General features: G+C 36.9%; 17 protein-coding genes across 27 annotated transcripts; 11 read left to right on the top strand and 6 right to left on the bottom strand.

Moving 5' to 3' along the window:
* Positions 1–58,112: 58,112 nt before the first annotated feature.
* On the bottom strand, positions 58,113–60,318 carry LOC138938297 (uncharacterized). Its single transcript, XM_070305162.1, has 2 exons — positions 60,280–60,318; positions 58,113–59,874 (listed from the first exon to the last, which is right to left on the bottom strand). Exons 1-2 carry the CDS (start codon positions 60,316–60,318, stop codon positions 58,123–58,125), a joined length of 1,791 nt encoding a protein of 596 aa, XP_070161263.1. The 3' UTR covers positions 58,113–58,122.
* Positions 60,319–61,785: 1,467 nt separating this feature from the next.
* On the top strand, positions 61,786–66,160 carry LOC138938299 (glutamine-rich protein 2-like). The gene is made up of 15 exons (XM_070305166.1): positions 61,786–61,875; positions 61,948–62,061; positions 62,159–62,282; positions 62,382–62,542; positions 62,637–62,798; positions 62,925–63,303; positions 63,462–63,545; positions 63,706–64,031; positions 64,188–64,292; positions 64,368–64,633; positions 64,703–64,951; positions 65,214–65,451; positions 65,536–65,614; positions 65,818–65,879; positions 65,972–66,160. Exons 1-15 carry the CDS (start codon positions 61,786–61,788, stop codon positions 66,095–66,097), a joined length of 2,565 nt encoding a protein of 854 aa, XP_070161267.1. The 3' UTR covers positions 66,098–66,160.
* Hwt (heavyweight) lies at positions 65,222–180,334 on the bottom strand. 2 transcript variants are annotated; one of them, XM_070305164.1, is made up of 9 exons: positions 179,997–180,334; positions 177,465–178,026; positions 95,361–95,480; positions 90,904–91,039; positions 80,325–81,247; positions 78,487–80,086; positions 69,694–69,895; positions 69,320–69,439; positions 65,222–69,226 (listed from the first exon to the last, which is right to left on the bottom strand). In XM_070305164.1, exons 1-9 carry the CDS (start codon positions 180,332–180,334, stop codon positions 69,037–69,039), a joined length of 4,191 nt encoding a protein of 1,396 aa, XP_070161265.1. In that variant the 3' UTR covers positions 65,222–69,036. The 2 variants fall into 2 exon arrangements, with proteins under 2 accessions (XP_070161265.1, XP_070161266.1); XM_070305165.1 differs by lacking the exons at positions 177,465–178,026; positions 179,997–180,334 and adding an exon at positions 134,593–134,702 and having other exon boundaries at positions 65,224–69,226.
* On the top strand, positions 139,146–143,522 carry LOC138938300 (uncharacterized). 2 transcript variants are annotated; one of them, XM_070305168.1, is made up of 3 exons: positions 139,146–139,310; positions 139,969–140,393; positions 140,457–143,522. In XM_070305168.1, exons 2-3 carry the CDS (start codon positions 139,972–139,974, stop codon positions 141,043–141,045), a joined length of 1,011 nt encoding a protein of 336 aa, XP_070161269.1. In that variant the 5' UTR covers positions 139,146–139,310; positions 139,969–139,971; the 3' UTR covers positions 141,046–143,522. The 2 variants fall into 2 exon arrangements, with proteins under 2 accessions (XP_070161269.1, XP_070161268.1); XM_070305167.1 differs by having other exon boundaries at positions 139,769–140,393.
* On the top strand, positions 158,216–160,509 carry LOC138938303 (chymotrypsin-2-like). Its single transcript, XM_070305171.1, has 6 exons — positions 158,216–158,305; positions 158,553–158,647; positions 158,720–158,861; positions 158,974–159,087; positions 159,497–159,649; positions 160,366–160,509. The coding sequence occupies exons 1-6, from the start codon at positions 158,225–158,227 to the stop codon at positions 160,507–160,509; spliced, it is 729 nt and encodes a 242-aa protein (XP_070161272.1). The 5' UTR covers positions 158,216–158,224.
* Positions 164,750–167,272, top strand: LOC138938302 (chymotrypsin-2-like). Its single transcript, XM_070305170.1, has 7 exons — positions 164,750–164,856; positions 165,368–165,438; positions 165,655–165,746; positions 165,859–166,000; positions 166,078–166,191; positions 166,328–166,480; positions 166,777–167,272. The coding sequence occupies exons 1-7, from the start codon at positions 164,808–164,810 to the stop codon at positions 166,918–166,920; spliced, it is 765 nt and encodes a 254-aa protein (XP_070161271.1). The 5' UTR covers positions 164,750–164,807; the 3' UTR covers positions 166,921–167,272.
* LOC138938301 (chymotrypsin-2) lies at positions 171,294–173,987 on the top strand. The gene is made up of 7 exons (XM_070305169.1): positions 171,294–171,403; positions 171,843–171,919; positions 172,070–172,164; positions 172,385–172,526; positions 172,635–172,748; positions 172,934–173,086; positions 173,288–173,987. The coding sequence occupies exons 1-7, from the start codon at positions 171,355–171,357 to the stop codon at positions 173,429–173,431; spliced, it is 774 nt and encodes a 257-aa protein (XP_070161270.1). The 5' UTR covers positions 171,294–171,354; the 3' UTR covers positions 173,432–173,987.
* Positions 180,335–180,917: 583 nt separating the features above from the next.
* On the bottom strand, positions 180,918–194,316 carry C12.2 (von Willebrand factor A domain-containing protein c12.2). 2 transcript variants are annotated; one of them, XM_070305416.1, is made up of 20 exons: positions 194,294–194,316; positions 193,425–193,597; positions 193,266–193,346; positions 192,725–193,134; positions 192,445–192,609; positions 187,244–187,402; positions 186,932–187,162; positions 186,628–186,837; positions 186,296–186,456; positions 185,932–186,214; positions 185,155–185,856; positions 184,691–185,071; positions 184,474–184,625; positions 183,783–184,212; positions 182,941–183,695; positions 182,414–182,724; positions 182,039–182,290; positions 181,565–181,959; positions 181,244–181,482; positions 180,918–181,158 (listed from the first exon to the last, which is right to left on the bottom strand). In XM_070305416.1, exons 2-20 carry the CDS (start codon positions 193,537–193,539, stop codon positions 181,044–181,046), a joined length of 5,547 nt encoding a protein of 1,848 aa, XP_070161517.1. In that variant the 5' UTR covers positions 193,540–193,597; positions 194,294–194,316; the 3' UTR covers positions 180,918–181,043. The 2 variants fall into 2 exon arrangements, with proteins under 2 accessions (XP_070161517.1, XP_070161516.1); XM_070305415.1 differs by lacking the exon at positions 194,294–194,316 and adding an exon at positions 193,700–194,064.
* On the bottom strand, positions 188,779–192,426 carry LOC138938452 (uncharacterized). The gene is made up of 3 exons (XM_070305422.1): positions 191,524–192,426; positions 189,870–191,309; positions 188,779–189,539 (listed from the first exon to the last, which is right to left on the bottom strand). The coding sequence occupies exon 2, from the start codon at positions 191,192–191,194 to the stop codon at positions 190,172–190,174; it is 1,023 nt and encodes a 340-aa protein (XP_070161523.1). The 5' UTR covers positions 191,195–191,309; positions 191,524–192,426; the 3' UTR covers positions 188,779–189,539; positions 189,870–190,171.
* A 144-nt stretch (positions 194,317–194,460) lies between the features above and the next one.
* Positions 194,461–200,432, bottom strand: LOC138938451 (3'-5' RNA helicase YTHDC2). 4 transcript variants are annotated; one of them, XM_070305417.1, is made up of 8 exons: positions 200,124–200,431; positions 199,621–199,832; positions 199,319–199,512; positions 197,048–199,133; positions 196,575–196,961; positions 196,245–196,495; positions 195,830–196,167; positions 194,461–195,742 (listed from the first exon to the last, which is right to left on the bottom strand). In XM_070305417.1, the coding sequence occupies exons 2-8, from the start codon at positions 199,812–199,814 to the stop codon at positions 195,731–195,733; spliced, it is 3,462 nt and encodes a 1,153-aa protein (XP_070161518.1). In that variant the 5' UTR covers positions 199,815–199,832; positions 200,124–200,431; the 3' UTR covers positions 194,461–195,730. The 4 variants fall into 4 exon arrangements, with proteins under 4 accessions (XP_070161518.1, XP_070161519.1, XP_070161520.1 ...); XM_070305418.1 differs by having other exon boundaries at positions 200,283–200,431; XM_070305419.1 differs by lacking the exon at positions 200,124–200,431 and adding an exon at positions 199,925–200,057.
* A 547-nt stretch (positions 200,433–200,979) lies between these two features.
* On the top strand, positions 200,980–206,836 carry LOC138938017 (protein O-mannosyl-transferase Tmtc3). Its single transcript, XM_070304704.1, has 13 exons — positions 200,980–201,686; positions 202,702–202,838; positions 202,992–203,073; positions 203,168–203,267; positions 203,341–203,456; positions 203,538–203,710; positions 203,779–204,034; positions 204,229–204,377; positions 204,498–204,810; positions 204,900–205,190; positions 205,307–205,489; positions 205,574–205,858; positions 205,999–206,836. The coding sequence occupies exons 1-13, from the start codon at positions 201,495–201,497 to the stop codon at positions 206,674–206,676; spliced, it is 2,955 nt and encodes a 984-aa protein (XP_070160805.1). The 5' UTR covers positions 200,980–201,494; the 3' UTR covers positions 206,677–206,836.
* A 6,076-nt stretch (positions 206,837–212,912) lies between these two features.
* Positions 212,913–225,809, top strand: LOC138938019 (insulin-like peptide 2). The gene is given in 5 exon segments (XM_070304708.1): positions 212,913–213,797; positions 213,799–213,834; positions 219,332–219,551; positions 221,507–221,566; positions 221,793–225,809. Coding segments are annotated over 5 exon segments (639 nt in total). The 5' UTR covers positions 212,913–213,662; the 3' UTR covers positions 221,981–225,809.
* On the top strand, positions 221,909–233,195 carry Ir76b (Ionotropic receptor 76b). Of its 3 annotated transcripts, none has more exons than XM_070304706.1 (9): positions 221,909–221,998; positions 227,604–227,677; positions 230,264–230,440; positions 230,602–230,828; positions 230,907–231,016; positions 231,340–231,533; positions 231,725–231,830; positions 231,953–232,142; positions 232,296–233,195. In XM_070304706.1, the coding sequence occupies exons 2-9, from the start codon at positions 227,633–227,635 to the stop codon at positions 232,801–232,803; spliced, it is 1,557 nt and encodes a 518-aa protein (XP_070160807.1). In that variant the 5' UTR covers positions 221,909–221,998; positions 227,604–227,632; the 3' UTR covers positions 232,804–233,195. The 3 variants fall into 3 exon arrangements, with proteins under 3 accessions (XP_070160807.1, XP_070160806.1, XP_070160808.1); XM_070304705.1 differs by lacking the exon at positions 221,909–221,998 and adding an exon at positions 226,950–227,171; XM_070304707.1 differs by lacking the exons at positions 221,909–221,998; positions 232,296–233,195 and adding an exon at positions 226,950–227,171 and having other exon boundaries at positions 231,957–232,075.
* A 3,753-nt stretch (positions 233,196–236,948) lies between these two features.
* Yl (Putative vitellogenin receptor yl) lies at positions 236,949–248,437 on the bottom strand. Its single transcript, XM_070304847.1, has 32 exons — positions 248,398–248,437; positions 247,494–247,563; positions 247,155–247,297; positions 246,406–246,546; positions 246,192–246,300; positions 245,954–246,091; positions 245,692–245,805; positions 245,493–245,618; positions 245,191–245,406; positions 244,623–244,791; positions 244,282–244,483; positions 243,993–244,184; positions 243,784–243,904; positions 243,524–243,664; positions 243,168–243,420; positions 242,845–243,065; positions 242,487–242,633; positions 242,253–242,383; positions 241,960–242,084; positions 241,474–241,667; positions 241,153–241,337; positions 240,648–240,880; positions 240,115–240,422; positions 239,525–239,764; positions 239,301–239,453; positions 238,969–239,114; positions 238,803–238,894; positions 238,385–238,622; positions 238,045–238,222; positions 237,655–237,949; positions 237,413–237,539; positions 236,949–237,175 (listed from the first exon to the last, which is right to left on the bottom strand). The coding sequence occupies exons 2-32, from the start codon at positions 247,561–247,563 to the stop codon at positions 237,065–237,067; spliced, it is 5,259 nt and encodes a 1,752-aa protein (XP_070160948.1). The 5' UTR covers positions 248,398–248,437; the 3' UTR covers positions 236,949–237,064.
* An 800-nt stretch (positions 248,438–249,237) lies between these two features.
* On the top strand, positions 249,238–251,113 carry LOC138938096 (zinc finger and BTB domain-containing protein 41). The gene is made up of 3 exons (XM_070304848.1): positions 249,238–249,298; positions 249,981–250,605; positions 250,948–251,113. Exons 1-3 carry the CDS (start codon positions 249,238–249,240, stop codon positions 251,111–251,113), a joined length of 852 nt encoding a protein of 283 aa, XP_070160949.1.
* Positions 251,114–251,751: 638 nt separating this feature from the next.
* On the top strand, positions 251,752–262,012 carry Me31b (ATP-dependent RNA helicase me31b). The gene is made up of 8 exons (XM_070304801.1): positions 251,752–252,143; positions 253,397–253,562; positions 253,745–253,951; positions 254,066–254,237; positions 254,320–254,470; positions 254,991–255,186; positions 255,270–255,440; positions 255,655–262,012. Exons 2-8 carry the CDS (start codon positions 253,422–253,424, stop codon positions 255,949–255,951), a joined length of 1,335 nt encoding a protein of 444 aa, XP_070160902.1. The 5' UTR covers positions 251,752–252,143; positions 253,397–253,421; the 3' UTR covers positions 255,952–262,012.
* A 4,084-nt stretch (positions 262,013–266,096) lies between these two features.
* On the top strand, positions 266,097–286,563 carry LOC138938202 (immunoglobulin superfamily containing leucine-rich repeat protein). 3 transcript variants are annotated; one of them, XM_070305027.1, is made up of 3 exons: positions 266,097–269,958; positions 285,148–285,333; positions 286,112–286,563. In XM_070305027.1, exon 1 carries the CDS (start codon positions 267,639–267,641, stop codon positions 269,544–269,546), a length of 1,908 nt encoding a protein of 635 aa, XP_070161128.1. In that variant the 5' UTR covers positions 266,097–267,638; the 3' UTR covers positions 269,547–269,958; positions 285,148–285,333; positions 286,112–286,563. The 3 variants fall into 3 exon arrangements, with proteins under 3 accessions (XP_070161128.1, XP_070161126.1, XP_070161127.1); XM_070305025.1 differs by lacking the exon at positions 286,112–286,563 and having other exon boundaries at positions 285,086–285,161; XM_070305026.1 differs by lacking the exons at positions 285,148–285,333; positions 286,112–286,563 and adding an exon at positions 279,767–281,233.
* Positions 286,564–288,358: the final 1,795 nt, after the last annotated feature.

The raw sequence follows: 288,358 nt of genomic DNA, 5'->3' as shown, positions 1-288,358 counted from the left end.
CGATCGAGGATTACCGAGGGGTTATACCGAGCAATTTCTCGAAATGGATGATGGGATGTATATAGGTAATGCCCGCTTAAGCAGCATCGCAAATAACGAATATACAACGAGCATCCCAGCGTCGGTTTCGCGTGCTCGATTTTGCTGGCAATACGGGAGCCTTGCCCGCGGCGACGCTCGCGAATCGGTCGCCTGATATTCGCTGACGAAACGAATTGCTCTCGCTCGTCTCTTTAACCAGTTTCTCGCAGTCCCGTCACGACTGAAATCGAGTCACGAGTGGAACGAGTACGCGGCTCTCTCGATTTAAGGAGCGCTGCTGTAAACGCGGCCGACTGGAAGATTTCTAGCGCGACAAGTCGTGGTCCCTCGTCGCAAAAATCTCATACGAACCGACATTCGTTTCTCTTATTGCGAAACGTGCTCCATCCGAAAGGATGGATATTGAAATATATTTAATTTTAATTTATCTGTCATCCTCCTTTTCCCATCCCCCTCATCGAGCTATGATAATTTACTATCTAATTCATTATTCAAATATTAATGCAAATGATGAAATTATTCAAAAATTAATGCAAATGATTTATAATCCAAATTAATTAATACAAGGATTATCGAAATATTCCAGAGATTTAATAAAGTGAACTGTTTTGACGGACAGAGATAAAATTACCGCATCATTGTCAATAAAGGCAACCAATTGCAGAATACGTGCAATAAATCCTTTTGAGCGACGACGAGTGGGAGACGACGCTGGGAAATCTTTTCTGCTTACGGGAGAGATGAGATAAAAACTTCTCTCGTAGAATTCAACCGTCGATTTACGTGCGGATATATTCGAATGAGCGCAAACACAGTCTAGCAATAACTTTGGATGTAAAATTGATATCCGTTATCAATCCGTGCCGTGAACGCGACAGACGGATGCGCGGGCGATAGATAGAGAAAGATAAAACGCAAAAGTTTCATAAAGCGGCGTTTATCGCGGATCGGCTGTTCGTGTTGGATGAGAACGAAGCCTACGAACTCAAGGCAGCAGTTCGTAAAATCGTCAAAATCGCTACTTCCGCTACTTGATACGCCGTTATTTTTTTATCCCTCTCCCTTTCACCGACGACATTCCTTTACTCATCGAAGAAAAACGAGCGATTCGAGACTTTTCTGCGAAAAGAACGGCAAACGGACAGGAAGATAGAGAGTGTATAAGGTGGAGACAATCGATGAAAAGAAACTGTCCATTTCCTGTCCTTCTGGCTACGCGAAACGTTGAGGAAGCAGTTCCCGGAATTGCGAGGAATATATAATCGCGCTGTACATAATCTGGTAATGACTTTTGATAGTTGCGATTGCTCCGATAATTATACCGGCAATCGTTTATTGCGAAAAATTCGAGTTACTAAAGACAATTGCAACGTCAGGGGACATTCTGAAATGTCTGCACTAATAAGTGAAAAATCCGATATATACCTGGTACTTAAACATTTCCCCTTTGTTATCGAAACGAATAATTCGAGAACAGACTTTTTCCATCATATATATGCTCATAAATTTATCATTGAATTTTCTAATTTTATTCAAATATTTTAACTTTAATTATTTGACGAATCGATTAAAACAATATAATAATTTTAAATTATGATTCAAAAATTGTGATTTTAAATTATGATTTAAAAATTATGATGTATAAAATTGTATAAATATATTAAACATATTTATTTTTAACAATATATTATACGTTTTTATTTTTTTATTTTCATAAATATTTTATAACATCCTGTCTAAAAGAGAAATAATGATGTTGGACAGAAACTATTTATATTTTAATCGCAACTGCAATAAAAAATGGTAAAATCAGTAATGTTGCCGCATTGGTAATCGATGCGGCAACACATTCAGTTAAAACGCTTCGTTCCGCTCGACATTGAATTTCGTAGCTCAATTTCACGGTACGTTTCTCGTCAAAAAAATAGCGAACGGCGCGACGCACAACCATCGGGCTTCGTGGTTGCCGAAGTAATCGGCATAGGCGCGGCGCGTCCGGCGAGATGTGAATCCTCCTGAAATTCTCAAGTTGCGTAACCGTGGCAATTTCGCCGCGCGTGACGTAATTTTGAATGGAGATTATTCAAATGCGAATGTGCGCGCGGATTCGCCGGAGTTCGCCGTGATTCTCTACACGCGAATAGTCCGCGGTATTCGGTATATATAGCAGGTAGGTATGTTTGGTGGCGAGCTTTGTGTCAGTCTAGTAGACTACCTGTCAAACTAAACGAGCGCTATAGTAGATTATAGCGGTTATACGAGGGATTCTAACTAGTAGAAGTAAGAAGGACTGGCAGAGAATGCCAGTGGTGCAGAGTAAAAGAGAGAAATGTATATTCTAAACTCGAATTGAAATTTGGAGCATTCATCGAATAAAAATATCAAAAATATGCTAATATTCAATACTTGCAGAGATAGTTACATATCTGTAAATGTGTCGAATGACAATTTAAAACACAAACTTGCAGTCTATATAAATGACAAAGAAGCTAAAAAACATAAAAATCCAAAATTTTTCATGAAAAGTCAGATTTATGTGTCAAAATTAATGTCAAATGGATTACCACCGAGGAAATAAACAAACAATTCAATTCACGCAAATAATATAATATAATAATTCAATATAATATAATAAATTAGATAATAATAAATAATAAATTAAATAAGTTATAAATTGCTTACCCCTCGTGATTGCTCTGCCATCTCTCTGAAGTCTCTTCCTTCTCTCTTGTCCATTGTCCTTGTTGCTTTTTCAAAGCACTCACTCACAAAACACTGTTAATCCCGATCGCGTTTGTAGTAATTAGCAAAATCGTGCGATATTTTGCAAAGCATTTCCGATATTAATCATCTGCGACACGCATTTTATTATATGAAATGAAATGAAATGTAATAAAATAACAGAAAATTACACGCAAATTTATTTGCACGAAGCTACGATCAATTCAGTACTTGAAAATCACCCGGTCAAATTTACGTGTATTTGCCACGACAAACAATATTATTTTTCTTGTTAATAAATAGCATATAGAATTGCATTAAATCGCAAAAAAAAGTAATTAATTTTACATATTTAAATTAAAAATAAATATTTGTATATATGTAATGTACAATATTCGAAGATATTTTTTTATTTTGTCAGTAATACGAGTAAAAACACATTTAATGGGTATGAGTTTAAAAATTATCAATGTACAAAGTTTTGCCATGTGATTTTTAAATATTAAAATAAATACTCAAATATTATGCATAGCCTAGTATTATTATACGTAATACCGTACGTATTAATTAGATGCGTCACTTGATTCGGAGTCGATCCGTTCTATACTTAAGACACTTTATTAATGTCCATAAAATTTTGACATAACAATGATAAATTTACTTTAATATTCGATAATGGTATCCAAACTAATGATTGGTTAAGACGCCATAGAAATCGTCGGAAAAACGAGCGTCGAACATCGTATTATTACAATCAATTCTTTGCCACAAAATATTTAACGCAAGAAATTAGTCAAAATAATTAATATATGAGTATAATAATTTGCGCGATTTGGTAATTACTAATTTTAATACTCGTAAGAATCGATAAGTATCTCCTAGTACTTGCTGTGATCGTGGCTCACGAAAGAATGCGAGATGTAGCGACGCGTGTCGCGATGTATATCGTGTTACTATTTACATGACATTGTTGTCAAGGTGAGTGACGGTAAGACTCAAGCCGATAGACTGCGACATTGTATCATTATATTATCTCGTGAATTACAATCGTGGTAAATACCGTGATGTTAAAAATAATTGATCGCGACGCGACGGTTATGTATATAACCATGGACGCGAGACGCGTCGCTATTTTTTTTTTATATTTGATTACACATATCTTGCGACAGTCTATCATGTCTTAATTAGACATTAATAAACTAAATTACACATATGTATGAATAATACAATATATTTTTGGCGCGTTGGCTCTTATTTACTCATCTCATTTTATTCGTTTGTGAATATTTATTATTTAGAGCCTAATATACTAAGTTATTTTTACAATTATTTTTGTTATATTTTATTTAAAAAATTATATTAAAAAACATTTTTTCTCAAGATAAGGGAATCGTATATCAGAATTATCGTGAATACTATATATTAATGTTCCTTGTTTCTACACAAAACGTCAATCTATCATCTGACTTATCACATGATTTACTATTAAATTTCAACCGTTGTACGAATTGCATGTTAAAAAAAAAAATCGTCCGATTATTGCATCAATATCGCGAGTGATAGCGCAAGAAAATTAATGGATCGTAAAGAAGCGAGGGTAATTTATAACAATGGCAATTAAAACAATTGAGCATTTTGCGCAAATGCTCGTCTTGAAAATGAAAATTTAAGCGATAAACTTGGGCTTTAAAATGGAACTTTGCGTTTTAAGTAGCTTTTTGCACGGACGGAATAAGAAGTATAATATAAGCGTCAAAGAATAAGAAGTATAATATAATTTCGTGGCATTGCGGATTTCTTTACGACTTTTGGACTTAAATGTGGTATAATGACAATGCCGTGGTACAGAATAAAGATAAAGACCCTCGTTTTACAGAGGCGTCTTTAGAGAACGTGACCATTAAAACGTCTCGATCGATTCGATTTATACTTTTTAGAATATCCGCTTAGGTATTTATTAAGAATCACAAATAATTTCAGTTACATGGTAATAGCGAGTGTTTTCCTTCTTCACACACTTGTATATCTAAATACCAGCAGGAATCAAACAGTCGACGGGCTATCGCGTACATTTTATTCAGAGAGATTTGAGTAGGGCGATGCGAACCCAACCTTATGCGAGCGATCCAATCGTAAAAACTTTTCCAATAGGGTTCTTTAACCAAAGTACGTGGAGGGCGAGACTCGGGGGCGCCCAGAATCGAGGAGATACTGGACGTAGGGTCTTTTAGCGAGTTTTGTCAGTATGCTTCGTAAAATCCGGGATTTTGCTCCGATTTCCCGCGATTCGGAGATTTCATCCGCACGCTCACATCCTCGAGCAATTTCAAGGACCCGCGGGACTTTAAGTGATTCTCTCGCACTGCTCCTTCACGTATCTTTCAACTATATCGTCGCGTCGCAATGTAATAAACCTCGCCTTCTGGAATAGCTCAACCACTATTTCTTATGTGTGAGAAATGTTTTATTAAATATATAAAAAGTTTTTAATTAAAGAGACTTTGGTGTGCTGATTGCATAAAAATTTGAAATCATTTGAATCATTTTTTATATCGCTCATAATATTAATTTCGATAAAATAGGAGAACGCATATTAATTCAAAATATTTATTACTTGATATAATCTTGTTATTGAAATATTGTTTTAGAAAGTTTAAGGATTTATTTTATTGTCGCATGGTAATTACATAAGACGAATATACGTTAATCAACATCGCGATTAACAAGTTTATAATTAAGATTCCTATTAGGTACGCTCATTGGAATTCTGCAACTCGAAAAGATGTTAAACGCTAGATCTTATGGAAGGATATATACGAGACGAGAAATTAGCACGACCTCACTCGCGAATAAGTTGCCGCTACGTTGTAGAATATATGGTGGCTTAAGTAGAACTTAATTAGAGACTTCGAAGCGAGGGAGTATTTTTTCTCGAGTAAAGGAGGACACGGTTCTCGCGTCGCAACAAAATGCAAGCAGCAACTGAGAGCGCTGCGTATCGTGGTTTAATTGGGGCGGAATTAATGTTCGCGCGGCTAAATGTAAATGGAACGAACAGGGAACGAAATCGTCTTTAATTTATCTTCTCTGATGCAACCGTGAAAATAGATGCGCTATCATTGTCTAACGATATACATATCTTGCGACGCTTTTCCCATCCACCGTGAATTGCACTTTTGTAACAGTCACCCCGTGTATTTTCTCAAAAGAGTAAGAATCCGTATATATATACCTATCTGCAACGAGAGTCAATCGGCGTCGAGTTATAAAGGCGCAGCGATAAAGTGCCCTTTTTTATGAGTGGAAACACTTTTACCCCCGGCTCAATAAATTTGATCAAGCCCAAGTATTACGCAGTCCGGCGCTGCCAATTTACTCGCGCGCATTAATCCATTTTCATTTCTCTACGCGCGAGGAAACGGCCGAGAGAGTATCTTTATCGCTCAGAATTTATTTTGCCAGCGATCTATATAACACCGTCGGATGATTTAAATAATAATCCGATTCGATCCGACGTCGTCGCGCTTCGCAAGTTTACGTTTCGCCTCCGTGCCTGCTTCGCCGGGACAAAGCAAATTTGCGAGATTGCGTTTCCACGAACCCGTGGGATGAGAGGTCGGGATGTACGCGGAGGAATAGGAACGGGATTAGAGGACAAGGCAGTTTGTACAGCGCGCGACAATAATGACCTACGACAAGTGATTCTTAGCTCGATTCAATGATTCCTTCAGCATAAAAATCTGCATCGATGCGATAATTTGATCAGCGCAATAACTTTCACATTCAAATAGTTTAGGAAATATAGGTAATATATTTTTACGAGATTTTATATTTATTTATCATTTATAGATTCAACGAATTAAATTCAAAGATTTCACAAAATATAGATATAGATTCTTTTTAATAAAGAAATCATCTGATATGTGCTGTCGTAAACATTACGCAGCGTATAGTAATAATTAAAAAGATGATTCGCGAGACTGATAATATTGTAATACACTGTAGAAAGAATAGAAATAGAAAGAAGAGTAAGGGAGAATATAGGAAGGAGGAGCAGATCGAGCGGAGGATAGTGAACGGTAAAGCGACAAGTTCCATTCGCGGGTCACGGGATGGATGGGCCGAAGTTTTAAATGACTTTGGTATTAAAACTTTGATGGCATTTGTCAGTTTCCCGAGGCTTCGAGAATTGTTTTGCAACTTTTAAGCCATTTTAAAGCGTCATTATTGACTCATCGTTCCTCGCACGGCCGCGTTCTAAGGGACACAGCCTGCTTTCTCGCTCAAACAGCAGTCGCTATCCTCGCGATATTGGAGCGTCCTTCGAAACGATCGGCGGTAACGCTCGCGAAAATTCGGAAGAACATCCTAGAATGTTTGCAGCTGTGAGAGATAAGGCAAACTTTGCGACTTAGTTCCGCAATGTTTATTCTGCGTTAATTATGTTACGCGGATGTCTAATTTACAATTTTCATCTTGCTGTGTAAATTCTTACTACGTGGAGCGTAAAAGAGAGCCTAGAAATGTAATAAAGTAACGGCTTTTGCGAATGTGTGGGGTCCACCGTAGCCGTTGCTTCCGCATGTCCACCGCGTCCTTGCAATCACTACAGCGGTATTCATTATGGAAGTACTCAGTAAATTGCTGGTGCAACTGAATTTCATCAAAAACAGCACTCCGTGGTATCTACTCCGACTTCAACTGTATTTTAACATGGTTTTCCTTCGCGTCTCTCTTCGCTATTCCGTCTCTCTACGGTTATGCTATTAGAAATGAATTTCACCGTTGCTGCCATAAATTTTATCTTCTCGTTGAGATACTTCTTATATTCGCTTATACTAAAAGTTCTTTCATAATTCATTGAGAAAATTGAATCGTATTGTTTCACGTTGATTCAAAGAGCTTGTTGATTGCAATCATTAAGTAAATTTATATAAAATATATTTTGTATAATAATTTTTGTTTCTCCCGCATTACGTATAACTTCCAAAGTTTCTACTTACATTATAATAGCTTTTATAATAATATAAAGCTTTTTTGAATCCGATTTTACTTTAATTTAAATTTTTGTCCATATAAATCGCTTAATTGTAAATGAAAAGAGAAGTATGATAAAAAGCTATTTTAAAACATCTTTATTTACGCGCGATTTCAACCTCGCTCTCGGACTGTGCCTTTCGCTTGTATGGAAGCGTCCGCGACATTCGTGGTGGCAATTCTGCTAAGTAGTCTCTCCGTTTGAGCGACCCGACGCAGAATGGTGGGAAGAACCTACTCGTGAGCTTTGAACGGCGACGAGACAGGACATTAGCGCTAATTACCGGTTAACGCAAACTCACTCTATCTTGTCGTGGGCGTAGCTCGTCTCTTAGGATTGTCTTAAGGGAGATAGATAAAGAAAATTCGAATAGACGACTCAGTGGAGAATCGAAAGAAGGCCTCGCGTCTGTCTCAACCAAACGAACATTGAAGCGCATCTGCCGTGTCAACTGTAAAATTATGCGTCTACCGTAAAATGCGTCTTCCGATAAAAAAAAAAAAAAATCATATTTTATGAAGGTCAGTTTTCTGAATATCGTAATTAAAATATAAAGAAAATTATTTCAGATAATGCAAATGACGAAACACGAAAGAAAAAATTGACATTACTCCCCTTATTATAGACGGGCTATTTTTCCAATCGAAGAATCAATTATTGAAAGCTTCTAACTCAATCTATTTTCTTTTTCTTTTCGCGGAAAGAATTCTTTCTCGCGAAACGATGTTTAAGAATATGCGAAATACGCAGGCGAAATGAAATAAAGAAATATGGTAAAGTGGTACGCGTAGCGGCTGGAGAGGAAGATTTGCGGGGAAGGCGCAGAGAATTAATCCGTAAGATTTACAGCGTGGCTGAGCCATTATCGCGTTTCGTCGAGTGGATAAGAGAGGCTTGCCCTCCGGGCTTTTAATTCCGCCGTGGCGCGTGTTTCGCTCGAGCTTCTTTCTTCCGGCTTCTTTTCACGACGAGCGCCGACCGCAGCCTTAACCCCTTAACCGCCTTATCGTCCGCGCGGTTGTGTGTCATCTCCACTCGGTGCGTCTGACACTTAATTAGAGCCGCTGTACTCGAAAACGCTCGGTGCGCTTCGTGCAACGCGTCCGCCGGGGACGTGCGAATCCCTCCCTGAAAACCGCATGAAAGTTCGCTCTGCGCTGCCGCCAGCGTTAAACTTTAACATACAATACGAGTGTCGCAATTAGGGTGGAAAATGCAGGAACTGTTTGATCTTTCGTGTTATCTTCTCGATTACTTTTATCTATGCTTCCAGAATTGCCGCGCACGAATGATTATTGGATAAATGTAGGAGAAATCAGGTATGTATATATTTATCAAAGAACAATTACTGCAAACAAATCTCAGAAGGATAACAGAAAAACAAAAGCGCAATAAAAAAACACTTCATATGGAAAATATGCCATTATAAGCTTATACAAAATTATGATATTTGTGGACATGACTGATATATACGCAAAATTTGAATCGGCTGTATTCGAGAAATGCGTGACGTTAATACTTTTTGACTGCGCGGGCAAACGCGCGTGTATATTTAACATCTTTTATTTATTAACATAATCGCGCGGAGATACGCAAAACATGCACGCGATTGTAAAATTGCAGCGTATATTTGCATATAGGGACGTTAGTCACGAGCGAATTAAACGGCTTAAAACGGCGCTTTAAGCGGATTTCGACCTGTAAAGGCGTAAACACGATGCTTAGTATGAGTTTACGCGTAAGCAAGCGTTTCCACGAGCGCTCCAATAAATCGCCGCATCAAACCCATAAAGTACAGGTAAATATTCGTAATAAAAAGAACGACGAAACGCTACGATCGGTACACGATGTAGATGTATCAGACAATCGTAAATCTCGTAGTAAATCATCATCAGAATATACTCTCTTCAACTGATATTATTACATCTTTCCACGAAGCAATAATAAATCGCGAAGCAAGCCGAAAGCAGCGGTTATATCAAAGGATGATATTAATATCGAAGAAGAAGACACTGCTCAGCTACCTTGGACCGTCGGCTTATCCGCTAGCTGGAATTTTATTTTAATTAATTTGGCGGAATAATTAATTGCTTTTCCCCAATTAAAAGTTTTGTAATTTGTTTTGAGAAACGCTTTTAACGCGGGAACAGTAATGCGGGGCAACGTCCGATCCCATTTTGCCAATAACGCTTGCTTATGTCCTCGATCTGAACGGTCCTCGTTTTGATAAGCGGTATGCGAACGTTAACGATCTTCGAGATTCGTTCACCGTCAATTAGAACAAGTAGCTCGCGCGCGGGCGCGTTTATTACGAGTTTATTAGAAAGCTGTCGAATTACCAATTATCTGTCTGTAATTTTATTCGGATAATATTAAATATCGGTTGACAGCTGAACGAAGAATCGCATTCAATCGATTCACCGTGTGTTAGCGAAAGAGTTAATATTAGATGATCGCGAAAGTTAACAGACAGGCGCAAGACACATTTCGCGAGATCTAGACGCGAATTGCAGGATTTGCGAATTCATATACTAAGAATAGATTACATCATACTATTAGAAGTAACACCGTTGCTGTCACTCATTTATGTCACAGCAAGTTCATACGACACATCGTCAATTATATCAATCACGATAACCGCGATGATAATCGAGAACGAGATAATTCCCAAAATAGTTAATGTTTCTAAAATGTTTGACGTATTTCGATAAAATTCTGTCGCAATTATTCAGGCATGAATGTCTTTCACTACATTTCTACTGCAAAAATGCACACGTATTCTTAACGTTTCGGATTCATTATACTCGTTGATACATATTTCATCCACGCTCAGTATTGGCAAAACTGCAAAAATTCCATATTGACTAGTTTATATATTCAGTAGCCGGGTAACTCAGATTTCTCATCGCTGCGCTCATTGAACGATAGGCTGAGAGAGAAAAGGAAATCTGGGATACATCGTCGATCATAGTTGTTCGATTTAAATCCCGTTGGTATATCTTTCGCGAATTAATTCGCGCTACGAACATGCGCGGTTGGTGCGCTCCTGAAAGGTAATCTGAATTCTAACTGAGTGGTCGACGTATACATCTGCGAGCAAACTCTCACAAAGCGTCGGCAGGAATTTGAGCGGAGAGGTATCGCGATGAAAAAGCGCGGCAAAAGAAAACGCGTAGAGAGAGCGGAGGAGGAGAAAAATCGAGGAACAATACCGTCGAGAGACGGCGCCGGCGGGATTAGACTTACAGCTACAAATACGACGAAATATGGAACGATGGATAATTCTCGTTCGCGGCTCTCGTGACCCGATTTCGAAGGCTATTGAGGTGCAGAAATATCAAAAACGTGTGGGTTACGTTTACCTCGGGCTTTCGGAATTTCGCAAGCGTTCGATTTACGATCCGTATATATGTGTGTGTCTATTTACCCTTATTATAAGGTCACAAGATTGAGCATTACTAAAGTGAAAGTTATATTATTTCGATAGGCGTTCGCTTTGCTGGAGAAAATTTCTTTTTACGCCTTTTTATTTCTGTGACGTAAGAACATTAACTCTGTAGCTATTGGTACAAATGGCATCTTGCAAACTGTATTAAATGATTTGCACCTTTACCAAAGTTACTAAGATCAAAACATGAAAATAATATATAAATTTTATAATTTACTAGACCAACACAACGCTTTTATTTGTGGACGTCTCCTAATTTTTTTAATTTTTTATTCCTAACTTTAACTTTTTCTTTCACAAATTGTCAAACTGTCAAAATACGCATGATTTGACAGTTGCGAATAACACGAATGAAGCAAGTCGCAACGCAATAAACAAGCGAAACAGTCAATCAGCATCGTAGAAAAGAGATCTCAACGCTTCGATTTATTCGAGTTTGAGATTTCATGCCTTTTTTAGAAAGGGATTTGTAAAAATTAATACGTGATTTTTAGAATTTATTTGTGTTTCAGTAATATACGATGAAGAAAAATAAATTTATCAATTTTACTTGTTAAATATTTCAAATATATTGCTATACCATGTCTGACCTATTTTGTGTTTTATCTACTTTCAAGAATAACTCCTGAAGGTAATACGTATATTCATATTCATGTATTAAATATATAGATCGACATTTATATTGCGTTAAATCCTTTAAAAGCTCATCGATATACGCTTCATAATCGTATATGAGTATCAAATCATGAAACTATCATAAATCCTGAAAATATCGTCATAAAAATTTGATTTTAAAGCTTCCATTTCCTCGCGATACTGTTTCAATTTTGCAGTTATATTTTTGATGCAATTGACACTTTGACATTACAAATAGTGCATTCGTTTTAGCTTTACTTTATATCAATTAATATAGAGCAATTAATTCATTTTAACCATTACCAAAATACTCAACGTACTTTTAGATTGCCATTAAAACTAGCGCTAGAAATCACATTTATAATGAACTGAAAAATCCAAGGTTATGAGCAAGATTTAAGTTACGTTGCCGGTGTTGGACAAAGTTGAAAATTAGTTTGGGACTAGAGTTCTAGGCTATCTAAAATGCCTTTTACAAAAGTTTGGCAACTTTCGGATTATATCTGCTTCGGGCTTTCGACTAGAACTAATTTTCGTTCTACGGAACCGCCGTTAGCTTTTCCAGAGAAATACAACTTTTTTACTTACGCGAAAAGAAACATATTTGCGACAAGAAATGTATAAAGATACATTTCTCGAAACAATCAAAGTTTTCAGTTTCACGATTTAAGATTAGTATCAAGTTTAGCATAAAGAGTTCAACGCAAATCTCTTAAGTAAATCGACGACGGATACTGCGCTTACATAATATAAAAATATTCTAAAGACATCTCTCTTACAAAGACATGAGGGAAATATTACGGCACGCGGAGGAGAACGGACAAAGATAACTCGATGTGTTGGGGAGGATCAAGGCTTACGAAACAAAGAAACTCCATCGCCAAATTAATGATTTAATTATAAGGGAAACTTTTGCGGCCGACCGCTATCGCGGGTGCACTCCTTGGGGAAACGACGGTAGCTATCCCCATGGATAATTGAGGACGCTAAGGCTGAGTCTTATGGGTAGTCGGCAGACAACCATGGGGATCGGAGACTAACCATGATCTATGAGCAGCCTGCATATGAGTGACCTTTGTCCGCCACTGATCCCCTCGGGAATCGAAAGGGTCGGGGCGCGCACGAGGTACCGTCGGCTTGTACCAGACGTAAATGGAGAAAAACTTGCCTTCTCTCTTCCTCTCTCTTTCTTTCTTTCTCGTCGTCCGGACAATGCGCGGGCTAAGTTGATTTTCACCATCCGACAATCGATTATCGATAACGGACAGATTAGCGGCGTTAAAATGTGTCCCGTCGGTTACCGCTCGACAGTTTTTGCAGTACATTTCACGGATTGCGTATTTTTTTCGCGACCTCGTCACGTTTCTCACAATGCTGTTTCAATTCGAGCGGCGTTCTCGATTTGAAAGCAAAGCGGAAGGATATTTTCTATTATGGTTCCAAAGAGAATAGTATGACGATCGAATGAATACTCGAACCCGTCATAACATGGCCTCTTTTCCCTTTTATCTCTCTTCGATTTATTTCCGATTTATTTTAAATCGATGTTTTTATTCTTTCGAAAATGGTAATTTTCATATTTCCTTTGTAACAATATTATAAAAAGTTATAATAATAAATTGCATTAAATTGGATAAATTGCAAATCGAAAATGTAATATAAATGCGAACATTTTTTACATTTTCATACTTTTGTGTTTCTTTTACAATAAAAACCCTCAAATTATCAGTGATTTCTCTCTCTCTCTCTCTCTCTCTCTCTCTCTCTTATAACGTCATAGTCGAGGTCCGATTACTAGATATGAGAAACAATGATGTTCCGCTCGCGCTTAATTAACGTCACAGCGCACCCCTCGGATTTTTAAAGAAATTTCTGAGAGTGAAGGAGACCAGAAAGGTTTCAATGATTTATTGTCATAATGCGGTATTAGGACCTCGATGTCTCGGAGATAATATCCCCTTCAAACGAGCGCGAAACGTCGTGGTGAAGGGGACGGGTTGAGTGACAGGGCGCGGGCTGCCGGAAAATCTTATTCTTCTATGAAAAGAGAGGAAGAGAAAAAAATGACAGTGATGTAAAGGAGGATGACGTTTTGCCCCCTAGCTTCGGAATATTTAAATCATTGTTGAATGTCGGGACCATCTCGCTCGCACCACGGCATCTGCCAGACGATAAATCATGTCTCCTCGCGCATGATTTCCGTAACGATAAATATTTGTCCTCTGTCGACAATGGAATGTGTATTTGATTGAAACTTTGTTCACTTCGACACACAACGTTTCGTTATCTCAAACATCAATCGCAAAGGTTACAGAATAAAATTTGTAAGGAAGAGTAAAATATAACGTCATATTTGCGTTGTATATCGTTTCTTGAATAAGCGAACTTTTTCATCTAGGAAATGAAATTTCTAACATTTTCTACTTAAGAAGAGCTTGTCACCTGTCTACGTAGACGGTATCGTGTTTACTTCGTATATAAGCACGCGTATGTGCATTCCAGTAACAATATTCCATACTTGTATTTTACGCAGCATCACATTTCGATAAGATACACATACTGCACGATAGGCGAGAAACAACAGCCCCAGCGGATAACGCGATTATGGCGTAGATAGGGGTAGTCGTTATTCCTCTTTTTCTCTTTACGGTAGTGCATTTTCAAAATACATTCCGTATTATTTCTAGCTTCTAGAAGAAATGAATGTAAGACGGAGTTTCCGCGATATCTCACACTATTTTCAATGCGCGCAACTATCTTGTATTTTTGTTTTCCACCCTTCTCAACCTTCATATATATAACAGATGATGCAACGTCAGTCGGATGAAGATGGATAGAAATCTGTTTCCGAGATAATGCGCCGAGCACCCAGTGATTTCACGCTCGTCGTTTCATGATCGAAAAGTTCGAGCTGAGGTGTCGTGCGCGCGTTTATTTCACCGCCGAAATTTCGAGATTACTCGAGCATCGAAATTGGCTCCGCAGAGCATTCACGTTCTTTTATCCATTTTGCGCTGATAATATTTCAAGATTAACGGAATGTTTCTTCCGTGTATATACACCATCGCCTCGATTATCCGTAGGATCGGCGGGATTAAATGCCGACGCGGCACTTTCCCACTGGATTAGACACGTCGCAGACCCCGTTTGGGTTTAGTACATTCAACAGTAAAAGGTAAAATGGAAGCACGATGGAATCGAGTTTGGTTATTAAGAAATATCAATATTTATGTGAAAATATATGAAGAGATTCACGCGCGAAGAAAGAGAGATAAAATAAATATATCAGTAGCTTTTTCAGTTATTCACGATAAAAAACTGAAAAGATGGAAGCTTACTCAATAATCTGACGATCTTAATGAAAGTTTTTCTTTCTTGGCAGAATTCTTGTTTGACTCTTGAGAAGTTAGTTCTTTTAATAAATGAAGGAAGATCCAGTCTGTAAAAGTGCTTGTAATTTTTTCTCGAGACTGCGGCGAAACAGGTGTAATTGATTAAGAACAAATTGGGTTTCTGCGAGAACTGTAAAAACTGTCTCTATTAAGACTTTCTTCGCCTTCGCAAAATGCAGATTCGCAAGGCGCACAAGTTTCTATAAAAGAATGAGAAAAAAGTACAAGTCGCTATTTTAGGCAATAAATTTTCTTTCGGACACGAGACGTATCGTTTTGCGTTAATATCGCATCGCGATATTTACAATATTTAATGCCGCGCTTTCGCGGTATAATGAACCATTGAATGTTTGATACGTTGTGGATTAGATGAACATGCAAATTAGTGGTACATTACCATAAAATAGCTCTAATACTGTCCCCGCAAAATATTAGCAGATGACTCGATCTAATATCGCATAGCTTCGCGTACAATTACATTAATTCATAATAAAGTCAAACCTAGTTACTGGAATTTCGCTTTAATAGCAAACGCATCGCTTTATCAGCTCAATACGTTATTAATATGCGTAATAGGAATGCTTGAAACAAAGTAAATTTAATCATTAATATCTAATGCAACTTTTATTTCTTTGTTATATTGTAATTTTTCAATTCTGATTTGTGTGTATCCGTCTTTCGGATATGTAGATGTGTAGATTTCGTGCTTAATATTTTTTCGTATTTAACTTATTATACTTCTCTGTATTGTACTTCTCGCACGCAAATGCAAAATTTCCAAAAGTTCGGCAAAATATATCTCATACAGATGCGCGTAATCATCTAGCAATGTGCCTTCAAATTCTTCCCCCCGACAATCATATTACACATAGTGGAAGGAAAGTGAGGGGGGGAAAGGAATTAGTACAAAATTCGTTTCCTTGTTTCACGAGTCGCCGCGATTCTAACTCACGAAAGAGGATGAGAGAGAAAGGGTGAGAAAGGAAGGGGAGAAGGGAGAAGAACGTTCATGCCGAAGAATAGGATAGACCGAAAGAGAATGGTAGCACGGCAACTCAACGGGATTGGGATCACGATCGGACGGAGACGAGGGTGAGGTTGAGGGAAAGGTGGGGGTGACGGGGGAGAATAATCCACGCGGTCGTATTTAAACGAGTGGTTCGGGCACGCAATGCCACGTGCCCGAAGATCATTTTCTTGCGTCTACGGCGCGCAGACTATCCGGATTACAGACCAATTTCATATTAATTTCCGGCCGTGAGGGAGGCTGAAGAAGAGGAAAGGGAGAGGGGATGGTGGGGTCGCGAAAACGGGACAGGGCGACTGCGCGAGGCTCACCACCAGCTCGTATCCTGGAATCGTAGCACGGGACACGAGCGTGCAACGGTATTTGTTAACGTTACCACGAAATTGTCCGCGGTTCCGAGACTTACACGGCATTCGCTCAAATTTCACCGCGAAATTGCTGCTCAGGCGAGGAGAGTAACGGGGGTGGGAGAAAGTGGTAAGAGTGAGTTCAGCCACTTTATCCATTGCGCGTGCCCGACGTTTGATAACGCGCGGCTGGTCAGGCGACACGAAAGCGATCCGCGGCGACCACTATTTCTCTCTCTCTCTTTTTCTAATAAAAAAAAATCAGAACTTTGATTTTCTTTATATTTTCCAATAAAAAGAGAATTAGAACCAAAACTCTTTAATAGAAACTTTCTAATAAAAAGATTAGGTTGCTGAAGGTCTTTTTGTATCGCCACAATGTAGGACTGAATTATTTAAATGATTTTTCGAAAGCTAAGTCGTTTAAGATTACGCACATGTAAGAATTCTTCTAACAATGAATCTATCTAATTATTCTTTATTAAAATTAAAAAATTCTTTGTTAAAATTTTATTAAAGATATACGTTAACCCCTTTGTCTAGCATTGTGATTGCGGAACATGGACAAATTTGTATCATTATTTGCTGTTAACAAAGGAATTTATTAATAATATTATGAATTATTTATTCTTTCTGAACTTGCGTTCAATGCGTTTAAATTTCATCAAAGATAAATTTTATTTGTTAAATTTTTTTCTTGAGAAAAGGAGAAAGAAAAGGAAAAAGAGAGAAAAACAATTGTGATACTGAAAAGAATTCGAGCATTGGTTCATTGTGCGTGCTGGAGGTTTGATAATTTATGAAAGGTCAGGCGAGACAAAATCGATCCGCGGTGATGATGGCGGTGGTCCGACGAAGCGAAAAGTCTTTCATTTTTCGAATTCCGCTCGCGCTCTCTTTCCGGCCATCTCGAGGAAATTTCATCCGTTCTCGCGTCCGGGACATTTCTTGAAAACGCGAGGCGCGAGGTGAACCGTACCGAAAACCCGTTCGCAATTTTGTCCATTTCACTTATCGCGATAAAAGTAATGTCCTATACGAAATAGATTCTCCCCATAAAATTGTATCGAGTCCCTTTTGTGGTCCGGATAGCGCGAAGCGTATATCGTCCTCGGAAGCGCGAAACAAATGACCGTTGCCGCCTTTATTCCGCGCGACATTATTGCCCCGTCAATATCACAAAGTGCGATTAGATTTATGCAATATATATATATATATATATATATATATATATATATATATATGTATATATATAATTATCGAAAATAATTATAAATATATAATATACATCATAGATTCTTATCTCTCGGATGGTAGACGGTATGATAGCTATGCAAGACCTCGAGTCATGATAAAATTTTATTTTATTTACATTAATAATAAATTCTTAAGCTGGATCTTAAATAATTTATTATATTTATAAATATTTTTTAAATACTGCTTACAAATTTTTAAATATTTTCCACATATTACTTGCAAATAATGATTAAAAAGTATTTTTAAAATAAAAATCAAAGTCGATGATACTTATTGCAATTCCGTGCATACAACATGAGTATTTGTCTCGATTATCCTATGAATTAATCCTATGAATATTTTGTAAAATAATGTTAACGATAAGATACAAATCATAAGTGACTCGACAATTCGTCGAGAATTAGCGGAGAATTAAAATGGGCTAAAATATTATAGCTTGATTATATGCAATCGTTAAAAAAAGATGCAATTGCACTTTTCCAATATAGTATTGCATTTAAGAAATAAATTGAAATCGATATTATACTATTTTATTTTTTTATTAATATTATACTATTATTTCTATTATTTGTTTCTATTATCTCAACTATTCTACATATATTTATATATAATATACATATAATATTATATATAATATATTCTATATTGGTGTATAAATATATTTTATATTATAAATATATATATACATACATACATATATACATTGTATATGTATATATGGTATATTGTGTGCATACATATTTCTTTCTCTCTTCGTATAAGTGCGCAAATATTCGTAGCCGCGATTATTGGAAATCAATGTGACTTAATCCCGTGGCGATAAAATTGTGAACTAGTACTATCTTCAAAAGTTAAACCTACATATTCCAATGTAGATTGCAATTGTCGTTATCTCACGTAAAATATAGGAATATCGGCATTCGTATTAAGAACCAATGCGACCTAATTCGATATCAGTAAAAGCAAAATAAAATGAGTTCTCTTGAAAAAACAGTTTAAATAAAAGATAAAATGTAAATTAGACATTATTTAAATCACACGCTCGTTTAATAAGAATTAGACGAATAAATATCAGAATTATTGTGAAACTATGGAATTATCGTTTATTCGAAGATTTCTCGTATCTGGAGCAAGTATTTCCCCGATGGAGAAGCAAGACATAAAGCCACGTCTCGTATTGGAACATTTCTATTGAAGGGAAAACAGAGAACACGTTCTATTGAATCGGTCGTGCAGGCTCTTTCCTAGTTGGATATGGATGTGATTCGAACTGCATTCGGAATTACACGAGAGATTTTGAGAATATGTTTAAATGTAACCGACGGATAAAGCCAATCGGAAAAAAAGAAGCGATTTTGCGATGCATATCGGAATAATATCGTTTATGGATCACAACGGCAATCGAAATCCCCACGATATCAGAATATGGTGAGAATCGTAGTACGTCGTATTCTTGCAGAATATCGATAGTTATCGCGGAATATCCTCCTTTCCTAGTCCAGGCTAGAAGTCTCACTAGAAAGTGGACGACATTCATCGAATCGAACTGGGCCGTGCTACTGCAAGGAGCAACAGTTGGTTTTTATGCAGACTAATATTCGGCAAGCGTGACAGGGGACGATTTAACTCAAAATTGCTCGTTTACAATGACATTGCCGTGCACGGAGATATTTCCGTTTCCCTCGTCATTCCTATGTTTGTTGTTTTTTCGTTATCACCAAAAACCGCTTACGTATTTATTGTTTTGTTGATATGAAAGCACCGATATAATAGCTCTTACTGGTAAAAAGCTAACGAATCTTAAAATCCGAATGATATTCTAAACAGTTTAAGAACTTCTCTTTTAAGCTCTTTCCAAAAATTATAAAATATGAATTATATTAAGTACAACGCGTGTTAATCAGACCCCCTATCAGAGGAACGAGCACAAAGGATCAATTAAAGAGAAATGGGATATGCCGTTTCGTACAAGATTATTGTCGATCTAGGAAATTAGGGGATTAAATCGACCCGTTCTTGCACCTGACGTATTTCAAATACGGGCGCTTGGTGAACGCGAGAGGGGATCTGAATCGGGGGAAGTTTGCGAACACATACAGCTTATTCCCCGCTAAGAGGAGTGCGTAGTTGTTCCTTCGGATCGGCAGCATTATTGACAGGGGTACAGGTCGAGTGTGTAACTTTGTTAGGCCGCCGAGACTGAGGAAGCAACCTGAATTCGCGTCCTGAATTCGCAATGCGCTGTCCCACCAGATTCCGCATACTGATAGAATATAATTTTTAAACTTTTATAAAAAAGAGAGAAAGAAAGAAAGACAAGCGATAGGATACACACGAAACGCGTGGTTGGTTTGGAAAAAGTATGGAGATACGAGAAAGGTAAATGTAATGTTTTGACACACACACATAACTTGATTCTACACACAAGACAGACTTAAAAAGTGCTTCCTTTAAATACTGACTCATGTCTCCTCTATTCTATTAAAATCTTTATATATATATATTATTTTTCACATTTTTTACGATAAATTCAGCAAAAGCATATATTGTATAATTACTTCTACTAGTTTCAAGATTATGAAAATTTGACAGTAAACTTTAAATTGTAATATGTTGCAGATAATTTCGATGAAAGTATTATTGTGTTTGAACAATTTGCGCTTTTATATTATAAATTTGTATATATAAATGTTCTGGCCCATATAAGATAATATATGTATAATCAATACAATAATTTATAAATATCTCAATAATTTAAATTTGTTCTAAATGCAATTGACAAACTAGCGACATCATATATATAACTCTGTGTGGCAAAACAAATACAATATATCGTACACGATTTAGCAGGTGAAACTTTCACGTCTAGACAGTTAAAGTATATATGTCGCGAGAAATTTACACATATCTTCAGTAAAACTTACATATGATGACAGCGCTGGTCGTCGACATTAGAATGATATATAGACTATCCCGCAAATTTTTATGTTCCATGAAAGTCTCGCCGCATATCGTCGTACCTAGTGAATCCTAAGCCGTTATAAATGTTTAAAAATGAAATGTACATAGTCAGAAAGAATTTGTAGCTGCGTTAAAAACAAAAATTTGTCACAGACTTATATGATATTAAATATCTTTTCTTTTTTCAAGAAAAAAATTAGATTTCTTTTATGCTAAAATGTTTATGATATTAATATATTTGTTTAATAATCGCAATGATAGACATCTATTAAGCATCCTAAATAATTATAATAATCGTATTTTTATTTTGTGTAAGAATCACGACGTAACAAATTAGTGTCGCGATATCGCCATAAGCCGTCTATTACGCGCCGCAGTTTGGTCTATTGACAGGAGCAAGTCATGCAGGAACAATTACGAAGGAATCTGAACGCGTTCGTTCGCACACTTTACGAGCAGCAAAGGGGGAGGGTTATGCGCTGCAGGCGAGAATGGTCTTCAGGATATTAGCACGTTATTGCCAGGGCTTATTGGTTTTATCGATTTTCTCGTTGTTGTACCCCGACGGCTCTGTCTACCGTGAAAACGAATTAACATCCCGCTATTTGTGAAGCGCGAGATGCGAATCGACGGCCATCGGAATCTTGTTAATGGCCGTGTGTCATATTCGGAACTCTGTTTTCGACGAATTCCGTGTAAATTATTTCAAATTTCGTGATCCACACACCGTTTCATTTATTACATTCGTTTTGTTCGATTCTCTTGAAAGTTTGATACATTTACAAAAATAGCTTTATAAAAAAAAGTTGATTATGCTTGACACTAGTTTGTATTGAAAATAATACACCGCGTACGGAGGGGAGGGAAACACGTTCACGTGCGTATCCCAAATATGTCCTTACATGCAATGATAGACATGATTTTAATTGCGACATAAATAATGCGTAAATACCACATAAAGGGTTGACCAGATAGCAAATGCGCCGAGATATTTGCATTGATCGCGTGGCGGTGATGCTGCGTGCGTTGAAATCGATTATTATACACGTGGCCGCGTGTCGGCGCACAGACAAAGAGTAATGGGAGCCCATTATCGTAAAAATATAGTATCTCCGCGCGGGACGGCCAGAGAAATTATGGAAATAATTTACGCAATCGTGAAAAGTACCGGGGTACAGCAATCCCCGACTAAACGCTGCCTGCCTGACAATCGATTTGTACACGACGCATGAAAATATGCACCGAAAATACGCACGCCCGCTCGCTATTTCATGGAATTTTTCACATTATTGAAATATCAGAAATCATTTCATATGTTTGCTCGCGAATCAATGAAAACGTTTATTATTTTCAAAAGCAGGATTGGAATATGTCAAACATATTTCTACCCAATCCTGGGTAACGAACATAATAATGGAATATGAGAGTGTATATGCGTGTGTGTGTGTGAGAATTAGCAAAAAGCCATTTGCAACATTTATATCCCGTGGAGTGTAAACGTTATACAAGGTGTTTCTCGAACTGTTTGAAGCTTGATTATTTAATGTTGGAAGATAACACAAAACGCGAAGAATCTCGCAAAGAGAGAATTGAGAAAAGTACCCCAGTCTTATAATTTCATTTGTATTCTTAATTGTGCGTTGTTAGCTAATGTTCAAAGAGAAACGTTTATAGCGACGGAATTGCGACAAGATAACAATAGATACTTCGCTTGCTAAAGGAACAAGCGCTTAAGTAACGAGTCAAGCAGGAATTGTAGAGATGCCTGTAAACAAGTATCAAACTCTCGTTGCACGTCGAGTTTTCACACCCTGTCTCGTTTACATTCGTTTGTCGCCGACGTTGCGCACATCCGTGCCGTTGCTTGTCTTTCATTGCTTTATTTGATGACACGTAGCTACATTGATGAAACTTTTAATCCAGTTTTTCTCGAGAATAAACGGAAATCTCTAGTCGAGAATGACCAAACATTATCTATTAACATTTACTCTAGATTAACAATAAGATTCACGAATCTCTACCGATTGTTTTTTTTTTAATAAAACAAAATAAATTTTAAAATTTATTCTTTTGTTCGAATATTGAGATTGAAGGGTAGCAATCATATTTCATCATATGTGCATGTTATTCAAATTACAAGATTCTGGTTGAATCGCACTGGGATCTTGTCTTGATCGATCATCGCTAATGTCCGAGTACATCTGTACGCAAAATGTACAGCCACGGATCTCTAATTCATTCCCTCGCGTGGAAGCCCATAGATATGCATTGAATTCTGCGGATTCTTCGCGAAATTGCTCGCCGTTTCCAGCTCCATCGGCGAGAATCGGCGCGGCGGTCGCATAGAAATGGCCAATTGGATCCGTCTGCTCCGCACCGAAATACGAAAAATTCTTATCGCGAATAATATTCGTCAATCGAGCTGAAGGAGCATCGACCTTGGAAGCGAGAAGGAGATGAATGCGGGAAGAGAGAGAAAGGGAGATGTGGAATTTTTCGGTGGGTCATTACCGGAACGCGAGATGTCGATGGCTGGCCAATTCTCACCCTCACTTGCGTCTCCTCTTCTCTCCATCGGTTGCTTATTTTCACAGCCTTTCATCCCTCCGATCGTCTTTTTTCCCGCGGAAATGGATATGTTTTTCTCTGACCAAATGCCTCGTTCTCGTATTCCGCCCTCAGGTCGAGCGAATGAGTCGACCAGATATTACTATGCCGCCGCTGACCCGTGAAAACAATGACGTCGTGAAAAGTATCCCTATACGGTAAACGGGATGAAAAATATGTGGTTTGGTTTTTTATCCGTCTGCTATTCTGCCATAAGTCGATTGGACGAGCCGATGGAATTCCAAGCTGGACATGCACGCGCAGCTCGTCGGCGAAATGATGCACTATTACGATAGAGAGAATTTTTTTGCTAAAGGACTCGTAAAAATTATGATATACTTTCTTGATTAAGACGCTGCTAAATAGACGGATAAGTCTGTGTTGTAAAATTATTTTGTGTCAATCGAGGTTGGTTAATAAGATGAATATTCAACTGCTTGAAAGTAATATCTGTAATTATGAGAAGCTTGTTCATATTGCGTGCACTCGGAAAAAACGAATTCCATTTGTGAATACATTTCTGCTTTGAGGATTATTCTGGATGTAACAAAAAAGTTAACATGGAGAAAATTCGCTCCGTCGACCATAAGTATAATCCATGTTATAATCCACTAAACGTGAAATGTATTCTATTATATTATACTTTTTCTTTCGCTTAATAGCAAAATCTCTACTTTGATCAGAATTACAGGTAAAAATATAAATCCTTGCCACTTTCTATCTTTTTCTCTCGTGTGTTTTTTCTCGTTGATCAACACCCATATTACATCCGCCGCGGGTTACGTCGGCCGCGTATATCCCTTCATTACTGTACTCGAGGACAGCAGTGATCTACGATCGCGATGTGGACAAAGGGATCTGTTTCGCGACTTTTATAAAAGCCCCTTTCGCGCTAAAGCCGTCACTTTTCCAATCGCAGCTGCTCACCCTTTTTGCGCTCCGTACTGCCCCGTCCCGCTCGATTAATTAGGCGCGGAGTGAGACCCTACGGTGACGAGTTTCGAAATTTTTTGCATAAATCCGCTTCAGGGACGGAGACTAGGGGGGACTGCTGATTCAGGCCTCGCGTGGCGATAGAGAGAGAAAGACAGAGAGACGAGTGGGGAAGGAAAGAGAGGGCAACGTGCGAGCAGGGGTGGACAGCGTGAAACATTGTTTTAGGACTATAAATAATCGTTATTGCCGCGTTAATCATGGATAGTCGAGAGGCTCCATTATTCCTAGTGCTGCAGGGGCAACTCACGGTATGTTATTGCCCCCTTCAACCGTGGGGTCGGCATAGCGCCAACCCTTACGGGTTTCGGTGCGGCTGGTATTGCTGCTCGGTTCTGAGCATGCCGCGAATTGTTGAGAACGAGCCCATCGAATCGCGCACGTCGGATGCTTACGATCCAGTTTGGCAAGAGAGAGAGAGAGAGAGAGAGAGAGAGAAAGAGAGAGAAAGGGAGGGAAACGGAGAGACAGAGAATTCTCCTTTATTGATATCTACATACCCGATGAGTTTTCGAGGCGCCTATTGCCTCTCGAATAGCTGCACCTCGAGGATTCCCGGTCGGAACTTCATCGGTGGCATGGGCGCGATTATTCCTACCTCGTGTTAACTTAACGCGCAGATCGCATAGATCCCGGATAACGAGATTTATCATAAGGGCCGATTCAGCGCACGCGTACTAATTTCGGATACGACAGATATGCAAATTAATCTAAATCCAGTGTGTTTGTTAAAATAAACAAAACACATTCACAAGACTTGTTACAAATCAAATATAATGAATTTTTATACACAAAACAACACCACAAAATCATTACAATGCTTATGCATTATTCGATAAAATATGTATACACATTTAATCGTATATCGAACATTGGAATTGAGCTTAATATTCAATTTAATTATAACCGCGCAAAACATATTATAAACATTACCAATTAAATTATTCAAATTATTGAATTGTAAAATTTTCATTGTGAGAGAAGTGTATTAACACGGACGTAATGCAAACACATAAATATTTATTTCGCAGAAAGAATCTTATTAATATAAATATTGATTTACAGTCCCGATTTGTCTACTCGCTTCTTGAATATTATAATATTTATTACCTTTGTATTTATTACCTTTGCTGCTTTTTTTAATAAATAAGAGCAGAATTATATGTATAGAAAATTTGAAAACTCGGTTACCAACCCTGCGTTTTACAATATTATTTTAATAAAAGATTAGATAATATATACATATATATATATATATATATATATCATATGTAGCTAGTGTAGCTGGATATTATAAAATATTCTAGGTATTATTAAACATTTAAAGATTTAAATATAAAGATCGATGTTAATAATAAATGAAAGATTGCAATATAATTTATTAATTCATTTTCGAGAACCATTTATAATTTTATCATTCTGCTACATCCATTTAAACACGTAAAAAATATCAAGAATGTGACAAAAGTTAGCGATTCATTCGGTAAACACATAAATCTAATGTGGCCGAATGTGTTCTGTCTTTTTTTATTCTTCGTATCGTTGTATCGCCGATGCGTAGGTAAACTTCAGGAACATTGAAAGGCAGGCAAACAGTCACATTCGAAATTCGATACGGTCCATTGGACGGGGTTGACCGACGTTCTAATAAATCAAAGAGCAATGTCACGAGTGTCACGAGCATGCGGAGGAGCAGACAGCCGAGATTAACTTATCGAGCCGAGAGTAAAGCCAGCTACTACGGATGACTTTTGGTCGGATCGCTCTAGGCAGGATCGGATTAAGGTTGATGCAATCGACCGAGATTTTGTAATGCCAGAATAACAATATTATTCTTGTTTTATTAATTATTTCAAAATATATTTTGGTACAATCATTTATATATCACTGATTAATCTCAAAAATAGTATCTAATCGTTTTAAAAAAATACATATTTTTCTTCGAAAATAGTCAAAATATAGTATAATAGACTTAAATATATAATAAGGGAGCCGAATTCAGAAATTGGACACTCGCAAAAATCGATATACGGATAACGATATAGTTATTCATATCTTCTTGAATTTGTGCTTGTCTACTCGTCTATTCAAATTGAATTGCGCGGAGCCACGGCGTGTTACTCCCGCGGAATCGGTTGTTTCACGTTTCTGCCACGAGTCCGCATACGCATCAGTTCGGTTATTTTAGGAGCGGATCCTTCATGAGGACGTTAATTATGGAAAACCAGAACACCGCACCATTCGGTCTACCGTGCCCGTAATCCTACGTCATCCGCCACCATCCCCGATCGGACGTCGCATCCATCGAGCGAGACAAAGAGAGCGAGTAGAACCGGCAGGTGGAAGGACGACCGATGCGACCTACTGGTTATCAGATTAGTTCGGTCCCACCGACCGTACCGAATATCGTTAACTGCTGTCGTAATCTCATTCCGAGATCCGGTGCCGTGATGTAACGTCGAGGAATTTGCAGTCGAGACGCCTCGCAAACTTCGTCGACGGAAATACAGTCGCAAACTGCCGATTATTCTTTTTGTCTTCAGACCTATTGAGAGATTCAGCGACCCTATACGATTTGTTGATTAATGAACGGCGCGACGAATGGCTTTGGAAATCGGTTTTTTTTGCAGACGGTCGTTTAGTCGGTTGTTGCATTCGTATCGAGAATTCGTATTGGAAAAGCAATGAAAATCGTCGCGTGATGGACGCGTCAACGGTGTGTCGATGTGATTCGATTAAAAATCAAAGCGTTCCCCAAATATTGTCTTGATTAAAGCAGCTAATATATCTCTGTATCTTTCTTAAATTTCCCTTCGTCCGTGAACAATCGCGTTGCGTCCATTCTTAACAGAGCGATTGATTAAACCCTCGTGTCCTCTAGTGCTCCAACTGGTGCTACAGGAGGCTGATCGATGTGCCGATAATTGCGCTAATCGCGGAATGGGAACGGAGATATACAGAGGCAGAGGGGAACTAGACGAGAGAGCGCATGCAACCCCGCACATACTCGAGGCTGACCCCCATAGTCATCGTCCGCGGGTGCGCGCTCACGGATAATACGCGCCGGATAATATTCCTACGTATGTAGCTGCGTATTATTACGCGTTATTACGCGCGTACCACGGACGCGAACGCCCGAGCACGCGAGGGGGCATCGATTTCTCGCCATTATTGTCGCTTCGAATCCCCGTAGATCGGGGACGCGTGCATCAGGACTGCCACGATGAATGCCGCGCCTATCTCTTCCGCGTCTCATGGGGGCACGACGATAATTGCATTTTCCTAGGTGCATATGTATAGGCACGTCCGGGAAACTGTTAGGGCCTGTATGCGCGAGAACGAGATATAAAAACGCGCGTTACGTAATGTCATTTCGGAAATTCTCATACATACACTTTCCTGATAATGCTATGTATATGGATAAAAAACATAAATAAGATAATTATATAATATAATAATATATATAATTATAATATATATTTTATATGAGAAAATAATTTATTATCACATACATCGATATGCGATGAAATAGACAAGAGCTTCTGTTTTTTTTTCGAACAAATCAGATATACAGTATACACTTCACGAATCAATAGTCTCAGCGATGATGCGATCGTTGTTCATATTCCTACCGATTGCCAAGAATAACATTAAAACCCCATGGCTGGCAAAGTACTCGATGAAAATCGTCAATTACGCGTTTCTGCTATTTCGCAATCGTTAATTACTCGCGAAACTTTCCCCGTTATCCGCGCGCGATTTTATCATAAATATTGTTACAGGCAATTTTCTCTTGGAAACGTAGTCGTTACCCCGTAGTCGTTGGAAAAGAAACAACTTTTCAAGTTTTACAATTATTTCTTGCTTTACGACTCCTCGACGGATGTGAAATCTGCGGCGAACTAATCGCGATAGCGTGCGAATCATCGGGTAAAAATTAGAAACGCGCGATATGTATACATTTTTACGTAACTTCTTTTCCATAAGATGTGTGTTAAGTTCTTTATGATAATTCCTCATTTTCAATATTTTATGTTTAAGAGAGCGAGTTGACCTCGTTTCCAAGTTTCATTCGAGTTTGAGGAACGTGCTAAGTTCATCTCAACGAATGAGTATCTAGAGTGATATTACCCGAGTACAATCTAGTAAATCTGCCAAACAGCTCCTTCGAGTCCCCGCGTGCTACATATTATACAAAATTAATCCTTATTGAGCGATGTATAAAAGTTGCCATGTTTGAGATATTTATTGCAACCATATAATTTTATTATTGTTTCTCTTGTCACAAGTATATCTTAAATAATTTGTAATAATTTAAATAATTTAAGAGAGACAAAAGTATCAGCGTTACAATTAAAATATATAATTAAAAAATTTACATACCTACAACCAGGAGCATAAATTACCGGTGAACACCGTCTATATATTATTCTTTATTGTTCATTTCCGGAAGTACAAATCCGTTAAATCGTATGGAAAATTTTTGGTTACGCTGGCACGCCGACAATGCGCATTAATAAACCGACAGAAGGGAACGAATCATGGGGAAGAGGGAAGGGTTGACCAAAAGGGACGCAGTCATTTCGGTATCGTCGCGCCGTCGAGTTTCCTCTGCGAGAACGAAGCTTTTTAATTGCATCGACCATCACCGTATAGCGGATTCGTTAATGCGTAGGATGCGAGTTTCGCGAAGGGATCTGGGATATATAATATAATGTCGTAGGTAGACCTGGAATTGTTGTTCGTTAGGACGTGTCTAACGTGGCAAACATTTTTCACTTTCATAATACGTCGACGAAACATAAAGTATCGTTCATATAAAATTCAATGCCATCGTTATACAATGTTGTGCTGTATTTATATTTCAATGCGGTTTTGTATTTTATTATAAATTAATAATTTATATAAAGATTTATTATTATCATGCTAGAGTGTAGTAACTTTTCGTTGAATGTCAAATATATTGTGACAACGATACCAATTCTCGTATGGACGATACTTAAAAGTCAAAATTCACCAGGGATACGTCCGACTTACATAATTCATTGCGTTAACAGATTTGTTTATAACGCGACAAAACGCGCGTGAAATCGTGTTCGTAAATCCTCATTACACTCCTGTCCAACCCGATACGACTTTTGGCCTCCCCCTTAATTTCCTTCTGTGGAAGGATTTTACGTATTTCTCCCCTTTTCTCTCTCACGACTGTGTAATTCGCGAGAAGCGTAATTGTTTGCCCGGAGATGGAGAAAAATCGCGGGGCAGCTGCGCCCGCCGCAGAACGGGAAACGGAAAGAGTTTTCGCCCTCTGCTCGTATATCTCACGAGTCGGAATATTTCTGAATTTTTAATCTCGTGAATTTTCACGCTGTCATAAGAGACGCACCGAAGGCCATTGTACGTTTATTAAACGCATATCCCGGTACCCCATCTTTCTCCCTTCTTAGACCAACTCTCGGAGATATATGGAGCGATTCGTTCTTACTCCGTGCCGTCGTGATTCTATCCAAACGTAAAAAAAGATTCTTGGCGCTAATTAACCGAGAAGTTTATAGCCTTGAAGAATACTTAGGTATTTTAGAAGAATACCAAGGTATTTGCTTATCGAATGTAAGTATTTGTAATGCGAATTACAAAGTGTTTCTGAAACAGATTAAAAGTATATTTTGTAAAAATATATATGCAATCAAGACAACAGAAATTGCATACAATTGATAATACATATAATACAGTTTGTTATAACAAAGTTTCTGTGTATCCTATTTTTTTAATTTTTTTTTGCTGCTATTATTTTCCCGTCACACACTAGTGTCAGACAATGCTACAAATGCAACAAGAGCTAATAACTACTTGCGCCGTATCTCTTCCTGTACTTCATACACATACACACACATACGTGCGTATAAAAAATAATCTACAGAGATATAGAAATTCGATGGTATCAAATGTGTCATTCGTATGAAAAGGATATGAAACGAAGTGAAATTGAAATATAAAAAATATAGGATTTTTGGGGGAGGAAAAAAATCATTGACGGAAATTCAAAGCGCCCGTCGACAGACGCGACCGCAAGGGTGCTTTAGGGAAACCCCATTTTCCATACGAACGTAGAGATCGTGGACCGCGATCCGTGTTGTCTGCGGAAGGAACGACACGCGGCCGCCACGTCGTAAAAGTGTGACGGCTCGATATTTCGACCGTAGCCACTCTCGCGGGTCGTTCCTGCTAGCGATTGATTCCAATCAGCGACGTCCGGAACGCTTTGTTGGGAATGACGGACGATGTAGGAGAGGCGAGAGGGACCTTTACTAGCTCCCTCCCTCCCTTCCCACTTTATCGATACGCCGTCGAGCCATTACTTGGTCCACTGTTAACGTTAAGTGCATCGCCTATAGTACGCGGTGTCAGGACACCGAGGTAATAACGCCCTACACTCGACCGTATGGCTATAGGGTATTGCGTGGCTGTGAGTGAGAACCGATTACCTCAAATTCTGCTATGCCATGAGCAAAATCTCCTCTTCACGGTATCGTAGTCACGGGACTATCTCACATTCGCCGGTTGCATCGAATTCGAATTTGTCTAATCGTTGTTCTTGTTTAGTAATAGCATCTGAGCCGTCTCGTAACACACACGATTATTTTCTTAGTAATATCTGAGAAGACGTTGAATGAGATATAATTTAATAAAAAATTAAAAAAAAAAAGACAGGTTGATTTTAATTATTATTCCGTAATATCTTAGAAATCTCCTGATCTTTGTAAAAGATTCGTTATCCGTTTTAACCTTTCTTAGTTAAAATATCTCGCCAATGCTTTGGAAAGCATTCACTGCAGACCTTCGTAAAAGGACACTGTAATCCGGCAGTGATTCATAAGGCTATTCGCGTTAAGTGGGTCAGCGTCTTCTGAGTGAAAGATTAAAAAAGGAGATTAAGCGCCGGTCATCCCTTTATATTCCGTAATACGTTAAAACGCTCGGAAGATTGCCATTTAATGAAGCTTGTCTACGATCCGCTGTCTCGACCGAATTTCTCGAAGTAACGAAAAGTATCTGCGGTTGTGGATATTGAAGCTCTTGTTTTTATTACATTAGAACACTATAAGCGCGCGCCATTTATTTTGTGTGTATGTGTATATATAATTATTTACACATATTAACTCTAGTTCTCCATTTTTTTTTTCAAAATAAATTAAATAAAAACTTACGCAAACTTAATATTTCAAATGTCAAATGCGTTGCTCAGTTATGACAGGCTTTTATTAATATAACGTAAGAATGCATAGCGCAGCGTCGATATAATCAATCAGCATCGTTACAAGTATCGTTTTAACACACCTTTATAAAAGTGGATATCTTAATGAGAGCTGTTAACATCATATAAAATATCATATGTGTGTGTGTGTTATATATAAAATATTATAAAATGCGCCATTTAGTTTTTATAAATAATAATAGACAAAAATGATTTAAAAATCACGATATCTCTTGCAATATTGGAGCGTAAGAATGTTAAGAAAGTTTTTTTTTTATATCTTGTGGGATGCGCTACCACATACGTACCACGATTTTGTTATCATTCGCGCGACACACTCAATTAGTCGTGCGAGACGCTCCGTCGAATTTCTTTTCTAAATGCGACCGCGATCAATATCGGGAGAGAGAAATTATTTATTATAATACAATTAATAATTAATTGAAATTTATACATAATATATATGTAATTACATATATATATATATATATATATATATATATATATATATATATATCGCGATGATAGATCTTGAATTATATATTTTGTAATTTATTAATTTAATCAAATAAGAATTAAAGTAATAAAAAAGCAAATTATAAATTATTATTTTGTTGCGATCTTTACGAACAATAATTATTTCTTTAAAAACATAAAGTCAAATATATTTTGACGATGCTGTATCATTTGACTTGTCGACGATCTAAATATAATTTGGATTAAGAACGTACTGTAAAACGATGGAATCGCAAAATTGAATAATTAATATAATGATAAATTCCGTGATACATTACTCGTTTAATAAATAATTGATCTATAATTACTTATAAATACTTATATAATTTAATATTTCGCATATATATTTTATAGCACATAAAATATTTTGACAGCAAATTAGAACATGATAATTGGCCTTGGCGGCGTAAACATTGGCGCGCGTAAACATTGTTTATGTATCACGGCCTTGTTATCATTTATATAAAGATACTTGAATAGAACTGTAGTGGGGCGAGACGCTCAAATTCCTTTCTTACGTGTTATCATTCGCGCGGCGATACTCGAGGAATAAAGTAGCAGTGCGTCGTCGGTGCCGTCATCGTGTCGCGGACGGTTTTCGCGTGTTTCGCGTCGCGTGTCGACACAGCATTGCCACGAGTCGTACAATGGCTCATATGTGGCACGCGCATTTGTGCGTTGAACGCACATCAGTGCGTCGTCGTTGCCGTCATCGTGCCGTACGAGCAACGATGCGTCGCGTTGTCGCGATATCGCGTTTTCGCGTCGTCGCGTCTTCGCGTTGGACTTGTATCTCGTTTTCACGATTGTCATCGAGGATCATACTTCGTTGCCGACTAAATGGGATGTCTCTCAGCATTGCAATCTTTAATATATTAATACCTATTAATATAATTAATTTTATATTAATATCAATTAATATTAATACTATATTAATATTATATATTATATAAATATTTATGTATTAATAAATTTAATATATTAATGCAGGCGCAATGTTAAAACGCCTCAGTATCGCGGCTGAGGTGAATGCCGGCCGCGTAGCAACGTATGTTCGTGCATAGTATAGATGCATGTTCGCGCGGTTAATCTTGAACTTCGGTTCGAGAATCGGCTGTTGAGGGCACGTTCTGCTCCGACGAACGGTTCGGCTCGAATCGGTTAGAGTTCGGTCGATTGTTTTGGAATCGTCGTTCATGGGTCCCTTCTCTTGTACCGTCTAACAGCACATTGTAGAAATACTAACATGTTTGGCATTTGAGGAGTCGGCTGTATTAATTAGGTTCGATTTTCGCTCGCTAGAGAAGTTGATCTCCCGCTTTCGAAGTGATCTAGATTGTTAGCACGTAGGAGGTGGGTATCTTCATTCTCGACCCGTCTATCAGCCTTACGATAAACCCGGCTCAGTCTGTATGATAGAGACTTGGTGGTTCGTATGAAATCGTTCCTAACGAAGTTCTAGTCGGCCCTCGATGGGAGCAGGCGCGGACCAAGAGTCGAGCGAACCCCATTCGCGTCGATTCCATCAATCGATTTCGTCTTCTTCCGCTTCCGCTTAACCTTTGCTCGAAGTAATCGGTGAATTTCCGACTTGTCGACTCGAAGTGTGATTCTCATGTGAAGCGGGGTTCGATCGTGCCGAAATTCGAAAGTGCGGGAGTGTCGTTCAAAATATCGGGCGTACAAGTGCGAAGGTAATATCTTTTAATAAAAGTGCGTGTGATTCAACCTGAGAGGAGGAGAAGGCCTAGGAGAGGCATCGGGCACCGGTGGAACAATCCTGTGGTAAATAATTAGTTATTTGTATATTAATTATTTATTAATTGCGTACAATTTATGTACAATTTAATTTAAACAATTAATCGCGTAATTTCGCTTTTTATTTATATGATTTAGACAAAAGAAAATTAGAGAAAAAGATTTTTATATGAAAGCTATAATCTTGTAAAAGTTTCTCCATTCTGATTATAGCTTTTATGGAATTATTAAGATTATCAGTAGCATTTTTTTCAAAATTTATAAAATTATTTTATTAATCTGTTTATTATTACATGCATCGAATATAAAATATTCAATGCGTATAATACCTTTTTTAAATATTAATTATTTTGAGCAGTTCTAATTTGGATTTTTTATTTATATGTTATAGATCAACGTAACAACCCTGATATCCTGAGAGGAGGAGGAGGCCTAGGACAGGCATCCTGCACCGGCGGAGCAACCCTAGGGTATTTATTATTTCTATATCAATCAAAAATCTTGTACGCGTATTAATCCGATCTGTTTATTTAAATGAATAAAACAAGAGAAAATTTTTAAAAAAGATTATTTACATATATTCTATAAAAGTTTCCATGCAAAAAAAATTTTTTTATAATTTATAGAATTGTTTCATATTTATATAGAGCTTTTTACTATTGTACGTATCGGATATAAAATATTTTGCACGAAATATTAATTATATTTTGGATGCTGCTATAATTTGAATTTTATATTTGTATGTTACAGACAACGCAGCCTCAAGACCAACAACTCCGCTGTTGCGCGTCAGTGCCGGTGAGTAATGAATTTTATTTTATTTTGAGGTAACGGATTCGTAGATTTGTAGATTGTAGATGCAAATGTAGATTGTAGATTGTAGATAGATCCGTTGCCTCAAAATGAATGGGCTGGAATAGATTAAATAAAAGAACTTTCGATAGATTTTTTCAATAGATTTTTTTAATTAAAATATATTACAGGGGTACAATTTAAGATGTAAATAAAAATAAAAATTTGAAAAGAATATAATAAATATTTTTTTCGATTGATAAATTTTTAGTTAATTTGTTTAATGAAGAAGATATTAATTTTATTAATTGTACAAAATAGTAAAAACTTATTTTCAAGTTGCGTAGATTTTTCATAGCCCATTCATCTATATTATCATATCAATTAAAGTTTTGCTTTAATTGATATAAAGCCAGATTATTGATGTATTAAAGTATATAAAATATAAATGTTTTATTAATTTTATTTTAACATAAATTATATATTATTATAAATAATATTATATGATTATACAATATAAGAATTCAATCAATTAATTTTGATATTATTTTAAGAATTCATTGAATTAATTTTGATTAATAATTTGGCATTATATTAATTGAAGTAAAGTTATATTAAAACGATGGATGCATGACAAACGGTCGTAACGTTTCACGACCGTAAACGAGCGTAAAATTATGCTCTTTCACCGGCGATAACAATTAGCCGACAACGGAAGGAATTTTTTTCCTTCATTGCTCTCTGATAGAGGTCGAAGCTACATCTCTGACTTGATGTAGCCAGAATGAATATGGCCAGGATCAACGAAAGGTAGGTGCAACTGGCCCAACGGAAGTAACATACGGTGCATTCTATTAGGGCACGCGAAGTAGGACACGCGAGTAGGGCACGCGAATAGGACGTGCGAGTAGAATATGCGAGTAGGGCACACGAATCTTAATATAAGAATGTTATACTTTGGTTTTCATAAATTTTACAAAGTAACACCGCATCGCAGCACTTTTCCGATTCGTCGCATCGCGTTCTTTATTCACACATCGCCCGATAGAAATGTGTAAATATGATTTTATTATCGTTCAATGTTTTATCGATAGATACGATAAAAATGATAAATTGATCAGTTATTCTCCTGAAGATGAATGTTTTGAAAAAGAGCACATCTAAAACACAGAGATTGATATGATTCCTTATTCAATAAGATATCATGTGCAAATATAGATGCACACATATACGTCATGCAGCAACGCAGTTTCGTGAAGATTATTTAAGCGTTCACCGATATTATTCTCTCCTTTGCACAAAACTTGCGACCTGAAATAGTCATGCGGGACACGATATCAGTAATCATAACTTCCTTTTGAGCGACATCGACGATCACGACTTTGATGGAAGAAGAAATACCTCACTGGTGACTTTTCCTCGCGAGATCGAAACTTCTACGAGCGGCAAGAAAATTACTTTCCACCGAGCTACGTGTATCGTTTCGGGGGTTTATGGTCGTGGAACAGCGAACGACATTCGCGACGGGAGACGAAAGGAGATGGCTTGGACGATTCAGCACATTTTCGGTTCTTTCGGTGTTTCATTCGGTGTTTCGAGACGCGCGCGTGTCATCGCCGTGCCATTGAATGGAACGCGAGAGATACGTTGATTCTGGGTGCAGATTGCGTGAGATAATTAATTTTTAAGTTTTCTCTTCAAAACTTCTCAACTATTTTGACTTCTGTGTATTTAATCTTTAATGTAAATCTTAACGCGATAAATTCTGAACAATTTATAATTATTTTTTTTACACAAAATATCTGATGAATATCTTCTCAAAATTATTAAAAATGCAAAGTTTCTCGCAAATTAAACTTTTATTAAATGATTCTATTAAAAATAGACAGCGTCACATGTACTATTGACAATCAACACTAAAGTGTCATCTCTCTTTGGCGTTTATTCAATTGTACGTCAGCAGTCTTGTCGAACTTGCGCGAATCCGCATTGGATGCAAAGCAGTTAGAAGTTTTTGAATTCGACGCGGGATTATAGGACCTGTAATTAAATATTTCCGCGCGACGCGACGTGGTAGATAAGTTTGTTAAGCGGATTCCGACCATTCTGGCACAGCTTAAGATCGACTATTTATGCTAAAGATAATTGTTTATAACGCGAATATCAATCGTGAACACCTCGCTGCATCTGTTTGCGATATAACTGCAAATCTAACAAATTGTATTAAAATTGAAAGCAATTGATGTTTTATCAATGTTATCAATAGTATTTATAATACTATTTTGAAGAAAGCTAAACGACCAAAATCCGAATGCAATGCATTGCTTCGAATAGTAAGCATTAATGCAATTTGTTTCATCTCGGGCTTAGAAACCTCCGTCTCCCCCACGCTGTATTTCCGGATTACGACAGCGTGTACGCGGCCATACCGAACGAGCCCAGCTAATTAAGGCGTTCCCGTTCGACCCTATGGATTATTTAAATCAATGTCACGCTGCCGGTCCTCGAGAGGCTCGTTAGAAATGGGCCAATTACCATTAAGAGGTCGACGGAGCGACTCTCCTTTCCCGAAGGAGCAAAAGAGTCCAAAATTACGCACTCGTGTCGTCCTTTTATCCCCTGCAATAAACTCGAAAATCTTGTAATAAGCCGCCCCTTCCGAAGAGAAAAAGACAAAGAGAGAACTGTCGCTTCGCGTTTGTTGTATGTACACGCATATGACGTAATGGCGCGATTTGTATGTATGAGAGGGTACTCCTCGCAGAGTCACCGACGACGGTTCTCCGCTACCGGAGTAAGCTGCCATCCCGCAATATCTGACGGAATTAGTTGTCGCCCGGGTTCCGGGGTTAAAGGGGTTGCTAGACAACTGGTTAAAAGGATTATCCGTGCTTACGTTACTCGGCCCGGGCTAATGCCCCGCGCATTATTAAATCATTCCTGGAACCGCCGTGAAACACAGGCCGCTGCCGGATGCCGTAAGACATGAGTCCTGTTCTCATCCCGTCGGCGTTGGTGAGTAACAACCGCGAAAACACGAAGTCGCCTCTCTTAGAGGGCCCTTCAACAGAATTCCTACCCCGCCGCGCCGTCACTCCCCTAGTACTCGATCACAAGTTCAAAGAAGTTGCCTTTGCCAAAGGGTGCTGGTGCATGGAAGTTTCACAAGTGTCAACGTGTTCCGTAAAGTTTTCTCAATATTTGTCGTTTAATAGATATTTGATGAAACTATTTTCAGCATTTACTCCGATTTGAATCAGAATGGAATTGGAATGATTTATACAAATCTGTTTCTTTTCGTATAGAAGAATATTATTATCCGTTTTTGCGCGAAGAAAAAAGATTAAATTCTATTTTCCCATATAAGATTCCGATTAAGTTTCCATAAATTGAATCATAAACAGATCTTTGGAAGATAGATACACTCGCGAAAGATAAAGTCAACCTTAAAAGTAACTGCAGAAGTTTTCATTTTAGCGGTACATTCTCTGAATGAACAATAAACTTTCTCCGCGCCAAATGGGACCGAAGAATTCGCGATTACACAAATCTACTATAATTCACACGAGCATCGCAGAGGTTACACGACTGCTTATCATATTGAAAGTTCCTTAATCCGAACGGATCCGAACGCTACCAACTGCATTGGGCCGCGACGCGCCCAAGAAACTCAGTTTGAAGCGTGTAGCGTTCAGTAGCGCAGCTGCCGTAGTTTCTTCCTCGTCTCGCTCTCTTCGTCTTTTTTCCCTTTTCTTTTCCTCCGTTTCGTCCTCCTTGTTCTCTTCCACTTTCTTTCTTGGGCGAGCGTCTTGGTCGAATAGCTTTCCATTTAAAGTTATGGACACTGAAATCCTCCCAGAACTGTCCGCGTAAAGATGAAGCGAACAACGAAGTCGTTGTTCCGCAGGTAGAGTCGTTCATTTGCCGTTCGGATACGCCCGGTAGCAGCCCGGTGGCGAATGCACCTGTTCGCAGTAGCCTCATGCGATCCTTTTACGTCCTTCGAGTTTATGAGCGCAGCCATCGTGTCCACGTTTGCTTCGGGCTTTACCATAGAAGTGTGATACGATTCTGGCAATCGGTGATTCTGTCTGTACCCTCTTCTCTCTATCTCTCTCTCTCTCTCTCTCTCTCTCGCTCTTTCTATATTCTCGAAAATTCGCGAGAAGTGGAAACTTTATCCTGGATTGTCAGCAATTAACATCGTATGTCATCGTATGAGGCGAGCGGTATGTTGAGAAATAAAATGCATAAATATAAAGAATTTAAGATTGAGGAACAAGGATAGGAACAACCCCGACCGGAAGCAGTCGGGCAACGTGGTAACAATCTCCCAAGGATTAGTGTGGATCGAGACTTCGAGAAATGATTCGTGTCGTAATCACGAGCTTCGTCTTAATGAAAATTTCGTGGTCTTTGCGTGATAGAACATTTTCGGAAAATAGAACGCGAATAAACATTTCTGAAAATTAGTCTTTTGATAATAAATACAACGTTACTCTAGTTAGAGCAAAGATTATTTTTCAAGAATAGCGAACATTATACTCTCTTTGTATTTGCATTAAAAATTATTAATTATTATTGAAAAATATTAGATAAATATTATTGTATTGAAATAATCATAAGCAAAGAATGAAGATTGATGTTATAATGGAGAAAATATTAAAATCGCATTAAATTTTAAAATATAGTAATTTATTTATTTATATATATGAGAAAAATTTTAATTCCACATTGTGTTTTGGAAAGCTTTATTTTTGCCGTGTATATAGCTTGATTGAAAATATTGACAGGTTCCAAGCAATGTGATTGCTCGAAAACGTTATTAAAAGTTAACAACTATTGCGACTAATGTAACGGTATTTTGCGTTGCTGAAAATATGAATCATGCATTGCGCGCTGTAATTAAAAGTTGATAATTAATTAAATGTCGATGTATCAATCGACAAAGTTCATCCAGTCGACGTTTTAGATCGCTGTAATTACAACACGCAAGCAATTATGGGTTACGACCAACTTAACTTATCGAATTCGACTGTAGCTGGATGTAGGCACATTCAATTGCGCAAATATTTTGTACGGTATTTTTCAGCAAGTTTATGAAAACGCATCGGCTTGATGTAAAAATTTCGAAGCAACCGAAATCGTACTTACATGTCACACGTACAATATCGCGGATGTTCAAAATTGATTCCTCGAAACACATCAAATGTCACTTCGATTGCGAGAATGCGCGCGAAAATGCATCGATCGGGCGAATCGCAGTGGAACAAAAGCGTTCCAAAGACATAGACTATTCTCGCGGGGGGAGAAATATATTTTTTACAACGGCTTAATCTGAATATAATTCGACTTTATGGTGACATTTAACCGCGCGGCAGCGGCCACGAGGGAATATAAGCATACGTGCAGCTTCCGTCCCGCCCCAAGTACGTGGTTAATTGTTAGGCGTGTGTGCGCAGGTCCAATTAAACCATTCCGCGCGAGGAACGTGAAACGCGGGAGAGTAACAGAAATATAAAATTTCAGCAGAGTGCAATAATTCACTGGCGTTTTCGCGTCGAGTTTCGTTTACCTCGGCATTTTAACTGGTTTTTATAGTTTCTCGCGTCTCTCGTGCGGCTCGTTACAGCCCGGGATTTTGTATTCGCCGCGACTGCCTTACTGGCCTGTAACACGGTCGTTAAACACCAACCAACCCCGGGATTCGCGTGAGAAGGGAACGGGGAAAAAGAATGAGGGACAAAAGGAATATTCCATATGCCCGGCTGTGCGACTCATCTCGCAAAATTTAGGACGATTTGGCGCGGCGAAAACGGTTAATCGCTATTATTTTCAAAATTCGTAAGCAACGGTACGAACGATGTATCGTTGACGAGATTTTCCGTCGAGTATGAACGTTGCGGGATTAAAAACGTTTCAGAATTTTTTCACGATTTTATTTTTCGCCACGCTGATACCGGATCGGCGTATAGTGGAGACGCGCGATGACGAAGGAAACGCGAAAATCACGAGCACGTGTAAACACGTCGATGAGAGGAGGGAGGATGGGGAGAGCCGGTGCGGCAGAGTCGGCCGGGAATAAGTTATGAACTCTATGCATTTTAAATGACTAAATCTCTGGGCCGTACGTACTCTTTGGTGAATTTTTCCGGGCGAGAAATGCATTATTGGACCGGCAATCTCCCTAGACGCCGCGTCTGCGTGATGTCGCTCGACGTGTCGTGTACATGCGATGTTATCGCGATGTTACATCCGCTTGTTGTTGTGTTTCGAAAAAGAACGCGACTACGTGCCACTCCGTTAGCTCTTCTTATTTCGCTTCCCTCCCTGCTTCTGTACCCTTCTCGTTCTCCGGCAGTCGAGTCGTTGCGCTTACGTTGCTCGCGGCGCTCCGGAAAGGAACATGTCCGGGGATACCGTCGCACGTGCGTAAAGTCACCGGGCGCCTGTTGTTTCTGCAGACGACAACGTCTCTGTCACAGAGTACGAGTGCAAGAAATCTTAATGGCGAGATTCGTTCACGAGGGGATACTCCTGAGAGAAATCGAGGAGAGAAACTAAATATGCAATAAAACAGTCTGACTATAAAGAACAGTTTCTACTTACTTTTGTAAATCATAAGATAGAAGACAAAACGAATTAATATTAGATAACGTTGCAATAAATGAGCTCATACCGAGTCATCTGCTTGAATTATAGAATCTCCAGATCACTCGAAATTTATATTTCTGTCAATCTTGACTATCAAACGTAATCGTCGTAGACGAAAGAGGTCAACGAAATAACGGTCTCGAGAATAAGTCACGGATGAATGGGTTGCTTCAATATTTACGCGGCCACACGACACGCTATTACGTAAACGGATGAAATTTTATCGTCGCTCGCGCATATGCAAATCGCAAAGGAAAATAAAATTTGCATCACGCCCTTTTTCCGCGCCGCTCTTTTAGAACTTCGGAATCGAATTCGGCGACGCGCACTCTCAAATTCAATATGGTGCTGCGATGCGCATATGGCGGTGTATATCTCGGCGGGATCATAAATATAATGGGGCTAAAGGGACACGATGGAGAGATATATGTAACGTACCGTATATATAATATTAAAAAAAATCTCGCAAACAATAGTCTTTTATGAAATTTATTTCAAAAATTGATCATTGAATCTATGACCGACAGGTGATTTTGCGACAGCATGTCGAACGTAATCTGCGTTATCGTGATTAAAATCTTGACGGATTCGTTTTATATATCGGCTGTTTATATGTAAATTTATTAAAAAGATGTCGGTGTTGGAATACAATTGCACCACGGGACATTCCACCGTGGTAAATTAGATTACTACTTACTCATCAATTCCTTTCTCTTCTGCTCGATCGCGTTATCTGAAGAATTAATAAAGGCCGGACTCGGCGGAAAGGCATGAAGGGACGGGGAATACCACGAGAGCACCACTTTCAATTCCGCATTTGCATAAAATAATCCATAGCAACCGGACTCCAGTGAGAAATTACATCGTGCCGTGGACGATCTCGAGTACTCAGCCGGGGGCGCCGGTCGAATATGGAGGTATTTATTATAGGAAATCGATTTCAAACGAAGGAACGCGTACGGAATTCAGGTGATAAGAAATCAGAGCCGGCTTCTTATTTTGCGCGCTATTGTCGCCGCGGAATCGACCGATAATTTTTCCAATTATTAAAAGGATCGAAAGAGAGAGAGAGAGAGAGAGAGAGAGAGAGAGAGAGAGAAAAAGAGAAAAATAATAAAGTACTGTCATTTTGCTGGCCTGAGAAGCTTCAACGCGCGACACACAGTATTGCAAAGTACCGCGCGTTGAAAAAGCACTATTTTTGAAAGCGTCGGATTTTGTGTGTGCGCGCGAGCTTTTAACAAAAAAAATACGTAACCGTCACGTTAAAAGCCGGCAATCGGTGAGGCGCGGAACGCGCGAAATTATATCACGCGGCAGATTTTAGCCATCGCACGCGGAAATCATCAAGAGAGAGAGAGAGAGAGAGAGAGAGAGAGAGAGAGAGGGGTTTGCCTTTTAGACGCGTATAATAGCATTTGCGTGCGCTGTTTTAGCTAAAAGGCCGACTGTGCGTGCAACATTTATTAACGTTTCCTCTCCATAACGAGAAAGATTCGAAGCACGCCATATGTTAGGTGCATTCGGATATCTCTTTAAAGCCACGATGCGCTTTATTCCCATTAAACACGCGGAGTGCCAATTTTTTCTCGTCTCTTCCGACGGTCGTGAAATCTTAAAATCAGCTTTACGAGCGACATCTTGGGCTCGCGGGAGCGATGCGAATGACACGCAGACGAGGGTGCGGATACAAGCGCTTTGCAGTATTGATGCGTTCTTGGTACGCGCCAAAGAAGGGGTCGAGGTCTCTCGGAGGTCACGTCATTTTGTGTTATTAAATTTATATAGACGGCACGGACCTCTCTCTGATCCTGGCGACGTAGATTTGTCAGGAGGGAGAACGGTGACCCCGCGGGCCTTGCGGGAATTCAATATTGCACTTTCCCGTGTCTCTCCCTCCTCTTTCCCGCGCCGTCCGGAACTCCGTTCTTCTACCCTCTTGGGGGAGGCGCAGCCGGCAAATGTTTGTGAAACTAATGCAACCGTTCTGAGATTTGATGACATAAAGAGCGAGAGGAGCAAGGAAAGAGAGAAAGAGAGAAAGAGAGAGGGAAGACGAGATGAGTAGCACGAGGTACGAGCGACAGTTGATCTTTCGCTCAAGAGTGATGACATTTTTGGTCGGCAACGGTAACGTCGGTAGCGGAATATTTAAGTAGGCAACTTGGGAGTGAAAAGAAACATGCAATAATAAAATAAAGAGTAAGCGACGTTTTAATAAACACAAAGTGTGTAAATGTTCTAAAGAACGACATCAATGAGAATTCTATGTAAAAAATATATTCTACTTATCAAAAGGATTTAAAAAGAATAAGATGGAAAGATAATATCATGAGGGTATATATAGTTTTATAAGAAGCCTGGATTTTGAAAATGGAAGTCTTTAAAAACAGCGAATCTCGGGGAAAGTATGCTCGATTCAGATAAAAAGTTTTCCAAAGTAATTACAAAGTTCTACGACAAGAATTTAACGATCAGCTTGCAACGAGCGCGCGCAGAAATTAGATAAGTATTTATATATATATACTACGAATTTCAACTTTTCGAAAACCTCATTTTACAAAGATGATATTCTACTTGTTCTTGTTCGTAAAGAAATGAAAAAGTTTGATCTATAAAAACTATTAATGCGTCACAATAAAGAGTCTTATAACTATTGCTAAAGTCGATTGATTAAATACGCAAAATTTCCTTTATTAACATTTCTCTCATGCCCTTTAATATAATTAATATTTATGGTTTATTATTAGTATAGAAAGAAGTCTATAAGAAACAAGTTAGTTGAAAGAATACACTATTGCGAGTTTTCAAATGTAGACTAATATATCATTGCTATTTGAAAGCTTCTATTTTAAGCTGCTGATACATAAGCTTTTAATTAATTAATTAATATCAGATTACTAACGCATATATCTATTATTTAGATTTCAGATTATAGACTACACATAACGTCGGGCTTCGTGTTTATGCAAAGTATATAACAATGTTTGAATAGACATGGCCAATATTCTAATCAGGCAATAGTATTTATTAATATTGTATTTATTGATATAATATTTATCAATTATTAAATATTAGAAAAAAACAGATTTTATCATTTTTTTTATTTATAATACAAGGCTAAACACATTGCATCTATTCGTTTTTCACATATATTTGTAAGATGATTTCTGAGAAATTAAATATTTTAGAATTACACACGCACTCACATACACAATACATATAAATTAAATATTATTTTTCTGCTCTTTAATTTTCTTTTTTCTTTTCCTCTTTGCTTTTTTTTCGCCGAAAGAGGCAATTATAAAAATTATTGACTCCACTCAAGAATTCGATCAAGACGCGATGTTTAAAGAACATGGTAAAAGGAGACGCGATTAATGGGAGAATCCGATCAGAAGATTAAAACCGTTCCTATTCTTCGTGGGGTACTTTCGATGACCGGCATTCTTTTTTTTTAAATCGCCTGCGTGATATTCCGCGCGTGTACGCGAGTCGTATGTTTACCTCGCGGTAATGGGCACTACTGCGTGACGCGGTTTCTTAATTTCGTCGGTTTCAACCCCTCGGACCGGATGTGGAAGAGCGAAAGAACCGTTACGAGGACGGAACACCGTACTTTGCGAATCCGACTAGAAAAACGAGGTGGAACGATAGGCGAGGGGCGAAGCGAAATAGGGATAGAAAAAAATAAGGTAGGGTAGACGAGGACGCGAGAGGCATGCCAAACAGGTGCTCGAAAGGATGTATCGCTCTTCTATTTTTCTTCGGCCCCTCTTCGTCTACCTTGCCTTTTAATGATGATACTGACTCACTGCTCGCGGTCCATGATCTCGGCGGAACTGCGGTTACACACGTAATGCGTGCACCTATTTTCTTCTCGTACTTTTTCTTCCTCCATGATGATAAAATAGAATCGCGGCAATAGATGAGATACTTTATATATAACAGCTGAAGAAGATTCATTAACATAAACTTTTCTAGAGAATTATTCGATTTTAAAATTGTACCGTGAAAGAGAGATATTAAAGAAAAATATTAATAATCTTGCAATTTAAAAATACGAGAAAATTAATAATGCTTTCTATATATATAAAGTTATTTAATCTTATATATTATACTCTGCTGGATACGACTATAAAATAACATTGTGAATTTTTCTCTTAGAATTTTTTTCTGTGATAAATGGTCGCTCGAAGAATGTGCTTTAGTTTTTGACAGCGCCAGATGATATTTGTTTCACACTTGAAATGTACTTCTTATTCCATTGAAAAGAGTCACATCGGCAACGTTTGGCCATATATTTCACTTTTGTCTTCCACGAGAAAAGAGAAATATATAAAAAAAGAGAATAAAAGAAAAATGGACAGCATGTTAATATATCTCTACTTTGTCTTTATTCTAAGAGAATCATTACGTAGGATTATACTTAAATCTTAATATTCCCTTATGCTAGTACATTCTATTCACGGTTGCCTCTATCAATCTTATAATGTCGTCGTTCACAGCGAGGGGGAAACTCAATATCGATATTTCGTAAAATGTAATTTTAGTTTGACGAACTTTTGTAACGCGAGGGATCATACACGCTCGATATTCGTGCAACTTTAATTCCACTTTTGCAGCCGCTCTGATACGAGGAGTGCTCTATGTATCTTGGATTTTTGTATACATCCATCGCGGCCACCTCGAAGCATCGCGAAGTACGAAGATCGAATCTTTCTTCCTCGGCGTCACGCAAGCGCGATAATTGCATTTTAACGAGTCTACCGTCGCCGAACGACGAACGCTAATTATCCAACAATCTGTCAGCAAGATACAATTAAACCGACATTATAAAGTCTCGAGTCGACGTCAGAGACGGAGGGGAGACCGAGTTGAATTTTCCAGACTGCGTACTTCCGCCCCCGTGAGAGGCCAGTCTTAAGGGAGGATCCTTTAAATTCGCATAAGCGCGAGGAAACTATCCCCCGCTGAATACCCGTGTACAATATCGCGACGAGACTTCGCTTCTTTCGTTGCTCTAGCGCACTCCCGATTTCTTCCTTGTTCCCTCCATCTTGTCGTCCGCTCCCCCGACACAATTCACTCCCGCTCAAAGTTAAATACTCGACGCGAAACTTCCGCCTTCCTCCCGGTGCCTTCTTAATCATTGACACTAACTCACGCCCGCTTGGAATGTATAAATAACTAATTAGACGGCTGACGCGAGCCGAGAGAGCGCGAATGCATAATTTAAGTGTCCATTAACGCGCACGCCATAGTTTCGCCGTTAATACGCGCGAGAGAACCGCGTGCCTTAATTCGTCCCGTGGGAATTCGATAGAGTACCGAATCTTACTCTGGTACGATTTCCACATGACATACTATTCTCGAGAGCGCGAGATGTCATCTTTAATATTTACAACGGATCGTTTACAATACCGCAATATTTTGAAATCGCTTTATTTTATATTTGCACACATACTGGAAGAATAAAGAAAATATTTCTTCCGATAACTAAATTTAACATTATAGGATACGCATGATTACAATTACAATATTTATTGTGTGCATAATTTTCCGTGTGTAATATTTCCGTAAAGAACAGTATTTATTTCCCTCACGTCATATAGTCGCGGAAATCGAACAGATCTGACAATTTTGAAAATGGGGCTGCAACGTATGACTGGCGTAACATTTTTGTGAGTGTAACGACGACGTGTTCCGGCGCGAGAAGCTTCCAATACCGTGATTGCTAGCGAACAGTGGGAGTGAATGTAACATACGTGTACCCAGAGATACACTCCATCATCGTCGATATGTGCGACGAGAACAGCGAAACGGCAGCTCGGAGGGACAAAGAGGGTAGCTCGGGACGCCTCTGTCTCGCTCCGACTTGATGGCACCGAGAGTTGACAGATTGGAAACTACCCGAGACTTTTATGGCAACTGTTTCCCGCGCGACTATAAATCCTTTATCTCGATTGTTTATCGTGCAGCGAGAGAGAAAGAAAGAGAGCATTTCTCATTTGCGTTAAAATCGCTCCACGCGGGATTATCGTATACACGTCGTCTCCTCCGCCAAAAACCCCTTAGTCGCATTCTCTCTCATCGCTCTTTCCCCTTCGCGAGAGTTCTGTATATATTCCTTTCAACCCCTCCCGATGTCCATTCCGTTCTTTCCCTGACAGGGAAAGCGCGCGTGCATTCGGCTGGATGCAACCGCACCTGAATGCGCATATTTATATAGGAGAAATGTTCGATTTTATGGATCATTTCGCGGAGCTTTATGTTGACCGAGCTAGAACTGCTCGACGAAAAAATTTTGACGACGTAGAATCTCAATATTCCGCCGCGGTTCTCGTTTTACGAACGAAAACGGGAGAAACGTGGTATTCGGTGAAATTAAGAAACAGCTAGTCTCATGCTATTATTCGCCTGTTCCTCGCTTCCCCACCCCACCCCCCTCCCTCCTTTCTCCTTCTCCTTCTCTGCTCGAGTCTTCTCGGGGTTCGGCGATGGAATTTAGTAGAAACGAGGATGACGAGCTTCGAAGTCCCGGGATAATGGCGCGTTCCATACCGACAAGAATGCCTAAGGTAGATGATGGTGGTTTGGGGCAAAATTTCGCGCATGTCGAATAAAATTAGTCGTTCGCGCGATTAAAAGTATGGAACGGAGTGGAGTCATTTGCTCGACGGTAACATTGTCGGACAATCCGTTAACGTTGCTCGGCTAGCGCGCTATTACTTTGATCCAAACAAGGGGTTCAAATTCATATGAATTGGTAAAAATATATATTTGCACCTAGATATCCTCGCCGCGCTCCCTCCTACAAATCGATCGTGCACAATGCGCTCACGTCGCAATAAAAACAGTACGGGCGCGCTTCGGGAAATGTTACAGTCACGTCGCGGTGGATTTTCAGTTTTACGTTTTACGGAGGGGAAGAGGAACACGCACGGGAGGCGGATGCACGTAGGTGGAATAACATTTGGCCTTTCGCAGTGCCGTCGATTTTCATCAAGTGATCCAACTTTGTTGCGTTGTGTTTACGCTCATCCCGTTACACCTGGCGCAGCTCAACGGCAGTCGTGTATTATCCAAATTGCATTATCGCTCTCTGTTTGCGCGGTTATAACGTCAGCCAATGTATTTGTCACGGAGCACCTCGCCTCGCCTCGCCTCGCCCCGTGCATGGTTGGTCAAATGGCTTAATTGCTTTGTCCACGCAATTACGAAATTGCTTACAATTTACAATCAGCCCGACCGGATTCTCTCGCGCACGCCGATCAATTTTACGAACGTGTACACGCGCCGTCCTTTTTCGAGCTGTTTGTCGCGGTGCATAAATCAGTTTGCGCAATAAATGCATATTGATATATAAAAGCGGCGCGCTCTCGCAATTAACTCTGATTGTTACCTTTGACCGATTATTCTCGCTGTAAAAATTTTGCAGTATTATTACAGAGCTTATTCTCCGCGTTTCCTTGCACGTGCTCTTTCGGAGGCATCTCTTTCGGATTGCCTATCGTTCGTTTCATCCGCGACGCATCAAGATCAGTCGACCCCGATCACGATCATCGTTTGCTATGTATATTTTTTTTTTTAATCCCCCAGCGCGCATTCTCGAATTTCGTATCGCTCGTATTTCACAAATATCGGATCGCACGCGGGTCGTAAAGTATTCCCAAAATTCTCTCTCTCTCTCTCTCTCTCTCTCTGTCTCTCTCCGGGCGTTTAAACGGCCACGCGCGGGCGTTTTGCAAAATTTATTTTCGCGAGAATGGACGGGCGGTGGAGACGGCGGCGGCGACATCCGTTCGCGAAGCACGATTCGCAGCCGATCCGCGCGCGATTGGCAACGGAACGGCACCGATGGACCACGAGTAATCGATTTTTCGCGTTCGATGGGGCAGTGTAGCAACTACACCGTATATAATCGCGAAACTGCAGAATAATTTAATAATGCCGTGGACCGAGCGGCCGAATTTAACCGCGATCGCTCGCACACAGTTGACTATATGCCGATGTACAAAACGCACGCGGGCATTTAATGGAATTGAAACGGATAATCCTCGATGCTATTGCCGCTTGTATGTCTCTTGCCTCGCCGCGATTTACTCTTTCTTGCCGGCCGTATGTTTTGCGGGGCATTCGACGGATCGTTCGTTGACTCGATGCAAAAATAGTCGGCTTCGCGTTAACCCGCTTCGCTCTCTTCCAGAGCTCTCTTGGTAAAAGTCGAAAATGCATATGCCACTGCGAGCTCTTGTCCTCGAATCGGCTGGTGCGATAACTAAAATTCGAAATTGCTCCGTGAAAATAAATGCGCGAACAGTTAAAATAAACAGAAACAGGGGGAGAAGTCGGCGAGGGACGCGAGCGCATATTTTTATACGCCCGGGGAAAATATCGGGGTGTGAACGGCGGACCATTTTCTGGCCATTTTTCTGAGGTGTACGATGTGGCGAGTCGTGCTGTATTTGTTTTTCGCGCGTAACGAGTTTCGTATATAGACGAGATCGTTATTTGCACGCACGATTCGTTACATACTAATTTTAAAGTGCGAACTATACAAAACGACGTATGTTTTATACAAGCGATTTTATCGAAATAAAACAATAGCTTTTGTAATAGTCAATTGGATGACAGAATTTCAACGAATTTAAATGGATAATACAGGAGAAAAATATATCCGAAAGACTTTATTTTTTGAATATATTATATATTTTTTGTACTTTTTTAGTGTTATTCGTGAAACGTTCCATCTAGCAATATCGTCAATTTCGGAATGGAATGCTTGGATTTTATGTCTATAAAGAATCTCTCTCTTTCTCTTTTTCTTTCTAACATAGTTTCAGAAGTTTACGAACCAATATTACTTCGTACACATTTGATGTACAGCGAAATTGATAGCCAATCGAGCGAATGAACAAGGGAATACATGTAAAAAGTTGGAAAGGTTTATATCCCCTTAGTCAGATGAAATGCTAATCGCAAGCACACGAGGAGGATGAGGCAAGGGAAGGAGCGACACTCACGCGCAATCCGATGAAATCGAACGCGAAGGATATCCGATTCGGGAGAGCGTCAGCTCGCCTGTCTCGCACGATTTCATCCGCGTAGAAATAGCCGCGTCCGTCTGCAAATCGAACTATATGGGCTGGCATCATGGAATTCCTAAACGTGAGCCAATAAGAACTTTTCCAATTGACTTCCCTCGCGGCTTAATTCACCAAACGTAAGTAGCGAGGCGGATTGTATGGCGAGCAGAAGGTTACTCAACGATGACGTCGACGACGACGACGACGACGACGCCGACGACTAGAAAGAGGAAGAACGAAGGAAAGAGGGGAATTGAGTTGGTACGACCGCCTCGGAAGGGTGAGCGAGGATTGTCCGGAAGGAGTGTGATCCAAAATTCACATCCGCCTGCGTGCGATCGCGAGTGGCTCTGATTTCAATTTAGATCGTCTGCGGGATCCGCGCGACCTGATTTCTTTCAACAATCTTCCCTCTCCCCTCCATTCCATCTCGCAGCCCGGTTTTATTAGCGTCATTCAATGGAATACTTTGTATACAGTGGTGCGGCGAAGCCCAGCCACGAAGTCGGTCGTAGTCGATCGAATTGCGAGACCAGCTGTGAGGAATATGGATGAGATCCGGAAAACTCGGACTGCCCCCGGATCTTTTAAAAGGACGATAAATGTAATAGTAAGTGCCGGTTAGAAGATTTATTTTCAACGATGAGATGTATGTGTATACGTTGAAAATTGTTTTTCTTCATCGCGAGGCGACAATATTTTTCAAGTAAAGACTTGTTAGCGTTGTGCGAACTCTGTAAAACATAATATTAAAGATATATATTCTTCCTCGAAATAAAGAAATAAGTCATTAAAGTATAAATCGATGACGTAGAAGGCGAAAGCGATAAAGAAGAAGAGGAACGCCTGGGGAAAAAAATACTGCTACTGGGATGCGATTTATCGGTGGGGCCCGAAAAGGGAAAAAGTCTTTGTAGGATTGATAGTGACGAGGGTTCGATGTCGAGGCGGGGAGCAGATTGAAGGGAGAAAGAAGGGCGAAACGAGCGAGGGAGAAGGAAGGTGGATAAATGGGAGAGAGAGGAAGGGAAAATGGTCGGATATCGACGTAGTTTCGTAAAGTTTCGATAAGTCGGTCCCGAAGCGTTTACTTCCTAGTGAGCACGACTGCCGAGCCGTAGGATGGAAGACTGAAGGAAGTCTAGACTTCGGAAGATCAAAAGGTACCGTCGGCCTGGAAATAACGCGGCTCTGGGTGTCTGACTTCGCAGTCGTTGAGTTTTTGGAGAATCCTCCTCTTGCGCCGTCTTTCGCCTCTTCCTCTTCTCCATCGAGTTTTACCTTCTTTCCTGCTCCCCCGCTTCTACTCTTTTTGCCCCTCAGAGCGACGTGATCGTCTTTCTTCTTGTGCCGTAAGCAGGTCACTTCTATGGGTCACACGATTTCGTTTCGAAACGCGGTTGAATCCCCGAATTTGGTATTCAGCTACGGCTATCACCCGACATAACAATGGCACTGTTAATTTTTCTGCCCTGCAAAGCGTCTCTATAATTGCCGCTTTATAATTAAAGCGCAAATTTCCAAAGAAGGAGTAAACCCGCAATAATCCATTAATTCAGTACAGTAATATCAGACGACTATTTCACATAGACTGTGATATCCTAGCAGGAAACGCAATCCTAGGAAGAGAATCGCGCGCCCGCAACATGAATGAACCGGCCTACCTTTTCATTTTTGCTTCGTTTCTTCGTTGCGGAAGATCTTCCGCGAGATCAAAGCACACGATTGAAAGTTTGATGCGATTATATGTCCGCGTGTAAGAACCAATTGCATCTTTTTCTTGATGGAGAAACCGAATAAAGCCGCGATCCTGCTTATCCGTGAAGAGGTGAACAAAACGCTTCGACGCTCGGCCCCTTCGTATTAGGATTCTATTAACCTATTTTCCCGACTATCGCACGCGCGGGTCAAGCCACAAAAGAGAACTCTAATGACATTTCTTTTTAACGGTCGAGAGGCGGTGGTGCCGCACGCGCGCCTGGTATCGGAAAAATAGCTTTGTTTCGCCGCGAGGTAAGACAGGTAGATTGCATTCCTCGCGAAGCGAAGAAAGTATACAAGTGCGGAAGTGCCGATTGTTTCTTTACGGCGAGATGTTGAGTATTCGCGGGGAAAACTTCCCCCGCAACTCTCTTCCGTTCGCTACCGATCGCGTTCGAGAAACTCGTTGGCGAATACGTATACAAGCGAAATTTCATTGCAAATCCGATAATTGTTCCGATTCGCGCTGTGTCATAAGTGCACCTCGACAATTGCCTCATTCCTTGTACAATTTCAACGTCAGCGAGGGGATACGGTACGTTCTTCAAAGCCGTAGAAATTCTTTCATCTCGTACAAGGCGTTTTATTTTCAAAGAATATATTCATGATTTTATTTTTATTACTGCGTTTCACCTAATGTTTTTTATAACATGTTCTTTGCTGTTTCGATCTACAGTTTTTACAATTGCTGGATTTGATTTATATTGCACGCTTTATCATTTGATTATTTTCTTTTCTATTTTTTTTTTTTTTTTGATCGAATAAATGATTAATCGTTTTCTTAAAATACAAATTTTGTAGATTTTATTACATAAATAATATCACGCTCGTATAAATGTCTGCGGTATTGCCTTTATTAATAGGAACCGCCTGGAATCGCCATAGTTATTATCGCGTCGATTTAATATCGTAATAGCGATTTCATACTCACGCATAGTTACGCGCGGAATCGCATTTATATGCATCGATATCAAACATTACCGCGGAGAGTGCACGACCGATTATATAATTACTACTCGTGGATACGCATCACGATGATATTTGGCTCTTGCCCGATTTAATCGGATGATGCGATCGTAAAATTTTCATTTCCAATCTGGCAAGTTGGATAGCAGCAAGTTCATGGAACGAAATAATTCCGCGTTCTCATTTCTTCACGATCGATATCTCTGGCCATTTTTGGTTGGCTCATCTTTACGATGAATCCATAAAAAGGCAAAGCGGTATATTCCGAGAAAGAGCCTAGAAAGTCAGAATGGTTTCGGAATGGGAGAAGACAAGGCATAGAGTGGGAGGAAAATGGTTTTCAATATCCCGGAAAAGGAATCGCAAAAATTCGGATATTAGCTCGCTTCACATCGATGGTAATCATATGTGAGGAGTCGTCGGTCTACGAGAGAGCGGCAAGGGTAGCCTAGAGGAGAGAGAAAGAAAGAAAGAGAAAAAGAGACGGTGGGCGAGAAAAGAGCGAACGCGAACTCGACTCGCCTTTGAGGTTCTGCCAAAGAACATTCCGTACGAAAAATAAAGCAAATAAATCGCGTGCTTCAAACGTTTTATGTAATGGGAAACGAAATAGGATGTTGATACGACGAGTTGTTTCGCGCGCGGCACCGGCTGCCGATTTGGTTGTTGCGAATTGTGTATCATCTTCTGCATCGCGCAGCCTGTATCCGCCATCCGTATGGTATGCGTGTGCGAATTCGGGAAGACGCGAAACGCAAAGCCGACCTCTAGTCGCGTTTCTGCGTTGGGCCGCCTAGTACAGCGAGGAAAAAGCCAAGTGATCTACGAGGAAAAATATCCAATCTACTCCTGTCGGTCAAAGGGAAAGTATCTCGAAGCAAAAAAACCGACAGAATGACGTGAAGGCGGCAACGTCGAAGTAGACGAACCCCAGCCAGAGGTGGTAGAGAGAAGGAGTTTCGCATCGGCGCGCCGAAGTTACTCTAAAAACGTCTCTTAGTCTCGTTTTCTTTGGCCACCTTGTAGTTCAGTTTGTTGCACGTAATTTATTGCGTGGTCTATATTTGAACGAATACTTCATCGAGTATAGATAAGAGATCGATGAATCAGTATTACCATCGGTTATCGGTTTTCGCTATCGAATTTAATTGACGTCAGAATAACGAAAATCAATTTTATTTTATAAAACTCGCTTTATATAGACAATTTATATGTTGCAATACAAAATCTGGGTCAGAGAATTCCATTTAGAAATTTTATATGACATGTAATACAGAAAACATTTAAACACGTTAAATATGTATACAAATCAAAATATATATCGGAATACGCAACATCGAGACATGTGATTTATAAAATTACTCGTAGAAATAAAATTCTATCTTGGATATATTATCGTAAATTATAATCTGAAGAGAAACAGTTTATATATATAAAGTTTTATATATATATATATATGCTCTTTATTAATTATTACAGTTTTATAGCAATTTTAAAATATAAAGTGAAGAGCATTATTTTATGAACTCTTATAATACGAAACTCTGCTTCGTCATAATTTTATTCACTCCGCTATGATAGAAGCACGGATATACTGATGAATATTCATTCCCGGATATTTTCGCCACGTTGTACATTTAATGACAAATGCGATCAATAAAAAAACCTTAAGTACTCTCTCGAGCGTATCGTGGGGTGCATTTTAGGCGGCAATTTTTTCTCGTTGTTCCACACGGATAGCACCTGCGTGCGCAGATCGTTACGAAATTGCATGCTACGCTCTCATGCAGGTTTAAAAGCTCAAGCGTCGTTGTGCGGCCCAGACTTGTTTCTTGATACCCGCAGATGCTTTTCGGTGGATTTACAGCCGACAGTACGTATGTAGGCAAGTGCTCCCGGTGCCACGATGGGCGAGGAAGGCTTTGCCCGGATGGGGGTTTACAGAACGGAGTCTATGGGAGAAGGAACAGGGAGAGAGAAAGAAAGAGAGTCCTCCTGGAGGCAGGAGGTAGCGATAAAACCAGCACCACGGAGGCGCGTCGGCCGGGATGTTTTTAAAACTTACTCCTCCATCCGCGCCGACACACCCACACCATTAAAAAGTACATACCGGGAAGATCCTCTCTTCCTCCGCAATTTCTCTATCGCTCTCTTTCTCTCTTTCTCTTTCTTCCCCGGTGTTCCTTACCCCTTCCTCCCTCTCTCGCTCACGTCGTCTTCTTTTTCCTCTCCAACAAGCGGCCTGTAAAGTTTGCTGTATGCTACGTCTTTCGGCTTCACCCTGACAAGAATACACGTCACGCTCGAACAACTCACTCCGCAATCTTCCTATCTTTCTCACCGTTTCGCTACTCCTTCCTACCATTTCCCGTACCGCGTTCCATCCGTTCTCGTTCGAGCCAGAACCAGAAACCAGACAGGAGCGGATTCGCTGCGTCTTGCAACCTCTTGCTCGCAAGATTTCGGATCACGGGGGTAGGGAGGAGGAGAGATTGGTGATTCGCGAGCGGAACCCTCGTTCGCGCGGATTTAAATATCTGAAAACGGACGAGAGAAAACGCCCTTTCCGCCACGCGTTTAGTAAGCCCTGTTTCCCTTTTCTTTTTTCACGCGCTAGAGCGTCAATCTCGTATCAGACGGGTGCCGGTCTCCACCGTCTTCCTGTTAAAAGCCGGGCTTCTCTTTTCTACTCCCAATCTCGTCTCCGCTTCCTCCACTTTTTGCCGTCTGAAAGCTCGATAGACTTACGGCACTGGCTGTGCGCTTATCTCCGAGTTACGTGCGAATATATCCGCGAGGGTGCTTACTGGTATAAAATAGGTTGAATTTAAGCGACTAAATTCGATAGAAGACAATTTATTCGGTATTTTGCTGTATTATTTTTACTATAATAAATATTTTGCATTGCCGTAATGCGAACGTTTTCATTTGGAAGTTTCGAACGCGGTGGTTTTTATTGAAATTTAATTTAACATGACATAATGCACAATGATATTGATCTACTTCGTACAGCAACAAAGAAAAATTTTTGGCATAGCGCATAAATATTGCAAATAATGGATGATTTTTTAAACGGCGAGGATTACACTATGTTCGATTAAATAGAGACAAATATTTTGCAAGACATTTTAGAACGTCGTATATTTTCCATCTAAAATATTCGTGAAATGCATGTTTCGTCGCAAAATGTCGGGTTCTTAACTAAAATTTGATCGGTCGCGTATTTACTCGCGCCATAGTGGCAACGCGGCCCAACTTTCGCGAGAATCTCCTTAAGCTACGTACACACAGTTAATAGATCAGACCGTGCGATAATCGGATCCGCGCCGCGTCGGTGCGGCAATAACGCCCTTCTCCCCAATCCGGGGGAGCTCTCATTTTTCGGCGGGCGTCTTTAATTAAGATCTTCCGTAGAAATTTCCCTAGCGTATTCTGTCAGGGGAGAAGGAGACTCGGAGGAAGAAGCTCACCGAAAGCGTCCGCAATTCCTCGATAAACCGCGTTGAAAGGAAACTCGTTAAAACCAATCTGCCAGGGATCGAGTCGATCGTTTTGTACCATTCGACTGTGGCAAGCAAGGGAGGGAACGAAGGGCGACCAAGATCACGTGGAGAGCCGTTGAAGGACAAGCGAGAAACAGCTCGAGCGCGGGCGACGAAGAAAGGCGATTGGAAAGAGTCTAAAAAAACGAGAAATTTTCCATGTCGTTCATGCAGACACCGGTGCTTAGGGCGGCGAATTTTATCCCTGATCACATCAACATTGTTGATTGCCGAGAAAGGAAGAAACGGCGATCTAATTAAAAACTTTGGGGAGCTCGATCCTTACAGCCATTTGCAATCGACACGTTCATTGGCGTAGACAAGCAGACGAGTTAAAATCGAGGATACATGGAGAGGAAAATAGTTGAACAAGATTGTCTATCTTTTTTGGTCTTTGCTGGGATACTACAAATACCATATAATCTATGAGATACTAGATATAAAAAAAAACAGGATAGATATAAAAATATATTTAAAAAGACAAATAGAGATATAGAAAAAGAGAAGAAGGAAAAAGAAATGAAGATGGAAGAAAGTGAATTGCCCAAAAGCAGCAACTATAATATATAAAAAGTGAACATGGCAGGTCGACTAGGACAAGAGGGTAGATAATTAGACAAGAAACACAGGCCTCGCTCCAACTTCAACCAGCTACCTGCCTCATCCGATTTTCTCTCCACGCTCGAGCCCGTATTCTCTTTAATTAAATATAAGCGTCAGGCCTATCTCTGTTTCTCAAATCCCGCCCGCCTTCTTGTCCCGCATGCATCCTTCGATACTTTCGCATTGAGTTCCAGACATACATATCTATGTTTATATAATAAAGGCGCATATGTTCTAGAACATATATTGCAATTAACATTATTGCCGATTAATAATTTTCATTACATATTACAAATTATTCTTAACACTGTAATATCTGATTCACAAAAAATGCTTATTAAATATCATATTTTATTAATTACTTTTAATATATAAGCTCTCTTTCTCTTCATCTATTATACATATCTTTCTTTTCTAATATACATATAATTTTTCACATCGTACGTTATGTGTATCGTACACTTTCAGTCAAGTCTTGATGAAGAAATTGAATTACCATTAATCAAAACGCTTTTAAATATCTTGATACATTTTATTAATTAATTTAATATTTATGTTAATTTAATATTTAATATTAATATTACATTTTAGATAAACGCGCTAGTTTCTGCATTGTAATAATATGTCGTTATATATAACATTAGTATAATAATATTATAATAATATCGCAATTAAAATAATATTCATCTTTGCTGCCATTATTTTTTTTTTTTTTAACTACGGATTATCAGCAAATGTCTTTGAAGTATTTATTTGTAATGCTGCAGTACGATTTAGAGTTTTGTGTCCTTTTTGAATCACCGGCGATTCGGTAATAATTAGCCTGAAAGCATGGTGCGAAGTTTTGAATTCTCGATTAGCATCGCCACTTGTCAACTTCTCCGAGTCGAATACTCGTTCATTCTCGCGTTTTATTATTATTGAGCTCGACTCTATGAAATCGTTATTTGCCTTATCAATGAATGTTTCATTAGGATCAATTTGCTTCGCGGAGTTTATAACAAAGTCATTATTAAAATCAGATTTCGGAATATCTATTAAAGAACTATCCGAACTTTGTAATAAAATCGATGAATTTATGTGTGAGATATTTTTAGTATTAATTGAATACGGCCTGACGCGTGTTTTTCGCCGTTCTCTGTTGAAATCAAAATTTATTGGCAACTGACCACGCGATATCCTAGTTTGATTTCTATTTGCGTAATAATTATTAACGTCCGGCTTTATGTGCTGGTAATCATAATTGTTTTTATGTTGTTGATATTTTTCTATTTCATCATTATCTTTCACATAAAGAGGTGATAAGAGCGTCTCATTAAGGCGCAACGGTTCGAAATTAGTACTTGTGTGATTTACATCGCGATTATGCCAGGGAAATCCAGCAATATCCATATCGTTCATGGAGGAAGCTATTCGCTGTTCACTTACATTGTTCGGTGACTTGAGGAAACTCTCGATTGATTGCCTGTGCGTATTCAAGGAATCGAAAACTCGCCGAAATATCCGCTGATAAGTTTGTTTTTCGTGCTTAGGAATGGTATTATTCAAACGTGTTGCTTCGCTTTCTACGAAATGCGACGATATCGAATGATTCGGAGCGAGCAAATTTGCGAAATGCGCGGTGTTCATCGGCGGATGATCCGCCGGCACTACGTGAATCAAATGCTTTTGACCCCGTTGATCAGTACCCAGGATCAACTTGGGCGCCAATTGATTCGCTTCTTTCACGGTTTTCTCCATGGGCCGAGGTCGATGTCTCATATTTCTAAATCGGTGCTTCTGTTCGAGCGGCTTGTCGGTGCTCGCGTTCCCCTGAATATGATTCTCTTCTTGCGAGATCGAATCCCGTTCCGTCAACTGCCAGAGATCCTTCGATCGATGATGCTGTTGGGCAAAATTGTTTTCGAGATTAGGTAGAGAATTTTCTGAGCCGTTGTTATGCTGCGTTCTGGTAACCAAGATTGAGCTCTGTTCCGTCCCGGATATTACGTAATTATAGTTATTGGGCCAGAAGTTGCTCGTGCGGAAGTGATCGTTCATTTGTGAGATTATAGTCAGCTGGAAATCATGTCGCAACGGGTCGGAATCTGATGGCCGCTTGACGCTCTGCAGGATCCACTTGAATAAGGGATTTCCCTGTGTTGCACACGGATCGCAATCGACGCATCCGTCCTCGCATAGCATCCAATGACCGTTGAGCAGACGATAGACATTACCGTGCGATAGAACACCGTCGCTCGAATACATCGCAGCGATCGGACTACCGTAGAACGAAGCGTCCAACGGGCGCTTTTGGATTGCCTTGATATCAAACGATGGCGGGATGATCGACTTGAGAATAATATCATGGAGGACGATCTCTTGAGTTGATGCGAGATACCACGGAAGTGACGGTATCGTGGGATTGTATCGCTGATGATGCTCCGCGTGTCTGAAGAGATCGCCATGAGTCCGAGTAAATAGAAGAAGCTGAAAGAAGACTCAGATTACATCGTCGCCGAATATTTACCTGGTGTGTATTTATAGTACAGCGCATCGGAGTTTATTCGAACTAGACGACATTTCCGGAATTGCCCTCAGGGCTGTAGTGGTGAATATAAAATTATCGTTCGATGCATTTTATATGCGCGTGTTCCGTGCCGAAACAATCGGCAAACTATCATGGAATCCAATCGAATCGGATCGGATTCCGCGCGAAAATATGTAAATAAATCATTCGTTGAAATTTTTAACCCGGGCGATATGTCGAGAAACTCCGCGACGCTAATTATAAGAAGACGGAAGCCGAAATTAATTCTGTCGCCAACCGAGATAGAGACGAGATTTAAAAAGTCAGAAATAAAAGATATTTTAAAACTGATCGTTTGCACTCACCGTCATCACCGCGTAGCTCCCCTTTAACGTATACATCATTTCGTAGCCGCGGCCGCCACCGCACTGACCGCACACGGAAAAATCGCGAAAGAAGACAGAAAGAGGCTGTCTCTCACCTGACGGATGAGTAAATCATACGGACGCCGTAACACCGCCGTGCTATCGAATGTCGAGGCGTTCGACTAGATATCGGCCAGAATGCTGACATTACTCACAGCTAAACATTCGCCCGGTGATCAAACAACGTAACTCAAACATCGCCAATGTCGGCTTTATCATGGGTAATTCGAGAACGCAGCTATATAGATGTACCACCACTGAATCATTCATACTCGAAACGTTACTCGAGTCTCTCCAGATTTTCTTATGATGATGGAATTTAAAGAAGAAACATTTTCTTAAAAGATTTCTTCCAAGAAATTTCGATATTTAATTTAATTATTTGAAGAACATTTTTGTAAAATAGATCGTAAAAAGCTGAAAAATTCTTTATTTAAAGAAATTAATCAAAATTATAAAGACATAATTTCACTGGTTTTCGAATTTTTAATCTTCAGAAAATATGACTTATTCGTATTATCTCTAATTCATATATAATCCGGTTAGGAAATACGGAGATTTTAATTCGTCCCCGGCTTCACGATACAGGAGAATTCATCATCGTCGCGGAATGGATATGCAAGCGATATAAATACACGATCGAGCTGACGTCGATCGTATCTGTCAAACGGAAACGCTCGAGAATATCATATCCGGAGACTCGATAAAATATATATGGTTTGATGTAATCTGCTGTAGTGCAGATAGCCCGATTCTCCATTTCATGTTTTGGTCTACCGGACACGTGCAGTCAGATAAACCAAACTTGTTTGTAGAGGAATGACACGCAGCGAATTATTGTTTCATTAACGCACCACATTCATGATACTTGATTTAACAATAGAAAAGATTGAAAACTACTACACTGCAAATTGCAGTGCAGAATCTTTATAATTTGTATGGCACTTTTGAGATATAACACATAAATGTTATAGGAAAATATTTTTTCTATTATTAAAGTGCAATATGCACGAGAATTCAAAAAGCTATTATATATATATATAATATCCCAAGGTACATCAAAATTAATGATTACGACATGAAAAACGATTATGTGAATATTAATTTCTTAAACGATATAATTACTACTAAGCATATCATTTTATTCATAATAAAAATTAATTTCTTATCAAGGCTTTTTTAATGACATGTTCTATAATACAAATACTTTCCAAAGGGGCACGCTACTTGTCAGGCATATTCGTGGCGCCAACTATGAATATAGAGGCGAAACTTTATTTCCTTAATCTGCTGGATAAGGGATGAATGTAGGAACAAAAGGCAATTGATTTTCAAAATTGACAATTTAGTCAATATCTTTCATAATAATCGTACTCGTATTCGAAAAGTCGAACATAATTATGTTCCTTACGTGATTCCTGAGAAATTAATTATTCGTGTAGAAAAATGGCGGCGGAAGCACCCACAGTGACTAACGTTGTCAGCCTGCAAATTTCTCTTCCTCAAATGCTCGATCTTGCTCTCGGAACGCCGGAGGTAAAGCGATCACGAGACACACAGATCATGCACGTAATAAATAAAACTGACTGACAGAGTCATCGATTTTAGGTTGGCGTAGTTAACTTTAACATTCTTCATAATTTCCTCCATGTCTTGTTGCAACAAATAAATTTACAAGCTACCAAAGTAGAATACCGTGACGAAAACGCTGATCGTATTAAAGTGAGAAAATTAATACAAGAAATAATTGAATAAAAAAAGTGATACAAAAAAAATCTTGTTTTCCCGTATATACATATTTATGCAAAGACTCTTATAGACGATGGTCCAGTCCTTGAAGCAGGGACCTACTCTTTATCTTCAGGAATACAACATTACCAATGGTACTGGTAAAGTATCGCAACGAATTCGAGAAGATACGGACGTTACAATATTTACGGAAGGTACAAATCTTTGGCTTTCCGCGTTTTATATTCTCATGTATTTATTTAATCTATCTTAAGTTGCGATACGTATAATAAAGCAGATGCAACTTGACTCAGATATCCAACCCTCTGCGGAGGAAGATTTAAAAGTGACGAAAGGGGTAAAGCAAGAAATAGGTCCTGAAAAGGAAAGCGAACCTCAGACGGTCATTTTCGTGGAACCTGTCGTAAATGGTTCTCCTCCTACAGCTTTAGCATTTAAGGAACTCCAACAATCTGTGCGTAGAAAAAATTATTTTTTAAATAAACGTTACTATATACGTAGACGTGATAGAATCGAAAGATATAATTAAATTAATAAATCAACAATAGGTGAAACAGTTACAACAGCAGTTTCAAGCTCTGGAGGACTTATCTACGACTCCGGAAATAGTCGAACGTTTAAATGGCAGAAACGGAGGTCCTGTCGCAGATGTGTGGCAATTCATAAATATCAATAAGAGATTAGATGCGAGCGAACAAGGTATCGAGAAGGTATACTACTTGCTAATCTCGTAAACCTTTTCGACCGATAATATTTATGCAAAATTTTAATTAAAAAAAAAAATAAAAAACAAATGGAAAGAGAATACTTAAAACTTACTGAAAACATTATTATAGCTCACGACAATGGTACAAGATGTGATTAAAGGCGATATTGGTGTAATTGCAACCGCAGACATGTCGTTAATTAACACAAGATTGGGTGAACTCGAAGAGAAAGTTGCAAAGATGGAGCAGAAGCTCACCGATTTGCAAACGATTACCAATATTTTACTTGAAGATATATCACCAACTGCCGATAATCATGTAACAGCAGCAGCAGAAACCACAGAAACAGCAACAGAAGCTACAGAAGCCGCAGCAGCAGCAGAGATCGTAAACGATAAAGACACCGTACTATTCCCTGTAAAAGAAGAAACGGCAAAGGAAATTTCTAAACCAGCAGCTGACAAAATTACGACAATCGGCAAAATTGCTGCTCGATTGACGATTCCGGGTAATAAGCGCTTAACAATTTTATATAAAATTTAATTTAATGTAAAAGATATGCTTATTTGATTTATAAATTTTTAATATAGTAGCTATTGTGCAGTTTTTGAAATGTATATCAAAAATAGTTTACTAAATAGAAAATGTATTTAGATGACATAGCAGAAATACGCCAAGATGTCGCTACATTGAAAGTGGATGTAGCTAAGATACAACAGGAGCTACAAGATCTTAACGAAAAAGTTGCACGTGCGTCTATTAATAACTTTGCATTTTTTTTAATATTTATTATTTATTTAATTTTATTATTTACATATTATCCTTGAAACTATATATATAGAAAGCGAAGTACTCACAAAGACAATGGTTGTTGATGCGCTAACGGTGCAAGAAAAGCCTGCTGTTACAGAAATAGCTAAAGATAAAGAGAGAATAGTTGAAGTGAGTGATGCTGCGAAATTAGAGCAGTGCCTAGAAGCTGTGAAAAACGTGGAGACGACGCATGGCAAAATCATGAACGATATTACTCAACGGGTGATTGCATTGGAGAAAGAAATCGAGCATTTGTCAGAAAAAGTGAACGTTATGCAAGCAACGGATAAAACAGATGACATTGATATCGATATTAATGAACTTGTTACAAAAATACAAGGAATAGAAGCGGATATGGAAAGAATCGGAGAAACGATAGACAAACTGTTCGATGATAAAGCGAAAAAAGAAACGCGCATTAATGTACGAGCTTCTAGTAAAAATCAATTAATTAAAATATTTTTTATTTTTACATTAAAAATCAATCAACTCTAAATTAATTTGTAAAAATTGCTTCTTTGTCTTTTATATAATTTATTCAAGTGACTGTATTTATGATGATTGCTTTTACGCTAATAGACGTTGCTGGAACAAATAGAACTTCTAAAAACTGTTAAAGCAGACAAGGAAGATCTCGAAGATGCTTTAGCTGATAAAGCGGATACTCAAACCGTTAACAGAAAAGTATAAAGAAATATCACACAAACTTGCTGATTCTTATTTTTTATATAGATTAAAATACCACAAAGATCGCTGTAGGTATCACACGATCAATTCGACGCTGCCTGTGACGATCTCTCGCGTGGTCTCGAAGAGGCGATTGATAAACTGACTAAGCAGGAATCGATTTGGCAACAAGCGCTTGACGAAGTGCAGAACGAAATTGCGGCCAAGGTGGATAAAATCGAGATGACGCCTTTAAAGGACTTTATGAATAAGAAATTGAAGTCGCTTCAAGAAAAGCTAAAGATCATGGCCGAGGCGAGGCGCGAGATCGAGGCGGCTGGAACAAAGAAGCTGCTCAGGTGAATATTTTAGGCTTGCGGATGAAATTTTAACGCGTCCGCAATATCGATCTCTTCTTCTTCGTTTAGAGATGTTCAGTGTATATCCTGCGACAAAGACGTTGTGATGAAAACAGAGGAAACCGGCAGATTTCGTGCCGAAGCGTTGCCTTGTACCGTCAGTATGAAGCCTTATCTTACATACCAATTGGACCAAGTTAGGAAGCAGCAGAGAAAATTGCCACACAGCAGAAATATGATCCAATTTGAGGCGGCAATGCAGGAGGAGGCCAAGAAAATAAAAGCAGCAAAGGAAGAGATGCTCGCAAGAACACCCCGGTAACTAATAGCATTTTATTCGATCTCGAAAAAATATTACGTGCTACATATCAGAAAATAAATAATATAAATTAAAAATATAACACATAAACTAAAAATATAGACTAAAAAATAAATAATATGAACGGTTGATGAATATATTATAATTTAAAATATTGAGATCTTTTTTTTTAATTTTTTATACGAATGTACTCCTTTCTCGTTACAACTGTAAATTTAATGAATCTTATTACCTTAAATTTTATATGTTTAATGTATTCAGAGATCATTTCTGCAACCGATATTGCGGCGGGAGTCACACGATCATGACTCCTCATCAAAAGGTTATGCGGGTAGAACATTTTTTGAGCCAATGGGGACCCCAGACAGTACAATTAACAGACGGTTTAATAAAGGGGAAAGACGGTAAGATGTATCGTAGTCGCTTATTGCCGGATAAGCTGGACGTCTGCGGACCGGCTTGCTGGGAGAGTCAAATTAGCGAGGAAACTCGATCCTCAGTGAGCTTTAATATAGGAAATCTCATCATAAGCGATTCAAATATTTATTTCGCCCATGACATGTATATTATTCCACCTTTATAGGTTTCTCAGGAACATGCGCCACCTACTTCGACGTCATTTCGTAAGTCTTCGCCGATTCAACGAAATAACACTGGAAATGGTGAGCGAATAATACAATATCTTGCATTCAGAGAATCAGTCATTATTTGGCAGGAAAAAAACTGTCGTATAATTAAATAAAATCAAATGTCAAAAATGTACTTATATATATAATTATTACAATTATTATTGTTATGCGACACGTGTGATAATTATTAAATTGCATAAAATATTTTCCATATTTTTTGTTGTTGTAAATTGTAGAGAGGTATAATGCAAGAAAACCATTGAAGGAACCGAGGATGTTTGAACTGGCGGAAAAACCGGTATGCCATACCCATTTAAATTACTGAAAATATCGAAATATAAGCTCTCCATATACATTTACGCTCCCGTAATTACGTTTAAATTGGCACAGATTATAGAAGCGAGCCAAATGACACTGTCACAAAAAATTGTCGACGAACGCCCGTTATTTATCCCAGCTGGACTTCAAGATGAGATCGTGCTATACGAAACTAACAAAGTGATAGAGGGAAAATAAATGATAGAATAGATAGAACTTAGTAAAAGGAAAATTATGATCGAAATTCATTTATATATTAATAATTTTAGATGCTTTTTTTGAAATGATACGGATTGTAGAATTTTGTAAAAATTTCACACAAAATTTTTCGATTCCCTCATGTAAAAAGATTATTTTTTCTAGAATCATGTAACAGCGCGAAATAGTAAAACCTTTACAAAAATAGAAACAAATGACATGTGTAATGCCAAATTGGAGTTATTAAACATTTTATTATTAATTAAGAGAAATTTTCAGAGTACACAAGACTATCTAATAAAATCGATTTGGAACATTCGTGGTCTGCTTGCTGGAACAAAAATATTGGCTCGTACTTTACGAATGCACAGTTCTGCGAGATCGCTTAAGAATATTGCACATCGCCGTCTGAGATCCGTTTACGTTAAAGGGCGTAAACAGCGCTCAAAGGTATTCATTGGACTCACTCCGCATTGCTCGATTTTAATATTATATACCCTACAAACGCGATACTATATGCTAGTATTTTATTTATAATAATATAAATATATATATTTATATATATTTATATATTATATATGTATACGGTATTATCTAAATGCTACTTCATACAAATTTCAAGGTACAGGAAGTATCTACAAGTTAGTATCTACCATATAATTTACGTACTACCTCTCGATAAGTAATATTAATCTACGTTTACGGAATCTCTAGAATTACAATATCATAGAATTACAGCTCTATGATTTTGCGATTAAATCGACGGCGTACAGAAATCTCATCGTTATCTCATACCCAATGCAATAAATATAATATGAAATAAATATATAGATTATAGTTTCAATGTATCAATCGCGCGGGACTATGGGGACAATATAATGTCTTAAACGTTAATATGGATATGCATTATCGATTACAGTTAATAATACTGGCAGCTTAAAATACGTACCAATTACACTCAACCTAATCAGACGCGAAAGTAGAGAGTGCCACGTGCATAATTCATATATATATATTTCGATTAAATTTAAAATATTGCTTTAATTAGGAAACTAATAATCGTTTATACCGATATCGAGAATTGTCAAACAATTGAAAAAGAGACTCTATCAATTATTCTTACACGATGCTGGCACTCGCTACCGATCGTCGTACAAGTTCCCTACGTTACTATTCAATATTAAGCAAAACTCTTGTTTTCGCGATAGCTAACGTAAATTCGTTCACAACCATTGCGAATCGAATTCCTAATCCAAAAAATTATTGTGACATCACGGACGTCTCATCATCGCGCCTGACCAACGCATCGTTGCTGACTACGTAATAATACAATAGCAAGATTAATTATCTATTATCGTTGTCGCGCGCGCCCGCGCGACACGAACAAGGGAAATTAAGTAACAGATCACAGGTGAAACTAGGCTATCTCTGTAACAAATTAATATCACATGAAAAAATATGTATCGGTTGCATTCTATCGCAAAACTTTTCCGCAAATGTGTCGCTAAGGACTGTCGGACGGATGACTCGGATGACGAGCCACCGATGATTCAGATTGACTTCAATCATCTTTCCTCTTCTATTCTTTAGTTGTGTTCATTATCGTCACTCGCATCTCTCTGCAGAAAAGCACGTTATCATCTACGACTCGTGATTTTTTTTTTTTTACGAGTTTACACAGAACCTTCGCCAAAACAGCGATTGTCTCATCCAATACTTGTAATCGATGCCGATTCAATTTATTATTGTAAATTACTTACCCTCGCTTATTGATCTAAACCTAATTAATTACTTATCAATGACGACGGACAACTAAACCCTGACTAAATGATTACGATTAGAAGTAAAATTTGGCATTTTTCTCGCGCTCACTGCGCTTTTTATATTTTCTCTCCTTCGAGTGGATATTAGGATTATATTTATTGTAGCTTCCAGCTCACATCATGTCGGGCCGTTTCTATTCTCGTTACACTCTCCGTTAAACCTAAGTACGTACATTACTTCCTGCTTCCTTTCTTATTTAAATAACCGTTTCGTAAAGCAGCGTTTCTGATCCCATCTAAATAGTTTCTTTCGTAGAATCCACATGACCGCGGACTTGAGGAACAACCTTTTGAAATAAGTTGACAAAATCAACCGAGTAAGGCGTTCTCGCGTATACTTTTTCGAATCGTTGATCTCGAATTCATTATCTCTCGTGAATCTTATTACCATTGGCGCCAAATTGATATTTGTACCAGATAATATCGCATCTCGAGACTTTTTATTACGATGCTTTTAAAGTCGCAAAGTCCGTATGTCGTCCGTATATCGTGCCGCATGTATCTACTTATGAGGTAGGTTTGCGCGATGTTTTCGAGGAAGACGAAGCATGTTCACCGATCTTTACGTTTGCAAACTCGGATACGTAATCGTCTCTATCGATTCTATTGTGAAACGGAAGCTTGGACTCGAGTATAGACATGCAAAATTAAATCGTTATGGAAAAGACAGACGACGGTGAAACATTATGAAAAAGTTTTCCTTCATTCGGAGCGAACCTGAGATTCTTCATGCATACTTTAACACCGACTTCTCTCACAAATTGCACGAATCCGGACGTCCTCGCCTAATCGATCGACTTGTGCACCGTTAAGTAACTTTCTTCAGTCACTGTTTATACTTTTGTACTGTATTCGTACTTTCCCCTGTAACATTTTACGATGAAAGCGGTTTATCCCGTCGATGCCATTATTGTCCATTATCTCTGGCTCTCTTCGTGCGGAATTCGATTCGCTCAACCGAAATACGAATTGATACGGAGAATCTCGGAGGAGATTCATTCAACATTCCGTTTACCGTATCAAAACTCATTCATTGCCAAACCGCGCGCTTCGGCGGGAAAAAAAGCAGATTATCAAAAGAGGTACAGCACCTTAAATGGCGCTACGATAGATGCGCTACAAAAGCTGAACTATAACTGGATGCAGGAGACACATGTGCTCGGCACCGCGTATCGGAAGACGATTCACGCTGAAATGACGGACCATTTCCGGTATATTCTCGAACGGCTTGCTGAACTGTCCCAAGATGTAAGCGTTTAACTCTTCATTCTTTTGGATTCGCATATGCATGAAACCCCGAGCGCTCCTGAAAAAGATCAGAATAAAATAATTATAATGCTCATCAAAGAAAAGTTCGCCAATCATCAAATATAAAAACATTAATTTACGTGACACTTACTTTAAAGACAGAGAATAATCCTGTTTGGTCGATTCGCTGTTTCTCACCAAATAGCTTCCTTCTTGATGAACTCGCAAGAGACCTTCCGCCTCGATGCGCGTGATGGAACCGTGATACCACCTAGATAACAAATCTCTAATCAAGTATCGCTCTCGTAAGTTAATCTGCCCGCGGGATTTTACAGTCGCAAAAACATTTCGCGAGAAATGCTTTCATGAAATTCCAAGAAAAATATGGGAACATATACAAGAGAAGACAAAAGCGCGTAACCTTATATGAGAGTAGCTTGATTCTCGAGTCAAGATAATTTTACCGCCGTGTCAAGACTCGAAAAATTACGACGAAAAGCGTCCGACTAGTCTCGGTATACTCACCCTTGTCTCTCCAAAGGAAGCTCCACGTCAACCAGATCAGCCGATATCCGAGCGGTACTAATCTCCAGTGGTAAACCGAGACTCAAGCCACCAGGTTTTTTCGGCGCCAATAAACCACCGCACGGAATTCCGCAGCTCGTCCCCGCCGCGTTTCCACCAGCATCCAGATTCAGAGTCATCTTCGGGCGCGACAGACCGCCGCCTGAAATGAGTCATCCGACAGTCAGACGCATCGTGGTGCTCCCACCAGTAAACACAGATGATATACCGACATGTATAGAGTTCCCAGCAATCTCTCTCTCTCTCTCTCTCTCTCTCTCTCTCTCTCTCTCTCTCTTGCGACGGGGGTTTACTATCCCTTAATAATTGCTACAAATCAGAACTTGGATACGCTGAATAACAGGCAGATTAAGCTGCGTCATCTATAGGAAATTGTTATGGCATTGTTGACGTAGTTTTGTTATCACTCTTATCTACCCTTGCCTGGTGTGAGGGATTGAGATTAGAATTTAGAATACAATACAATACTGTTATTCAGCATCAAATAATAATTGATATCATATATATAAATAATGATAAACGATAAATGCTTCTAATATTCTGAAGATAATATATCGTGGCAGATCGTTGTTAAATTAACACTAGAATTAAATAGAGTGGTAGCGTATAATAATTTGCATAACATAATATGTTTTGAAAAAATTAATATTAAAAATTGCTTTTCCTAAAACAATTTTGACGTATATTTTTCGAAAATTGTGGGCTATTCTGTCACACGCGCATAAAGCGTTTATTTTAATACAATTTTTTATAGTTGTAACTTTTTAATTTTATACAGTTGTACACTTTTGCTGTTATAACATCAATGTGACGAAAGTTCTCCGCAGACAACAATGATCAACGAAGGACACTTTGTGTCCTTGGAAGCGTCCCTGAATACGGCAGTGTAGGGCGCTAATTTCATTTGTTGGCGCAATCTCTTAGCGGTTGACTTCTCGGACGCGTACATGATGCAGGTACAATAAAATTGCTCTGACAGGTGTAACGTTGAGTTAGTCTCTTTTGTGGCTTAATGTGCTCGGAGGGCACGCCAAAGTGGTCTCTTCTGACGAATATGCAGATGCCTCAGCAGAGCCGGATAAATTAAAAATGAAATATCTAGAGTTACGGAATTATTCGGCATTAAAAAGTTTCAACGAATTTTGTGTCTAAAAATGTATGTTGAAAAAAAAATATGTATGTATGTATGTATGTATGTATAATTTTAATTAACACACACAATTTTATTTTTATAAAAATTTTATTTAAATCTTATAAAATTATAGATTATAATATTTAATATAAGAAATTAAATGCATCTGCCAAGCAATTATCTTTATTAAACTTTTAGCTGAGAAAAAATTTTTCTCAGCTCACTTGAAAAGTTTTTCAAATATATAACTTAGAATAGAAAAAATATTTCTCGAGCATCCTGTACACGCGCATCAAATTACGGCGAAAGGAAGACCGACAAGATCATGGCTATCTCTCACGCGCCATTTCTATTCAATCCCTTTTTGCGAAACACAGGTTTCGGGAATGGTTAAACATTAACGGCGGCGAACGGCTAGCGTTACTCGACAAGATTGCGTGGGTCTGTATTATTAAATTCAATCTGGCGATCGGCCGAGCAGATTTATGTTTCTTTCCTTTTCCCTGGAACAACGGTGTAAACGGTTCCTCCTCTCGTCTTCTTTGTCTTTGCCAAAATCTACCTCCAGCCTGTTCTTTGTACATCGCCCAACCCACGGGTAATCTCTCGTTCTGACACTCGTATCCTTATTCTCTCCCCCAGACTGTTTTAATATCCGTCTCTGACGGAAATACGTCTCAATCAATTTCTTCGCGGACTTTCCGACCGTCGCGCATTCCCGCGGGAAATGGGGAGACGTCGAGACATCTCTATACCGGATCGTACAGAGGCACGAGTCGAGAACACGAGTAAACTCCTCCGTCGTGTTCATCATATGTGAATTCGTAGTAACGCTTGTTTGCATTAAGACCTTGCTTACTCCCTTGTGTGCGAGCTTTGGAGAGAGATGTTTTGAAGCGCCGTGCAAAGAAAACAGAGCGATAGTTATGCGTGCGACGATAGAGAGTCAGAGAAGAGAAATAGCGTGTGGACCGAAAGAAGACGAAAAATATTCCTTCGACACGGGACACGCAAGAGGCGTCACCGTAGACACGTCTCCGGGGAAATTCGTGGTCACGAACGAAGCTCTGAACTGAAGGGGGACGGGGGACGCACGGGAAATCTCGCAGGTTTCCGCCACGATGCGCGGATCGTCGTATCGTCATGGATGGCGAACGGAACTTTTAATTCCCCGCAAAAATCAGGACGTATTGACGACGACGTTCCGCCGGATGTCGAAGAGTCGGGACGGTTCCTCGAGATAACCCCGGGAAGTCGAGCAATCCCCGCGCCAGCGATTCGTATTTATTGCCAGGCAAAGGAGATGGAGGGTGGAACCCGCCGTAGAGATTTACGACACCGGTGAATTTACGGCCTCGGGGAGCCGGCATGTCAAACGCGCTTGGAAAGGAGTCAATGGCGATTCCATTGAGTGGCAAGACGCTATTAGATAGAGGATGACACCTTATGATGGAGCGGCCAGTGTTGCCGATGCAAACAATGTGGCTTTCACGAGGAGAACTTTGCGAACTTAGAACGAGCGAAAAGAGACGTATTGATCGGAATAAGATTTGTGATTTTGACGAATCGTCGAAATCGATCGCGTTCACGTTACAATCCGCGGCACCTTCATCTTATAAGCGTAAAAATATTCGCGTCGAAACCCTAAAACTTTCAGAAACTCTCGCGCATGAATTGACCGCAGATGGAGGAGATCTCGAGAGCTGCCGAGTCACGATGATTTCGCAATCTTGAAGACTCGCTACGTCTTTGGCTTATATCGCATCGTTACGAGGCAGCTCTGTTCTCCCCCAAAGAAATTTCGCAATGGTGCCGAAATACCCGAACAACAGATGTGAGATGCCGTTGTCTGGATAGGCCTCGAAGATATCCGCCGACAGATGTTGCAGTTACACGCCCTTGAGCTCTTCTATCCCTCCGTTGACGGGCCCTTATCGACGCGGTAGCAAACACTTCGAACCTGCTCGGAATAGTTGATACGTTCGCGATCCTCATGAAATATGAAGTACAATAGACGTATATCAGACGTTTCCATCAGACGATTCCGATGGTTCTTTTCGTACAATTTGTCCAAAGATCACCGACATTTCGGTCTATGTTACTGACTGTAACATTCATTATTTACGAAATAACTTGCTCTGGGACGTTCATTTTTTATCTACGTACATTAGAACATTAGGAAACAAGTTATTAACAAACCAGCTAACAGTGGTTGAGTTCATATTTATGATACTAAAACAGCTCATAAATTATTTAATACTAATTAATTTGAATTATTATTTCACTGATATTTAGAGAAGATTTATTGCGCAAAATTAAAATAATTAAATTCCTGATTACGTATGTAAATTAAATGCGCATGTAAAATAGTTTAATTTGATTATCATTTTTAATTAATTTAATCAGTCTTTCGTCGAGCATAATCATTAAGATGTATCGATGTAATGCGCTAGTAGAAAATCCTAGAAATGGTCAAACGAATATCGGTTTGCATCACAGTGACATTTTGGGTCGGTACCAAATGGATAATAGCAGACAGTCGCGAAGTGTCGCTACGGTGACATCAGGCAAACGGTACGTGGCTAGATTTTTCAAGGATTCAGGATAAAACTGCGTTTACTTCGTAGTCGAGACTTCATATGAAATTCCGTGTATACTATGAGCGTTATCGCCTACATCCATGACAAAATCCTCTTACTCACCGAGAATTGAGAAACAGAACGCACAGTGGTACATATGCAATTTGCAAGCTTTTCTAAAATTCACAAACTGTAAAAATTCGTCGAGAACACAGATATGATTTTTAAACAGCTGTATTCGGAAAAAGCTAGGAAAATTAAAATTTGTTGAGCTTCTACGATGTTTTAATTTTGCTTCGTTAGCGAGCACAGAGCACGCTGCAACCGAAATAATTTGCAGTTATTCAATTTTATATAATTACGTAAATATGACAATATATAATAACAATTCAAGCATATAGTGTCCCTTTATTGTTTAACGAACTATAAAAATTCTAATTACATCGCGTTACGTCCACAAGACTAATTCGAATCTACTTCTGGAACCTGACATAACAGCTTTAAAGCAAAATATTGAAACGCAACCATTCGTGTAATAATTTGGCCAACTACCAAATGACCGAGTGCGCGATGTTGACTAAAGTGTACGTGATTTGTATCTATGAAGAGGTACATATGTGTGTATAACGAAATTGAGGATGCTTCTATGCCGGGGACAAAATAAACAGGACAGTTTGCGACGAACGAATTTAGGGGCCACCGCAAATTCTCGAAATGTAATGAAAACATGCAACGGCGGAATCATAGATATCTGCTTTATAACTCACATATTGCTAATTTGATAGAATCAAACGTATTCTACGATAACTACAAAAAAATATGTATATATATATATATTGAAAGTATATTTTTTGCTATGAAAAGAGATAATATCTACTTTTAAGAATACAATTTCAAAAATACGTTTTATAATTCAAGTTTATATGAGTAAATCAGATATACTCGTATATTTTCTTTCTGAGATAACATTTTTTTTCTTCTTTATTTCTTTTCTTTCTAAACACATTTATCTTTAAATGACAAAAATAAACTGTCTTTAACAAATACATATGCATTTTTGTGATGTAATAATAAAACTTTTTGAAAAGAGATTGCAGTAGGTAGAAAATGCAATGCGGAAAAACAGAAATTCTGATGCAAGTTACACTCGGCAACCTCAATTGTAAACAACTAGAAAGAATTGTTTTATCTTGTGTTTTGTGTACTTTTCTTCTCTGGTTAGTCAAATCTTTCTTATAGCCACCGAAGTGAACCGAGCCAGATATCACCGCGTCGATGTACTTTTTTGCCTCCTCCCTTTTCTGCAGCTCGTTAACGATCGCCATCAGCTAGGAGAGAGTTCGCGTTGTCGGCTTCTAAATGGCCTATGCGCGAGATAAATCTCGTCCTCGCGATTGCGAGTGTAAATTTTTTCGACGTCGAGAATCGCAAACGTCCTAACGTAATATCCTCACGTGATTCGTATGAACGTTGAATATATTCATCGAGACACGTGAGCAAGAACCACGATGCAGCTATCTCATTTTTGCACGATTTTTCACAAGACAATATCTACCTTCTTTACATTCGATTTGTATTTCAGCAGATTTGATAATGTAGCTTTACGAAAGATTCGTTTTGACGATGACGTTTAAAAGAGATGATCGAAAAAGGGGCAGTGCAAACTTGTCGCAAGTAGGGCGTAAATATCTCCGATACTTTCAATACGCTCGTCTGCTATCTTCCTGCTGACACGTGCTTGCATACATCAACGAACCGTATGCGAGCATCCACATGAACCCGTCGTGTGGGAAGTTGGAATAAAGCCACAGCTTCACATTTTATCCACCGTTCCCATTTCTAGTGCATTATGAACCGGCACAAGCCAATGGTTTTTATTTAAGAGCACAATACGCGAATTGTTCTCCTTTCGGTGATTGGTCGTTCATCGACGTTACCGAAATGTAAAAAAGATGTAGCGAAGAAGAAATCTATTTTTCGTTAGACCCCTTGTTTCCGGTCAGTGCGTCATCCATCGTCTTTGAAAAAGTAGATAAAGACATTCAACGCTCAGACTTGAGAAAGATTATAAGACTTGAGAATATAATTTAATAATTTTATAAATTAAGATAAACAATTTTATCATTTTAAGATAATTATTTTCTTGGTAGAATTGAGATAATTATTAACGAAAAGAAAAAGGCGAAACGAACTGTCTGCGATACTATTCATAACATTAATAGACAAAAATATATATGTGTAGAAATGAGTTAAAAATTGTATCGCTTCATCGATCAAGATGTCTTATCGTGATCGATAAGCTATTCGCATCGACAAACCAATAAGACGATCTACGCGCGATAATAGAAAGCGAAGAGACCGATCGATCACTTCCCACGAGCCTTCGACTTCCAAAAAAGTGATTGTCGACAACTGGAAAGAAAATGTATCTGTGAGGAAATCTGGTTCTGATCACGTGCTAACGCGCTCTACATCTCATTGCCTCACGTCGCCCCGTTTTCCCCGCTCCCTCTTCAAAATGTAATTTACGAATCCGAATCGGTCGACATCCATCAACCGGAAAAAGTATTACAGATCTCGATCTCTCACACTCGCAGCTGAATAGAGATGCGGGATATATTGCAGGAGAGAATGTGTACGTGCGCTCTGCATCGTTTATACAATAACACGTATACACGTATCACGGAATTATCTTATTTACAATTAAATAACATTTTAATTACACGGATTTATTCATGCATGCTTTCGTATTCATCAAGTTTTTATAAAGTTTTGTATCATATGTGCGCAACATTTTGTGATTACACCTTGCAAGCGAATATACAGTTTTTATCGTTGTTATTAAAGCATTCTGCGTAGAAATGTCCGGGGACTCCGGGAGAGTTTTTATTGTCTCTCGTACATTCAGCGACGAAAAATGCATCATCGCGTGAAATGTTTGGTCAATCGCGATTGAAATAGTTGGCATATATACATAGATATACGAGTATGCAGTGTGACAACTGCATTTTCGTTATCTAGTAAACGGAAACGACCGGCTCAACACGTATTCGTGTACGTTGCGCACATTCACGTATTCGCTCGCGCGTTGATTAAACTTCGTGTAGGCGACGGCTATTTATTCATATTTTCGATGTACGTGATAGTTGCTCAAAGAACGGTTGTAACTGAGTGACGTGACTGGGCTTTTATCAGCAGGATCGAATGCGTTCATCGAATATGTTTCATTCTCGATTCGTTTATTCGCATTGCGTTTCGCTGACGAGCGTATTTCGCCAGATAAATATACGTACGTTGTGTTAAACGAGCAATGGAGAGATTTGATTAAACGAGAGATCAAGTTACCTTATGCGATGTAATTTGCATTTTATTTAATTTAAGATATTTTTCAAATTTTTAAATTATCTTCAATATTTTTTCGCGATTGCGTAATATCTCAAGAAAAATTAATAATAACTTGTCCTGTGATCAACGGCACGACGAAGCTTGCAAAGTGATAATCGTCGCGCATTAAATCACTCGGCCAGCGACGCTAAAGCGAGTCGTGCTTTAAAGCCCGGGGCCGTAATTGATTAAATAAATCCGCGTCGGCGTATCTTACGATGCGGGGAATCACTCGTCGCCGGTATACGCGCCGTATATTTTCCCCGGGTAGAAAAAAGAACAGTTTCTAAGGACCCATAACTTTTAGCAAAACGAATTTACCGGCCATTTCGTGCCGTTATTGACATTCGAGAGACCGACGATAAAAATAGTTGCTTGCTTTTCTCTCTCTCTCTCTCTCTCTCTCTCTCTGTCTCATCTTTCTCTCTCTACCTCCCCGTCGCCCACATTATCGTGTCTCTTCTCTCCGCTGCCTCAACCCAGCAGATCCATACATCAGCGCACGTGAGCCTAAGCCTAACCTTCGTGTACTGTAGCATTTACCCTCCCCTACATTTACCCTTGCAGGTCGGCCCCGCAACTCTCGGCCGTAGGCGCGAGAGCTCGTTCTCGAAGCTCTCTCTTGCATTAGAGCTCTCGCAATTTGGGAACTAGGAGGGTAAACGACGCGCGTTCAAAGTCCCATCAGGACGGACGATAGAGCGTCGGGGGATAACCGCGGAGAGGGTGCTCGATGTGGCAGCGGTGGCTTAATTACCCGACTAATTCCGAACGTTTCGCGGTGCATTGCATGGCTCGCATCGAACGAGATTCACTCGTTAGCAATAAATTATTGATATCGTATATATAACTCATACTATTAATGCGATTTAAACGTTGTTTGCTACTTCGATACCACTTGTTTTGCATTAGCAATTTCTGCTCGTTCGCTAATTATAGCTATTATAGCTTAGTCATCTTATAAATGGCATCTAATTATATATCTCATTACAACGATTTTCTTATCATATTTTAATATAGATTTGTCATTTAGTCACATATTTATTTAAATTACATTTTATGTTGTTCATATTATGCGGTGCAGTATATATAAGTATATTATTATTATATAATATATAATAATATATAATGCACCAATAAATGTTATATATCTCTCTTTAAGAGATAAATATATAAACGATGATATTACACGATTGTCAAAAAGACGTGTATTTGTAGTAAACATTTAATCGTTGAGAGCAGCTAAGTGAGGTTTAATGATGTTAGCTGTTGTCTGGAAGGTTCACAACGATCAGCATTAAATTACGGTAGCCCCTGCGGCCCTGATGAGTACTTATAGTTTACCTTGAGATGCTGAAAGTACCGTTTTTATCGCTTTAATGGCTAGACGCTCGATTAAGAAGAAAGGTAAACCCAGATCGTTCCTCCGAAGGTTGGTTTCCATTTACGTTAATTATCGTTAAAAAAATTTTTGATGTAATATTTGATTCATTCGAGAAAGAATGCTTACTGTCGTATTTATATATGTATAACTCAAAATACATAAAAATATAATCATCATTTATACTTATATATTTTACGAAAATTTACTACAATTTTCGTTTTAATGTGATGATACGCAAGTCAGTGAAAACTCACCAAATAAAGGGGGTGGCTCGACGTCGCGTACCGAAAGGCTGGACGACGCCTGAGATGCGCTGGATTCAATACTCTGAGTACATCTGAGGCGCTTTCTGAGTTTCGGCATGTCGAAGGGCAGATCCCTCAGATCTACACTGGTCGCGCTTCCGGATGTAGTAGCATCCTGTTGCATTAGCAACCGTCTTCTACGAAGCTTTGGCATGTCAAAGGGCAAGTCCGACAGTTCCGGCTCGTTGTCGACAAGATTGATATTGTCTAGCTGCGGCTTCAACAAGTGGAAGCCAAAAGGTTTGCACTTGATACCCGCGCGGGACTCGATCGAAATACCGCTGTCTGATCCTTGGATCTCCGCGTCGCCCGACGACGACGACTGTAGTGCCAGATTAATGAGATTTTTATTCTGCGGCGTTCGCCGCTTCTTGAAGGATGTGTCCATGGGCGACGTGACCGCGTTTGTATTGGCCGCGTTCGTGTTATTACCCGCGGTGACGTTGTTCTCCGTGATGACGTTCTCCTCAGGTGAGGCCTTTTGCGAATTATTATTGCGATTGTTATCGGAAGTCTCCGAGGCCGGTTCTTGCGACGATTTGTCGGAGATTGGCGAGAGAATGTGCAACTTGGTGGCGTGATGGGTCAGAAAGCCCGAAAGCGACGATTGATGTTGGTGATGATGGTAGCAGTTACTGCCGCCGCTATCCGAGCTGTGGGAACTCAAAGATCTAGTGCTGTGTCGACTGTCGGAGCTACTGGTTGACCGATTACCCTCGCTAGTACTGCTTCTGATAGATTCCATGCTGCCGCCGCTACTGCTGGTCGCCATACTCTCGGTGCTGGAGTAGCCGATCCGGCGTCGCGATGTGCGTAGCTTGAACTCCAAGAGACCGGCATCTCGTCGCGCTGGTCGCACGAGATCGCCCTCCGCTTCGTGAGGCCTACCTTTGAACTCCATTATCGGTCTGCTCTCGCGAATCAGACTGCGCGGCCGTTGCCGCTCTTCTCGGGGCCTATCTTTAAACTCCAAAATAAGTTCCTTGTCGAATCGACGACCCTGCGAAGAGTCGATGTTGTCCTGAACAAAGGTCTTCGGTCGACTTTTGATCTCGAGAATGCTGCCCTCGCTACTTTGTGGCGAGTCCTTAGCGCGCAACGACGACTTCACCGGTAATCGCATATCCTTTAAGCGAGGATGATCGGGCTGTGACGGAAGATTCGGCGCGCTGCGAATATTCAGTAGCAAATGATCTCGATTCCCGTGAAATTTCGCAGGTAAAGGCGCAGTCGATGGTGGCGATGGCGTATAATCGCGCGCCGGTAATCTCGGCGATCCTGTTTTTTCATCACTCGAATTAATTTGGAGGGACTCGATATCCTGGGACAGAGTAGATATATTGTCTGATTGCTGCTGCTGCTGCTGCTGCTGTTGCTGCTGTTGTAAGCGGCTCGGAATTGGTTTTGGGCGGAGAAGTACAATTTTGCGTCGATGGTCCTTGCTTGGTTGCGACTGGCCGATATAAGGAAGTGGTTGCACATGCTGCTGTTTCGACGTGTCCGTCGACGAACTTGTCCTGCTCGCAAGCGCGGCGCTGCCGCTCCGTATCTGCGTTGTTTAAATTTGATTTTCACAAATATGATTACACTTATATTATGTGCCAAATAAAGCGAGTTTGATGAACGCTTTACGAACAATATGGTGCTTATAGGAAAAAGAATTGAACAAACGGCAAAAGGATTTTTTAGTACAAATTTTACAAACGCATTCATAATTTAATATAAAACTTAAAAATATAATATTCAAGATATTTTAATAATCGCTCAAAGTTTGAAGGCATACGTACCTGAGAGTGCAGTACCGCATGATTGGTTATGCGATCGAGATCGTCGAGATCATCGTCGGATCGATTGACCTTGCAATCGAAGGCCGTTTCGTAGAGATGACGTTGCCTGGCCATTCCTTCCTCGTCCTCGTCCTCGAGCTCCGCGTCCTCTTCCTCCTCCTCTTCCCCCTCGTCCTCACCCTCCACGTCGTCCTCGTCCTCGACGAGTATCGGCTGCGGATCTATCCTCCGTGTACGTCGTAGTTTGCGCACCTGATGCCGCGTCACTTGCGGCTGCCGTCGTTCTAGCTCATCCTCCTCCTCCTCGGGCGATGCGACGCACGTGCAAACGGCGGTGGGCAAATCATGGCTCAGTAGTCTATGAGGTGGCATGAGGGTGTGATCCCACTCGGTGATGATACACGACGAGAGGATCTCGTCTCTGACTGGGACAGCATGCTCGTTCCCCGATGTGGGGCTCACCAGATCCTGGCTCCGATAGTGCGGCGGTGGCAGCGGCGGTGGTGGCGGCTGCTGTTGTTGCTGATAATGCCGTGGTTGCGACGAGTAGGAGCCGCCATCACCCGCTACCGAGTTCCTCTTCGGTATACCGGGTGTACGCGAACGCTCGCCCGGTACATCGAGACTGACGCTTTTCCGGTACTTGTTCGGCTGCGACTTGGATAGTTGCTCCGGTACCTTGAAGAGATCGCCGTAGTAATATGGCGACGGATGACGCACTGGTTGGTTAGATTCAGTCGGGGATTGATCGGTCAGATGTACCAAAGCGACGCAGTCAACGAGTAAGCCGTCGGTCGACGTTAAAGTATCCCGATCCGCCGACGGGGCGCGAGTCGAGGAGGAAGCATAGACGCTGTTCTTCCGTTTTCTGACACTAACGAGCTCTTCGTCGTCCTCGCAGGATGAACCAGACGCTGACGGATCTAAAAAAAGTGATTAAGAAATCGTAAAATATTAACATCGGCATAATTGTAAGACTTCTGATTAACATAAATATGCTAATAATTCTTAGTGATCGCGTTATATGTGAAAATATCGTGGCTTTAAAGGATCAAATCTTATCACGTGACAGGAATTTATCAGCCGTAAGCACAGAATTCAGAAGATTTATGCGTAAAAAGATGTCCTAACCATATAAAGCCCACTTTTGCAAAGACAAGAAGTCCGAAAACGATGCGAAATTTTCATAATCGTTTTGTTGTAGGGGAAGAAACTTGGGTCGTCGAAGAAAGAGAACGAAAAAGCTCACGGGAAAAGCAAAATTGCCTTGAAATGGCAGCCCCGTCTCCTTAAAAATCACTTCCTCCGTCCGTGGGATATTACCGTAATGGTTCCTGGTCTTCTTGCTTGACGTGTTCTATCCTTCTCCATCCCCGCGACAAACCACCCCTTTCGTCCTCTTCGTATTCGTCGACCCGTTCGAGCACCGTCTAATGGCTCTTTAGGCTTTACGATCGTGTCATGGCCATTCGCGGCAGCAAAGAAGACGGAGAAGGAAAGATCGAACAAACGTAGGCGCGAAATTACGCCGACACCCGGTACATTATATAAGCAGTGTACACACGCAGGATAGACGAAAGGACTGAAGATAATGGGCGCATTATGCTCGACCAGAGAGGGTCCCGCCGAAATCCTTCCTTGTTCCCTCCCTTCGGGAGGGCGACGAGAGTGTGGCGCGCCGTAAACCATGTTGGTTGCTGCTTCTGACAGGGACCGTCGCGGATATATGAACGAACTTGCCGAACGGAAAAAAAAAAAAATGATTATCGAAGATCGCTCTGGTTCGTCGCGTCGTCCAGCTAGCGCTGTTCGACCAGACACAAAGGCCCGCAATATCGGAATGCGGATATTCCGCTCGGAATGCAATGGACAGTCTTTTGTCGCGGGGTAATTTGTTTTCGATCGATCTCCATGGAAAATATACGAGTAATTATTATACCATATGTGCGCGTACACAATGTAATTACTTAATGATACATATATTACGCTTTGAGCATTTATCTTGCCATCTGACGCGTTATATTTTATTAATATGTTCAGAATTAACAAAGGCTTGGCTAACAATTTCTCGCCCAGTGGCATAATTATCTATATCAAAGATATTACATTATTACAGTACACTAGATATTTTGTAATTGTTAGACATGAATATACGGCGTATTAATTATGCCTTAATAAATTGGAGTTTGGTCTTCTTCATCGACACATTTCGACGTAAAATTATATAATAAGTACAAATAACTAAACAATTGTCAAATTATATAAAGTTATATATATATTAAAAGAATATGAATAACTCAAAAAGAACCTACGATTTCAATAGAATAAGCACATTCTCATACGATGCCTGTTAGATAAAATCAGTACGGAATTGATCACACGCGGCAGAATATCCTCAATTTCCAGCGCATTTGCCTATCGCGTGGGGGCTTAAACTTCATTCTCCATGGTCAAATACAAAGGAGCGACGCTGGGGAATTCGCGTAGCGCGAAACGAGAAATTAATTCCTGGACAATGAATCCGGGAAATTATCGCATGGCTCGCCCGGCGACGCGAATCCGGGGACGAATTCGCGATTTCTCTTTTCGCCTTCTTCTCTGAATTCGCGGCATATTCTTGTCAGCGAGTGACAAACGACGAAGAAACTCCGAATACCGAGGCTGCGGAAGAAATGGTCCTTGCGAAACCAGACGTTGTCTACGTATTCAAACTTTCACAAAGGAGTAGAATCGCGGGAGGCGACTGATGACCCACCCTCGCCGCAGGAATATAAAACGGGAGCGAAGATCTATTACTTTCTTTCTTTTCATCTGCAGCTACTTTTCCGACATTGTTCGATAAAACTTTAAAATTTTTCATCGTTAAACTTTTAAACATTTAAGAAAATGCGGCGTTATGTAGGAAATAAGCGGGCGCGATTGCGATCTACTAAAATTAATAATAAAGATACGACATCCGAGTGTTGCTGTCTGAAAAAGAGATACTAACGAGAAAACGCAATATTGCTTTATCCGAGCGATTTTGGTGTAATATCACGATAAAATTATATCAGAGATAGTATGACGAGGGGAACACGATTCCTCGGAAACAAAAAACAAAATGAAGAAGACTTCCCGTGGAAGTGAGATCGAAGAAAAACATGAATATGTATTTGCATCTGTTTCGTTCATACAACTCGGAAAAGATGTAGGATTAAAGCTCCGAGAGAACAAATATATTAAAATATTGCAATAAGCAAGGAAACGATCTTTGCCTACTCCATTTCAATATTTGAAGCAATTTCAAAATGAAAAATGTAAATCGAGCAAAAATATCTCCGTATCTCCGTATCTTCATCTTAAGATGTCAAATGAGATTTCTTATTTTTTTTTTTTATGTTGTGCGAAAACACGGAAAATAATTACTTCTGCTCAAAATTAATCTGTGGATCGATAAACATTGATCTCTCATCAAATTCGATTACTCGCTTGCAAGCAAAAAAAATTGCAATCGATACTATGATTACTTATCGAATACACGCACGTAAACATATATATAAAGGAATGCTGTACGTTGGCATGTCGCCAAATCGCAGCGATATTGATTACCGATGAATAATCAGATTTGCCAGATATCTGTCGACTATTCGAAAGGGAGAACAGGAGTTAAAAAATTGATAATCGATCAGTTCGATTAAATTGAAGTGGGTTACATTTGAAAAACGTACACGTCCATTCGCGTGTGACGCGAATGAATATTTTAAATTTGTGAGTAAAAAAGATTTATGTAATAGAAAGAAAGCTTAGTTCAGTTATTCTATCTTCAGTTGACGAATAAGATACATATCTGTATAACATTATAGAATGAATATTGTCTTGAAATTGATATATTTTTTTACAAATATTATTTTATCGAATTATTGTATTACATAAAAGAAAATAATTAAATTCTATGTAAACTAAATAAAGACAATAATACAATATAAAACATGCTGGTATGGAGCTATAAATAGCTAATTACATAACAGTACGATCGGACGAGTAGATGAGTCAGTAACGGATACTACATGCGAATGAGTGATCGAGTGACAGAAAATGAAAGAGGGTACGCGTATACGGAGTTGGGGGCGACGATACGCTGCGCTGGGGTGGTACAGTGGTGCCTACCCTAATGAATCTATTACTGCCGGTGAGCGACAACCCTCGCCTAGCAATCACTACAGATAACACGAAACGCTGTCGCATGCATCCTGTTTACATGGGTCTGCAGATAACGCAGATGAACGTCCGAAACGATCTATCTCAGAACTACATATATTGTATTGGGATCATGTGTAAATTATCTACAAGGATACAAAAAAAACACGCGCGCAATGCCAAAAATTATCTGCATCGATTAACGTCAGCGGATAACGATGTTATGATATTGCAATCAACTTTCGATTAGAAACACTCCACCAAGATCGTGGAACGTGATTCCTAACAACCTACTATCGGAAATCATTTATGAACCTACAACACATGGCTCGCATGGCACCGCTATCGACCAAATTAGTTGGAAATAATTGAACGGATAATATAAGCTTGATTTGATTCCATGATTATCATTCATCAATCAAGTCTCTGAAGCTTTCGAATTTATAAAAAATTTTACATCATTAAACAGATTGCTTTTTTTTACAATAATATTAATTAATATGTAAAACATTTTACAAACATTATATACCATAGGTCTCTATAGTTTGGAAAAAAACAGTGTCATTCTAAGAGAATATTATATGTTGATAACACGAATTTCCAGGACTATCCCAGCATATTCTGTCTTGGACTCGGTTATATATTCCGGAACACGCGACTTTATCTAGACTGTGATGGTCACGACACAATTTACACTATTTTTCGTTTCCTCTGCAATTGACGGCTGGCAAAATTTCGAGGGCGAGCGAGATTTCGGGGAAAGCTTTATATAAAGAAGCGGACGGCGACACAAGCTCGGAGCTACTTCACTCTGCTTTTTATTAGATATTGTCCTCGTAACATGACCGACGTGACAATGATGGGTTCGCGGAATATATGGATTGCGGGATTGTATCGTCTTCTACGAAGAAAAAGAGAGATAAGGGAGGAGTATAAGAACGGTCGTGCAATTGCCTGATCTTGCTGAACAATATTTGCTGGCCGCTTTCAGAGCGTCTTACAAAGTAGTTTGAAGATTACGGGCCGAGCCGAGCAACGATGAAACGAAAGGCAATCTTGGTTATTGGCTTGGTCGCGCCAAGATTCACAGTTACGATCGCAAGATTGGCCAAAGTATTTTCGTGCAAAATATGTCAGCTGCGTCGAAGGTCGTAGAAGGATAACGTTTAGTTACAGAAAAATGAACATAATGCACTTGAAGATTACCAAATAAGAAAAAAAGAATCAAACTTATAAATATCATAATATCATTCTTGTCTGTATGACTAATTCAAATTGATCAATTAATTTCGTCTATAATTTCGCATTTTTAAATGTAATATGTGAATTAAAGCAAAGATCATTTGCAGCGATTCTAACGTTGGTATCTCTTTGTAGAAGTACATCTTCCTCGAGTCCCTTTTATTACGCCTTGTCATCTTTCCGAAGTAAAAGAAGCTACTAACAAGCCAAAGTTATCAGGATCACAGCAACGATTACCGTCTGTCACTACAAAGAGAGGGAAACGTGGAAGGAAAAGGTAGGCGGACCACTTTGAAAGGAATCCGTCTCTTCTTTAGAAATTCTGGGCTACACGAACATGTACGCATAGTCGAGATGATTGAAACAGCGACTGATTACGAGGGTACGTAGATCTTTTAGAATACTGCTCTAATGCGATTTCCTTTGATTACTGTTTCGTATAAAAGGCTGAGGTAGCATATTGATAAAACTAACAGCGCTAAATCGAGAGAAGATCTTTTTGTTCCCGTCATGAAAACTATTTATTTTTCGATGATTTCATGTATTGAGTAATAATTCCGAGATCTCGTCCGGTCTAAATTAAAATTTATTTTAAATTGATCGCGCGCGAAAGGTCGTTCTGGAAATATCAATGATTCTGGAACACATCGGGTACAGTGATACGAATCGCGAATTCATCCGACGAGTAGAACACGCAAAAAACGCGCAACCCTAAATCCCATTACGCTTCGGCAGATCCTCGACAGTGATTTCGCTTCTCGTTAAAGGCGACTATGTAAATGCATCGTTAACTTCAATTGATTTTATTGGCAATAAAATCAATGTTTGAAACCATTGGAAAAGGTTTTGCGGCAGCAAAAAGGGAATGCGCAACGGTGCAGCTCAAAGCTGTCACTCGTGGGAGAGAGAGAGAGAGGGGAACGACGTGTGGATTATTCGCTACTTCCCTATCGGTAGACATTGCGCAATTGAAATCGATGGTCACACGTGGGCATGATCGTTTGCGGCGGAAAGGGACGCAATCCGACATAGGTAAACCAAGAGGATTTTCGAACGTGTCCGAAATCTGGCCGCTGATTTCAAGTGTTCGTCCGATTGTGCCTTTATCCCTGCACCCTTTATGGACTCTTCGAATTAACCGTGTGTCGCGAGTTTACTTTTGCTTTCGAATTTAATCTTACGTTGCGCTGCTCATCGCGCGCCGAATCGCCAAGTTAACGAGAAATCCGAGTTTTTATTTTAACATCGTATGTAATTTCAGGATTTATATTTCCATTTTACATTTATGGAAATTTTATTTTATTTTTACAAACATTTTATTTAATATTTAATTCCTACGAAAATATTCGAATTAAAAATCTAAAATTTACAAAAAAAAAATAATCTCTCGTAATCTTTTGTTATATGTATATAAAATATCAATTTTAAATATTTATAAATTCTGCTTATGTAAGTATTATATATTTCTCGTTAAGAGAATTACCTCAGAAGTCACGAATTCACTAGAAATTTTGGTAATTTATACGGTCAGATAAGCGATCTTCAGCAACTATGAACGCTTCTTGCGCGGGAGAGCATCTGACACAGAGATTAGGCTAAGCGCGCGCGAAATTGTCTCGCAATGATATGCAAATCGCAACATAAATGCTAATTGCAATTGCCCATGAAATGAATTCAAGGGCTCCCTCACGACGAAGGGTTCGCTTCGTAGCTTAGTAGCGACCTTTGCCCTGCGAGAGTCTGCAGCGAGTATCAAGCGACAAATCTAGAATGTTATCTAAAAGTTTTATATTAAATTGACTTGCAATGTTACAATATTACCCACTCATTTTGTGATATACAAAAAGAGTTTTTATAAATGATGCATTTTTTCTGTACGAAAACAGAAGAAAAACATTATTCATTTCAAATCTAGCCAATTACTTTTTATTTAAACTACTTTCAACATAAAAGTCGAAATTTGAAAAAGCCGATTGCCAGAGGGAAAGCTAAAACAGTCGCCAATCTATAGAAACTTGGTTTTACGGTAAACAAAACGAAATGATAGGATTACGACACTAATTCATTTATGTATTGTTAACGATAATAGAATGCAGTGAATCGGACAGTTTCGGAACTCGCCTTAACATGCCTACGAAACTTAATAACATGCTTTTACAAAGCTTTCATAAATGATTGCTAATGAAATCTGTGCAGTAAAGTCAAAAGCTTTGATGTCAATTTAACTATGTTGATATCAACAAATATATATAAAGAAAAGCTTTCCATTTCGTCCATGGCGGTGCCTGAATTCAACTTGCGAAATTGCGGGGGGGATTAAGATCTCGCCTCGAGATCCAAGCACACGTACTTGCCATCGGATGAGTTGGAACCATGTCGTTGACAGTTTGTAAATGATCTAGTTTACGACGCGAGAAAGTGAGGGATGGAGCGCGGCGTATTCCGGAGTATGACGGAAGGGGAAATGACGATAGGAAGAGAAGAAGACAGAGAAGGAAAGAGAGCAAGAAGGAATAATCGAGGATGGCAGGTCGGAGGCACAAGGAGAGAGAAGGGTTTTATTGACTATTTATCTTCATGGCGATCAAACAAACCTCTTTCGGCCCATTTATACGTGCAAAGCTGAGTTTCATGAATGATATAGACATCGGATATTCTCGAAAGTATTTAGCTATTATGAATATGCATTTATCGTTCTCAATCGGACAGTTGAATCGGACGGTGTTACATTGAAAAGCCTTCGGCTCTAACCCGGCGCTTTGTTGGATGCGTATAAATTCGCGCTAACAACTACACTGACAGTTTCTGACCAATGTTTGATGAACGCTGGACCCGCCTTCTCCCGCTCGGACGAAGGACAAACCGACGGCTTGACATTTGCATACGATGAACCCGCACGGGCGTTAACTGCTCGGGGACGCGGAACGAGCTACAAGTCACCTGGTACCAGTAATTGAAATGAGGGTAACTTTGAAGAGGGGTTGCACGAACAAACGAGAAGCCCGAAAATTCTTTCAGTAACAGTAACACTCGTGCGATATTAAACATGATTAAAATTGTGTGGTATGGCTATAATACACTTCAATAAAATTTAATAAATATCGAGTAAGGAAACAGAGCATTTTGTGATTTACTGAGTTTAAATTTATATTTCTAACGATTTAACATAACTTGAAATGCTGTTTAAAAACTTGCAATTCTATCCGGCGAGATTTTTCTAACGATAATCGGCCGTACATTTTAATTTAATGCATAGCAAAGCGCGTACTTTGGAAGAGGACGAAAAAAATCTGTCGAGAGGCCTGCCTGGTTGAAACACGGTTAATAAGTGGAACGGCGCTGGGAAATGCGGGAGGGAGGATTGAAATACCCCTTGAAACTTTGCGAACTATGAAAGCGGAATGAGAGAGAATGGGCGGTCGGTACAGCGGGTGGTTCAGCGACGAGGATAGGGATGGGAAGTTTAATTAAATATCACACGACATATTAAGAGGAGGGGGGAAGGGGGCGGAACACCATGTGTGGTGTCGATGGCAAGCGACGTCGGGGACAGACACCGCGAGACCGAAAAGTTGGTGCCAACGAGCGAATGAGCGCCTCGCAGTAGTAACAGACAGCAGCGGGACGGCGGCTATCGCCGGAAGTTAACAGAGGGCGGCTAGCCGTCCCGACGTTTCAGCGTCATCGGTACCCTTTTATAAAGCGGCCAGTCTGAAAATTCCATTCGGTCGACCCTCGCGCGTCTCTTATACTCATCCCCCTTCGAGCATCGACGCGACTGCTGATTCAATTCTCGCGAAAGGAACGGCATTCCTCGAACGGCGCGCGGACGACAATTTACTTTTTAATCTCATAATGTCTCTGCCGAAAGCTTGGCTGCGGAGATTTCGGCGCGAGTCGGCGAAAGATGCGATGTGTAGGGCGAATATTTCGTGACAAAGGAAGTTAAGCGAATTGTTCTCCTTTGTTTGATAGCTGTAAAAGAATGTAATAACGCGCTATATATTTAATAAAGTTATCACGCTGAAATTATTAGCTGAAAAAGGACGAGTTATAAGATCGCATGATGCCTCTAACGTACCGAGGGAAAGAAACAAACCTTTGCGCAAATCTGCACGTTTGATCCTTGCTACGTCTATGACGACTCGCGAATTAAAAGCCCATGAATATGGTAAGGACGCAAATTCCGCCGGTGTTTACTCGGGACTAGTATTACAAGGCAATCTGCATACTCGAATGTCAGAATATACGATGACGCGCCACGTGGATCACACACACGAACCAGGTCCAGATTCTCTTGGATCGTATACTCGAGACAAGCCAAGTGTAGGGTTAATCACGAGCCGCTGCATTCCTTTGCAAGGAGGAATTTAATTCGCAACTTCGATGTCAGTATCTCTAGATCTCACTCGATACTCAGACCAGGGAAGGACGATAGATTCTAATCCGTGCGGATCCGCCCAGCGATTTATGGCAATCTCCCGAATCGATGAGTATCATCCACCGCGAAAAAGAGATGATCCCCCATTTCGCCCGATCTCGTCGATTAATCCGTTAGCCACTCGCGACCAACCTGTGCGTACCGTTCAATTATCGAGGGGCTCTTCTCCCTCTCTTAACCGGCGCTAACTGAGTTGTTACCTCGATAATTCGTACGTCGTAGTATCGGCGGATAACACCGGGGGCTCGCCACATTAATTTGCGGCTTGGCATGAGAATTTCCGCTTAACTGCATTATTCCGAAACTTATCGCATACCATCAATAATCAATCGATGTAATATCATAAATTTCGCCTTATTAAACGCTGCGAAATTATACGATTTGTGCTTCAAATATCGTCATTATTTTTATATGTCAATTAGTATTAATTATTATTAATTAATATTATATTAATTAATTAATGCTGTTGAACAAAATAACTACCATAAATTGATGAAAATATAATTATAAGACATTAATTGCATTTTCTTCAGAGATTTATGAACACTGTAAAATTTAAAATATGTGCTTTTTTTTACATATTTCTTATATCTTTTTGTTTTTTAAAACAAAAAGAACTATTCTATGTTTCATCCAACGCATAATAACTGTTGTAGCTTGTTAGCTAGAATTATATCCTTGTATTATTATGTCCGATGTCGACTTAGAGGATAGATTTACCTGTGTAAGGTTGACAGTAGTTGCGATTTGCTTTGCTGTAAATCGTCGGCAGGGACGACTCCGCTCCCGGCTCGACGTACGCTTTACTCTTGCTGTCTCTAGGGTCGCTGTATTGTTCCACAATCTCGACTTCCGCCTGCAAACAGAGTACAAATTATTTCCTTCCGTTACCAGCCGAGGTGCACATTCGGCACGTGTATTTTCGTATAAAATCGTGATCGATCTAGCGCTTTCATTAAATGACGCAATTCTTGCTCTTCCACTTGATATACCACTCGTAACGACTGAATAAACGTACATGCGTTATTGGTCTGGTTGCCGTAACAATGTTAATTTAGAGGCACGTGTTTTCTCGGCGTAGTAACGCACAATTTCTTTTCTGGAAGGGTTATTATCGATAATACATATTAACGATAATAATGATAATAAAAATAATAAATGATCTCTCTTTAGTTCAAATAGCAAATAGCACCGTATGAGGAGAAAACGGAACTCTTCGATACTCTAGACAAAGAAAAGAAATAAAAGTGCCTTTCCTCCTTTTCGATCTCACATTCAACGTTGTATCGTAGCGGATCGTAGCGGAAAAAAATAGAGAGGAAGAAAACTCGGTAACGCGAAACGAGCAGACATCTCAGCGATGCACGACGGACGAGAAGGCGACAGTGGGGAAGACAAGTAAGTAGCCTTAAATTGAAAGACGCCCAAAATTGGAATTCTCCTGCCAAAGTTGGGCGCTGTGCCTCCAGGGGCTGTTTCGAAGACGAAGTCGATTGCTTCCAACCATCTTATCTACCGGCCCGCCTCTCCTCTCTCCCATCGCGCGATTTCTCCTTCGTGGAACGAATAAATTTTGCGGACACGTTTATACATTTATACGGAAATTACGGGGACGAGTTGCAGGCGCGATTGAAGATCGCTTGATCGATTGTCGCAAATCTGATGACAGACGGGCCGAGTCGACTTTTCGCAACACACGTCCGCCAGTAAATCCCGCGCCGATGGTTGCGAAAACGATTACGCGGGATTATATCGGCAATATCGGCGACGAATTGCCGTTTAATTCGGCGAATGAAAATGTGTGGATTTATAGCGATGCCTCGTTAAGCGGGTAAAGTAAATTCGCAAAGCTGCGCGACGGTGAGAGAGACGATAACAAATAATAAATATACAAGGTGTTTCAAAATGTTCAAAGTCCTCTCTGTGTGCGTATTGTTTGATTATTCTTAAAAGGTCATCTCTTGAACATAGTAATGTTAAATGTGCAAACGGTACGAGTCACACCCGATCATATTTGGTCGTTAATGCCGCTCGATTTATCGAGGGCTTTAATCTGATTGTTTGGTCAACGCGTTATAATTGGGTGTAATTATCAGATGGCCCAACCGTTCGATTTTACTGTATTTTACGAGTTAAGTTTGCATAACTTTTACGTCTGTATGCATATCTTAATATCGCATTTTAAAAAAGCATATTAAAAATAGATAAATATTTATTCTTTATATCATTTTAGAAAACTTAATTATTGCAAAAAATAAGACTCGTCATATTTTAAAAATTATGTATCAAGAAATTCCATTGCGTGATACAGATATTAATGTTCAGTGCGGTCTTGTAAAACGTCAAACTATATTAATAGCTACAGTTCATAACATAAATAACGCCGTTACACAGAATAGCACTTTCGAAGAAAATGTCGCATCTATGATGTCGATCGCTCTTAATTTTAAGAGAAACAAAGCAGTATTTCCATAATATTCGAGATAATTTAAGGACACATTATGCAGATAGGACGTTAAATAAAATAGAGTTGCAAGAAAAATAAGCGGTAAGATAAGGCGCACGTGCAAAAGTGCTTTTTAGTAGCACGGGAATATCAATCACTTTCACTCTCAGAGAAATATCGACACAAAAGACATAGCTTTCTCTTTCCCTCTCGTGCGGAATCAATTTTTTTTTCCGGAATTCTAAGGGTCACAGTTAGACGCTTCCCTCTGCATCAGTCGGGAATTAATTACTCCCACTTTTCAATGTAATTTCACTCGTCGTAAGTTAATCGCCGCTCCGGTAAAGTCGACCTAGTACAAATAGCAACGAATTCCTTTTGGCATTCCGCCGATGCTCGTTGCGCTAAATTTACCGACCAAATAAATCGAGCTTCTAATAAATAAAATGTGATCGAGAGTGTCGCGAATGGCGGACAAAGTCTTACAAATCGATGAATAAAACGGTAGTTTCATATAAAGTTTCGTACAAAGCGCATCTACGAAAAGTTGCTCGTACTAGAGCTCTTTGTTATAGTGATAAATGCGAGCGACACACCAGTGCCCGATCTCACGCATAAAATAAAGCGCTAAAGTATTAAGTAGGGCTTACGGGCGGAACTCATAACGATTCACCCTCTCGAGTCAAGTGGCAACCACTCTCTGTCTTTGTCACACTTCCCCTTCGCGACGCTCGCGGACTTTCCGCGGGGAGGTTGTCGGTGACAACGAGGCGCAGGAAACTTTTGTTCGGCACACTCAGGTGTCGTCCCCTCGCTCGAAACAACGTTTCTTCTTCTTTCCTTTATGAACTTCTCGCGCGGCCCAGCCACACACATTTCCGTTTATTTGTATAATAATCAGGCGTCGAGTTGATAATAAATTAAATTTTTTACAAATTTACATATCAAATGTGAAAGAGGGGAAAAACAAAAATACGTAAAATAAAACATAGCATACGTATAAAATTTGTTTTAAAGAATATCTTTATATAAAAATCTTGATTTAATACCTTCTAAAAAAGGTTTGGCAGAATTCAAGCAGCAGGAAACTGATTTTGATCATTTTAAATCGAGTTCTATCAAAAATGATCTTAAAGTTTCGCTTAAGCTAAATTTATCTAGAAGAAAGAAAAAAATTTAATTAAAGATATATATATAAAATTATATATTACATATCTAACAATTGCTTATACAATTACTTATTGTTAGAGATATTCTTTAAAACAATATTTATTAATTACTGAGAAAATAATCAAGAATTAATACAAAAATATATGCTAATATAATTAATAATACAATGTTAATTATCCAAAAAGAGAGAGAGACTAATTGCAATGCGCAATTGTTGAATGCAATCACTTTTAGTTGCAACACAAGTTCCTTCGCGAGAAAATCGTTTGAAAGCGAGGTATGATATTTCGAGCGTATTTTCGAGGTAACCGCAAAACGCGGGAAGACGGAGCTGTAAATCCACTGCCAAAGTGTTTAGGTGGAATGCCCGAGGCAATCCCAGGCACCAGAAACTGAGTGCCGGAGCAATTATAAGCAACGCCGGAAGTCACCGGTCTCACCACCCTGCCACCGACGCTTCTCGTCGTTCCGTTTGCGTTCGTTGTTCCCACCTCTCGCATACCCTCTGACACTTTTCACCCTCTTCTACGCCCCTGCGATGTCCTCCGCGCCATCGTACCCGGAGGGTATTTTGTCACCACTGTAATTATATTTCTCTCCCTTCGACTGATTCCCCGGCTGCCCGCGTTGCGAAAATATCAATACTATCGTTAGCCGACAAAACGACTCGGGCCACAGTCACAGGAAGTGACATCATTCACACATAGTGTGCGCCGAGATGAAACGGTCGATGGTTATCGCATGCGTAAGATGCCTATTCACGATGACTGATTTATAGAACTTGTATATTTAAATGCAATATAAACATCTTTGCAACTTTTTGCGAATTTTTAGTGTAATATTGATGAATTAAATTTGATTGGCATAATTATATATAATAATGTAATATACATAATAAAATATATATAATAGTATAAACAATAAAATATAAATAATATTAGTATAAACGGTAAAATATATATATATAATATCATATTTTCACGAATAATATAATATTTCGTATAGATATGCAAAAATTATTTGAAGGATTTTATTTTTTTGCGAGACTAACCCCTAACCTTTCTGATTCACTGCACGTCGTGAGTAGAAAATATCGATAAACTTTTTTTTTCGGACTGTAAACGAGCGACAATGGGGACGCGTGAACGCATAACGGCAGTGTGTTTGCTTAACGTAGAATTCATTGAACTGTGAATGCGGATAAACGCGCGATTGCGGTGAATAAAGTTCCATAATCACCGCAATATAATAACGCCGCATTGCGTAAAAGCATTAAAGTTATATAAAAGTTATACATTGTTGCTATTTAATCTCCTCAATTGTGCCATATACGCCATTGTCCCACAATTGTATTATGTATATCGCATAAAACATCATAATAAAATGATAGGGGTTGCAATAAACAAATTAAATTTGATTAGCGTGAAATTTTTTTCCTGTAGCCAAAGTATCTTCGTGAATATCTTATGTTTAAGAAAATGAGTAAACTAGTGTTGGCTTTAATGTAACAGAATATTTAAATGTCTCTTGAGAAATATTAAATTATTTAATCAGCACTTACATTCTCTACAGTCGGACTTGGCAGTGCCCATTGCACTGTGGAGGTTGCAGCCGCCGCGCTGGCAGGACGTCTCTTGTTTACAAAATCGACGGGTAAACTGTAATCGTCGCAGAGCGATACCTGCAAGCATAAACGAAAGAAATGGTATATATCGCGCTCGCTCATTATCATTTTCCATTAACTGCCTCGTTCGATGAGAGATTTCTCTCTCGAACTTTCATCGTCCTTCGCGTCCCTACCCTTAATAGAGTTTCAAAGTTGTAAAAAATAACTTTCATCGAATGATGTAAACTCTGGTAACTGAAAAACTTTATCCACGCTCTTTGAATTCACATTACAGGGTTATATAATACAAGAGACGATTTTTTATCTTTTATTTTTATCCCTTATTTTTAGTTGCTACATAAAGGATCTTAATCTTTGTATTATATAACTGATGTTGAATATACATTTTATTATAACGTAATATAATATTAAATCATTATATACTTATAATACCCGGTGTCCCTAATGGATAGAAACAAATTATCTTCATTTGAATCCTCGGGATTCGACTGAGCGAGCCAGTTGTTACTCTCGCTAGTTACCCTCGACGTTACCGAAGCACGCGTCGCCTTCAACTAAGGACGGGAAATGTTGCTGAGAAAAGAAGTAAAGAAAATGTTGCTGAGAAAAAAGTAAAGAACGACCAGAGCGGATAAAAATCCACGGGGAGATAGGGGATTGAGAGCGAACGGAGAAATTTCTACCACTCGACAAATCGCAGGGTAAGCACCCCGAACCTCCTACGCGTTTTCAAATCCCTGTCGACGCTGACTGGATCGGACCAGCTCATCAGCGATATTTACTGTCTGCCGGAGGATCGATCTATCGATGCGTGGATATTCTCGTTCCACCCGGTACGACGTATGAGAACCGGGAGTGCTCGACCTACCACCTACGTCTGTACACGCATATAAATGGAGACAATCGCGGATCCCTAGCGACGGCTTATCGCGCTGGAGGGGAAGGAGGCGATGGTGGAGCCCGGGAACGCGCGGCACTCGCCCCTGCGAAGGGAATTTTGCTCCCTACATGCAAATGGTCGGCATTTATTGCGAGAAAAGAGAGCGCCGTATGAATATGTGAAGTGGGAATCGAAACAAAAAAAAAAAGAGAAGAGATACGGACGGTCGGAGGACAACGGAGATGGGATGAGGAACGACCGATTCGCGGAAAAGCGGAAATAGCCACGTATCGAGAAATGATGCAGCCGAGACTTACTAGCGGAGAGGAAGCAACGCTGGATAGAAAAATCGATTCGTAGTATTGCGAGATTAACTGGCGAGTTACTTTTTTGTACGATACGATTGTAGAGAGTAATTTTTTCTTCCGAAAATTTCTCCGTGTTACAGAACTGCTTATCATTCTTGTCAATTCGATGATTGATCAAGAATGACGAACAGTTCTGTAAGGGCTGCAAAGACCTGTAATCAGCCGGAATGATACGATCGCCGATGGGTAATTCAAAGCGATTGTATTTGTAAAATGGACTGTCACTCGATCGTCGTTTCCGTTAAGTCGTGTAATTGAAGAAGCTGAGCGGTTTAATTTTACGTACTTTGCCGGCTTCAGGGCGAACACCTGACTGAACTGCAGTCGTATATCTATCGTCATGAGGAAGCCAAATGCGAACTAGGCCGACTCAGTAAGGTGCATTCGAGAAAACCGCCAATGTCTGAAGCCGAGGATCATGTTTCACCGTTTCATTCTCTCAAGCTTCTTCCGTACATCGTCGATATTATCATCCTGCGTATTTCTATATTAAATTTGCAAATTTCAACCAACGGTGTGAATGTTAACTTGATAGAGGAGAGTTTCTTTTTAACTCGATACAACTTTTATTCCATCGAGCCTATGAGTTATTCATGAATCTCGTATCAAAATGTGATGCGTGGTTCGTACGCACCTAGCCGATACGACCATAAATCACAAGAAGCGTAATCCTTAAAGTTCGCCGAAATAGATTTCCCCGCGATCCCCGGTGTCTCCCGAAATGATTTGTTTTCCCGTAAATCTTCGACGGCGCGTGAATTTTCCAACATGCTTGTTATTGAGCAAGGTGGTCGCAAAGCTCTCCCCGTCGAGCTCTCCTCCGCGATTTGACGTTTATAAAGTACCCCTATCGCGTTCCTTCTGTTTACCGCGTTTCAGAGGAAACACCTCGTTTACCCTTCGTTACACGCGAACGAGCGCAAGTTCGCGTTCTCCCGCGAAGGGCATTTCGCGTGGCCGAGATTAAGCCGGAATATTTAGCAAATGTTTCGCATAAATCAAAGCGACGCAATATGTTCGGAGTTCGAAGCGAGGCTATGTAAATTCATGGTAATATCGCTGGCCACCCTGCAGAGAGGAGTTTCGATTCGCGAAGAGACAGGAGGGGGTAAAGAGCGCAATGGGGGACAAGCGAAAAGGGGGAGCCGAGTGCGACAGCGTGAGTAGGAGGGTAGGAAGGAACAGGGAAGAGATCCGAGAGAGAGAGAGAGAAAGTGAAAGATGAGAAGAGAAGGAAAGGGATAGAGAGAGAGAAAATGAATGATGAGGAGAGAGAGAGAAACAGGGCGACAAGCGCGTATTTCATGAACCCCTAAAGCAGCCCTGAGCATTGCGGCGACCGCCACAATCCCATTCATTCTCTTTATGGGCTCCCAAGTATTCGGGAGCGAGCTTGAATAAATCGGAAATTTGCCCCGCGGGGAGCAGGTCGGCCCTTCGCTCTTGCGATTTGCCTGCGACTTTCGTTCTGGTCATTTCCGAACATTACGTTTTCATTTTTCGCGTACGACACGCACGATGCACGCAGCGTTAAATCTTGCCCATTCCTATTTAAAAAATTGCGATCGAATTGTCAAGGAATGTCATAGGAATAGAAATCTTGACGATAAGAATGCAATTGTTGAAGTACTCGAGGAATGCATTGCCTGCATATTTTTCTTAATAATAATAATCATAATCTATAAATTTTTATTAACCGACGTGCAGTATCAAGCAATCTAATCAATATCCTCGCAAAATGGGCGAATGCTTTCGCCTTGGTAATGACGATAGTCCGAATCATGGTAATAGGAAGCGATATTAATGATCGTGCTCCGAACTTCAGCTATGAACGGAATGTTTATTTCATGAAACTTCGACATTCCTGTCGCAGTTTGCAACATATGGTTATGAAACTTGTCGCGTTAATTCACTTTATTAAATATTTCGTATATCCTTTGTATAGAAAGAGATAGAGAGAGATAGAGAGAGAGAGAGAGAGAGAGAGGAAGAAAGAATTAATTTTATTATAAAGCAACAACAATTTATTGGTACGAGAATACGAACATTACAGTATATTGAAATAGTATAATGATATTAGTATTTGCAATATAATACGCTCGATTATATTCAAAGTACCATTAAATCTCAGCGCAGCGTAACACACGTGAATTGTGCAAACAGATCAATCACAATGACATAATTAACCCTAAATGGGGAAGGGTTACGACTTGAATAGCTAAGGGTCCCGGTGCTGATGCCTCTACAGAATCCCTAAATACTTGTCGGCAAACGTTTCTAGATCGAATTTGCATCTCAGTTAGCAAATATCCGCATTGTTCCCTTCCAAGGAATGTTTCTAATCGAATGGAAAGAACACTGGTACGCGTACATCCAAAAATTTACGTTATATATAATTGAATGCTCGCTTATATATTAACTTAACTCTTTTTAACTTAACTATTACCGTAGCAACAGTCTCTTCAATTTATTTTTCCAAAATACCGAGAGAAAGCTATCATTTTCTTCGCCCATCTAAAACAAGACCATAAAACCATAAAGAGCCACCATGAAGAGAACTAAAGATTGATGAACACAGTTAACTATGATTGACGATGAGCAAAAGTATACGCACGGCGAGTCCTCGGGGAGTCGCTCTTCTCATTTTCCACGTTACGACAATCTGTGTGATCCGTTCTAACATACGGAATAAACACGTTAAAGTTTCACAAACTGATCTTCGATAGAACACGGAAGCGAGTTTACCCGGAGCTATTCAACGTCTGATAATAACGTACAATGCGCGACGATCCGATCTTCTTCATCACGTATATTTCCCAAATGTGCTCGTAGCTTTTCTATATCTCTTTTTTCTCTTCGTTCATTACGTTAGATGCCGCCGGAAGCAATCTAGCGATGACGAGTTGAAAAATCCATCGATATCTTCGCGAAAGCGATGAAGCGCGAACGAACGAAAATCCTGAACTCTGACATAGCGTGGGTAAACGAGAATAGGGCGCGACGATAAGGAAGATCCGTATAAAGAAATCCATCGACCACGGAATTTATCATCGGAATCTTTTCATCGCGTTTGTTCGTACGACACGGCAGGTTTCCCCGAGAAGTATAGAAATGCTAATGGAATTCGCTGCGTTACCATTGATGGTCGTGAAAAGGGGCTTATCTAATGAATCGTAATCGTCATGAATCAAAATAATCGAGAATATATTTTTAGAATTTTTGAGTTTTGAAGGAACAAATACATAAGATATCATTATCTCACAATTTAATAATTAAAAACGGAACGTCTGGGAGTCTTTCGTCTTTATTTAAGAGAACCGCGTGTCCCTCGATACCTTCGATGTACTTTGGCCCTCGATCGGATAGAAATGGCTATCGAAGGACTACGGATCTTTTTGTCGTATCTGCAGCCCTTTGGAGGGTTACGAAGGGTCCAGCAGGTTGCTCAAAGAGAGCGAAACTCGCTCAAAGTACGAGGAGCTCCGTCATTGTAGAAACCGAGTACTAGCAATGAGACAGACCAAGGGTCCGCAACGGTCCCTAATCATCCGCTCTTTTCAACAGTTGACAAAGCTTTTTTAATCATAATCTCTCTATAAAGAAATATAGTAATACAAAAAATATAATGATATATAATACAGCTATGAATATATAAATATATAAATAAATATTTTAAAAATGTAAGAACGCGTATATCTCGCGTATAATTTTTTTATATTTATTTCTATATCGTTTACTGTGCAAAACATCGTCTACATCTGTTTCAAAGTTTCTGCAGCCGACATCTCCTTCAACTTGTACGTTCTTGACAATCTGCAAGGGCTAGAACCCTGAGAAGATCCTCTTTCATACCATTCAATTAGAGTGAGTGCCACGCCAAGGATAGAACTTACAATCTTGAAACTTTGACTTCGTCATCTTGCCGACGTGTCTCCGCCAATAAATAAACTCTGTCGGACATGCGATTTTAAGTGCGTGTGTTAAACGGAGTCACTAAACTTGTACTGGAATGAGAAAGGACGTCGGACTGCTTAAACCTATCGTCTCTCAATTCCGCTCTCCAAAGCAGCCCCTCTGGGTACAACTTTAAATAGCACTCGAAATGAAACGCACGGTTTCCCTACAATGAAACTTTACGGTCGTGAAAATTGCTCTCTCGGCGCAAAAAATAAACTGTTTCTTATAATTCGTTCTTTTTATTCTTCTAATTATTCAAATTATTAAATAATAGATTATATAAAAGTTCTAAATTCTTTAAATTTACAATAAAAAGTGAAATAAATTGGCTAATTGCAGTAACTAAAATTATAATTTCATTAAAAATGAGTAAAAATATTTCATAAAAAATTCTATTATTAATAAAAAAGATCAAAAATTTATTTGATAAATCCGTTTTCATACACACACAAAATCTATTAGATACCGTACGTCGTTAAAAAATCATGGACACAAGTAAAATTTAAGTAACCTACGATAATCAATGAGTCGTGGGAAACTGCAAACAGCGCAAAAAAATTGCGCCGAATAAATCGATGCATCGTTCGTCATGCAGGTATCTGTACATACGTACATACGATTTTCCATAATCTTAGCTCTCTTCCGAATCTATTCCTCGCGCTCGCATAGTCACTCCGTGATTGTTCCGCTGGTTTTCCTGTTGGGATAAACGTTGTCCCCTTCTTGTTACCCCTTATCGTATGATGGAGAGAAAGGGTCCCTGTCGCGGCACGGGAATGGAACCCCATCGCCTAAGGGGCTGCTAATTGATTTTAGAAGTTCCTTCTTGGGACTACCCTGCTGCAACATCATAGAAGCCCCTTCGATGAGAGTTTTCGGAAAAGGCGCGCTACCGCGCCACGGTGAAAACGTCCTGGTTCCTAAGTCGTCTTGGAGACTCTCTGAGAGAACGGGCGTCGCACCCGACCGCCCTTGTTTCTCGTTAAACGGAGCTCAACGCGACGACCCTCGACCCTCTTCATCTCGGAACGTTTTAAATCGAAGCTTTTCGCTTTCCCGTAACAAGTCGCTGCCGGATTTCTGCATGCGTCGGAAATCCTGTTAATGCCGATCACTTCATTTTCAAATACTGTATATAACAATCTCTCTGCAAGAGGGAAAGAGAGAGAGAGAATTATAATTTATATAACATGATACTATATCTTTAAAAAAATTATATATCTCTTTTTGATTAATTTATATAAACAAATAAATATTCATTATTATATAAATGGATTAAAAATATATGATGGAAAAGAGAGAGAGAGAGAGACGATGCTGAAACGTTAATTAAGACAAAATGCAAAACTTTGTCAGTATTCGGACGACTCGCGTCACGAACTCGTGATAAATAGAGGAAGGGATACACATGCGAGTATATAATCAGCGTAGCGCGACAACAATACAGCCCTCAAGGCTGAGATTCTCCGTGTTTGCTTCACCCTGCTGCTTCTTCGTTGTAGCACTCGCGCCGACATCCATCCTCTTTTTTCCGGCAGCCTTTATCCGTGTGCTACGCTCGGGCACTCGCACAATGAGTTTCCGGTTTATTAAAATCCCGCCTACCCGCGACTTGCTCGTCACGATCAGTCGCAGACAGCAGTCTAAAACGAATCCGCGTTCCTGCATTTCGCTCGTGTCTGGTCGAACAATGCTTCGTGAAGTGTCACGCGAGGCTGCATCTCGGCGCAACATCTTCTTTTTTTTCCATTTCGCGAAAAAGCCCGACGCGACGCAAGCAAAAACACGGAATTGCGAGTGTAATAATCAAGGTATCTTCTGTTGCATCATTCCGTTGTTACTAATCACACATCGCCGCGATACAGAGTAAATTGCATGTAACGCGAGATATATTCAAAACTCTCGAGACTCGAGTATATGCAATGTATACATTTCGTGATACGTATGTCTGACAATTAGTTGCAGACAAATTGAGTGACTTTTCGTATAATTCTGAGATAACTATCGAAGTTTTATCAAACGATCATTCCGTAGCTTTCGATCGGATGTAGCTCCTCCGATTCGTAATAAAATCGACGTTGTCGCAAGGAAGTTTCTATCACAAAGTCGCGCCAAGACTTGGGATAAACCCTTCGCGTTATCGCGTCTTCGCACTTCGACGAGCCCAAGGGCTAAACCCTTCGAGGCCATGTCACGCAAACAAAAACGCAAACTCGCGCCAAGGAAGCCAACCTCGTTAATAACTCGCGGTACATTTGACGCGCTTCGTTTCCGGTGACATTAGCCGACATTGATCTGGATTAAAACAGGGCCTTCGTCGTTAACGACGGTTGACTCTTATCTGGATGAGCCTTCATCTTTTTCGTTTGGTAGAGAATTGTGCGACCAAGTCAATTTTAATGCGCGCACCGCATCGCATTTTTGTCTTTCGATCGAACATTATTCAAGCTTTTTGTGATTTAACTTTAAATTAAATTTTGAAAAAAATAATTTGGTATATTATTGTATATTACAACTCTTCATCACATATTACATGTTTATTGCGCTATCTAAATATTCTCGATAGATTTATTGCCTGTCGTTCGCACTGCTGATAAATTCCGTCTGCGCGATTTCATCGACGATACGATCTCCGGATTTTCACAAGATCGATATCATTATTTAGAAATTAACATCTATCATCTATCTCAATTAACGGTCTATACATTGTAGCGTGAACGGTACATATTTGTACATGCTTCCGATATCGCTTAATCTGAGTTTACTCTCCAGGCGCTTTACAGATGATCGTCGGTAGTTTATAAACCTGTGGGAGATTACGGTGAGACTTTCTATCTAGTCGGTTGTACGAGGCCAATTTGGGATTCGTAAGTATGACAAACGTTGGCGACGGACTACAAAATAAAGAGGGTTTCTCCAGGATTATGCGCAAATGAGTGACATTTTTTAGGGCTTTACAGTTACCGTCAGAAACAGATGGTAAGAATACCACGCTGTTACTTCGTTCGTAATGAATATTAAAGAAGAGTCATTGCCGCAGCATTATAAACTTGAAATATTATATTTAGTGAATAAAAAAAGTAATTTAAATAATTTTAAAAAAGTAATTGAAAAGTGGTTAAAATACATACATATATATATATATATACTTATAAAATTATTCTTTATCATAAAAATGCATATATAATATTCAACACAAATATAGTTATCACAAAATACATATATAATATTTTATTATGTAGAATAGATTTCGTATTATGCATCAGACTAGCGAGGGGAACACGATCTCGTCAAAATGAACGCGAATGAGCAAATGAGCATTGATTTCCACGTCCCTCGACTTTCAGCTCTCCTCTCCCTAGCGTGATCGTGGATGGTCCGTCTCCCAGGATCGACACGCATCACGTGCGCATACGTGCATAATTAACCAGACGTGCCGATCGGCCTAAACGCTGAATTTTGACGTACAAATCCACAGTAATGCGGGATCGGACTAACGACGCCGACGCCGACGCCGTACCGGAGCTTTTCGAAACATTGCCGCAACATTGAACGACTAACACCGAGTTTGCGGTGAACCACAGCCACTGGTTTCATTTACATACGTGTCTCCCTTGAAAAACGAACAACCAGTATAGGATTTTTCTGCGTGAAACTGACATTTTGCGTAGGACAAACTAAAAGATTAAATTCACGCAGTTTCACTTTATCCTGTGAGATTTTTCATATTATTATTTTTTTTAATTTAATTTTATTTTTTTTTAATTTTAAAAAATGTATAGTTCTATATAACTTTTAGAAAGAATTCTGTCACTCTTAAGAGCAAGAAATGTCGATTAAAATAAAATAATGAGCAAATGTTGTCACAAGCGTAACGAAATGAAAACCTTGCAGGTTTTAAAGTTTTATAATATAATTTGTTATAAAATGATTTCCATACAATTTTCTAATTATTTATGCATTTTAGCAAAAATTTGAAAGATAAGTAACGTTACAATATTTTTCAAATAATTTATTTTGTTTAAGAAAAGCGTTAGTATCAAGCGCGAATATCAAGACATGAAGAACGTTGGCCAATTTTGAAAAGAATTCTATCTTTAATAAAAATAATAATTAATTATAATTTAGAATCATTATGATAATTTTAATATATTGAAATGCTCATATATATAAATTAAGAATTTAGAATCTATACATAAAGATCTCATAATCCATCTTTTGTAATTTGTCAGAATTATGCTTCAAAGTCTAATTATCAAACGTATGTTGTTACGGTCGCAGATTGCGTCACAAGAACAATACTATCTAGATTCCTGCATGGAGACTACGCGGGAATGTCCTGCGCGTTCGCGGGGACATGCCGAGAATAATGGCATCCTCGATGATAACCGCGTTATCGGCGAAGCAATTTCGGCTCACGACACGGCACCGGCGGCGGTAACAATTAAGCCGCACAATCGGACGATCGCACTCGATCAAAGTAGGGCCCGCACCTGGAGAAGGGGCGCTACTCCGGGATTCCAGATCCCCCGTCATCGATGCGTCCTAATACGTCCTCGAAATGCCCCGGAGCTTCTACGTACGGATAGGCTCAGGCCTTCGTACGTACCTACGGACACTTAATTAATTCACTTTGCGCCGGACTCGCCATTCGTAATACAGGATCGACCTGCCTAAGAGCCCTAGGGCAGTAATTGATTCAAATGTTGCAGGGGAATGTTACCAATGTTATATACTAGCGCAGATATGGTTACCGTTTCCGGTTGGTCAAACAACTACGTCTCGCGATATGTTTGTGAATTAACATCTTACATAATTGCCGTTTATGTCCGAGAAAGTTATGAGATCTATTTCTGCATTATCATAACATCTTAATTGCATTACGAATTGTCGTACCTCAAAGTGTTTACAACAACATCTGCGGACGTCGCTGTATAAGTTTGATAGTGCACCGAGCGCGGAGAGACATCGATTTATGAAACAAAGAAATTAGAGCTACGACGTGACTAATTGCCAGCCGTTAATTGCGACGTAAAACGCGCTCGATATTGTTAAGACGGACGTTAAGAAGGTAATTGGCTGAAAGCGTGGAACTTTTCGGTACGTTGTCGCAGTCTAGAAATCTTGCGATGACACGAAACCTCGCCAAGGGACGCAAAGAAAGAACGGAGGAGAAGACGAATGCGTACCGATGGGGTGATGATTAATGTAGAGATAGTATACCTCTCTCTTTCTCTTGCACATAATTGCTTAATTAAATTCATACATCACATGGCATTATACGTAGAGATTCACTCCCCCTTTGTAACGACCCCGCGAATATGGAGCTTCTATTCAGATCTATCATATCTCTCTACCCATAAACCGGGTTACGGAGGTTGCTAGAACGTGATTCCTGATAATAGCAAACAATGTCAACTATGATTAGTTGTTGATTATACGCTCTCTCTTTTATGCTGAAAAATCAAACAATTACGGTTACCCGAGAAAGTAGAAAGGAATTTTACGGAAAATTCGTATCTTAAAACGAGAACTAATTCCATAGTTTAAAGGGTTTCTAGAATTGAAATGGCTCGGGTCAACGCTAATTGGGTGCTATACTGACTAGATTGCCGTCATCTTGTTAACGATCCCGTTGACTTCATTGCGAAATAAAATACTTTGCTACGAGACAAACGAATGAAGTCCTTTGTTAATGCATGCGCTTATACGTAATTTAGCACACATTCAATGTACATATGAATGTGTGCTAAATTACTGACAAGATAATTACTTAGAGAGTAAGAGATAAATTTTCGTCGAGAAATTATAATTTATATAATTAAATTATTAATTTTATTATTAACTGTGAATTGTAATCTTTATTTTTTATTCATTTTACGTATTTTTATTCATTTCACAATTATTTTTAAAACAAAATTGGAATATTATTGATTTTTGAAAATAATTTCCAATTTAAATAGTAAACTTTATTCTCTAAATGCGTTCTATTTCTTCTCTAATATTCTTTATTTACATTCTACTAAATTTATTCATGCTCTAAATTTAATTATCAGGATTTATGACCTAATTCGCTTGATCCGATTATAAATAGGTGTAAAATGGTAGCAATCCGTTGAAAGTAAAAACTCTCTTAGTTCGATAATATCCGTTAAACGAGAACGCATCGGTTGGAAAACATTTTCAGTTGATTGCTAGAGATATCGAAAAGAGTTTTTCCGGCGTTTGGCGAGGAAGTAGCCGGTCGTATAGGGGGAAGGAGGATCTCTGAAAACAGTGATCACGTTTTTTTAATTAAACCGAAAGTTAGATCCCCGGACGAATGGGGATCCGGAACAATCGACTCGCCGGAGTTTAATCACGACGTAATAATGACGACAAATAAATTAAACTGGCCCGTTACGCTGTCCGCCTGATCATCCCTTCGAGAAAAGATTGCACTCCTAAAACACGAGGAAGAGAGAGAGAGAGAGAGAGAGAGAGAGAGAGAGAGAGAGCGCCGAAACGTTTCAATAAGCGGCGGTACCTAAACCATTCCTTTTCACTGGGATTAGTTTTCGGAACAAAGCGATCAGAAACATTGGCCTTAAATCATCTCGCTCTCGACGATGTCGGACATATTTCTCTTCATACGTGGCATGTCGAAAAAAGATAAAATACAAAGAGTATGATAAAAAAAATTCTTTAAATAATATATATGTCTGCAGTTTTCAAGCAGATCGCAGACTAAAATATAATGGCGACGAGTATCGATTCTTATGCTGCTGTTCGACGCAAAAGTTTCGCTTAAAGCACGAGGAATGTTGAATGGTCCCTGGGATCTCCTCACAAATACCTGGATAAAGTATTGTATTATCACAAATAACGATGACTCAACATCGAAAGCAATTGCAAGAGAAACACTAGTAAATTCAGATTATCGTCAAGACAAGAGAATTTCAGTTTGCAATTTAACGCAATGTAAACAAACTCATTAAAAAAAGAGACAAGCACACTTTGTAGATATTTCTACAGAAATGTAGACGTTTAGAAAAATGAGTAAAAAATAAATTAAATTAAAATCTTATCGCATTCGAAATATATTTCTTAACACAGAAGATTAAAATTACAGTTTTTTTCTTCTTACGTAAAATCATATATCGATATCAATATACAATAATACTAATTAAGTAAAAAATCATGAGTTTATAAAACGCACATCCTATGCTGATGTGTACTGCATATTTGCAATTCAGTGGGGTGCCCTATGCCGGAAATTAACCGTAGATGGAATGTAAATCGAGTACACCGTACCAAATTGCTATTTATTTCATATACGATATTACATCGAAACGAAAAATCACTTAAAAATTGTGCACTTCTTTAAAAACCATTTCGCAAAAATTAGGATATAAGAGATGAAAATAACAATATGGTTAAAACACGATTTGGGAAGGTATTCATAAATCTTGATTACGTGTTTGTAAAGCGTTCTATAAACGCATATCTTTCGTTTCGACAGTTATATAATCCAGTTACTGTTGACCGAATAGGAACCGCATCGCGCATAGATATTGCCGATGCAATGCCCCTACAATGAGGGTGCAGTTAGAACAATATACGATGTTGGAGGTGCTAATTCAGCCAACGGTGAGTTTGCACGCTAAAGACCGCTGATATTGAATTAGAACTGTGGACTGCCATGAATGTGCAAAATGCATGCAGATGCACGAAATTCAATGCGAGTTTACCATCATGGTCCTAGTTGGGAAAACAGACGTTGTCTAGCTCGTGAGATAGCAGTCTCGCTTTCAATATACGAGGCATCTACCAGCGTTAAATAATACATTAATTCCTATTCTGTACGAGAATCTTTGAGAGACTCATAATGTAATCTATGTAAAAATAATATTATATATGTATATATATTATGTTTATATTTTATAAAACGTACGCGATAATGTATTGATGTATTGACGTGCAGATCTCCAACGACGTAATAATTCACAGCAGAAACTGCTGCTTCCTTATTACGCGAAACGAATACGTAATTATCTTTATCATGGATTTAGAGATGTTAGTCCCTTTAGGCGTGTCGCTGTATCCATCTACCACGATACCGCCCTCGACATGCTGTTGTGTTCGGAGAATATTTCGCCTTACCATCCAGATTACAAGTTCCCCATGATTTGATCCCGAGGGAGCAGCCCGTCTCTCTTGATCTTGAAAGATTCGAAGTCGAGGCTGGTCATATTTGTTAACAAAGACGACACGGTCGTGATTTATTAAAGAAACCGCGAAATTTGTTATCTACGTACAATTGACGTAACATCGTGCGATGATGCATTTTTATTTTTTAACAAATACAGTTTTATGTTGATGAAAAGTATTGAAAAAATATACGACAGAGAGGCTTAATCACTTTCCAAATGGTAATAATCTTCTCTGTCGAGTTTGAAAAGCTCCTTCCTGAATGAGTCATATAGCGAGCGACGAAGGACTTACTCAAACTCATGAAATATTCGAGCTGCTGAGCAACTGAGCTGCTTGCGGAGGCCATCAACACCTGCGGTCGGGATAACATATAACTCCGAAAACTTCCTACCACGTATTACGTTGAAAATTCATTTTACGAGGCAATCATATAAAAGTTAATTTGTAATCAAGGACCGAGCTAATAATATTGACGACTTCAGTTTCCGATATCATAATTGATAAATACATCTTCCCAATTATCGCATAATTTTTATGCTCATCATCGTTGCTATATTAAACTCCTTATGGAAGGCTAAATAATCCATTGATAAAATTTAATGATACACTATACTACACTTCTCGCGATTCGAGTACACAATTTATTTCTATTTTATGTTAATCGTATCAGCAAACTTCAGTAGTAAATGTCGTTATGATGTCAGTCCTAACACGAGCACAGAAACTGCGATATTTACGATTATTCGTGGACCTACTCGAGTATCAATTCGGACTATTGTCACATAAATCGATGACCTACATTAATCAAGTCGATATACAGAACATTTATATGATTCTCCTACTCGTTAATGCTGCGAACTGAATGTACCACATGTGGTATTGCGTGTGCATTGTGCGACAAGTTAATTATGGTCATTGCCATAAACCATCGTTGAACGTATATAATTCACGAATTCTAAGCAATATATCTGTTTCGATAAAAGAATATTATAATTACAAATGAATAAAATTTATTATTATATTATACAATTTAATTCGGTAAGTTGTTTTAACGACAAATTTTATCCTACGATTTAATCCGTCCAACGATTTTCTGTGCTCGGTGGATTTTTCGCAAAAAGAAAAAAGCCCTCGTATAAATCTGACGTATCACAATGGCCGCGCGAGTAATAAATATCGCAACGCGAACACCTAATGGGGGAGCCCGTTTCAGCGTTGAAGTTCGATGATATTGTTTACGGCGCCTAGGTACGGGAACGCGATATAATGGAAATTCCGGCGTCCAGTCGACTATTTATGGGACATCGTCACGTGGCACGCATTGCCGTGCTCATACACGTCGGAGAACAAGCGTCGGCTCTCTCCTCGTAGCATAGTACATGAGCCACATGACCGTCCCGCAGGGACGCCTATTACGGGACGACCCTTCACCTTCCTCGTTCGCCGCCATGGCCTCCCATGGCGATTGTCAATGGAGCGTATTGTGGTTTCGCGTATACGTGTTGCAGCAGGTGCGAAGGCCGAGAAACAGGTGAGAAGGGCGCACGCGCTACATATGCTAGGGTTTAATAATTATGAAAAAAAAGAAAGTATTATGTATAAATTTAGATATTATACTTAAGCGAGGAGTGTGTGAGTTTAGCGTTAGTCGGACTAAGCGTTATATAAATTTAGATATAAGTTTTCGAGTTTCCCTGACATTGTGCGCTTATTAAGAGCAATAATATTGTACGACAGATTGAAATGAATCTTCAGATTTAAGATTACGCAATCAGATTCCGTCGTCGGTTACCCGGTGAGATCATTAATTTATAGATTTTGATATTCCGCTCTCGTGATCGGAGGGCGATATCGATGCCTGTGTACCAGAGATAAGGCTGCCGACCGCCAATGATGGTATATCGCCCGCTGCATTTCTCAACCGGTGGCGACCCTCTTACCCGTCCTCTCGTAAGATTATATCCCCTTGGGCTACATTTACATACACAGTTTGTCGCTTGCATGAACGAGATGGTGACGGAAGAAAAGAATTCAATAAAAAACGAGTCCATTGTTTCAAGATTCTTATCTCGACGAGCTGAAATCTGGAGATCAACGGGAGTTCGATGGAAAGCGGATTGAATGGATAAGACCATTTTAACGAGATCCCCGGAAACGTTTATTTAACGTTACGGAGTCGTGTCTCGATGACAATCAGATTATTTTATCTCACAATTGTTTGTATATGTGTGCGTAAAGCAAAGATACTTTACACAGTTCTTGATGTGATCAAACGAAAGTTATTTATTGGGAGTCACCGTTGGAAAACAAAAGAGCGACTCTTTATTCAATATGCCAATAGGCACATTTTTCATAGAGGGTGGAAGATGGTTGACAAGCCAAACAGAAGAGCATAGGAAGGAAACAATAAAACCCCATCGAGTGTCTGGCGAATGATACGTTGATGCCTCGAAAGTTTATTAAGCCCTATCCATCAAGGGTAGCTTTCGGCTTTCGATGCGAAAGCGCGTTTTTTAATTTAACTGTCAAAGCACGCCAGTCGCCAGTTTTACGATCGCGTCAATAATTCTCGATTTTTTTTGTCTGCTCGTCTGGTTCGCAAGTGGGTTAAACGTCTAACTGGGCACACGATGGATAGACGAATCGCAATTGGAGCGCAAGTTCCCAAAATATAACATATCCCCGCAAGGAAACAAATATTTCCTTTACACGTAATCTCATCGTCTTTGGAAAATAATGCAATCGTAATTCTAAAAGAAAGAACATTAAAATGTAAGTAGTGCCAAGAATAATAAAAAAATTAGCTCCTTCAAAAGAAATGATCTCAGAATAAAAGACTTCATATATAATTTAGAAAATTAAGATCGTACTTCAACCGCGTGCGAGTTCAAAGCATTAAAGCGTGAAAGATAAGAAGCAAGTGAATAAGAAGTTTCGAGCGAGTCGCGGCTTTCTTTCGATGTTAAAGGGCATGGAAGGAATAATTTAAGTGAGTGAGGAATTATTTCTGGTAGGTACATATCCCCTTACTCTCGTGGATTCGTATAGGATCATAACAAATGGCCTGGAGCACCCTAATGGAAATAAAGAAGAACGCTGGAGGTGTTGTCGGCATAGAGTAACAACCAGCGAGCGGAATAAAGAACGGAAATACAGCAGGCTAAAACTACGTGGAAAGAAAAATCGAGAGAGGAAGCGAGAGGCACGCACGAGAGCTGCGAGTGAGAAAAAAATAGAAGCGATAAAGAAGTAGCGTTTGAGGAAAATTGAGCACACGTATGAAACTCTCGACAAAACGTATCCTAAATAAATACACGCCATTTTTCCTCACCTAAGTTTAACAAATAACGTCATCCGAGCAAACGTGTCTCAAGTGAAGATTTTGTCATTGACGATTCACGAACATCAGCGTGCACTTTTTAAAATTTAAACCGCCGATATAATTATCATAAATTAATCTTTAATGTAAAATTTCTTTCGACAAGAGTTTGAAAATATCGAGTTTCAAGAGAAAAATAAGTATTACAAAATTTTCATTTGTTATTAAATTTTTATGATTGCGCTATGAGTTAATTAATTTCGTGTATAAATGCTATTAGCAAATCTTATACCGTACACAAAATACTTTGTTTTTAAAATATTTGTAATTATTTATAATTCAAAAAATTCTGTAAAACTCGTTTTTAATTTCGTATAGTGACAACGTAATATTGTTATCAACGAAATCGCGTAGTCATGATTAAAGACCGATGCTAAAGCCCAGATAACGAATACGTCACGAATTACACACGCAAAGACACTTCACGCAAGTGTATTTGTAGGAACGGGTCGATTATCGGGGTTTTGTATTTTCATGAAATTAAGCAATGGGCGTGATTATCGACATAAGCACCGCGTATTTGCATCTCTTATGGCTCTCGAAAACTTATTCATGTTTTATTTGAAGAGTTGTTGTACGTATAGATAAAAACGTGCTTTAAGTATTTATTTTAAGCTGTACTTATGTTAGTCGTAGCACGCTATTCGTGACGTCGCGAAAAATATCATGCAAATTTGACTGCGGTTTTGTAGCGGCAGGAGAAGAGAGAGGAAAGAGAAAAATGGTAGTCTTTGGATAAACCTGCTCTCCGATCAAAGCCGTGATCTCTTCCCATTGCGCGAAACAGCCTCGCTAAGCCGAAAAATAAAACCTGCATCACGGCTTTGTCCCTCCATAAGAAAATCAATACTCATGAAAATGTTAAAAAATACGACTCCAAAGAGATCGTGCTAACACGATGTTATAAGTTTCCAGCTCTTCGTAAAATCATCACAGCATTACATTATTACTAGTCGAAAATAAAAGAATAATTCAGAAAATCGAATAGTTCGATAAATTGAACATCTTTTTGTTGCCAGAAGTGAAAACAATTATTCTGCAAGTAATACCGTTACCGTAATTACATTGTATATTTAATGAAACAACTTGAGAAATAATTGCTCACGATATACGTCAGACATCATCAGTTATACCTCATTTTCACGCGTTAGACAGAACATCAGAAGAAAGCTTTTAGGAAATGAATGTTTGCAAATACCCATGCTGTGTAAATAGTAATTGGAGTAACGAGATATTAAGCGCCAAAGTACATGGATAAATTTAATATTCTGTATTAAACTGATGAATTGCCAGAAGGTATAAATTTATGATTATGTTTTCAAGCAACAGGAGCCAGTAATATCCGTAACATCATTATCTATATTAACGTGTAAAATAACGTGTAAAAGAATACGAAAGACTGATTGTTAATTATTTGCTCATCAACATGTTGATACGCAATGCCGTTCAAAAAAAAGTCATAATCGTAAAAGCTCTGGCTTCTAATTAGCTGAGATCTCATCATATACTGTCCTCAAAATCCTCATCGCACCGAGACGTAACTTTATGTTTCATAAAGCCGAGCGTTAAAAATATTTTGCGCAAGTAGGATCAAGAGAATGTACGAGGACAGAACTTTATTCTCATCTCTATCCCGTCTCTATCCTTCTGGCTTAAATATATATGAGTTATATACAGAGAAACATAGTTTTCTGCTTTTATTATTACTTAAAACGATAATATTTTAATCATACATTGGTTATATTAGTGAAAATATAATAAATATGAAAATAAATTTATATTCAGTTCGCATTTTCGTATTTTCTCGTCCGTGACGAGAATTCAATGTTACAAAAGAAGAGAAAGAACCATCAGCTTTTTTCAATGAGAATTTATCGCGGACGATAATTTACAGTCAACTACGATTGCGAGCGCACTCCTCTTAGAGACGGTTTTTAATTCCCGTCGTCGTTGGCACGCCTTTTGTTCCAGTATTTAGTTCCGGCCAGTTTGTGAGCATCCGTGGAACGGAGAACCCCTCTTGTATTCAACCCCTAAAACCACCCCTTAACCATCGCCGAGCCACTGTCTGGCCGTGCGACTACGCGTATATATGTAGACACGTATATCTATATGTGTATGGATCCGCTCCCGTCTCTCCAACCGCTGTCCAGCAGCGAATGGAATCACGGGAGCACGTGCAGGTTCGTCGGATTAAAGATTAAAGGATTTAAGGGGAGAGCGGAAAAGTTGCAAAAAAAGAAAGTCGCGTTAATGATATTGAGAAGCATCCTCGCAAAGGACCATTATCGTTTGACTTCATTTAGGTTTCCGAAAAATTTTTCTCAGATCCCCCTTCTCAACGCCAATAAAATGTTATTATATATAAGAAGTATTTAAGTATCTAAAACGCCGAGACAAAATAATAAATTGCGTAATTTTTGAGAAATTTAATATACAATAGTTCTGCTGATATTTCTATGTATAAATCTTTAAATAGATTAAATCCACGTAGAAAATGAGTATTAAGATTATAAAAATATAGAAGAGAGAAGTTAATTCTCTTGTCGAGGATGAAGGAAAAGGGCGAACCTCAAAGGAAGCGCGACAAGACTGGAACAATTTAAACAACGATTCAACCACAACTTCTAAGGGGGTGGCACGCAAACCCCCGAGAGCATATCCAGGCAGGAGTAAAACCGTGCGACGTCGGGACATAATTGACGGTAGAATTAGCAAAGGGACATCATTGCTTTCCGTCTTGCGTGCGGTTGACCGCCAAAAGGACCACACATCTCTTTCTTTCTCCCTCAGACATCTCCATCACTCGTGACTGCCTGACGAGCATGAAAATTTCGAAAACGACGAGAATGGAAATGGACACGCAGCCACCCCGGATCTCTAACTGGTTTACCGAATTACGTCGAGGACGAGATTGGATTTGACTCCGTCGTGGTAGCTAGTTTGTAGCTCGTGTCGACTAAAGCGAGGAGGGAAGTAAGAGAGTTACTCAGTCTACGAGCTCGAGCAATTTGCCAAAATGTACGTCGCCTCTTGTCTCTGTTCTAATCGACCTCGAGAAAACGAAGAATCGATAAGGTCGTGCCTTCGTCGCGTGGGGAAGCAATTCCGCGAAATTAAAGTGTCAGACCCAACGAAATGCGTTGATACAGCACGCAAAAATCTGAAACTTGAATTAAGTTGTAACTTTTCTTCTACATTGCATTCTATATAAATAAGATTAGACATAAGATTATATATATATATACATATTTATATATAAAAATTAGAATATATAAAATAATGAAAAATATTTTAGAAAGAAATACTCACACACAAAATAAATAAATCTGTTTGCCAAGTGTATTATAGTATTATGTAAAAGAAAATGACGAGATTTCAGAATTATGTAATATTTGACATAGAAAGTAATACACACAGATTTTCTTACTACATCGATTATTTTCATGCTCAATACTTTTTTTGAAATCTGTCTGAATCTGATGCGGAAAAGAGCAATAATACTTGTACATACATATAGTGCAGTTTTTTTGTTTTTATTGCTCTATTATTGTCACATGAAAAAGACGATCATGATTAATGATCAGCAAAGCGAGAAGAATGTTTTGCAGAAATCCCACGGCTTGTGAGAAATCACCCTATCATCTGTAGAACTCGATCTAAGGAAAACACTCCCGCAGCAAATATCCCTAAATTGCGTGTAAATATCTTCTGTATCGGATCTTCAGGTGGATCCTCAGATAAGGGGTGAATATCCGTAGGGGGTGTTCAAAATAGAAGTGGCGAGGGAACCCATGGAGAGATTCCGAATACCGTAATATCTTTTCATATCCCGCACGCAAATATTGGAATTTGTAAAATTCTTTGCTGAAAATACGATCGTATGCAACGATAGTATTACCGTTAAAACGATTTAAGAAAACACATATCTCTCGTGTATCATTGTTTATTTGAAAAACACGATCTTATAAATAAAACTGTGATATAACATAAATTTTATATGTGTATTTCGAAATTCGAGAAAATTTTTATTGCAATGACTACCATATAACTTTAACGAGTATAAAGCTCAACACATGATGAACGAAGTCGCGTATATTTTCATCTCACGTCGCTTTTAATAGCGACGCGAGAAGATACATTTTGCCGGCCCCGGCGGAGAATCTGGGAAAAACATCTCGCGGCTCGTCGTTCGACGATAATTATTGCCCAGGCACGGTCGGCTTAATGAAATAACTCGGTAACCTTCCCCTTTCCTCTATACCGCGGCCAGTCGAGTCCGTCATTGCCGTCTGTTTGACCAAACGCAGGAAATCAAGCCGGCCCAGCGCGATCCGCGATACAGTGTACAGGGACTGGCTTTGGCGTCACGTCGAAGGGTAGACAGATCGCTAATGAAGCCACCCGGTTCGTTCGTGCGCCCACAATGTCCTCTATCGTTTTCCTACGCGGGAGACAGGATATTTATACAAACTGCTCTTCCGTGAAATCGGAACGCCTCGAAAAAACACATTAATAGCGTAACATGGATAATTTTTGCTTTCTAACATTCGTACTCTGTTGCGAATAAAGAAATAAGTGCTTGCACAATTTTTTACATTTTTTTATTTAATAGACAATTATCATCATTGATTTATATATATCTCATTTTGCGAAATAGGATTAATATAATATTTAATATTAAATACTCCTACAATTCGTGTACGCATCTGGATCTTCTCCAAATTCTTTGCAACCTCTCCCGAAGTATCTATGGAGGACCGTCAGGTCTCTCCCTAGTCGCGGATTCCTGGCTGTTACCCTCGATGCACCCTTCAGAGGCTGCACAGCAATCATTTGCATATCTGCTGTCCGTAGTGCGGCGCGTTCCGCAAAGGGCAACCAAATTCTATTATCGAGCTACGCACGCGATGGCGATCAAGAGGGGCCCGCTAAGTGAACGAATTGAAAAAATAAGGAGGGAATTTGAGCGAGAGAGAGAGAGAGAGAGAGAGAGATGAAAACGGCTTACGGATGATACAGCTGATGGAAGAGATCAAGCGGCAATTGCAATCGCTATAAGGTAATTACCACCTATACTTGTGTATGCAAAACGTAAATCTACTTAAATAAATTCTCATTAGAATAAAATATTTTTGAAGTACAAACGTCATTATATTGCATATATTACAATATATTGTATCAATAATTGAAGAGCAGATAACGATAAGCCTCGTCCTTCGGTAACATCGCTTTGTGACTTAAAGAAATTCAAAAAAAGTCATGAAACTATGACATAAAGTGAAAGATATGACATAAAGTTTTACACACGGTGTAAATGTGTTTCTTATGGCGGGCATATCAATCGATATGCAAGCAAGTTGAATACGCAAAATCGAATAAAAATAAGGTTAAAGCAGGAGCTACTTGTTTCAAAGGGCACATAATTGCATTCAGATAGTAGCCAGACTTCTAAGTAGCAAGTTGCCCACTGTCTAACGTAATTAAAACTTCCGTCTCGCAACGATCCCGACCGTTTCATTTCGTTGGTTACTCTTAGTCACCGTCCCCCTAATTTTTAAGACAGTTAATTGTGTGTAAGCCAAGACCCTATATCATCTTAATACAATATAATAACCTTCCATTTCATATCAAATTTAATAGGAAGAAGCCGATAAATATATTAGTCAAATGCTATATAAATTATTTATTATAACGAAAATTATGAAATAAAAACTCACATGTATCTATATAAATCTAAAAGGAAATCAATAAAATAAATAGACTATTCCATGAAATAGACACGTAGTCATTTAATCACAGAAAAGTTCTCTGCTCGATGAGTCGCACATTTGCTTTCCTTCCAGGATTGCAATCGGACCTAATGAGAAAATACACTTTCGAGAAGACGTGACAAAAGGGCGCGTGGTGTTAATGTTAGCCACGTCAGCAGCGATCCGAATTAATTCTTCAAATGAGAAATCCCATCTTTCTCAACACGTTCGTACATATTGTGAAAAAAAAAAACCATACATGCATCGACTCGTACACGAACTCTGTTTTTTTTATTCAATGACAAACATTTGCGACAACTTAAATCTGTTATTATATATCGACAAGTGTGCAAAAAAGACTTTGTGCAAAGTGCTCTATAATATCGATATTTTATTATATTAAGAGCGAAAAAGATACGTTAAAGCTCTTAGAAAGAAATATCGATATTTTCGTCTTAACCAAAATGTGAAATCGCTCTTGATGTACCATCCTCAGCTTCTCGGAGAGAACAAAGTCCTGAAAAAAGGCAGTGGAACGAGAGAAGGGGGATTCGAAGAAAAGGCGCGGGTGTGCTGGATGTAATGTAAATGGGAGGGTGACGCGTGCGAGGGTCTCATAAGACACGCGCTTTCTTTTCCGCCCTCGTCTTCTTTTCCATTTTTTCTTTCTTTCTCATATTCCGCGAGCCCGTTCGAATCCTTTTGCGTGAATGAAAGTCTTGCCGAAAAAAATGAATTCACTTCAGAAAGACTGCTGCCTTCGGACACAACGCTCTTGATCCTCTCCCCTCTTCATCTCTACTGCTTTTATTCTCGTTTCCGTGGACAATCATTGTATTTCTTTTTGGACGGCCATTGAGAATCGCGTTTATTGTTAGTTATTATTCTTCGCGTGACAGCATAATATTCCGGATTATTTATTAAACTTCCACATACTTCCCGTATATAATTCTCTTCTTTTTAAAAGAACGAGATCTTTGTCACGCTAAAAGGATACGTAATCATTTCACGAGACAAGAAATCCTCTATTTTGTAACAAATTAAATATTTTTTTTGCGATCAATATCTTTTTTAATAACTTATCTCGTAATTAATTTTCACAAGGTGACAATTATTTTCTGTTTTTAATACTTTCTTCTCTAATATATTATCCGATATCTTCCAACAGCAAATCAAAAAGCAAAGAAGATTACCAATTTTTAATCACACGATATATTGAGAGGTGAAAGATAATATTTTTAGTCACAAGACGTTATATCGAAAAAAGGATAATGTGGAAGATTAATTAAATGCCAATATCATTTTTCATTTTATCAAAATATTAATTTGTTTTTCAGACAAAGTTATTTGTCAAAGGGACATTCGTGTCAAAATATATTTAATCTCTTTGCACACTATGCTATTGTATTATATATGACATCCATAATACTAATAGAATCTTCGTGTTCTCCGAACAATATTGTGTTGGCGCGATGGAAAAATGCCGTCCATTACTTTCCATGGTTCTTCAGTTCCCCGCATCGATTCATCTTCCGGAATATCTCGCGAAAAAACACAACGATCTGTCGAAGGAAAAACTTTCTGACCATTATCATGTTCCGATCAACCAATCGTTCGAGCACTTTGCGCGACCCAGGTATCTGGAAAAATCTTCAAACAAGAACGCGAAATGGACCTTCGCACGACACGGTACAAAGTACGTTGGTCCACGAAACTCTTTTCCTTCAACTTATTCTTTTCTTTTCGAGAGTATTTTCATCTCCCCTTTTATAAGCGCGAAAATTGGATTAGGAGTTCAAGAAAAGTTATATCGGAAGAAGAAAATCTCGCAAAATATTTAATCGAACGAATCGCATGCACTTCCGTTCACTAACATCTTTTGCAAAAAAAAAAGAAAAAAAATTTAGTCACATTGAAATTTGAAAAATAGATCTTAATTATTTTATGTTAAATGTTTGTCATTGAATTGGCATTTACAATATTATTAAATTCAGAATATTTATTAATTATCAGAATTCGATTAATCGATGGACATTTTTTTAACGAAAAATACCAATCGATTAATCATCTTGTGTGTACAGAGACCAAGAACAAACATTTTCGTTCAAGCAAGAAACATTCGGGAAGCTTAATCCTCTACTTTCGATCCGGGAATTAGCCGAAGGAGTTCGTTATAACGCGTAATTAGAAGATTAAAGGATAAGTGCTTTCTCTTGAACGTCTCGCGTGCGCATTTTACCTCCTTATCAAGAAATGAGCAAAATTTTGTGATTATTGATCTGCCGGCGAGCTTTCACAACAAACTCCTTTGCGACGCAAATAATTAACCGCTCAATATATTAGGACTGCACTTGAATGCTGAGATTGATGCGTTGAAAGACTTTATTCGAAACATTTCTATGGAAATAATTGTGGGAGCAATGGGAGGGTGAATGGGGCCGATGCGATACTCGAAAAATTTGAAAATCTTCTTTCTAGAAACCGGAAGTTTCACGGGATTGGATCACGTCGATGTCAATATTCACGAGCGAATATCGTAGTGGATTCACCGTTTTTTTATAACCGTCGACATCGGCCAGAATTCGATATGGGTCAGACATTTATAGAATTTGCAAAGCACAGATGGTTTTATTTTCGTAAAGTCACAATTTTATTTCGTAAAGAAAAAAAAACCGATATTTTTTCGTTTGAAATGACTCAAATATTATTATCGTAAAATATGTATAAATGTGCATTGTCATCTTTTTAATATTACTTTTTGATACGCGAGACTATACAAAAAGATCGAAATAACATTCAACTATGTATTGACACATTCCGCACGTCATCATAGTCGCATGAATGAGAGCACGAAAGTAGTTTGTTAGCGTGTCGACATCGTTGAGCCCGATTAGCCCGGAACCCTTCCGGTATCCTTCCGTAATAATGTATTCGCGCAATGTACTTCCAGCAGTGGAATAAATCGACCCCTGCGGACCCACTTGTTTGGAACCCTTTGATACCTAACGCGGACGTCTCTCTCTTTGTTCTCTGATACACGAAATTTGTCAATGACTTACCGCGTAACCGACCCGATCAATTGTCCTGCTTACAAAGATTTGAAAATTCATGTTAATAATCAAAATTCAATTTTCAATGCATTTTTAATAAATCTCTAATAAGTCTCAAAAAAAACATCTTTATTTAATATTATATAATATTTTTATTTTTAGTTTCAATTAGCATTATTAATTTTAAAATTAAATTCTTTTAAGAGAAGGATAATACCAAGAAATGTACGTCATATCATTTAAAAGGACTGCTGCTATTGTTCACTCTTGCGCGAGGTTCGAATTATCACTGAGGGATGAGTCATACCCTTTCTGTCTGTTTTTAACCCGTCGTGGCGTTGGAGGCATCCGGGGCGTCGCGAGGGGTTGGAGTTTAATCTAACAACCCCTGGCTCACTTTGCATGGCCAGGGCGGCACTGCGCAAGAAAGAGAAAGAAAGGACGAGAGAGAGAAAGAGAGAACTGCCCGCAAGGGGTGCGTTTCCCTGACTGCCCCCAGGGCAAACTATCGCGATAACCTCGGACGAACTTCTGGTATGAATAACGTTTGCCATGAATTATCATTACACGGCACGAGCCTCTACGCACCTTACGTCAATCGTGGGAGGGTGAAGGTCAAGCGAGATTACGAATCCGCGATAAGTAACGCAAACATCAAGGATGGGCAAGTCGTAATGATTGCTAAATGAAAAAGAGAAAAGAATTTAATGAAATCATGTAAAGAAAAATTCAAGGTGTAAAACGCTCTTTGCAGAATTATTGAAATATATTTTATAAAGCAATTAGAGATATTTTTTCATAAGAGTCAATAATAAAAATGCAAGATAATTTTCTTATATTTTGACGCTCGTTTCAAACGCGACCATTGGCTTTCTATGTAACGCTGTAATGTAACGGCATACCGCAATCGGCAGTGCTCATTCAACATTGATGCATTTTCAGCAATTCACGACGATGCGAGTATACCCCGAGGATCACATTCGTCTATTCGAAATGGCAAAGCAAGGTATCCGTTCGAAGGTATGTTGGTCGCGCAACGCGTCCTGAGATTTTCGGCGCCCGACGCCTCTTATCTGAATTTCGATCACGCTGGATCCGCGCCAAGGTGGTGACGTCATATCTGGAATATATTTTGGAGAAATCAATACGCGTGTGTGTGCGCGCGAATACACGCGCGTAATGCGTACACACCTGCGCACACACGTGATCGCGGAGGGTTCGCCGAAAGGATGACCCATCTCTGAGATATTTCACGGTCTGCATTGATTTCGTATCGCATTCATCTAAAGAATTTTAAAACTTGAGCGATCTTTTTTTCTCTCATCACTGTCGCACGCACGTGACACGTGGCGGCATCGAATGTCAAGGGGAAAGCACAAGATCGGTAAAACGAACCATGCGCATCGCTCCACCTCAGACGGGTGGCACCCTAATTCTTCGAGCTGATATCCCATGTCTATCGATAAGGCGAGGCGCGTGCGGTGTATACAAAAACTATTGCAAACTTTAAGGGCATATAAACAAAACTTGTGGATAAACAAACGTCGTTTAATCAAAAACTTTTAAGCTGATATCATAATCTAAAAGTATATATATATACATATATTGTATATATGAAACATCTATCTTATTTAAATAAATTTAAGTATAATTTTTTTGAGAAAATCTTATTAAGAGATATAATCTCTCTATCAAAAAACTGATAAAAATTGAATATAATATATACATATATATAAAGACAGATTAAGTAAAAGAGACGTAAGCGTCTAGTGCATTTTTCTCTGAGAGCAGAACGTGAATCTCCGCAAGTGGTACGATAAATTCTTCTTTAGGAAGTCTTCTGCTTCTTAAACGATTTCAATGTCAAAGTACAACATTCCATTCTTTCTTAAAAACTGGATGCACGACGACAGAAAATCATTTGCGGTTGTTGTCTACGCTCGGAAAGCGCGGCGTTTATGAGCTCGAGGATAATTTCCTTGCGATCCACCCTCGACGGACGATTCGAGGAAGCTTTAAAAGTTTTTACGACACCGACGCGTCTTTGCCCTACGCCCTTCGCGGCTGTCATCACCGAGCGGAAGCTAATTAAGGCAAACGAGGAATGCGAGTTGCAGCTGCAGGAAACGCGTGCTTCTCGATCCAGGGCGGATCACGTGGGGGAGAATTCCGCCCTCCGGATGCCGCAATCACGACTGCGGACTTATCGACGCGGAAATCCGAGACGCAATTTCGTCTGTACGCGAACCGTTTGGTCGGTTAACAAAAAGTCAGCGAAAGCGTCGAGAAGGAAATGTACAGTCACTCGGTTTTGTCAATAAGATCTTGATAAACGGTTTGTGTGTATCGCGACGAGATACGATGGCTTGAAACATACCGGTTGCTCATCGAAATCATTTTGCAGGACACGTAAGGGATGGTCGTATCATCCACTCTCATGGTGTAATGCCACATGGCACGGCATTGCTAACGACGTATTTAACGGAACCGAAGGCGCACGACAAAACATTGTCGGCATGTGCCATCGCATACGCGGTAATTGCTCCGTACATGTATACATACATGATGTAATTAGTTTATAATTGAAACCCTCGCAACCGCACAAGGCGAACATAAATCGTCATGGAACTTGTAATCTTCATTCGAGATACATGCTAAATTATGCGAGTAACATAAATTGTAGTGGAATGTAAGTTCATGCAACATCAAGGATGCTTTTATTGCTTTATATTGAGTTGTTGTAAAACTGTAAAGTCGCAATCAGTCTGCTTAGAAATTAAAATTTTCGTTTAATATATACATATATATTAAATATTTCTGTCGAAAATGTAGAAAATTGCATTCGTAGAAACGTTAAGCAAAAATGTAATGTCGAATCATGCCGATCCATTAAAGTATCGCATCGATAGTTTCTTCAGCAATCACTTGACCCGACATGGTATTTCCTTCTCCTTATTCGTAGAGTGCTGCATTACTTTGCCGGAGAAAGCTTTCCGGGAAAGCAGCAGCCGCTAGAGAGTAATATTCAAAACAGCAAGAGTTACCCCACCGGCATTTTCCATCCGAGCGGATTGTCGCGTGTATCGTCGCGACGAGAATATTCGCCCATGTTGATTCCTGCCATGTTTACGTCAAAAAGAGAAGACTTGTCACATCGCAGCTTCGACTCTGCATCCCTGGACGCATTCGATTTCCATGTAAAAATTGCGAGAAACACGGACAAGCAAAAAAATTAACGTATCACGCAACAACGTTTCGATAATTACTTTCTCGTCACTTCGCGTTGAGGAGCGTTGTCAAAATGTATTTACCATTAAGCTCCAAATTTACAATGCTCTATCGCGAGGTTAATTCCTTCCTCGTAGGAAGTTGTTTATATCTTAAATCTCCAGCTAGTAGTAATGTTTATTCAAAGTAATACAAACTTCCGCAGACTGAAATTGCGAAGGCACCGCGAATAGAAATGTTGTGGACGTTTGAATGAAACCGTAACGCGAGTTGAAAATTGATTTTCTTGAAGAGGAAGCTGTAGAGTTCCCAAAGCGGCAACTTGCTCGTACACCATCGTGACCATCGCGAGGGTAAACGATAGCCGACGAAGAGATGCTTTCGTACATATCTTTGATTGCATTTGATGGGACTGAGAAAAGTCATTTTCATGCTGGGAAATGAAAAATTTTTTTTACCTCTAGTTTTACGTAATATTAATATTACCGAGATATTCCGTCACGTAAAAACGTTATACTTTCTCGCGACAAATTCCGTTACTTCTTACTTGATGGAAGAAGTTTCCTTGCTTCGCGATTTCGACAGTACAAATAAATGAAACATTGATAAATCTGCAGATAGAGCAATGCGTGCGTTGCTAATCGACTCCGGTACCGAAAACAAATTGAAGCTTTGTCTTGTAATTTTTTCACAAATTTACTTCGGGTTTCTAATGTAGTAAAAAGCCCTCGCTAATTTCATTCTAATTATTAAAGTGAAGAAAGAACAGATGAATGCGATTTGTCACATATTATAGAATTCATAGCACCATAGTTTATGATTAAACCGCATATGCGCGATCTGTACAAACCGTATAGATTAACAGGAGCGTCTGCTCTTAATCAGCAATTTATAAGCGTCTTGGCTCTTCTCTCAGCGTCTTTTTACCCTCTCGACGGATAATCAGCGAGTTCCCTTGAGCAAATTTGCCCTTCCCGAGCCGGCCGGGAGGCAAACACTTCGGCGAGCCTCGCTAAATCCTCAGAATACACTCGGGCAGATGAGCTCAACCGTAAGAGAAGGGACGTACGATTTCCTACTCGACGACACGGCAACGACACGAATCTCTCTCTCTCTCTCTCTCTCTCACTCTGTCTCTCTCTCTCTCTCTCTCTCTCTCTCTCTCTCTCTCTCTCTATCGTTCTCTTCGTCTTTCATAGCAATTGACCGCCGCGTCGCGCTTGTAAGATCCATGGGGTTTTCCCGGGACATCTTAAATCTATTGTCTCGATTCCGTCGTATACTACTCTCGCCGAAAATCCCCTATGCTATTGATTTGGATCTCTGTACGCCACCGTTCAACCGACTTTACGATCGTTTAAGGCACCATTCGAATCCACGGAATTCTTCGACCTCAATTATGGACACTAGCCAATCGGAAAATAGCTCTTGAAATGCCAGTCATTTCGGACACATATGATCGAGCCGAAGGGAGAACGGAACCCAAAGAGAGAGAGAGAGGGGGGGGGGAGAAGAGAGAGAGAGAGAGAGAGAGAGAGAGAGAGAGAGAGAGAGAAAGCTAGGGAGAAAGCACGCAAGCGAACATATGCGCAACCAGAGGGTTGGTGTGTTTATGATATTACTTAATTAGAACGGGATCGTAGACAGAATTGCAGGACAGAAGCGCACGCCATTTGCGTTTCGCATTACGAGCTACTTCCCAGGCTTCATTATGAGTTTATTCGTGCAGATCAAAATCGTGAATACTCGAGAGCCGGGTACAAAGATTATTAGAAGCATCATCGTGATAAATCATTCTTTTTAACCGTCAGAGAGACCGACTACACAAACTTTAAACGTTCGGATTATTTTAACCAGTAGTTAAATAGTTATCTTCGGTCTTACTTAGAGCGCTTGTTTGGCAAAACGAATTCGCGTCCTTTTTTTATCTTTATTCAACTGCTCTTGACAATACGGAAACAGAACAAAGGGCAGTGAAGGATTTAAGATTGAAACGTGAGAGGGAAGAAAAATGAGGCCCCGTGCTTCTCTCCCCGAAACAAATACCTAGACGTTATTCAAGGTTTCGTTTCATTGCGATGCAAAGTCAGAGCAGCGCTATGATAATCAGAAGGGGACGACCGCGACATTTAGCAAGATTGATAATGGATTGTCACGGAGATTGTTATGCTATTAAGTGATGGATGTTAGAGAAAATCTGCATGCTTTCTCGATTTGCGCGACATGCAAATTTAAGGATGTACGTTGAAGAGAGTGCGCTTTCGCTATTTTTTTATTTAAGATATGAAAATTACATTAAATCGCACGAAAGAAAGGTAAAACATACAAAAATAATTGAATAAAAACAAATAATAAATGAATCAAACAAAATTAATTAACTTCAAATACAACTCGCATTAAGAGGGGATATGATAGTCTATTATGCGAATTTGCAGTAAAGGCTTTATTTCGTAACGAGTATCATTGAATTAACATAATATTTCCCGACGCATTCGAATGCATAATAATTAAGAGCGATTTAGCGAAATTATGTCGAATTCAATAGGTACTTGTAAATCAATTCCAGTTATAATTATTTGAATTTCTTTCACTCGTTAGTTCAAACTTATTAATGAAGTTTATTGCAATATTTTGTCAAGCAATTTCAAAATATTTTTTGCACACCGTATGAGAAAGATGCATAAATCAAACAAAATCGCAGCGAATTGAAAGCGAAAATTGCCATTGGAAAGATTCAAAAATGAAGGCCCGATAAAGAATTATCGGAAACAGCGGCACGTGAAAAACACACTCACCGGCGCAAAAAAAAAAAAATTGCACCCACTCGAGTTCGCGAAATAGGGGACGGGGGGTCGAGGAAAGCAAGGGTGGACGCGAGAAGGGGGCGCGCGTCGGCGTCGATAATGCGGAATCGCGCGTTCTGCAGGGATAAACAAAAAAGCAGAGACTGAGGCAGACAGAGCATTAATCGCGAGCGCAATCGATGCCCGTGATCACTTTAATCTTCGTCGGCTGTCGACGTGCGTGTGGATGAGCGCGCGTATATTGACGAGTGTGTGCGCGCTCTTTCGTACAAGCATGTTCATCGAACAGGAGAATCCGGCATATAATCAGAAACAGGGGACGTGATTGCGCATGGAATGATACGTATTGACAGATGTCATGCTCATGTATACTTGGCCGGTCAAAGCAAAGGAAAAATTATGGAAGGGACGAAGAAATGAAACTGCATTGTAAAATTAAAATCATTAACACATACCTTAATACATATAATATTCATACAAAAATATAATATATGTGTGAAAAGTTTAAGCCATCCTGTATTCCCTTTTAGTGTTTTCACGCCATTTCGTTATAATTTAATCAGATAATCGAAACGCCATCGTTTAATGTACCTTGCGTTATTTAACAGAAGTAATACACTGGCAGTCACGTCGTTGCATGATTATTATATCCTTTGGAACCTCGCATTCGCAGTTATCACCGATGTGATATGTGGTTTATCGGAATCGAGGGTTGCTGTCAGGTTGCAAGATTCCATCAGCGGAGAGTACGCTTCATACAACGATAGATACGCTATATTTCTGCCGATGAAATTCTGATATTCTCTCCCAAGGCAACCACACGTCAGACATTGCAATTGTTTTTTTAAAATACCAGATAATACCAGATAATTAAAAAACATATTATAAATGTTAGAGTTTAATGAAAGATTTAAATATCATAAATCATTAATTCAAGAGAAACTCTGTAATCAAATTTTAATTGGATGTTTTTAATTACAACATTCAAACATACGTATTCGTAAGAATTATCTTCTGACGATTTTCATGCAGAAATAATATTCACCTGAATTAAATCAAATAAATTTTTTTGATTTTATGATTTTTCTCTCAATTTATCCTTATAATTATATATACCGCGCATTCCCAATTATATGTTTTTCAACAAATGAGTTAACATATTAACATATAAAATATACAAAATATATTTTAAATAATTAAGAGAGAAATATAAATTATTTTAAAGAAACACGCGACAAACTCCGATGTTTTCACGCCTCTATCATTTGCGCAAAAAAAGACAATATCCCTAATTTCTTTAAGACTTCTTCCCCCCAAAAGCGGCCAGATGAAATCAACGAAACATAGGATCTGTCATGATTTCTCAAGCGTTATAAAAAAGCGCCTGACAGACGTTGCCGAAAGCCCGTCTCGCTTTTCATACGCATCAAGCATTCTCGACGCGAATGCTGCCGTAAGCGACGGAGTGGGGTGGAGATTCAAGGAGGTGGAAAAGTTTTTCTAAACTTTCTGATCCGTGAAAAGCAGCGATTAAGCGATTTATAATGCAACCATTCCTCCTACCTTTCGCCGGATCGCCCGCATCTGCCCTCTTAACCATCTTACACTTTCCGCGCCTACTCCCTTGGTCCCACCGTCTTTGCCATAATTCCCTTGACACGGAGGCTTTTAACGCTCACGCGATCGTTTTCAACGTTATTCGTTAAACAAAGGTAAAACGGAATGCAAAGAAACCGTCGTCCTCTACGCGCGGATGCAATTGCAACACGAAAAATTCGAGCGAATGTGTTGTCGCTCGCATAATCCCGCAGAAGTCACAAAGCTATTCGAATATCTTGCTTATATTATATCACAAATTTTATAAGGGATACAGATGTGTTTCGTCATTTCGCTAGGATACATAAAAAGCAGAGCTGACAGACTTATTTTGATCTCAAGATGTCCGTCGAAAAGTCCTCGATCCACAAACTTCTGTTACAACATCCCAAAACTTGTTTTATAAGATTTTGATGTGTGTTTCAAACTATTGTTGATAACAAAAACAGAAGAAAGTTTCTATGAAAAATCAATGTTGGAGCGTGGTCGTCGAAATTACAAGATAATACGCATGATTTATATGACTAGATAAAATTTATGACAAAAAGAATACGCCGACTGGATTAAGATAAGTAGTGTAATTAAGTAATTAAATTTCTCTATTAAAAAAATAATAACACTTTGTAAAATATGCAGTGTATCCCTGCCTGGAATAAATCGGAGAACTGAATTTAAATGCAACTCACGAACGGAGCGATTTCGAATGATAGATTCGGGATACGTCGACGCGAGAAAAACCGAATTACACGGTACGTTAAGGATGTCCTGCAAAGACATCAATCTGGATCTGGCCCCATTCCGATCTCACCCTCCAATCTCTCCGTGCAACTGCACCGAGGACACGCAATGACTCACGCGCTTTATTGCGCCTCTTTGCCGTCTACCGAAATCAATAATAGTGACATCATGCGGCGCGATTATCGCGGTGAAAATAGCGCATGAGCTGATTCAGCCGGTTCGCAATAAACTATTACGTAGGCGTTACACGTCGCTTTGTATTAGCAGTCATTGTTCCTCGCAAACGAAGTAGAAGAGCGACAGTTAATAACTAATAATAGCCACGACAAACTTAGTGACTATATACAGGTTGCCTCAGGCTCTTTGCGCGTTTTCTATCCATCATAAACGTGTTATATCACCGATCTTTCAAGACAATTAATTTCCTTCATGCAAAAGTTACATTCTATAATATATATAGAGCAAAAATATAATATGTTAGTATGACAATTTTTTGAGCATTTTGAGAGAGAAAGAGAGATTATCCAGAATAAAATATATTTACAATCAGAATGCACGTGTGAGTACACGTATTTTTAATGAATTGGATTAATGACACATCCGCTCTTATCCTCATTCCTTCGATTATTTTCAGAAACTAGGAAAGAGGCCGACGAGCCGCCGTAACGGAGTTGGAGTAGAGCCAAGTCGACCCGCGTCGTACAAAGATTTGACGGATCTTCCAACTTTTCAAGCAACTTTCCGCACTGCGGGGATTATCGGAGGTAGGATCGGAGAAGGACAGAAGCACGGCGGGATGTTGCAAGGATGACGACGATGATAACCGGAACGTCGGACAACGAGAGGAAAAATTACTTATCTCTCCAATGCCCCGATGTTTGCGTTTCTGATTGGCCAACACGGCTCATCCAGATCACATCTCTCTTTTTCTTTTTCTCTCTTTTTCCCCGTACTCCTAAGTCTATCCACGTCATCTTTTTCTTTCGCACCTGTTTCGTCAAATCCGTCATTATATCGAGGAGATAAAGTTTAACGACTTGCCATTTGCGACCCTCATTTGCCGACTTAACGACGCAATTATTTTTTTATCCTGTAAATCCACGCCTGATGATGATAGGCACGAATTATGGAAACGATGGTACGTGAAATGCGGTTTTCCAAGTTTTTAAATAATTACTGAAAAAATCTCTATAATGATATAAGAGATAATATTTTTTTATATAACAGATATATTTATTTATTTATTTATTTTTTTATTGTGTTAAATACAATATTTAAGAATCTGACAGCTATCCTTTTATAAATATTGCACAAACAACGCTTTATAACACTTGAATCTACATTGCCGAATAGAATTACAATTTATTTGCATTAAAATTCACAAAACATATCCCCTCGAGTACAAATCTTTTCATTCCACCCACCGATTACAAACAACGATGTAATAAAACAAGGAAAGTATCATACTGACAATGTTTTCGGCGAAGCATTGCGAATTTTTTAACGCTCGAGCGCTCAAAAGTTCGACCGCGAATGAATTTAGGGAGGTCGACAAGCCGCAAAGCACGCACAAAAGGAAAGCACACGTTGAAACGAAGAGAGTATACGAGAAGGAAAGAATGGCATTCCCGAAATGCAAGGGCGTTTTGGGTAGCAAGGGAGAGAGCTGGCTGTAACGTTAACGTTATATCTGCGTGTGTGCCGTGCGTATATTTTTTCTCGCCTCCGGCCGTCCCAAAACGCGAACCCCACGCGCATCGCTATAAATATGTCTCGACACTAGGCTAGGCGAGGATCGCGCTATTCCCATGGCGAAAGCCTTCGCCATCGATGCGTAACCGGTCTGATATATACAGTGCTTCGGGACCATCGGATGTCTTTCTAGCCGCAAACTTTGGTACGAACGATTTTTCGTGCGAAAATAAAAATAAAGACTATAGCATTTATATTGCACGCAACTTTCTAAATTTTAACATTGCATATCTTTGTAATTAAAATTTATACATAATATGCTATTCAAATCTACGCAGATTAACTCACAAAAAAAAAATAATAAAATAAAATAATAATTTATAAATTTTTGTTGTCTTATCTCTTTTCTAAAAAAGATAACAATTTTAACATCCTTGTTCGAAATCTATATCTATTCCAAATCAATTTAAAAATTTGAAGAAAAACATTCAACAATTTTTTTTTTTTTTAAGTACGTTGTAGAAACGAGCAAGGTAGTCCGCATCAACGCACAACTAGATTCAGTCATTTTATATCCTTTAAAATGACGATGATCGCTTTGCGATATCGTAAACTGGACTTCAATATCAGAATTAGTACCCCATGTAATGACGCATTATAGCGTTTATGATTTTATGAAAAAAAAAAAAAAACGCTACGTCTTAATATTCTCTAATTCATTCTGATGTAGCTATATATCGATTAGAATTTTAGCACTAGATATTTTAGTTCGAAAATAAAAATAAAATAATATTATAAAAAGATATTTTATAATTTACATAAAGACGTTATGTGTTCTTTTTTAAATATTAGAAGTCTACATAATATAGAAAACTACTAGACATATACGGAAACTCACTCAACTTCGCGCGACGATAAGACTTCATGTTAATGTCATATGAGTTCCTCCAAAAGAAAAGTTGTATGAGCACTCAGAGACAACTCCACTCGAAAACATGTCAGCAAATTGTGTTTGTCAGCAAAAGTTGGCGGTTGATATCTTTGTAAGGAAAATATGTAAAGCTATATATATATATATATATATATATATCTCGCTTTTGAAAATTAGATTCTCTGAAATAGATACAGACAGTATATCTCTGTACATATACGTGGCTGAAATCGAATTATTCATATATGTGAAAATTAATATACGCAAATAATAATATAGTATATTTAGATAATAATAATGCATCAAGAGAAAGAGAGAATTTATACATAAATTAAATTAATTTAATATAATATCATGTGAATTATACAAACTGCAAAATTAAGAAGGAATAATAAAGTAAGAATAATTTAAAAAAAAAAAAAATTTTTTTTGTTTCAATTTTAGCATGCTTTAAATTAGCAAGTAATTTCAGATAGAGTGCGGTTTGCAAGCGTGAATGTATCGACGCTCTCACTTGTAGAGATTGAAACTTCATTTTGAAATGAAACATGCCAGTAGTCGAGCGCTAAGCAACTTCGTTCTAAATGCAGAAAGTTTTGTCCGATGCAATCGGTTCATTCAAACAAGCACACATGCATGATGAGAGAATTCACATATGTGTCTCTGTAGACAGCAAGTTCACGCGGTGATTCTGTCTACCTTTATCTATATTTCTCTCCCTGACCATAGCATTCATGATACTTCCATATTTTCCAGCATTTTGCTCAGAAATAATTAATAATATTTGTCACGGCTTGTAGCCGTTTTAAAACAAAATATAATAATTAATTATTATAATGAATAGCAAAAAATATTTAAGAAGAGAGAAATGTCACGCATTTTCATTTTACATTATTATAAAATTCGCATGAAATATGTACGAATATATAACATTTCTTTATTCTGATTAAAGCTCTGCTTCTTCTTGATAATAAAAATAATATTTAATAATCCAAAAAAATATTAACGTAATAATATAACATACAGGATGCTAAATTTCAAACGTAACAGACCGAATATCTCGATAACTAAATGAAATATCGGACGTCCGGTTTTTTTTTATCCGTCCATCCAAAATCAAATTCTTTTTATCAAAATTTGCCCGCCTCGAAACAATACAATCTAAAAAAACCTGGACCTCGATATTTCATTTAGTTATCGAGATATTTGTCCTATTACGTTTAAAATTTAGCACCATGTATAATTTAATATGTAATTTAATAATGCCTTATAAAATATTTATAATAATACTAATGGTCGGTTATTGATCTAATTATTTGAAATTGATTCTATTTATGTACGTAATTTAAATAAAAACAATATATTTTGCAAAATAATATTCGATGTATTGAAACATCACGGAAAAAAAGGAGAAAGAGAGAGACTTTCTTCCAAAAGTATATATCTCACACGAAATATCGGTAATTCGTTCAACATATTGTGGATAGATATGCTGAAGACTATAAAAGAATGCAGTACTTTGCGACAGTTTTCTGTTAACGTGCAGCGTCCGAGAAAGTGTCCGAACTTTAAAGTTGCTTGCACAAACAGAAAACAACGTACGTTATGGCGAGAAAAGTTGAGCTCTCTCAATACGTTGTCCTATATATTCATACAAACTCATATATCTCATCGATGGCAAAAGCGGTCAGCGATTTGGGATACATCACGGTTGACACGGCAATACAATTATCCCCTCGAGATTTGAGTTTGCTCAATATTCTGTCGCGTACGCTGTTTTACCAGTCGTGGACAATGTTATCAAAAATAAAGATTGCTTAATTTAGTACCGGTGCGCGTCTTTAAATGATGCAAATTAAAGCACGACAGTGGGGGAATTAACGATTTCAGATACAATGTTAAAGGAAATATTATTAATCGTTAATCTTCATGAATACTTGAAAATGCTTCTTTCTCAAAATAGTAAAAAAATATTGACAAATTATATATGCATTAATTTATAAAATTAAAACAAAAAAATCTTAATACAAATATACTACATAAAAATTTTATCAACCTACACATTTATATTAGTCGATAAAATATGCTAATGGCTTTCTCGATGACAGAAAGAAGAGTCAAGATGGTCTGACTTCTATATTTCAAAAATCAGTATATCTACCAATTTTATTGAAACAAACTGTCTGACAAAAATGAAAAAAATCACTTTGATAGAGTTTTACCATACACGTGTTGGCGAGTGCGGCTATTGCTGCAAGAACTATGCATCCCGAGACATAGAGTGCATACACTCCTGAGAGGAATCCGCGAGCCCTTTCGCCGGGAACAAATTGTCGAGAATATTATCTCGCGTTATTAAAGTCGACTGTGATAATAACTGGCTCACGACTGAAATTTTGCGTTCACCACCGAGAAGCGAACGGACTTAAGTCACAGCGAGTGATGACAGACGATCAAGCGAACGTATGTTTACACCGACATCAGATCGAACGTGTATACGTGCGATGACGAAACACACTTCTCGCGCTGTTAACTCGGTCCAGAAATACGGAGGGGCACGATCGCGTAATGGAGCTACTGATGGAGAATGAACTCACCTTCGTTGGTGGAATACAGCTCCCCGGGGCCCGGATCTCAGCGGCAAACCGGTGCAAACCGGACGGGGTGAGAATGTCGAGCACACAGGTGCAATATCTCCGATGATGCGGCTACGCCGCTCGAGTGTTCGGTGTGGACTGCAGACGAGGCCGCAGATGATATCAGAGACCTAGGGGAGCACTGCATGACATCATCGCGGGCCAATCCGTGCGAGTCCAGCGGGGCGCACGCGCCGCGCCTGCCACCCTTCGGCACCGGGGATGCTTGCGATATATCGCAATCGATTGCATCCCCGACTTCGCGCCCCCGACGCCGGAGCTCTCTGCTGGCGAAGCTTTACCCCCGGCTTTTGAATTATGGCGCCAAGTTTGTTTATGTCTTTGCATACGCGTCATCCCTTATATATTGATTTTATAGAATTTTTACAAAAAAAAAAGCTATTGTTTTTTAAATTACAATTTATTGATCTCAAATGAATTAATCTTGCACAGATTTTTCTAAGACTTTTCTGCCATTGTCAATAGTGTAATTCTCCAATTTTTGGGACATTTTGATATCATAATTTCATTATTGCAATTTTTGCTAAAAAATCAGAAAAATGAAAGTATCGTTAATAATAAACCTTGTTGAAAATATGTCATTACCAAAACATCTGGACTCCCCCATGAGATATACGTAACCGATATATCAGACTGATACACTTAACAAGAACACAGATGCAGTCCGAGCGCGCAACATGTAGATAACGCTTCCCACACTATCGGGATGTAAAGCAAATAGATAAGCGGACTGATGTCAAGTCAAACATACATATATAAATCTTATCGGAATAACGCTTACAATAAAAATATTTTACATATATCCCGACGCTCTTTTCTCGGCGTAGATAACAGGTAAGCTCCTTTGTCACCGCTTCGACAAGCTGTGCTGAAATATGTAAAATTATTCCGAGATTTTCGCGGTGCTGGGACTGGTTTACCTGTCGATGCTGGTTTTCGAATCCAGGACATTGTATTTCTCGTATTCACGAATGTCTTCCCCATTACAAGCTCGTGTAACACGCAAACACGCGCGACCGGCTGCAGGTGCGAAGAAGGCTCGTGGAGGGACATTATCATACTCGTGAATACAAAAGTATCTTCTTTGCAAGGCGCGAAATTGCCAGGGCGAAAAAGCGGGTCGAGCACCAACAGCTTCCGAAGAATGCTGCGAAATGGCAGGGCGAAAAAGGGCTTAATTTCCTGAAAAGAGTTTGCGACTCTTGTTGCCTTTGTGATTTAACAGCAAAAAATTCCGCTGCCACGTCCTTTCTTTCTGCTCTAAAAAGAAATCTACGGAGCGGACAGCGTCATGTAATCGTACGGAGAAAATAAATATTACAAAATTTCCTAACTATTTTCTCGAATACATGACGTATATGGAGTGATTTTACGGGAGCATTTATCAATTTCGGAAAAGCGTCTTCCCTCGTCAAACAATAAGATCCTGATACCTTCTGAATCGATTTTCGTTTCGTAACTTCGCTTTCGCGTAATATAGGGGAGTTCTGTATTCCGCGTATTTATGAAACTACAAGCGATACACGCGTGCCTACACATGTCGAAGTTTGTTCCCCCCCGAACTCGCAAACGTGGTATGAGGAATGGCCGAATTATGCGACATATTGCACGATTCAAATCCGCCCTATCGAACATAGTCGGGTATTTGAAAAGAAAAAGCGGTGTTTATAGGAACAAGGGAAATCTTTTCGACTCACTGACTGCGCGTTACTTTGTGCTACAAAGATAAATATCGTATCCGGCGATATTAAGGTTGAAAGATCCAATTCCATTTTAAAAATTCGTCGAAAGATAATCGCCAACATATAAAAAATTTAATTCAATCGGTGTAATCTATTTTGACCGATTACGGTTTTTGTTACTATCCTACGAGCTTGTGATAATTTCCTCGTGTAAAAAGCTCTAACGGGATCAAATTGCGGCAGCACAATGGCATTTCGAAGAAAAGATCGATCATGCTCTGCGCGTAAGCTGGAAATATGTTCGAATCAATCACAAAGCTAGTCGTAAGATTAAGCTGCGCAACGGCTTCTATTATTGATCAGCGATGCTTTACCGTTCGCTGAAATTCGCCGCACGGCCTTTCGGGGCGAGCGATTGGAGATTAAGTGGCTAATGTGCGGATGGCTAGCATTGCGGAGGGTATACGAAAGATAAATCAGCAGTTTTAGGAACGACTACTACAATCAAGCAGGGATTGAAGCCGATAATTACCAAAACACATATACACACGCTAAATGTTTTTAAATGCTAGGAAAGCATTAATATAGGGTTAATATTTTAATATATTATGTAAACACGTGCACGTTATGTTACGCAATTTTAATGCGTATGTTCAGCGTCTCAAATGAAAACCATTGAAAAATAGCACCAAGTATAACAGATTTCCTCGACCCTGACACTTAGCCTACTTTCCTGAGATGACGATGGTGCTTTTCATCAACATAACGAGCTATCTCGAAGTTGGACGCATCATAAATAATCACGTCGCGTGCATAAAATGACGATAATAAGCGAAACATACGCGACAAGGTGAACGAGATTGTGCGAATATTGCAAGCGAGATTTTCCGGAAAAATTTGATGGCGCAATATCGTCGCGAAAAAAGGGCAGCAGGAATAAATTGATGTCTTGAAAGAGGCTCAGGGTACTTGAATACTGAGCTGCCGTCGCGAACTTATTTCGTCTCGTTTTTCCTCGGTACCGTAACCGTACTCTCTCAATACCTTTCTGTCTCCCTGTTACGGTAGAGGGTGAATTGAGTGGCGCAAGAAAAATTTATTAAATATCCTCTCAGATCTTTGCATTAGACTGACATTCTGCGTTAATATAAATAAGCGATAAACGATAGACAAATTAATAAGCGGTTAAAAAAATATTGTCACATCATTAACAAGTTCTGCTTTCACTTTAACAGCAATTTTTTTAAGATTATTTACAAAGATGCTGGGAAATGATTCTTAAACCATTACTATTGTAAACAACTAAAATCATTACAGAACGTTGAATATCGCATTCAATTTGGGGTTCTTCGTAGTCACTATGCCATCACTGTGAGTTGCGTATTTCCATCTCGCAGATTTACATAAGTGACTTATGGTCAGCAAATATTACCCTCGTGGCAGAGGCACGGGGTCGCTCGGTCGTATCTTTGATGCGACGTTCACGCGGGGATTCAAATGAAGGACGGTCGTTACGAGATCCTGTATGGAATATCATACGAAAGTATTTGGTTTCGTTATTCGCACATATTCGCGCAATGTTTGCCAAAAAATCGAGTAATCTGAATTTCCTTATTTTTTAAACCATCTCATATTTATCTCTTTCTTATCGTGAACAGTAACAATTGATGAATAATAATATCATATAAACATTTTTATCAAAATTTTATCGAACTTCTTTCATCAAAATCACTTTGCACAATATTAACTAACAAAGTGTCTGTTTGATTCAATCAAAAACGCGATTGAAGATTCACTAGCTGCGCTATTGTAACGAGATATACATGCCCTATGATAATAATGAACAATTCTCGATGTAACCATTCAATTAAGAGAATGGTTGCGGCTTTCGATTATCCATCAAAATTGTATTCATTAAATGGAGAAAATCCATTTCAATTTTCGGATATCCGTATCCTCTTGCTCACTTTAATGACTGCTGTTAAAACACTTGTGTATCTCACTGTTTGCAAATTGCATTAATCCCACAGAGAGATAACGCTATCAGGCTCACCGCGTTTAAGATTAAATAATGCAGTATCAGCGAAATCTTGACAATGATGTATGCGAAAACTGAACGTATAGATTTAATTTGAAAATTATCGCGACGAAATTATTCGATATGTAACGCGCGCGCACGTATTACGCACAAGCACGTTGTCGATTTTTCATGTATAATTAACCGTCACCGCTTAACGAGCGTGCGATCCCACTCTCGCGATGAAGATCCATCGCGCGTTATAGCTCGTCTGACAGTTACATAAAAACGCGATTTTTTTTTCATACATATATACATGATGTCTCGGATTTCCCGTATTTTATCTACAGACTCCTTGAATAATTTCAAGTCGATCTTTTCCCGGCGTCTTCGAGATTTCCGAGAAGATGATATCAATTCTAATTTGGTCGAGGCATCTGTGCGTGAAAAAGAGAGCGGAAAATCTCTGTGACAGCCCGTATGATACCACGCGCAGAAACCGTATGAATGATCGTTAATTAATTCCAGGCACGGAGCTAGCAAAACAACCCGCCGGCAAAAAAGCACACCCGCCTTATATTTCCAATTTTTCACGTGCATATGTACGAGCATAATAAATACCAGCGGCTGTTACCTTCCAATGACGCGAAGTGCATAGCAACGAGAAGACGCATTTTTTTTATCTCCCCCTCTCTTTTTCGAAGCATATTGTTCCCCCAGCCAGGGTTTTCTCTGTCGCAAGGAAACGTAGAAACGGAATCCCTATCATAAGCGAAACGTTTTATCAGATAAAGTCATGCTATCGGTCTCGCCAGATAAGGGAACGGTGACAGACGATGACACACGACGCCCGTACTTTCGGAAATATACGTGTCGCACTAGCTATTTTTTTTCCGCTCCCCATCTCGCATATGATTCTCACCTCTATCGTCGTCTCGAATAGAAGATAACTAAATAAGGTAAGTAGTATTTCCAATATTATAACTATAATCTAGTGATTAGCATAAAAAAGAGATCGACGAATTATGAAACGCCGATGAATGGCTCTGAAATCTGCGACGAAAATAATTAAATCCGCGATTTATAAAATTCGTTCTCTTTAAAAACAAATTGATATTTAAAGCTATTAATATTTAAGTTTTATTTTAAAAATGTTGAGGACTTGTGGATTTATTTGTCATGTAATAATACGCGTCTGCGGACGTCATTTGAACGGCTGACGATGAGTGTTTTCTTCATGTGACCGTTATCAGGTATAAAATTCAAGATGAGCACACACTTGATTAAATAATCGATCGCATCTGAACGAGCGCACTTCCATTCGCATTCCTCCTAATCCTATTTGCACTTTAGCCACGACCCTCTGCCTCTTAAGTTCTCCATTATTCTATATTGAATTGCACATAAATCTTCATAGCAAAAGAGCAACTTGGACTGTGGACCACCTGCGAGCCGGTAAAGAAAGCGCAAAGTAATTTCTCTTCATCTCTTCGTGCGGATAGTAGCGGAGGAGCGGGATAAAGCGGTTTTTTTCCCCCGCTAAAGTAGATTCTTCTCAATCTCAGACCTAAAGAGCCCTAAGGATAGAAGGCATTAAATAACCGTCCTCGTCGATAGGTCATGGACACGCTCTATCCGAATCTCTACGAGCGCTTCAAGACCGAGGGACTCTGTCCCATCTGCCTCATGGAAATGGAACTCACGCCTCGGTACTCGTGCGTCAACGGGCACACCGTCTGCCATCGTTGCAAGCCCTACTATTACGGCTGTCCCACGTGCAAAGCGCCGTTGGATGTGGAGATTCAGCCGCTACAGACAGACGCACCACCACCGACACACTACATGCCGCATCCCATGCCACCACGATCGTATAACGATCATAATCCCAGCGCGCCGTCGATGAACGATTTCCTGGATCGCGAGAAAGGGGCTTGGGAGATGCCCGTACCATTGGAAAATCAACAGCTCGAATCGTGCTCGTTCTCTCATCTAGGATGCTGGGTGAAGATACCGGACCATTTGCGCGTACTACATGAGTCGAGGTAAAGGCTCGAGTTATTTTTATCGTCAATGTCACGTTAATCGTTTTAAAATTATAATCTCAGGTGTCAATTTCGACCGCATTTGGAGGAGGAGCACATGCCAACCGATCTTCATCACGGTCACAATGATTTAGTAGAGTGCACGTATACCGCAGCGGGTTGCAAGGTGCAAACGGTGCCATGGCGACGTAGCATTCACGAAAAGTTTTGCATCTATAAAGACAGGTCCCAAGCCGTAAACGACATCAGCGACGGTCTCGCGTCCGCAACGATCGCCGATAACGATTACGGCGGCGATCCCGACGAATTGGTACAGTGTAAGTTCGAGCGATACGGCTGCATGGTGAGAATGCCGAGGAGACGGAAATACGTGCACGAGCAGAAATGCAACTACAAGAGCCATCAAGGGGACGTAAGCGATGGGTTCTTCGTTTATCCCGCGCAGCCGGAATTAGATCCTGAGGAGCAAGTGGAATGCAGATGGTCCGTATACGGTTGCCGAGTCAGGCCGAAGCGTTATCGTATGCAAATCCACGAGACTAAATGTAATTACAGGATGGAAGAGTGCGCGTACAAGGATTACGGATGTAGTGCCTTATTTACGCCAGCTAGAAAGTACGCTCATGAGAGCACTTGCGAATATGCTAATTAGATTTTTAGATGTGTTTCTTAGATAAAATCTAATTTCCACGTAGAATAGATGTATATTTGTTAGAAATGGCCGCAAAAATATTTGTTCTATATTTTTAATGATCTTTAAGAGATATCGATCAAGATGTAGTCTCACGATGTGAAACCTTCTTAATTTTAGTGACGAGAATAGCAAAGATATACAAATTGCCTTCGAGAAGATCGGATTCATATAATCACGGAATGTTAATAAAAAAACGTTCTTCACTTTATATCGCAACGAACGAGTAATTAGAATATTAATTGGATCTATCGAACTAACCCGTAGCAAGTTTATTAATCTGCAACGAAAACTCGCACAGAGATAACAACAATTAACAACAACAAAGCAAATCTATCAATAACCGCTGAAATTCAAGTCTATTTTACAAAACCCATCAAGCGATTTCTTCAAGAACCCGTGGGATAATACACGGAAGAGGATTATTTACTCTATCTCTATCTCTCTTTCCGTCCCATTGCAAGAGCGAGACTTACGCCTGTCGGTCGGGGGATCATCTTGAGCATGATCGTCCGAAATGAGGGGGTGATGGTATGGCTGGGATATCCAACACCTGCAGGCTAATGGTGAGTCTCCCTGTGCGCCCACGATCACACACCCCCATCCCCCCATCGTCGCTCGATGAAACGACACCTACACGTTTATAGCGCCCATTTATAACACCGTGTGCAAAAGATGGGAGCGGACTTCGTCTAGATATCTGATGTCTCTAAATGTAAATCTCGAAGTCAATAAAACGCGTCGGAATCAAACGTTACGTAAACTTAAATTTTATTAGGTCTATTAATGATTAAAAGACAAAAGTAAATTATATTGGATTATTATAAATAATATGCAGTAACTCTATGCTATGATATTACACATCATATTGCAATATGTAAACTGGGATAAAGTAACATTTATTTAATATAGTATTGGCATATATTTGAAAAAGCAAATATTTAAAAAAGTCACAAAGTTCAACACTTGTGAATAAAGAGCGCGAACATAGATTGAAATCTATTTCTCGTGCCATGAAAATCTCTGATACTCCCATGGGTAAAGGCGTACGCCTTCGTTCCTAAATAAATATCGAATGGACCGTGTCGCGAAAAAATCTTGTCCGCCTGCAACGCGAGCGATACGCCATCTCAATCTGGTCAGAACTTTAACATTCAACGGGGCGGTCTGCTGGACAAAGGGACTGCAGGGACTGTTTTACATAGTAAAGACCAAAAAGGATCCCTACCTCTGACCAACGGATGCCTTAAAGAGGATACCACCGATCGTATCCAAGTTCATAGTTATACACAAAGAGAGACTGCCATTCTAAATTATATGCGAAAACAATCGAAATGATTCTTATTCAAGACACTGCAACCCCTCGATCGCAAACCTTTACCTTTTGTAATTGCGTTTCAGGCTATTTGTTGATTTTTAATTAACCGATTTATAAAAGGATTGCGCAGCTTAAAGAAGATATTTCAGTACAACTGATTTTGATTTGAAACATCTGCTGTTATTTGCTTTATGCACATAAATTTATTTTGCGATTGTATTTTATATAGAATTTAAATATAACACATTTATGTTTACGTAATCGATTATGATTTTCATTTTCCAATATACACAAAATAATATTCTCATATATATAATCTTATTTTTTTTTTCATAACAGATAACATGTAGATAACAACAGATAACAATATTATAGAATCGAGGAAGCGCATATTAAATTCGATATATAATTAAAAAAATGTAAAAAGATGTTCGCTTTCTAGTTCAATAAATCAGAAAAATCGCATTAATATATGGAGATTCGTTATTTCTATGTAAAACAGCAACGCGAAAGGAAAAGTTGACGATGGATAAGGGAACAATTATCAGACGGAAATTAATGGCTTTTTTTCTTCATTAAAACCTCTCTCGCATAAATTAATCAGCTGATCGGCGTTAGATGATGAAAGATAAGAAGACGGCTGCCAGTCGCATTTAAGAAGCTCGTTGGTAGGCAAAACGGATACAGGCACGGCAAGTTAAAACCGACCGATGGTGGGGTTGAACGAAAGAATGGAAGGAGGAGATGCGAGTAAATTGCACCCTTGAGGACAAACCTGACGAGTGAGGCGAAGGACGCAACAAGCCAGAAGTCAGCTAACTTTAATTAAGACGGCGTAGCAAGCGAGATGTAGACACGAGACTTTATATAAGAACTCGAGTTTGTAAAATTTCTTTGTTACCTGTGAATTGTAGGACACATATCACAGGAATGAAACACGATAGTGTAAAGCACTTTTGTTACTTAAGTTACAGAATATTTCAGATCTAGATATTTATTTTTCATCTAATTTACAGTTTCATTGTTTAATCCAAAGTCAATGTTTAAGAAATATGTTAAAAGAAGCGCTATCACATTTATCACAAAATTTTTCAATGTTAAATATTTTTGCAATTAAACCTCAAATGTTACAAACCTATTCAAATAAAGTCCATTTAACATTTAATGAAGAATAAGATTTTATTACTGTTTGTCGCACTTTTAATTTAGTTCGGACGAAAACCTTTGCAATTTTAATTAAAGAAAAATCACTTTTAATTTAATCAAAGGATCCGTGGAGAAATGACAATCTAAAAGACTCTACAATGATAGCGTTAAATGTGAATATCGATTTAACGATTTCGTGACCAGAGGCGTCTAAATCTAGTACATGTACGACTATTGATCATCGGCGTTCAGCCTGAACTTACCGATCCCAAGATTCAGGAAGATCGTGTTCTCACGTAAATATCTCAACGCCAAAAATGACGCTCTCTCGCGTCTCTCGCGCGGCACGCGAGCCCCATAATTCACGTTAGCGTTGCTCGCCGGCCGCGAGGGAGAGATCTGATCATATCTCAATTTCGTCAGGATATAACTATCGGAACGTCCACATGTAACGAATAAATCCGATTCTGGGCAGAGCATCGGATCGCGCAGCACGTACGCGATTATCATCGTCGAACGGAACGCGGGGGCGAGCACGGCAGATAAAGACTTACGGCAAGTAAACATTCGTCATCGAGACGGAAATCCGACGCTGGTCGCATCATACCGGGACACAATGCTATATCCGGACGATTATGTGAAAAAAATAATCCTAATTTTTTTCCCTTCCTTAATTGCCTTGGAGATTCGGTGGATCGTGTATGATACTGAGAATATATTGTTCGTTAAAGTAATGTTTAACTTTATTATTAATATAAATCGAATACGATAAGAACCTATGAGCTTGTGATTTAAAATCAGCACAATATATCACATATCTTTATCAAATTTAGAGCTACTATGGATAAATTCAATGTTATTAAAAAAATTTTTTTTTTTTGTTAAATAGAATATTAAAACTTGCAGATATATTTAAAAATTTACTAATCTCACTGTTTGCACAGAAAAGAATAACCATTATCGTGAAACTCATAGTTCTCGAGTAAAGTAATTACAGCAGTAGCTATGGCAAGAGAAATCCTCTAGAGCGCTCCTTGACTGATAATTAACGCTGATATCTTATTTCAACGCACGTTCTTGGAACGAACGATTTCTACATTCGGTGGCGACAAACTTTTCCCGCAGAATTACAATTCTTAATACAACTCTTCCGGGCTATACAGGAAGGGGATGAATCCGAGAGTACATTCATGACGGTGGAAGAACCGGCCGAAGAAGAGGTACATCTGCGGAGGAAAAAGCGAATTTAATGAAACGAGAAAAACCTCGGTAAAGGTGTATTTGTAATGCAAATATCGAGCCGACGTTCCCGCGGGACGAAAAATGAAGGCTCGAAACAGGCAGGAGCGAAATCGAGCGTCCCATCGCTCTCGCTAATCCGATTCCGAATTTCTTCGTCGTTCGCTCGGCCGAATCACGTTTCTGACGCTGCACAGCCCTGGAAAAAAATAATCCTAATTTTTTCCCCTCCTTAATTACCTTAGAGATTCGGTGGATCGCGTATAAAACCACACGATTCGTCTCGAATGCTTATTATTTCAAAGAATCTCGGCTCAGCAATAATGTTTTCAGCAATCTCGCTTTTGTCGTTCGTAATCATTTTTACAAAGCTTCCGTTTAGCGGAAGCTAAAAAATCAACGTGAAACGGCGTTCGCGAAGGCGAAGAAGTGAAAGATTGGTGTCGAGAGGATCGAAGGAATCGTTATTTACCTAAAGTCGAGACTATTGTCCCCTCTCGGCGGACGCATTGTCGAATTAAGAGCTTTTGTGTCAGAGGACGACGGGGGTCCGAGCAATGCGCGTTTCTGTTCATCCGACAGTCCGTTTGCCTCTCCTCCTCTATGGTTTTGACATGTCCCTCCCTTCCCGCGTCGCTTTACGCAAATGAAAGCACTTTTCCGCCGAATAGACAAAATAAATCGAGTCGCGCATGACAATGCTGATAATTTCGCAACAATGCGCGTCCGCCCGGCGTCGACGTACGCACGAATAAATACGCAGCTCGCAGAAAACGCGCGCGAAAAACGGACGAGATCGGTAGGGTTGCGCCGCATTTCTTCTCCAAACAATGACTAACTGCTAGGGTAAATCAATGCGAGATAATGCGTGCCGAAATGGCCTTTTCGCTGATGATCAACGTACTTTTTTTGAGAAGAATCGCCCCTTACTAAAAGCCGTCTGGCCATTCAGACAGTATATGTAAGAAAATTGCAAAAATCCCTATTTCAGTATTATTATTAAATATTATTTTATTCGCAGAAGCCTAAAGAAGTTCCTCACTTGCATTATTTGTTTATAAAAGCGAAAGAAAAGCGCTGACCAAGCAGAAGAGGTGATACAACGCGATGATTTATCCGCGATAATTAAAGGGCCGAACGTCACCGCCGGCTGCGTATCGATGACCAACGGCCGGTGCGTGAGTCTCGTATTAATAGGGTGTTTTAATATCCACCGCAAAGGTTCTCCATCAATTTTAGCCTCGAAAGATTCGTTGAACAAACGCGTGAAATTTTTGTCAGCAATATTATATAAAGAAATTGCCAAATGTGCAACGCGCATATGTTTGATTAAAGGAACGAAGTTATATACTTGCATTATCTCTTTCATTCTCTCAAAGCAAAACTGTATTCTTGTGGAAAAAGTGCAGACAAATACAAACTCTTGTTTACCGGTTAAGTTTCACCTTAATAAAGCATTTACAGAAATGCAATAATCCCTATAGGAACACTCAGAATCCATTTCGTCGCAGACGCACAAACATGTGAGAACTATTCGCGATAAACTTTCGAGTTGGCGAAGTGCGAGTTCTAAAGTATCGAAGAAGTTGGATGGGATATGGAATCACGATGATGTAAAAAAGGGGGACTTTTTAATGGCGTATCCAGGTGCCGGGATTCCTATTGCACGTTAAGCCGTGCCTAATGCTTCGTCTTTCAATGCGACACTCCACTCTATGGACTAAACAACCTTCCTTATTTCCTCGGCAAGCATTTATCCTCTTGGCTGCAATTTTCTTTCCCTAATTGTAATAAAACGAACGAAGTAATACGATGAGAAATTACCATTCTTAATGCTTCTAAAATTATTATTTACGTGACGTAAAATTGTTCATCTGTCATCCGATACTTAAACAAAAAATTATATATGTACTTTTATTATTTCTTTGCGTAATCGACTAATATTAAAGTAATCATCTTTTTGGTTTTTTATTATATCTTGTCTGCTTTATATTTTTTTAAATAACAATTCATAAATTTGTTGCTTCGGCAATCGCAATTAAAAATATCATAAATGTACGTATATATTATATTATATAGGAATATATATAATATTCTTTAAAATATTTTATATTACTAAAATATTTCTATATTATAAGAGATGTGGCAGTAAAATAAGTATAAATTCATTGAAATTTTCAAACTTGTTACAAGACCCAATCATCATTTTACTTTCGAAAGTAATCACTGTCGTCTCTCTATCTCTATCGCACGCCAATCCAACGAATCATCTCATCCAAGGTCGACCGCTTCGAAATCTTCTTTACTACCCTCGAAATCCCCGAGAGCTACTACCGCCGGTGGTAAAATCCAGCGCCTCGATATCCACTTCCAAACTGCAGGAAAAATAGAAAGCGTGAGAGGTGCGTGGCCGTGCAACATCGGGAGATAATATACGAGCGTGGCGCGAGTCTGTGCGCAAACTTGATGTAGAGACCTCTCTTGAAAAGTGGCTGTCCTTGCTGGTACCACCGGCAGTTTCCTCCATGATTTACAGGTGTGGATGACGTCGTGCGAGTGTCCCGACGGTTCTCAGTCTCAATCGAGGATTATCTACCACACACAATGGAAAAGAGAGACATTTGCGATCCGAGCACCCTTAACCACTTTGATCTCTATTCTAGTGTTTACGCGAAACTTTACTCGCAAATGCACGCTGTTACATCCCACAAAAGGCGAAAAGAGATCAATTTCTAAACAGATAAAACGAGATGATTCTTTTTATAAATGTATTTATATGAGACAGAATAATCGATATGTCAACTTGAAAGATGACATATGTATGTCATTTTTTAACAAATGTATACGCAACGCATCGATAAGATTAAATGTGATCATCTACATTTTCTTTTTCTTACAGTAATCTCGATAGTTTCAGAATAATCTTAATACGATATAATTAATATTTTTTAATTATTCCAAATATTAAGATAGCATTACATCCTTCCAGAACGAGATTTTCAAGGACGGGTTATATTTTCGTCTGCGGTTTCGTCCTCGCACCCTTCTGTCTGTCGAGCGTTGCGGACAAAACGCTTGGAATTTCACGATAGGACAGCGTCGTCCGTTACGGCGAAAGACTCGGTCCGTCCAGCCGCAAGTTGGTGGCGAGTAGCCGCGCGTCCGAACGACCGTCTAAGAGTCATCTACGTTGGTAATTCGCCGACAGTTTCCACCGTTCTTCCCGACTTGCCAAGACACCGAAACTTTCCCCTGAGAACTCCGACGACTTTGGCAACGACGACGTACATATGTATCGAGTATACATATGTATGGGGACTATACGAATCCACGGATCGGAATCCCACGTCTTCGAAAGAATTCTTCGCCTCGTTCGCGACGGAAACGGATCTTCCTCCCCATATTTCCAACGGTCTAGACTAGATGAAAGAAAGAGCCCACCACGCCAGCGACGTAAATTTTTTCTTCTTTTTTTTTCTCATCGAATTCGCAAAGCGTTTTATTGAGTTTTAACGCGATCGCGTTAGAGCGGGACAGAATGGCTCGTAAATTGGTTTCTCTTCACGAATAGATACGGATGGTTTTAAATCTGCCGTGAAAACGAGTCGAAGGTACAAACCGAGCACACCTGTGCTCACAATCGCATTCATCGAGGGATCGATCTTGCATTTTAATAAGCGCTTTTAACTCTAATCTCATTTAAATCTCAATCAAACTTAATTATTAAATTATTTTACTCAAAGGATATTCGAACAAGAACTTTCTCAAAATTTCTCCTTTTCGCACGTTGTTCGATAATTCTCAACGCCACGCTTTATAAAGCCGTGGACAAGAAGCAGAGGGCTGACGTCTTTTCATCGCGACGCATTAGTCGCATAGACTTTGACGGACCAATTAAATAAATGGTCGTAAATTGTAGCCTCGGCGACGACGTCGACATCGTGATGCCACGAACGAAAGCGCCTCCATTAAGAGCTGTAGCATCATCCATCCTCTTCCCCCGAAATGATGCTGGAAGCCACTCTCAGTCCCCGTTGTCGTCGCCGACGTTACAGGAATCACATTGAATCTACAAAGGGTTGACGGAAGACTTTCATCAATGCATACGACGCCTCCATTGTTCTTGCAGTGAGATTGATCCCGCGCGGCACCCCACGATTTACTCCGCGGAATCACCAGCCGAAGGATGCCGTAAAACGATATAACCCCCTTCGGAATCTGAGGGGCGCCGGGGAAAGAGCGATAATAGAAACACCATGTTGAAGGATATTAAATTTCTCTTACATTCGAAACATTCTCTTTTATTTAAAGCAAACAATTGTAATGTAATATCCATTATATATATAATTCCTTTACACGAGTGTTACCAATGATCACAGCGCTGTCATTGGCAGTATCCTATTCACGACGAAACGCTCTCGACTGAAGAGATATATGAAAATACGACTGTAAAATACATTAGGTAATCCAAGATGAATCTGATGTAATACCTAAGGGAGGAATTTAGGAAGCACACTGTTATGTCTACATATATAGAAATAACAAAAATGGTTTTGCTTGAATGACAGCGACTGACGGATGAGTTGAGGATTTTATTTGTATGTCAGTGTATAAGTCACATGTGTCTATATACGTATAAAATATGTGAAGATAAAATTTTTAACAGTTCGGCTTGATACCAAACGTTCAAGAAATTTGAATACGTCCTGACTGACTGACAGCGCATAACTCTTAAAAGCGCGCAACGTCCTGAATGTTCATCTTGCTGATCGCGTCTCGGCTATGCCTAATACGGAAAGGGAACCACGTACCGGGCGTAGAAATCGTAATAATGCACGTAACCCGCCCAAGAAATATATACAACGCGGGAGATGGATTTATGATGCGGCATTTTGAAGAGGCCGCAGAGAAATGTAAGCGAAAGCGCGAGCGCAAAATATGAGGAGGAGAATAAGGAATGGAACGATGGAATGGGGGGGAGGGGGGGTGTCTATTTAGCGCGCTACGTCGGCTATGTCAACGTTATTATACAGAGATTCTCAAGGGAGAGCTCTCGCACGCTTGCACAGAAGAAGGGACTGAAACGAATGTACATCAGAGAAGCGGTTTTTTAAAATATGGATAGATGATATGGTCGGCAAAAGCGAAACGAGCATGTTTTCGTATCGCGCTCCGAATATTTCTTTTAGATGTAAATATATTATCCAAAAATATTTTAGAGAATGTTAATATTCTCGCGCTATTTAGTTTATAAATCCTGACTAAATAAGAGCGACGGGAGTGATTATATCATCGGAAGTAATTTCTCTTAATAATAAGTGATAGGCCGTAATGATTCGAAGGAGAAAAGAAAACTGTATTTGATCTCGGGAGACTCGCGCATCCGTTCTGCAATCTCGTGTGAAGAAAGAATTTCCGCAGGCAGGATTTTCAAGATAACCGCAGCAATAACCATTTCTCGACCCTCGAGAAAACGAGCGAGATTGAGGCGTCTTTTATTCTCTCAAACGCATGCGAAGATTCGAGCTCCAATTTAATGAAAATTCTTATGAAAAGCTAATATATTCTCTTGATGAAAATATAATAATAGTACCGCAAAACGTTGTTCAACCTCATTGCATTGAAATAATTACGAACATCATTGAACACGAATTCTTTGTTAAAACTGTTACGGATTCACGTCTACGACAGGAATCCCCAATTTGTTTTTCATAAAGCAGACCTTTCATTAACTGAACACGTTCTCGGGACGATTACGTAGGTAAACGTATACAAAGGGGGAAACAATCGTTGTCGAGCTCGTTAAAAGTTTCAAGTCCCCGTCATATAAAAAATATAGTCGATGATTTTTAGGGTATCTGTAAAAGCGTCAAAATGGCTTGCGTCAGATGAAATTACTTTTCATTGTTGCGTGATATTAACTTCGATATTCCAGAACGCGTACTCCGTATGCAAAATGCGAAGCGTCTGTTCCCAAATTTGCAAACCGTTCTCTTTCCATCTCTGAAAAGCAAAAAGCACGAACGCTAAGCGAAACAAGGAACTGAGAAGACAGAAATTTTTCCGCGCGACAAAAAGAAATAAATAAGAGCAATGGGAATGGTTATATGCGGCGGAAGAGGAGGACAGGAAGAGAACTGTCGGCAGAAGACAGATCAGGCAGTACCTTGGGGATTCTGTCTTTACGTTTGCCAAAGCGTATTCCACGTAGAACTTGCTAGCAGAAAGAACGGACCGGAGTGATAAAACACGACGCACACTGTAATAATAAATCGCACGTTAGATTCTTTACGACGGTATTACTTTGAGATTATCGAGTCGTTGATCTTGATAATAAATCTGTAATAAACTGCCAAGAGTTCATCTCTATAAATAAATTAGCAAAATATTAGCTCTCGAATGCCACATGTGAGTATCATGGTACCGATTATCGGTGATTCTCGCAGTATTCAACGTACGATTAAATTATTTCATATGTTGTTTAAAATACGAAAAAAATATTACAAAAATAAACAAATAGTTACTGTTCTTAAACATGGTCAACAAATAGTAGCGAAGATAAAATTTGTGTATATGCTGTAGCGCACATTTCTAATGACTGGAAATTTAAGGTAGATCTTAAAATCATTAGTTGACAATTATGTAATACATACGTGGAAACTTTACAATCTCTTTTACTTCCCCTTATTTTAAATTCCCTTTCTTTCGACGAATATTCAGATAACTGGCGGTTCCCGCTCGAATCCCCTCGAAAGGAGGGATCCTTCTACATTTCCTGAATAGGATTGATTCGACCATGAATGGACCACGGCATAGATGTAAATCGCATTGTCGTAACAGCGGATACGAGTTCCCAGCAAAGATCTGACCGGGCAATTAGCGTTTCTAGAAGCCCCTCGATACAAGCATCAACTTGAATCGACGCGCAATTATAGCGGGTATATAAGCGAGGGAAATAAAGTTAAATGGGCATGTAAACTGCTTTCCCGATATAAGCATCTATAAGAGAATATATTAGAATAAGAAACAATTCTCTTTGTACTTTTTTGCGCTAGTGTTCTTTTGCATTTTAATTTATTTTGCTTGCTATTATATTAGCAAAATATAATTGCAAAATATTATAGAATATAAACTGCACTTATATTGCTTTCATACATTTCTAATTAATCTATTATATATTAGATTTTCCATGATTTTTTTTTATGTATGTTTGTAGGGATAAAGCAAAAATCGCGAAAAAGCTTGCAGTAATTTTCAATAGTGTCCTCTCCAGGAAAGCTTTCGAATCAAGTTCACTCCACAGATATATAAATTTCTACATATAAAATAGAAAATTATATCTAATTTAACAATAAATTAACTTTCAACGAAATGCAATTCTTCTCTACGCATATACATTATTTTAGAAAAATATATTATATTTTTTTTATATATAATTTTCATTTCATTTACCGTTGATAAGAGTAAAGCTTGATAAGAATATATTTAGAACACGAGATACTGTACAACAACTTCTGATAAAATCCCACGAGTAGGTAAAGAAGACTTTCACCGATAATACAGGATGGTGCTTGCGAAGCTTGCGCAAGCTGCGAAAGCTTTTTATGAGTTACCCATAGAGTAGCGTAAAAGTCGCATCCTTGCCACCATCTAGCTGAGTCATCCCTCATCTCGATTGTTTCATTGATGATAATTTAATATTTATATAATATTAAATTATCATCAATGAGAAAAAATAAAAGCTTTCGAAAAGCTCATTCATAATACTGCCAAAATCTACATATGTTACAATCTATATCTGATGGTTGAAATATACTCATATTGTGTTGGTAAAATAAATAATATAAATTAATAAAATTAATACTAATTATATACATGTATAATTGACACATTATGTATATTGTGTAGTAAATATTCTCGTGAGGGATTGAATAAAGAGATTGAATGCGAATATATGTAATGCGAGGATATAATGTAAATTGCGTGTAATTTAATGGCAAACGATTCATCCCAATTCATGTATAAATCGATTCTATTAAAAGACACATCGAGTGGCCATGTTAAAATTGCAATTAAATTGAAATAAATAAAATCTGTGTAGAGATTTTATATTAATGCCAAAGTCTTTTATGTAAAAGTTTGAATCACAGAAACACAAAAAACGCACTAAGTGTCCGATTTCAATAAATCATAGGAATAATTCTACAAAGCGCATACCGCGTATAAAAACTGTTCGATGTTTGTATTATACATGCATAAAGAATATTTAACAAGTACGTGATTCGATAGAGCATCTATTGTATCTTCTCACTAGTATGCGCGCATTCCTTTCGTGACATGCTCGAATGAAAAAGTCTCGTGTCACATTCCAGAATATATCTACTGGCATATATAATGCAGCATAGCATCTATTAAAGTAGCTCTGCATGCTATTATGTCTAGCGCCTGGTTAAATTTATTATACGATATTCAATATAATGAATTTTCTATCTATTCATCTTTTTATCAATGCAAGAAATTATCAAGTTCTTTTTATCAATCGAATACATGACATGTATTCTAATAGCGGAAAAAAATAGCGATATTTATACATGTCTTTTAAAAGTAAATTAAAAACTGGGTAATAATAGCACGCATCATAAAAAGCTTTAATTGAACTTATTATTCATGTCATTGATGATAGTGCATAGCAATACATCGCATTACAAAATACTTAGCTATATGTCGGTTAATAGTCCGAGAACTGTAGGCACAAAAGCGCAAAAATAAAGCAGTTGGGCGAGATAAAAAGCGGGAGAGCCGCGAGTAAGAAGAACGAAATGGATCCGATGTTATAAACCGCCATTAATGTAAAGCACCGATATACCGGAAACGCATCGCGCCACGTTTACGGTCGCGCGTGCTATCGCGGTCATAGAATTTCTCAAGCTTTTTCCGTCGAAAATATGTGCATAGAGAGGAAGAGAGGGGAAAAAGAGGAAAAGGAAAAATAAACAAAATGTTCCTTTCTCTTTCGCGGTTCCTTCGACCACGAGGCGAGCCGCGCGAGAGAAGCAACCCCAGGTTCTTCGCGAGACACCCCGATTTTTATCGATAAAAACGTTTAAGGAAAAACGCTTCTCTCTTGCTTGAATATCACTTTTTCCCTTTACGCTCGGCGAACGATCAATGCCCCGAGTTAGGAGCAAAGAACAGGAAGCGTTCGAGTTCGTCCAAATCCATCTCGCGGCTCCCGAGATGCGAGCTCGTAGACGTTACGTTACTATCGCAAAAGAAGATCTTTCGATATCGGAAAGAAAAGTCAAAGACGGATACGCTTCTTACATCACACTTTTCATGATAAAAGAAATTCTTCTCACGATTCTGACGTCTTTTTATAAAAACGCATATATAATGCATTACATAAACAAGATTCAACAACTATTGTGTGTATATATAAGCTTTTTTGATTGAAAAGAAATATTCTATCGAGAAAATAAATCTCCTTTATTTATTGCTCCTTTTATAAGCTTGCTTTTTCTTCTCGCGAATTAAAAAATTTATCTGAACTAAAGGTTCAAACAATGTATCTACAACGAAACAATATTTGATTCCGAAATTGATATAGTTTTCTGGAAAATATTAAAGTTTAGAAGACAATCGCAAATGTGCGAAATAAAGTACTACAGTCGAGGCATGTATATGGAAAATTGATAGAAAGAGATATCGTAGCTACTTTCCTTCTCATCGCAAGGACGCAGTCGCGTTCAGAAATGCACCATACGCGTCTCTGATACCGTAAGTAACGGCATACCGAGGGTTCGGGCCACTTTGAGGAATGAAAAAGATTACGGGTGAAATCCGATAGTATAGAGACGAGTGGTTTTAACGATACTCAATCTCAAGGATTGGATTGCATTGCATTTTAAGACGGGAAGGAAACGAGATGCTACGGCGAATATCCGGCAGTTCGTTTCCGTCCTTCCGCCACTTATTCGTGAAATATAGCACTTACCTCAGGCGCCGAGAATTACGAGACTGTAATATTGAATCCCTTGAGTTAGCGGGCTGTCCTGAGCATAGCGGCTATGATAATATACTTAGGCGACACATGAGTCGATTAATCCGAGCGTAAATAATTTTTAGTCCCGGTATTTCGCCGATAAATTATTTCGCGTGAGTCCTGCTTACAACGTTATAATTGAACATGTACAGTATTCATAGCTCGTATTAGATGATTGATCCACTGCCCAACCCCGTCTGACGCTTCTGCTCTTTGCGCAAGCCGGCTGTGATTATGGCTCTCGCGCCCTAAGGGAGTTATCATCCTTTGCGGTCCCGTGTCACATCTACGTTGTATCATATATTTTGCTTCAACGAAGCTTGCATCTCTGTAGATTACGTTGTTGGAAGTTCGTTAAAGAGAGTAAATAATTATATATAATAAAAGGATATTAATAGATAAATAATCAACATAATAGATATATTTACTAGATGTCATTAATTAATAAAAATAAATTAGATTGCAATAAATGAATATTATTGCAAGCTACATTCATTCACAGAAGAGAACGTACTTAAAAGATAAAAATTTCTATTTATATAGCTCAAGAGAATGCTAAGTAACATGACGATGCATTATAGTTTAAATCGATATTCGATGTGATGATATTAAAATTTTTCGGATGGAAAAATCTTGAAGAAAGATATAAAATACAACGCGAACAAGTTACATAGGTGATGGAGTACGATTTAACTCGTCGCCCACGTTCAAAGTGTTAATTAATCATGACAAAGTGAGAAAAGCCGACCTCTCCGAAAGAGCTCTCTCTCTCTTTTCGCGTCAAGCCCGATAAGTCCGTGGATTAAGAACTTCCATGGCGACCAAGATTTATCGATACACGATGAATCGAATAATGGCGCACGATCGGCGCTAGAAAAGCGCGAGCAAGGAACGCGATTAGTCTCGCTCTCCCGCACTCGATCGTTCCAGGTTGAACGAAAATCCATCACGCGGACATATTGGATTTGAGAGAGGATCGAAAGCTCGTTTCCTGTGCAGGCGCAGGTACTATCCGTCCACGTGCGTCTTCATATTCCGTGATATTCTTGACAAGAATATTCCTATCGTGTTTATGCAATCAATCCAATCAATTTTTATGAAAATTGTTTTCCTTGAAAATCGCAAATATTATTACAATATCTGAGGAATCCTTTAAAGTTTTCTGTCAGTTGTAGTCCTGCATTTGACGGGAAAATAAACGATCGTTTTATCTAAAGTCACGAAATCGCACATAAAAATTCGGTTAAAAATGATGCACGTACAAGAGCGTGTACGATAAGCGTGTATGAGCCTAAAAATCGGATGCGAAGAAGGATGAACTCTCATATCTTCGACTTATCGCAATATCCCGACGCAGATTCAACATTGCGTCAATAGCTATCAATGTAGCAATCCACTGCCCCTCTCCTTCTTCCGAGACTCTCTATCTTTATTTTTTAATAAGCTCAAATATTATACGAACGCTACTTCGAAGTCACTGAAACCTGCTGAATTTTTAATCCTCCACGTCTGGTTCGCGATATATCTATCTGCCATGGAAATCCACCAACTTCGGGTAACAAGAACGTTATGGAATCTACGTGAGATTCGTACTTCAATGTCTCAACGGGATATCGAACTAGTACTTGTTGCAAATTCGAATAAATCCGCATTCATGTTGCATGCACACGCACGGATCTTCCCAGGAGCGACATATTTGATATCGACGTAATCGATAAAGGCACGGTGTTATTTCATACGGTGGTAGTAGAGAGAGAGAGAGAGAGAGAGAGAGAGAAAGGGATACGAAAAGCGCACGTATTTTCACGCGTAGAATTTTCGCGGAATAATAAATTTAAAAGCCTGATTGTGTCGTGCGAGCAAAAATCGATGATAAAGGTGCTACGACCGGGCGAGCAATTATCGCTAATCCGGAGTGCGAAGTGCCGCGAGATAAATGGCGAGATGTAATAAAACGCACCAGCTGTTCTTCTTCTCTCTCTCTCTTTCTCTCTTCCTCTTTCCCTTCTTCTCGTGGCCAGCGCGCAACCTCATGTAAATTCAAATGGCTCGCTCTCTATCGCGATAATATGATGGGCAACAGCGAAACGGACTATCTCACGTGTTTCTCGACGCTCTCTAAATCGCAAATAACTCGCAACAAGGTTTCTGCTTCGTCAAAGTATTAAAACGCCAACAAGGATGCAAATTCAATAATCGTGTGCAATAACTTATATAATCGATGAAGAGCCATCCGTCTCGTTCCGGCAAGAAGAAAATAATAATCAACTTTTGAGGGAAGGGAACGCATCAACCGCGATTATCTCAGTACTGAGATAATATTTTAAATATTATCTACCTCTCTAATCTTAGAACATTAGGGAACAATATTCAGAATAGCGTCAAATATGATAGTTATCGATCCTAAAATTCTCCATTATATATTGTATAAAATTACTAAAGTTTTTAATTGCAAAATCTTTGAAAACAAAGATTGCGACGAGAATCGTTAATGATTATTAATACTGATAATATTTATTCTTCTTATCACTAAGCATAAGCAGGCATAGCCTTAACTAAGCTTTTATCCAGCTTAAAATACTCTATTATAAATTATACAATATTGCCAAAGTTCTTAATCGCAGCAAACTTCGACGAGACGCATTGGTATGTTACTTCCACATTATAAGTTTGCCGTGGCATTACATTCAGCTCGCTCTACTGCGTGTCACGTTCAGCCGGTAATCCTGTGATGTAAACTATACTTTATATAACAATATTAAACTTTTAAAACTAAAGCTTACAAAGTTGTGAAGGAGAATGCTAAGAGTCGCGAAAATATAAAATTATATAGCAAATATTTTTAAGAAAAACTGCAGAGAATTTTTTTTTTTTTTTTTTTTTTTTTTTTTTTTACGGAATCTGTTAGTATTATGTATTAAAAGGTAATTGCTTTAATCATATCATCGCGCGCGCGCGTTTGCATATATTTATTTTCAGATTTGAATACGTTAGAGATACGATTGTACGATATCGAGCATTTAATCAATGTTTATCAAAGATAAAAAAAATCAGATATTTAAAAGAGATTATGACATGGCCATGAGCGAGATATATCAAATACTATTTTAAATATCAATAACTGATCTCTCTATCTAATCTTGTGTAATATAAAACATAATTTTACAGACGATATAAATACACACGATTGACGTATCAAAAGTATCATTATATATTTGTAATAAACGATATTAGCAATAACGCAGGAGACGATTAACCATGACGCTAACATTATTATCTTTAATTTCTTTGATGGTTATTTCTCATGGTAATAGACAAGTTGATTCCTTTCTAATGTAATTACTTAAATTAATAAATTTATCGAATTTATATAAATGTCACATATAATAAGTGTTATGTACACAGGCGCATTAATCACGTTAGATCCTAGGATTGTGGGAGGAAGAAATGCTAAGCCAGGTGAAATCCCGTATCAGGTAAATTACTAACAAATCATTATCAAAATATCGTAATATTAATCTTATTATTTTAAAAGCATCGAAATAAATATAATGCGCAACATCTATTAACATCGAGTCTTGGATCAACTTTCTTCATTCAGTAGTAAGCTGAAGAGAAAGCTGAATCAACTATAAATAAAAATAGACAATATATATACTGTACTAATACACGAGAAATTTCTCTTCTGTCTCGAATTGTGAAATAAAAAATATATTATTTCAGGTTTCTCTCCAGATTATCGAAACGGGACATCACTTCTGCGGTGGAGTTGTACTCAATGAAAAGTACGTGTTGACCGCCGCTCATTGCGCGTTTGGGTAGGTATGAAATTAAAAGTTCAAGGAAAACTTCAAGATATAAATTATTTCACGAAAATATATTCTTTCCAGTAAAGATGTCAAGCTTATCTCGGTTACCGTAGGAACGACGGATTTACGAAAACCATATGCAGTGCATTTCATCGAATCCTCTTATATACACAAGGGATACGATCGCGACAACTCATGGCTCAATGATATCGCTTTACTTAAGGTAGTGTTAATTAAATTAATATCGATAATTAATTGTTTTCATGTAAATTAAGTAACTTAGAAAATGAAGACCAAACCAAGCGTTTATATAAAAAAGAAACATTCATTTTTAGCTTAAATCTCCATTTAAATTTTCCACTTTCGTGTCCCCCGTCATATTACCGAAGCAAAATCAAACTGTGAAGACTAATTCAATAGCAATCGTGTCAGGATACGGCAGATTATGGGTAAGTCTCTGTTCTCTCAAACTGAATTAGCAAACATGTCACTGATTAAAGCAGTAACAAGATTTCATCGAAAGTCAGACAGTATTTCACTGATTTTCAGTGGAAACACTCACACTTTGCTCCTCCGTCTTATGTATTTCACTGATTATAACGGTAAGATTTCATTGAAAAATCAGCCATTATCGCTAAATGATTTTTCTCAGTGAGATTTCACTCTGTGCAGTATTACATTTATAACTAAAATCAATATTATTAGTGATAATACACTGATTCTATTTAAGAGAATAGATGAATAATTTAAGCGGTTAGGCATTTATTAACGTTAAATTAAAAATTGTGCATGAAAGTCGCATCTCAAATTTATTTTAAAACGTCATGTATGTACTCAATTTATACTTTGCACTTACAGCATAACGGAAACAGAACCAATGAATTAAACATCGCTAACATTAAAATAGCTGATCAAGCCTACTGCAGATATATGTATGCGAAACATTCAAAAAATGTTTTCGACACGCATATCTGCGCAAACGAGCCAACCGTAGAAAGGGGTTCGTGCAAGGTAAACCATTTACAAAGCTTTGCAGTAACATCACTGTCATTAGTACTGGCCGCACGTGCGATTTAACGCTGTCTGCCTAGATACAGTCGTTAACTACTTAACTCGCACCATTCTTCTTACACGCAAAGCTTCAACTCGCCGTCCTATCTAATGACTTTTAAGCACAACGTCTCAATGTAATTTCACGTATTTCGAATTGAATAACGTGCTCTAAATGTCTTCTGATAAGCCCGATATATCATTATCGCATCGGCGGCAAATGTATTCTGTGGACTCATCACGATTGTAATCTTTTATTTATCAATACTACATTTTTTTATCAATTAATTTATCAGTTAATTTATTTTTTGATAACAAATAAATTCGTACAAGAAATGTTCGACGATTATAGCATATCGATCGACACGCGCCATTAATTATTTCGTATCATTAATGAAGCATCATCGGTTTTCCTCGTCACATTTTGTAATTCAATTTAATTGGCTGCAAAACTGCGTGACAGCTAGGCTGAACGAAGCAAAAATGCGTTATTATTCATTATCAGTGTAATTAAATTAACAACAAGAATAATGTATGAGCAAACTTTATACTAACAAAAAAAATATATATATTGAAATAATCTAAAAAGTAAATAATATCGTTTGCTCGTGATTTTTTAAATTAGATTCTCGTAATATTTAGATAACCAAATTAGAGCAATGCATTTTTCATTTTAGGGTGATTCCGGCGGTCCTCTCACCGTTGATGGAAAACTCATCGGACTCGTCTCGTGGTCATACCGTTGCTCTGACACCGTATATCCTTCTATTTACACACGCGTTCCATCATACGTCAATTGGATCAGAAAGTACGCTGTGTGAGTTAAAATAATTAATACGCGAAACGAAAAAATCAGTTTTGATATTTAACGACACACGTGTCACGAACTGACGTATAGCGTAATTATATTTTAAAATATAATTACGCTATATATATATATGCTAATACTAGATATTTTCCTAAAGTTTATATTATAAAGAAACAACATATTATTTATCAGATTTTTTTAAAATTAATATCATCAAAAACTTGTACGATTATTTACGCGTGCTAATATTTATTCCTCTAGTTTAAAATGAGTAAACAAGGCGATAAGAGTGAATTTAAAACAACCATTCAAATAAATTAAAAATATTATATATGCATTGCACGTCCTGCCGTTGCTGCGGTCGATATCCTAACAATAAACGGATCAAAAGAGAAAAGTGGGTCAAAGCAAACCGTTGAACCATTCCGACAGCATACGTCAAGTGCACGAAATTATTTCAGAGAAATTAACAAACACTTCTCTCAAAAGCGACTGAAAGGACCATTTACATCCATTTTCTCTCATTTCGGTCCGACGTTAATTTCTACATCTCGCACACACGCGCACAGGTATGTAGAGCTTTGTAAACAGGGAACTAACGCGTTTGTTAAAATGCTACACTTCATAATGTCTCTTCCCGTTTTACGAAAAGTAATAATCGGCAGCGTCATCATACTGCAAAAAGATATTCATTTTCGGATGATTTTCGCACGCGAATAAGAAAATAACGTTCATCGACAAGTATCAATTATGCTTAGGAAAGAAAAAGAAAAATTCGACTAACACATTGATATCGCTGAGATATTCGGATATAAATCAAACAGAGAAATCGTTTACGGAGGACATGTCGCGTCGGTGCTCTTCGTTTTTACGACACGCCATAAGGGCGATATTGAAAGTACCCACATAACATCCGATCCTACACTTTAAACAATTGACGTGAGAAATATGTGATTATCCTAAGTTTAAAAAAGAGATTTTCTCTGATTCCTTGTATTTCCTTCGATAAACTTTGCACTGTAACTCGCCTTTCCGCTTACTGCCCCCTTGGATATTATATATAAAACTGTTAAAAATTACAACGCAGGAAGTTTCTACGAGCTTGTTTGCTTGAATTTAAGTCAAGTTAATTCTTTATGTGCATTATACATAAAAATGATGCACATATGTTAATTTATAATAATTGTTCCATTTCATTGCAAATTAGTTTCTCTTGATTATATAACATTCTAGGAGATACAATTCTGATATTTTGACATATTTCATATAAAACAATACGAGTTTTCTCGTTAAAAAAATTATTGACATTGACATTGATATAAAACGTTAATAGAGAAAAATAATAATATATATCAAAATATTTTAGCTATCTTCTGTACTCATACATAATCGTGCTTTATGATTAGAAAGAATACATGTAGAAATCTTTTTTGTTAAAAAAATAACGCATGTCTAACTACCACATCGGACATTTTTAACTTTGTATACGGTTTATTTCCGCTGATCTAAATAATTTGAGAGCAGTCTGAATAATTTCACAATCATTAATGAATTAAGTGTAGGATTGCACACGTGAGTCAGACCGTTTCACTACCTGTATGATCGATGAAAAGCTCCGGATATGGGGGTCGTCGGACGCAGGTGAGTCCTGGAACAGCGGTTCTCAATATCTCTTCTTGGTCGGCAGGATCGATCGACCTTTTGCCTCCTACTACACTCCAAGATATCACGATTACAGAATCTCCAGGTCTAATCAAGAATCGTGAAACTGTGGGACGTATCGTTACATCTCACGCAAGGAGTCCTTCCGTTACTTTCAGCGACAAATTAGAAATCATATTTTTGGAAACGCAGTATCTTGCATTTTAAAATTCAAAAGATCTCAACACATACTTTTATACAAAGAATCTTTTCACTTATAGCAGCGTAATTATCTGTACATTCGATAGTTCGATTTTAACCAGCCAGACTGCATTCCATTAGGTAGAGAGAATCGATCGATCCGCATCTTGGAATCCAGGCATTTCGTTTCAACTACTATCTGTCAAGATTTCGTGATAAAGAAGGATGGCGCCTCCAGAACAGACGAATTCAGTGACGACATTGCGAAGTTCGGAGTGGAATGAAGTATAACAAATTCTGAGAACTTGGTAAACTTTCATCTTCTTAAAGTTCGAATATTCGACTCCTTATAAAATTTACTTCGAAAATTTCTCTCTTCGATAATCTTTCGACGTGAAATGATTACCATACATTAAATTCTACTTATGTCTTTGTTACCGAGTAATAATTTCAGCATTATCTTTCTCTTTTATAAAAGATCATAAAATGACATACGTTGAGACGCATAAATATTTGTTTTCAGATATCAACAAGCGCATTTTACGTCATACATATAACACATATTAGAGAGAAATTTCTGTCTTTCTATCTCAACTCTCATGAACCTATGTTATACTAGCACATCCAAATTTTTTTTTGACAGATTACTAAATATGATCCGTCCACTATGCAGAAAAAATATTTTCGTAGATATCATTTATATTATATACTGCGCATGCGCATATATGCGTGCACTCTCATATGTCGTAATATAAAAAAAAACTTGTACAAAACGAGTTTTCCAATAAATGTCGTTTCTTTCGTGGAAAATTCCAAAATTGAATGTCAAACATCAATTTCATACAGACAATAACGTATTAATAAAAAATTGCACATATTTGTACACATTAGTATTCTTTACATTCATCATGGGATTGTGCTTATCTCTACAATTTAAAAATCACATGTGAGCAACCTGAGATTTAAAAAATCGAAATTAGCGCTGCATTATTCAAAACTCTTCGTTTAACGGCGACGCGTTTAACTCGTAAAAAAAAAAATATCTCTACAGCATTATTAGCGCGAATAAGGCTTTCGAAGTATCTGGAGCTGAGCCAGCGTCGCCTTGGATGCAGTTTCGCATCTGTCCTGGTATATCGATCGAAAGGTCACTCAACCAGGTGCCTTCGTAACGCGTTATGACACCACCGGAGATACGCTACATTGACTGACGGCTACTTTATCCTAATTAGAGAAAAACAGCGCACAACTTGTTCATCTTAACGCGTTGGATACAGAAATAAAGGACTGCGAGAGGAATTTTAAAAGCCCTGTTTTGCAATGCTTAAAATTCTATCGACATTTTGAAATAAAAATTTCTCCTACATTTGGGCGAATTATTGTCCATTAGCTGCTATTATCAGATGCCAAATAAAATAAGTTTCGTACTATAAAAAAAAAAAATGCTTTTAGCTACGTGTAAAATTAATCTATAAAGAATGAAATCAGCATCCGATATAATCCCCCGATGTTACATCTATATCGACATTACAATATTTTTCTTTACGCACGACACACAATTCCGATGAATAAACGTTTTCTTATCGTTTTGGCATTGAAGACTATATAAAAGTTCTACTTATATATAAAGTTATATAGGAAATATATATATTTCCTTTTTTCTTATCTTCACTTCTCACATTATCATCAAAGTTACGTTTTGTTTCCACTAAATGCATAAAATAAATGTGGTTGAAATATATTTATTATATCATTGTGATACAATCTAATAAGACAATCATGATAATTAGCAATCATAAAATTTATATTGAAATTAAAAGTATCTTCGCAGATATAAATATCAATCAATCAATCACGCGCGCGCGAGATGTTCAGAATTTATATAATGAAGACAATATCTCCGACAAATGATTGTAATTTATAATGCAAATTATAAACAAAAATCTTGCAAAAAAATTATTATGCCATTTAATAAATTTCTTCATATCACAATTGAATTATAAAATCACAAAAAATATATACTTATAAAATGCATATTATTTTTTTATATATGCAAAACACATTAAAAAAAATATTTTTTCGTTAATTGAAATTTGTTCATTTGTATCACATATGCAAACGAAACTTTATTCTATTTCGCGATTTCATTTTTCAGATCTTGGTTCTTAATTCTTTCCGAGATTAAAATCCTAAATTCATGTATATTTATCTATTGCTCGTAACCAAAGATACTATGTCAAAGAACTCTTCATATTTGATAATACACCCGTCTCTAAATTGCGAATATACTGATAAGCGAAAAGCCGACATAGAAATAATCGGAATCCATCGTTGATTAAATTACTTATCTAATCTGCAATGTTCATATATAATTGTTTGTTAATCAATGCATTGTTAGTGTGCATGCCAACTGTTATCCGATAAATATATATATTTGTTTAAATCCAATCGTGGCTATTGTCGTTTAAGATGTTGTTCGCAGCTTTATGTCTTCTTAGCGTAACGTCTATCTCCCAATGTAAGTAAAACATAATGATAGAATCATATATGATATTTACATGATAAATAACACACACTATATAAAAATAAAATATATATGTGATACATAATACATACATCATCTAATTTTTACATACATAAATTTGATACTTTTTTTTAAAAAACAGAAAAATTTGATGTATATTGTAAATTATTAATAAAATTAATATAAATCAATATAAATTAAAGTAATTCCTCATATCGAAATATAATTGACAAAAATTAGAAATATATATTTTCATAAAATTAAATAAAATTAATAAATATATAAAATAAAAGGCAATAAATATTAGACAATAAATGTTATCATAGACAGTTATAGATATCATAGACAGTTATAGTTATCATGGACAGTTATAGATTTTCAATGAAATTTAAGTAAGTGCTATATTAGCAATATATATTTTCAATTATATTAAAATATACAAGAAAACAAAATAAATTCTATAGTAAAAGCCTTAGCTCAAATAAATTTAATATTGCGTCAACAGCTGCCGTACTGCAGTACGAATCACGAATCATAAATGGAAAAGATGTAGCGCCGGGTGAGATACCGTATCAGGTGAGTTCTAGTGAAATAACCATCCATGAAATAACATTATCTTCCTATATAAAATTTCTTTCTTATATTGCAGATCTAGGTTCAGCACTTCAAGTATCGATATATAGACTGCACTGACGTTCTATTTATATTTGTTTGATTATTTAAATATAGAAAAATAGAAAATTCGATATAAACATGAGACAAAATTAATTTCTTAAATTCATTTCACTCTAGGTCTCTCTGCAGACAAAAAATTTCTTTCATTTTTGCGGAGGATCTATCCTTAATGAACATTCTGTTATCACTGCCGCTCACTGCGTAGATGGGTAATTAATTTTGACATAAATTTTAAAATATCATATATGAAATATCACAGCTTATGCATTTAAAGTCGTTTTTAACAATTTCATATTTTAATTAATATTACTGCTTTTACAGTAAAATACCTGCAGATATCATAATCGTCGTTGGCACCATAAATTTGAACCGCTCGGGCATAAAGCATGCAATTAAAGAGATTATTTCCCATAAAGAATATGATCCTTCTAATTCGTGGCTTAACGACGTTGCATTGATCAAGGTAAATTACCTCGTAAATATTATACCAACTGTTTCTTGGAATTTCGATTCTCATCGTTGACGCATCTTGCTTTTTAGGTGTTCTCTCCATTTAGGCCATCGCATAACATTGGATTTGTAAATCTTCCCAAACAAGACGAAGCGGTCCAGCCAGGTACTGTGGCAAGAGTTTCCGGATTTGGAAGAATATCGGTAAGTGTAGCATCGATTCTCTTTGCGTAGCTCTTACTATGGTTTTTAAATGCATTTACCGAAATTAATGCAGCAGCATAATTCTAGCAAGCACCGTATTTAACTCGTTAATTTCGTGGTTGTGTATAAATTATAGGAAGACGGACCCGGTTCCAACATCTTACAACAGGCTACCATTTACATAGCCGATCAGGATTATTGCAAGAATATGTACAGTAAAATGTTGTACAATATCTATGACACTCATATCTGTGCCAACGATCCAAATATCAGCAGAGGATCTTGCAAAGTAAGTTGTGTAAGAAGCATTTGAATTATTATTTGTTTTCAATATAATTAATTTTTAGTGAAAATACGTACAAAAAAAATTATTAAACTATAAATCAAAAAAGATAAATTAAACAATTACGAAAAATAATTAATTGTGATACTCTTTGCAAAATATGCATAATAGGCAAAGAATTAAAAGAAAGAGCAACAGTTGTGCAAAGGATTGTATCACTTTACAAGCGTTAAACTTCAGATATTTTATGCATGCACAAATCGTTAAAAAAAGATAAAAAAGCGCTTTAATCTTCTTTGCAGGGTGACTCGGGCGGTCCTTTGATTGTTAATGGAAAACTTGTTGGGGTTGTATCATGGGCGAAAGCTTGCTCCCTTACCGACTATCCGACTGTGTTCACCCGCATACCTTCGTACATCGACTGGATCGAGAAAAATGCCGTGTAAAAACAATTGATATTCATACAGACCTACGATCGTCAATTGCGAAGATATCGAATACATTAGATTATGTTTATTTTTTCATTTTATTACATTACGATAAGTGTATCGTCAATAAGAGGTACCTTAAGTATCTTGTCTTCCATGGATAAAAAATTCGTTATTCTGAAATATATATGTTAAATCGTGCTATGTCTTGCTAAACTGATGTCACAAATAGTAGTTTATAAATAAGAAAATTATAATATAAGCACACACACACACACACATTTGTAATTGTATTGCTATTGCTAGTGCAGATACTAAGCGTTATCTGTAAAGAAAGAGAGAAAAAGAGAAAAGAGAGAAAAAAAGAGTTTAAAGGTCTACAATAATCATGTCCAATCTTTTTTCATTTATTAACGTCCATTTTAAATATATTTTAAATAATTGGTCATTTATAAATAATAAATAATAAATATAGAAACTCCCAGAATTAGCGGAAAGACTGTAACATCTGAGATTATAAAATTGAGATAAGCTGAATGTGTAAATAGATTAATTCGATCTGTCTTTAGATTGTAAACATTTAATTTTTGTACAAATTACGTATATATAGTTTAAAAACATAATATTTGATATATAATAATTAAAATAATTATTAGTTAGTTTTTATGAATAAGTACTTTAATCCAAAGAATTAGCTGAGATACAAAAATAAGAATAGCAATAAATACAAATTGGAGTTATCTTACATCTTAAAAAGAAATCTTTACGTCACCAAATTTAATCAGACGGCAAAAAAAAATTAAGATTATAAAGTGAATATTATCTCCATTAATATTTACGAATAAATAAAATAGAACGGGTAAATGAGAGCCGCTGTGCGCTGAAAAGAGCGCTAAAATTATATTATTCTTCGTAGGTATGAATGTATTTATTAGACAGTTTAATTGAATATTGGACCTCATTTTCAGTCATTTTTAAAATTTATTAATTTTATCAAATTAAAATCATGCTTTATATATATTCTCACATTAAAAATATAATATCATACAGAAGCACAATTCGCTTGCTTACTTGCGCAAAAGCTATCGCTTTAATATTGCTATTATTATTAAATGCGTCACTAATTGCGTCACATAATTTTTTGAATTCTAGTAAAAGATAAGATTGCTTCGAGACCCCTTGAGAATAGAGCAAAACGCAAAAAAAAAAAAAAAAAAAAAAAATGAACAAGTGTCGTATCAAAGTCGTACAAACAAACTTATGAGCGCGATGTTGAGCATTAATTAACGACAATACAATCACAAAAACAAATCGGAGACTTCGCACAAACTGGCAATCGATGTTCTTTTATCGCGGCAGGTCATAGCGTTGTGATAACATAGCTGTCACAACTATTTTTTCCAACGACGAGAGTAAGAAAGAAGAAAAGCGGTATTGTATGCGTTCGTTGAACCGTTTCTGACGGTCGCTCGAGAGCGAGGGTATTGTCAAAGTTCAATGTACTTCAATAAATCGCGCAATTGTTAAAAAAATCGCCAAGTAATGCGTAGTGAATTTATCATCCATAGTTCGCGACGTTCTGATAGTTGATAAGCGTATCTGTATTGCGCTGTGGTTACGATGTAATCATTATGACCTGAATTAAATGAATTCACAATAAACTATATTCAAAAGTAAATAGCTAAGATGTATAAATTAAAAATTTCATGAAATTAAATAGATTAAAATAAATAGTTATTATTAAAAATATGAAAACGCACATACGCACACACACACACACACATACACGTACACACTATATCTACTCAGAACTATATTTTATTCATGAGCAGAGATTATTATGAAAAATATTAAACATATATTTTAATATATATAAAAAATGCGGTAATTCATTGCAACTTAATGATAATGGCAGCATCTATAATGCATATAGCTATAATGATAATAGCACTATCAATGATAATGATAGTATCTATGACAAAAATTATACATATTTCTTGTCGCGTAAATAATTACTCGGAAAATACGTATTTTGTACTTATTCCCACTAATTTTTTCGCTCTTTAAGCGCTTGTCTTTTGTTTGAAAATCTTGACGATTTTACGCGTGGAAGAGAAAAAAAACGGGCTCTCGGATTTTTCTGGAATACGTTAGCAAGAAAGATCTCGTTGTTCTCGGACAACCTTTGATCCTTTTATTCCATTTACACTTGAATAACGCATGCGAAGACAAACTTTGTCGACGTAAGAAAATAAATCCCTCTGTATGAACAATATGCGTTCGTAATGTGTCCTTACAAGCGTATTTACAAAATTACGAAGATTTATATGCACAATCTAAAAACTACCGCTACATAATAATTTAATTTCTTCTATGTAATCTATTTATCTTATTTTTTACATTTATAATTGCTAAAATAAGAATACTTATCGCGATACTATTATTAAACGATTTTTGTAAATATTGAATGGCGCTAAAGTACGTTTTATCAGATAAGCTGACCTATAATAAAATTAAATCATACTTGCTATCTAAGCTATACTAATGTGATTGAGAAGTTTCTAGTTTTGATTCATATCATAATATTTTAAGAACGCTTCGTTCAAATAATTATCGAAAATGATTTTTTTATCGCATCAAATATTTTTATCAAGCGATGGAGTTGTCATTATCACAATTGATAAGCGATCTTATTTATATATAATATCTTATTTATATATTCATATTTCGTATAATATATTGCGTAAATAAATTGATGAACATATTATTAGAATTTGATATCTTTATATCTATTAGCTTATCTTGTCTTTATCATTGCATATAAATTTCACAAAATAAACAATATTATTAATAATAAATAATATTTTTAATTCGCGACAACAAAAGTATCACATTACAATTTAATTATAAATAATGTTGAAAAGGTTTAAACATTAAATTTTTTAATCACGTAATTTCTTTTAGCAGAAAAAATAGAAAACACGAATTATATTTACGATCATCACATGAATTCGTTCCAAAGTTAAACACTCCCATCAGTTGTAAATTTATCCAAAGCTCCAACATGCTATCGTGACGTTTGGTAAAAGCTAAGTGCGCGAACACGATCGAAAGTTTCTCCACGTAAAACATCGGTGATCTCGATCGTTGCGCGAATCTTTGATCATCCGTACGACCGATTACGTGGTCAGGACACGAGGTCGTTGATCGCAGATGAATCCTACAATACTGATGCCCTGTAACCGTCCTGAACAATCGATCGTCTCCCACTTTTATCCGTTCGACGGTCCATCAGGATTTCCTGATAAAACATCGTCAACTGTCAAGAAATGACGGAAACTTTTTTATCCCTCGAGAGATCTTCTATTGAAATCAGCGCCGCGAGTATATGTAGAACTTTTAATAGGAAGTAATTAAAGTTCTTGACAAAGTAATATATATGAAGCAGAAATGTTAGTACTAGGTCTATATTAAAAGTTATTTTTGACATTTAATTTACATAAAATTTAATGTAATATTGCGCGAAAGGACATTAATGAAAAAATGTATTATTAGGTCGAGAATACGTCAGCAAATATTGACACCATTATGTACATATATTTTAGTCTAACATATAAATTGTTTGCGAACGATAACTCTAATCGATAGATTATTTTCGCGAAGATTAAAAATAATGTCTACCATGGTTATAAAGTATCATGTATTTTATTAAATGATAAGTCATACGAAATGTAAAAATGAAACGATGCTGCGATGATTATCATATCAATCGAAGGATCACGATATTCTATCACATTCAATGAAACATGCTAAAAATTCATCAGGCAAGATTAAGTGATATGGGAAAACCCAATGTCTCATAAATCAGTCAACGAGATAGATGTTAACAGGACAGATTATTGTTATAATTGAACGATAAAAAATTGGATAATTAAAAAGATATTATAATATGTATTATCTATTACAAATTAGATCTACACATATATTCTAAATCAAATATACTAGCTTATATTTAATCTGAATAGTTATTTACAGTTATACATTATTGTAAGAAGTATTCTTCTTACATTTTAATTATAACAAGTTGAAAATTTCATAATAATAACTGGAGAATAGATGTAATTAATTATCATTGACTCAGATTTTTTCTTTTCTCAAAGGAAAATATAAAATAAAATCCGCAACTAATCAAAATAAGGAAACGATTTGTGCGATCTAAAATCTCAGTGTCGCAATCACGTTTTTATCAAAGAACGATTGATCTGCCAATCCGTATCAATCTCGGTAGAACATCTTCGATATATTACTTCGTAATCGAGCTATCTAATCTAGATTTCACAAGAAAAAGATTGTTAATCATTGGACTACTTGTACGGAAGTAGATTGGAAGCAGTATATAAATTCGCGGTATCAACATATTACAATACAGTCTATACGGTCGGCGATCAAACGATGGCGTTAACGATCTTGTGTCTCCTCGGCCTGTTGGCATTTTCTCAAGGTGAGCGATGATTCTATAGTGGAAAACCGACGATCATTTGTTTAACATTGACAAGCATTCGTTTAAATGAATACAAATTGATATACTTCCCCCTTAGAAATACTATAGCAAGAAACTTACTTTACTGTGATGTATTATTTAATAATTTAATTAAATGATTAAATTTATATACCAACATTTTAAATTCGATTATTAATTACAAACTGTAAGAATCGCAAAACTATACTTTATAATCTCTGGAGAAAAATTTTGTCAAAAAATTGTTAACGTCCAAAAATCTGAAAATTATTGCCTATTAAAGTAGCGAAAAAATAGGCGAGGAGTGTAATTTATTATGCATATTGAAAAAACGTTTATTATTTATTATAGTTTTAATTTTTTTTAAATGCAAATTTTTTATCTTCATATTACATATAATAATAATAACTTGTCATTGTAGCTGGAATTTTGAAACCATACTTTGATCCTAGAATCGTGAATGGAGAAAATGCCAAAGTAGGCGAAATTCCATATCAGGTACATATTGCCCCAAAATAACGTATAAATAAAGGTATAATTATTAAAATTTTCGCTTCTAATAATTTATAAAAATATTTCTCATTGCGATTAAGAGCATCAAAATAAGTAAATGCATAAATATTAGAGTGCTTACAGTTATATTTATAGGTTTCTCTTCAAGACAAATATTCTTCCTTTCACTTCTGTGGCGGCTCAGTTCTATCTGAACACTACGTTATCACGGCAGCTCACTGTGTTGAGGGGTAATTTTATTACAAATTCTTTCATACTATATTAACGAAAAATATTGTTAAAGTAACGTCATATAAAAGACGCTAAGACATAATTGAAACTTATTTTTTTTCCTTTGCTCATATTTGCGTAAATATTGTTTCGCCAATAAAAGAAATATAACACTCATTAGGAGAGATTATTTTTTCGGATAGATGTTTTAATAATTAAATTTTTATGATATATATATAGCAAATTAGCCTCGAATGTAAAAGTTATTGCTGCCACCATCAATCTGAACCACCCACAACTGACGAATGAGGTCACACAAATCCGTAGGCACGAAAAATATGACTCCTCTGATTCCTGGATTAACGATGTTGCTTTATTAAAGGTAAATGAGATTTATTACAAATTCTCTCTCTGTAGAAAATTAAAATTATTTGATCCTGTCCCAGCTCTTTTTCTACTAATCAATAATACTTAAGTAAAAATCTTTCAGGTGAGAGATGCCTTTGTAAGATCGGCAATCCTTCAATACGTTTCTTTGCCACCAAAGGGCCACGTTATCAACGCCAACGATGTTGCTGTTGTATCAGGATGGGGCCGACTTTGGGTGAATTTTCTACTTCCCTAACAATTTTTTTTCTCGCGCGTAATCTGCGCTATCTTTTATGTAAAGACCGAATCCTTAAGATTATATTTATATTTATTATTTATGACACGCGCGGGCAAAAAAGTAAAACAGACTACACTATCACTGAAAGCACAGCAATTATAAATATTACTGCAAAATTACAGCAAGGCGGACCAACTACTGAACAATTACAACGAGTCAACATTGTGATTGCTGACCAAGGCTACTGCGCCAATATATACAACAAAATGGGATATAACGTCTATCCTACACAAGTTTGCGCATACGATCCGCGAGTGGAGAAAGGATCTTGTCACGTAAGTTCTCTTTAAAATTTTAATATCTATTTTATCCACACATTCATCTACATTTAATATTATCACATTAATAATATATTATATAAGCACAATCTCTAAAAATATAATTAACATATGTCATAATAATTAAAAAAAAAAACGAGATTTAATAAGATAAAATATTCGATTCAATGGTATATTTAAAATGATATCTTTTTCTAGGGTGACTCTGGTGGTCCATTGACCGTTCGTGGAGTACTCGTTGGATTGGTATCCTGGGCGAATGGTTGCGCTAGTACTTCCTACCCGACTGTTTACACACGTGTCGTCTCTCATGTTGATTGGATTAAATCTAATGCGGTCTAATGCAATTCTATTCTATTCTATGATTCGTTCGTTGTGTTTTTTTTTATGTAACTCTTTAACGATCAATTGTTGAAATCGAGAAAAGAAGATTTTCTGATGTTTATACACATATGATAACGATGTGACGTAGGGTTGTACAGAATAAGTACCCTCAAAATTTTGTACACATCTTCAACACAATAAATATGTATATATATATATATATATATGTATATATATTGTTTAAAATTGTACAAAGAAGATCGTTAATAAATATATTTAGTTTGTACTAAAAATCTATAAAATTAAATTATCACATGATAAGTGCTAATACGAATCAAGTCTAGAGAGATTTTGTTATAGTTCTATCGAATCTAGTAGAAGAAATTGAATAGAACTCTCAGCAAAATCAATACACCGTGACCGCGCGATGCTCACGTGTTGCTCTTATTTCCGGTGACACTTGGAAGAACGGAAACGATCGATGCGGACATTTTAACTGTAATTGACAGTCATGATCATAATGTCGTTTATCAGTTACATGATTCTAAATAAAAAAATATTCGTTAATCGCATCATTAATAGCACCACAAATTTATTCTTATCATTTCCTATATGATCTCCTATATGACTTTTAATATTACAGAGAAAATAATAAATATAAAATATAGCTAAATTTATTTATTTATTTATTTTTTTTTTTTTTAAATAATCAATAGTATACATTAAAAATTTTCAAATAAAAATAAGATCAAAAGTAACTGTAACGGAATAGATGCTTCTTGACAACAGAGAAACATGAGCACGGATTATTCGTAGCGAATTCTATTCCGTCACCCGTATTTACATTGCTAATGAAATTTCATTTCTGCTTTCGCCAGTGTTCCACAAGAGGCACGTGATAGACTCTTACGTCACTCGCCGGATTTGTTTTGCCCCTTTTCGACGATTTTACTTGGAGCGTAAGAGCCTAATAGTTGCTCATTTCCGACGGAAGATAATGTTATTATTAATTCACTACGCATCTCTCAGAGAAACAATTTTCTTGTTTTATCTTACTTAAAAAAAAAAAAAAAAAAAACTGCCTGCAGAAACCTAATGGAAATCATTTTCGCCACTTGTGCAGGAACCCGACTAATTCATAATTTCGGTGAGTAGAATTAGTACACATAATGAAATTCGTTGTTAGATTTTCAAAATTAATTCGTCGTTTAGATCATTTTTCGTCCTAAATATGTAACAGATCAACTAGATCACTGAGTATTGCGTTTACAATTATTCCTAAATAATTATTCAATCTTGCGCTAAATATAATATATTTACTGCTCGGCCGAAAAATAATAAGTTTTATATTTAATATTATGTCAAGAATTGATTATATTATCTGGCGAAATTCTCCAAGCCGATACACATAAACTTCTATAGTTGTAAATTTTATAAACTCGGTAGTTGTTCTAAAGAGTTAATTTCTACTTTTTTATTATAGCATTATATAAACAGATACGGATAAAACTGCAAACAAACAGCATTATTTTTTCTTATAACCGCGTCAGTATTTTGTAATTACGTTGGAACCAATCACGCCTTTGTGCATATATAATGCATAACTTTGTGATATATAATATTTAAATATAAGCATGTGCTAACGATACATATCACGTGTAAAAAAGGTCATACAAACATACAAAAAAGATTAAAAATTATATTAAAAATTAAATACGCACAAATCATTTAAATTAAAGAGATACGTGTACGATTATATATCGTTAATTAAATTTGAAAGATTTAATTAAAAACATAAAAAATTCAAGAAATGTATTATTATCTGAATACCATATATCAAACGTTTAATTTTTGCGCAATACAAAAATATTTTAACTAATTTAACTCGATGTTTTTTTTGTGATTGTGATTTCAATTAAATCATTTAGTATATCTGCACTACAATGCATATCAATGCGCTAAGAAACGCCCTTCCAAAAAATATCGCGACGAAAAGTCTCGACGAAGCCACCGAAAAGCTTCAAAGTGACGAAGCCCTTTTCTATTCGCGATCAATTCGACATCGTCGCGCTACCTCCTCTTTCTTCCACTTTTTCTTTCTCTCTCTCTCTCTCTCTTTATTTTTCCCTCTCCTATTCGTCTTATTCCTTTCATTTCTTTTTTTAGACCCGTAAGCCGACCTTGAGGTCGTTGGAATAAGTCGAGAGAGTCGTCGCGACAACTTAATTTTATTAAAATTCTACAAATCATTTCGTTAACTACAAAATATCATGGCTTTTGATTCGATATAGGAATAAACGCAAATACTTTATTCGGGATATGTAATAAAAAATAGTAAAATTTTATAATCAGCAGACATAATCAAAAATAATCAGCATATTTGAGACTATGAATTGATTGATCGCAACACATAAATTTCATGAGAAATTATTTTAATAATTTATTAAATATCGGCCTAATTTTCACGGAAATGTTTTCATAAAGTCTCTTGTTTATTTCGTATAATGATTATACCCGATTATTAGAGATTATAATGAAATACTCAGATAACACTTGCTTTTACTATTGAGAGCAACCCGATCTATAGAAATAGCTAAATTAAAGAAATATAATATCTCGCATTTCCAATCGAATAAATGGCTGCGCAAATAGGTTTAAATGAGTCTGAAATTATAAATCATAAACTCGAAACTTGCACCATTGCACTTCGTGCCTTCAGACGTATGAAATCGCGATACGATAGACGCCCATTGAGTTCATCCGTTTCGAATGCTGAAGATAATTGCATTATACGATAGCGATGTAAAATATTGTTACGATCATGGCGTAAATGTGAAAACATTCTAAATTCAGAGCTTATCTTGTTTTATATTCTTCTCAATACATTTTATCATACTAATGAAATTTTTTTTTCATTGCATTTTTACTCGACAATATATTGTACATTAAAACTTCGTTCTACAAAAACGAATACCGGAAAAGCATTCCCTTTCGTATTCATGATTACGAGCCATATAACTCTGCATTTTTTCTGTTTAAATACTCTTTTCAAGAATTCTTGAGAATATCTCACCCAATATTGAATACCACGTGCGACGCATAGCATACGCGATTAAAGTCGAGCTTTGGCATGAAGCCAGTAAAATCTTTCTTTTTCGTTATATTAATAATAAAAAAATGTTAAGTGTTATTAGTACCAACGTGGTAAAAGTTTTATTCGATCAACGTAGAATTGAGTTTTTTTTTCAATTTGATTATTAAATATCGCGATAAGCAATTAATGACAGTAACTTGCAATTTGCAATGCAAGTTTGAGTATTTATGCTATTTTTTTGCTATTGACAATTATAAAAGAATATCATTTCGATATCGTGAACAAATAATCTTTATTCCATACACGGTTTCTCATGCCAACAAATATCATCAAACTTTAAAGGGTTCACCTGTACACGAAATAGAGTATAGTGCTTTTCGTCGATTCTCTAGAGACTACTGGATTTTGAAATGCTTGTGATAAGATATATATATATATATATATATATATATATATATATATATATATATGTATATATATATGCGAGAAAGTGGAATTAAAGTCATGATGCTCACATTGGTATGAATATCAATCTTTACTTTCTTTCTTATTAAAATTATATGCTATTTACACTCAATTAATGTAACGAAAATATAAAAGAAAATTGTACATATTGTTATGATAAAAAAATAAAACTAATTTTTAAATATATCTATTACGTCATGTGATTTAACTCTCTATTGATGATATATTCGTAGGATTCTCTATATATTGTGTGTAGTACTTTATATGTAGATGAAAATAAAATAAATAAATGTCATATAGTACTCACGTGTTAACACGTGTCGCGTGTGATTCGCGATTTATGAAAGTATAATAAATAACTCGGAATATACAATATATTCCGAAATATCATCTCTCTTCGTGCTATCTCGTATCCAAAAAAAAAAAAAAAAACGATTGAGATCGCAGTGCGTGGACTTAATTAGAAGCGAATTCGGAAGCGGACGGACTCACCTGCTTGCGGAGCGGCGTGACGCATTCGTCCTTGGTACGCTCGAAACGCTCGAACTTGAAGCTGTTGCTGCGGTAGAGCTCGTTGTCGCTCTGCTGCCTCCTGCAGAGCCGTCGCGTGAGCGCGCGCGGTCTACAGGGCGCACATTCGGCGGCGAGCTCCCAGTGCAAATGCAGCATCGCGAGCTCGGCGGTGCAACGAGCCATCGCGCAGCCGGCGCGTCTCACGCGGCACTTGACCCGCTTGATACGGCCCTCGGATTGCGGTTTGTGACCGCATGGTTGAGTGCAACTGCAGTCCATGCACGTGCGACGCACGCTGCGCGTTTTGGCCGTGTGCGAGCACGGTTTCGCCTCCTCGCCACACTCGCACTCGCATGGCGCCTCGCCGCCGCCTGTGTGGGAGCAATTTAATCTCTCGTCGGTGCATTCGCACGGCTGCTGCTGTGCTTGTTGCAGCTTCAACTGCGAGGAGACGGGGGAAGATGAGGATTGCGCGACTGCTCGGCGACGAGTGCCGGCGCCGCAGGATGTATGCCGGCAGGAACGATCGTTGCATTCGGATCTGCAATGAGAAATATGGGCATGTTAGATGAATAAGATAAATTTGAATGGCAAATTGTGTCAAGTTTGTTAAATGTTAGTACACAGGAAAATTTGTATTAAATTTAACATATATATTACATATATCCGAAACGATCCACACCAATTTTTGTTTTAATTTAACATAATATAGATATATTTGTTAATTGGTGACATTAATACATATTTTTTAACAAGAAAACATAAATTTTCCAACTGTGTAAAGGAAAAAAAGAATTTTTGTTTATTTTTTAATTCAGAATTAAAAATTAATTCCTTGAGACCAAAGAGTTTCTGCTTTTGAAACATCGTATTGATCTTTCTCGAGATTTATAAGTATATCTGTAGCAATTATGCAAGTGTCTAGATATTACTGGAAACGTCGATTTTCATATAGCAATATATTTTGCCCGAAATATCTAACAGCAAGTTAAACCGAGAGAGTTCCTATCGACTATTGGAAACTTCATTTAGCGTATTATCGCACAATGATATTGTGAAATGGTAGAATTCAGTTTGGGGGCCGCAAGAAGGAAAGATAGAAAAAAAAAAAATCAGGTCAGACTGAAAAGGAGAACCGCGAGATGGTTTGCGAGCAACTGTGTAACGATTAAATTTAGCCGCATGTAGATAATTGCATCGCGAGTAATAAATTGATTTCATTATAAATTGATTCAATAATTTAGTAATTTTCCGCCTCAATAATGCTATATCTATAATTTCTTGAATTTCTTGCATGCTCTACGTTTCTCTATTAATGTGTATATATGTATATATTGTGAAGCTCATGAAGAAATAAAATTTATGCATATAACGTTTCAATTATTCGTTTACTTATTTATACAAGCTGATATTTTCATATGTATAAATTTTATTCACAATAAAAAGTATTTTGTTTTGTGATAATTATATATTAAAACGAAATAAATAGCCGTATGTAAAAAATAAGATAAGATGTATTTTTGTAATCTGATAAATGTGATTTTCATGATATTTGTGATCGCGTGAACTAAAATAAAAATGTACGATCGTATATAAAATTCACCGTTTAACACGTGGTACTTTATAAATCAATATCTCAGCATCTCTTTCGAAAATAAAAAACCATGCACGATTTAATATTCTTAAATTCATCTATTAAGCACTGAAATTTGTTCTGTTATGCCGACATGAAAATGCTTTTAAATGTCACATTTGACATTTCATCGTCACAAAGATTCCCCCATGTTAATCCAGACAATGTAATCACTTCATTTATCCCAGGAATGAGCATTTGTATCACTCTTGGGCAACAGCGAAAATCTAGAGATTAACTATGCTAGCTATACATATTCGTCTAAAATCTGCTACGATCAACGCAAGTATCAACAACACATTAGCTCATGATCTTCATCATGCCTTCCACCCCTTTAACCGTGATCTTCTAGAACGCGTAGCCAAGTTTTATGTAATCGACCGCGAACTATAATATCACCATCAAATCGAACGATGCCTATAAACGATTATAAAACAAGATCGCCACCAATAGAATTAAAGCAACGCAAAGCGAAGCATCCGCGATAATGAAGGAAGTACAGCAAATTTGTAACACCCTGTATGTGACGGCGTATCCGAATGGACGTAACTGTTATTCCTACTCTTATCGATCGAACGAAATAGTCGAAAATGTAGAAAGAGTTCAATAACAATAACAATTTTTCAAGGAAATTTATTCCACGATAATTATTTTTTTATGATTCATCACCGGAAGGTTGATGGTCAACAAGTGCTATCGATTGGATAAAGCATCTCATCTTGTTCACTCTATGCAATAAGACCGCAATACTTGAAAAACAGTTTTTTCACATTTACCTAACCAAACAACAACAATAAACATGCTGCTTTCATTCACAGGATGCACCGTCCTATGTATATATTTTATATTATTACTCCGTAACGTGTGTTTATATTTACCTTCTGATTCTTCGCGCGGCCGATCCTCGCTGTACATGCGGACAGGGTTGCGAGTCCGGTGGGCAATCGCAACTGGTGACGGCCGCGGCCGCGCTGGCGGAAGCGGCGGCTGGTCGCGCACGGCGGATCCTGATGAGCACTGGATGCACCGGGCACGGCTGTACCTGGCAGCCGCAGACGATAGTCTGGGGTCCGCCGCCGCGGGATTTACGGCCGCCGCCGCCGCGCTTCGCGCGTTGGTCCACGTGCAGCTGACACGGCTGTACGGGACAGCCGCAACGGGCCGCGGCGGCACCGCGACGCCCGGCACCCTGTACGCGTCTCCACACCCGCTCCATTCAACGACCGGCGTGCGACTGACAATCGGCCACCCCCCCCACACCACCGTCACCCGCGACGGCGCGCGCGCGCGGAAACCGCTTCGATCCTCTCCGCGCGACCTCGGCCGCTCTCGGCTTCCTCTCGCTCTCCGGGGGATGAAATCCCCCTTGCGACCGACCGAAATGCCAAGATGTGTGCCGGTCCACGCTGCCGTCTCCCCACAGCCGACATTCGTTCTCCCTTCCTTCCATGAACGGACAAATCCGGGCGTTTACCCGGAGTGAAAGGTCACAGCTGACTTCTTGGCGAGACCTCGCGCGAGATAACGCTTTGATATATGTGCGGATTGAGATGTTCTAATTTGTGTTTACCTCCTGGCAGCTTGAAGACTGAAAAGATTTTATGTTAGTAATGTAATATGTCGATTATTGGATGAGACCGAATGAGGAAGTGCCAGTATTATTATGTACATATTTCTTTTTAATGACAGTTATTATATAAGTTTGTTATACTGAAGCTGTGCTCTTGTGAGATTTGTAAATATATTCAAAATTGGAAATTTTTTATTTACATAAATTTATAATAATTATATAAATGTGATTGTGTGTGCTATGTATATAAAAACATATATCCCCAAAAAATTAATAATTAATCCTATGTTGGTAATTATATAAATAAAAACGCCTTATATTTTTATAAAATTATTCCGATTAGTTATAATCCGCGTTAAGTCGACCGCGTACTTAAAACCGAAGCGGCAAATATCTGCTGTAAAATTCGTGGTATATTTTTAAGGTCCATACACACAAATGCGCGACCAGAAGGCATCTTTTTCATCAATCTAAAAGTAGCATAAATATCTGAATTAGAGTATTGATTTTACTAAGAATATAAAAAGGGATAAATAATGAAAATTGTAAAATCACCTGTTTGCTTGATCGCCCAATGATCCGATGAAAATAGCGTAGGAATTCACGTCCACATTAGACATCAATACTTTCGCGAATCGTTCAGGACAAATGCCATAACGTTCGAGATTCGCATCCGAAAGAACAACTACAATAGACTCGTCGGAATCTTCTTTCGCCAAACTCGCAATTGCGTGTTGCGTCGCTTCCAAGGTATTATCCCCAGACATGCAAAATTGCGAGTGAGCGTGCATCGCCTAAAGAGATTAATTAAAACTTAAATTATAATTAAATTGCACAAGTAATTTTATAAAAGAAAACGACATAAATAAATCTTACCTTAATCACTTCCAATCTTCGTTTATTGTCCGTTGGTGGTTGCGTACGATCGACAAAAGCAATACGATAATCGTCACCGGAATGACCGACAATGTCGTATTGAAACTTTCCCTCGTAGCCGCTGAAAGCCTCCATCATCATGACGCAGGCCTCTAATTCGCGATCCAATCGGCCGTCATAACTATTGAACCTGTACATGCTACCGGACACATCCGCGACAAGTTTCAATCGTTTCGGTTTCAATTGAGGAGTGCCAATCTCCGGCTCTTTCTCCGCTCTACGCCGATAAATTGTTTTCTCGCCCGTTAATCCCTCGATTAATTTCGTATCATCCAGTTCGCCCGACGTCTGATGCCTGCACCATTGTCGCTCGTTGCTCTTGGTCTGCAGCGTACCTATATAAAATAAAGAACGCGTACAATAAAGAACAATGATGTCCTTAAAAGTTCGCGGATGCGGACTTGCAACGCTCACCTAATACGACTCTCAAGGCCTGCACTTGATTATGAACAGCGTCGCTGAACTGACTATACAACTTATGGTCGTATTCGCTCATTTTTATATCTTTCAGCCGCTGCTTAAATGCGCGAAGGCCCATCTCGCGAGCAGCCTTCTTTACATGTTCCGGCACCGCGTTCTTCTCTTCGTCACTGAGTTGATGCACCGTGTGTCCAGCATCTAGTCGATACGGTCCTCCCTTTCCGCCTAAACCCGCCGTATCTCGACCTAAATATACATTCCAAATTTTATTTTGTAACAATTGCACGTTGAAATGACGTTTAATACAGATGTAATCTCTCTTCAAACTTTATCTTATTTATTATTTTATTTAGATATTTGTATTCACACCTCCGGTTCCCCCGGCCCAAGTATTGCCACCTACGTGTGGTTCATTATTTTTATCGACCTTGCCGTGCTTCGGGCCGGTGACATCCTGTCCCGAATATCTTTCTTTGGTAATCTGCACCTTCTCCTCGTCGGTGCCTACCATTTTACGCCAAGCGCCCAATGACTTTTCTATATTCATGATTGATGTCTCCCATAAACGTATGCAGCCACCGGCGTCTATTGTGACGAGACCTTCGTTCGATGTAAGTGACGCATAAAGCGGAAGGTCCTTCGTATATAGCCATTGTGTCAATGGCGAGACATTAACCGGTCTAGTAAAAGATTTAATGCTTTTCTCAGTCGCGTTCGATCGGAAACAGATATATATAAAAATAGCACAAGGGGGAAGATATATATTCTATATTATATTTATACATTATTTTTTTTCAACGTAAAACGTGAAATGTGAAAGTTGATAGGTATAAGCTTTGCGAAAACTTGCATTTTTGTTAGCACATATTTATCGTGTTTATCGCAAATTTACTTACTTCGGAATAGGTAAATATCGTAGTTTGTGATTTATCGTATCGACTATCTCTAAATAAGCGGAGATTCCTGCATGTTTTCTATCCTTCGGATAAACTTCATCGGATACTTGACTGGGCGAAATCGTTCTGATCACTTGTCCGTTCTGCGTAATGATAGGCGTTATAAAGCTACGCGTTCTTTCCTTTCTCGGCCAAAAATGCAGATCGTTGGAACTGTCCAAATCCGGGAAACCTATCACAATGCCGGCGTATGTATTATCGGTCACTAATAATCGATTCGGAGAATCTATCTTCTGTTGAAGAGCTTTGCTCAGTTCTGTTTTGTGCAGACCGCTTCTACCGCAATTCAAAATGCTACCGGTTTTAAGATCGGTGCTATTAGACTCGTCCAATTCATGCAAGATATTAGGGCATGGATCCGAATCCGTAGATTTCATGAGAACGTATTTATTCTTCGACGTATCCTGAATTAACCATTTTCTATCGGATGCGAGTAAAACCGATTCGATGTTACACGGTAAATTCATCGAGTAAGCGCACATATTTTGTAAATTGACAGCTTCGATTTTGTTGTGGTTTTGCGTATGTAAGACAATCAGATTATGCGACAACAGTAAATCTGCCTTCATTTTCCACTGAGGAGTTTTACTTCTGAAAGCATTTGATAATCTATCGCTGGCAACATCCAAAAAAGATGAAATCTGTAATTCTCGTACGGAACCCTCGTTTATATTTACCATGAGCATGGAATTACTCTAAAAATAATCACACAAAAGAATGAGAAATGAAAAGTTGATGAAAAAATCCTATGTAACAGATATTTGTTAACAGATATTACTTACGGTTTCTTCATGTACTATAACATCCCCAAGATTATCAACCGCGACATTATAAAATGGCATATTGCCTCTAGCGGGGCTTATCAAGTCTTGTAACGATGTCTCGCGAATTTGTTCCGATTCCGGCGACATGCTAAATATACTCAAAGGATTCGTCGTGAGAACGTGTATTCTGTCGTCCGTACCATCCCCTTTACTTCCGTTCGCAACCGCTAAAGCGGTCACTGTACTATTCTCGCTAATGGGTATTGTCCAGTAAGTTTGTAATTCCGTGAACCAAGCCGATCTGGCTTCAACTCTATCTAGAGTCCGGTCGTTTTGCGCCGGAAATGTCGGCGACTTTAACTTAACATATCTTTCCTGAGCAGATATATTTTGAAATGCGTTCGAAATGTTCCAACTACCACAGACCTTCATCTCAGGTAAAGATATTCTACAACGGAAAAGAGGGAGGAACATTGTTTGAAAAAAATCGACATTTCATATATCTTTTATATTCTTTTCATTTTTTCTTATATTTTTCTCGCATTCTCATTTATTATCTGTATAAATTCGTACAATAAGTTCGCGCTCTATATCATAAAATAAAAAAACAAATTACAAAATTGTTCAAATCAATTAATAATTCTTGTGTATTTAATTAATATATATGTTTTTTAAACTTCAAAATATCAATATGTACAGATTATCTTACTCTTTAGCTAAGGAAACATTGGTTGGACTCGTTCCAACGGGAATCCCATGTTTATGAAGCACAGTTACCAAACTATCATATACTTCTTGACTATATCGATCAAAGTCAAAGACGTTGCGCACTACAGTAGCTAACGATTCGTTCGGAAATTTCTACAACATTATTGTGGAAATTACATCGATGCAATATATATACCCCCGAAAAATTTTTAACTCACCTCTAAATGTTTAATTATATTAACCACTTCTCGAGTCGAATAAGGATACGACACTAGACCTTGATCGGCCATACTTCTCAGCTCGCCGAAAGCCTTCACTAATTTATGTATCGTCTGTTCGTCTATATGTGGGCCGTATTGTCTCAAGAGCTGAATCTCGCTTTGTATACTCGGATTATCAACTGAATGCGTGCTGAATAGATCACCCAGAGCACCGAAGAAATCGTTACCCAAGAACGGGAAGCCCGGTCTGTTTGCCAACACTATCATTCTAAAGTCCGGATGCATAGGAATACTGTTTGAATCGCGTCCGTTGTCACTGGTACGAGGAACGATTCGCCTACCATCGGACAAAATCATTTCGCCCGATTCCACTAAGGTCTGAAAATGAAACAGAATCGTCTGAAAATTCATGAAGCGTATATTGTTGTTGTAACTTTACATATGTGTTGTCAAGTACACACTTTCAATATACACGTCACATGCGTGGGTGCTTTGTCCGCCTCGTCGATGACAAGAACGTGGCCTAGTTTAACTGCTTGCACAAGCGGCGAGTCTTCATAAACAACTTTGCCATCTCTGACCATCGGTTGCAGGGTCAAAGTTTGCACGGTCGTGTCCCGGTGCAACTGTATGTATTCGCGTGGCCGATTTAGCAACTGCAACAATCGATCCATGATCTTATTCTTGCCGACACCCTGATTACCGACCAGCAGAAGATTCTGCCCCAGGCTGAAGTCTTGTAGTAACAGCTCCAAGAGCGCGACATGCTCCGGCACGTCGTAAAACACGATATCGGGTACTTTGCTCAGAAACGCGGTGCGATATCGATCTACGACGGTGTCGCCGATCCTCACGATATCCTTCGTGATCGTGCACACAACCTTCGAATCCTCCGCGGTAGATTTTGGAAGAACGATGTTCAGTCGACGACAACAGTCCTCGAGGGCCTGTTTCGCGATTGCCGGCAAGAAGCGCGCTAGACACGCGCGTTGTACCATGTTGTAGGCATCGTTGCACCGAAATCTGTGCATTCGCTCGGCGATTCGCAAAAGCTGCCGAGTACTCAGCGAACCGGCGAGAGACTGTAGAGTCGGATCCTCGGACGAGCGCAAGACGTGCGCCAATTCTACGATATTCAACAACGCTCGGCTAGGCTCTCCAAACTGCAAAACAAATTACTCGGTGAGAATTTACCGGAGGCTGAGTTCTCACGCATCGACATTTCTCTTCATGATCACCTTCGACTGGATAATATGAATCTCCTCATGCTTATCGAACGGCTTCATCTCATGGAAGAGAAACAAGTTCAACAGCTCGGAATTCAACCATTGCCCGGATGAACTGTTGACAATCGGCGGCTCAGCCAAGGCTATCAGTCTGAAAGCGGGATGAATTCGCAAAACACCACGATCGCGCATCTCCTCGTCGGATCTATTGTATTCTCTCTTTATCTCGTCGTAACGATCGGCTCGTACGAGTCGCTTACCATCGTGCAGCTGCAACTCCCGATCGTGGACTAATCTGCGAGCAAATGCGGCGCAAATTTCATTTTATTACCTCGCCAATCGCTAATGCCAACGGAATGCCGAAAATGCCGATTACCTGTGCAGTATAGCTAAAGTACTAGAATGAATCCTATTAATACCATCCAGCACGGCTAATTTGCCATTGAGAGCCGCGTCGACCAGCGGTGAATCTCTCCAGACTGTGTCGCCGTTAAGGGATGTGGTCCGTTGTTGTATAAGATCTCTAGACGTCATATCCTAAATATTTCAACCGTTTCATTACGAACGAATTGCCGCAATAACTGTCGTACGCGCGAGCTAAATTTTTACAAATCGAACGAAAATCGTCATTTTTCACGAGAAAACACATAATCGCAAACTAATGTTGCGATGTAATCTCGTGTTTGTAAGAAAATGCTCGAGACTTGCCTGATAGAGGACTATTGGCTCCACTTGATATCCTAATAAATCAGCGAGCCGTCGAATGGTAGTGGACTTGCCGCAGCCCTTCGGTCCGATCAAGCAGAAATCGGACGTCAAGTGAGACTCCAACATGCTCGCCAACAAATTATTCTGATAATTAGTCTCTACATACAGATCATTATTTACGCTACTAGATTGGTTCGTGCCGCAAGAAACCTATTCGCAAAATAAATTCGGATATTTCAGCAACAGAAATTAGTAATGTAACGAATATAAGCGTATTACAAACAAATAATTATTTATAGCTTACGTGAAAATTTGCTTGCCCATTATTGCGCTTTATGTTGATCTCCAAAAGACCATCAGCTGTCTTTGTAGCATTAATTTGACTATTAACAGTACGCTTCTTTTTGGAATCACTCAAAATGTTAAAGGTTCTAAGAATATCCTCGACGGCATTCTGACCTTCTTTACTCAAAAAAAGTTTATACGGATAAAACCTATAGAAGACGTCGTACATCGACAAGTCGGGGCTTTTGTCCTATGCAAACACGCAAAATTAACCCCAAGACCAACAAAACGTGTCACGTATAATATATCGATCCAAAAGCTGAAAATTTACCAGAATTAAAGCAGCCGATGACAAATTGTCTAAAGGAAAATCTGGCAAGCCTATAGTGATCGCTTCTTGAGTAACTAATGCGTGAGCGCACGATAACAATTGCGATAATTTTCCAGAGTCGACGTTAGGCGCTAAATTTCTCAAGATCTCGAATTGTTCCTTAAAAATCAAATCTCAATATAGTATACTCGATATTTCGCATATGAACAAATGTTAAAACTTAATAAATTATGTGTTTGCCCTTGCCTTTTGTTAGATTGGTTTCATTTCTTGTAGAGAATAAAAGTATTAATTATTTTAGAGTATGCTATGATTTTATAAAGATTTTTTTTTTTGCATTTAACGATACCAATCAAGAGAAAGAACAATTGAATTTTTAGCAATTGCGTTACAGCCATTAAATAAGCGTCCAATTTATGCTTAATAATATTACATTCAGGCAACTAACGCTTAAATTCCGCACTCGAAACATCGTGGCAGAACGAAAGTTTCAAACTCACGTAGAAGTTTACGACTGTGTTGTAAGATTGTAATATATTTAACGTTATTTAACGCGGGTCTCTATCCGCACAGCATACGTTGAATCGCTCGAATTTGGTAAGCCCGTGGCGGGAGTTATCTTACCATTACTTCCGCCTTCTCCGATGGCATAGCTCGCATAATCGGCATGCGGAAAAGCGGCGGAACCGTCCGCACGTGAGGAATGTACGACTCGATACACGAAACAGTCCTCCTTCCGAGGAGAGTGATTAACGCCGAGAGCCTTCCAACATTGCGCGCCCAGATGAATAACTACTACTCGGCACGGAAGCCGCGCGAGAGATATCGTCGCGCCCACCCACTCGGAATTTCCATCGAAAACTTTCAATCGGACCGGATTATAATCTCGGGCCCTCGATCGACTGTGTAATTGCGGCGTTGGCGGAAATGTGGTTTTCGTGACTAGTCCATCCCCGGAACTCGTCGCGAAAATAGAAGAAACGAAAAATCAATTTCGCGCCGAAGCTTCTCGTAATTCTCTCGACACTTCTTCGATTATTATCCATGTCGGAGTTTCGTCCTATTCCGATTATTCGCCGTTATACGTTATATCGAATACAGACTGCGCCGATTTCGGATAGATAAGATCAACGACCGAGCCGACATTATCTCGCGATTAAATACGAATTTGTTATAAAACGCGAACTCGCCAGGAAAAATCCATCATCTTTCTTCAAAGATGCGTCACCAGCTGTCGAAATATTAATCAGCTGTTCCGCAAACACGCGATTCCTTGTTCCTAGCAATTTCCGGTAGTTCAATGCACTTTCGCGTTGGAAATCAAATATGACACTTGAATTATTTCGAACAGAAGACTCTCGCCCATTTTAACAATGACATTTCTATCTTTGTAGCTTAAAAGCATGTAATAATATAAAACTTCGGTATATGTATGCATTTAGAGAATAAAATAAATTTTAATACATCATAAGCATTGCTCAGACATTTACATTTTTACTAACCATAATAATAACAGAGCGAATGAATCATGGCAAACTTAAATTATAACACACAATATTTTTCCCAGGCACATCCATCAGCTATAAAGTCAAGCTTCTATTTTAATTAAAGCCAACTTTCGCGATGATTGATTATTAAACGATGGTATCATGTATGTAGAAAATAGATGTCTGCACACCTTTATTTATATATCTGCCAAGTTTTATTACTCTGCAAATATAGGCGCCGGGCATATTAGCTGTCTTGTGCGGTTTCTATAAACGTGACTTTGGCGCTCTGTTATTTTCATTTTTCATTATGGTGACTGGCAGTAATTTCGCAAAGATGGCCCACATAAGCTCAGTCACGAGCATATAATGCTATATACAATCCATATAAAACGCAAAAATAATTCTGATCCAATCCGTATAATATTACACAAATGTAATATTATTACGTGCAATTTATTCTAAATTTATTTTTCATAAATTCTTTAATACATAGTATATGTGTTTCTTAGTTGGTTCTGCACGTGACAGCAGTTTCTACGGACTCTAACGATATGTACACTATGTATTGTACATTTCGTGACGGATAATATTCGTTCCACGAGAAACGATTTAAATACTCCATGCTGTGTAATTATTTTAAAGTTTTAAGTGATCTTTTCCACGAGTTTTATTATTAACTGAGTTCAATTCAGTTTCTCCGACCGGCGATAAAACAAGGCGATGTCTCCGCGTTGACTTCAATTCTCTCGGTGCGCAATAACGAGGTTGCAACACGGCTTTGGATTAATTCTCCATGAAAATGCTATCTATCAGAATGTCGAGATGTAAAGTACGTTTATATCGAACTAAAATAATGCCTTGTATAAATTTTGTATTAATTATAAATAATGAAGAAGCTGTACAAGCAAAATTATTTATAAAAGCTTTTTATAATAAAAACTTGCATTTTATAGGATAATTTAAAAATGTTGATTATAATATTAAAAAATTTTTTTTGTAAACTTAAAATGATTCAATGAGAATAATATCTATAAATTTGTGCGCGTGTGTGTGTGTGTGTGTGTGTGTGTGTGTGTGATAAGAAATACGTAAAATATTTTGCAGATATATAATTTTTTAAAATTTTAAATAAATACCTTATACTTCTCTTTCATCGAAAATATGTACAGGATGTTTTGTGCATTGATAAAAGTAATATAATGCACAAAATGTCTTTGGCAAGAGTCATATCAATTGCACTTCATTTATCACTTTGGAAAATAAACTGTTTATTAAGTATCATTGATTGCAAATATAAAGGTTCTCTTCGTTTCTTTTCTATCGGAGATAAAAACTCACAATACGGTATTGATAAAATGATGATACACAAAGAATATCAATTGCAGCTGGAACAATGAAACACGAAAATAGAGGAATGCGCGTTTAGTCGGTCTATCATTCAATTGCAGGCCAGAGATTCCAACGAGGACGCGCGTTTCTCAAAGGAATTAAAACTCGGCATTACAATGTGCAGCTGCAGACGACCAGGCGGAGACCATGCGGCCGCTAGATCGTTCCGAGATTCATCTTCGTTTTTCAAATCATCCTCCTCTACGTCCGAGATTAGATCCTTTGACTGGGTGCTCTCCCCCTTCCGAATTTTGTCTCCCGTCGCGTCCTTTATCTTAGATAATCGTTTTCGCGTGAGTTTCGCCTCGGTTGCCTTTGTAATACATTCTAACTTACAATTCTTCTGCAGCTTGTAATTCTGCACAACTATACGCTCTCTCCCTGCAAAGATCGAATCCTCGCGCGTCTGCGAGAAATGTTTCCTCCTCCGGACGGCGCTCCATCGTTCTTCCACTTTCTTCGAACGCTCTTCCGATTCCATCAACTCGTAATCTTGAGCTCTTCCGGAGAGATCCAACCATTGTAGCACTCGCTCAGACAATGGATTCCAATGCGCATCCGATAATCTATCGGCTTGTTTGCATTCCGTCATAGTGGAAAACGTGTCTCGCTGCAAACACATCGACTGCCCGACGTTGCTGCTATGATTAAAGGCGGCTTCGTTCATTGAGCGAAATGTCGCTTCCTCTTTCTCCAACGTTTGACAATCTTCGTTCAACTTTTCAATGTCATTCACGTAAATTTCCAGGAGGCCTCCGGTCTTTTCGCTGCACATTCTCGCGCAAGGTGGAGCCGATTGCCTACGCACAATTCTCGGCGGCATCTTGTTGTTTGAAAAATTCTTCTCCACTACGACGTGCAAATTCATTAAGCAGCTGTTCAAGCGATCTAATCTGGTTTCGGTTTGTTCGTGTTTCGCGGAAAAATTCTTCTCCCCGAATATCCGCGGACGTCGATGTAGCCGCGGATTAATGACAGGATCGTCAGGTGACAAGACAGCGTGTCGCATACCATCCACCCAGACAGTTCGCACGAATAGAGGCCTCTCCGACGACGCCCATATAGCCGGCATAACGCGATTTGATACGCGTAAAAATATTAATAATTATTCCGTAGCAGCAATAATTTTTAAGAAAGTTTAGCGTCGTCGATCAATTATTTAAAAAAAATCGATATTTTACTTAATTCTATATATATATAATAGATATAGAGAAATAATATTATTATTTTTATAATAATATTATATTAACATAATATTATTATTTTTAATCCAGTACGTCTTCAACACGTTATATTTAATTTTAATGTGTTGTTCAGAATATAATAATAAAAAGAAAAATTAAACTGCTTGGTACAGCAGATATTTCTTCAATATCTTTCAATAATAATTAACGAACATACGTATTCCGCGAATGATATTGTCACATCACCGTTTCTCACGAAATTTTAGAAACATTTTAGAAAAAGGCGAAAATATTATTATGCTAACAGTCGCGCGGCTAACGTTGCTGCGCTGTCAAACTGGAACGTTGGGATTCGAAGAACCCCGATGGCTTCGCGTTTCTTTCTAATCTGAGACGTAAATTCGTTTGATTCCCCAACGTATCGACTCGTATAGGACAGGGTAAGGTTTCGATTGTTTGTGAGACACGCGATCCGAGCCGCGCGATGCCTGTGACCATGGCGCAGCCACGAGCCCGCGTTTATATGCGAACGAGAGAAGCAAATCGGAAGGAAGGGATGGATGCGGACCGCAAGGGGAGGGAATACGCGCGACCTCCGCACCCCATGCCTAATGGTACGCTACTCCGGCCCCATAAATCAGGCAAAAGTTTCTCGGAAATTGTATCGCACCGTCTCTCCTTTGGGGCCACGCCAGCGAAACATACGACATTCTCTTAAAATCACCGCTGAGGCATCAAATCGTTATTACCTCATATTTTTATCTCATTAGCAATTATATCTCTGATAGTCGAATATGACTGAGAACAACGAATAGATTGAACTCGTGTCTTTAATCACCACCGTCGAGAAAGCTATTTTAATGCGACAGTAATCATACGATACGTACGTTCGCAAATTGCTATGACAAAGTTTAATGAAACCATATTACTACATAATTAGAAGCTTGTTTAATGACTTTTCTAAACGTTGATTCAATTTCGTATGTTTATGCAATATATCTTGGAAAGGTAATACCAATTTCCGTGCATGACATTTAACATTTTAATACTTCACGTAGAACACGGAATCTATTCAGTTAATTGAGCTCTTTGGCTGATCCAACTTTTAAAAATCACGTACTTAAGTATACATACTTACCTCAAATGTCGGCGGTGGAATGTGACGAGCCTGAAATCTAGATCTGAGAGGAGGATCTAACGAATGACCAGGGTATCGTGGTGACGGTAGACCGAGTGCTATTACTATGAAATTTTCGCTGACTCGTACGAGACGCCACGCGTCTAATTCTGTTTGAGTGTGCATCTGCAAATAAATTTTCCACAAATTTATTACTTATATAAATTAGATGGTTTAAAGAGAAATTCTATCTAAGATAATAAATTTTTTTCTATGTAGAATCATATAGATGGGCAAATACCTTTAGTAATTTGTCGTATCGAGATGCCGGGATAAGAAATCTACCATCTTCTAAATGCATTTCACGATTTTCTAATAAATTATTTAGCACAGGTAACACGTTTCGCTCCGCCTTTTCCACACCTTCGAGTATGAGAACTCGTCCATTGGTCGCGGCTCTTACGGCACTCTGATCATGATAATATGCAGTGCCGCTTTTGATCTCTCTTCTCTGCTTTAAATCTGCTTCTGTGGTATCACGGGTAAGTGCGATGAATTCCAATTCACGATCGGTTAACTCCAGGAAGGCTAGCGCGAGCTCTCGTCTACGCGCACCAGGTCCGCCCATCAAAAACATATCTTGATGTAAAATATCTTTCTGAAGCATCCATTTTAGATGTCTCAGTGTTTCTTGAGATTGCATATTTAACACTATTCAAAAATAAAGGAAAACATGCATCATATACTATACTGCTTAATGACTTATCAATTTATTTAATTCTCTTGTACATATCATATTATATAATATATGTGTAATAAATAACAAAATATGCAACACTTACGATACTTTCTTGGAACATACTCTGGATTGTTCGCTAGTCTCACTTCTTTTGATACATCACCAATAGTGATAACTGCATTTTCTAAAACAGAAATATACAATTACTCAATATCACGAGGAAAACAAATCAATATCATCAGTAAAGTCACCACAATCTCACCTGATTCACAACGTAGAAACACCAAAAAATTTGGCCTATAGGTAAATCTATTGGATCGCTCCAAAATTCGACCCACCGTTGACAGGCGATAGAAATTCCGAGGGATGGATAACATCTCTCACAAAACAACACTTTAATTCCACGTAGAAAACATGCTATGCCTAAGTAGCGACCTGCAAACATTTCATATGATACATAATATAACGAGCTGTCAAAAATCTTAACAAAGTGTTTTAAAATAATGACAGACTAAATGACTGTCGGTCTTTACTTACGTTTTAATATAACATAACCTAATTCGTCGACACCACGTGTCGGCACACGTGATCGCGTTAGATGTTAGATCATATGGTCGTATCTTACGTTTTCATTAGTAGTCATAGGGTCTGTTCTTTATAGCTAAACTAATTCAGAGCTTATCTTTCTCTTGCCAATGTGGAAAGAAAAAGAGACACTCTGAACTAGTGCAGCCAGTTCAGCTATAAAGAACAGATCCATATACATGAATGAACAATGAACATATATATATGTACGAATGATTTTTGACTGGCAATCTGTATTGAAATAAACAACAAGATTATACGAATGACAGTGCAATCTAGCGAAACACGTACATCGTACATTATGTAACAATATGCTCGCTATTTTTCGATGTAATCTTCCATTATTATAATCGAAATAAAATTATTATCATTATTACACGGTTTTAATACAAATAAATAAAAATGTAAAAATATCTTGAACTTTTTAAAAATATACTTCACTTTAATTAAAATAAACTATATTTATATTTGTAATGTCGACGACGATCGATATCGTGGAAATTTCAAAATAACTCGACGCACAGCTATTCTTTTCCAAATACTTACAATAGAATACGTGAAGTTCCTTTTATCTTAAGACGCGCGAGTAATTCTACAAGTCATATAATATATATTGCGTATGACACACAAGAGGTCAAAGTTCAATCGCCGAGTCGATTACGGCAAAGATCTCTTGAAAATGAAACAAGAGAATTACATTAATATATATTTTTTTATTTCACTAGTTTTTATTGAATATGAAATTTTTATCACATATATAATATTGACCCCAGAATTACAATCATTTAAAGCTCGCTGTGATGCTGTGTCTAGCTTTAACATTTCTGTTTACTTAATAATCACTAAAAATTATAACATTGTTAAAAGTTAAAAGCAATAAAGCATGAAAATAAAATAAAATAAAATGTCGTTGATATTATACTTTGCACTTCTTTTTCCAAGATATACTTATATTAAAAACCTATATTAAAGAATCATTAATCAATGAATATATTATTATTATATATATTATATAATAATATATTAATGAATATATAAAATATTCAGTAGCTGTCAATATAGTAAGTGTACATAAATATGTACTTGTAATATAATTATAAAATATCAAGGTATCATTCTTATTCATTCTTTGTTCTTTAAATAATAATCAGAACTGCTATATGAAATATTGCATTGAAAATTATTTTAAATAGTACACAATGTAATGATGAATTATGCGTCATATACAGCTCCTATTTAATAGTTAATGATAATTTATGCTGACTATTGAGAGAGTAATGCGACATACATTATATGTATTACAAAACGTATTAAGCTAGAGTTTAGTGCCTACACAATATATCACATATTTTTATATAAGATACATAAAGTTTAAGGCCTATTTACATACTTCTGAATTGGAGATCCAATTGAAGCAAATTCTCGACTAGTTCGAAACGTACAATCGTTGAATAGTAATTTCCGTCGTAACTTCGAAAGGACGGACCTACCGCGGAAAAATATTATATCGACCTTGATAACGACTAGTATCGTATCAATCTATCTTTTACCTATATTCTTCAGGAAATACGGGAGATATTCTATCTTAGAAGTATAAGCACTACAATTCCGTAGTAAGACAAATAAATGTTACTACTTTAATTAAAGTGGAGGGAAAGGAGGGATCACAAGTATTATATAAGTATTATTCAAATAACTTATTACTCTAACTGTCTTCATCAATACTGTAAATTAGAATGCGATATTTATATGTGAAAAGCATTCACATATATTCAATAAATATCCATAGATAGATATACAATCAGCACACTATATATCTTTTATAAATATCCATTATCAATAAAAAGACTCATTCTAGAAATATACAATAGAACAGTACATTAGATACAGCAATTTCTATTTACTAAAATTAGCGACCAAAAAATGCACAAATTGTAGATTGTACACAACAACAGACTTTTATATATTTTTCCCCTTCTTACTTTAGAAATATCTCTATAAAAAATGCAGAAATCATGTTAAAATTTATTTGACCAATCTATATCATGCATTTGCAATATTAAACAAATATTATAGACTTACTTCTGGATAATCGTCTCTTCTAACGTTCGCAGGGTAATAATCGACGATTAATGGACGTGGCCGTTGGCCAATACCAGCGGGCTGTTGGAGCCCACACGCTTGCTCCTCATTCGTAATTACTGTCACCAAAGTGTTTATAACTTTTTCATCTAACGCCGACATAGCTTTGCTCGGTGCTTTCATACGCCTGAGGAATAAAGCGTTCCATTTCTGCCGCAAATATAAAAACAATTGGGCCGTTTCGGGATCAAGCTTAAATACCACCCAATCATCGAGTTTAAAAATAGTCCCTTCATGAGATTCATCAACCTCTGAATCCGATTCGCTTTCCGGAACAGCTATTAATATTTTTGTTCAAATATATATCACATTATAATAATGTATTGTATATAAAAAAGAGAGATGCGCCGCTTACCTTCAGTTTCACAAATTATATTCATTGGTAATCTAGCTGGTCCACTAAATAATGCTACAGTTAATGGATTAACGAGTGTAACGACTTTCACATGACAGAAACGTCCTGTACGGCTCATCTCCTCATAAACTAGCCAATCGCATGGTAAAGTTTGTACATTAGCTGCATGTGTTTCTACGGACGTCATCCTCGGAGATTTGGGATAATCTCTCAAGGTCGACGACGGATGGAAGAACACTTTAACTTCTTTTCTGTAACAAAATATAAGCGCATACAGCAACGTTACAAACTGTCTACAAATTATGATAGCTTGTTAAACAAAATACATACTGCGTTCGTAACTGCATATGCTCTCGATCAGCTCGAATTAAATTGGGATATAAGCCCGCAGTCAGGGCTGCTTTCACAACAGCCCAATTCTCTGAATTAGAATTTAAATCCCGAATATCTCCAGGACTCCTAGCTCTAACGAATCCAGATGCGCGCAATTGGCCAAGTAGTTGCGTACGCATTCCGACCACCATCTCCATGACAGGAGCAGAAATAAAATTTTTCTCGCAAAACGCACGTTCCTTGCCGGCCGCTCTAGCGTTCTGCCAACCCTGGAATGCTCGCAATACTACCATATGATCCGAGTACGTTCCAGTCGCAAATTTTTTTCGTGCTGCAGTTAAAGCTCTCTTTTGCGATGGTTGCGACGGTAGTATGAAAGGATCTCTGCAATCAATTGTTTTACAATATAATAATGAACAGATATACAAAATTTAAATTCATATACATTATGTATTTAAATGTACACTCACTTGTATGCTAAACTGCAAACGATTGTTAAAATGGGATCCAAACATTTTAGAACGACGGCGTATAGCAACATTTTCCCGAGTCTCGGTTCAATCGGCAAATCTAATAAATGACTCCCTAATTCAGTAAGATCTTCCCATGGATCTAGTGCATCAATTGTCTTTAATAATTGAACTGCATTTCTGGTCACTATATTAGATGGTGGCTCCAAAGCTTTATCCAAGAATTCAGCTATAGGTGTATTTCCCGGCGTTAAATGTTTAGTGAATAAACACAGTTCTTGCAACGGTAATCGCAGAATTTCAGGTGTTTGGTGAAGCTGCATATTATTATATCGGACCGAAGAAAACAGACGATAGCAAATTCCTCTTCTACATCTGCCTGCTCTACCTTTCCGCTGTTTTGCACAAGCTTGAGATATCCAGTTGGAAGTCAGCGTACAAACGCCCGATATAGCGTCAAAAGACTTCTCCTTAACCTTCCCCGAATCAATGACATACACGACATCATCGATTGTGATGCTAGTTTCCGATATATTTGTAGAAAGGATAATTTTTCGTGTACCCTGAGGACTGGGTTTAAATACTTTCTTCTGATCACAAGTCTGCATATTCGAATGAAGTACATATAAAATGTAGCGTAAATTTTGATTCATTTTTTTTTCTTCCGCATTTATTTTTTCTCTCATCGTCACTATATCATCATATCCCGGTAAAAATATTAAAATAGAGCCATGAGGCATTTTTATATGAATGTAAAAGATTAATTCTAACAGTAAATTGTAATCTATATTATCGTCGTTAAATGTATGGTATATATCGAGCAATAATTTATCTTCTTCAGAGAGCGAAGTTGTCTCCGCAACGTGTGCTAGTTCATTATTCGATACCGCACAATCATAAGTTTTCATGTAAGCTTCGATTAATTCAGCACATTCGGTATGATTCCTGCTCTTTGCCCAGTCTAACGCGGTACAACCGTTAATGGCTCTCAAATTAAGATTCGCTCCTAGATTTAAAAGTTGCTCAGTTGTGTTTATGCAGCCTCTAACAGCAGCTGCCATCAACGGTGTTACAGAAGTTTCGGAATGCTGATAATCCACAGAGACATTTTCTGAAAGTATAAAATGCAGGAGCTGTGCAAAGTTGTCTTCTCTCCCGTTTACCCAAGCATCGAGAATACTCTTGTCCATTTCTTCTATCAGCCAAGGTTCTAACTTAACTTTCTCTGGTATAGGGTCACTCTGTTGAGCTAAAATCGGAGCGGGTAGCAAATTCTTTTCACTCTTGGTATTTTTATTAGAATGTTGGGGCTTATATTGCTTCCAAGATTCCAAAGTTTTCTGCTTATCTTTACATTTCAAAAATTCCTTTTTCTTCATGAGCATTTCCTTTGTCATGTAACCAGTCATTTTCAAGATATCCTCCAGAAAATACACATCCACGTCGTAGAATCGGCCCGGAACGTTGGTGACAGTACATTTATTAAAATATTTTGCGAAGATACTGGTGTCCATTGTAGCACTCATAAGTATCAATTTCAAGGAACGATATTTAACTAACGCGTCCTTTAAGGCTATCAGAAGAAAGTCGCAAAATCTGTCCCGTTCGTGAACTTCATCGACGATGATATGCGTGAGCGTAGTTAGGGCAGAATCTCCGCCCATTAAAGTTCTAAGTAGTACTCCATTTGTACAATATGTCAAGAGAGTTTTCGGAGCTACTCTACTTTCCAATCTTATTTGATATCCGAATGTTTGGCCAATTTTTTCGTCCCTTTCGAACGCCACTCTTTCGGCCACGGATACAGCCGATAAGCGCCTGGGTTGTGTGCAAATGATTCTACAAGCCTGATGCTTTTGCTGATAGTGTTCCAAGATGTATTGCGGCACCTGTGTAGTTTTGCCGCATCCCGTTTCACCCGCGATTATAACAACTTGATGATTGTTCAATGCATTAATAATTTCTTCTCTCGCATTAAAAATTGGTAAAGACTTGCGAAAATGTAGCACTTCAAAATTAGTTTTTAATTGAGGTACTTGTGGTATACTATTATTCAGCCTTCCCATTGTCTTAGTGTTTGTATTTACTACCACAATAAAAATATTCCATCAAAAAATAATCATGAACTAAGTTTTTATATGAATTAATAATTATATTAACATGTGTTAAATATATTCTATATCATTTTCAACTATAAATAAGCATAAATAAATTCATATATAAATAACTAATATACCTAAATAAATATATATAAATTAATCTTTTGCATACCATCGTTATTGAGAGGACGCTCCCTCTCGATTGGAGGCAGCAAGTCTTGACATTCTTTGTGATTTAATGGAAAGGTTTGCATCAAATTATATATGCTCTGCTTCGATGGTTTTCGTAATTTTATCACAGCATCAGCTTGAACTATTGTTGATCCTTCTCTCTTATATACTGTCAAGAATCGATTCATACCTTTCCTGCAAAATAAAAGACACAATAAAAATAAATTTGTTAAAGAAAAGATTAAGCGGAGAAATGTAATTGCTGCGTTCAATAAACATAAAGTTCATCACACTTAATCATACCCTCGGCTTTTTGATTTTAGACCAAGTTGTTTAGCTAGTACATGGATGTAAGCTCTCTCTTCCGCTGTGTACGAAGATGGAAACTCTAGCTCCTTTTGATCTGGAGTTTCCAATAATTTTTTTACAGTTAAATTCACTGCTATTCTAGTATCTTCCCCTATAGGGCGATGTCTTTGCTGTTTTCTGCGTGGCATAGTAAATGCTCAAATCACCTGTTACCAATAAATCAACACGTTTATTTTAGGTTAAAAAATGCATTCTATATTCTACAATATATTCAAAAATAAAAACTGGTTGCACGCACATGATACACCAGTAAAATATTGTGCTCATAAAATATATTGAAATATTTAATTAACTTATAACTGATACACAAAACGATTAGTATCGAAGGAAATATTCCGAATACTTCAAAGATCGAGAAATTTGGACGATCGCCGAACGTATCGACAGCAATTTCTGCACCAAAAAAAAAAAAAAAAAAAAAAAATTTGCTTACTTACACTCTTACTACTTTGGAGCAACACACCACACGCCAAAGATCATGAATTTCGCTCCGATATAATAATTTATTTATGCTGAAACTCAACAAATGGTACGAAATGCAAAAGGCGTAAAATTACACTCGAAAGCGCATTCACTTGCTAAATGCACTCGTTTACCTTGCACGAGAGTGCGTTTATCTTTTCAGAAAATTTTACGAATATAATGGAAGCCAAAGACGTATCCCGTATCGCGTTAGCACGAGAAATAAATGTTGATAATTAGCAAAGCAATGGGCGCATTCAGGAAACACAACTGTTGAGCATCGTCTTGTCAACACTCGACGTTGATTTGTTGGTTCTAGAAGCAAGAACCAATCACGTTCGATTGCTACTCAACGGTTGTGTCTTCTGAACGCACCCAATGTCTAACAACGATCGTCAGCTCCACCTGCATTTTAAATATTTGCACTCGCTTTGAATGCGCCACGGATAAAATTTTGACGTTATATATAATTCTGATTTATAATAATATAAATACATAAGCAAATCATATATAAACTAATATTAACACATCTAAGAGAGTAATTACAATGTTACGAAAAAAATTTTATATTTCAAGAAACTGCAATTTCTTTTATCTCTTATCGCGCGTCCTTAAGTGCTTACTTCTCTTTATTTATCTAGATTTCTTGAAATTATCAGTCTTAATATCTTAGACAAAAATTATGAAAAAATTGATAACAATATCTTTATTATTAGTATTGAAGTTCCCGCATTGCATCGCATCTCGTAGAATCGCGCGACGGCGCCGATGACAGCGACGTCGACGATTGTGCGCAACGCGGTCCATCGTTTGACAGCTCGATCACGGTGATGTGCGCGGTACATGCGTACGCTCGTACCCGTTTGCGCCGCGTTTCCTCATCTCCCACTGGCTGCGATCTTCGATCGTGGTGAGACCGGTGGGACGACGCGCTTTAGAAAGACGAGGCAGTAACGAACGAGTCAGTGAGAAGCTACGAAGAAGCCTCTCCCTAGGTCGCTGACGACGACTATGACGGCGACGCCGCAACGCGGCTACGCTTCGGCTCGCCGGCACTCGCGATGGTTCATAGTCGCGGCGCAACGGGATCAGTTGTGATGTGCCTAAAAGCGAACGCGATTACGCGATCGACGTGCGTGGAAATGACATTCGTGCGTCTCTCGTGGAGAGTTCTTAGCTAATTAAGAGTCAGGAAGATCGATTTCTCAAAAGCAAAAGAGGAAGAACGAAGGCAGGTAAAGAGAACGAAAGAGGAGAACTACGTTCTTCCTTCCGTTCCCGGAGTGACTCGCGGAGATCGCGCGAAAGAAACGAAAGGCAATCGGCCGATCGATGTGTTATTTGTGATGGGAGTGCCTGCGCGGGGAGCACTCGCGGCGATCGTGGCTGTAACCGCGCTCGCCGTGTATCTCAACAGTCTTGGATGCGGTTTCGTCTTCGATGATATCTCGGCGATCAAGGACAACCGCGACCTCAGGCCCCACACGCCCCTCAAGAATGTCTTCTACAACGACTTCTGGGGTACCCCGATGCACAAGGTGCGAGAGAAAGAGAGAAAAGCAGAGAGAGAGAGAGTGAGAAGAGGAGGCATCGTCCGGCCCTTGAAGGACGCGCGTTCGAGATCCTCCCCTCTCCCTTCACTATCCCTATAGATGGCCCCCTGCGTATTGATCCGCGAGCGTCCTGTCCATTTTATCCCGATCCGATCCTCCTTTCTCTGAATCTTCCGTCCCCTCGCGTGCGTTCTGTCTGACATGAATCAAAAGCCGGTACAGCATAGCTAAATTCCGGATTTCCATGCTATCGATATGCGAAAATATATATATGATCCCTGAAATTATTTTTAACGTTAGATGTTCCGCATCTTTAAAGCGTTTATAAATGATATCGCCAAAATTTTATTGATTTCAGAAGAATCGAAATTGATAAAATTTCTAGAAAGTCAAATTTCTTCATAGATAATTTTTTATTGTTGTATGATGAAAATGCAAAAATTGGAGTACATTATATTTTTCTGTATTTTGGTATAATATCAATAATTATTATTTTCATAATTGATTTTAATAAAGTAAAATAGAATAAACTGCAAACCTGTCTTATGTAGAACAACACATGCCTGTATCAATTCAAAGTTTTTAAATCTGTTCATTTTTATTGCATTTTCTCTCTCTCTCTCTCTCTCTCTCTCTCTCTCTTTTTCTTATATATGATAAGTAGCAATATTTATCCAATTTAATAAGAATTGGAAAAGGTACCCATGAAAATATGCAATCTATAATCTTATCTTATCAATGTATTACTACTTAATTATCTCTAGCATTTTTTTTTTTTTTTTTTTTTTTTTATATAATAAAGATATAAACTTAATTAAGATTGCATAATCATTTTGAACAAAAATCTTAAAAATATAAGATATATTATTTAAAAAGTATAAAAAAATATGCTATTTTCCTTACACATATGTTTTATGTTTATCTATTAATAATAATAATTATGCATTTGCTGCACAGGTGATTAATTATTATTTTCATCAATTATATCTTTTTTCAATAGGAACAATCGCACAAATCTTATAGACCACTTTGCGTTCTCACATTTCGATGGAATTACCTGATTCATCAACTAGATCCTATGGGATATCACCTGCTAAATGTTATTCTACATGTTGGAGTATGTCTATTATATTTCAGGTTCGTGGATGTCGCTTTTTATGGTTTATGTCTCTTTCTTGCAATGTTTCTCTAATGTGGAATTATAGAAAATTACTACTCTAATTTATAGAATAATCTTATGTAAAGTTTGCGTTAAAGGCAAGAAAGAATATATGCAAAAATTGTTTACAGGACCTGTTTGATGTTTCTACCAGATGCAGCAAGTTTTGTATCATCTTTATTTTTTGCTGTACATCCTATACACACAGAAGCAGTATGTAATGCCAAAAATAGAAAGATTTATTATTTGAATTATTATTATTAAAATAATGTCATTGATAAAAATATGGCTGTAATTATATTCCTAGGTCACAGGCGTAGTTGGTAGGGCAGAAACTTTGTCCTCCTTATTTTATCTGGCAGCTTTAATTACATACACTAAATGTTGTAAAAGCAAAAGATCTACAGGTAATGACTTGACTCATGTAGATAATTTACATTGTGGAACATTATATCATACATATATATCGGCATTTTACAGGATGGAAATCCTTGATGTTATCTATGTTTTTTGTATTTACTGCAATGTTGTGCAAGGAACAGGGAATTACAGCCACAGCAGTTTGTGTATTGTATGAAATTTTTGTTGTACAAAAGGTAAAAAATCTCTTTAATGCCACACATTTATTATATCAAGTATGGCAAAATTATACTAATAATATTCGTAATTTTACTTAGGTTAGAGCAAGGGATATTTTCTTAGCACTAAAGTCAGCTTTTGGTGGTAATAAAATTTCACCTGCATGGTCAGGCGAGGGTACAAAGCGTTTGACCGCCCTTACACTTGTTACATTTAGCCTGCTTATCCTACGGTTACATATAATGGGCTCAAAGTTACCTGTATTTACCAGGTATGCTGTGTGTATGCATATAATCGTAATTAATTTTATTTTTTACTTAATATGTATTTATCTTTTAGATTCGACAATCCCGCATCAGTTGCTGCGACACCAACAAGACAGCTTACATATAATTATCTTGCTGCAGTGAATTTAAGACTGCTATTTCTTCCTAGTGATTTATGCTGTGATTGGACAATGGGAACGATACCATTAGTAGAAAGCTTTACCGATGTTCGTAATCTCGCAACTTTAGGTACTCATGGAACTGTACTAGGATTGCTTGTGACAGCTGTTGTAACACGTAGCAGACAAACGTCGGTTATTCTCATTATGGTTAGTAAAGATGATTATTATGCAAATAGATATAAGAGAGAATTAAATAATTGAATAATATGGTGCGTGTTGAAATAAGAAAAATATGTGATATCATGCATGCTCTAGAAATTTTGTATATGTATGTGGATCCTTTATAATTAACAATACTAATATTTAATGAACATGTTGTGTTTCCAAAATAATGCCTGCAGAGTTTAGCTATGATGATACTCCCTTTTTTACCTGCGTCGAATCTTTTCTTCCCGGTCGGATTTGTAATTGCTGAAAGAGTGTTGTATGCACCATCCATGGGGTTTTGCATGCTTATTGGATATGGATGGAGCATTTTAGCAGACAAGAAGTAAGTTGATTTGTCTGTGAACTGTAATTCAATTTGTATAGATTACGCTCTTTCATGGATCATAGAGAATATATTTAACTATGTAAATATATATATATATATATATATCATCTTTTTTAGATGCAAGAAACTGGTGCTATTTTTACTTATAACGCTTCTGGCAGCGCATACGACGAAAACATTTATTAGAAATTATGATTGGTTAGATGAATATTCGATATTCATGTCCGGCTTGAAAGTGAACGAAAGAAATGCCAAATTATTTAATAACGTAGGTCACGCATTGGAAAGCCAAGGTCGTTTTAAAGAAGCATTAAATTTTTTTAATATGGCTGTACAAGTTCAGGGTGATGATATCGGAGCACACATTAATGTCGGACGAACATATAATCATCTGAAAATGTTCAAGGAAGCTGAAGATGCGTATTTAAAAGTAATTAACATCATTGAATTTATGCAAACTTATCTAACTTTATCGATTTAACTTGTATTTTCATATATATATTTTTTTGTTTTTTGTAGGCCAAGTCATTATTACCAAAAGCGAAACCGGGAGAATCTTACCAAGCGCGTATAGCACCAAATCATTTAAATGTATTCGTTAATTTAGCCAACTTAATAGCTAAGAATGCAACTAGATTAGAAGAGGCTGATTTATTGTACAGACAGGCGATCAGTATGCGTGCGGATTATACTCAAGCATATATTAATCGCGGCGATGTTTTAATTAAACTTAATCGTACAAAGGAAGCTCAAGAAGTTTATGAGCGAGCACTATTTTATGACAGTAATAATCCTGATATCTATTATAATGTAGGTATTGAATTGTCACAAAAGAAATATACATAAATATATTTTTTTTAAATGCTAAAACAAGACTGGACATTATTAAAAAATTAAATATATATATACGATTGACATTTCTACAGCTTGGTGTTGTATTTTTGGAACAAGGAAAAGCATCCCAAGCTTTGGCATACTTGGATAAAGCTTTAGAGTTTGATCCAGAGCATGAACAAGCGTTACTGAACTCTGCTATATTACTTCAAGAGTTGGGACGAGCAGAATTACGTAAAGTAGCTAGAGAGAGACTTCTAAAGCTTTTACGGAAGGTATGGTTAAGTGTTCTACTTTTTTCAAATCATAAAACTATAATTATATTATTAACAAAATTATCATCTATTACCTAATTATAGGATTCCAATAACGAGCGTGTACATTTCAATTTGGGGATGTTGGCCATGGATGATCACGACAGTGCTAGCGCGGAGCGTTGGTTCCGCAATGCCGTTGCATTGAAGGAAGACTTCCGTTCTGCGTTGTTCAATCTCGCATTACTATTGGCAGATGAACAGCGTCCACTCGAAGCGGCACCGTTTCTGAATCAATTGGTCAGATTTCATCCGGATCATATAAAAGGCCTAATCCTTTTGGGAGACATTTATATCAATAATATAAAGGATTTAGATGCTGCGGAAAATGTAAGATGTTACGCGCAACTTTTTAATTTTTTATTGAGGTTTACACAACATGCAAAGATCTTATATATTATACACGCAAATAACAATAGAGACAATTATTTATATCTACAATTCCATTAATTTACTTTATTGAATTTCAGTGTTATCGCAGAATACTGCAACTGGATCCTACCAATATTCAAGGATTGCATAATTTATGTGTCGTGATGGTGGAACGGGGTAAATTGGGTATAGCAGCGCAGTGTCTGGAACACGCAGCCGCTCTAGCACCACATCAGGATTATGTGCAGAGGCATCTTTCAATCGTGAGAACTCGTATTAGTCGTCTACCACCGGATCAGCGCGATACCGACGTTTTCGATGATTCTTTTTGGAGCAGTAACGTGAAGGACAGACCCTTCAATACCGCCGAGCCGTCAAACGGACAGTTTATAGGAAAGACCGAGTCCGTTTTTGCAAATCACGCGACAGTTCACAATCATATAGGAAGTAAGCAGAGCAATACCGATTCCCTGAATAATCACATTATACATTTAAAGGGTCCATCAAAACCTGCCCGAGCGATGAGTGGTGCCAGTACGACGGAAACAAAAGAACAGAGTCCCAAACAAGCGACAGTCCCTGAATTGAGTAATATCGTGGAACCTACCACGGACAGGGTTTTCGATAGAGTTATAAGCGCTGATATAACGAAGTTAGATATCACGCAGAAACACAGCTCGAAACATACGACATCCGACCAGTTTAATCAGAGTGCCGCCGCAACAATCAACGGCAAGCAAGGGATGAAGCAGACAAAGGACAGCGCGTTGTCATAGTATTAATGTAAAATCCGCCGAATATTGTAAAGTTATATGCATATAACGAAAGATGGTGGTACAGTCATATAGAGCTAATGTGTGAATATAAAATAAATACAGAGTATTGTTTTATATGCTGTATAAAAATAGGACATTTTATAAAATATATTTAAAATTGTGCATTTTTTATATTTTATTTGTACATATCTCCACTTTTCCTTCAATTCCCATATTTTCAAATCATATATGATTATTTGAGAAACAAATGTAAGCAGCAAGTCGAAGTAAATACTATACGCTTTTGTTACAACTAATATTATATAATATATTCATAATTTATAATCTATTTTCAAAAGCTATTATATCTTTATTAATATTAATTTTAAACTTTATGAAGATTTCTCTTTAAAAGACATATTCTAGGTATATAAACTTTACACATATAGAAAAATGTTTATATACTAACGATATTATAGTAAAAATCAAATCTCAATTATGCTTATCGATTTTGTAGTATCCGAAGTTTTATAAACATATAGATAATATTTATCACTTTTTTCAAAGCTTGTTCGAAAGGTCATCGCCCGATCGTCAATTTAGTCCATGCATTACTTGCAACTTATCGATTGCAGCACGAAAGCAAGCCGTTGCGGGTTATAAAGTAGCAAAGTAATGAATCAAGCTGGCTTTCATGTTCATCGGATGCCAGACTGTTGAAACATCATACAACATGCATGTGAAAGTTACAAGACTTTTACCCTATCGCGCCCCTCACCCACAGACGAAACATATTAACGCATTGGTGTGTGTATGTGATGTAAAAAAGCTCCGTCCGATAAATATGGAAATGAAAACGCGAAGTTTACAATATATAGGGTGCCTGCGAATTATTCCCAATTTTATTTCTTATTTTATAATTTCGATATACGGGAAGTATGTACATGAGTACAAAATTATTTTTTTTTATTACTTAAGTTTATACACATATATTACATTAAATATATATTATTTTTATCATGTCTTTTTTTTAAATCAATTTTAATTTAATACTATTAATTTCTAAAAAGTGTTTAACTTTTTAAAAATATTTATATTATATCCGTGATGCTGAAAAATGTTAAATTTATTTCAAAAACTTTTTCAGATATCATATTGCAAGTTAAAATATATTATATTTTACTTGGAGAACAAGGATATCTTTTTCTAAAGATTGATAAAAAAAGATATACAAAAATATTTGGAGAATTCATTCATGTAAAATTAAACCTGTGAAGAAAGAGAGAGTTATTATTAATTATATTTAAAAATCATTTTATGCAAAACTTTAAAGCTTCTTATCTGATTTTTAAATCATATGAATCACGAAAGAATGCGGACAAATGCGCTGTTTTTACACGGCCGAATCCTTCGTTCGTAAACACTATTCTATCAAAGATATATGATACTGGTTCATGCTTCAAGCGGGATTTACATCGTCGAATTTTCTAAATGGATCTCAATTATTAGAATCTATATTAAGAACAACTAAATTAGATTCCGTATTGCCTGCGAAATCCGGCGAACTGGTAACTGGATGTGAAGGTTAACGTGTTAATCGACCTCGAGACGACCGCTTGCTGGACCGAGCGACTTCGCGACGCGACGAGCCACGCCGCACCGCCCAGGAAGCCTGAAGACGCTCGTTGACCCATTATAGCTCGCGAAATTCTGTTCTAATCAAAAACAATGTCCTTGGTAAGTCACGCCGGCTCAGCCCGAGCGTCTGTAAAAGCGACGCCGGTGTTCCATTTAAAAATTCCATTTCGGAGCGCTATTTTAGGGGGATCTAAAAATTTCCGATCTAACGATTCCATGAAAAATATCTTATTTTTAATATCTGATTTAATATTTAAGACAAAGTCTATTCCCTTTTCCCTGCCATCGAATGTCAGAGATCTAAGATACATTTTTATAAGAGGCGTCTTGGAAATGTCATTTGGTACTGTATATTATTAAATAGCTGTATCGATATTGTGTTCTAAAGATTAGTTATTAAATATTTAAATTATAAGAAATATTTCACAGATAGGATAAAGTTTATAATGTTCGAAAAAGTATTTTGAATTATATGTTAAAACAGGTGGAAAAGCAGAAGAGTAGGGAAATACAGTATATAATTAACTGAATGCAGAAAAACACAATATATGTATATCTTTAAATATTATCTATAATATCTTTTGTTTAACGTTAGATTTATGAATTAGGTATCAACTACAAAATCATATGTACGATAGTCTTATGTCAGGGTTACTAAAATTCATTAATAACTTAAATAATAACTTAAATAATAACTTAAATAAAAATTTAAATTAATAACTTAAATAAATAAAATAACAGCAGAAAATTACACAAACGCATTGCCTAATTGAACGTCATAGCGTGGTTCGCTATTGTGGAACAAAGTAAGTAACGGCGACCCTTTCTTGAATCCGTGGACCGAAATCGGCCGGCGCGAGGGTGCAAAATGAGGGTTGTAGGAGGGAGTTCACGGTTGACCGCACGGCCTTCCGTATGCAAGCGGCATTAGCCGTGTGCCGCGCGATTAAGGGAAGTTGACAGGTAAGCCGGTGCTTAATGAACACGTCTCCGTTACTCAGTATTACCACTGGCGAGCTGAGTGTTTATAAGGGAGGCGGCCACCTTTTCGGCCACCATAAGACGCACACGCATCATCGAGTAACAATCACCGGCACATGTGTACGGTAAGTACCACGCCGATCTTTCGCCACCTTTTACTCCGCGCAGGTAGGGACGAATCACACAGTGTTGTGAAATACACACACGCACGTATACTTATCGATCTTTAATTGTATATCAAACGGCAATTAAGCGCGATTAAGATCTGAGTTACATAGTTTACTGTAAGATCGATCTTTTCGCGTCTTTGCATCTTATTCACAAATAAAACAACATTCCCGTTAATTTTTATTTAATTATAAATATGTGTATTTAAAATATTTATTTTTCTTACACTATAATGATATAATTTTTGAAATATCAAAATTTGACAGCATGAAGCACATATTTAGGATTTATACATTGGTCTATCATTTTGATATTGTTAAATTTAAATATCATAGATATATTTTACATCCACAATGAATTGATATAGTATTAAATGTTATGAATGAATAAGATTTGATGCCGCCCTTGTGAAGATAATTAAAGATTTCAAACTAGTTGCCAATAACGTCATCATTCATAAAAATGCGTTTTATTCGACTTTTATTTATTTTTATTTACGTCATTATTTCTTTATCTCGTTTACTTTTATTTCATAACACATTTAATATTTATATTCCGGTATGTCATAATTTTTTTGTTTTTTTTCTTATACGGATAATACTCTCGTCGTCTCTGTGTCTACTGAATCTTGTAAACTTCTTCCGATATTTATGATGCAGGCTGCTCGTTCGGGCAATAAATATTGTGCATCGCACCATACGATTTCTTACAAACAAATATCAGAGCAAAGCCAACTATATGTATACCATGCTAATGTCACGAGTGAAAGCCACGCTAGCCTTTATCGATCACGATCGTTGACCGCGTCATATAAGGTGTCTCGGTATTTTTTCTTCAGTCTTTGTTGTGATCGCGATTAATTGAGCGTGTGCGTAAAAGTTCCCTTAATGTCATATATTTCGAGGAAATTTCTCTACAGTCTATTGTTATAAATCCAAGTTTACATAACGCGATTCCGACGGAAATTCGAAAAAAGTAAATTGATAAAAATGAAAATAAAGGCAGCAAACAACAGCCACGAACAAGGCTGCTTATTTACATATTCATTACATTACATTATCTATCTAAGAATAAGACGACGAACGGATCTATTTTAGGTTTCAAACAGTTAATCGTGAGAGTGAATCCGAAAAGAGGGCGTCTTATATTCTTCGGGATATATATCAGGATATATCTCTTATAATTTAAAAAAAATAGTAGTAATGAAGATTTTTTTTAATAATAAATTTAGAAAATTAATAAAAAATTGATAGCAAAATTAAATTCATATTATTTTTGATAGTCATGCATTATATGCATCACTAGACATGTGATTTTCATATAGCAACCCTTGTAAAAAAGTTAATGCATAGTGAATAAAACGATCTAAAGTTGTGTTAGATATAGCTCTCTATGTGAGAGGATAAAAGGCATATGCACTCCACTACGTTGTGAAAAAAGCTTGACTGGATAAATCAGGGTAGCGAATGAGTAACGTCACGCGAAGCACGATATACCTGAAGATTCTTCGTATTACCGCAATTCCTTACGATTAACTTATCATAAAATCACGTTTTTATACATTTATTTCCAAGTTTATTTCTTAGAAAATAGCTCGCCAAAGAGACTCTCTACTTTCCCAATTTAATAAACTTAATTATATCGCCAGTATATTGCGCTACGATTTACTAGCAGAATTAACTATAATTCTATTTAAAATATTTTTTTTTTTTAATATATTATATTTGTATTATATTTAATTATATATAATAGTTTCTGATCACGTGCTTAGTAATGGGTTCCATTAGGGCTGGCCGATGGAAGTAGGACAGCAGTACTTTCCGCTTACGAAGACAATTGCCCGCGTATAGCGTTATTCCGTTGACTCAATTGCAGGACTTGTGATCGTTTAAGGAGAGGGTAGTTAGAGCAAGTACTCGCAGATCGAGATCATTATCAGAGAGTAAAGTCTCATAGAAGAAGTACAGTCGCTAAGAATATCGAAAGATTTCGCGCGCTTAGAGAAAAATCTCGACAGCTTTTAAACTCATTTATCAGAGTCCTTAATATTATAAATTATCGTGTAAAGACTATGTTATTCTTTATATTTAAATCTGAAAGAGATAATTATTATTTATATATTGAAACTTAAGTTACTTCGTAACTTAATAGAACGCTTACAACTTACGTGATTTTATGCTACATGGAACATGTGTGTGAAAAAGACGCGTTTCTGCCCGCGGTGCGGCAAACAGTGACGATCGCACCGAGGAGAATGCACTGACAATGAGAGTACATCCGTACGATCTGGTTGTGGCACGTGTTCGCAGACAACTGTCCAGACGCAATTGGCCGTCTGCGGAGGCTGGAAGAATGCGGGACAAAAAGAAACTCCGTCCGACCGGCCGGCCGGCGGCTTTTATCTCGCATGTCTCCTCACACCTCTCGTGTACACGACCCCTCTCGATAAAGGTCATGCAATTTGAAGGCGATCGTTCGTAGACGCTACGACCCCTCGAATTCTTCTCGATCAACCGCGAGAGAAAGAAAGAGAGAACGATCTGGCGAAGAATGTAGAGAGACGGAGGAACAAGAGAAATTAATTCGTATTAAGTGCATCGATGAGTGCAGTCACACCGCGGCTTATCATAATCCATCGTCCAACGTGGAAATTTTTCCTTAATCGCAAATACACTTTTTCATCGAACAGTTCTATTTCTATTTGTATTACTTCGTCGATTTCGCGATAATAGTTTATTAATTGCAAATTTTTTTTTTATTAATTAGCAAATCGCGAAAATAGATGTAATTATATAATAACAAATATTAAAATTAAAATTTACATCACAATTACATTACAAATATTTATATATCTATTACTCAGAAATATAAATGGCAATAGTGAAAAGTAATTCATCTTTTGCTTGCGAAAATAAATTCGCGTGTGTGTGAAAAAAAGGTAACTAGTGATTATTTCTTTTGCACGATAATAACCAGCTTGATATCTTTATCGAGCAACGAGATATGAAATTTTCTTATGTATATATATATGGAGATTTTTCTATTGCAATATACATGTATCATATATATGCTTTCTTATTCATTTTTGTATATACGACAATGAAAGAAAGATGTTAATGTATTAACTATACCTTAAATATAATTCGATCAAGCAGATTACACGCAGTGCCAATCTTTAAGCACTCACGTCACCCAATTAACGGTTAAACGATGATGTGTGATCTGCATTCGATCTTCGACAGAATACAGAAATAAGACACGTCGCTCTTCTTGAGACCGATTGTTTCCCTCACTCGTCACTCTCCCTCCTCAATCTGTTTACTTTCTTTCTTGCTATCCCCCGACCACACTTAAAGGACAGCAAGCACGGGAGAAGAAAGAAAGAGAGAGAGAGAGAGAGAGAGAGAGAGAAAGAGGGATGATACGAGCCACCTTATACTAGTTCATCAGCAACCTTCTACCGAGACGGAGAACCGAACCTCTCTCAGGGGACAGGTCTTCGTGACAATTGCGGTCAATCAGGCTGGCATTGTCAGAAACGTGACCGCACGTTCCCAGTTGGAAGAGCCTGAGACGCTCGTCGGCGACCGAGCGGTCCAGACGTGCCTCGTCGATCTTCTCAAAGAGAAGCATCGGATCTGTGCCCGCGTCATCGATTACCACCTGCCGATTCTATCAGGCTGCAAAGAGAGATCCTTCGGTTCGAGGCATAACAAGATCATTAACGAAGGATCAAACCTGAATCGAACGAGATATACCCGAGGATCTCACTAAAATAAAGAACGCGCAACTGCATCGGGGATATTTTCGTCGGAGAAAAAATTCCGGGAGAGAGGAAAAGTACACGGCTGTGATCCACGAAACCTAAATACCGAGCTAAGAATATTAACTAGTGTACATTGTGTCAGCTTTAGCTCCGACGAGCCTGCGAGATCGGTGTGGATCTGGAGAACCAAAGAATCCAGATACACAAGAGTCGCACGACGCTTTGGCGTCCGGGACAATCACGGACGGGTCCTCTGCTATCGATCGATCGATTGCAATTACTTTCGGGATAGAAAATAAAGAAAAACGAGGAGAAGAAAAAGACGCACAAAGTGCTCGTGGACGGGCATCAATGCATCCCAGACAGTGGGAAGGGTTGATTTTGCCGAGAAGCCAGCATTGTCTCGAAACGGTGGTCCGTTATCGTCTACGGAATATTTCATGATCGTTTCCCCATGAGAGAAACCAGCCACGCTATCGTCATTGCGATCGTCATCGTGATTACATCTCACCTACTGCGTCCGCGACATTGTCCGGCGTTGTCCGAGAAAAAGTACCAGACTGTGATACTACCCCGTGTGATAGAGAAATCGTCCTTGTGATCCGTGTTTTACCTCACCGTACTCAGTAAGTCTCTCGCATCCTGTCAGCTCCTTTTGCCTTTAATGTCGTTCTTATCGGAAAGATGTGTGCTCTCTTCTGCGTAAAAACTAATTATAATATCCGAGAAAAAGAATACTCTCTCTTCCGTGAGAGCTGAAGATAGATCCGTTCGATACATATGCTCATTTTATTACTCAATTCTAGTATTTAATTTTTCTGGTTTTTGAAATGAAAAAAAAAAAAAAAAATAGAAAACATATTTTTTATTCCTGCAATTAAATTTAACTATTATGGGAAAATTGATATATCTGACACAGCTCCTATCTGTGGATGGACTTACAACTGGCGCAATATAAAATAATGCTTCATTGAAATATACTGTACCTATAAAGACTCTATTCAAGTATATATATAAAATTATTATTCTGATTGTAAATTTTCGATATCTCTTTGAGTTAAATTTATCGCGTTAAATATCCAGTGTTGTTTTTATTTTACTTCAATTTGAGATAACGGCTTAATATTTGTTGAAAATAAGTCAACTTTGTGCTCGTGCATTTGATAATAAAACTGAGTAAGATATTTTAGCTTAACGTAGACTTGTCTGAATATATATCGACTTATCTGTTTTATCTCTTCCAAAACACATTTTAAAACTTTAAAATTTTTAATTATCGCAAGAAAGAGCAAATTATCTCAAATTATTCGAGTACAAGCGGCTGCCACTAATTCTTGTAATGCATAACCGTTTCAAATATTATATGAGACCTGCTCTAATTGATGCACATGAGCGCAACATGCTTGGTGCTCGTGTACCCTGCAATTGTATTATTAGAGAGTGCATCTGCCTCTTAAAAGTGCCTCGTTGCTTCAGCTCATTTCTTCAAATTATGCGTCAGCCCGAATTACGCGGCGCCGATTACGGAGAAATTAACGCGAGTATTGCGTCATTAAAATTAAATTAATCTTCATGACTTTGATAGTTAATTCTTAATCTCCTAGTATCGTTGATCTTTCTTCGTAATTGCTGAGATACGCATAAAAAGTACGCGAGAACACTTTTTCCATTACTTACATTTCACGCATGATTTATAATATGTAAATGTATACTATCGTTAATCGATATGCTGCATAGAATTGCATAGAATTCTGTATATTACGGAAATGTGTTTAATTAATTACAATCACGTTGATTACACGTTTAGTAATATCGGAAAAGTATTTCGATAAGAGGTGATCTTTTATCTTTGTTTTTAATTTCAAGACAGAACTATGCGATTAGTTTATTAAATATTATTAGTCTTTCTTAAAAACTTATTTTTAAAATATTTACATATATTTTTCGTTCTGGCAATTGTGATTGTATTCGATCAGACTGGATAGATTTTTTTAAAATATATAAATTATGATATATACGTATAGTTCTCTAAATCAGCAGAATTGCACATATGTTATAGACGAACTCCGACGAGATTAAATCAAAATAAGTTTTTATCATTCATAATTCACACAATAGAATGATGCTGATGATTCTTCATCGGTCTCTTATATCATAATTTTTCCTCCCTGTTTTTTTATTTATATAAAATATCCGAATAAAATATGATTTCTATATAGAATAATGCCGAAATAATCAACAATAGTGATCGCAGTCAATGATCAGTTTATGTTACATTTATATTCATTAATTTACTTACAAAATATCGTTATTTATATAGGGAATTGTATATACACAACAAATAACAAATCAATTAAAGATAATGAATGCACACGTCAAAAATTGCATTTGTTGCATTATGAAATGTATAATTTTTTTTTTAATTAGACTTTCGTAAAATTAATCGAGAAATTCATGCGGTTTGATTACAAAACGGCGCGATCGAGGCGATTTAGAACCTCAGGATTTTTCAACTATTCTTTTTCGCACCTGTCTGCATAGTCGCGAGAAAGCGGGAAAGTTCCCTTGCCTACGCGATCGCGCTCTAATCGGAAAAGTCGATCACCCCTGGCCGATTCGCACTCGATCGGACGTAAGCGCGTTTTCTCATAAGTGCGTATAAGTACAGCTCGTTTAGTATCTTTCCGAGTGTTATATACACGTGTTTATACATTGTTACTCGTGGTGTCTGTCGGCGGTACTTCGCAGATAATAATAAGAGAAAAGACGAAGACAAAAATAGAAGTGCACCAGTCTTGCGAGAGACAGCAGACAAGAGAGAGATAGAGAGAGAGAGAGAGAGAGAGAGAGAGAGAGAGGAAAAGAGATCAAAAGAGAATAGCTCCAGATTGATGGAGGAAAGGGAAAGCGATCAAGACAAACGAGTCCTCTTTTCAATTTACGGGACTTTTCGCTATCGTGAAATGCGTCTCTTCTCGAGAACGGGAGAATCTATGTAGTTCGGTACTCTGTTTACAATCATTGAAGGCGCCAGACGAGAAGCCAATGAACGGCATACACGTTATTATCGATACGTATAATTGTTGTTCAATCTCATTTTATGGGAAATTGAAGCGGTGCGATACGGCCTGATATCTCACTTCATGCGCAAAATAATGCGAATTCAAAGAAATCGGTAAATTATTAGTCGATCTGAATTGACAAAATTGTAATATTCAAAAAAACGAGTGCGCGCGAGAAAGTGCATTAGATAATATCTTAAATCTATAATAAAAGATAATATCTTAAATTTATCCGTTCCGAAAGATTTTCCATCTCCCACTCTCCTCTCCTGACTTTCCATTCCCCTCTATAAAAAGGAAATTAGTTTTAAATTAAGCTAGTCTTCTTAGAAATTATATAATGCCTCGCTCCCAAATTGGATTACCGCATTGATATGGGATATTTAGAATAACGGGATATCATATACCATGTACGGACTAATTATCGTCGATAAATGAGGCCGATACATTTTTATTTGTTTTGCGCCCACGACGTGTCGACGGCTTGCGATCGCGCTTATCATTTTCGCGGTGAGATATCACGAGTCTCGGTTGTTCGCGTTCGCAAAACACAAACATAGTTATTTACCTCGTCCGGGTTCTATATTTTGCCGCTTGAGAGACGTGCGATCTTTTTCAGACCGACAAAAGTGAATCATGCAAAAAATCGCGCAGTTCCTTTCATACGGACAAAGAAGGATTACAGATGAATTGCTGTTTTGGATATTTAAAAAAGATTTGTGTACCAGAATGCAAAATTTTTATAATCTTAAAGTATACATGAGAAAGAAATTTTAAAGTAGATATTACAAATAACTTATATAAAAATTAATTCGCCAATTTTAAAGGCAAAGTATTGATCCAGTTTGAAATCCTATTTCCATATTCAAAGTTTTATAAGCGTGAATATAATTAAATAGTTCAATCAATTCATCGGCGCAATAATGCTTCTTTCGAATTGCAAATGTATGCGTGTTTTCAGCGCTACTAATCGCGAGGAAAAGATAAATAATGTTAGATAATTCAACATCAACATGCGTCGTTTCTTTCAGTTATTGCTTGATGTTGAACGCTAATTTCTATCGCCTCGATGCGCCGGAAATAGAAGTGGTCTGCCCTATATTCGCGTTACTTATTTTAAAAGAGGCAAATCAATGTGTCTGCTGCGGCAATGACTCTGGCAAACCTAATGATATGACATTTGCGAATCGATCGCGAATAAGTTCCATCAATCTTGAAACGTCAAAATAAAAGTGCATTATATTTTTGACGGAAACTTATATAAATTAAAACTAGACCAACATTGTCAAGATTAAAAAGAATACCGATATACAAATGACAATATTGTATCAAAAGCATATTTAGAATCGATTTTTAGTAGTGAAAATATCGAGACACTGATAATTGTTATTATTTAATTGTAAGCTATTGGAAATGAAAATTTTCTCTCTGCGAAATAAACTTTGAAAGGATATTTATATAATAAAGAATTATTCATTCATTAATTCAAAAGACATTTTAATTCAAAGCTCAATTATTGATCTTTCTCGACATTTTTGTTAAAAGAAGAGTTTTTACTTTCAAATTCAACAGAAATAACATATATGTATACATGTCTATCTCCTTATACAAATTATCGACATAACATCAATTTTTTTTTTTTTTTTCGAATTTATTCTAGATAATTCATTTTTTAAATACCATCATACATCAATAACACTTTGTTTGTTTTAAAATTTTGGACATTGTAAAAAATGTACGCGTTAATTATTGTTATCTAAATGTATTACATTATGTTTTCGTACTAAACTCATGGCCTGATTTTCATTTTCGTTGATAACGTGACTAATCGAATATAATGTAGCCTGCAAAACAAGTCAACATGGTTGTAATTCAATCACATAGGGTATCATTATTGGGAGGCTACATTTTTGAAGTAAATGCACAAGTATCATTAACCTATCACAAGCAAATTTAAATATTATTTTAAATTACTAGAATTTGTATTTGCGTACAGATGCCTGTGCACTGTAAAACTTTTGTATCTCTTCAAAATACAATCTACATGCAATTATTTGTTTGTTTGAAACAATGTTGTTTCACAAACATAATCGAACATTCGATAAAATACATATATTGAATGTCTCCGAAATTATCTGAAGAGACACGAAATGAACATGCACGTGCGATACCGTAAAATAATAAGAGGACCTCCGCGTATCGGTTTCCACTTGATTGCGATGTAACATAATTATACTGGCGCTTAACGTGTGACCAAAGGTCGCTATCATGGACAAAGCACACAGAAAAGCCTCTTCTCTTTTTCTTATTCTATCGGAGAAGATTCCCGTCGCGACGTGATTGCATGACACGCGCGAACGAAAATACGCGATCTGTCTCTCTTTTTCTTGCGTTGCGAGATTTATATTTAAATGAGAGATATCTAAAAATAGAGGCACACCCTATCGCTGGAATGCCGCGGCACTATATACCCGCATTTAATTAAACCCGATACGTAAACAGAGGCAACATTGAGGTTTCTTAGACGATGAGTGGCGTCCATTTCTACGCTTAAACGGCATCGTGTCACCTACATAGACAGTTAGAAAAATATGTCTAAATAAATATCTCTGTGCTGATGTGTCGAATAAAGAGTCTAAACATTACATATACGCCAATATATGCATATATAATGAGGCATTATTTTAGTAAACAATCCGGCCCGCGAGTGTTCCAGATAACTTCATTTTTAATCGTTTAGTCGAAGGCTGCGCGATGACACCGATAAATGATCGTTGTCCACAATTTCCACTCATTTCTAATTAACACATTATTTACTTACGTTTTATAATCTGTTTTTTCTTTCTTAAAATCGTTTCCAACATAAACAAAAGTTATATTTTCCTGATATAAATATAATATATTCCTTCCTTTTGATTTTCTTAAGTTATCATAATTTAATTTTTTGAGTTTAATTTTTTATTCAAAAGTAATTACAACAAAATTAAAATAATAAATATGAAAAATGACATCCAGTCTCGTGTATACGTTTGCATAATTAAATGAAAATGGTTATTTTCAGATGTCCGCAAATCGATTGAACGTGCTTGTGACCCTAATGATCGCCATTGCGTTCCTTGCAACCGAATCAGGAAACGCACAAGCGGACGGTTATCCCCAATTTAATCCGAAACGACCCACCATGAGCGTGCCGCAAAAATATTGCGGCAAGAAGCTTTCTAATGCTCTACAGATAATCTGTGATGGCGTGTACAATTCTATGTTTAAAAAGAGTGGTCAAGGTGAGTATAAAAGCTAATCGATAACGAAAAATATTTTTTTTCCTCGTTTCCGACATCGATATCAAGTGACGGATAGGATACATATACCGGTAATGGATCATTAATGAACAAAGACTAAATTTGCCTGTTTCTGTAACAATGTTAAGTAATGTATTTGTTCCTAAATATCCGCAATTTTTTCTTTATCAGATTTTAACACTCATAATTATAGCTGAAAGCGACAGTTTAATCAGCAACTTTTTTATAGATTATTTCATGTGTCTCATTGTTAATGTTCAATCATATTTCACATGATAAATAGGAAAATATAAATCTTAATTATATTGTTTTAATTGGTATTCATAGATTATAAATGTCAAAGGAAAAAATTGAACTATTCTTATTAACATAATATATTGATACAGCACAGACGAACACACACACACACACACACACACACATCTATTCTGTTATTAGAAATCATAAAAAAGAGATAATTTTAAGGAATATGAAATATTCATTATTGACAACTTTCCACTTTGATCATTATATAAATGATTTGCGAAAGCTGCATTCTCGAATTTATCGATGCAATGATTTTGCGCGCATACAATCATGTCAATAATATTTAGAAAGTTAATAATAGAGAGAGGAAGAATTAAATATGAGAGATAAATATTCAGGAAGATTTCTGGCGCACGCACGATGGCAGTCTCTCCGTTACAAAATTTGCCTTTGTAATGCAACGATTTGGTCATTAATATTAATGCTGTTCGCATTCCTTCTTTCCCGATTAACATCACCCGTGATGGTACGGCGAATATTTCATAATGGAACTAATAATGGAACTACCGAGATAATCCCGTCGTCCAAATGCCAAATTATCAAATATATGTTTGGTTATCGCAAGATTTATTTAAATGTATAAAAATATCCATTAAATATTTTACAATTTAAGATACATTTAATAATTATAATATCAATTGCATGAATATATAAAACAAACCGTTTGAAAATACAAATAACGTTTAATTTGTTCTGAGTTTATAATTGAACGGCTCAATATAAGAATGAGGTCAGTTAGTAATTTAAAATGTTCATTTTAAATACAACTTTAAGTGAACGTTACAGGCTACGAGTTGCTTCCAATTATGAGAGAATTTTTGCTTTAGACCCGACAATTTCTTAATAGCTCCTCGAGCACGATATTATACGAAAGGCGATTAAGCATACGATCAATCTCTGTGCCCACAATTAACCAAGTAATCGCCACTTTGTCGCCGATGAATAATGCATGTAAGCTTGCATTACGTATTTTCGAGCGGAATCATCTAAATCAACAGAGGCACTCTTCATAATTGTCAACTCTTAAATACGCCAATAATTAGAGGCATTACATTTTTCAGTAATATTTTTATTCTCTGGTTCAATTAGCATTTTCATCAAAAACAAATGTGAGAATTTACATCGAAAATTTACATAAAACATTTTCGGATACATAAAACGATTTATCGCAGAGCTTAATCGGTCAAATAGATCTATATAATCTGACATCGAAATCTAGATGTACCTGTACGATTTATTGACAATCGTGGAAAGCAAATTCTGGTCATTTACGTCAAATAATATGTCTTGTATGACATGCAAATATAAAGATCCACTATTTTTTTCTAAAATGTTCGAACCGTGCCAATCAAAACCAACGCGTTTTTATATCAAATATGATATATAGGATTAGCATTTCGTGTGTGCGTGTGCTATCAAGTTGGATCTCAAACTCTCTCTGTTAAGATTAATTGATTTTTACTGACATATTATATTTGTAATTCATTTAAAATATTAAAAAAAATTTATCTTACTTTTCATATAAATTAGAATTAATTGTATGTATGTATGTATGCCTTTTCTAATTTATTATCGCTAAGAAAGTTTTGAGATTTTTAAACAACAATATTCTATTTTGATTCCTTTCACAGCCCGGGAAGAAGCGAATACCGGCCACAGGGATATCAACTTTGACTACGTACGCACCCAAGGTACGATCTTGAAAATGATTGTAAAGAGAGCTTTGTCGAAAATCTCAAAACTTTCTTAGCGATAATAAATTAAAAACTAGATATTTAAGAGAGAAGAAATTGTTCAGTTAAATCGATGGTGCACGCATATATATATATATATATATATATATATATATATAGAGCATGTTTAGAATAATACGATCTTTTTACGTTATCGATATAAAAGTTCACGCTTTCCTTTCAGAAATGGAGATGGCCGATTACCCGTTGGCTTACGAGTTTCCCCCGTTCCTACCCCGAGCAAGAGCACGGGGGATGCTGGATGGACCGTTCGCCGGTAGACGCTATCGAAGGGAATCGCATGGTATCCACGAGGAATGCTGTCTTAATGCGTGCACGATAAGCGAACTATCCAGCTATTGCGGTCCCTAAGCGCGCGTCCGGAAACCGGTAATCCTTTGACCTCCGCTTTACCGCTCGTTCACCATGCAACCGAATAATCTTAGACACACGCGCGTATATCCATATACTTACATACAGACATACACACAGACAAATACACACACACACACACATCACATATGTGCAATACATGTTTGGAAAGTTTACCAGTTGCATCATCGCTCATGCTGGAGACTGACTCGTGATAATTATGTATACATTTATGTAATTTTATGCGGAGAAACTGATTTCTCTCAACGCATGATCGTGTGCGGGATTGTATTATTTTCTTCATGATTTTCTAAGGACAAAGAGACAGCGAAGAAAAGACAAAACTCGAAAGAGACATAGAGTCTTAAAAAACGAAGTATATAATCACCAGAAATCTTACGTTCTTCAAATTAACTATATTTGTCTAAAATTATAATAACTTTTTTGTGATTGAGAATGCTTTTTATATATCATAATTATATAGTAACATAATTATTGTATAGGTAATTTAGAAACAAAATCTATTTAGTCGGATTTAAGTTTCTTCAGTTTGTAAGCCCCGATATTTATTTGAATATTTGACATAACTCTCTTCCTTCGCTTACTCTATGATCATGAAATAATTAAAGCAAAGTTCTCGAAATGTTTGACAATTAACTGCATTATACGTATAAAACAACATTCTAATCAAAATTATTTTACCTAAATTGTTGACAATTTAATATAATAAATTGAACCAGAGATATTATGGTCTAAATTTCATTTTGCTTCTATAAATATAATCCTTTCGCTATAAATGTGCACATTGATCAAGAGCTTTGAATCACGGTTTACAGATAAGCTATGATACACAATCCAAAAGTGTAAAAGAAAAGATTAACGATTTCTCGAAAAGACGTCAAATTGCAGTGAAATTAAATATTTATACAGCATACAACTTATAATTGTACGCGATATTTATCATATATTTTTTACGATCGAAACAAACAGCATCAATGCTCATATTTTGTGAATCAGTCTGCGAAAGTTAAATTGGTAAAGAGAATCAACGTGAAAAAAAGGCAAGAAACCAATCGCGATCTGTAGATACCACGTATATATCTAGCGTGTCATCTCATATAATTATACTGGCGATCATCGTGCGACATATATGAAAAGTAAAAAAAGCACCTGTCGACGATATCACGCGACTTCATGCTTGCCACGAAATTAATCTTGGACTTAAATATTGGACTGTATTTTTTAGTCTGTTTTTTTTTTCCGTTGAGTAGCATCGAATGACGCGCGTAAGCGATTCTTATATACACGAGTAATTGCACCTTTCTCATTTTGATCGACAAGGGTTTTTGCGTACACATTTTACATTTCGACGACTCTACATACGCGTGCATCGTTGTCAAATGTCCTGCTCGTGAGCTAAGCGTTGAAAGATTTGTCGTAATTATCGGGGGATATAGTCTCAATTCGCATGGTGATTTCTGACGACGAAGCGCAGAAGAAATAGCTCGATAGCCATTAATTTCTTGTAATAATTCCTTCTCTTTTTTAATACCAAACTCGAAATCCGTTAAGCAACGCGAAACGTGAAAAGGATCATCATCATGAACGGATGTCGTGTTTACTATTTTACTCTGTAGCTTATTTTTAATCAGTTATTTTTAATCTGCCAGAGGCTGTGACAAATTTCAATGAGCACTCCACGATTATACTCTCTGCGCGCGCGCATATGGTGATATTATTCTCTTCTTTATAGAACATGTATACTCAATAATTATGTATCCTATTTTCGAGGGAAGGACCAAGGTAGAGTGCGCTCGCGCAAAACGATCGGGAAGCTCAGATTATGTAAATCGATGTATCGCTTGTAGTGAAATATGTGAGCAAGATCGATTGACACTTTGCAAGGCGATCCAAATGAATATTTTTGACTAACTTGGGTACTTCAAGCTGTGCAGTAAAAAATAATTTTAATGAGACAATATATATTAGTAAAACGATATAAGCCGAAATTACGAAAAAATTTTATGATTATTTGATGATCGATTTAGGTTTAATCGGGCGACAGAAAAGAATGACGAATAAGAGAAAATATTTACCGTGAAATATAGTATATTGTTGTAAAGGAAGAGAAATTGGGATAAATTAGGGAGGCACACCGTGAATCGAAAAACTACACTCGCCGATCATTTGTTCGAGAAGTTTTATAATAATATCGTTTTGTTCTTTCACTGAAATAATGTTAACTTTTGTGACGTATTGAGTGATCTCTAAATCGCATGCCATTAATCTCGTCACGCACATCTAGCATAAGAGCACGTACCATTCCGAATTATATATTGTCATCACCGAAGAGTTATTTTAATGCTTCTCCTGCGCGATTAACTGAATCTGTATCGTAGGTAAAGCTGTAAACAGCGAATCGCTAATCCCGAATAATTTGACGTAATCCGTCTCGTCACGATTCGTGAGGGAAATTCGGTAACATGCAAATTCGAAAAAAAAAAGAGTACATTTTCTTTATCCAATTTTTATAATTTTTACAAAAAGCGCTTTAATAATTTTTAATCAACATTTTATAAATGATTTTGACTTTTTTAAAGGAATAATAAAAAAAGAAAATCAAAAAAATTGACTTTATTCTTTAAAATTTAGTTTTTCTAATCTCGACTAAGATTAATTATTTGATATCTTTCGAATTTAGAAAGTCACCGAATTTTCGTTATAATCATAATATCATTTCCATGCGCGCTTCTCGCCTACTCGCCGTTGGATCTCTCAGTGAATAATGCGACAAGATGATGATAACCGCCAAGGTCATAAGTTATTGATTAGATGAGAGTCATCGTAATCACGTTTATCATATTCATCATCTCGAGATTAGTCCTATTTGCCGCGTTAGCGCCGTTATGATCATTTTTATCATTTCTCATTCTCTCGTCATCCCTTGTCATCGTTATAATGAGATGTGATCTGTATCGCTAATGTTGCTGTCGAGCTTGCTTCAGTACATTTCGACCGCGTTTCTCGCGTGCTATTTTCTTTACACTCCCATCTGTCCCCGTTTCATTTTGGCAATCTCCCTCATGCGATGATTGTAATATAATACGGAAACAAGTAAGGGTTGAGACACACGATGAAATAGCGAAATCAGATATAAACGGTAAGGGATAAAGTTTACAACGTACAATAAAGTAATCACACTTATATCGATCAATCGATATCACGAGAGACATACGGATGTGTAAAAAAAAAAAAAAATTAGACGAATAATTTTACCGAGATTGTATAGAAAAGGATATTCAGTGTGCGATCAATGCAAAATGAAATAAAATTTGTGTAAAATCTATCCGGAGCGTAAGCGAATATCCGTTTTTTATATCCGTATTATTTATCGATAGACTATTTATGCTATTTGTTTTGTGTCTCAATCCTGACAAGTCGCTCGATCCTGTGCGGAAACGCGGTGGTGCTTTTTGCTGCTGCGACTGCGAACGAGAGACAAATCAGGTGCTCCGGCGAGAGGAGCGGCGATATATAGTACTATATATTATATATATGTAGGAAACAGGAGATGTGATTTGTATATTGAGATGTACTTCAATTTAACGATGAACAATGAAAATCGTTCCCAAGAAGAACTGTTCTCTTTTTTTCTCGATCACACCCACACCTCGTTTTATTTCCGTAACATTCAATAGAACAAGGATGATTAATCTCAATGATCTTAATTCTAGTTGACGTTAGACTTTTACACGCCGGTATATGTGCACGTCCTATTAATAATATCACTATTAATTTCCTCTGACAGATGATTCACATGATTATTTGCTTAATGTTACTAATGGTACATATATTGATCGCATATATATCTTCTAACGCAATAACCTTCATGACTGATATAACAGTACACTTGCATGAGAACTTTACATCCCGTTCGCAAACATTAATCTTTCGATTTATCTATGAAATATCATATATGCAAATGTCTCTCGCTCTATTGCTAATTGCTTTATATTACTCTAATGTAAGCATTAGAAATATTGGAAAAAAAATATTTATAACTATTGTTAATTATCTCTAAGATTCCTCTTCTATGCTTGATAATGGAATCTTGAAATAAAGAATGATTAATAAAAGAAATAGATCCACATAAAATTGTCTGTTTCGTTCTTATCGCCCGGAGATCGGATCAGACAAATTTTACAAAGTTAGAAAGTTAAAGCACAAGACTGCGATAGATATATGTATTGTGTAAAATATTAGAGTTACAACTTGCGTGACACATGAAAATGATACACGTGTCTATTTGTCTCATCATATTTAATACTATCAATCAATCACTCAATATCATAATCATAGATACTGAAGAAACCTCTATCCCTTTCTTTTTTATCCACATCTCAATAGATATCTATCTATTACTCACATACTAAAGATCTTGAGAGAAAGATATCTATTAATCAATTTCATATAAAAAAAGAAGATATATAGTCATATTTGACTATATTGAAAAAAAAAATACAAAATGTATAATTTTAACAATGATAACAAATGTAACAATAATCTTGGAAAACATAGCATAGAATTATCGAATTTTTCTACTTGTCACAAACATAGACGCAAGATATAATTTCATCGATTACTACATCAGTGAAAAGAAATAAATAAACGTAAAAAAGACTTGTAATCACCTGATTATCAATTATCATACCTGATTTTCACAATCAACGAAATCAAAGTAATGATGTAGATTTCAATGAAAAAGAACAATTCATCAACCTCTGTAAATTAATAGAATCTCTGACAAGATAACTACTTGGATGTATTAGAGGGTTAACGGCGCCCGCGCGTATAGAACATCATCGTGGTTTTCTGTTAGGCCTTTTCCCCTCTTTAACGAACACCTTCAACAGTCGCGTGACACGCTGACATGAAACGGCTCGTCACTATATTGCTGTCGTTCAAGTCAGAATGACTAGACAAGTGTCAGTATCGATTCACCTGGCTGCTGGTTATGCCACATTATACAAAGCATTTCCGATTATGGGAAATGCATGAGAAGATTTGCTGATCAAGTTATAAAATGAATAAAATGTAGTGCGGATACATCGTTGAAGAATGCACAACTTCCAACAGTTTTTACTTGACACGTTTATACTCGCGACTTTTTGCCACAGCATCTACGGGCAAAGTAAGCTTTTTGTCAATGAAATAATTATATTTAATTAATATTTGTTGAAATTTATATATATATATATATATATATATATATATATATATATATATATAAATTATTTATTATAATTTCTCATTCAAATATGTTAAAGATATACACGTAAAAAAATAGATTAAATATAAAGATATGGAAGTTAAGTCGATAACAAATAAAAAGTTTTACAAGAATATCTTTTTTTTTTTAACAATAAATTATAATAAAATAAATATAATTAAATACAGAATTTATTTTTTGTTTGTGTAATAATATTTTAACGTTAAAACTAAGAATTAAATATATTTAAAAAGTAAAATGATTAAAGCTTGACTAAAAACTGGAAAGACACATTTCATGCAGTTCGACGTATCATTATCCTTAATTTTATGAAAGTCAATATTATGTTTTCAGATGTTACGACGACTAACGAACAAAGCTCTATGGAACCAATAATACCTGCAGAAATGAAAATAACGTCATGGAATGTAAGTTTAATTGTTATAATTATGTATGATTAGAAACAAGTAACATTTATAATAAAACGTATTTAATTTTTGAGAAAAAAGAAAATTGTATATGATTAATTACAAAATTCTTGTTCTTGCCATTGTTTACATCAATATTTCGTGATATATAGATAATTATATATATATATATATATATATATATATATATATCGGAATCCGTATAATTAGAGTAATAAAGTTAATAATAAATAAGTAAACTTTTGCTATTTACTTTACGCGGAATCAAAATGATATTTAATTATATCAAAGGAAAATAGCGTTTTTTGATATAATAGAGACAGACATAACGTCATTTATATACTTTGACGAAACTTATCAACATTCTCCGAACAAAAATTATAAAATAGTGTCACACTTTCTAGTTTACTAACTAAAAAAATATTTAAGTGCAATTTACTTTTAATCAGCGTATGTGGCAGTTATTTTGCCATGTATCTAATTATAAACTTTAATTTATACGCAAATTATTTTAATACACAAAACTTACATTATTGAAATCAAGAATTGATCCAAAATTAAATATTCTAATAATAATAATAATAATTCTAGTTACGAATTGGCAAGTGATTATCATTTTGATAGTGCGAATATATTACATGTAAGTTTATTATAGAATATTTTATTTTATTACGCCCTTCATACATGATGGCGCATTAAGTGCACATCTGTACGATGTCATTTCGTAATGCACGATAAGAATATGGCGCAAATGTCACAATATGACATTTCCAACAGAAAATATATATTACATCTTTATTACACAATAAAAAAATAGCCTATGTATTTCTTTTACGATGATTATTGACTGCATTTATGTATTTGTTAAGTATAAGATTCTTATTAACCATACAATTATCGATATTAAAAATTTATCTTTTTGAATGTCTCTTCTCTACAATCTTAATTATTACAATATTAAGAAAATAAAAAATAGAGATTAATTAAATAAATATTAATTAATTTTTTTTTAAATATTAATTTATGTCCACCTGCGTAAGTACTTCGCTTGTCAAAAAAAGAATTACACTGGATAACCCCCTTGTGTCTTTTTTCAAAATCTTACTTATTATAATACGTATTGAGAAAATAAAAAGTAGATTAATCAGGTAAACATTAATTAATTCTTTTTCAAACTTTATTTAATGCCCACACACGCATATCTCGCATATTAAAGAAAAATTATACTGAATAATATATAGAAAAAACTATTTATGAAAAAAGGATCTATCACTATGTCATATTTCAAGTGACAATCCGTCACATGATTTATTGATCACTGACAAATCGTCCTACTTTTCTATATTGACGATGTGAAAAACCTAGAATTACAAAAACACACGACGTAAAATCGTCTCTCACCTTGCACATAAATTCTATCCTCTAACATTGAGAGCTAATTTTACTGTGGAAGTGCATCATTCTATGCTTCCTTTATTCTAACTACATTATTGTTTTTTTTAACTAGTACAGTCATGCTAAATAATACATAAATGCGATAAAGTTTAAAAGAAAATTAATTATAGCAGGACAGAATATGGTGCAAGAAATGAGACACTTTAATTGTAAAAAAAAAAACAAGAATAGATAATAATGATATCAATCACAATTACATAATTTTCATTTATCAACATCTTTTTTTTTAAATATGCGCGTTAAAATTTATCTACATCATATTCCTATAATTTAAAATTTTCTATGATGAAATGTTAACAGACAATAATATTTAGAATATTCAGTACACAAAAAGAATTAAAAAATAATTATCGCGCCGATTGTACAATATATGCAGCTAACTTTAAAGATGATCTAATACATTTTTCGAAAATTTCGAGATTTGTGATTTCTGTTGAGTATTAAATATATTTAAGTTTCTAATTTCTCTAAAAGTCTCATATAATCAGAAGTTGAATAGTGTACCTTCCTGATGGCATCGCGTGTTTTGCGTGCCGTGGTAAACAAAGAGCGCTAATCGAGTAACTAAGCATGCTATTAGAACTGTTATATTACGTGAGTCTCGTGGCTAGTAATAAGGTTTGCCGGGGGAAAGGGTATATATGAATGTGTATTTCGCGACATGTCGCGCATCTTGTAATCTTATATTAACGTATTCGTGCAGGTCGATATCAAACGTTAAAATGTACAAACATTTAAGCGAGAGCATATGCAATTAATCGTGCTCGGATCATGACATTGTAATAACAAACGTGCAAAAATAATAATTAAAATAACGTTCAGAGCGTCTAAGCGCTATTGTGGCATTTGATATCATATGTAGTGGTACAGGAGAGTATACACGCCTACCTTTTTAGAATAATATTTGATAATACATGAGATAATATTAGACAATAATAAAAGATAATTACGGGTCTTATATGAAATAACAAATGTTATATTTAACATTCGTTAAATTTTATCTCGCAGAATTTTGAAAAATTTTCATCTTTATTTTTAATGTTAAATATAACCATTGTTATACATTTGATAAGAATCGCAATTTTATATTTATCCTAAGCTACGTAACATCGATTGCGACTATTGTTATAGGACATGCCGTTTTCGGGGTTAGTGCAAGAGAATGGAACGTGGGTGGGAAAAGGTTACGCGTTTTACTTGCTCGAACTGCTTAGTTCCAAATTAAATTTCTCATATACTATTATACCGCCTAAGCAGCAGATACTAGGCAATGATCGAAGTGGAATACTAGGTTTACTCTACGAAAAGGTAAGGTACTCTTTGTCATAATTGATTAGGGAATTATTCTTAACTATCTTCTCCATGCATAATCAAATGTAAATTAAATTTTCCTTAATAAAATTACTTGAATAAACAATATTAATATCTAAATTGTCGAAAAACAAAAATATAAATTCCCATTTGTACAGAAAGTGGACATGGCGGTGGCTTTTTTACCTATTTTACCGGAATTACGCAAGTATTGCACATTCAGCATACCTTTGGACCAAAGCGAGATGACGGTGTTGATGAAACGACCTCAAGAATCGGCAACCGGTTCAGGACTGCTCGCACCATTCGACACAACTGTTTGGCTATTGGTACTCATCGCGGTGCTTTTCGTAGGACCCGTAATCTACATTTTTGCCAAGCTTAGGTTCGTCAAGAGTTATGAAGAACAAGCAAAAAAACATATTTTGACACAACTATTCTTGATATTATCAATATCTTTTAGAGCGAAATTATGGAAAAACCCTGACTCTGAGAATTATGGCTTGTTTGCTTGCGTATGGTTTGTGTACAGTTCCTTGTTGAAACAAGGAACGAGTATAATTGCGACTACAGGTATGCGACTACTACGAGCATTTAAATAAAAAGATCTTAATTACTACGTCATTTGTATGTATCTGTATTCTCTTAGGAGTTATGACTCATTTGCGTGCACGACAATTCTATTTTATAATGTTAATGTGCATTTGCACATATTCGTCGTTTAACTCTTGTATACTTTTTATACGATTATTATCAGCATATATTACATTTTCATAATAATATAAAACCGACAAATATATTGTAATAATATATATATAAATATCTATATATACATATGCTTTTCTTACATAATATTATTATCTTATGTTATCAAAATAAATCCATGCTGATTACAGACTCGACGCGAATTCTTTTCGCCACATGGTGGTTATTCATCTTAATACTAACGTCCTTTTATACGGCGAATCTTACCGCGTTCCTCACAAAACCACAATTTACCTTGCCAATCAACAACTTAGAGGATATAGTGCGCAAAGGTTACCAATGGGCCACTTACAAAGGACGCACTATTGATTTCCTACTTCATCAAGTAAGTCTTTTTGCAAATTTGTATCCAATCTTCATAATCGATAACATAACGTTACGTTTTTTTTGTTTCTTTTTTGCGACTTAAAACTTATAAAATTTGCTACGAGCATTTTTTTGTTACAGCATATAACTAGTGAAATATTCTTTAAACATATAGTTAACTAAACGTTTTTACATCTTAAATATTTTCAGGGTGTTACGGACGATTTGAGTTTGTTAAACACTGTACAATGGAAAGGCTACTATATTACATCGTACGAGTATCCGGTTAAATCCATTTTCAACGCTGTAGAAAAAAGTAAGTATTGCTCTAAATTTCGAAGTGTGCGTTAATATTAGTAATAGTATGTATACATATACTAGTAATAGTAATTTAATAGTAGTACTAAATAAAAATATGATATATGTATTAATCTGTAGACAGATTGTTTCTCGGGGACACTCATTACCTCCAAAGCCTAATATTCGCGAATTACATTAATAAAACGCGCAAACATATGTTACATCAGGAAAGATGTACATACGTCATTATGCCCAGTACGATCCTCGTTACCAGTAGAGCATTCGCCTTTCCTTTAAATTCTACCTTGGAGAAATTATTCAATAAACAGTAAGCATCGAATTTTCATGACGGAAAATTTATACAAACTTCTTGATCTGGTCAAATAATTCGTATAATTTAACACAAATTTATTGAAATATTTTTTTTTCTTAACAATGTGATTCAATTAATGCCTCTCAATAAATAAAACATATATTTTAGATTGATGGCTTTAGTGGAAGCCGGTATAATAAAGCGTGAAAAACAAATGAATCTACCGCTGGCGCAAACATGCCCATTGGATCTTCGGTCCAACGAAAGACAACTGTCATTTTCCGATCTGTCTCTGACCTTCAAGATAGTGGCCGCTGGTTATATAATCGCGGCGATAATCTTCATCCTCGAATGGACGATAAACATTTATAAACGAAGGAAAAGGACTGGCAGATGGTGCGTTCACACGCTCTGCTGTAGGTGGAAACGAAAATCGAAGGAATCTGTGACCCCGCAGTTGGTGTACACTATGAAGAATTCGCTCGACAAACGGACCAACTTGCAAAAAATAAGTCCGCGACCACTGCATCAGAATATTCCTATATACGATCTCGTTCCAGGAAAGAAACATAATATTAACGGACGCGATTATTATATCGTGATGAATCGCTATGGCGATCAAAGATTAATACCCATTCGCACGCCATCCGCGTTTCTGTTTCAATACACGGCATAGCAGAAAGAAATGACTTATATGTTATATAACTACTATAGGAAATTAATTGTAAAGTTTATTACACAAAATTCGGGAATTTTAATCATACAAGTGTCAAGCTATGTATGTTAAAAATTATACAATTTTCTCCCGTTCACCATCTAATAATCTATTACATTATTCCAAATAATATATCAAAGATATCCCATTTTATCTAAACAATCGAAAGTGCAACATCTCACGAAAATGCGTTTTTTAATCTTATTTTTGATCATAAAATTTGCATAAAGAGCATTAGAGAATAAATCTGGCATTAGATTCTAGAATCAAGCTCGATTTGTATTACGCTTATTGTAGTTATGTTATAGACACGATTATAAAAAGCGATCAATGTTTATAGGATGATTTTTATTATTGTATAAAGCAATAATAAAGAAGAAGTAACTTGTAAAAAAAAAAAAATTTATGATGATTAAAGACAAAAAAGATAGAAAAAAAAATTAAATAAATAATATAGCTTTAAATATTCTTTTCTTTTATATTATAGCAATATAAAATGTTTTCTTATGTATTAATTTAATTTACTTAATTAGCAGCATTAATTTAATCAACAAATATAAAATAAATTTGTTTAAATATTAATTAATTAATACATTGGAACGACAATATTGTAACGTGCTTTAAAATCTTTCACTAATTTATGTTAAAATATTTTAAATTTTTCTAAAAAATACAAGTTTCTCTGTTTTCTGTTCTTCTAAAAGAAAGTAATAAAATGTATAGCCATGGTTACAAATAAACAATTGCAATTACTTGCAACACAAGATAATAAAAAATATTTTGAGAATATTAATATACTTATCACTCAAATTTCAAATTTTGGTGTCAAATTTCATCGAATTTCTGCAACGGCCATCATATGTCTAAACATCAGCCAGTATCTGTAAGTAAATAAATAACAATATAAGTTACAATATAAAAATCAAAGCAAGCAAAATTTTAAAAATATCAACAAAAATATATGTCGATTAGAACGTATTTGTATCAAGAAAAATTAAATCAATAAATTATTTATTTTAAATAACACTAATATGCAAGCCCAATTTAGTAAATCTGAAAAAATGTTACATCAGAGAATTGCATTAGTCTAGATTCTAGATCACGCTCACACAAACGTTAAAACAACAAATGTTGCGACAGATGTTGCATTTCACTTGGTATTACAAATACTTTATATCATTTGATTGATCAAAATAAAAAGAACAAAGATTTTTTTTTATAATTGCTGAAACGCTTTCGAAGCATTTGTAACGTTAAGCGTATTCACCGTCTGCATCTGATCGCTACATTGTATGCACAATTTTATACACGGTTTATTTTGAGATTGATGAGAAAATTAAACTTTCTCATTCACTTAATTATATTATTAAATTAATTTTTTTAACGTAAGAGACTTCAGAACTTTGACGATACGTTTTCCCCTGCTTGCTCTTTACTCATTCTCGCTCTCGCCTTCGATGACATCAGAGATCTTTTTACTTCTATAATAATTTACCTGTAATATTTAAAAATCTTATGTAACAAAAATTAAAATATTTATATTTTACTTTAGAAAATAATATTTTTCTAATTTATTTCACATTTATTTTTCATTCAAATTTTATTGTATAAAGAAAGAAAGGGGTAGAAAGTATAGCTTCCACAACAAAGAATAGCATTATGTTAGATATTTATTCTTCTTGCATAGAGATAGAATTTCCATAATCTTTAGAGTGCTGTATTAAGAGTGGCAATATCTCCAAAAATACTCGACAAGAATTTTAAGTACGAAGATTCAATGAGATATAAATAATCGACGGAGCTCTTCAAGCACAGTAGTGTTTTTTCGATCATTGGTACACTATCTCGTGCAATAGTCGACAGAATTTCCTCAGGATGTTAAAGCAGTTTATCATTTTTGCGAGTCTGATTTTCCTGAGTTACGCTTGTTTAATTACAAATTGTCCACGTGGTGGAAAAAGGAGTGATATCGCGCCTTTTTTGAGAACTACGCGAAAAGTAAATATGTATATGTTCAATATGTATACATTATATATATATAAATTTGTTTTGGTGTTAAATATACTACATAATAATTACTTTGAAGATAAATATATAATAAATATATCAAAAATAGATATATATAATTAATATAAAATTAAAATGTGTTTATACTCTTTACACATCTATTCGCTTATTTGTGATAGACGACAATTATTGTAGAGTTATACGTCTAATTTTAATGTATTGATAAAATCTAATATATTGACAATCTTCAAATCCTTAAAAAGAATAATTTAAGAATGATTAATGAAGTCTATAGAAATAAATATGTTACAGAACTTTAGAGAAAAACAAAGAATTACTTATAAAGTAAATAGAAAAGTAACACTAATTGTAAGATCAAAATATTCAATCACATGTAAATAGAAAATTATATATATGCTTCTCATATCTACATGTGATAAGATATATAGAATAAGATAAGAATTTTAATGTATTGATTTTTTTATTTCCTATTCTTTTCTTATTTTTTAAAATATTTCTTTATATAAATATCCGAAATCTATGAGTATTTTCATCATTTATATACATCTAAATACATAATACAATATACAATTCTACACTATATATTTAAGGAATATTATAATCGAATTATTATAATATTCCTTAAATATAGTGTCGCTCATGTGGTCCCAATCTTATGGGTCAATGCTTCGGACCTCGCATTTGCTGCGGTCCCAGTATCGGCTGCTTTATAGGAACACCTGAAACATACCGTTGCAAAAAGGAAACCCTATACACTAAACCATGTATCGCTGGATACGCAATGTGTCGTGGAAATACAGCGCGATGTGCTACGAACGATATTTGTTGCTCGCAAGGTTGGCATAAAACAAAAATTAAACTTTAAAGAAAATAATTATATTTTTTAATCAAAATTTTTATATATTGTATATATAAAGAATATTTGTATAATTATATAGTATGCGTGTAAATATCTCCTATAAAATATATATTTAATTATATATATATATATTATTTTCTGTTTAGAATCCTGCTATATAGATACATCGTGCAAAATTTTTGATGCTGCCAATGATCGCAAAGTTGATACTGATTTATATGCGATACTCTCAGGCAATGAAGAGTCTAGTGAAATACTTCAATAATGTAAAATTTCATAATTTTCGCTTGCCACTTTGATGTTTCAATTCATATAAAAATATAATTGTATTGTATTAATAATATGACACATGTAATAAAAAGAATTAATTAAAGAAATTAGAATTATTAATAATATACCTGCAAACAGATTTTTTTGTTTTCTTTAACATTCAATATATATTATATATTAGTACAAGATTTTATTTTATAAATATAATATAAATTTTTTATTTATTTTGTAGAGTTTTAGCAAGGCTCAAGTACAATTTGAAGTATATTAAATGGTATCTTAAAAGTTTAAAAAAAAATTCTAATTACGTGATAATGCTACGCAATTAAATATTAATGTTTACTGTATATATTTATATATAAAGTTTAACATGATACGATATATATTCATTTGTTTTAATTGTTTACATTTGTTAGATAAAAATTTTGTGTTAAATCAGTAAAAATAATTATAATAGTAATGTGTAAAATTACAAAGTAAAAAAAAAATAAAAACAGATTTATATAAAAGTATTGTATATTTTCTGGCATATATAAGCAAATAATATACGGGTATATATGAATGTATAAAATTTACATATTGATATAAATAAATGTATGTACAAATTTTCTAACAGCATTCAGCTCTATCTAAAAATTATGATTTAATTGTATAATTGCATGATCAAGTTTAAATTTAATGCATACTTAAAATGAAATATGTAAAAATTAACGTTTATAAATATAAATGTATTTTCACAATACTTTATATAATATTTTTTCCGAGCGTTTACTAAATGCAGAATGGCAATATTTAGGCTAAAAGCTATACGAATTTAAAGTTATATCCATATCAAATCATATTCGATACTATATATAATGATTAAGTACGCTTAAGATACATAGCAGACATATTACTAATATATATATATATCGCTATATATATATATATATAATATTAGACATGTTTATTGACATAGTGTCTTGATATTTATAATATCAACCATTAAGAAATCTTCTATTATCGTATAAACAACATTTTTTAACTTCAATTTTGACTTTTAAATATCATTTGATCTGGATTGAATTATTTTGATCGTGTGAAAGAAATTAAACACGCATTTTGTTTCTCTTCATCCTCTTTTTCCGATTCGCACAAATTTCGTTCTGACTTCTTCATACTACTTTCCATCGCACTCTATAAGAGAATATTGAATTTTTAAGTCTATAATAATTTATTTCATCTGAATAATTATTTAAGTTATCGTAAGTAATAGTTACTTTGTATAGTACATATAGTTTGTATGAATTATATGTAGAAATATTGTATACAACATATATTGTAATTAAATATATCTGTAGTAGCATGCACGATACAGTGAAAAAAAATAATGTCATATTTAAGTATAATATATATTTATTGATCTACTTTTACCTTTAATAACTTATCATCGATAGGATTAATATATTCATGTTGTCCGGGAGATATATTTGGAATTATAGGATTAAGTGTTACTGCAACCTCATCTCTTCGATCATATGATGGATTATGAAAGCGAATGCTGCTGAAAATAATCATATATCGTGCCATATTATTATAAAATTTTTATATGAATAATATTATATAAAATGTATATTTTAATGTTCAAAATTCGGGCAAATAAATTTTGGACGTACTTGAGATCATTCAATGTTTTCAACTTTAATTTGCTTTTTTGATAATAGTAATAAATGCACAATGAGGAAAAAATAATCAGTAATGTGATTATTGTTATGGTATAAATTCCACCCTGATATCGCATTTTTGAGATGCTGATGCGACTTGTAGCGAGTTTCATTTCATTATTCGTATGTACTTCCGTGCAAGTGCTATTAGATGCTATCGATTTACCGTCTTGACAAATGCATGCCGTATCGTTAGCTTTTAAAACGCACATATAGTCGCAGTTCAGTTTTTCACAAAGATTCTCAACTGTCAAACAAACACATAATTTCGTTTTGCGATTATTACGATTAAATGTCGATATACAAAATTTAACAGACCATCAAAATAAAAATTTGACTAACCGAGAGGATGTCTGGAAATATGTAGAATAGCGAAGTGCTTGTGAATATTGTTCGGACTTATATCTATTATTTCGCACGATTTGTCGGCATACAGCTTACATTTTTGCATTGGACCATTTGAACCCATTAACCAATAAAGCGAATTTTCAAAAATGTTGACGCCTAACGGTTGATGCATCTATAAGATTAAAAAATATTTTATTAGAGAAAATTATTTGATATATCTATTTTTGACACACAAGATGTGGTTGCGCTTTTTTATATATACAGAAAATGTCCTTATTATAGAATGAATTAAAAAATAGAATGAATTAAAAAATAATGATATTCATCGACGTACATTTGTTTTTAAAAATGTGCTGCGTTGAGTTCCATCCAAATTAGATGATTCGATAGTTTTGCGGAAACTATCCGACCAATATAATCTGGCTTTCATATAATCGATCGCCATTCCACTCACGACGCCTATATCCCGAAAACCAATTATCTTCATATTGTTACCCATCATATCGGCTTGACATATTTCACTGAACGGTTTATCATGCACTTGCCACGTAGTTTGACTCCAGAATAACCATCTGTAATATTAAGCAATTTCGATTTTTTTATATTACGTCAGTATTTTATATTATGCCACAATGTCATTATATGGCATTTTATATATTCTACTATTTTCTGTAATTTCTATTAAATCAATAAAAATGATGAAGCTAAACAAAGATAATAAGAAACTAACAAGCAGAATGAAAAAGAAATACCTATTTTTTGGCTCGATTATGAGGGATGCTACTTTTGCCACACCTTCAATTTTAACTACGGTTGCACATTTTTGTTGCTTCACGTTGCATACCTTTAATAAATAAATTAAATTAGTAATCAATTCAAAGTACTCCCGTTTATTTGATATCAAGAAGAGAAATATACCTTAATCATGTTTGGACGACCGTTATCATTAAAATAGATGTTATTAGTGATCCAATCGATTGCAAGCACTCCCGGATTTCCAACATTCGTAAATATGCTTATTTCGTTTGTTTTAATGTTAATTTTATTAATAGTGCTCAATTCTTCTGCAATAATTTTTTTAATATATATTCGAATAATACACACAACTTTAAAAAAAAAATGCTCCTGATTTTGTATTAAATTGCTTTTGAAAATCTTTTATGGATATTTATATCTTTTTAATAGATGCATCGTATATTAATATAATTCAGTTTTTTTATAATATATAAAATTTAGATATGAAGACTAACCACTACTCCAATAAATAGCATCATCAAATGCGTTTACGTCGAAACCAATTACGCTTAAACCTGTTAATGAATGGATTGCTTCAATTGAAAATAAATTCGACGATATTTTCCTGATGTCATTATCGGTAACGGTAATTAATTCCATTGGCGGTCCTAGAAACAATCATCATTGATAATTCATTGCTTTAAACAACTTGCGCAAAGATTTAACTGCAATCACTCACCAATGGCCTTGCAAGAAACCCTATCGCTGCGAATAACATATCCATCGTAGCATGAACACTGAAAGGAGCCCAGAATATTTCGACAAATTTGCGAGCAAACATCAAGGTCGCACTCATTCACATCATCACATGACATCATGTCGGCGGCTAAACGATATCCTTTTTGACAACCGCAGACACCCCCACGTGGTGTCTTGTAACACAGATCTTTGCAGACATTGTTGTACGCGCAGGCGCTTGCTACGCAAAAAAAGTAATTATTAAGTTATTATTATTAAATTTATTATTATTATTAAAAAGTAATATATTATTAAAATAGTGCGCGCCTATTAATATATAAGAAAAATTTTTTTAATTTCTGAGTTTCTCTCTCTCTCTCTCTCTCTCTCTCTCTCTTTCTCTCTAAGTGTCAATGTAAATTATCTTCTGTAAATCTTTAAAATAAAAAGAAAGACATATAAGCTACTTAAATTTTTAAATTTTCAATTCTTCAAAGATAAAAACACTACATATTTTATTAAATTATTTATCAAGAGTATTTTTTATAAAGATGAAGGATTTTAATAACACAGCAAAGATTAGCTACATACTGCATTTTCCATTTTCATCACTGTTATCTGGACAATCTCGAATACCGTCGCATACTTTGCTAAACGATAGACAAGTGCCCATGTCGCACTTAAATTCTTCACATATGTTCGACATGTTGACATTAACGTTTCTCCACTTATTACCGCTACAGTCCTTCTCGTCTGATTTGTCGCCGCAATCGTCGGTTTTATCACATACCCAGTTCTGCGGAATGCATCTCTTATTGTCGCAGCTAAATTCATCCTCGGAACAGTACGTGCAATGATGCTCATCATCGTTCTTCGGGCAGTTTTGAACACCGTTGCATCTTCAATAGAAAGAAATATGAACAGTATGTTTAATATTATATAATCTCTTTTATAAGAGTCAGAAAAAGTCAATATGATAGTCCGCACAGCAAAGTTTGTTACTTAAAATTAAAAATATTTTTAGAAAAGAAAATAGTCTTTTGAGTTGACAAATATATTAGCATTTCAATATCTGCGTGTAAATTCTCGCAATCATCTAATATATTTTAAAAGAATCAACTCACCTTACCGTCTTTGGGAGACATATATCAGTGTTGAAGCATAAATATTTATCCTCGGTACAATTAGCAGATTTTTTATCCAAACAATGTCTCTCGTCAGTCTCATCGCCGCAATCATCGATACTATTGCATTTCAATGAAGACGATATGCAACGACCATTATTGCATTTTAATTTTCCGTCGTCACACATGTTTGCGCATTCCTCATGTTCATCCGATCCATCCGAGCAATCTCGCTTAAGTATGAACACGTGAGATTATATAAAATGACATTTAGTATATTGCAAGCAGAGTGTCCGATCAATAAATTTTAAAATTAATTCTGATTTATAAAATTCGACATTTAAATGTATTTCTTTCCATTTTACTCTCACAATAATTTTTTATAATCACATTTTAAATTAATCATTAAAATTCCTCTTATAAGATGAAAAACTATTAATAAATCGAGTTACTATGTTGATTGTGCGCGCTAAACATATAATAAATATGAATAATTGTGACCCACCTCTCTGTCGCATTCCCATTCCTTTGGTATACAATTTCTCGCATTTTTACACATAAATTTATTCGGAGGACACGTACGATCTCTGCAATGATTATTAATCTCATCGGAGAAATCGAGACAATCGTTATGCCCATCGCACTCTAAGGAATTTGATATGCAGGTTCCGTCACGACATTGAAATTCATCTAAAAGATGAGGATTAGCAGAAATAAATAACAATACAAGCATAGTTATAGTAAAGTCAACGCATTAAAAAAAAAAAGAAAAAGATCGCAAATTTATTCAGATATAATTAATTTGTCGTCATATCTCTCTAATTACCACTGCGGCATTGCGGCGTAGCGCATCCCTCCTCGTCCGATTTATCAGCGCATTCGTAGTTCGAATTGCAACGATTTTTTGAACTAATGCACGTACCATCTTTACACATGAATTGACCTTTTTCGCAAATACCAGTTTCGCCGCAGTCGCTCGCTTCATCTTCACTGTTCGGACAGTCTATGGTACCGTCGCACCTGAATAAACAGCAAGATATTTAAAAAATATAAAAATTGTATAAAAAAGATATTTACATTATAAAAATAGTTTATTAAAAAAAGAATCTGTTAAATATCTATTTTGATACGATAAAATATTTGAGATACAAGATAGTACACTTTTATAACTCCGAATAACTTATCAGTATATTACAAACGGTTAATATCAATTAATTGTATCAGAAAATGCAAATTTTTGGATAATCTGTATAATTTAATATAACAATGTACTTATGTAAACTATACATGCAGAAAAATCTGTTAAACGCACCACTGCTGCCGTTTTATGCAGATATCATGTTCGCTGCATTTGACCTCATCAGCAAGACACGCAGACTGCAAAGTGCATGTACGATTGTTCGCGCTTAGCATCATTCCAGGAGGACAAGCACAAATCTGAAAATAATCGCGTAAAATATTATAGAATATTCTATCTTTTTTGACAAATAGCATCGCGTGAATGAAGTGACGTATCAAAATAACAATGTTTTAATAATATATATAAGATGCTTGCATTGAATTTATTTGCCACATGACTATATCATTTAAAGTTTGTACACTTACAAATGAAATACCGGAGGAAGGCAAACACACGTGTGAGCAATTTCCATTATTTTTCTCACAACCGTGCTTCTCATGGGTAACAATATCGTGCAGACCTATCACAAGTGGAGTTTCTACACGTAAGGGCATACCTGCAAATATTTATTTATTTTGCTGATTAATTATTCTATATATATATATATATATATATGTATAGATGCATATTCTCTAATGCTAAAACATTAAATAACTTACGGAGCATAACCTGGTGATGATAGCGACCATTGTTCTTATAACTTGTCCAATATAATAAATTAGAATTGCGTTGCGTCCAGAATATATTGTCTCCAGCGATTGCAAAACTCATAGGCTCTGATAATCCGGTACGAAGAAGATATTGATCTACAAATATAATACTTGTCATTTCCCTACAATACTTGGGAAAACTTGTTCTTTCATAATTAAATATTATACACAAATATACAATAATATATTTAGAATATAAAATATAATCTATCAAAATGTTTTAATAAAATACATGTATATTTACACAAAAAATTTAAGAAACATGGCTCAAAACTTAAATGTTAATGAAAAGTGCTAAAATACTAACTTTTATTCTGATACGATGTGATATAACCATAACTTTGATCAATCGAGAAAAATGTCTTTTTATCCCTGTCATAGTGCAACGATACCGTTGCAGCTCCCAAGTGCGAGTTTATTAATTTTCTCGAGCCGATTCCATTCATTTTCATTTCATCTAAGCGAAAAGTATGATATGATGGTATTCCAAGAGAGAGTTCTACCTCATCGAATACGATGAACATTGTACTATAATATAAAAAACATTATATTATATATTAACATTTTTATTATATTATTAGAACGCTGATAATCATCCTAATTGTAAGTACAATTAATGAAACGTCATACCCTTCTTCAGGCGCTAAAGCAATATCGCCAGGTCGATCCTCAACATAAAAGATCGTCTTCGTCTTGGTTGTTAAGCTATATACTTCGATAGTTCTGTCCTCTTTATTCGATAAATACAAGTTATTACCGATATAATCAAATGCCATTCCTCCTAATATTTCATTCTTGAACGGTATAAGATTCTCGCTAACGCCGCTTTTCGGATCGTAACGAATGATATGATTCGAACGCTTATCACTTGCAAGTATAGTGCCTAAATAAGTTTTAATTGTAAGAAAAAGAATTAATATAAAAAGGACAAAACATTTGTAATATATTCTTCTGCAATTCTCTGTCGTAAGAATCTTATAAGTTACCAGTAAGCGAATCATAAGTTGCTGCAGTTATAATTCTTGCAGTAGTGCTCGTAGTGACTTTTGACTTTCCCAAAAAATCGTGAAAATAATCTATAAATATATTTTCCGTGATGACAATAAAGTGCTGCTTCTTCTTTACCTCTGAAATTGTACTTATGTTAATTTGGAAATATAAAATCTAGTAATATAGTAAGGATTTATACCATTAATATATATATATATATAATTGAAAAAAAAATACACATTTTTTGATAATTTACCTCGACACGTATGATTGTCAGCTTTCAATTCCTTATCTATGGTACAGCCGCATGTATAGCCTTTATCCCGACTTAACATACATAATTGAGAACATGGATTAAAGTGACATGGATTTGAAATCTGAAATTAAATCGAATAATAGTGTAGACTTTGCAACGCTGATTTTTTTGCAATACAAAAATAACAGTAAAAATAAAAATTTGCATACCTTGGGTTTTTTCCCCATATGTTCTACGTGTACGCCATAAGGTGTATCATCCGTTCGAATTACGATCTGCCAATTCTTGCCGGTAAACTTATCACAGGATTGTATCGTATTTTCCTGCCAGTCGCTCCAGTATAGTTTATTTTCGAAAACCGCCAAGGAAACTGGATATCTGATTATATCGTGCAATATGATCTGCGGATAATTTAAGTACAAATGTCTTTTGTTGTTTTCTTAATTGTATCATAAAAAATAAGAATATATAATAAGAAAGAGAAATATAAACGCTAACTCTTCGATCGGTGCCGTCTAAGCGTACTGATTCGATTATATTCTTCTTTTTATCTAACCAATATAATCGATTATTCGGATAGTCAATAGTTATACTGGTAGGCCATTCTAAGTTTTGAGTGATAAATAAGCTACTGTTTTTGCCATCCATCCCAGCCATTGCAATATGCGAGGTAAAACCCACATCGCACCAAAACATTATTCTGTAAATATAGAAACGCGTAAAAACACACGCACTTAATATTTTCGTATTAATATACATATGTGTAAATAATACAGTTTATTATTTATACAATAGGAAAGAATTTAAATATATAATTTGTTTAGGATAAATATATTTACCCTTTAGTTGGTAACAGAGCGATTCCATTTGGCTTAGACTGATTATTAATCAATATGGTACAATATGTACCGTTACTATCGCAAACCCCGATATACTTGTTACCTTCGTCGGTGAAATATATATTACCCGTAATCCAATCCACGGCTATACTCGATAGCGAATACAAACCTTATTTACGAGAAAAATACGTAAAATTTAGAACATACGATAAAAAGATTCCAGGTAAAATAATTATTCTATAAAAAACGATATTTATTCCATCTATATTTTTCTCCTTATTTTTATGTTATCATATTATTTCATATTATTATTATATTCTTAATCCGCACACACACTTATCTCAACAATAATATTGTATAATAAATAATAAATTGTTTGTATATGTGTGTAGTTATCAATAACTTGTACAAGTTGCGAGTTAACAAATAGAATATTCGTATCTTTTATTTTATTCTGCCAAAAAAATCAACGTTTTCCGAGATAATATATGAATATTAAAAACTTATTTCTGCGAATTCTTTGCAAAGACTATAATTATTTATAATACCATTAATATAAGGCGCTCACCTTCCGTAACAATGGCTTCGTGTTTTCCATCAATAACACCTTTTACAATTGTTTGAATACTTTCTTCAATAACGTTTGAACAATAGAAATAATCCCCGTTTATAGCGATATTTTCAGTGTGACTCAAGTTTTTCGCAGCTGTAAAATATATTTTAGAATCGAGATATATTGCGCGAATCTCCGTTTTTGTAGAGAATAGCAACGTAGCCTCGCCACCTATCAGTTGAAAAATTCATATTTTTGTAAAATTTAATATAAAACAATATTTTTGTCCTATCAATCATATATGCAAGCTAACTTACCATCAGCTTTGCATGTTTTCATATCATCTTGCAGGATGTAACCTGCTTCACAGGTACATCTATACGATCCTGCCGTATTCGTACATCCTTGATCGCATTTGCCATAAATCTGACACTCGTCAATATCTATAAAAAAATTGTCAAATAATCCTTGCTATAATTCACATAGGATTATTGTTTTTACTCATCGGGGATTTACCTGTGCACAAGCGATCTTGAATCTCGTAACCCGGTTTGCAGATACATACAGGCCCACTAGGTGTTATTTTGCAATCGTCACTGCATTTTGTCGATGCGCAACTAAATGATTTACCTGAAAAAAAAGAAGAAAGTTAATTAATATAAAATTGTATAACAAACTGCATACAGATTACATCACGTGTTAAAAAATGTTACAAGTATTAGAAAACTATAAGATAATAATTAAAAATATGTATATCATATTAATATATCATACTTACAACCGGCACCTTCATCTGATCCATCGCCACAGTCGTCCTTTTCGTTGCACACTGCATTAAAAAATATGCATCGTTGATTTCTGCATAAGTATCGATTATGTGCACTTTTACAATCACTTGCAGATAATGTTTTATTGTCTAAAAAATGCAGCATTTAAAAAAATTTTTTTTTTGTATTAGCAAGATATAATTATTTTGTCTTTATTATCATTAATAAATTATATTTCAACAAACTTACCGCAATTCGATTCATCGCTGTCATCGGGACAATCGTATCTACCGTCGCACACCCAATCTTTTCTTATACAATGTTTATCCTTGCACCGAAATTTGTCGTCGCACTTTAACTGTTGCGATAAAAATAAAATTACAAATACATTTTGCAAAATAAATATGACAGATGGACAAGTGCTACATGATAACAAACAAAAAAGTGATGCCGATTTACTCACCTCGTTCACGCAACCGTAATACTCGTCGCTTCCATCACTGCAATCATTCACTGCGTCGCAGAACTTTTCTTTCGGTATACAATGTTTACTTTGGCATTTAAATTCATTTGTGGCGCATATTATGTCATGGGGATATTGAAGCTGGAAGTACAAAAAAACTTTTTTGTTTGATGCTATATCTATGTATTTGCTTATTTATATGACATACATGACATGACATTAGATTAATGAAAATATAGAGAATAAGATATATCATTCTTTTTTTATTACTAAATTTTATTTAGACTTATAATTTAGGCAAATTTTATAAATGTTGCAAATGTAACCTTTGCAACGAACAAAGCTGTTGTCTTAATGATAACGAGAATTGAGCTTGCTATTGAGAGAAATGAATAAAAGAGAAAATGACGACATATTTTTCAATATAAATAATTATTATTGCAAAAGATTTGAAAAGAATATATCTTATTACATTTTTGGATAGAAAGTATGAATAGATAAATATCGAATATATGGTCTGCAGATAAAAAAAAATAAGGGCTTTTGGAACTGTTTCAAATTTTACGATAAGATGCATGTATTAAAAACAATGTATTAAAAATAGATATATAATCTAATTGCATGTAAAAGATAAAAGTGGTCCACACAAGATAGATTGAAAAAAGTTTCCACAAATTCAAGATAGATAAGAATAGGAAGACAATTGACAAAAAATAGAAAATTTGTATGAGTTGTATACTAATACTCACATTAAAGTTTTCGCAGTGCTCTTCATCCGATCCATCGATACAATCTTCCTCTCCATCACATTCAAATGTGAATGATATGCATTGGCCATTACCACATCGAAACCAATCGGGTTTGTCGCATTTTAGAAGTTTGTCAAGGAAAACTGTACGTTATTAAAAGAAACTTAATTAATTTAAAAAATGCAAGGGAATAATTCGATTTTATCAACTGCAAATTTATTTTAGGACATCGACGTACTATATGATAGTCTTGTTTTTTAAATAAAGAAAAATGTATATATCTAAAAATTTTTTTATAAATACAGATATTTTTCTAAATATCAAAATATATTAACCTACCAAGATTGCCATAACAATAAAAATTCAAGGAGCTGTATATAAATAGCAGGCTCACAATACGTGGCATCATCTGCAAATGAAAGCTGGAATTAAAGTTTTATTGCGATGAAACAAATTAGATTCTTCCAACTATTGTCTCACTGAGTTATTTGAATATATGCGCATATTAAATCTTCTAAATAAAAGTAGAATCAAAATATAAGTAGCTGTTGTAAATAATACACAACTCGCTTGTTACATAGAAATTCAAGAATATCGTAAATATGGCAATGTGATAACAATATATTATCCTATAATGTTTTCGATATAATATTTTACTTTTCGCGAATATAAAATGTAAGAGAAACATCAGCAAATAATTTGATTTAAATTATATTGGCTTAATTAAATTTTAATTACATTTAAATACACTTTCTTATATAAATTAATATATTGAAATATTATAATATAGAATACGTATGTATGTATGTATGTGTGTGTGTGTGTGTGTGTGTGTGTGTGTGTGTGTGTGTGTATATATATATATATATGTAAGGTTTATATTATATATGTGTGTATTTATCTATATATAATATTATACATTGAAAATTTTAATGAGTGTTGCATTTTGTTATATGTAATAGAGAGTAATTTTTTTATATTCTATATTACAAAATGTGTTTTAATATATCACATTACATATTATTTAAGTATTAAAATATATCTTTTACATATAATTAAATTAATTAAAATATTATATAAAATACAAATGTATAAAATGTATAAGATACATGTAATTAAATCATACATAAAAGTTGTTGCCCTTAATTAATTATAAATTGAAATATTTATATTTGGAGAAAAAAAGATGTGTGCATTATATATAAATTCAATATGATAAAAAATGTATTATGAAAAAACTCACTGCGATAAATAAAACTTCTTATGTACACATGTAATATTCGTATTTTTTATATTTATGAGAAAGACGAGATGTTATGATCCGATTGCGACGCTGTACGAATCGTTTCTGGGATGTTCGCTTCCAATTCGAGGTCCCTTCAGATTCTTGTTTCCTCTACGAATGTTATCAACTGACTAAAGGTCGTCATCGACCAGTACAGGAAAGTTGTGAAAATCTCAGATAAACAGATTTAACATGACAGGATATCCTTAATGTACAAATTCTACTAGGTATTTCTTCTTAAAATTGAGGCAGGTATATGAAAATATAAAAATATATAAAAATCAGAATAATAAAAAATTTTATAACATTTAAAAATCATAAATTTAAATTTACTGAATATCGAGACAACGATAGAAATGATAGAGATTATGTTTGACATTATATTATATTAATTTTTATATTTTACATAATAATTTACATATTAATTTTTATATAGCACAATCGTATAGTAAATAAATTATGTGGTTCAATTGTGTGTACATGTGTCTTATTGTTAGGTAGACGTGAAAATAGAATTAAAAAGATAAAAGAAAAAGATTATAATATATTAATAGTAATGTATAAAGGAGGAAATTAGTTTTTACAGAAAAAAGAGAGAGAATTATTATTTTAATAATATCCCAATTATTTATCAAGTACACACTCTAACAATCATTGGATAATACGCCACTGCTTGGCGAAAACAAACGCCGGTGAAATACACGGTACTGCCATATTGCTGCTGTGGTGGTCAGCAGTTGAACATTCTTTGTATTCTTTGCAAATAATAGACAGTCCCATTTTTTTATTTCAAGAAAAATGCCACGTTGTTTGATAAAGTCGATGGTGCGATACCAGAGAACGGACAGTTCGAACGAAGGTATTTTTGCTTTTTTTTTCACAGTATCTCCTTCTTTACGGCATCGTCCAGTATACTATTAAGATTAGCCCAGTCCTAATGCATGCATCGACGATAGGGCAAATATCATTTACAGTCATGAATGTCCTGATATGCCAATTTTAAATTTATTGAAATAATACAAATGTCTGTGCGATCGTTACTTCAACCTTGGCTGTCGTTACAATAACAAACACTCCTCGACTGATCATGCCATTTGTCTCCTATTTTCGCGTGATATTTCCAAGTACTATAAATCAGAAATTTCTTATCAAAGAAAACACATCAAAAAATATTTTTTTTCACAAATTGTATAAATGCTGTATGTGTGATAATAGACACAATTAATTTTTCAATTGCTTATTATTAAAGAGAAAAAAATTAATTCTTCTTCATTAGAGATAAAGAAAATGAACTGTGAAACTTTGAAATTTATTTCGATGATGAAGAACTTTATATAGAATAAATTTTTTATAACAACTCCATTTAATTAGTTTATGTTTCGCAAAATTATTTTCCTTTGAGTTCAAAATTGATGATATCATCTTTAAAATATACTGTAAATAAAGATTTACTGCATATTTTAAGACTAAAAACTATTCCCTGGTAATAAATAGTTTGCCTATGTTTTATCTCGCACGTGACAGAAAATCGATCTTTACAGAGACCGAATTCTCGTGGTTGCCGCCATCCGCGGATTTCAAGCGAAAGAATCATACAAAAGATGCAACGTCGAAGACGAGCAATATTTGGACTTGTTCAGGACTTCCCATTGTAACTCGGTACAGCTTCCATAAAGTCAATAATGCTACGTTTGACACCGGCTTCAATGCAACGGGTCGAAATTTTGCAAATATTCGCGGGGATGCTCCGTCAATCGACATCGTAAATACGATCGACTCGGGGAAGGTATCTGCGATATTGCTCGACGATGCATCTCAATCCTCCTCTAACGCGAAAGAATCGTTAAGAGCAACGCAGGTAACGGATCCAGGGAAGCTCAACGAGACGATAAATCAGAAAGTCATGATCAACGGCTCCGAAACGCAAACACTCTCGCAGGCTTTATATCTGATGCCGAAGCAAAAACACGAATCGATGAACTCCGTCGAGAATAAGACGCCTGTTAAAGAGAACGCTCAACCCTGGAAGAGAAATAAAACAATGCACTATTGTCCGTATTGCCGCAAGAGCTTCGATCGACCGTGGGTGTTGAAGGGCCATTTGCGTCTTCACACAGGCGAGAGGCCCTTCGAGTGTCCCGTTTGCCATAAATCTTTTGCAGATCGGTACGTAAAAAGGGATGCGAGAATAATATTTATTAAATTAGAAGTTTTCAATCGATAATGTGTGTATTTGGATGTACTGTTAGAAGTATACATTCACAAACTTATTTAAACTTATAAAAATTCCAATTTTTCTTTATTAAAAATTTAGCCTCATAAAATTTTCCTCCAAAGTATCTGGAGAATTTTTAATGTAAATACAAAGAAAAAAATTATAATTTCGAGATATTCTCTGCATATCTAACTTTATCCTATTTGATCGGTACTATCATAATAATTAAAAAGTTATAATAATTATTGAGAGATGCCATTATCGTATGACTAATCATTATGTATATTTTACAGTTCTAATCTCCGCGCTCATCAACGGACACGTAATCATCATCAATGGCAGTGGCGCTGTGGTGTCTGCTTTAAAGCTTTCTCGCAAAGACGTTACTTGGAACGCCACTGTCCGGAAGCTTGTCGTAAATATCGTATATCCCAAAAGAAGGAATTTCCTTCTTCGTAAAAGCGGATGAAAATATCAACTACAAGAAATTCCTATATAAAGTTGTTCTTAACAATATGATGTATTACGTATAAAGTTTTATAATATATTACATTCTCTCTCTCTCTCTCTCTCTCTCTCTCTCTCTCTCTCTCTCTCTCTCTCTCTCTCTCTAATACGAGAACTTTATGCCAACTACCTTTTATATTTTTATATTTTTGGATTCTAACATTTATCCAATGACTCTGAACCATATCGAATATATATAATTTAAAGTTTAAATTTAACAAAAAGTTTATAATTTATATTTATTAATTTTTTTATTTAATTACGCGCGTAAAATCTTTGAACACGCATTAATTAAACAGCATTGATCTCATTGAAATTGTATAGTCATTTCCATCTCTATAAAATATTCGATATATAATTTGGATTATTTCGAATTGGACACGCGATTTCATCCATGAAGTATGTGATTCACGAGACGCGATTGGGAACCACGAGAGACACGTGATTGGCTGATTAGGTAACGCTAGTGTTTTCCCCGCAAAATTGTCCGCGAATCGTTTTAAGATATGAAAACCATACCTTAAAACGACCAATCATAGTAGTTTCGCATCTAGGTACTTTTCGCTCTTTCATGGTACGAATCGTGTATACCGAACAAGCAATAATCGCTGGCATTCGACGCAGTGCATTAGTCAGCGTTAGTCGGAATTTCGAGTTACTGCAAACGGAAAGCAAATCACGAGACGTAGGAGACGGAAGAGAGAGACTTTGAAAATCGACTCCACGCGCGTCACACGCGAGAGAACTCTTTTTTTTCCCCGTAGCGCAAACGACGAGTTTAACAGAGTGCTAAAGAAGAAAAGCGCGGCGGCATCAGCACCGAAACGGCTACGGTGCCCAGACGCAGTCACTGGCGCTGCGAGAAGTCGACGAAATCATTGACATTGGGAACGGCCATTTTGGCGTGTTGTCTCCCACCGATCCAAGACGTGCTCGAGGCGCACACACACGGTATCGACATCGACGTCCATCCGTTTTCGAGGTAAGGAACACGTCGACGTTGCACATCCCGGACGATGTGCGTGCCCGCGATCCTCGCACCCCTCGTCGTCGTTTCGTCGCGTCGCGACGCGCGGCGCGCGTCTCCGGCGAGAATCGCCGCGGAAAATCTGGCTAGTTTAGAGGCCTAATGGTATCATCTTGTTTCTGTCGCTACCAACGGTTCGCGAATCAATTCGAAACGGAGGAAGATATTTTTATGGATTTATCCGAGAGAAAATGGCTTTGGCTATATATATATATGTTTGTGCATTGAAATTTTTTTCAAAAATAAATTCGTTATATAGCATTTATTATAACGCATATTGCACGAGTCTGTTTTTATCGACGATTCGAACGTTATGCATTTGAAATTGGCGAAACTTGTTTGCCTACACGGCGTATCAGCTATCTGTTAATCATGGATACTCGCGATTGATCAAATATGTACTGGTATTTTCCTTTGTTATTTCGCGCTGTTTATATAATTGTTAAAAAATTTTAAACAGATTGAATATTTCATCATTTTGATATATACATATAATGAGCGACGAGCTTGAAAAATACGAATATTCCTTTGTTTTTATTGTATATTTGTTAGTATCCTATATATTAAAAAAAAATGGCTTTGTGTGTTATTCTTAATACTAACGAAATTCCCCCCCCCCCTTTTTTTAATATAATTGAATAAAACGAATTTATTTGATCTTTTATTTTTCTTGAATTAATGATTTATTAAATTATATTTTAAATAGATGTTAATTCTTAGATTTAATTATATAAATTTTATATATCTATTGGAAACTATATAAAAAGGATAAAGAAATCAAATTTTTTTGTTACACAGTTAACGGTCTTATCTACAAAAGTATTCATGCCTCCCTTATACATCCAAACATGCAAAAACACTGAACACATTCAAATGTATTTATAACGGCGAACACTACCTATAGGCATACAGTCATTGTAGGTCAATTTTGTTTGGTCTTGTTCTCCTTCTGGGAGGCTCTCTATTCAGACGTTAACATAAAAACTTAGTAAATGCTTTTGAATGTGCTTAGAGCTTCAAAGTTATATATTATGATCTAATTATTCATATTTTACAAATTATAACAGAGTGGCACAAAATTTTAAGTGGATTTAAAAAAATATACATTTAAAAATATATTGCAACATAATACTAGCTGATGTATATGTAACTACAAATAGTGATATCTTTTTTCTATTTTTTGTATTTTTCCCTTTTTTTTTTTTCAGAAAAAAATACTGCAATATTTCCAGAATGATGATTGAAACGCATATAAACTCTAATCACATGTTGAATTCTGGTTTGTCTAACAAATCGGAAATAGATAAAATGGATGATGTAGGTTGGAAAGCCAAATTAAAAATTCCACCAAAGGATAAGAGAATTAAAACAAGTGTAAGTTTTATGAGAGATAAAAATAATTGATAAATTATTTATATTTTCAAATTTAAATAAGTTGAGATTTAAAATAGATAAATTAACTTTTAAAAATTGATTTTATTATTGTTTATAAAATTCATGAAAAAATTTAAATTTTCTGTCTTAATATAATTTATGTTTAAACATGAATCTTACAGGATGTTACTGATACACGTGGTAACGAATTTGAGGAATTTTGCCTAAAACGTGAATTATTGATGGGAATTTTTGAGAAGGGATGGGAGAAACCATCACCGATCCAAGAAGCTAGTATTCCCATTGCACTTTCTGGTAAGGACATCTTGGCACGAGCGAAAAATGGAACTGGCAAAACTGGAGCATACTCGATTCCAGTGCTGGAACAGGTATATATAATCACTGTACTACTAATTAAAAAAAAAATATATATATATATATATATATATATTTAATTTAGATATCACATTTTTCTTAATATCATATACTATTTGCTGTTTTAGGTTGATCCGAGAAGAGAAGTAATTCAAGCATTGGTGATTGTACCTACAAGAGAATTAGCATTACAAACATCACAGATTTGTATCGAACTTGCAAAACATATGGATATAAAGGTTATGGTCACCACTGGAGGAACTAATTTACGCGATGATATTATGAGGATTTATCAAAAAGGTAAGACAAGAAAAATTTTAAATTTACAAGTAAATTAAATAAGTTTACGCATATATAACTAATTCGTAATTTGTGTTTTCAGTACAAGTAATAATTGCAACGCCAGGAAGGATTCTTGATCTAATGGATAAGAATGTGGCAAACATGGAGCAATGTAAAATTTTAGTTTTAGATGAAGCAGACAAACTGCTCTCACAAGACTTCAAAGGAATGTTGGATCATGTTATATCGAGGTATGTTTATAAAAAAATATTACATAAGATGCAAAATAAATATTTAAATGTACATAGATTTTTTCTATTTTTATCATATCTTGATTACACTTTAAATTCTTATTGAAATAGTTTTTTCAATGATACTATATTGACTATTCATGATTTACATGTAATGTTGTATTTTGTATAATTGTTTAAAATGTACAATATGTGCTCTTGAATGGATATATATTGTCATATTTCCAAGTACATTAAACTTATTTATCACTAACTAATTTTTATTGATTTCTGTTTGAAATTGATTGAATTTGTGCTATTTTTTTAATCGTCATTCTCTTAAGACTTATGTTGATGCCACACTACTTTTTACTGATAGTTTTTTTTAGCAATATTGCAAGTTGATTATTAATAATATTACAACAATTATATCACTATCAATTATTAAAAATAATAATTCAAATTGTTTATGCATGCATTGATGCTCTTTGATATTCATGATTTTACAGTATTTATTATGGTGGTATTATTTTGCTTCTAGATTGCCACATGAACGTCAGATTTTATTGTATTCCGCTACATTTCCTCTGACTGTAAAACAATTTATGGAGAAACATTTGAGAGATCCATATGAGATTAATTTAATGGAAGAGTTGACTTTAAAAGGCGTAACACAATATTACGCTTTTGTACAGGAACGACAAAAAGTTCACTGCCTTAACACGTTATTTTCAAAGGTAAGATATCATTAAACATTTGGTTTAATTTAATCCCATGTCAATACATTACACATATGTAAACTTATGCATTATATTTGTAGTTGCAAATAACACAAAGCATAATCTTCTGCAATTCAACGCAACGCGTAGAATTATTGGCTAAGAAAATAACGGATCTTGGATATTGCTGTTATTACATACATGCGAAAATGGCGCAGGCGCACCGCAATCGCGTATTTCATGATTTCCGTGCAGGATTATGCCGAAATCTCGTAAGTTCATTAATATCTGTGACAACAATTTTACTTATATAAGTGTATATGTATATATATACACATATATACCTGTATATTTGGATGTACATATTTTTTCTGACATAAGTAATAAATATTAGAATAAAATTGCATAATAATTTAATTTATCTATAACAATGATACTCAAATTTGACATTTGACTATGAAATGCAAACTTTTTTTTTTTTTGCAGGTGAGCAGTGATCTATTTACCCGTGGTATTGATGTTCAAGCTGTGAATGTCGTAATTAATTTCGACTTTCCGAAAATGGCAGAGACATATCTGCATAGAATCGGCCGATCTGGAAGATTTGGCCACTTAGGTATAGCGATTAATCTAATCACATACGAGGATCGCTTCAACTTACATCGTATCGAACAAGAGCTTGGAACAGAAATTAAACCTATCCCTAAGGTGATAGATCCTAGTTTGTATGTAGCGAGACCAGAAGACAATAATAGTATGGAAGAAGGTAATGTGTCCAAGTAGTTTCGATACTCTGTTGCAAAATGAAGCTTTACAAGCGCTCAAAAGTTTTAAGTGAGAAGAATGTGTGATTGTGACTCATTTATGTAAAGCATATATTGTTATGCTTAAAACTCGATGGAAAGAGTGAACTCAGTTTGAAAGTGAAATTTGTCACAGTGAAGGAGTGTCTACCAGTGTATTAAAGACAAAACAGTGCTGCAAACGATTTAAGTAAAGAAGTGTTCTGTACAAACAGAAATTGAAAACTTCAATTATCATTGTATTAAAAAAGAAAAGGATGAAAGTTCACTTGTAAATAAAATATATTAAGCATGCATAATAAGTGAGCTGAGTGATTGATGTGGTGTGTGAATGTTGGTATGAGTCATTCTTTGTATATAAATACATTTAAATGTACATAAGCTAAAGCAAATCAGAGTCAAGCCATTATCAAGATGCACAATATGTAAACAAATATGTGAATAACATAATAATCAATCATTGCATTTTATCATAATTGTAAATACTACATGCGGATACACATAACATCGTTTTAATAGAAGATTTTTATACAACAGCTTCATTCTTCCAGTATTTTTTTGCTTCTGTTTTCATCTAAGACAATGAAGAAAAGGGGCATATATAATTTAGAGAAAAGAAATCGGCCAATCTCATTAAGTATAGCATACTAATCTATATGCTCATTACTTTTGTACTGTCATGCATATATATACATATAAATTGCCCTTAGACTTTAATAATCTTATACATATATAAATTGCTCTTAGCAATTTAATAAAATTTGGAATATTAAGTATCAGTTGTAATGTTTGATCATGGCTTGATTTTGCTATCTGTCAATATTGTCATACAACTCTGAAATTCAAATCACTTGTCAATGTTAAAATAATTTTTTTTTCTGTGTATTTAATCTGCTTTTTTTCTTTCATTGCTAGAATTTCCTTTTTTCTTTTTTCTTTTTTTTTTTAAATGCAATTGGATTTTCTTTTTACAGTACTGTGATTGAGAATCAGAGGTTGTACAATTGACTAGTTTTATATAATTATTTTTTATAAACAACTGGCTGGTGGACTCCATTAAACAAAGGTCCTATTCTGATGCTGATAATAACGTATATGTCTACAATCACAGTCTACGTTTAATCATGCAACAGCATTTTATCGAGACAGATTTAACAAAAAAATTGCAAGGATTAATTGCTGAAATTATATAATAAGTAATGCAAAATAGAGTGAATGTAGATGCGTGAAACTAAGCATACACGCTAAATCATATGCAATGTAGAAATAGGGTGCATCACTATTACATTGTATCTCTCATGAAAGGTAAAACAATTGCCAAAGTTATATATTATTGATAATATCGATTAGAATCTCCAAAAATCTCCTTTGAAGAGATTTTTATTCTTTGTCTATACAGCACTTTACTTAAACATTTATAGTATTGTTTTGTCTTAATACTGTTAATCCTTTCATAAATTGTAACAAATTTTGAACTGATCTCAATCTTTCTATTGAATTTAAAATTCATCTCTTAATTACAATTACTCAGCTCACTTATTAGTATACTTAATGTTTTACAAGTAAATTTTCATCTTTTTCTTGTTTAGTGTAATAATTAAAATTTTCAATTTGTTTGTACAAAGCATTCTTTTATTTGAAAGAATTAAATACTGTGACAAATTCTATTTTTGGAGTGATCTCATAAAGTTTGAACAATGAATGTCTTATATAAATGAATTATGATCACACATTCAATTAAAACATTTTAATCTTCATGGAGGTTCTTGGAGATTCTATGTCGAAATTCTATCTGCTCTATTTTTACATTGCAGCATGATTCAATGTGTATGCCTAGCTTCACATGTCTATATCGACTCTATACTTTGCATTATAAATGCTATATAAGTAATTAATCCCTGCAATTTTTTTTGTTCTCTTTTGATCTCTTGGATAAATACATGCAGGGAAACATGCAAGAATATAGAAAATTCATTGTTTGCAATGCGTGACTATAACCGAAATTTATAATTTGAAGCCCACCAGCCAATTTGACTTAGGTTTATGAATGCGAGATTCGTACAGATGATAATACAGGCGATACCAAAATATTTCACGTTTGAGACAAATCGTCTTTAAATGAAATATTAATGGTGTGAAGGCGATTTAAAATGTATTTAGAGATGCGGTGTCAGTAATTGTGAGCTTATCATGGAGACTGTAGGATAGATGTACAGTAATGAGATAATAATTGCTGACACACATACAAATGTGAGAGGAAAGTGATGTTGTGAAAATTGAACATTGAACAGATGTGTGTTGATCCAGACAAATGGTTGTTCATTTTAATCTACAAAAGTATAAGTTACTTCATACGTGCTAATTAAAATTAGTATTAAATTTTTGGCACTATTATATTAGGCGCAACAGTAGCTTACTCGTTGGTTTCGCATTTTCCCGTCGAGACGTAACCAACTTGACAAATATACAATTACATACTGTTCATTATAACATACCGTTTCCCTGCACGTGTTTATCCAAGATTTCACGAAGATTTTTGGAGAGAGATTGTATTAATATTATATATTTCGTAAATAACATACTTATCGATATCTATGAAAAGAAAAATTAAATGAAGTTCGCGATTATCGTTTTTGTTTACCATTTATTTATGTTATTATCTTGGAACTTGGAACTCCCATTTTGCAGACACGCTCAAATTCTTCTAACTATTTTCTTACATTTGTAGTTGCATATAATAACGAAATGCGTGCTGAAACAAAAAGTGGCACAATTAAAATATGTTTGATGATACGACTTGCTGTGCTTACCGATATATATGTTTTTTGATCTTATTTTTCTATTTGTTTCTTCGATAATCTACGATTTGACATAACTTCTCTTTTAACCACGATTTAGCTGCTGTTGTGACTTTTATACTGGCAAATAAAAATCTATTGAGTACAGGTATAGAAGTCAGTGTTGATACTGTGAGAATTTTGCCATTGGTGATATACATATAATGTCAATTCGATGCTCTCTGATCAAAATACTATCTTCTGCTTGAAAGTAGATAATAAGGTGAAGGAAATCGTAATATATATTAGATTATAATATAATATTGTATACAAATCTGATCCATCAACATGGGGCGACATTATTTGCGAACATTTCTATAATAGGTAAAACAATTTAAATTATATATTATTATTGGATTTACTTTTCCAATTAGAAAAACGTGTGATTAAACAAATTGATTTAGAAAATCTCATGAGATGGCTTTAAGCATCATGTATCATGACATTGCACATGATATAAAATCTTGCGATGCACGCGAATATCGGGAAGGAAATTGTTAAGAAATTAACGGGAAACATGATGCGTGAGTAGATACAGGACTGACATTATCATATTTTCATTTCTAAAATGAAAATTGTTTATATACAAATTAGCAGCAAATTTATTAAAAGTTATATTACATCTTAATTTGCTACACATACATTTACATCGTTTATATAATACGTTTCTCTGATCTTTTTTCTTCCAATATGTTTACCGAATATGCGATTATTATTATATCTTTATTGATCAATTCTCAAATGCTATATCAAATCAAAATTTTAGCTGGCAAAGAAAAACGGTTATTTACGGTATATTTAATGCTATGATTATAATATTATTATGATAACGTGGCTACAAATATAAAATTTAATAAATTATCGTAAATCGTAGCAAATATATATATATATATATATATATATATAATTGCCGGTTTTTCGATTTACTCTGATCTTTGAAAGCCTTTATTTTATATATGGTTAACGTCACTATCATTATCTGACAAATTATTGTTTGTTTTTATTATCTCGTTGAAGCAGAAGAGTAATTTGATCATAGACCGCCCCCATTTCGGGTTGACATTATATGTACTTAATATATAAACACAAATGGGTTCGACGAAATAACTAATTTTTTCGCCACTATAATCTTCGAAACGTTCCCGTTTGCAAACTACGAAAATCTGCTTTTATTCTGTTAGCTTCTTCTATTATTCTTATTTTGCTTACAACAATTTCGAAATTTTTTTTTGGCAATCTTACAGAGACTAAGGAGGGGAAAAACTTAGTCTTATTGCGCTGTAATTGGAAACATCGATAGATCCATTTTATGGAGTCTATTTTGCGAAATGTATTTTATTCAACTTTTGAAAGAGTCAACTAGTCCGTGCTAATAAGCAAACATTAATCTTCTCATCTAAAATCTTTTAGACATTTTGTAAACAGTTATGAAAATTTTCTAGTCAAAAATATTTTCAAGTTTAAATTCTTATTTATTTTGAAATACGATATTTAAATATATATATTTTAGAGATCTATGCAAACGAGAAAAAGAGAAAGATATTACGTTTGTTTATTAATATACATAATCTACAAAAATTACGTGCTTTACTTGACTCTTTCTAAAGAATGATGTTTATGCGAAGTGGATATATAAACTTAGAAAAAAGTGGGCTTAAAAATACAAAAAAAAAAGAAGAAGAAACATTGATTAGCAATGTTACGTGAGCAGACTGAAGAATGTGGTAATTTGCCGTTCTTATATTTCATAATGCAGACGAATATCCTTTTCCAAAAAAATGCTGGAAGATAAGTTAATAAATATATATGTCCGTGACACATTTTGCAACTGCCAAAGTAAATCTTTTTTACTTTGGTATTTTGTTTTATTACCACGTCTTCTCGTCTGGCCTACGAAATATCTCCAAGTGCGGTTCCAGTAACTTATCTTGGATATAACAAGGAATGCCCTTGTGAAATGAAAGTAAGCGAATGTAATTCGTACGACGTAGAAATACGTATTTCGGAAGTAAATATGTTAACATCCGGGTGCATGCGAGAATTGCGGAGGACGCTCCCCGATCATCTAGGGGAGGAAGTAAATCTTATTTCTTAATATCTACGATTTAAATCGTAAGAGTGAAGGGGAACATCTTAAAAACGAGCTCTCTAACCAGAACATCGTAGATCTCGTACCTTCGTCTGAATTTATATTTCCATTGGTTAATGCGGCGAGCTGCGTGCAAGCACATTCTCAACAAACGAAATAAGAATCTATCGCATCGTGGAAACTTAAACGGCTAGACAAACAATCTTTCCGCGTTCGAATAACATACGCAGCTCGATTTTAATGGTATTGGAATTAGATCTCCAATACATATTTGAAACACAAAAAAAAGGAAAAAAAAACAAAAAAACCAAAAAAAGTATAATTCGTTTGAAATGTAAAACAATATCAGTTTATCGACTATACCCATGCTTTACCGTTTTGTTAAAGAACTTATTATTATGTACTTGTGTTTATATCAAATTGCGGAACCAATTCTGGCTCAAACGGAATATCTGAACAGCGTATTATATAATACCCTTTGTTATTAGTATTAATATTGCTATATTAACGAAATATGAACGAAGAGAATTTTCGATACTATATAACGGACATCGATTTATTTTGTGACGTTGAAATCTGAGAATTTCGGTTGTTCGTAAATACAAGCGGCGTAACATTGCGGAATTTTTCTTGTGCGGCTCTTATAACTCTACAACTTTTTTGCGTTTGTATTTTATAACTGAAATAATTAAAATTGCATACGCAATTTAATAAAAAGAATATATTATAATGATTTCGCAATGTTATGCAGTATCCAAATAACTCGCGACTCACGCGTAATTGTGCGCAAATGAAATATTCTGTATTTCTGATTTTTAATATGCATTTGTCAAGACAATTATTCTCGTTATCTGTTATCGTTTCGAAAAATATTTACAAAAGCAAAATTACAAGCTGTTTCCCTGTTCCAGCAATGTTATTGTTTTTCTTTTCCTAAATTGTAAAGATGGGTTTGCGCATGACTATATAAGAAAACAATATTTTTTTTTTTATTTATCTTTGTCACTCTGTTAGCTCAAACCCAGTCTAATAAATCGTATGTCAATTTTGTTTCCTAAAGGGACAAAACAGCAAAACTCTCTGTGTCGTCCCTTAATAAAAATTCTGTTTCAGTACACGATATATCTTCTTTACGTCATAAATCCTAAAATGTATTCGATTTAAATTTTCTTTAGCGTAAAACAATACTATTTAACTGATGTTTCAATAAGAATACTAGACGGCATACAAGACTAAATTTTCAGAATTATGGTATGAATGATTTTGCTTAAAATTCCGTAATTACTAGGTTTGACGAGAATGAACATTTTAATTGACACGAAATCTATTTCTCGCGTTATGCAAAAGAGAGAGATTTTGATCTTACTATTTATTTCGAATTGTGATGCGTATAATCGTTTACAAAGTATTGATATCTATAATAGATATAATAATATAATTATAAAAAAGAGAATGCATATTGTCTCTGTAGACATATCTGATATCTCTCATAAAGCTTTTGTTGATCCGTTTTCATTATATACCTATATTTCGAAACATAAACATGAATTTTGTTATAATCCGCAATATATTATATAGGTATATCTAAGGATTTATTAGAGCTAATGCACATTTTCAAGTAGATTACATAAAGTACAACGTTTATATATGGAAATACCGAGGTACTGTCCTTGTATGTATATATACGCTTCATACTGATTTATCAAGAGAGAAGTACATTAATGCATTTTCTTCTATAATCACGTTTAACAGATTTATATGGAACAAGCGTAATATTATATACAATATTTCGTTTTAAAACAAAGATATTTTTATATAACATTGATACCGATGTTAAAATATTGACGAAAAGTTATTCCAGTAGTATTGAAGTATCACAAGGAAAGCATCGAGAAGTTTCATATAGAATATTATAATATCATTTCTGGAACAACAGTAAATTGCATATAAATAACACGAGCTAATTGAATATAAAGCTCGTAGCTGTGTAACTTGTTAAAAAAATTATTTCAGATATATATACATAAAATAATATATACAGGAATTCTTCAATATCGCGAAAGGTTAAATGAAATATTAACGTTAAAAATGAAATATTAATGTGGAAAATACAATATCAAAAATGAAACATCGATACTTTAATATTATCGGATAAACACCTATAGTTCGATTGTATCAGTTAGCGTGAGCTTCTCTAGTTCCTTGCGATTCTTCGGCTCTTTCAAAGGGAAGATCTGTGAAAGAAAGCAGAATTTTCGCGAACGCGAAATATGAGAGAGAAGGTGGAGAAAAAGTCATAAGAATTATACTGTCAGACCCTCGTCGTACGATATAAATGTTGGGCTGTTATTGATTTTAAGTAGTTGCTTAAATAGCGTCGTTCGGCCGTGCTACCACACGGCATCGTCTAATGCATCATGCGCGCAAAGACGCGTTATCATCTCTCTCCCTTATCTCTGTATTAGCGTTTGCGAATCCATCCTTGTTAAGTGTAACATCAATACAGAGAAAGAAAGCTTTGCATTTGCTTTTACCTAGTTTTGTATTTTATCTATTATTTTTGCCTCTGTTTTTTATGAAGTATCAGGTGAAAATGATTTATTATTATATAAAAAACTTGAGAAAGCATGCAATTTTGTGTATATATATGAATGTATATATGAGATGTATTTTTTCAATCTCATCACATATCATGAAAAGTGACGAGTGAGATTTGCTCTTACACAATCTAATAGTGTAACATTTTTAATCCCACAGTGCATTTGTCAGAATCCGATGGAGCCTATACATTTTTACATGCTTGTGCAATTTGTAAAGAGTCTTTTTCTTTGTTTATTTTATTTTGTTTTTAATTTTGAAGTAGAAACTTTTAAAGTATATTTGATTTTATCTTAAAAATTTTTCCTGGAAGTAAGTCATCGTATCAATTAACATTGCATATTGAAGAATTAAATTAAAGCTCTTTTTTTCTATCTGTATAGAGAAAAATCAAACTTGATGAGAAATACATCTGCGTTTTTCCAATCATATATTTTATATAATCAACAATTTAAATCACATCAATATTTTACAACTTTTTTAAACAAACACCAGCGCGCGGTCGGTCTATTTTTATAAAATACTAAATAAAACGATAGAAGAAAGCGCAATTTTATATGACTCTTTTCCGGACCAATTCTGTAAGATTTATTTTCTCGTCACTTTGAATTATCCATTTTTTTTTTCTTGAAAGGGAGAGAGAGAGAGAGAAAGAGGGATACTGTCGCAATTTTGCCGACAACGGACGGGCAGATATCGATTCGGACGGCCAATTAGGTCTAAGAGGTCCTCGAGGGAGAATTTGTACACGACACACTACAAGTCACCCCTCCACCTCGTTCACCATTGCCAAGGTGTCATTCTTCTCGCTGCTTAGCCAAATCTAACCGCCTCTTTCTCTCCTATCTCTCTTGTCCTCATCCGAACCCCATTTTTCTACAGTCGTGGCTCTCTCATTTTCTGAATTATTTTTCCACGAGTCGTTTGCAGGATCGAGACTCTGGAGAATGGGAAGAAAAGAGCAGAGGGGAGGAAAGAGAAAGAGGGATTTGTACGGTCGAGGGAGTCCGTATGCCACACACATCCTACTGGCTCGAATATATAGGCGACGATAGCGGAGGAGAAAGATACAAGGATGCTGGAGAAAGAAGGCGGAATAAAGAAAGGAAGAATACTCTGACCCGTATTCTCGCCTCTAACCACTGCCACATTTAGCGCTAAGCGTGGCCATTGGAGTGTAAGCTCTACAGCCCATCCGACCCATCCTACCATCCGACCATCCCTAGGACGTCTGTCAATTCGGAGAGGTATGTTACCCAAGTCTGAAGATGTGAAAGAATAGGGTGTTTTCAATTCTGACAAATGATGATAAATAAAAATATCTATTTTTACGCACATATTGCTATTCCTGTGAAAATTCATTATCGAAAGTATCTTATTGTCGCGTCTCTAAGATTGAATATAAACATAGTTCTATCACGTCAATTCTATCTCTTTCTAAATACCGAACGTTGACAAGGGGATAGACAGACAATTGAATCACTTCGTAATCAATGTTCAAGGAATCGCCGCGCTTATTCGTATAATACGAGAATCGGAGAAGCACGCGTTTAGCGCCGAGTATGCGATCGGAATACGGGACCTTAGGAGATCCCGAATCGTCTGACACGCGGACGGAATTCTACGGTGGAATTCTACGACTCTGTAGTCGGATATCGTAGTTGGGTCGACGACGGCGCCGGGCGCCAGAAACGCCGTCCTCCATCCCGTAATCTGGCAGTGCATTTAACCACTTTGCGAAATAGCCCGTATATCTCTCCGCTGTATGTGTGTGACATAGCATTCGATATGTCGAGAGTACGAGATTCGGCAGCAAGATCGGCAAAACGGGATAGAACGAGGGGGAAGGAAAGTTCCCGAGGATAAAGAGACGCAAAGCGCCGAGGCACGTTCGCGGCGAGCTCGAGGGGTGGTGGAGGGTAGTCGAGTGGCGAGTATAGCGAGGACTACGATATGCGCGCGCCCCTCGTCATACCCGTTTAGGGATAGAAAGTATCCCCCCTCCCTCCTCCCGCAACCAGGGTGGGGTTTTCCCCCTCGACCGTTGGTAGGGGGTGGAAACGCTCCCGATTCGACTTGCCGCGGTGAGCGCACGACCACCGCCGCCGGGGGTTGGAAGTGGGGATTTGTTACAGAGAGAGAGTAGCCGTAGGTATATATATATATAGAGAGAGAGAGAGAGAGAGAAAGAGAAGAAGAGAGAGAGTATATGGGGGAGAGAAGAGAGATGTATATATAGGGTAGCAACGAGAAAGAGAGAAAGCAAGATAGAGAAGGTAGATGTCGGGACGTTTGCGAACGTACGCGCACCATAGTTGCGGGATACAAGGGGTGGTATAGACATAGACTCGAATCACGGTGGTCGTATGTGTGTGTGTTTGTGTGTATGTGTGTATATACTCGACATATAGGGTGTCGCAAAAAATTCATTATAAGGAAGCCGTATTATACGTTAAGCTTCCAAAGTTGTTCTTGATGAAAATTTCATTGAGCATTATCTCTGTTTATATGTTCGAATTTTCAATATCCAATATCAGGGTAACAAGACATCGAATAAAAATTCTTCCGTCTTAAATATTTTAATGTGTCTTAAGATTTTTGATATTTCTAAACTTAAATGATTCGGCTTTTGTTTTTAATCGTCAAATTTGTCCGATACCTTACCATCATTATTCGTGTATCTCTAGCCACCCTGTAGCGAAAACGGAAGAAGGGTGCGCCCTACTTCGCGTTGACGTTTTCCCTCCCGAGCAACCCTGGCGTGTGCGGAAGGGGGGAGGTGGCGCGGGGATAGTAGCGGGGTACATACGTACGGACGGACGGAGGAGAGGACGACGCGAGATGAAGATACGAGGAGAGGAAAGCCGCGCGAGAGGGTGTCTCTCCGTTTCGCTGCCGGGCGTTTCGCAGTCTCGCATTTCAACAACGACGACGACGACGACGACGACGACGACGACGACGCTAAGCGTCGCTGGCGTCGCCGTAACCGTACTTTTTTCTCCTGAGCGAGAAAACGCGTGCGCGCAAAAGCGATAGATAGAAGAAGCGACATAGGGTCGACAGGGTAAGGAAGGGTGAGAGAGAAAGAACCAAAGTGGCAGGGGGAACGGCACCCCTATCGGGGAGATCCTCGCGAACCCTCGTACGTTGGCCCCCGTGCAACGAGAACAGCGTTACGCTCGAGCGATAGCACGACGGGGTATCTCGTGAAAATTCGGGTGTCAGCGGTGTCTCCGTAGCAGCGACGACGATCGGTGATGTGAGTGGTGGCGGTGGTGGCCGGTGGTAGCGGCGGCGGTGGTGGTGGTGGTGGTGGTGCTGCCGCTGGTAGTAGTAGTGGTGCGGTTACAGTCGATACGAGACGTGGCGAAGGCGTCGAGGAGCTTCTCGTCGGGGACGACGCGCGAGTGGTGCATGTTAATGGACATAGATTTACGTAAGAACAACGACGACAACGACCTGCCTGTCTGTTTAGTAGTGACGTCGTATGAATTAGTCGCGTATGCGCACGTGTGATATCAATGGATACTTGATACAGTGGTTGATTGAAAATCCGAGGGGACATCCTCGGGACGCTGTTTGGGCTCATCGAACGGAGTGCGCTGCTCGAAGCGAGAGTAAAAGAATGCAAAGTGAATGTATGTAATCGTTAAAGGGATGTTAGAAAAGGAGTCACGAATAGACGAGACGGATTCGTTCAACTTCGCTCCCTCTCGTGATTCGCCACGCTGCGCAGCAAGGATTCCGGAGAATGGTGTGGATTCGTATAAGCTTCGAGATGCGCAAGATGTATGAAAGAAACGTTAGCCAGTGAAAGGAGAATCGAATGTAAAAAATAAAAAACGATAGGGAAGAAAGGAAGAGACGAGAGAAAGAGATACAAGTTCGACGAAGCGTGAGAAAGCGGAAAAGATGAAAAGGATGGGCATAAGATCAGTCCCGAGAGCCTTTCCCGTGCGGACGAAGACACTTCTCGGCTGTTATTGAGGTGACGCGTGCGAGTCCCAAGTCGGGACTCATCGGGAAAGCAAGTGTCGCGACAGGAAGAGAGAAAAGAGTCCAATTGCGAAACGCCGTTGTTTGCTACAACAACGACGACGACGACGACGACGACGACGACGACGAAGACAATAACGATCCATCATGGGGCTCTCGGTGTTTCTACTGTACGCGGTGACGGTGCTCGGCGTAACGGCCAGCGGCGACAAGTGCGCCAACCAATGTTCGTGCAAGTGGAAGAGCGGGAAGCGCACGGTGGAATGCGTGGATCGCTCCCTGACCAGTATACCGGACGGAATCGATCCGGAGACCCAGGTGCTGGATATGAGCAGCAATGAAATTCGTCTCCTGCCGAGCAACCTCTTTGTACAGGTACAGCTGACGAATCTACAGCGTCTCTACTTGCGCGAATGCCGTATCGACCGGATCGACAGCGAGGCATTGGCCGGCCTCACGAATCTCGTCGAGCTCGATCTCAGCCACAATTTACTCACTACGGTGCCCAGTTCAAGTTTCACCGATACGCCGTTTTTGCGCGACCTGGTGCTCGCGAATAATCCGTTTGACAGAATTCGCTTCCACGCGTTCAAGAGCACGCCGAATTTAGTTAAGCTCGATTTGTCGCACACGCAGCTCGTTGAAATCGAACCGAAGGGATTCGTTGGACTCGAGCTACTTGAGAGTCTCAAGCTCAATAACAATCGATTGTTTACCTTACATCCGGGCACATTCGAGCCACTCAAGAAACTTACCAGCATCGAGTTGCACGATAACCCGTGGACCTGCGACTGCCACTTACGTGAGATGAAAATGTGGCTCGTCAAGCATAACGTACCGACCCTCGTGGCGCCTGTATGCCGCGGCCCTCAACAGTTGCTCGATCGTGCCTTCACCGACCTCGATATAGACGACTTCGCCTGCCGGCCGGTTCTGTTAATAGCCAGCCGTTACGCCGAGGCGACCATCGGCGAGAATGCCAGTATCGAGTGCCGCGTGAGCGCGATACCGCCTGCGAAGGTCAAGTGGTATTGGAACGGCCGGTTGCTGGCGAATCACTCGGCATTCAGCAGCTATCAAAAGATCCTCATCTTCGAGGAGGGCCAATTCAGAAAGAGGAGCACTCTTGTCCTTACCAACGCCCAGGAGGCGGATTCGAGCGAATTTTACTGCGTCGCCGAAAACCGCGCCGGTAGCGTCGAGGCCAATTTCACCTTGCACGTATCTCTAAGAACCGCGGGTATGTCGACTCTGGGCTCGGGCCAGATCGCGGGTATATCGGCCGCGTTAGTCGTGCTCATATTAATCATCCTGCTGATCATTCTCGTGCTATTCGTGCGCTTGCGACGAATGCCGCTGAAGGACGTCAAGTCATCGGCGGCGATGGAGGCAACATCCGGTGATGGTACCGGCAACGGCAGCGCAGGCGACAACAATCCACCGTCCGCTACATCGACCACTCGCGGAAAGCACGAGGAGATCGAGACAACATCGTTCGCCTTGGAGTCGAAGCCTCCCGCCTCGTTACACTTGAGTTACGTGCAGAGACCGCAAGCGGCTGTGGTGCAGGAGACTGAATACAGTACCATCAGCCGTTTCGACGATCGGAATCAGTCCGGCGTGGCGGCGATACCGGGCGTCGGGTGTTTCTCGTCCACGACGTCCCTGATGCCGATCGATAATCCGGATCTCATCAGGGACACCCGGCGTGGGTCCGCCGAGGACATCGCGTCTTACGGCGTCGCCGATTACAGCCGCGTCGGGACAATGGATGACGCTGGTAAGATGCTCTACTCCAGCTGCCTGTGGGAGGCCAGGGACACCACCTGCGGCAGGACGTCCACCGTCCCGGTGAATGCGTATCCATCGAAGGAACAGCTCGCGGTGGTCGCGGCGCCAATTGTCGAGCAGTTCCCACCCGGCGCGAAGCAGATGCGTGTCTGGCAGAAGGGCGTCCCGGTGCTGCCGCCGGTCTCAGCGTTAAAACGCGTCCTTGGATCCACGCGCAGCTCACCTGACGAGGGCTACCAGGAGGGAACCGGCACCGACGTCTAGGTACCGCTACTTCATTACTGCGACGCCCGGCATCGTTACCTGGAACTGCGTAGGAGACATCAGGAGGACGACACCGATTGCTAAAAGGGAAAAAAAAGAAAAAATCGTCCTCGCGAGTGCCGGACGGGCAGTAGTGAAACAGGAGCAAGAATGTGTGTCGGACGAATCTCGCTTCGAGTGTGATCGCGACCAGTGTGACGATGACCGATAACGCGCGCCATTGTCGTGCGCGAAAGGACACGGTCGAGACACAGTTTTCCGCTACTGCGAACGAAAATGTACGCTAGAGTTCATGATCGTACATACAATAATCGAAGGTACGATATTTTATCCAACGGTATTACCCAGTATCTCATTTAATCAGTGATACGGATTCAAATCAGCACCATGATGGTACCCTGCAATCAGGAAGGTATGATACAAATCGTACGGTACCGGTAGGCAAGGCGAGAGCAATACACTTTAGTTTAACTAAAGATAAGAAAATTAAAGATTGCTATAAATAAAGAATCGAATCGAAAAGCTAGACATACAGGGAGCTTTCGCAAGATCGATTCATAGTTAACTCGTTACTCATAGTTAACTCCAATCCCGACTTCAATTTCACAAGAGACGTATCATATCATCGATGATCCTATGGTCTATGTACATCATATGGGTATACATCGCGATACACGTTTTCTTCGGTCCCGAATAAACTGTATTTAGGGTCATCGCGTGCGATTAACACGACCTTCGTAAACGACACGACGAAACAACCGGTTCCTCTTTCTCGAAGAGACCGGCCGCTTGTGTTCACACTTGCGAGCAAGCATCGTTTATAGTGGCGACTCTTCAAAGCGGCCATTGTATGGATAGTAATTAATAACATAATCTTGTGTGCATTACGTGCAGTGCGATCAGTTGGTAGACATTCGGTTCCATCTATTCGGATATGTACGTACGTCTGTCGCAGAGATTGTTTCCAGTGCTCGACAACATGTTAATTTGTACAGAATGCTCCAAGAAAAAAGGGCTAACAAGTAGTTTGGAACGATAATGTCTGTCATTGCGAATAAGAAAATGTCGCTTGTAGATGTATTTGCCGTCAATAATTAAACAATCTGAATAATTAAGTTGTCTCTATGAAAGTCTGCATTTAAGAATATATAAATATTATGATTGAGACGATAAAGTTTCACATGATTAAGAAATTATGTACATTCTCAAGTTTACAATTTAGAATTCCTCTCGTTGATGCAATGATCGTTCCAAATTAGAGATATATTTATTATTTTTTATTTGCAATGAAATTAATACTATCAACTTTCAAAGTGTCGATCTTTTTTCACCGGAGCACTCCGTATAATGCAACAATGAGAGATTGCATCGATCGACCGGAAGTCGTCGTCACCGATAGCAATGTCTCGCGTGTTACACGCACACAGGCAGAGTGCATACAGGAAGTGCATACATACAGCGTGCACCGAGTCAGAGACGAGGAAGTGATACGCTACGCCGGTCACGTCATTGTCTCGGCGGTCGTGCAGCACAATATCGACGGGTAATACATTTGTATCATAGCTAAGCCGTAAAATCGGCGAATCGCGGGAGATATCCGTAAGATTTCCCGAAATAAAAAGCGTTAGATGACTCCCCTTGAGAAGATAAATGGCGATCGCGAAGACTACGAAGACGATGAGAATGACGCGCAGAGTTACATAGGAAGTGAGAAAGTGACGCTTACAAGCTACGAAGTATTTCGCGGATTTTTTCTAGTCAATTCGGTAAAGAAGAAGAAAAAAAGCGGTTATACGATGGATTATTAATTCGGCGGGATTGGAAACTCGCGCGTTGGCAAAATGTTCTCTCGATCGGAAAGTAGCCTCGTTGAATCATCCCTCGAAGCCTCGGTCGACAAACTCACGATTACGGACCGGCGAGCCTATATTGTTGTTTCGAGTGGCCGGACCGAGTGGCTCTCGTATCCGAGACGAAGCCTTGCGAAAACGATCGAGCGAGAGATAAACGGCAGATGCTGTTCTAGATTTATACTCACAATGACATGCTCCCCGATTTGATCGCGATCGTAGCTTGTTGGCGAATAATCTCAATTTTTTTTTTTTAATATCCAATGTTAAATTTGCAATGCTTCTGACCGACACAAATCCATTTTCCGACGTTATTCTGTATAAATGAAACAAACCTGACTGAATTTTTTTTTATTTAATTTAATAAATAATTTAGTAACATATGTGTTTTTTTTTATCAATACTCTAATGATAGATTATTTTCTGTTATTTATTTTTAGTATTTTTATCACTAACAAAAAATAATTGTTATATGAAATCCAGATAATAGATCAATATCATTCAATAATAATTATAATATTTGATCTTAATGCTTAAAGTTTTTAGGGAATATACCACATTTCTAAGTATATGTTGTTGTGACAATAAATTCAATATATTTGTAAATCTCGATCGTTTATCTTTTATATGTGCGCTGCAGATCCACTAGAATCAATTATATAAGACTGTGTGAAGAGAAAAATAAACTCGTGAATCAATCGCGGGCGAATGTATACTATTGCTCAATCACTAAAATTGAATTTTGCGATTGATTGACCGGGTTATGCTTAACGTAGCGTCTTGTGAGTCTAACAATAAGTGAGTCTTTGTCGATCCATGCATTCGACGATGAATTGTCGTACTGTCAAATCGAATTACTATGCTTTCATTAGAAATAACTTTGCACTATATTAAATGATTACTTCAGTATCATAATAAGAAATTTGACAAAATTATTAGTAAACAATATGTTTTCTTTTTTTTAACAGCAGTTTTATAAAATGCTAATAAATTTTTAAACCTCCGCAGAAAATTTTAATTTTAATTTTCACTTCACAAAATCTTCTTATTAGATAATTTTACATATTTGAAAAAAAAGAAATATATTTTTATGAATAGAAAAAAATGATTAATTTCCCTATTTTTTTTATTAAAAATTTATTATATTTTTTGGCAATGACCAATTTAATTAAAGTTTATTTTTCAAATGCTGACTTATTCTAGAGGTATTTTTTATATCGCTTGCAGAGAGGCAAAATAATCCGATCTGACTATAAGTCAAAACCGCCAGTCGCGAGTTTCGTTGCCTCGTTCGTTCGCCATCTAAAGTATGTCAACGTGCGTTCATTTTGTATGCCGTATATAAGCATGTATTCGTACGGCGTGTGTATGCGTGTATGTGAATATGTATGTTTCCTTCGTGTCAAACGCGCGTACGCGTTTTCCGTTTGTCGAAAATACATGCGGTCGAGATTCAGCCATTTTTGCGTTTGTCGCCGATTTTACTGTATAGCGTATCGCGCGGTACACGATCGATTTTCTCTACTCAATGATCTCGAATCGTATTCGGCATATCACAAAACAGCGTCCTGAAATAACACGGTCACTCCGAACGATATGTCGCATGCACACAGGAGACGAATAGTCCGGACATTTGCATTGATTCTTGCATCTAAAAAGACAGAAGAAAATATATAGACGACAAGCAAAGAACTTATACACGAGTTCTAGTACGATTACACTGAATATTCTGAAAACAGTTACACGAGATTTTTCTATCTGACAATTTTACTGCCTGCAAATAAAAGTCACGGTAATTAAACGATCTCTCGAATAACGAAGAAAAAATTCATAGATTTATGTGAAACAAACAACAACAATTACAATGCTTCGAGACGAATCGGCTGCTGCTCTCGTATAAACACAAGTTGAATATTATATATATATAATAAAGAAAACGAAAGGGGATAATTTGACGTTGATGCTATTTTTTAATATTTTGATATAATTAACGGAGTTCTATTTCTTTTTTATTTATTCACTACGACTTGTTCTTTAACTTATCGATCGCGCGATCAAACAATCGAATCGATTTTTATTTTTTTTACTTTTATCGGAAGTTTTGTTTTGTAACAATTTCAATTTGAGGAATGCGCTGTTACTCAATCCTACCTATCGTTCGTTGTGATCCGTTCGTTAATCTGCGCGAACCAAATTTGTCTCTGAAAAAAAATTTAAAACTTGTACACGCAGTTTCGTTCATACGCGATATTTAAAAAAAGAAGTGTGCAATTTAAATTTGAGAATTTCTCCGTTTTGCGAACATGATTGCCTCTTATCAAATTTAGAGTCGCTAATGTTGGAGACTTATATTTTGAGAGTCGCGAGAAAATGCGAATTGACAAATATATTGCATTTTTTTAACTTATCTGCTTCGTTTCAAATGTATATTTTTTTTTTTCAAGCATTCTCGCGTATATGTCGGCATGTGTCGATCGTTCAAAGCAACCAAGAGTCAACTGTTGCGTGCAAGTTGAGTCTTTATATCTGATTTCCACGAGCTTTTTTTATACCTTTCGATCGACGCGGCACACGACTGACTGCCGCAACATCGCATGCCAGTTCAATATACGCAACGATAACACTCGTTGTCTATGTAGTGACTATAAGGCACGTGAGGTTTAAAACTTATGCCGACTCGATGTGCAAGTATTGATCAAGGAAATATGCGATATTAATCTTGGCAGACTGTCAAAATTGTGCGAATCTTCGGGGTGTAATCGATCACGCGAAATGACAACGCTACTCGATAAAAATTTCTGCAAAATACATGGTCGAACAGTGTAATTTAACAAGACAATTCACCGGGAAACTATACAATCGCAATATTTTTGCCATGAAATTGAGATTTGTAAAAAGTTATGTTATGAAAAATCAATGTACGAAATATATACGTATTACGTGCTCTACTTCACGTAGGGCACAGTGAATATTTTAAAATTTGATATATATTTACTTGAAAATTTTATCTTACGTAAAAATCATTTTCAACAATAGATCCTCCAATGATGGCAGAAGTAAGAGTGGCCTTTTTATTGGTTGTTTTCTCTTAAAAGTTTCGCGCTTTGAGAATGACTCGATAATAAAACTTAGCAAGTACACACGCGGAATAATGCTGCTTCGTAGATTCATCATGGTGTGACTTTGGGATTTTCACTTTTCTAAATTATCGATCCAAGTCAACGCGGGGAGACGTTGCCGTGAATTTATTTCCTAGCGTTCTTTGCTTCTGAAAAACAAATGATCGTATAGTTAGTTACTGACACATGGCGTGCAATATTGCATGAAACGAAACTTTCGTCGTATACATTCGAGTGACGACCTGCTACACAAGTATAACGATTATATTTGCTAATGAGAATGTAACTTATGAAATAATTTATTTAAATTATGTTCAACAATTTCATGTGCACGTGTATTATTTCGCACGTATATTAGATTAATATTAAAATTTCACATATTTTATTATATTTTCTTTATATAATCCACTTAATTTACAATCAATTGATTTAATATTATGATTACACAATAACTTGGAATAAATTATAATATATTTAGTGTTAATAAAATATGAGTAAACATTCATTATATATATATATATATATATATATATATATAGAGAGAGAGAGAGAGAGAGAGTTAGTCTAATTTTTAATATTTTTATAATTGTGGCAACTAAACCCCTTAAATCTCTCTTGTTCCTCCTCTCTCAAAGTTTTAGTAGAATGAAAATTAATCAAAAAAATATTAACTTGAAAACGCGAAAGTTTCGTTATCCATCGAGAAAGAGATATCATTCTATTTATAGAGATAATATATTTTAAATTTATACACAAACATATAATTTTTTTCCTTTCTCTTTTACAAACGACATCGGTCATTCTCATGCCAGAGTATCGATAATGCGACTGTATCTGCATATTTTCACGAGAAAATATATTTGAAACACTGCCGAAAGAGAGAGAGAGAGAGAGAGTGAGAGAGAGAGAGGAATGTGGCGCTACGCGAGACGAACGCAAACAACCCTGTGCACATATTTTCTCACTTCTTAAGGTAATTTTGCTCGCCGGGAGAAGCTCGTGCTTTGCTCCTGGCGTGAAAATATGCTTTCGCGACCGCAACGTTCGACGTCAGGTTTTCGTAAAATTTACACACCTCGAATTTACGTATCTCTTCGGAACCTTATACACGCATTAACATAATGTTATGTGCAGCGGTGGATTTATAACATTTTGAATCCAAGACAAGGTATTCCGAGCCCTTAAAAAAAAAAAAAAAAAACTAAAATGAATCAGATGAATTTTATATAGCTATATGTATGTATATATATATTTCATCTCATAAATATTTTTAATTAGAGTTTATAAAAAAAATTGTTATATATGTATAATGTTTTAATGTTTCTTATTGATGTGTGGCCGAGAAATAGGCCTTGTAACTTTATTATCTAGACCAAAGATTGCATCTGTTATTACGGGTCATTATTATCAATGAATATAGATACATTTTCTGGATGACGTTTCCTGTTGTTGCATTGTGATGTAACAAACGAGTGTTACTTGTTTTAACAATTGGCAACAATAAATCCTAGTAACTGTCAATCGACCGAGAAGTATTTTAAATTAAAACGGTAAATACGACAAGAGTGCGCGTGTATGTGTGAGAGCGAAAGAAAGAAAGAGAGAGGAAATAAGACAGATTAAAAGACAAAGTGTTAATTTTGCCGGATTCGTGGAGTTTTGTATATAGGCAATATTGTGTACGGTACTTTAGTACATTATGATAAAGACAATTAAATGATGCGAGAAAAACTAATTACGTGAATTATGTTAACGGCACGCCTGATAATATAATGATATGAAGTAAGATGAATGATATTGTAGATGCAGAAAAGGGAAGACACTTGTTCGCAATAACTTCACTCATTGATAAGCATTTTTTTACAAATTCGAGATACGCGTAGTAAATTAATTATTATTACATTATAATAGTACACCATATTATTAATTTTGTATCTGGCTAAAAAAGCGAGATTAACTCTTACAATCCCCGAAATATTCTTTTTCATTACAAAGGATTCTATTAATTGGAAAAGATGCCAAAGAAGGTGTAAACGGATAGAAATTAAAAGCAAAAGGCTACTGAATTTTAAGAAAAGGATGTATTCCTTGATCTCAAGCCGATTCGCGTCTTATATAATAGTATTTACATCGCATCTGACGGTACTTCAATCAATTCTAAACATATACGTGACTGCCAGATATGTACAATGTGGTTTTAAGAGTTAATTTTATTCATGATGCGTGATGTCATTCTCTCCGATCTGTTAAAGAGAATTATAAGCATAATATTTAATACAACATCTAACTATATACATAATCACCCACGTAAATAATCTACATAAATCTACGTCGTATTATTGAATGAAGGTATCTAAATGCGGATACTAGTACTCAGGAATGGATAGAGATGCCAGAAATTTTGTAGGTTTCTTCTAAATTGTCCTAATATGCTCTTTCAGGAAAAAAAAGAATCGCGCTATCGTACCTAATTTGATTTTTTTAAATTTTACAATTACGTTTGAAAGCAAGAAGAATAAGAAAGAAATTTCAGAGACGAAAACTTCCTAACAATAAGAATAAATACGAGTAACATATGTTTATTTCTTTAAAAAAGAATATCTCATATTTTTAAGCACGAGGAAAAGCTTCGAAATATGCACCGACGTAATGCGCTAATCCCGGCCTTAAAAACTGCACTTGTATAATTAGAGTGCGTGTTACAAGTCGCATTGCCGCGGTTCGTAACTGGTTACGTATGCTCCGTGTTAACGCTAGTAATAACATTAATGAGCAACTCTTTAACGTTCATTCCAACAAGCGGCTCGAGCACGCGAATCCTGCGAAAAAATCCTCCCCATAAATTGTTGATCCTGTTAATATAATAGATTATGTACGCTAATTCTCATTCGTTATGTGCCATTTTTATCACCCGAAATAGACATCTCGGATTTTCTAATCCCTCTATTAATTTTATATCTTTCATCGTAGATTCGAAGCGCTGAGAAAGAGAGAGCGCATATTTACGCTTCTATTGCGGACAATAAAAATTTCAGTTTTAATGATAAGAAGACGCCGATGGTGTCGTAGCTATTGTTTGAAACAATAGTATTGCGTATATATGCGCTCAGTCGAAAAGATATCACATAACTTATACGTATCATTGCGACATATGGGATCTGAAAACTGAAAACCAGATGGAAGAAAGAAACTTAAATCTCTCGAAAATATCGCGGAAAAGCGATAGAGTTGCCAACGAGATTGTTTTACAAAGTCTTTAGATTTGACAAAATGTAAATCTCTCTTGGAATTTTTATACATTTCTCGCATATCCACATGTTCACACACACATATCCATGTAGCTACATATCCAGTTTCGAAGCATCTTAGTTCGGAACGAATTTTGTTACTGCCAATTAACTCGAATTAAAATCTGAATATGTCTTCGGATCAGAATCGATGCGATGTTGGCAACCTTAAAAAGTGAGCAGAGAATATTGTTGTATATCCTGCGTGCTCGCGTGTACACGCATTTTCATTGTGTATGTGTACATTTGTGTGTATGTGTGAGATTTGCGTATAGATCGAACGCTCGTGTATACGTAAGGAATCGGACCTAGTTTACGACCCTTAAAACGAGCCCGCCAAAGAGGGCAATCACTTTTAAGGATATTAACGATGTACAAATGTGTAATTTAGTGTTGCAGGAAGAATCCGTCTAACGGCGTGGTGTATGACGACGAATAAGAAAAATAAATAAGAAAAAGTATATAGAAATATTTCTTTTATTTTATGAGAGAGAATGTGAGACGAGGAGCATGCATACGATTGCGACCGTTTAGAGGGCATAGACGTATCTATATTTCCAATTACACACTTTTTTGAAGGTATACATAATAGAGCAGAACATACCGTTCCAAGACGGAGATTATTAGTAAACAAAGGAAAAAAAAGAGCGAAGAGAGAGAGAGAGAGAGAGAGAGAGAGAGAGAATGTACGTAAAGGATACGCTGTCATAAACTCACATGTACGGTAAAATCATGTGCTATAACGACAGTTGTCGAAATAAAATTCTTTTCGATCGAATCACAGTAGTTTTGTCCTTTCTACCTATAAGTTTGTATCTATATAATTCGCAAGAAAACGAAAAACTGCCAAATCGATAGAAACGAAAAATATGGGTTGTTTAAAACACCAATATAAGTTTGAACCAATACTGGTTTGAAATAAAGTAAAAGTAGAATAAAAATAAAAGTAAAAGACGAGCTTCCAATTTATAAATACGTACTATAAATATTCATTAATACGATTTATGTATAAACATTTATTTATAAATTTAAATAATCGCGGGCTAGTAAGAGCCATACGCGCGGATGGTAGTGCATCGGTTTCATAGAAAAAAGAGGGGTTATTATAAGTCTCGAATCGAGATTAATTTTAGAAATCTTGGTATAAGACCAAGTAAATTTCCTGCCCTGTGCAGATAATCAGTTTCATAGAAAACTTATTTTTTTATGAGACTGACGCACTGCCATCCGCGTATGTTATATCTTACTAGCCCGCGATTATTTAAATTTGTGATATCACTTGAGAGCCTTAATTTCTTAAATTGTTTATGTATATTTATAAAATTTAGAGAAAAAAATATTTTATAAATTTATATAGATTATATATACACACAGTATTTAAAAGAAAATTTAAATCTTTTCCAGACTTAGCTAATGTAATAATTTAAAAGTACGCTTATTTTTATTCGTATATCTAATAATCAGGTTACTTGATCTATAATTTATTTGACCGGCTTAAATGTTTCGAATAAAAGGATCGCAGAATTTAATATGCAGTAAAAATTTATAAATTTGCTTTTAAATCTCTTACAAAATTTTAGTTTTGCCGTTTAATGTTTGATTAGTATTATTTTTAAAATTGAAATGGTTATGTTTTTTTCGCAAATATTTATTTCAAATATTATTAAGCGCTGAGAGAGAAGAGTAGCGATTCTAAATATTAGAAACATATTGCTTAAAAAAATTTTGTAGATTGTAGATTATTTGAAAACATTGTTATAAAATATTATTATATGTGTATATCGAAAGAAATGTCGTCAATCCCGCGTTGCATTCTCTGTATATCATAAATATTTATCGAGGATTTAACATTTTATAGTCATTTTCATATATTTGTTTTCTATCACGTTAATAATCATAAATATCCGTATATCCCTGATATGTCGCTATTCTCATCAATGCATTTATTTATTGACATTAAAAAGGGGAATTCAACGAGACATGGGCGAACCGACAACCATGAGATTTCAAGTGACTGTCAAACAAACTCCCGGAACGAGGAGCAGTGAGATAGATCGAAGACAGGCAGGACGATGGTGCTCTTGACGTTTGACGAGGAGAAATCTCCAATCCGTCATTATTATAAGCGGCACTTTATCAATAGGAAGAGGGTCATCTCGTATCGGATCGATTCGCTTGCATTTGTCAAAATGAGAAATTATGATGGGTCTCGCGTATATGGTATATATCATGTGAAAGGATCGCGTGAAAATTCAATTGGAAAGTATCTCATGGCATAGAATACAAGTATATAAATAGTATACATAGTATACAAGTAATACACGAAGAAAGGGATATGTCCAATATAGTTTGATATGTGTGAAGATAACGGAAGAGGACCAATAAAACGAGAGAGAATTGATAATTGAATAAAGGAAACGTATAGGATACTAGGAAATCTAGATTTGGAATTATATCTTCAATTCTGTGTGTATACCTGAATAATTAATCAAAGTTTCGAATGGTGGATTATGATTGTTAAATCTGCTAGTTTACTATGCGCATCTCTCGCGTACGTATAAAAACAAAGTGCATTTCATTCCGGAAGAATTTTATAAATAATAATTTCGAGAAGGTGCGAGTGTCGAATTGTGCATACAATTTGTCGCCCAGATTCTGTCGTCAGATTCCGAGTGTCTAAAATGGATTTTAAGCAAATACGGAATTCTGCATGACAAGAACGTGCGATGATAGCGTTCGCCGGATTCCTGGTCGAAAACGACGCAACCTGATTGAAACCTGAACGGCCGAATTGCATCCGGCGACACGGGTGTTGCATTCTGAAATTTCATATCCAACAATCGCGTTATAGCAACAATGCCTTGATTGGTATCATTCTATCTGCGCCGTCTGTCCCGCGCGTTTCTATTTGTAACAAAAAATCAATATATCCGCATGATGCTCTCTCTCTCTCTTTCTCTCTCTCTGCCTCCCCCCGTCTCCCCCACTCCCACTCTCCTTTGCTCCCGATCTTGATATGGGTGGTGGAGAGAGTTATTCTTCATCCATATGTGTGTATCTCTAACTGGATGAACACGTGTCGGGACACAAATGCGTGAGACCATGTTTTAGTCCTGGATTTAACCATATCGTGCGTGCATATCCACACTTTTTTCGAATGAAATAGCATGACGGCTATAAAAGCTGGCACTGCATTGTATGGCGATGAAGAGAGAAACAGAGAAAGAGAGAGAGAAAAGAAAAAACAATATCGTTTGAAAGGGCAATCGGTTACTTTCTGTACTACTGTGATGTATCGAATATCGATCGTGTGTACTAGGAGAAATGCCATTATCTATGTCTACGAGACGGTGAAGCTATTGTTTCTGGTATTAACCGCAATACGTGTTGCACTCATATCGTTATATATTATATTTGTACTTGTGAGAGAAATGCCGTAATATATAGTGCGATTAATGTCGTTTTATTCGTAGAAAATATACACGTATCGTGACAATCATTTCGGAATTATGTGAAATCAATAGCATTGACAGATTATAAAAAAAAAAAAATTTCTTTTACGCGTACACAGTATAAAAATATGTTATTTATTTGTGTAACTTATTTAATTCGCTTTTCAATAAATTAATGTTTACACATTGAATATTGAGATCAAAATTAAAGATCATAACTATTAAATGTTTCTCGTATTATGTATCTGTTACGTTCTAATCGCCTTTCTGATTTCGAACGAAGCCGTTGCCAGCGCTTTGCCATTATACAGAGATCTTGGTAGCAATTTCAATCTCGCAGTGAGATATGCAGGAAAAAAATGCATATGCCGCGTCGTTTCTATGCGTCGAGTATGCATATTTCGAGCGCAGCTTACGGACCATCTCGAAACGGCATTATTACGCTTTAGCATACAATTCGTCGAGGATAAACTCGTGCGTGCACACGCGAATTAATGAACGTATGGTCAGGAAAAACGTCGTTCTATTTTCCCGAACGGTAATCACGGATTTCAGCTGTACGTAAAGCTTGAAAATGCGTATCGGACTGTCTTCATAATGCAACTGCTACCGTGAGCTATTGGATTGGTCGCAATTCTCCCACCTCGTATATTTTAAGGATTCTTCAGGGATAACGCAATGCATGTACATTCATGTTATCTAGAGATACGTACATGCATTCCCCTTATGCTAATATGAAATTTCGCATCAGTGTCACATTTTATATTAAATCTGATTTTTTTACCACAAATATAATAAAAATTTATCTTTTTATATAATAAAAATTATAATTTAATTAAAATATACGCATAAATTATATTTCCAGTTGCTGGCTCATCTGAGAAAACTCAATTTTTAAGAAATAATAATAGATTCGAAAATAATAGAAAAAGATCGGTTAAAGCAGTAGATAAAACCCTTTACAATGGAACATTACCTTGACTTCTCTCGCACTTTAATCGCTCGCCGCTATTGTTGATCAATCGGATCCCATATTAATTAGATGCGAGCAAGAGAGCTGCACGGACGACTGGCAATTATCGTTTATGCGCGTCGATCTTTTTCGCGCTCTCGCGTGCTAAGCTCGCGGGTCGCCGCCGTTTTATCTTTACCTCGAATTTACTTCATGCAATTACCCATGGGTCTGTTTTTGAAATATCGCGTTCTCCAACGTGTTTTGCTTTTAATTTCGTGCCGGGCCTGCGCCGCCCGGCCCGCGGTTATCCTTGGAGAGCGATATTTATTTTATTAAACATGCGTGCGCCCGGCATCGCGATGTGAAAAAAAAAAGAAAAAGAGAAACGGGGAAACGAGAGAAAAGAGGAGAAAAATGTAAACGGGAGCGAATTTCTTTTGCGAGACTCCCCTAACTTCTATATTTTATTGTCCGACGATTAAATTCGCGTGTTCGTAATTCGCACGTTACTATACGTAATCTGGGATGGTTCTTAGACCGATTTGCGATCGAAGATATCGCGTCACTGGAAGAAAAACGCTTTCTGAATTGTCCAGATAAGCTGGAGCACCGCTGCAATTAAATCTCGAGTAAAACCGGCCGAGTTTTTGTGCTCCAAGTTTGAGTATCGTTAATTGGCAAACGCTGCGGTTTGATGTGCTATCGTAGACGTCGTGTATATACCTTTTTCCCCCTTCTGGGTCACTAAGAAAACCCGCGGATCCGGGCGATACGACGAAGTTTGCTCTTCGAAACCAATTTAAGAGGCAAAACTTACACGGCAATATCGGCCGAAATTTATTCAAGCGTGTCAAGGCCATTTTTTTTTATACAGCAAATCCATTACACAAACCTGCTTAACGCACAAAGTGATTGTCCATGCCCAAAAATATGATACGCGTTATTACCTAAATCCTAAATAATTAAAGTAAACAATAACCCGCGCACTCTTTCTCTTTGCCTAATCTCTAGAATAAATGTTGTTTTTTAAAGATATGAATATAATAAAATTAATTGAATATTCAATTAATTTAGACTTTAAGTATTATTCGATGATTACGATTTCATAGATATATCGATATCTCTGCGAGATTATTCTTGATTGTCGAAAGACTTTCACAATTTTAGAGATATATATGAAATTATTTTACTACGTGTTTTTTATATAAAATTGCGTTTTACTAAAAGTAACAATTGCTTTAAAATAGCACACGAGAATTCTCGAAAATATCTATGGATGCGTCCAATGCACACTGCGATATTTCCATGCACAGATAATATTTACAGACATCATTGCGCCTAGCTTTTTCCAGCGTGGCGATAAGCGAGCATGGTGGTAGTGTAGGAAGATGAAAAATCTCGTTTTAAAATCCGCCAGGAGCCGTATCTGTAAATTAAACTTTAATCAAAAATTCCCTCAAGAGCAAAGAGACGAGTTACGTTCTTGTGGTGAACCATGGATCCGTTGGGCATACCATGGAAAAAAAAGATCCTCATCACAGGTATGCCTGTAACATCTTTATCGTATTAGAATTTCGCATCGCAGCGATAAGGGCGTCACGAATGTCGCGCGCGAATTATTTTTGCTACGGTGTTAAAAATACATTTTCAGAAATACGATATCGATAATATATATATATATATTGGTTAACATCGCTCCAAATTACCGAGTGTGGTTGGGCTATTAATTCCATTTTCTCTAATAACTACATCGAACCCGCGGGCATGTCCCGCTCGCATCCAAAATCGAATCATGCCGCGCGTCGACAGTCAATCCATCGCGTCGATTTCTAAGTGATTGCGTGTCGATACGCTCGATTAGTCAGCCGAAATTCGGTGACAGCTTCGCGATGGGATGTGCCAAATAGATGACAAAAAAATTTCATATCAATGTTCAACTGTCTGGAATTAGCCTTCGACTATGAATATAGTTGAACTTCAGGATCTAAAATTTATGCAAATGTGTGTTGTATCTTTTAGAGATATTTTACACATACACACACACACACACACACACACACGCGCGCGCACATATATATATATATATATATTTAGATTTTGTATTATATAAATTTTATATTTAAATTTTGTATATATATAATTTTAGAGAAAAATCAATGATTTCTGAATTTTGCAAATCAAAATCTAGGACAGTTCTCGTTGTAATTATAATTATAATCGACTATTTAACAGGGATATTAAAATCCAATACAAATTTAATTTACATTAAATTGATTTAAATTAGCAAAAGGATTAATAATATATACATATGTAACCTTTTTAATAAATCACATAGTCGGGGCTTACAAACGTCGATTCACTGAATTGTCGGTTCAGAACAAGAAATCATCTCTCTCTCTCTCTCTCTCTCTCCATTTTGCATTTTGCATGATTTCCATCGGGCGGTACCGTTTAACGGGTCGAAGAAGTTTGCGCTAACGATTAAAATTACTTCAAATTTCCGAACGCGGAATAACGGCCGGGAGTAGCGGAGAAGCCGGCGGAAACGGCACGGCAGCGTACTACGTTAATACAGATGTATGAATTACTGTCACGTACCGCGAAGGTTTTCTGTACGCGATGCGTAATTTGTACCGCTGCCTGCGCTCTGTCGTGAGATGAATAAATCATTCGCCACTTATCACGCAGAAACTTTCGAACATCCACACATACATATACACAACGCGCACATAGCGTCGCTGATCCTGCACGGTGGTCGTTGCAGAGTCCTATGTAATACGCGCGATTTAGCTGCAGTTTACCTATTCCCCGAGAGCCCTTTTTCTGCCCGACTTTCGAACGTAGATATATACGCGCGTATATATGTATGTACGTAGGGTAGGTAGAGATATATACGACGAGAAGGACGACGTAACATCCAAACGACGATTTATCCTAGGACCCGTCTCGAACGACGCTAGATATTATTCATCTGAGGATCTCTCCCCGACCCGACGGAGACTCGACGGGTTGCTTTTCTACACGAGAGGAAAGGACGAAGACGGATTTCCGACGAGTCGCTTGAAGGATTAAAATCTTCTTTTGAAGAACGTCGCTAGCGGGCGTCCTTTAAACCGCAACGAACGTAAGTTTATTTCACATGTCTTGTGATATTAATAAAATAATAATAATAGTAATAAGAATTTTATTATAAAAGCTAATTAATAATTGAAGTTTTATGTCGATTATAGACGCTTCGATTTTACCTCGAAAGAAATTAAAAGCGCGGTTTTAAAAGATATTAAGAAGAATATTTGTGACTTTTTGACTAACGATAAACTTTTATTCTTCATTACTTTGAATTTTTAAATCAAAAGGCTTCCTTTTACAATCTGATAATAATAAAAGGAATAATTCAAAAAAAATATGAGCTTTCATACGTATATATATATATATATATATATATATTGTGTATATAAATATACATCAACATGTATCAAAAATATCCATTATATGTAAAAGAAAATAATAAGGACATGTTACTGTTGTATGGTAGAAACAGCTTATATAGCGGATAACGATAACTACGAAACGTAAAACACAATTAAAGCCGGAGATATCCTATTCCATCCTGCCTCATAAAATTACAATAGTGCAAGCTAATAGTATACATTACACGTTTATTAATTAAAGACTGAGCACAAAATGGGTAGCATTTGGTGAGCTAATAAATTCTAAATGCATTAAGCTTCTAGAGCTGAATTGTGGCCGCAATCTGAATTAAAGCATTAATCCCGGGTTAGTCCATTCTTGCCTGCTTCTAAATAATTGATTGTATTTATACGTAGAGATGAAAAAAGGAAAAATACTAGTAATGTATAATTCTTAACTACACAATCTTGGCGTTTTATTTTCTTTGACAGCCGATTAAGCTCATATTTATTAATACAACCCTGTATGGCGACACGCAATTCTCAAATTCCCGGTTCGCGATAAGGGAAGTAAAGTGTCTACGACACGTGGTGCAGAGGGACGCCGTGACAAGTGTAAATCACGGGTAGAACCGCGCGTGAGAGTTCGACTTACCTCGCTCGCCAGTAGCAAGCTGCGAAATCGACGATGCGGAGCAACGATGCCATATGGGATGAAACGAGGTAGAGAGGGGAGGAAGGAAGGAAGGAAGGAAGGAAGGAAGGAAGAAAAGAAAGAAGAACAAAAAAAGAGAATGCGCGCGGGGCACACGTGTGGCCCATTCGTTCCGAATCCTCTCGCCGCCATCCGGTGTGGGTTTCGCGAAGGGTACGGGTGCCGGACGAAGAAGAAGAAAAAAAAAGGCGGAGAGTAGTCACGCTCCAGAGGCATTTTTCAGAAGCTGCTTGTCGACCGCCATATCCCGCCCGCCACCCCAAAAACTCCCCACTTTCTTCTCTTCTTCCACCTTCCCACTCTCGCGTCCCCGAAAAAGTCGATAGTTGCGTAGACAGAGTACTCGGAGGTGGTGAAGAGCGGGTGCCAAAACGGGCGGTCGGAAGGGGCGGAAGGGACCGTGGCTCTCTCGCGGGCCATGTTGTCAGAAGTTACCATCGATTTTTCAAATTCCCCGTGGGTACATAGGCTACTGACACAATCGGATTTTCTTCGTTCGCCAAGCGTCACCCGGGATATTTGTCAAGAGCGTGAGTCTGACCATACTCCGGACACATACTACTTATGCGGATGAGAAAACCGCTTAACTCGTCTTTTTTCGTTATATTCGTAAAACTTTTTCTTTTTTTTTTTTCCATAACGTATGCGAGAAAATCAAACTGTAAAATTATCAAAGTCTGAAACGTTCAAAAGCTTTATGGAAACAAACTTTTTTTATTTACTTTTTAACTATTAAATACACGCGTTTAACGATTGATATATTTTATTTCAAATCTATGTTTGTATCGATTTTAAACAGCAAAGCTAAAATATGGGAATCACGTTTATAGATGCGAAATCATTGTCGGCCACGTGTTCAAAATTTCCGAAGTTTGGGCGTTACAGAGATACGTGTCAAAGCTATTGGGTTATTTCGCGGTAAAGCATGGCGACGCGAGACACTTGCCAAACGAGGCTATCGGCGTAGTAACGTAATACTTGCATAAACAACCTGCCTGCTGCGGTGCGATCGATTTCTCAAAGGCTTATCGACATGTAGAATAAATGGGATTTTCGTGTAATTCCCTCTACGACTAAAGTCATTCCCAAATTGTATTACCACTTCCCGAATATTCCAAACATTGGCATAACACATCCGTTTGCGCGAAAAAAAAGATCTGTTATCTTGTAAAATATAATAATTACTAACAATTAATATAAGTCTTTCGGAGAAACTGCATTAACACTACTCTGCTGTAATACAGAATAAATAAGAAAAATGAAAGTTGAAAGTATTAAATGCGTTCTTAAATCCATTTTTTTATAAATTGCTTTACGTTTAATAATTTTATGAAGAAAAATCAAAGATAATGCATATTTAATTTCATGGCAAAAAATATTAACAGGTTATACTATTCATTAATCTAATCTCTTGTTGTCAAATTCCATTACGCGTATATTAGTCTTCTCCTAAATCTGTTTACGTATAATTTGTGCGATTGTTTCTGTCTTGAGATGTTTTCTACATGTACCATAATCGGCTTTGCCGATCAACAAGCTCATTGGACGATACCCGTTACTGAATACGTATCAATCGATTTATGCCAGTCGGCACAAAATGCCGATCAGCATATATATGGCTTTGCTGATTACAGTTGACGGGCGACAAAAGAAGCCGAGTCGAATCGTGCATCAAAAACATCGATTAATCTTTCAAACCAATTGTTATTAATTTTAATTTTTACAAGCTAGAGAAATCTTTTTCAATTTATTTTTCAATTGACGATTTGATCATTTTTTTAACAACAAGTTATTCATTAAAATCTGTTACTAATTAGCTTTGCCAATATATTTATATGTTCTATATTATACAGATACGCGATCTTAGAATACATTACGATACGCGAGACATATAACGCGCACAAATTATATTTTTACACAACAATATTACGCTAGTACCAGTGTGCACGCTTGTAAGGTTTCTTCTACTTTAAAAATTCTCCACTACGGTTCAGTGACCACGTAGTATACAGGAGATATAGAAG

The sequence above is a fragment of the Polyergus mexicanus genome, unplaced genomic scaffold (genome assembly GCF_030449975.1).
Source record: "Polyergus mexicanus isolate NDT 795.1 unplaced genomic scaffold, iyPolMexi1.0 SCAF_12, whole genome shotgun sequence".
NCBI classification, from domain to species: domain Eukaryota; kingdom Metazoa; phylum Arthropoda; class Insecta; order Hymenoptera; family Formicidae; genus Polyergus; species Polyergus mexicanus.
The sequence above is the reverse complement of the archived record's forward strand: the minus strand, read 5'-3'. Positions and strand labels throughout refer to the sequence as shown.

Bases quoted from the DNA above. Each gene is read 5' to 3' on its own strand.
- C12.2 (XM_070305416.1), bottom strand. From the start codon at position 193,539: ATGTTATCCATCCCTCGGAATTTCTATCGCCTGTCAACGGTGGGTCGA. The intron at 182,725-182,940 runs GTAAGTAAATTT...ATCTTTTACTAG, and splicing joins CGATATTTACCTATTCCGAA to ACCGGTTAATGTCTCGCCAT. The intron at 181,960-182,038 runs GTGAGCGTTGCA...TATTTTATATAG, and splicing joins GGCCTTGAGAGTCGTATTAG to GTACGCTGCAGACCAAGAGC.
- LOC138938202 (XM_070305027.1), top strand. From the start codon at position 267,639: ATGGGGCTCTCGGTGTTTCTACTGTACGCGGTGACGGTGCTCGGCGTA.
- Me31b (XM_070304801.1), top strand. From the start codon at position 253,422: ATGATGATTGAAACGCATATAAACTCTAATCACATGTTGAATTCTGGT. The intron at 253,563-253,744 runs GTAAGTTTTATG...TGAATCTTACAG, and splicing joins ATAAGAGAATTAAAACAAGT to GATGTTACTGATACACGTGG. The intron at 255,187-255,269 runs GTAAGATATCAT...TTATATTTGTAG, and splicing joins TTAACACGTTATTTTCAAAG to TTGCAAATAACACAAAGCAT.
- LOC138938299 (XM_070305166.1), top strand. From the start codon at position 61,786: ATGGCGGCGGAAGCACCCACAGTGACTAACGTTGTCAGCCTGCAAATT. The intron at 62,799-62,924 runs GTATACTACTTG...ACATTATTATAG, and splicing joins GCGAACAAGGTATCGAGAAG to CTCACGACAATGGTACAAGA. The intron at 65,452-65,535 runs GTGAGCTTTAAT...CCACCTTTATAG, and splicing joins GCGAGGAAACTCGATCCTCA to GTTTCTCAGGAACATGCGCC.
- LOC138938096 (XM_070304848.1), top strand. From the start codon at position 249,238: ATGCCACGTTGTTTGATAAAGTCGATGGTGCGATACCAGAGAACGGAC. The intron at 249,299-249,980 runs GTATTTTTGCTT...CGATCTTTACAG, and splicing joins AACGGACAGTTCGAACGAAG to AGACCGAATTCTCGTGGTTG. The intron at 250,606-250,947 runs GTACGTAAAAAG...TATATTTTACAG, and splicing joins CATAAATCTTTTGCAGATCG to TTCTAATCTCCGCGCTCATC.
- Yl (XM_070304847.1), bottom strand. From the start codon at position 247,563: ATGATGCCACGTATTGTGAGCCTGCTATTTATATACAGCTCCTTGAAT. The intron at 241,338-241,473 runs GTAATTAGAGAG...CTCATCTTTTAG, and splicing joins TACGCCGCAATGCCGCAGTG to ATGAATTTCAATGTCGTGAC. The intron at 237,950-238,044 runs GTTAGTCAAATT...TTTGTTTGACAG, and splicing joins TATTTCCAGACATCCTCTCG to TTGAGAATCTTTGTGAAAAA.
- LOC138938303 (XM_070305171.1), top strand. From the start codon at position 158,225: ATGTACACAGGCGCATTAATCACGTTAGATCCTAGGATTGTGGGAGGA. The intron at 158,306-158,552 runs GTAAATTACTAA...ATATTATTTCAG, and splicing joins CAGGTGAAATCCCGTATCAG to GTTTCTCTCCAGATTATCGA. The intron at 158,862-158,973 runs GTAGTGTTAATT...ATTCATTTTTAG, and splicing joins ATGATATCGCTTTACTTAAG to CTTAAATCTCCATTTAAATT.
- Hwt (XM_070305164.1), bottom strand. From the start codon at position 180,334: ATGGAGCGGGTGTGGAGACGCGTACAGGGTGCCGGGCGTCGCGGTGCC. The intron at 81,248-90,903 runs GTAAATCTATCC...CACTTTTTTTAG, and splicing joins CTACTGTCAACCTTACACAG to ATCCGTCAGCGTCTGGTTCA. The intron at 69,227-69,319 runs GTAAGTGTCACG...GATCTTTTTCAG, and splicing joins GATTATTCTCTGTCTTTAAA to GAGCGCTCGGGGTTTCATGC.
- LOC138938300 (XM_070305168.1), top strand. From the start codon at position 139,972: ATGGACACGCTCTATCCGAATCTCTACGAGCGCTTCAAGACCGAGGGA. The intron at 140,394-140,456 runs GTAAAGGCTCGA...TTATAATCTCAG, and splicing joins CGCGTACTACATGAGTCGAG to GTGTCAATTTCGACCGCATT.
- LOC138938301 (XM_070305169.1), top strand. From the start codon at position 171,355: ATGGCGTTAACGATCTTGTGTCTCCTCGGCCTGTTGGCATTTTCTCAA. The intron at 172,749-172,933 runs GTGAATTTTCTA...GCAAAATTACAG, and splicing joins CAGGATGGGGCCGACTTTGG to CAAGGCGGACCAACTACTGA. The intron at 173,087-173,287 runs GTAAGTTCTCTT...ATCTTTTTCTAG, and splicing joins TGGAGAAAGGATCTTGTCAC to GGTGACTCTGGTGGTCCATT.
- Ir76b (XM_070304705.1), top strand. From the start codon at position 227,099: ATGCACAACTTCCAACAGTTTTTACTTGACACGTTTATACTCGCGACT. The intron at 230,441-230,601 runs GTAAGGTACTCT...CCATTTGTACAG, and splicing joins TAGGTTTACTCTACGAAAAG to AAAGTGGACATGGCGGTGGC. The intron at 230,829-230,906 runs GTTCGTCAAGAG...AATATCTTTTAG, and splicing joins TACATTTTTGCCAAGCTTAG to AGCGAAATTATGGAAAAACC.
- LOC138938451 (XM_070305420.1), bottom strand. From the start codon at position 199,814: ATGCCACGCAGAAAACAGCAAAGACATCGCCCTATAGGGGAAGATACT. The intron at 199,513-199,620 runs GTATGATTAAGT...TTTATTTTGCAG, and splicing joins CTAAAATCAAAAAGCCGAGG to GAAAGGTATGAATCGATTCT. The intron at 199,134-199,318 runs GTATGCAAAAGA...TTATTGTGGTAG, and splicing joins GCGTCCTCTCAATAACGATG to TAAATACAAACACTAAGACA.
- LOC138938017 (XM_070304704.1), top strand. From the start codon at position 201,495: ATGGGAGTGCCTGCGCGGGGAGCACTCGCGGCGATCGTGGCTGTAACC. The intron at 203,711-203,778 runs GTATGCTGTGTG...TTTATCTTTTAG, and splicing joins AAGTTACCTGTATTTACCAG to ATTCGACAATCCCGCATCAG. The intron at 204,811-204,899 runs GTAATTAACATC...TGTTTTTTGTAG, and splicing joins CTGAAGATGCGTATTTAAAA to GCCAAGTCATTATTACCAAA.
- LOC138938452 (XM_070305422.1), bottom strand. From the start codon at position 191,194: ATGCCGGCTATATGGGCGTCGTCGGAGAGGCCTCTATTCGTGCGAACT.
- LOC138938297 (XM_070305162.1), bottom strand. From the start codon at position 60,318: ATGATGTATACGTTAAAGGGGAGCTACGCGGTGATGACG. The intron at 59,875-60,279 runs GTGAGTGCAAAC...GTCTTCTTTCAG, and splicing joins GGAGCTACGCGGTGATGACG to CTTCTTCTATTTACTCGGAC.
- LOC138938302 (XM_070305170.1), top strand. From the start codon at position 164,808: ATGTTGTTCGCAGCTTTATGTCTTCTTAGCGTAACGTCTATCTCCCAA. The intron at 164,857-165,367 runs GTAAGTAAAACA...TTGCGTCAACAG, and splicing joins CGTAACGTCTATCTCCCAAT to CTGCCGTACTGCAGTACGAA. The intron at 166,481-166,776 runs GTAAGTTGTGTA...TCTTCTTTGCAG, and splicing joins TCAGCAGAGGATCTTGCAAA to GGTGACTCGGGCGGTCCTTT.